Source organism: Podarcis muralis, chromosome 1 (assembly GCF_964188315.1).
Source record: "Podarcis muralis chromosome 1, rPodMur119.hap1.1, whole genome shotgun sequence".
NCBI lineage: Eukaryota > Metazoa > Chordata > Lepidosauria > Squamata > Lacertidae > Podarcis > Podarcis muralis.
In genome coordinates this window covers 1,715,102-1,923,927 of record NC_135655.1, presented here as the reverse complement: position 1 = coordinate 1,923,927, position 208,826 = coordinate 1,715,102, and the positions used below count along the sequence as shown (strand labels likewise).

Below are 208,826 nucleotides of genomic sequence, written 5' to 3'. Positions count from 1 at the left end.
GGGCTCCCCCGAAAGAGCCCGATCAAATGCATTTATTATAGGTATTTATCTTTATTAGGGTCGGATTGAGGTTGGATGAGGCCCTCAGCTCCTGAAGATAATGGGGGCCCTTTATATGTCCAGCTGTTTTTTGTGCTGAATATATGCTACATGGTAATTTATGCATAATAAATAATAATAATAATAATAATAATAATAATAATAATAATAATAATAATAATAATAATAATGGTGGGCAGCCTCCACCAAAGATTAAAAATAGATTAAAATGTCACACATTAAAAACTTCCCTGAACAGGGCTGCCTTCAGATGTCTTCTAAATGTCAGGTAGTTGTTGTTCTCTTTGACATCTGGTGGGAGGGCGTTCCACAGGGCGGGCGCCACCACCGAGAAGGCCCTCTGCCTGGTTCCCTGTAACTTGGCTTCCGCAGTGAGGGAACCGCCAGAAGGCCCTCGGCGCTGGACCTCAGCGTCCGGGCAGAACGATTGGGATGGAGACGCTCCTTCAGGTATACTGGACTGAGGCTGTTTAGGGCTTTCAAGGTCAGCACCAACACTTTGAATTGTGCTCAGAAACGTACTGGGAGCCAATGAAGATCTTTCAGGACCGGTGTTATGTGGTCTTGGCGGCCGCTCCCAGTCCCCAGTCTTGGTGCCGCATTCTGGATTAGTTGCAGTTTCCGGGTCACCTTCGAAGAGCGTATTGCAATAGTCCAAGCGGGAGATAATCAGAGCATGCACCACTCTGGCAAGACAGTCCGCGGGCAGATAGGGTCTCATCCTGCATACCAGATGGAGCTGGTAGACATCTGCCCTGGACACAGAATTGACCTGCACCTCCATGGACAGCTGTGAGTCCAGAACAACCCCCAGGCTGCACACCTGGTCCTTCAGGGGCACAGTTACCCCATTCAGGACCTAGTAGGTATCTCAAGCCATTTGCCACTTTATGTAGGTTTTATTTTACTTGTTTTGTGCCTTATATTTTGGATATGTACATCCAGGGTTTTTTCCTTTAAATTTTTTGGGGGCTCCCAAGAGAGTTGGCCTCTAAGCTATATCTTGTTTACTGTATTGTATTTCCATCCCATCTTCCCCCGCCAACGGGGTCTCAAGGCGGCTTATGGCTAAAATAAAAAAAGCTAAAAACATTGGCTGAAGGGGGCGAAGATATTTGCATGTTCTAAGCCATGTGTGTCCCATGAGAAAGTCAGAAATCATCATTATCATCATCATCATGATGCCCTGAGGGGTTCATCCAGCCCAGCCCGCCGCTGTTCTCCAGGGGCCACCAGCGGAGTGCCCCACAGACAAGGAGCCCACAAGTGTGACCAGAGCGCAGCCGCCACGCCCTCCCCACATGCAGTTTCCAGCTACGGGCACTTACTGCATTTGTTGCACGAATGTTAAGGGGCAGACATAGACACATATTCCACAGTCTATCAACCTTCAAAAATTAGGAAATATCCTCTGGATATAGAGAAACTTTATTTCAGTGTATATTAAACTGAGTTCACTGCGTCTCCTGAGTGTCCTGCTGTACTGCGAGACGCGCTTCCCAACAAGAGCTGCAGGTGGCACTCGTGCTGCTCCCTCCTTGCTTCTCTGGAGGGGCCCCAGCAGGAGAGCGACATTGCCTTGCTGTCAGGTTGCAATATTCAGAAAAGCACAGCTCGAAATGGCTTCAGGATTGCTCTCCTGTACTGTTGGAGACATGTGGCTTGTGTACTTACATGTGTGAGTTCACCTTGTGCTCTTATGAACATTCATTTTAATTTTTGTCATATTAGAATTCGCATAACACATAATAGGGACGCGGGTGGCGCTGTGGGTAAAAGCCTCAGCGCCTAGGGCTTGCTGATCGAAAGGTCGGCGGTTCGAATCCCCGCGGCGGGGTGCGCTCCCGTTGTTCGGTCCCAGCGCCTGCCAACCTAGCAGTTCGAAAGCACATCAAAGTGCAAGTAGAAAAATAGGGACCGCTTACTAGCGGGAAGGTAAACGGCGTTTCCGTGTGCGGCTCTGGCTCGCCAGAGCAGCGATGTCACACTGGCCACGTGACCCGGAAGTGTCTCCGGACAGCGCTGGCCCCCGGCCTCTTGAGTGAGATGGGCGCACAACCCTAGAGTCTGTCAAGACTGGCCCGTACGGGCAGGGGTACCTTTACCTTTAACACATAATAGCTTTTTCAGTCTACCAGATTTGCAAAAAAGAGCAGGTGAAAAAATGAAATATATGCCTGTGTGTGTGTGTACATTGCCCACAGCCCCATTGGCAGCCTGCTGAGGAGCAACTTACAAAGGGGGCAAGGAACAGCCAGGCTGGAGGAGGCACCTCTGAGCCCTTTCTCAGACAGACAGACAGACAGAGGGAATGGGAGGCCCTGCTCTGTGTCAGGATCTTGCAGACTGGGTAACTGAAAATTGGTCACTTCTATGTAACCTGTCCAATAATTGCCAGGAAAATGGCTCATCTCTACACCCTCCTCCAAGCCTGTGCTGCTCCTGCACAGAAATCAATTGCTTTTGTTGTATGTTACAGCAGTTTTTTTTGGGGGGGGGGACTTTAATAATAAAATAAAAATAGGGGGCAGGGATAGGTAATGCCACCCATGTAAAAAGCCCCATTCCCCCAGACAACATTCAAGTTAATGATAATAATAATCTGACAGGGTTGCTCCAGCTACTCTGGGTGGCTTCCAACAAAAAATAGTAAAAACACATTACAACATTATATTGGTTTTACATCTCTTACTGGGTCATCCCTCAGTTGGGAAAACCCTATCCTGATGGGAAGAAGTTCAGACTCATTCGGATGATGAGGACCTGGTGGCTCCACACCTGAGCCGTTTTACAGACAGAGCTATTGTTTGTGTGTGTGTGTGTGTGTGTGCGCACGCGTGCGTGCGTGTCTCCCCCCCCCCCCACTTTCAGCCACTATTTTACTCCTGTCTGAGGCTGGGGGGGAGGCAGTGAGGAATCAGTTCCTTTGGCTTCCCAGGTAGCTTACTCGCCTTCAGGTCCTTTCCTTCTGTGGTGGTGGAGAGCTTCAACTATCCTAGAGGAGACCAGAGAGGCCGTGACCGAGAGTGTACAGAGAAGCTGGACTTGGAATCTGGGAGACACCGAGAATACCTCAGGGGGAGACTCACTAACTGGCCTCAGTTACTCATCTGTGAAATGGGAACTTGCATTAAATGCAACTAGATATGCAACTGAAGACAGCTACCTGGCTTCCATCAGAATCCCAGGTTTCCACCCACCCCCCTCTCCTGCCCCCACAAATGATGCGCCAGTCACTTTGCTAGCACTAGAATTCTGGAGTTTTCACCCGACCTACTTGCACTCCCCCCAACGTGTTACCCAAAGGTGGCATCATCCTTGGCCACTTTTTTGTTTTCTACCCAGTCGCAGGCCCTGCGGGAGAACTAAGTGCTCTGAGCGTCAGGAGCTGGAAAAGCTGAGACAGTGCTGGCAATTAGCGTGGCTTTAACTTTGCTGTAATTAAGGCCAGGGAGATCCTTCAGGGGCCTCATAAAATGTTCCTCTTAGGACGGAGCCCCATCTCAGGTCTCCTCCTGCCAAACCCAATGTGCACATTTTGCAGAAGGAAAGAGAAGTGAAGCTCTTATTTGCTTAGCGGGCCTGTTACTCACAGCAATCCCTAAAAATAACTCGGACTTCTTTTTTAAAAAAAAATGTGGTCGGAGGAAATGGAAAATGAAATGAAATTTCCCCTGCACTTTGTCCAAACGAAGTGAGTGGCTGAGAACAGCTCTGAGATGCTCTTTCTGTTCTTTTGGAGAGAGCCAGAGAGGGGCCAATTGCTCAGTGGTAAAGAAAATGCCCCAGGCAGATACGAGTTCAAATCCAGCTGCCCTCTTCAGCTTGAAGGCCCTTGGAGTGTAAGTAAGCCCCAAGCAGGGGCTCAAAGAAGGTCCCAGAGACCCCCCTCCATCTTTAGGAGTGGGGAAACCCTGGCCCACGGACCACTCTCGGCATGCCATGGGTCCAGTTTGGCCTGTGAGACCATTTCCCCAAACCACGCCCCATCCATCACCAACCTCACCGGAAGATGTCAGTTGATGGGCAGGGCCCGATCCTGCCAGGTGCTGCTGTACAAGTGCATTCCCTGCAAGGCACGTGCTTGTGAAGGAGAACCCTCCCCGCACCCCATGGGCCAACTTTGATTGACTGGGGCAGGGAGAATGGAACAAAGTCTAATCCCGAGGGCTTAGTGGGCTGGTTGGCAGCCTCAAGAGAGCTCTGCTCAGGACATCCTTTGCGGCAGATTTCCCCAGCGCTCTTGACTGACAGCCACCAAGAGCCCTTCTGCTCAGCTGAGATGAAGGCAGGCAGACAATGGTGCCGTTTCCCCAAAGCCAATAGCCCAACCACATCCCTCCTTTCAGGGAAAGTGCAGACACCAATTTCTAAACTAAGAAGCCCATCCCAGATTGGTCTCTGACAAAGCCTTGCTTGGGAGGAAAGCCTTGGGAAAGAAGAAACAGGAAGGAAAAAAAGAAGCTAAGGACTTTTATTCTCTCTTTATTTATCCTAAATAGCCATGACATTAAAAAAAAGAAGTTGATGGGTTTTAAAACAACAGCACAACATTAACAGCTACCTGCAGAGATGGGCTTCAGTTGTAAACCAGGCCCTTGGCCAAGCGTCCATCCAGCAGATTCCTCCAGAGAGGAGGCAGCCGGGACTTCCTGGACCAAAGCATGGGCAAGCAGGGGCCTCGCACACACGCAGACACACATACAGGCACACTCTCCCCTCTGGAGGCCCAACCAGCACAGTCACCATCCCATTCACACAGCACTCTTTCATCTCTGTGTGTTGACAGCAGAGGCCACAGTCTGCCCTTAGCCCTCTTCTTACAGATCTCTCGGCTGCCTGCAGGTACAGCAGATGTCGTCAGTCATCAGCATCGTCAGAGATGCTGGACACACTCAGAACTTAGGCACATTCGCTCCACTGCAAAGTTCCGGGAGATTGGGGGGGGGGGCGAGAGAAGAGGCACATAAACAAAAACAGTAATAATAATATTAATAATATTGCACTTGAAGTAAAAAAACAAAAAAACTCAACAGGCAGTTGAGCAGTGGTCATGCACACAACCTGTTGAGCATCCAGCTAGATGATTTCAATAAATAGGGGAACAGATGACAACTGGAAGCAGTTGGGGGCTGCTTGAGCATTCCTTGGGAGAAGGACGAGACAGAGGAAGAAGAGGAAGAAAGAGTTCTTTATCGAGAGCAGAGATGCCCAAGTGCCAAGGGCGATAATTCCCCCAAGTGCTGCCCAAGTCCCTTTGTCAGCAACTCTTTGGAAGGAGGAGCCATCTTTGTCTGCCACCCCACAAGCTCCCTCTGGGTCCAGGCTCAGAAAGTGGCCCCTCTGCAACAGCCCCCGGGCGCAGCAGGGGGAGGGAAGACAGCTCTGAACTTCACAGTGGTCTGGTGGGACCCCCAGCCTTCAGCTCCTGGTCACCATGACGCCGTCGTACCGGAGAGACAAAGCAAGCTCCTGGGGTGGAAGAGAATGAGGAGGCAGAGCTGTCTGACCCCAGGGGTGGGGGGAAGCGCTCTTCCAGAAGGAAGCAGTGGCTTCTTTGTCCAGGCAGGCCTCCGACCACAAAGGCAGCGGATCACATGTAAACATACACTTCCCGGAAACAAGTCTCCCCTCAGAAGCCGGCCAGGCCGCCTCTACAGCGGAGGGCTGGGCTTCTTCTGGTTGACGAGGTCCAAATACAACTCTGAGCGCAGGAAGCGAGGGTAGGGGTCCTTCTCCATCAGGGCGTAGATCCGCCTCTGGGCAAGGTCAAAGCTGCTCCGGGAGATGCTCTGCATATTGTCCTTGGTGTGCTCCCGGGTGTAGGAGTCCAGGTTGACCTACAAGAGCAGGAGGGAGGAAAGTCCCCGTTCAGTCACTGTAGCTCAAATACGACAGCAGGAGGGCAGATTCAGGAGAGAGAAAAGGAGCTGTTTCTAGAGGAAGGACTGTGAGGGGGGAGAGACTTTGTGCTGATCACTGGGGGAGGGGGGGGGGAGGCAAGTGGAAACAGCTGTGATCAGCACACAAAGTCTCTCTCTCCTCTGTTCTTCCTGGCCATTATGACTATACTTCCATGGTCAGAAACAGCAATTCTTCTGAATACCAGTTGCTGGAAACCACAGGAGGGGAGAGGGCTCTCGCATTCAAATCCTGCTCAAGGGTTTCCCACAGAAAGATGCTGGACAGGATGGGTGCCCTTTGGCCTCATCCAGCAGGCTCCTATTATGTTGAGGGTGGTTGGGTGGATGGATGGATGGAAGAATGGTCAAGGCGGGGGGCAGCACAGCCCCCTGGGAAGCGTGGCTGATACACCTAGAGATCCTTTCCAGATGCAAAAAGAGCTGGGGTTTTCTTTTTAAAATAAGGCAGAGCAGCTGAGGCCAGAGTGCCCATGGCAGACAGTCTCTTCCCAATGCTGCCTGTTCCTGAAAGCTACAAATCCCTGTTCTGAACCTGCAGTGGGCAAAAGGCACTAATGCCCCTTGCCAGCTTGTCAGCAACCTAAGGCCCCTGGGCCAGAAGCAGCCCACAGAGGTCGTTTGACGGGCCCCCGAGCCTCCCCTGAACCGAGCCGCCTGCTCACGCGCTGCACTAAACCAACGTGGCACAGGGACTTGCTTCTGTGGTGCCAAAAATCACGTCTGCGCATGCGCAGATGCTGAAAATAGCAGGCGCACGTGTGATCCAGCCCATAGAGGGATCTCCGTGGGACTGATCCGGCCCAGGCAAGAAAAACCTTGCTGGCCCCTGTACTAGATTGTCTCCCCCTCTGCCAAGCAGCTGACCAGCCAGCAGACCTTCTCCTAGCAGTCATTATCTGCTCCATGGACTTAAACAGAAGCCATTCCCTTCTCCAAATGGAAACTCTGGTCAGGCAGGGAGAACATGTCCAGGCTCTCCAACACAATCCCCGGGAAAGTTCCCCAAACTCTTTGCAGGGCAGCCAGGACAGAGAAACTGGCATAAACTGGGAATTTAACGAGACTGGGCTGTAACAACTGGGCTTTGCCCTGCTCACCTCAGAGCTGTTTCTCTAAGAGTCTTCACAGGCCCCTCAGAGGTGATAGCAAATTTTGGGGGAGGAGAGAGTATCTAGGCAGTTTCCTTGCACAAACCTAGACCTGGGTTGCTCCCCTCCAGCTGTAAACATTGCCCATATACAGGTTTCAGTTAAACACGTGTCCCTGTATCTTAGGTCGGGTAGCCTAGTACTCTGGCGTTGTCTTAAGCCTGTTCATCAGCCGGACGCAAGATAAGCATTGAGCTGCAAAATCTCAAGGCTGAGTTTCAAAATCCTTCCTCCAGGTGTCCATTTCACCCGAGACCTTGGCAGAGCCTCTTGGTCTGCGTTGCACCTTGGCACAGCCAACGCCAACAGGCCTTGGATTGCCAACCCCCCACCCCCTGGGCAACGGAAGCCAGCTAGCCACTTGGCCACTCACTCACTTCTTTGCAGGACTGGGTTGCAATGTATTCCGCATAGATCTTCTTGGCTTTGGACACCATCTTGGACTGGGACTTGATCTTCTTGTAGTCCTCACATGCCTGCCAGAACTCCAGGTTCTCCTCACTGAACTCAGTGCGCAGGAAGGCACGAAAGGCGGCCAGACCATCTGCAGAGGGAGAAAGCAGCCTTGAGGGCTGAGGGCAGGAACCAGCAGCCTTCCCCTTCTGGCCCCTTCCTCTTAAGCAGGCGTCCCCAAACTCGGTCCTCCAGATGTTTTGGGACTACAATTCCCAGCATCTCTGACCACTGGTCCTGTTAGCTAGGGATGATGGGAGCTGTAGTCCCAAAACATCTGGAGGGCTGAGTTTGGGCATGCCTGCTCTTAAGGAAATAGGGAAGGGCAACTCTTGGGATGCATAGCCAGAAGTGGTTTGCCTCTAAAGACCAGACACGCAGGGGATGAAGGCAAGGGCCAAAGGCACCTGGCTGGCACACAAATTACTGAACTCAATGGACCTTGGGTCTAAACCAGCAAGCCTCTTCTGAGGTGGCACAGCAGGCTGAACCAGGCCTGTCTCCCCCAGCAGCGCATTTCAGGCACCAGAAGGGTAAAACGTGAGAGTCCTGAAGGTGCAACCATTTCCTAACACCAAACAGCAGATCCACAATCCAAGGATGGCAGAGAGAAAGGTTCCCCACAAACTGCAACATGCCCAGCTTGGAAAAGAATCTCAGAGGGCAGAAACTGTCCAAAGCCTCTCTCTGGCCAAGACTGTGGGAGCATCACTGCCAGCCAAGAGAAGGAGATCATGCGTCAGACGAGCCAGTGGGCTCTGCCTCTGTGCCAGTCAACACCAGTGGGATTCCACTGGCCGAGCAGCTGTGGGTAGAGCAATCTGGGGGTGAAAGCAGCCAATGGGGAGTGGAGGAGCATCGCCCTCAGAGTTACACAAAGACACACACACCCTGCCAAGCCTTGGATGCTGTTATCTCCACAGTGCTTTAAAAAAGTCAGAGAGAAAGGGAGGGATGAACTGCAGGTCCCACTTAAAAACAAGATTTTGCACATATCTGAGAGTCACAGATGTTTCAGGAGTTTGGGTTCCGTGTCTCTGAAGCTTAAGTGATTCTCAAAAGCTAGAAACGGCAAAATTCCTCCCGCCTTACATTTATGCTGAAGCAGTTTTTCCAGGGCCTCTCCCCACTTGAGAGCTTCTTCAGGAGTCGGCCTGAGGAGAAGGAGAAAATGAGGGGAGGAGTCACTTGGCAGGAAAGAGAAGCTGCAAGGCAGGGAAAAGGGAAACCCCTTCCCCAGAGGATTAAGCTCCCCCCCCAAAAAAACCCCCGAGTAAATTAAATTTTTAAGGCAAAGGCTGCTTGATCAACCTACATGAAAGCGGCTTGCATTTTGATTCTGCCTTACTAAACACCCCCCATTCCCAAAACACAGATGTTGTTGAACTTCATTTTACTATACTGTAATAGCCAACATTCATTTTTCAAGATGCAGCCTTCCAATCCACCAGTTAATAGATTTCAAAAAGCAAGGCCAAAACCTGCCTTGTCTGAAAATCCTACGCACGCTTTAGAAAAGATTTCTCGCAAAGAAAAATGGGGAAATACAGATTTTTACATTTGTTCAATCCTCTTGTGTGTGCAGGGATGCCTGTCACTTCCCTCTTAGACCCTCTCCAGTCTAAAGATGCTGGAAATCCACCCAGGATACGACTGCTACAAATGGAGGAGCAGGATTGGGTCAGAAGAGGAGAAAAAGCTCCAGGAACCTTCTCCATCTGGGACCTCAAGTGCAGTTTCTGCTTTTGGTGGGTGAAGTTCTGTGCTGGGAAGAGAAACTCAGAGCCCATGTCCCAGCCTGGCTTCACCTCTGCGGGGTCTGGGACCACCCCTGAGACACCTCAAGCCTGTTCTCACCTAGCACCCCCCTTCCTTACTTGAGGGTCTTGAGGGCTTTGTCCGCCTTGCAGGCTGGAGGGCCTCCAGGAGACTCGTTCCGCCTTCGGAAGATCCCCAGCCGGGTCTTCATGTCTTTGGCCCTGAAGATGCAAAGCAGAAGGGGCGGGGGCTGTCAGCGAGGCTGTGTGGAATCAAAGGAACAAGCCCCGCGATCGAGGGTCGCTTCCCAACCCAGCCCGGCCCCTCTCCTTTGTCCTCAAGGGCAGGGAGGAGGGGTCCGGGCGCCCTGCAAAGGAACAACAAACCCCGACAAGGAATCCAGCCCTCCCCAGTCTTCCGAGCGAGCACACCGCCCTCCGCGTAAGCTGAGAGGCTTCCCAGCCAGGGCCAAGAGTGCCCCTGAGCACGCACAAAGGGCGCGCACTCCTTCAGGAGCCGCCGGGGGTGTCCCACGTACTCCTTCAAGGTGTGTCTCCGCTGCAGGCTGAGCGCGACGCCGCCTCTTCCCCGGGAGCCCCGCAGGATCTCCGCGTGGAGCTCCACCGCCTGGGCCGCCTCGCGGGAGAAGGGCATGGCCGGGCGCTCCGGGGGACAGCCGCGTCTGCAGCCGGCCGGCCGGCCCCGCCAGGCCCCTCGGAAGGGGAGCGGCTGCACGTGCGAGGGCCGCCCAGGGGATCCTATTTCGGGCCGGGGCGGGGCGAGGCTATTTATAGAGCTCCTGGCGCGCCGAGGGTTAAACGGGGGGAGGAAGGCAGGGAAATGTCAATCAAGGGAAGGTCGCGGCTTCCTTGGCGACCTTTGTGCCAAGTCTGGGCGCCCTCTTGACGGGGGGAGCGGAGAGGCTGGGACCCCCGCAGCCCAGAGCCTTCCCAAAGCCTGCTCTCCCGTTTCTTTACGGGCCAGATCCACACTACACGCTCGAAGCACCCCCCGTGCGCATCCCAGAGCGATCCTGGCGGGAGCTGCAGTTTGGCCCCCTTTCCAGCACCCATCACAAGGGACAGCCGCAAGAAGGGCAGCCCTGAGTCAAAGGCGCCTTGGATGAGCTCGGAGAGGGCAGGGCGGACGGGCCCTTTCCCCGCAGACTCCGGGACGGAACCGCGCCTCCCCTGCTCCGAATGGATTTCGTGGGCAGCCTGCGATGGTCCCCCTTCGCCCGGATTGGTTCGCGGGGAGGTTAACGACCGTATTGGCAAGGCAAGGGGTAGCCCACCCTCCCAAAGGGGCAGCTTTCTCGCAAGAAGCACCATCCCTTTTTGGCCTCCCGTCCAACCTGAAGTTACCTCTACGTGCATGAATGACAAGGGTCAAATGGGTCGCCCTTGAGACGCAGCGGATGTACAGATTAAGCGTCATACCCGCACCTCCCCAATCACCTTACTCTAATTGAAAGGGAACCCCCCCCCACTTTATTGATTGATTGATTGCTGATCTCCCCACGTCCTTTCCAGACCCGGGTCTTTTGGAGAGGTGGGGCCGGGGGGCTCGTCTCACCCCCAAAATTATTTCAAGAGTCCAGCTCTGAGGATTTGCGCCCAGGCCACCCGTGGCCCCCAACTCCGTTTTCAATGGCTGGAATGCCAGCGAGCCAACAACGTGGGGCATCGGTGAGAGCGCTCCTGAGCAAATGCAGAGTGCAGATTTAGAAGGGCGTCCTACGCCCCTGTTTCAAAATAATATTTCCCGGTACTTTTAAAATAAAGCCGAATGCCCTCCTGCTATTCGCGAGGAAGCCGCGTCTCCTGCTGCCTCCCTCACCTCTCCAGGTACCATTCGGCCACCCCCCGCGCGGAGGGATGCATCTGGATGCGCGGAGACCTCGAAGGGAGCTGGGGCCCCCCGCCCTTTCCCTCCCCGGACCCTCGGGCTGAGAAAGGGGCGCCGGATCCTGCCCTCCGCCGCGTCTCCACTAGTGCGCCGACAGCGACACCCCGCGGCGGCGCCTCGCAACGACGCTTCCCCACGCTCGAGCATGCGCAGCGGGACTCCTGAAGCCCTCCCCGTGCCCACCGCCTTGCCCGCATCTGCAGAGGAGGAGGAGGGGTTGATTTAGATGCTTCAAGCGGTCCTGGGTTCAAATCCCCTCTTTGGGATAGAAGACCCCAGTTGCCGTCTTCGTCCGTTCTATCTCTCACGTAAAAATGAAACAAATGAGAGATGGCTGCAACGAATGAGCAGCAACCCAGTGCTGATTACTCAAGAGTAGCACCCAGGAACAAAGATGGTGCTTCAGTTACGATTCCTGCATTGCAGCGGGTTGGGCTAGATGACCCTTGAGACCCCTCCCAGCTCTACCATTCTTGGATTGCATGAAGAGGATGTGGCCGGCCAGGAGGGGAAATCCCCATATGGACCCCATATGGATCTCTCCCTTTTGGGGAAAGTGTGCAGTGCCTTTGCGCTAACCAGAGCTCTTCCTTCTGCTTAGGGGGCAGAGTACTTCTGAGCATGTGGCATGTGCCCTCTCGGGACAGACATGAAGCAGCTTCTTTGGAAAGAAGAGGCACAACAGGGTCGTGCTGGAATTAGGAAGGGGCTCAAGGGAGTCACGTTCATCAGTTTCAATGAGTCTCCTCTGAGTAGACACTGATGCTGAACACGGCCAGGTGTGGTTTCAGGCAAAATGCATAGAGGAGTGGGGGGTGGAGGGGGTCTACCAGCACTGATTTGAACTGTAATGGCTCAGCTGAAGCTCTGTGGTTCAGAGACATAAATGCTGCACTGGGCGGCAGCAGCAGCAACATCAAAGGCCCGTCCTGCTCCCATGCCCTCTTTTGGGAAAGGTGGGGGGGGGGTCTGGCTGTTGTCCATGGTGAGAGGTGGGATGCCAGCCAGGATGGACCCACTTTGGCTTGATTTAGCTGCCCGCCTTTTAGCCACACCTGGGTATGAACCCTCCATGTTCAGAGGCAGTCTTCCTCAACTGCGCCAGGCCCTGGCGAGGGCAGCTAGGGCACGCCTGGGGTACCTGTGGCCTTCCTGTTGGGGCAACGTGCTGAGCCCCCTTTGGTCTGACCCAGCTCTTCGTGAGGCCTTTTAGCATTTGCTGAGGACACCCCGTTCTCTTAGAAAGTAAAGAAGTGGTAAATGCACCAACACCCACTCACTCCTTTTCTAGGTTTGCATTCTCCTGGTCCAGCAATGGGCAAGGGGGGTGGAATTCAGGGGAGGCCAGCTGACCCTGCTTCTGACTTTGCACACAGGCTGCCCAGCACCCAGGGTCTCATTCTGTACCAGGCTACATGAAGCAGGCGTGGGGACTGGTGTGGATGGCCTGCAAACTGCCTCCTCTGGCTGCTGCGGCTGGCAGAAGAAGCCCCCACGCAAGGGGCTTCTGAGCACGAGCAGAGCACTTTCCCTTCAGGAGCGAGCAAGCAAGCCCCATCCATGAACATGCAATTAGCCCTGGAACATGTGAGGAATAATCGGAGGATACCTTGAGTGTGCAGAAAGTGACCCCATCCCACCCCAGCTCCACGGAAAGGAACAGTAAAATAAATAACCGTTTGCATCTCACTCCCCAACAACTAGAGAGTCCACTCAAAGGAGCCCACCACAGCTTGGGATCTGGGTTTCCAGGGTCACATCCATATCATGTATTTAAAGCATTCTAATTAACACCCCCCACACCACACACAAAGAATCCTGGGAATTGTAGTGTGCTAAGGTTCTCACAAGGAGAAGGGGACAACAGAGGACAAGATGGTTGGACAGTGTTCTCAAAGCTACCAGCATGAGTTTGACCAAACTGCGGGAGGCAGTGGAAGACAGGAGTGCCTGGCGTGCTCTGGTCCATGGGGTCACGAAGAGTCAGAGACGACTAAACAACAACAAGGTTCTCCTGAGGGACATGGGTGGCGCTGTGGGTTAAACCACAGAGCCTAATCCCTGCGACGGGGTGAGCGCCCATTGCTCGGTCCCTGCTCCTGCCAACCTAGCTGTTCGAAAGCACGTCAAAGTGCAAGTAGATAAATAGGTACCACTCCGGCGGGAAGGTAAACGGCGTTTCCGTGCATTGCTCTGGTTCGCCAGAAGCGGCTTAGTCATGCTGGCCACATGACCCGGAAGCTGTATGCAGGCTCCCTTGGCCAATAAAGCGAGATGAGCGCCGCAACCCCAGAGTCAGTCATGACTGGACGTAATGGTCAGGGGTCCCTTTACCTTTACCTTTAAGGTTCTCCTAACAACTCTTGGCACTCTTACCAAACTACAGTTCCCAGGAATCTTCACGCAGGGGTGTGTGTCTGTTTCAAGTGGCACATGAGGGCTTTACCTGCCTGGTGTGGGGCCTCCCCAACTCCAGGCAGGGACTCTGGCTTCAGCCCCCTCCCGAGATGGGTTCCCTCCCCTCCCTCGACTTACAGGTTCCTGTTTGTCTTCTTGCAGGCCCCTCGAGAAGAAACTCCTCGGTCAAGGGCCCAGTTGGGATCCAGCAGGTGCCCATGTTGCTGCTGCTGCTGCTGCTGCAGGGGAGAGAAGCACAGGGATGAGATGGGACGGGGTGGGGGGTAAGCAGAAGCCCCTGGGGAGTGAGACGCCCCTTGAAGGCAGGCTGCAGCTGAGGGGAGCCACCCTCTCCTGGAATCCTTCTGCCACCTCCAAAGACCAAGGGCTGAGCCCTGAACCCCTTGCCATGGGGTATCTCTGCTCCCTGCTCTGTTCCTCCTCTTCCTGCTTCTCTAACTATAACCACAACACAAGAACCAAATCACTGCAAGCTTTTCTTTGAAATGGTCTTCTCCCTTAATTTCTCTCCACTTTATAAAGCACAGCAAGTCCTTTTACTCAAAGGGAATGAAATTCTTACTAATTGCTCACTTAGAAAGAGCACCATTTTTAAATAGGGTGTTTTGCTGCATTTATGCTCCTGCTTTCTGCAATCATTTCCTGCAACACCCCTCCCTCCACGTTTTATGGCTGCGGCAAAAGTTGTGACAATGTACAAAATGCAATAGAAACAGAAGCTTTTCTGGATGAATTAAACATTTGCACCCAAATCAACACTTTTCAGCTCCAATAAGTAGCAGTAACCAAAATCACCATTCATTGAACATACTGAAATAGGAGGCAGCCCAATTCTGTATTATTAATTTTCCCATTTATTATTTATACCCCGCCCATCTGGCTGGGTAGGTGTTCATCTCAGAAGCAAGCCCCATTGTATCCAACACTGGGTTGTAACCTGGGAAGAAGATAAATCCTCACTTTTTGCGCGCTCAGCTCAGGAGGAGAATTTGCTGAGGAATTTCTCTCTCTTGGTCACTTGCCTGAGCCCTCCCCCCTCGCTTTCCGCTCACCCGTGGGAATGGGCTCCCCAGCCAAGGAGCCGGAGGGTCCCGCAGCTTCCTTCCCCTGCGAGGTGAGGCTTCCGGAGATTATTGGCCTGGCCGTCTCCCTCCCTGGCAGAGACACTCCAAGAGGCAGCCTGCCCCAAAGACATTTCCTCCCATTGTTGGAAGGGGAGAAAGGGAGAGACTCTGCTTCCACGTAGAGGCAGGAAGGCAGGCGGGAGCAGCCGAGCACTTGGGGGCCCATCTTCCTCTTGCTGCTGCCCCACAGGAAGGGGGCAAGCCCTCGCCAGCACAGGGGGAGCTTCCAACCAGGCTGTGCGCTGCTGCGCACACTCCCATTTGCTCTGCTTTGGGAAGCTGTGTGCAAACTGCAGTCCATTATCTACCCTGCGCGTCTATGTGTTGTTCCCCAACCCACACACGACCCAGTTTAAATCCAAACTGAGAAGAACGACTTAGCAGTGGCTGTAGACATATTAGTGGCTTGAAATGCAGCCGGGTCCTTCTTTTTATCTAGTCAGTTTCAGAATTGTGCAGTTTACACACACACACACACACACACACACACACACAGAGAGAGAGAGAGAGAGAGAGAGAGAGAGAGAGAGAGAGAGAGAACTCCAGCCAGCTGGGGGAGAAGGGACAAAGAAAACAATGGAGCAAGTTTGCTTTCTGCTGCTCTGGTGGGTAGGATCCAATACAATGGACTCTATTTACACGAAAGGAGAGTCCGACTAAACATGAGGAATAGCTTTCTGACAGTAAGAGCTGTTTGACAGTGGAAGGTGTGCCTTGGGAGGCTGTGATATGCAGGCAGGTATGTGGAACTGCAAAACAAACTTCCAGCAAAGCCAGCATTTAATGCATATTCCACAGTGGGCAAAACAGTCCCTTTTTATGTCTGAAACATACCTTTTTCAATCTACCAGATTTGCAAAAAAGAGCAGGTGGGAAAATAAAATATATACCTGTGTGTATATGCATTGCCCACAGCTTCACTGGCAGCCTGCTGAGCTTAAACTGGAGGAGGCACCTCTGAGCCCTTTCTCAGACACGACAGACAGACAGACAGACAGACAGACAGACAGACAGACAGAGGGATTGGGTGGCCCTGCTTTGAAATTAAAACAACAACAACCCATAAACATGACAGAAACAAAATAGGAGGCTGGGGATAGGTGGTACTACCCATGTAAACCCACTCCAAGGCAACATTCAATTTTATATTGATTTTAATTCCCTTACTGGATTATCCCTCAGCCGGGAAAACCAAATCTTGACGGGAAAACATTCAAGCTGACAGCTGCATGACGAGGACCTGGTGTGGAAAACCCCGCCACCCACCCCTCAAAAAATTGAGGCAGAAGCAGCTTCTAATCCACATTGAGCTTCCTCCCTGTGTAGACAAGCCCCTTCTGGTCTCTCCCTGCAAGGAAGGGCTGATCTGGAATGCCCAAAGCCATCCTGGAAATGACCGCCAGGAGGCAGCCAAGACACAGCATGAGCCCAGCCTGGCAGTATGGGAAACTCTTGGCTTGAGAATTACCATAGATTCCGGCATATTAGGCGACTGGGCGTATAAATCAATCCCCCAAATTTGGGGGGGTCGACTTATACGCCCAGCCTTATACGCGGCAGCTTCGCTGGGCAACGGCAGTAGGCGGCAGGCTCTGCTCCGCACCGGCTTAGCATCGCTGGGCAGCTTCCTCCCGGCACGGAGGAGCCCACCGCCCACTGCCGCTGCCCAGCGAACCCATACCCGGCGTATAAGACGACTCCCGACTTTTTAGAGGATTTTCCGGGGTTAAAAAGTCGCTTATACGCCGGAATCTACGGTAAGGAGGAAGGGGGTTTTTGGTAACCAGGTGGGCAGGAGCTGCTGCTGAGGACCAGAGGTGTAGCAAGGTCAGGTGGTACCCAGTGCAAAAAAATTTTTGTCACCCCCCCCCCACCCGCGAGTCTCAAGCCACCGCTTTGCCATTGCAGCTGCTGCTCGCTGTAGCCTTGGGAGTCGTGGGCGGGGGGCGTGCCGAGTGTCACCCCCCCCCCAGGATGACACCCAGTGTGGTCTGCACCCACCGCACCCCCTTGCTCCACCCCTGCTGAGGACCAGGAGTTTTGCAACTGCCTCTTTCCGGTTGAAGGTCAAGGAGCAGAGAAGGGTCACCGTAAGATCCCCTTGCCTGCAATCTAAGCAGCTGAGAGCAGATCTGCCTTCATGACCTCTGGAGGAACCTCCTCCCTCCACCCCCTGCCACCTGGCCAAGGCCTCCAGGTAGTCCCCAGCCAAGCAAGCCATCATGCCAACAGAAATCAAGGAAACAGGGAGCGGCTTATAGTGAGCTAGGCCATTGGTCCATCTTGCTCAGTATTGTCTACACTGACTGGCAGCAACGGCTCTTCCAGCTTTGCCTGGAGATGCCAATGAGGATTGAACCTGGGACCTTCTGCATGCTTGGCAGATGGTCTACCCTTGAGCAAAGGCCCTGCCCCTGCTGCTGCTCCCTAGCCAACGGCATCCAGAGACAGACTGCCTTTCAGTGTGGGAGTTCCATTGAGCTAACAATTGCTCACAGTGCTTGCAACTGGATCCTTCCGGGGGTGGGGTGGAGGGTGGAGTTAGATCTTCTCCAGATTCCCTGCTTCACCCACTAGCCAACCAGATGTGGGGGCCGTTGTCCTCTCCCCTGGGTGCCCACCAGCAACTGGAGCTGAGGGGACCTTTGGTCTAGGTGGGTCTAATCTAGGAAACTTTGCTTTACGTCCTAGTTCTAATCGTGGATTTGCTGGCTTTTGGTAAGCCGCACTCTCAGCCTCCGCCTCTCTGTCTGTGAAAGGGAGAACGTGGTGACTTGTCTGTGAGGATGATAGAGAAAGATTGCAGAAAGCATTCTGAGGTTTTGAAAGCGGGGTCAAAAACTGCAAACAGCATCCTTATGAAGCAGACTGGGAAACGGCTGTTCCTTTTTGTCCACCATGATGCCTTGGAATGTAAACAAACATCCTGTAAGCAAAAGGAGGTTGGTGGTGGTTGCCAAGCCTCTCCAGCAACACACCCCACTGCCACATTCCCAACCAACAGTTTGTGCAAAAGGCTGGAAGAAAGCGGCCTCCTGGCCAATTCACCTCTCCTCCCCTGTCCCAGGTGGAGTTGCTGCTGCAGTGCACAGTGGGGGGGGGGGAATGTTGCCCACCCAAATGAAAAATTAAAAGAAGAGAAAATCCTATTTGGCGAAGAGGCCGCTTTTTGGGGGGAGGAAGAGGGAGAGAAGAAAATTATCTCCAAAGAAATACTTTTCTAAGGACTTGTTTGCATTTCTCCGCTTGTATGTGCTGCCAAGCCTCCTGTCTCCGAGGGAGAGCAGAAGTCGGCTTCTCGCTGCCTCTTAAGAGGTCACCCAGGGGTTAAGCATGTGCTCACACACATGCATCTTGGGCAAGCCAATGATAAGAGCCCCCACCAGGAATTCAGGACTAGGCAGCCTCAGCCCTGCAGCTGCCATCAAGCCAGGCTTCCTGCAGCTAATCAGGTTAGATACAGACCAGTTCCTGGCTGAAGGCTCCAAGGAGGCTGAGCTGCAACAGGGGGACCAACCACAAAACAGCAGCAACAATAATGGACAAAGCGCAGAAGAAGCTCACAGCAGCAGCAGCATATAGCTTCCCTGCCCACCAGCATCCTGGGCAGAAGTAGAGCATTGCTCAGTTTGACCTCTCCAGGGTTATGGGCGCAACAAGGCCACAGGACATCTGGTGCCCCACCACTACTGAGAAGGTCCTCTGCTTGGTTCCCTGTAACTTCACTTCTCGCAATGAGGGAACCAGCAGAAGGCTCTCAGCGCTGAACCTCAGTGTCCGGGCTGAACGATGGGGGTGGAGATGCTCCTTCACATATGCAGAGCTGAGGCCATATAGGGCATCAAAGGGCAGCACCAACACTTTGAATTGTGCTCGGAAACATACTGAGAGCCAATGTAGGTCTTTCAGGACCAGTGTTACATGGCCCGATGACAGGTCCCAGTCGTCAGTCTAGCTGCTGCATTCTGTTATTAGTTGTAGTTTCTAAGTCACCTTCAAAGGTAGCACCACATAGAGCACATTGCAGTAGTCCAAGCGGGAGATAACCAGAGCGTGCACCACTCTGGTGAGTGCGCAGGCAGGTAGGGTCTCAGCCAGCATAGCAGATGGAACTGGTAGGCAGCTGCCCTGGGCACAGAATTGACCTCCAGGGACAGCTGTGAGTCCAGAATGACTCCCAGGCTGCGCACCTGGTTTATGGGTGTTCCTGGCGCTTGGAGATGGCTGCAGAGAAGGCTGTCTTGGCTGGAAGCTGCATGTGACCTTAGGGCTCTTTAGGTCTGAGCAGCACAAGGACTGAACCCAAATGTGCCAGTTATTGGCTTTCCCTGGGAAAGGAATTGCATCTGGAGGGCAGAAAGAAGCCTTTCTTCTCTGTCTTAAGGACTAGGTAAAGGTAAAGGTACCCCTGCCCGTACGGGCCAGTCTTGACAGACTCTGGGGTTGTGTGCCCATCTCACTCAAGAGGCTGGGGGCCAGCGCTGTCCGCAGACACTTCCGGGTCACGTGGCCAGCGTGACAAAGCTGCATCTGGCGAGCCAGAACTGCACACGGAAACGCCGTTTACCTTCCCGCTAGTAAGCGGTCCCTATTTATCTACTTGCACCTGGGGGTGCTTTCGAACTGCTAGGTTGGCAGGCGCTGGGACCGAACAACAGGAGCGCACCCCACTGCGGGGATTCGAACCGCCGACCTTTCAATCGGCAAGCCCTAGGCGCTGAGGCTTTTACCCACAGTGCCACCTGCGTCCCGTCTTAAGGACTAGAAGCATTTAAAAAAGATAATAGGTTATCAGAATGCTGAACTCTCACTTGGTTAGCTTTCTTTCGGCAAATGAGCCATGAAAGGACAGCATTGAAGAAGGCGGCCCCCTGCCTGAGGCAACAGCATCCTCCGTAGCAGGAGCCAGAACCGCCCCAACCCTAGAGGTGGTATAGGCAGTGGCTGGGGGCGTCAGACTACCCCAGAACCCACTGCCTGCCTTTTTGGGGGAAACACCTTCTGTCCCCGTGCCAAGCGCCCCCACTGTCCCCCAGATTCCCCGCAGGCAATCCCTCTGCGTGCCCTACCTTCCGGTTCCCGACGAAGAGCAGGGTGAGCTGGTGGATGGAGCCCCCGTTCCTGGCCAGCTCCTTCTTGAGTGTCTGGGGGGATGGCAGTGTCCAGCTGGTGCCTGGGCCCTGGGCCTCGGCGTAGTTGAGGCTGGTGTCGGAGGTGAAGCAGTGCCCGCCCCGCGGATCCTGCAGGAGGCTCCCCTCGCTATGTGTGCGCCGCCGTAGTGAGTTCTGGGCGCTCAGGCTGCAGGCTGGTGGCTCGCCGGCTGAGGCTTCAAACATGCTGCAGCGCTTCACCTCCCCTCTGCTCAGGTAGGCCTCGTGACTGTCCTCGTCCTCTTCATCCTCCTCATCTTCGTCTTCCTCCTCCTCCTCCTCTTCCTCCTCCTCCTCTTCTTCTTCTTCCTCCTCCTCCCCAAAGTCTGCTGGGCCATCAAGATCAAATGTGGCGATGGCTGCCGTGTCCTCCAGCCGCAGCTTGGGGATGGCAAAGGCTGTGGGGCTGAGATGGGTCTCTTTGGTCCCTTCCTCCTCCTCCTCCTTGTGCTTCCCAGGGCTGGGGGCCCCCTTCTCCCTGGATCCTGTTGTTGGGGGGTCCTGGGCCACTGCCATTGTCTCCTCCACCGAGTCCTCCCTCATGGCGTGGGCCGTGGGACTTGTTCTGTCCTCCCTTGTGGAGGGCAAGGCCCCTGGCGCTGCAGCCTCTGGCTCGAGCATCTGGGGGAGGGGAAGAAGTAGAGAGGGGGAAAGGGTCAGCCACATGCTGGGGGTAGGGGTAGTGCAGGCACCGGGGGGGGGGGCAGAGGGGCTCAGGTATAAAAGTGCGGCAGCAGGAAAATGGATTGCTCCATTGCATATGCTTGAGTTGAGATTCCTGCATTGCAGGGGGTCTACAATTCTGTGAAGAAGAGGGGCTTGGCATGCCTGGAGACCCACCCTTGTGACCCCCCGAGAGGTGTCCATTTCCTTCAAAGGGTCCAGGGAAAGCTGCAGTTTGGGAAGGGAGCAAACCTCTTCTGTCCTAGAGACCACCTGCAGAACTAGGATCAGCCAGCCCACCCCAAGTCCCAGCACATTTGGGAACTGGAGAGAGAAAAACCTGTCATTGCTTGCCATGTTTTGGATTGGGACCCAAGATCCTTTACAAAGGGGGAAAGGGTACCAATCTATAAGAAAGCCACCTTAGGCCAAGTCAGGCTGCTTGTCTCTTTCCCACTTCTCTGCCAGAGGCCCCATCCTCATCACTAGCTGCTACCTGAGAGCCCTTCTTCACCAGAGGCTCCTGCGGGTGGGGTGGGGCCCTCTGGGTGCACTGATGGGGGCTGTGGTCAGTCCAAGACATGTGCAGACCTTTGCTTGGGTTTCCCACAGTCCTTAGGAGAGGCTGCACAAGAGCATTTTGCAAACCCTCTTTGGAGGGATGGCTGCCCCACCAGAAAAAGGCCCAACAGGAATGAAGAAGTCCCTTTGGATTGGGAAATATTGGGGGGGGGGGGGTTACATTAAATTCCTTGCAAATTCAGACACAGGGTCTGAAGAGCTAACAATGTGCCTGAGATCCTCCTGAGAAGATGAGGAGCCGCAGTCTCTGCCTTGGAGGGGTCTCCTCGGATGCAAGTTCCAGAAACAAAACAAAGATCTGCCCTTGACCGACAGGCAGGTAGGTCCACCTAACTCCACTCTGCCTTCACTGACTGGCAGCTGCCCTTTCTTTCCCAGCCCTGCCCAGCTGGGATCTGGGTCCTCCTGCATGCAAAAGGGATGCTCCCAAAATGTGTTACAGCCTTTTCAGTTGCATATGGGAAACTGGGACAGGCCTATCCCTGCCCCCTTATCCTAGACATGTGCAGAGTAGGTGTGGCCACTCTCCAGGTGGTCAGCCTGCAGGCCTGGAAGCAGCTCCCCTGAAGAGAAGAGCAGCCCCAAAGATGGGTCAGCCTGAGAGGCCGTCTTGGTGTCCAACAGAAGTATCCAACAGCCACTAGCCAGGCACCTCCAGGAATCTCACAAGCAGGGCACTAGGCAACCATCACCCCACTCCCAGTTATCTGTCCCCAGGGCCTAGGACTCAGAAGTAGACTGTCTCTGGAGATGGACGCTCCATTCTATACTGGTTAGCAACTAGGGATGCAAGAATGGTCTAATCCTCTTTTCAGCCTGGCAGCCATGTGTGGGGTCGGCTGTTGTTGCCTGGCTAGAAGAAGCGGCCAGCAGCTTCTCTGCCTCCCCCACTCCTCAGCCAAGGGCCGATCCTTCTGTAATTCAATCAGGTTGGCCTGCTCCTTGCTTGCCCAGCCCTGACGTCAGCGCAACCAGCTTAGACAAACAGAGGCTGCCTGCTATCACAGCACCACTGCCAGCAGCCATGGCAGCTGAAATTCTTCCAAGCCACGCATCATGCACCGGGAGCTGCTCTATCGGCCAGAGCCACTTATGAGACCCAGCAAGCAGCAGGAGTGGCACTTGCAGGAGCCAGGAGAGCTTCCTGGGCCAGAGAGAAAGGGCACCTCTGCAACTGGACCCCGGAAGCCTCGTGCCTGCACAGAGGGAGCCTCCGCCTGCTGGCTCTTCAGGGTCAAAGGAGGGTGCTCTGGGGAAACACACTGCCAACGGGCAAACACCAGGCTCCCTATTGGACAGGCAAATCTTGTCTTGGCTAGTAATTTTTGACCAACAACAATTCCCCCGTCCCCAAATATCTTCTGGCAGATGCTGAGGGTGTACAGAAGCTAAGAAAAAGCAGGAGCTATTCCTGAAGTTTCTGCACTCTCCCTAAACTTAGTGCAAAGGACCCTTCAAAACACTTTGTCCCCCCTGACTCCTTCCTCGGGAGAGATTGGGGAGGAAGATGGAGATGGAGAAAAAAAGGGAAGGGTCTGAGGCAATCTCTCTTTGCTGCTTTCCCTCTTCCCTTGGCTTCTCCGGGTTTCTCCAAACAGCCACACACAGGAGCATTCTGGAAAGGGGTGTGGGGTCAGGATCTTGCCAGGTGGCAAAGAGTCACTTGCCCTGGCTGAGCAAGGAAGTTGATTTGCAGGTGCACACATCTGGTGATAGTGTGCCTTTCACAGGCAGAAAGCCAAGCGGTGCAGTGGTGGAATACAACAATGGGTGCCTGACGCGCACTTAGTAAAAGAAAAACTGGACTCTCATGTGTAACCTAAGCTGTAAGACCAGCTGCCCAGAAGAAAAAGCTAAGCAGGGTCCAGTATGGTTTCAAACTGGACATGAGACTGCATGCAAATCCCTGGATTGCAGGGGGTTGGACTTGATGACCCCCAGGGTTCCTTCCAACTCTACAGTTCTATGATTCCAAGGGAGGATCAGCTGTCCCTGCCTAACATTCCCTCTCCACAGCAGCTCTTTAAGGGATGGAGCCCAGAAATCATTTGCGGCACCCAGGCAACTCCACCAGCAGAGAGGCAGTGCTGGTGGGGGATCCCCTGGGCTGTGCTTACTGAGGGAGGGGCATCAAGGCACTCTGCATGCAGGGGATCCCTGGGTTCAAATCCTGGTAGCAACTCTGGTTAAAAAGGAGCAGGCAGCAAGTACTGATGGAAGGAAGACACACACACACACACACACACACACACACACACACACCCGCCTCAGACCCCGGAAAGTCTCCCACCAGCAGAGTAGGCAACATTGGGCTAATCTGCCCCTGGTTCCTGAATGTTAAATAGACAAACACACACAAAACAAATAAAATCCCCTAAGCCAGGCAGCCCAGAGTGTTCGTTAAATAACATCAACATACTCAAACATTAGGGCAATGTGGCCAAGTGCTTCCTTTCATCAATTTACATTTTTATATCCTACTTTTAAAACTGCTTCTCAAAGTGGTGCATCTCTCAGATGAAATGCTGGAGGCCCTGAGGGCATCAACTCCCCTGCCTTGGACAGGGAAGTTTTTAATGTTTGGTGTACTGTATCTTAATTTGATGGAAGCTGCCCAGAGTGGCTGGGGGTAACCCAGTCAGATGGATAGCATATAGTAAGTTATTGTAATTGTTATTATTCAGCAGCACTTCAGAAGGACACAATAAAAGGCTGACCAAAACTCGGGGCTGAAACCAGTGTGAGTGCTACTCAGAGTAGACCCACTGGCCATCTCTATCCATTTGAATGGGTCTACTCTGAATATAACTCACACCGGATACAACCTTTAGTTTATTATTATTTTAAGAAAAATAAAGCTCAGCATCCAGAGAAAGAAGCTGGAATATTTCAGAAGCTCCTCACTTTCTTAGCAGTGCCCATCTGCCCAGTGGCGTTTCCAGTCCAACCTCTGCCTGCCCCAACACTCGGCAGCCCAGGGGCTCTGCGTGAGGAAGTGGGTGCCGGTCCACTGCAGACCCCCAGCTACAAAGTGTGCTGTCTTCCCCAGATTGCCCCAAGAAGAGGGGCATTCAGCTTCCAGCTAATGTTTACTTGCCAGGCAGCAATGGGGCAAGGGCCGCCCTGCCCCCTGCCTGAATGAGCCCTCAGCTCCTGGGTTCCTTGACCTTATATATCAGAAGCACTTACCCACTTTGTGGCCCAGGCAGGACCCCTCTTCTCCAGCCTGCCGCTCTTACAGGTCACCCTCCCCTCCCCGCAAGGAACCACAATGACAGCAGCACCTTTGGCGGCACCCAGCAGTCTCACCCCGGGCCAGGCTCTGGCACGGAGACCTCCGTGCAGCCGGCCAAGCCTTCTACGGTTATTAATGGAGAAGCAGAAGCTGCGGCTCCCCAGATAGTGATCCTCAGAGCCTGTCGGTCTATTTCTGGCTCTTCTGGGGCTCCCGGGAGCTTCTTGTACCTGACAATAAGGAGGGGGCGGAAAGTGACCTTCACTATCAACAGGGAAAAGACTCCCTGCCTCTCCCAATCAGGGCAGACGGAAACACACACGTGTGTGTGTGTGTGTGTGTGTGTGTGTGTGTGTGTGTGTCTAAGACCCACTCCTGAATCCAGTAGCCATGAAGTTCTAACTGATAGTCCGATTATCATTTATATGACAGCACTGCAGCATATACAGTCAGGAAGATAAACAGCAGCAGATTCCCATGGAAAATCTGCCCCCCCCCCCATTTGAGCAGCAGCTGGTTCCATTTACGCTGCCTTTTTCAATGCTGCCTCCAGTTAAAGGCTCCCCTACTTAGAGATGAGGGGTGCCACAGTTTTTGCACATGCACTTGCACTGCACCATGGGATTTGTGGTTTTAAGGCTGCATAGACAGTATGCCACACATGGGCATGCAGCAGTTTTGGCACTTCCAAACCTAGTCTGAAAAATTCTGGCAAAAGTGGGCTAGCTGAATTAATGCAGATTAAAGACCACCTTCCTCCCGTTTTTACTGTGACTACTTCAGATTAGCATACAGGTACACTTGAAAACGATTCTCAAATAAGGATCCGGAGAATCAATGTTTTACAGCTACTGTTTTGAAAAGCAAGTGAAAGTAATTCCTTTCTGATTTAGTGTCTTCTTATACACACACATTAGAAGCCTATTTGCTCAGAGAGATGGGAGCTTCTTTTCCCCAAGACATACAACTAATTGCACTATCCTTTCCACTTGAATTGTAGAGAAAACAGGGGAAACACTTTTGAAAGTCAAGTGGATAATAAGGAAATGGAGGAGGAGGAGGAACTCTGATGGGAGCTGGGAGCTCCCCACAGTGACTTTGAGGCACCATCTGCCCTGGCACCTGATGTTTTAACCCTACACTGAAATTCTCTGCCATTCCCTTCACTTTCTGCAAAGTCCTGAGAGCGCAGCATTAACCTGCTGCTACTGCTGCAAAAGCATTGGCGCCTTTAAGAAATGAAGTACACAAGAGTGGAATATAAGGCATATAGGGATTTTTTTTGTAGTTCTGCAAGAGTTCAACTGATGCCCAGTAGCCCAACAACCTAACACAAGCAGCAAGATTGGAGGAGGAAGGATTGGCTCCCAAGAGCGCAGGTGGCAGAGCCTGTCAATGGGCCTGAGCTGGATCTGCTCTTTTCTGTATATTATTGTGAGTCTTAAGCTTGGTTTTAATGCTTGTATTAAAGTTTGTTTCTGTAATTTGCTTTGAGTTCATCCTTTCAAAAAAGCAACTAAATAATAATGTTCTTCATTTCGCCAATATTTCCCACATTTCTGCAGCAATTTGCTTTAAAAAAAAATACTGTAAAAATCCACCAGCATTTTAATGGAAATTTCCCATTAACAAACACACATTTTTAATATAAACATTTTTGCAAAGTATACCCCCCAACACAATGCAATTCTGTATATATTGTTTGGCTGGAGAACTGCATCTTACTATTTGTGGGAACTGCAATTTTATGTTGGCTTGAGAAAGGTGACTCAGGCATCTCCCTACTGAAACACAATCAGATCTCTCCACCATCGCTCCTGAGCCCAACAGTGGCCAATTCTGGGCTATGGGCTGGTCTGTGGCTGCTTTGTGTCATCATTGAACCGGGGGGGGGGGGGCACTCTCCTCCCCACGGACAGGCAGGGCAGGAATTAGTGGGCTAGTTGAAAGCATGAATCTTCCTGAAGATCAGGTCCAATTAACAGGGGCTCTGCTTTTCAAATGGAGGTTAAGCCACTGTCTGTTTAATCATGCCAATTAATCCATCCCTGCTTATTGAATTTGACAGAGAAGGTGATGAAATACTGAGGAGGAGGGGGGATTCAGCGAGGGGCAAGGGAGAGACGTCTGGACATGTCCAAGGATGTTTTGCCAAGGGCTGCACAGTTGTCTTCCTTTTCACATCTCACAAGAACTCAAGCAACCTTAGGAACACAACAATTCTTCCACGGATTTGCCCAATTCTTTCCCCAACCCCCAAAGCCATTTAAACTAGCAGCAACCTCCATGTTTAGAAATTATAAACAAATGAAGGCTGAAAAATGTGTTCTGTGTCGGTTAGCAAGTACACCCCCCCATCCACTGATGAACCCGGCACCTGAATTGTGCAAGGGGGTGAGCATGTGGGAGTGTGTCCCTCCCATCCCTACCAACTATCCCGTGGTTCTGTGGGCCGTTTTGGTCCTGATCATAAAACCGTAGAGTTGGAAGGGTCCAGGGCGGCTCTGGGGTTGGCAACCTCCTGCCAATGCCATCAGCATCCATGACAGGTGTCCATCCAACCTCTGCTTAACAATCTCTAAGGAAGGAGAGTTCCCCAGCTTCCTAGGGAGTGATGGTAAAGATAGGATAGGCCAGGAAGCACCGCTTTTACACTTATACACAGAGAGAGAGGAATACATCCACAGTCTCTGCTTATTTAACATCTAGAGCAGTTCCACAGCTGCTCTCAGAGCTGGGCAGCCCCTCTTTCACAGCCGGAGGGCTGGTGGGGAGCCTTCTTCCCCTCAAGATGTTTACCAGCAGCAGCAGCATCCCTCGGCTCAGACATCAGCCCTTCCTGTCCACCCAGCTCCTGGCTCCTCTGTGCCAGCTGAAGTGCTTAATTGCACCATGGACTCACCTATCATTACGAGAGGCTCAAAAGCAAATAAACAAGGCTCCGGCTGCGGAAGCAAACAGAGCTGGTCAGGTTCCAACACGCCTCAGTGGCTCACCGGGAGCCAGTGGCCTTTGGGTCTTTGGGGAAGGAGGACTCTGGCATGTAAACACCTTCCTTCTCCTCCTCCTCCTCCTGCAGTGGATGCCCATGGATGGCTTTCCCCTCGAACATGCCCACAGCAACACAAGATGTCACTGTCGACATGTTGACATTAAGGTGGAATGGAAATCTCAACATCCACATCTTTCCATTGAGGCCAGTGAGGATGATGATGCAACTCTGATTCCACATGGGAAATGGCAGAGGCCTTAGGAGGGAGATTTCCATACCCTTCAAGTTGTTCACCTTTCACAAGGACAGCCCCTTCTTTTCTAGTCCCAGGCATTTCTCCGCCTCTTGCGCTGCCTTGTTAAAACTGGGAGCCAGTGTGGTGTAGTGGTTCAAGTGTTGGGCCAGGACCTGGGAGAGACCAGGGTTCAAATCTCCCCCACTTGGGCATGAAGCTCATTGGGTGAGCCTGGGGGCCAGCCGCCACCTCTCAGCCTACTCACAGTGTTGTTGGGGGACATTAAATGAGGAGGGGGAAGGACCACAGATGCCACCACAAATGCAAGTGCACAACCAACAACACCCTCCGCAAGGGCTGGGCAGCTGAAGTCTAGGCTGGGCAACTGGCAACAGGCTGTGGGACGCTCTGTTTTTCTGCGACCTCATCTGTCCCTTCTGCATCACGGCTGTTGTTTTTGTAACAAAAAATATGCAAGGTGCGTTAAGGGACTGGAATGGGAGCAGAAGTGACTTCTGTGGTGAGCAACGGATGGGATGTTCGGAACCTCTAATGTTTTTCCATTGCATAACACTCAACAGACAAAACCAAGGATGCTCACAGCCACCTATTCCACATACCCTGAATTTCACTGGTGAAAATCAAAGCATCCTTTGCTCACCTCTTCACACAATTTAAGGAAGCTTCAAAGGATACAGGCCCTCACAATCGAAGCACCTGCACTTACTCTGCAAAACAGCCACAATTGGAGAGAGGCAGTCCTTGAGGTATTGCGATCCTAAGCCAGTTAAGGCTTTATATGTCAAAACCAGCACTTTGAATTGGACCTGGAAACTAACTGGCCGGCAATGCAGTCGGGCCAGGATTGACGTTATATGCTCAAACCGCCTTGCCCCAGTTGCCTCGCACAGCACAATTAAAAAAAAATTCTCAGCAGGGAGATAAAACAGTGGCAAATGTTTAATTTCTACCTGTTGGGCTGCTTTTAAAGCACAACAGCAGAACCAGTGCAGAAAAGTGGGCAGCCTTACAGTTTTTCTTCTGAGTCCTGCTGTTTCTTTCTTTTCTTTTTTTTTAAAGTAACACCACAGAAATAATTTGTAGACTCTTGTAATTTAACAGGAGGGACTAGGCTAAGCCCTCCCCTTTCCACTCCCAGTCCTTGAGATCACACTCTCAGCTCAGCACGAACTGGTCCAAAACAACCACACCTGCATGTGAACACACCCAAACACAGTGGATTCTGCACTCACCCCCAGTAACACAGACCAGGTTTGCCCTCTTGGCCATTCATTGCAAAATTACGTCCCCCCTTCCTAACCACCCTAGAAGGAAGCTTCACTAGGGATGGGAAGTGGTTACTCGCAACATTTCAAAATCTCTCGTCCCAAATGAAAAATCTCAAGGCAGCACACAAACAGCTGTCAACAAACTGCAATCAAACACATTCATATTAAAGCACTGGAGAGGAGCAACTGAAACCTGCATGAAGGTTAGAAGCAGCCAGAGAGAAAGGAAGCCTCGTTCTCCCATGGCCTGGAGCAACATAGGCTCTTCATACCCGCCCAGCAGCTGTGCCAGCCCTGCTCAGGCACAGTTCACCCTCACTGCTAAAAGCCAGAATACCCACCAGAGATCACCCAGGCCCTTCTCGGAGTGGGCAGAAAGCAGGGCAGAAGCACCGCCGTTGCCTCCGAGGCTGCCACGTGGCCTCTCCTCACTCCCTCTGAGGTGGGCAGAGAGGCAAAGGGGTCTGGCGCTGCTGACCAGGCGCCAGGTGCCTACCTCGCAGGTGGGCTAGAGCCACGAAGGGAGGCAGAGGCCCTCCCGCTGGCTGCTCTGCCTCTCCTTTCTGCGGGGAGCATCTCTCCTTGGCTGGGAGTGAGCTAGGGACACTCACACAAGATTTCATTGTCCTCCCTAAATCACTTCGTCATTGGATTAAGCATTCGTCAGGACCTTTGCCAGAAAGCAGCCAATTCAAATTATGCTCATAGCGCCAGATGCCCAATTGATCTTGGCTGCCCAGAGGCAGGCACTGCTTGCTTGCTTGCTCCCTCCTTCCTTCCGTCCCTCTCTCTCTCCCTCCCTGGAAACAAAAGCAAGGCTTTCAGGGCAGGCTTGGCTTGAGGAAGCAAAGCCCTCAGGTTGCCCAGCCAGGGGTTGCAGTGGACATCAGCCCCTCCCTGCCCAGAGGGCAGCCTTCTCTTGGCAGCCCAGCTGAGCACCTGCTGCAACCAGGAAACAGGCTGCAGAGGAAGGAACTTGGATGCCATCCCTTCTCCCCTGGCAGGATTCCCATGCCTTTGACAGTGGCACAGTAGGAGGGAAATCAACAGGTGAGACCTTGCTCATTTCTGTGCAGAATGTGCTTTGTCTGTTGAATTTCTGCAGGAGCAGTAAGCATGAAAAGCATGGGAGGTCTGCCAAGGAAAAGTAAGAAGCAGCCTCCTTTGAAACAAGGAGGTGTGGTTTCCCCCAAAGACAGTAAAGTGGTCCAGGAAACAAGGAGATAGCACGGCAGAAGCTGCCCAATTCCCAAGATGCACTGCAGGATGCAGTGTCTGGGGAGAGGGGAGGGACAGGCTTTCAGAAGCAGGTGGGCGGGTGGGGGTTGGTGTTCGTTATCAACCCCCAACTACTCTCTGAGTCCTTGCAGGGACTGCAGTCTCTATTCCTCTGTACCCAGACAAAACTTACAATCCCCGTGGGAAGAAAATCCCCCCCTGCCCTGCCCTTCTCGCAGCAGTAGCAGCAGCAGCAAGACTGCGCCTTTCTCTTGGCTTCTGCTGCTTCTGTGAAGGAGAGGGCAACCCATATCCTGTCAGATATAAGGAACTTCCAGGTCCAAATACAGTCCAGCTTTGAATGCCAGCAACTGGCAGGGCAAACGGGGAGGAGGGCAGCTGCCCCCATGCACAGCTGGTGGGCTTCCCCCAAAACTGCACTGACTTCTGCATCTACTGGCAGAACTGCGGCCTCCGTCCACCCTTGGTGTTGGGTTGCACCTCCATTAGGAGAAGCTACCAGCCACCAGGGGCCTTTGGGGAAAAACAATTCTCTAATGATTAGCAAGCGCTGAGAAGGCAACAGTTAGTCATTGCAGGCCATTAGCAAGCAAGGAAGACACAGTCATTGAGCAGTCATCACAACATTTCCTTTTGCTATCCAAGATCCCCTTAACCAGGGGTCAGCAACCTTTTTCAGCTGTGGGCTGGTCCAACATCCCTCAAACCATGTGGTGGGCCGGACTAAATTTTGAAAAAAATAATGAACAAATTCCTATGCCCCACAAATAACTGAGAGATGCATTTTAAATAAAAGCACACATTCTGTGGGTGGCAGTGGAGGACAGGAGTGCCTGGCATGCTCTGGTCCATGGGGTCACGAAAAGTCAGACACGACTAAACGACTAAACAAAAACACCAGGCAGGCCCCACAAATAACTGAGAGATGCATTTTAAATAAAAGCACACATTCTACTCATGTAAAAACATGCTGATTCCCGGACTCTCCGTGGGCCAGATTGAGAAGGCAACTGGGCCGCATCCGGCCCCCTGGCCTTAGGTTGCCTACCCCTGCCCTTAACTAACCTGCTGTGCATCAGTTAAGATTTCCCCTCACTTACTCCAGGCACATCCAGACAGGGCTAGGAGAGGCTCCAACCTGAAACCCTGGAGAGCTGCTGCCAGTCAGAGTGGACAGTACTGAGCAAGGTGGTCTGACTCACCATAAAGGCAGCTTCCTATGTACTGTTATAAAAAACACAGTCAATCCCAATTTGTTCCTACAACAGTACTGCAATTGATCTATGCCTTTAGTTGACTGATCTGCCGGTTGACTGAACTTCAGGTTTCTTTTGAGGGGGTAGGGGTTTCAAAATTTGGAACGGTAGGTGGTGGTAGTGATGCGAGACCCTCTCAGCACACCACACCCCCTCCCTGGCTGCTTACCTTGCTCTCGGCTGGAGGAGCTGTGGGGGTCGTGGGCTGCTGCTTGGAGATGCTGTCGGCCAGGCACCAGCAGACTCTCTTCTTCTGCTCCTGGGAGTGAGCCTCCAAGCTGAGCACGCACTCCAGCTTCTAGGGACACAGAAGGACACCTGCCCTTAGCCAGACCCTGGAGCCAAGCCCTGGGCCCATAAGCCGGCCTCCTTCTCTGAAGGCAACATCCGCATCGTGGGCCCTCCGAGCAGAGGAGCCCTCATGGCAGCTTAAGCCCAGCACACCTGAGAGACACAGAGGCTGCTCATGCCTCCGTCCGAGGAGGTCCCTGTGCTCTGGCAACAGAGGCAGCAAGAGAAGAGGCACGCCCAAGGGCTGCCCCCCCCCAGCAGTGCAGCTCCCCTCCCACGGGAGACTTGCTAAAATCCAAGACTGAAGACCTTGCTGAGGCCTTCCCGTTGCTCTTGTCTGGGCTGCCCCGGCAGGAAAGGGAGATGGAAGTCTGGTGAACCAGGCCGGCTTCTCACTCTGCTCACCGGTGACCTTGCTGAACAATCACGATGGGCCAGGCTGTCAAGCGACCCTCCACAGGGACGGACCCACCCACAGAGCTTTCTTCCCATTTTACAGCCCCCTTTCCCCTTGACGGCAAGGCAGACGTCACTGCTGCCACCCGTCTTTCAGCTAAAAGGCTCCTTGGCTAGGAAACTGACTGGCAGGGATTTATCATCCACTTACAAGGTTGCCCTCAGCGCCACAGGGGCTGCTGAGACAAAGCGCCACGGCAGCCTGTCGCCAGGCGGGCACAGTTTAATCGTATCATAGTTGGGGGGGGGGTTGTGCCTATGTGCTTTACCGACACTTCATCTTGCTACCCTTTTAGCAGGATGTGCAAGCTCTGATGGGCAGAATGTTGCAGTGACAAGTAGTTCACTCATTTATTTAGGGACCCCACATCCTGACAAGTCCCAAAAGTCTTCTGCAGCACCCAGGTGTCTCCTTTGCCTTGAACGCCTTTGCTCCTCTGACTTGCAGCAGCTGCACAGGAAGTTTAAAAGGAGCCCTATGGGGTCCCAGAACACTTGCCACAAGGGTGGCTGCAGGAGGAATCAAGGGTCATTTAGCAGGAAGACCATGGCCTGGCTTTGCCCCCTCCATCCCCCCATCCTTGCTTTTTCAAAACTGGGATCGCTTCTGACTTTCTGCAGCCACAACATGCCCAGCATGGAGGGCTGTCTGAATTGGCCCAAGCCTCGCCATGGAGGACAGACTGCCCAGAGCACACCTCCCTGCCCTCCCGCAGGAGCAGAATGCCCAGAGGGGCATCGCAAGGTTCTCTCTGTGGCATGAGACACAGATGTTGTTGCTGCTGCTGCTGCTGCCAACTCAACAAAGTTACAGCTCTGTGTGCAGCAACACAGACTTCTTTTTAGCCTGACCCATAGCATTAGTCTTTAAATCCAGACCAAAGCTTACCTGACAGACAGAACAGCACCTAGTCCTGAGAGGATAAGCCCCTGCGCTCTAGAGCCACGCGGGCGGAGCATGAGGCAGAAACGGCGCCATGAAGGATTGCAAGAGAGGAGCCTCCTCTATGTGGAAGGGACATGTGCGTGCTCAGCCAGCTCTGCCCTCTCCATGCTTGTGTCTCTCAGAGAAGGAGAGGGTGAATTACGGGAAATCAGTTCAGGCTAACTAGGCATAATGCCGGCTGGGCAGGGGGCAGGATTGGCTGTGCTGCTGTTGCAGCGAATGAATACACTATTTGCGCAGCTCACCACCAGAATGTGCCCCAAGAGGCATCTGAAAAGACGTTTGCAAGTGCTCTCCATCAAGAGCAATTCAGGAGCCCATCTCCTAATCCCACAGCTAATGGGATTAACGGCTTGCAACTCAATTCGATCAGGGCTGGGCGGGAGATGGGAACGCTGTGCAAACACTGCTAACCACATGGGGTGGCGAGATGGTTCTGCCGTGCTTTTTCCATACATGGGTGTACACAACCCTCCCCCCCAAACCCCGGAGGGCAGGAGGTTCTGTGACCAACAGACAGCACTTGGCACTGGGGCTGAAACACACTCTCTCTCTCTCTCTCTCTCTCTCTCACACACACACACACACACCCCATGTTTAGATTTTGCCTTTGCCAAATTTATTCCAGGTGAGGCTCACATTTCTCCCTCTGAATTAAAATGGAGGGAGGTGCCCAGGAAAGGGTACGAGGGCAACAGTGACACCCGTCCCTTCCTATGCCCTTAAGCATTTCGGTGTCTCGTTTGCCCAGTGTTAGGATCATTCCCTGCATTTCCACATCAGTTTCTGACATTAAAAGGGGAGTGGGGAGCCCTGCTGAAAATTAATCGCCATTTTTGTGTGAACTTTTCCACATTCACATATCTCTACATGCAAGTTTGCCTAACAGACACACTTTTGCAAAATAATTCCCCTCATTTTTGTATCTGATGTTTGCTTTTATACACATGTATGTTTGTATACATTCCTTGACTGGAGAACGGCATTGCAAAAGTGGAAGAAGAGGGAGTTGGGAAGGGTAGCTGAGTTTCCATTCATCCATTGCTCTGGAAAGTGTGGATTAGGCTACGTTTCCCTTTAAATCCCCTTTAAAAGGTGATTAGACTTTCTCCCTTCTCCTTCATTTCCAGGGACTCCTGACGGAAGAAAGAAATCCGAAAACAGAGGCTCATCCAGAGACACAACAGGCTACCTCTTCCGAGGGAGAGAGAATGCTGATCCACACTTCCGTTTGCCCCCTGTGTAGGAAGCCTGGGTCCCAATGCTTTCCTGCTTGTCCCATACTTTCCAGGCATGGGTCCAAGCGGTTTTGGCTTTGCTCTGTCGTTTCCCCCTGGAAAACCCACTTTTCAGAGCTAAATTGGTGCAAACATATATCCGGAGAAAACCCAACTGACGTTTGCTTCAATTCAGTGGTAAAATGAGGTTTTCCCGGAAGAAGTTTCCCCAGCCAGCTCACCTTCTGCCCCACCCCACCCCCCCCGCTTGGTTTTCTAGAGGGCCAGTTCTGCCCCAAACAGGTGGAAGTGCTTCAGGCGCTTCAAGTAAAGGAAGCATTTGGAAAGCGATTACAGAACACAGTGTGGTTGTGCTCTGTCCAATGCTCACCTCCGCCAGGTAGAGGATGCAGAACTTCAAATCCTCTGAAGAAGCTGCAAGTGAAGCAGATCAGAAGAATTTAGCTTTCCCTTGACTCTGAAGTGGCTCCCACAAGCAAAATGCTTTTTTCTTCCTGGCAACTGAACAACCGGGTTTCGCTTCCTATCTGCTTTTGTTTGCTTTCAGCAAAAAGGAAAGAGATGGAGAGTTTCTCAGCCCTCAGAAGCAAAGCTCTCACATATGGAGAGACAAAGAAGCTGCCTCAGGCAGCATCACAGGAGCTCGGCTCCGGCACCTCTCAGGTGGGCGCCATTGCCATTCTAAGAGAATAAAGGAGAAGTTCACGATGAGCTCCAGCACCGGGCATGACAGGCAGAGAGAATTCGCACAGCCTCCTAATACTTGGTTTAGCAGGTCAGTGCTAAGTCCCGTAGTGACAAAAGGAATTCCTTCTACGCTCAACTCAGTCCTGCAATTGGTGGCCACAGCCCTCGATCACAGGGTGGGGTGGGGCTTTAAGGGAAAGAGCCGGGTGAATACAGGGTGGCAGAGGAGAGGTCTGTCCATGGTTGTGGGCCATGACAGCAGCTTGCTGGGAGACAGGTCTGGGTGAAACCTCACCGGATGACACAGTCCTTACCTTATCTCTCACCCTAAACTTGTTGAAATAATATTTGGGGTGGGAGAGGGAGAGAAATCATGTACACCGCCTTGAGTTCCGTGAAGGAAGGCAAGATTTAAAGCAAAACGTAAATATATAAAAATAAATGAAGCCTCCATGTACTTAGGCAGTATACTTTGAACACCGGTTGCTGTAAAGCAGGGGTCAGCAACCTTTTTCAGCCATGGGCCGGTCCACCGTCCCTCAGACCATGTGGTGGGCTGGACTATATTTTGAAAAAATAATAATGAATGAATTCCTATGCCCCACAAATAACCTGGAGATGCATTTTAAATAAAAGGACACATTCTACTCATGTAAAAAACGCTGATTCCCAGACTGTTCGTGGTCCGGATTGAGAAAGTGATTGGGCTGCATCCGGCCCCCGGGCCTTAGGTTGCCTACCCCTTCTGTAAAGCAATCAGGAGAGGGCTGCATATCTTTGCTCTCAGCCCACTTCCTGAAGGAGCAGAGGTGCCCTGGCACCTGCAGGTGTTGTGTCCTTTCTTAACCCCCTGCTGCCACAACTCACCTTCTTGCACTCTAACATCCTTCAGGTAGAGGGGGTTTCGGAGGACATTGCACCGTCCCGGCTCATCCTCCTTGGTGAAGAGCAGCAAGTCTGAGTAGATGAAGAGAGTCACCTGGCCAAGGTGGGAAGAGGACAGGGAGGTCACCTGAGGCACGCAGGGCCACCCAGCTTTGGTGGAAGTGGCAAAAGGTGGGAGAATAAGCCAGGCCTAACACTGGACTGAGCTGAGCCCAACTCCAGGGTGGGGGTGCAGATCAACATCAGATTGATCAGCTGAGGGCAGGGATGGACAAGGACACCTTCTGCACAGGACAGCCAGGAGGGGGTGCTGTGTGCCTTTGTGTGTGGCATCACCCACCACTGGGATGCAACTCTCAGGAGATTGGTAAAAAAAAAGAGCTTGCTTGCCCCCTGTTTTATATAAACCAAATTCTTGCTAAGTTCTTGCTTCAACACTACAGTGGATGGGCAAGCCAAAGAGCAATTACTTTTAATAGAACTAGGAAGAGCATTTGCCTATAAACTCCCCGTGTGAGTTGTTAAGATGATCAACTGATTGATCCGTCTGACAGCCAGCGTAGTAAGGAGGATGCCAGGCTAGGTTTGGGGGATCTTCTGAGGCTTAGCCTCCAACTATCTGTCCCTGAACGTGCAGCCTCCGCTTAGCATCCCAGAGGCTCCTTCCCACGGCCCCGATGGCATTGCCAGGAGGTTGCCGACACAAGAGCCCCCTGGACTCTCCTTCTCTCATCAGAGATGGTAGGGTGCCAGGCCAAGGAGCCAAGAGCACAAGGGCCTCCTGTAGCACACAGCAGCGGAAACCCGGGACCAAGATCTCAGCAGATTGTGACTACAGGAACCACCGTCAAGTCTAGACAGGATGTGGCTCAAGCCAGAATCAGGATTCCGCGGAAGGACTGGCTTTGGCATGGCTCCCTCCACGGCCACCCGCCATCTTCTCCCCGCTCTTAAAGAATCCTTTGGTGGCATCTTCAGCTCATTTACTTTTACCCACTTTCTGAGCAAAGCCCTGGAAGCACCTGAAGGCCATCATGCCAGAAGCACCACCCCAGTTTGCCCTCTAGGGACATACAACGTACATCACAGACAAATTCAGGAACAATACCAAAACCATCATCATTTCCCTCTGGGAGAGAAGACACCAGCTAAAGCCCCCAGCCTGCACCAGAGGCAAAAGCAGGCAGAAGGCACCCACTTCCATGAAAGGCCCGTTCCCTGCCCCGGCTCTCCACTCGCAGCAGGGCCTCCTCCTCCTCGGAAGAGAGGGGTGGCTGCCATTCTCTCCCATTCTGTCATCCCTGCCAGAGGGATCCCCTGTCATCCTCCTGAGCCTCATGGCTCTTGCATGCAAGGGGTTGGGGTGGATTCCCCACTTCCTACTGGAAAGCCCTCTCTGCATGCAGGAAGCAAGCAAGCAAGCAAGCAAGTGCCTCAGGACAAAGGACTCCATTCCCCTGACACACTGCCTATCTACATGCAGGGAATTTCTTTCTTTCTTAATGTGGGGTGGGGGAAGCATATAAATGTGAGTACATTTAACATTAGCAGAGATGGGCAGAGAAGCTGGGGGTTAGAAGAGGTGGCAACCTCCCCCGCAAAGCTTCCAGGGGCAGCCTGGTGCACAAACCTTTGGTGGGCAAAGGCTTTGCCTGGCATGGGGACAGGGAGGCAGGAGAAGTGATGTCCCTCTGCTCCTTCTGCTGTTGCAAAATGTCCAGGGGCAGAGAAGTGTTTGTCAAAAAAAGTGCCCGGTGCAGCCCAACTATCTTCAAGGAGCCCCCCAGCAGCCACAAAGGAGGGCTGACAGAGACTTCACACAAACGACTGTTTTGCAATCTCAAACAAGGCAGCAGAACCAGATTTGTTGAAGCCTATATGAAGGGGGGGGGGGGAGAGGGGGTCCACGCTTGACAGAAATGCTTGGACTGCTTGCTGCTGGGTGACTAATTCCTCTGCACCCTGCCCCTCAAATTCCTGCTTCCGGTCTCCTTAAGATGATCTCAGCAGCACACAGAAATTGATGAGCCCACCAAAGAATCCTGGAGCTGAAGTAATGGCTGGAGATGTCCCCTGGGCTGGTGCAAAGCACAGCAGCAGGACCAGGGAGGAGGGTGAGGCCGGAGCAAGAAGCTCCTCTCAGCTCTGGCCTTGGGGAACCAGCACTTCTTGGGGGGCTACCTGAGGAGATCCAGCCACCTCAGCCCAAAGCCATGCCAGACCTCTTAAGCCCCATTTCAGTGCTGCTTCTGCTGCCAATGGAGTGGGGGCACATTTGCCCTGGCAGATTCCCCACTTTGCCCCATCTTCATGTTTCTGGAGGTGGGCTCCAGTATCCCGCTGGCAGCAGAGGAGGCAAGAGGGGGCCTTGGCTTCCTTTGCCATCAGCAAGCAGACACCGCCTCACACAATTCACCAGCACCAACAAGTGCCCAGAGCCTCACCTTGGTTGGTCTGTTCCGTGTCTCGTGAAGGAGAAGCTCTTCTGACAGCAGCAGTGTCCGGGCTGGATTGCAAAGGTCCAGAGGCTGAAAGGAAGAGGAGGAGGAGGAGGAGGAGGAGGAGGAAGAAGAGAAGGAGGGAGGCACACCTGGGACTTGGGTGTGAAGAACAACGCCAGCCCCCTGAGAGCCCCACCAACCTCCTCTTTGCAGAGAGGCTGGGAAGCCCCTGATAACAAACCGGATCTTGCAGGTGGAAAGTCCAGCAGAGGGAAAACAAGATGCCTTTGAGGGCTTGGTGTGGGCGGGCCGGGTTGTGTATGAGTGTGTGATGGCTCCTTGCAACCCCAACACCTACATCACACACAGGAACTATAAAAAGATCTCTCACACTCTGCCCCTGTGTGTGTGGTTATCACTGTTGAGCTGCAACAGCCACAACAGTGACTGAAAGCAATCAGGGGGAGTATGGAAGAGGCATGTGGGAGGCAGAAGATGCTTGCTGTGAGAGGGGTGTGAGTGTGGAGGGCACAAGAGAGGAGAGGCGAGAGGCCCACAGCTGCCAGCCACCAATGGCCACCAATGCTCTTCTCTCCCAGCTCCTCTCCTCAAAGCCCCTGAACATCTCAGGGTGAGGCTGGGCACAGGGAAGATCCTCCCTTGCCAAGGTGCACAGATGCAGCCACGCTGGACATTTGAAATTGAAATACTTTATTGTCACTTGTACAACTTGTATACGGTGAGAATACACAAGCACCCCCCACTCAGCTCTCTTAGTCTTAATTCCCCTCGTTTACTGACACACACACACCAAACCCGAAAGTCAGTTGCCCTGCTGTTATCTTTTCATTCAGCAGACTAACAGCCCAGGGATAGAAGCTGTTCTTTACCCTGTTGGTGTGACTAATCATGTTTCTGTATCTTCTGCCCAAGGGCAGGAGATCAAGAAAGTGCCGGCCAGGGTGTGAATCATCCCTGAGAATTTTCCACACTCTCCTGAGGCAACGTTATTCCGCTATTTCATCCAGCAGATTCACAGGACAGCCCATAATATCTTGCGCTGTATTCACCACCCTCTGTAGGCGCTTCCTATCAGATGATGTCAAACCAGCGGACGACACCGTGATGCAGTATGAAAGGACACTTTCTATTGTGGACCATTTCTGCCCATAGCTATGGCCACATCAAGGCTCGAGGTGGGAGTGGGGAGGCAAGAGGCTAAGACAAGTGCATGGAGGGTATGGCTCCCAATGGCCACTTTCCACACTGGCTATGTTTTGCCTCCATGGTCAGAGGCAAGGGCACCTCCAGATGCTGCTTGCTGGGAGTGCTTCCGCTCTCAGGCCCTGCTTGTGAGCTTCTGGCTGGCCACTGCGAGAGCAGGATTCTGGCCTAGACTGGCACCCTTGGACCCTTCCTAGGGAAATGCTGCAGGACTCTGGCGGAGTAAGGGGTCCTCACAAAAGGATGTTCCACTCCACAGCCATGAAGGCTCACTCTCAATCATTCAGTCAGGGCTTTTTATTTTTTAATGTCCTCACAGCAGGTCCACACCGGCCACATTCTAACTCAACTTTTAAGTAACTGCTCCCCAGGTTTGTTTGTTTTTTAAAAATAAAAACCTCCCAACCTCCCTATTCCCCCACAGTTGCTTAAAGCTGGTTCTCCCGCATTATCAAAGACCCTTGCCCAAGGGCCACCAAGATGGTGCCTTCCAGATGCTGTGGACCACATCTCCCATCGTCCCTGCCCAGTGGGCATATTGGCTGGGGCTAACCCCAACCCTATCGATGGCTAGGAGTCAGGGGGACTAGACAGAGCCTCCACATGAAGAAGCAGTGATGCCACAGTGGCTTGGGGAGGAGCAGCCTTTACTTACTTGCTAGATTTAGAGTTGCCCCCTAGAACAATGTTCCCAGGGCTGCCTCAAAGGAGAAGAGGAAACAAATTGACAACAAAGCAATGTTGCTTTGAGCCCTGGCTGGGAGCTTCCTCTTTCGGAAGAGGGATGCTAGCTTGGGCAGCCCAGGGCTCTGGCCCAGCAGTTGCAGCAGGGCTCTGAGCCTCCTCCTTGGGTCTTCCTAACACCTCTCTCCCCACAACTATGCAAGTCCCTCTTCTCTTTCCACCCCCCACACCCTGGCTTTAGTACTTTGGCCAATAGCACTTTGTGGGAGGCAGCACACAGAGCACTGCTTTACTGAGGTGCAAGCACAGCAGGGACAAGAGGAAGCGCCTATCCAGCAGAAAGGGTTTCCCTCCCCCCCTCCCTCCCTGAGACTTACCTGCACAAAGATGGGGAAGACCAGCACTTTGGGGGCCAGCGTCACGTAGGTGCCATAGCTGGAGTGTGGGATGCCAGGTCTCACGAGGGTGCAGTTCTGGGGGCGGCTGCCACTGTGGCTTTTCATGGTCTGCACCGTCTTCATGAGCCGGGACTTCTTGCCCTGGGACCCGCTTCTGCATGGATTGCCTGGAGGAAAGGGGGAGAGGGGGGCAGCTTATTGTTCCCTCTGCTGCAGGACTGCTGTGGTCACAGCCCTGCCAGAGAGCTGTACTAGATCATGCTAATTAATTTGTGTAACAACATTATATACCGCCAACCTAGCAGTTCGAAAGCACACCAGTGCAAGTAGATAAATAGGGACCGCTGTGGCGAGAAGATAAACGGCGTTTCCGTGTGCTCTGGCTTCCGTCACGGTGTTCCATTGAGCCAGAAGCAGTTCAGTCATGCTATCCACATGACCTAGAAAGCTGTCTGTGGACAAACGCCGGCTCCCTCGGCCTGAAAGCGAGATGAGTGCCGCAACCCCATAGGCGCCTTTGAGTGTACTTAACCGTCTAGGGGTCCTTTACCATTTTACCTTTACTGCTTGACTGAAGTAAAAACCTTGTAAGAACACAAGAAGAGCCCTGAAGCTGGATCAGGCCAAAGGGCCTGAACGAAACAGCAGCTACCTCCCCCCAGAAGTTTCCAGCAACTTATTCCCCACGGATTTGTCTTATCCTCTATTAAAGGCATCCAAGTAAACCACAAAACAGTTTTTGAAAAAAACTATTAAATTATCAATAAAGAATTAAAAAACATTCAAAAGATCATTAAAACCAATAGTGCACTAAAAAGAGATCAAAACATAGATAAAATTTCTGGATCTTTGGTTAGGCTTGTCTAAGCAAAAATGTTTTAAGGAAGCACCAGAAAGCATACAGCAAAGGCCCTGCATGATGTCAATAAGCAGGGAGTTCCAAAGTGTAGGTGCTGCACACTGAAAGACTGATTTCTTACAACTGTGGAGCGAGTATTATGAGGCACCTGTAGCAGTGCCAGTTCTGCAGATCAGAACGGCCAAGTGGGCCATTACCACTCTGGGTTTATTCCCACTTCCTCTTGTCCTGTTGCTCCCCCACCCCACCCAGTCAGGAAACCTGCTCTTTAGCACTCAGTCAGAGCAAACGGTAATTCGGGTTTTCTCCTGTTGCTCTGATTCAGTGCTAAAGAGCGGAATTTCCCTGGGAAAAGAGCAGGCAAAGGGGAAACTGCTGGGTTTTGTGCCTAGAAAGCCCAGGTCAAGTGGAAAACTGCCCAGCCCTGTACTTTCTAGGCACAGGACAAGGGGAAGTGTGGATGAGCCTCCTGTCCAATTACCAGCATCTGTCAGGAGCCTGACTCAACCGTCAAGATTCATCAGGAAACACAGTCCCCTTAAGTACATGCCAGCCTCTTCACTTCCCCTGGTCTGGGGAAAGGCATTAAGAAGACAGAGCCCTGCCAGGGGATGGGAGAGAGCCAAGGAGCAGGGCCTCTGCCATGGTCCGGATACCCCTTCTACACCTCACTCCCCCATCAGCTTGGTTTTGTAAGAGGAAAAGAGGCCAGGGGGTCCCTTCACAGAACTCTCCATGCCCAGCCCAGCCCTCAAACAGTGCGGAAAGTAGTGAGCAGGAGTCCACCAGCACAAGAAAAATCCTCTCCCCATTCTGCAGTTTGTAATCACCTTAAACACAGCAGGAGAAGGATTGCAAGGCGTACAGCCCAACCTGATGCAGGTTCATTCGAAAGTAAACCCCACAGTGCTCAAGGGAGCTTACTCCGCAGCATATAATGAATTGAGTGTTTTTTGGGCTGCAGCCACTATCAGGTCTGTCCAGAAGAACAGAAGCCCCTGCAAGGAACACAGGGCAGCTCCCCCTCTGGTGGGCAAGCAGGAGCAGGCGGCAGAGGGGAGGGGAGGGCAGATGTCACTGACTCTTTCCGAGAGCAAAGTGCCCAGACTAAACCTTGTGCACACCCCGCGCCACACTTCTAACTGGCTTGGCCTCCCCGGAAACGTCAAGGAATGGCTTCTTATGTGTTTATTTCTCTCCATCCGTCCCCTGTGCCTGCTCAGGGCGTGACGCTTTCCAAGAGTCAGTAGGAAACGGAGCCTCGCGGAAACGGTGAGTCAATCCGGCTCATTGTTGGCCAGTCGCTTTGGCAAAGTTCCTACGTGGCTGCTCCTGCCACAGAGGACTTGGAAAACAACACGGCAGCTCAGCTGGTACCGTTTCCACCAGGGCCTCTCTGTTCCCAGGCTGGCCTTATCATGGGCAGAGTGGCCCCCAAAGCCTTTTCTTCGCCTGCTTTCATCACTCCCACTTTTACAAGTGTTGACTGTGATGATTTGGGCTAAGGATATTGCCATTGCTGGATGGCCAATGTGGAGCCTCTTTAGTCTTGGGGTGCTCAGGGCTACACCTGGGGGAATGTGCCAGTGTTGCTGGCAAGGCATCATGCCCTCAGCTGCCTTTCCACACACAGCAGGCCCCTCGTAGCTGCTCTGATGCTGCCCTGGGAAAGGCAAACATTCAAGAGCCTGCCTTGGCACCAGCGCAGCAGCCTCCCTGACCTCCCTTGTCCCCCTGAACCCAAACACTCCTGGATGCAGATGGGGAAGCAGATAGGGCCGCTCCAAAGTAAACAAACTGGACCATTCCATGAGCCGTTTGAACAGGGCTTGTTTGCTCTCAGACAAACAATGGTCTGCACCAAGTCATGTTCACTGGTAATGGCTTGGAAGCCGCCACTCTTTGCTGCAGAGATGGGGAAAGGCCTCTGAGACTCTAGGAGGGGGCAGTGATGCTCAACTGGCAGGTCTCAAACAGTGGCAGGCAAATAAAGCACAGCCGTTTTTACAACAGCCCTGCAAGGCAGGTCGGCATTATCACCCTCTCCGTAGTGACGATGTGGGTAAGTGCCCATGGGGGGAGTGAGTCAGTGGGTGACACGAGATCTGAAGCAGGGACTTCCTGGCTCAGAAACCCTCTATAGAGCCCCCACTCTTTGGCCTGGCCCAGCCCAGGGTTCTTTCCTCGCATGCAGCCCTTTGCAATTCCACCGCCCCCCCCACCCTGCATTCCCAGGAGTGAGTTGCTTTAATGGACTGCATGGATGGAGGCTCTGGATCCCTGCTCTGCCATGAAGCTCCCTGGGCGACCTCCGTGGAGCCAGGCCCTCTGATCTCAGGGCTGCCACAATAACAAAATTGGGGCACCTCCCCACCCCCGCAACCTCTTTTGCGGAAGGCTGGGATACACATGACTCCCAACAAGTAATGAGATGCTGTTTGCGAGAAGGCAAACCTCTGGGGACTCCGGGAGCCCAACCAGCTAACAGGCCACCTGCTGCGGCTCCCAGCTTCTCTAGAACTCCTCTCCATTGCTCTGTGCTCTAAACACAAGAAAACAAGCACAAAAAGTAGTGAAAAGAGGCTCCCTAAGATTTCCCTTCACTGCTCCTGGCCTCACCTAATATTCTGCCACCTCAAGAAAAGCTGGACCTCCAACCCAGAAATGAGCAAAACCTGAGACACAGGCAAGAATGGAGCTAGACCCCCTTCTCACTCACTCACTCACCTCCAGGGGCCTTGCCTTCCGGGTAGATGGGCCTCAGCACCTGGAAGACACAAGGCAGGAGAGCCGGGGTTACCTCCTCCTCCCTGCTCTCAGAAGACACTGTTGGGCTTGGGAAGACCCTGCAATTCTAATGCTGGATGCAGATCTTGAGATCTCAGCCTTTCTCTTTTTGAAATATAGGTCAGCACTGTTTGGGACAAGATGTCCCTACCCTTGAAGAACTATTCTGGTAGTCCATGCACAGCCAACATGCTCAGGTGGGCAGCTCAGGCCCAACCAAGGCTATTGGAGGGGGGTAGCAGCAGAGGACTATGATGGGATGGAGGGCCAAAGGCCCAGCAGCATCCTCTGGAAAGACAGCACCTGAACTACTGCATTTCAGCCTGCAGGGCAGACTCAACACATGAACTTCTCTTTGATATAAAAGGAATTCCTTTTACACAGAGAGCAAATGTGCCAGGGAAAGAGCTACGCTGCAGTCTGACCTCCAGGCTGACATCCAATTCTCTGCATGCAGGCATTCTTCTTCTGGAGCATCCAGCCACCCACAGCCTGTTGTCCCCTGCAGGACCAGTTTTAATCATCTCATGAGCTGCTTCTGTGGATGAAGGCCTTGTATTTTCACTTCTGACAGTGAAAGGGGTTCCCTTCCAGGCAACCTGCTTAATGAGGTTTCATCCTGAGGTGTTTGTGGGGAGACAATGTTGTATTAGGCCAGACATGGTCAAACTTGGCCCTCCAGATATTTTGGGACTACAATTCCCATCACCCCTGACCACTAGTCCTGTTAGCTAGGGATGATGGGAATTGTAGTCCCAAAAAAACGTCTGGAGGGCCAAGTTTGGCCATGCCTGTATTAGGCAAATGCTACATCTCACCCGCCCAAGAACGCATTCCTACCATTTTCCTCATCGCAAGGGGAAGGAGCCTGTTTGTTTCACAAGAACTCCAAATTTGTCAGGATGTGACTTAATCCCACATGAAAACAATGACAATCTGGGAGACTCTGACCGGCCAATTGCACTTCTTCTGAGAGGAGAGTGTGCAAGTGGAGCATTTCAGACCAGAGAAGAGGTGAGATGAGCCACCTGACCAGTAGCCAACCTCTGCTTCCATACCTGGCCTCCTGGATTGAGAGGCGCCAGGATGATGTAGTTCTTGTCGCCCCCACTCGTTGAGGGTGTTCGGGAAGGGGAGGGCATGGTGTGCTGCTGGGAGACCTTCCCAAGCTCTGTGTAGCGCTCCCAGCCGTTGAGCGCCAGGCCCTCGTTCCCACCATAGACGATGTGGCAGCTCTGGCGATGATCGAGGTGTTGGGAGCGCAATGCACTGTTCTTCTCTCGCTTGTTGGGCGGTGACTGCAAGTCGTACGTCGATTTGCAGGATGAGCGGCGGATGACGCCTTCTGGGCCAGGTCTGACCCGAGGGACTATGCGCCAGACCAGCACGATGATCTCGCGGGAGCAGTTCCTGCAAGAAATAGGATTGGCATTGACACAGATTCATTCTTGGTGCCCCCCCCCTTTCTGCCCTGTCTCTCCCACCCTTGCTTGGAAATCAGGCCAGAGCCTTCTCCAAAACAAAGAATGATTTGCTTGCTGATAGATGAAGGGTTCTGAGGAGGCTCCCCAGGGAGGGAGTTTCCGGAGCCTCCTGGCAACCCTCCCAAAAAGCACCTCAGATACTGGCAAGGTGTGGAGAAGGGAGCAGTGTGCAGAGGCTCTTCCAAAGGTCTCAGTAATGGAAAATGTGGGAGGAAAGGTCAAGATGGAAAGGGCCACAGACAGACCCACTCTCAAGATGTTGCGAAGGAGATCTTCTCTGTGCTGGCCCCATGACGACCATAAAGTGTTTGCAACATCTGCACATCTCCTACACGTCAGGCCTTTGCCAATGTCTGGAAGTTTCCCAGAAGCAGCCCTTCCATACTCAGACACAGGCACAGAGACCCCTTACTCTCCACCCATGTACACCACCCCGAGGGATCCAGGGATCCTGGTTCCGCCCCTGCAATTCCCTCTCCACACGTGTGTCATAGTCACCGGATCTCGTGGGCCAGCTCCACACACTTCCAGCGCTCGACAGGTTGCTCATTGAGTTGGAGGATGGTGTCCAGTTGCTGCAAGCCAGCCTTCTCTGCTGGGCCACCTGCAAAGGGTGGGGTGGGAGAAACAGGGCATGTCTGCACCACAGGCACACTGGTTTCATAGCCTTTCCCACCAAAGCAAACTTGGGTAGATGAGTACCTAGCAGTTTGGAAGCCAAACAGAACTACTCAAACATAGGAATTAGGAGAAACCCTAGCTCTCCTAGACAGGAAGGGAAACAGGGAAAGCGGTGCACGTTTCTGTGTTAGTTCAAAAGCAGACCCTGCCAGCTTCCAGAGCCTAAATAATGCTGAAGTCAGAAGTCTGCGGGCTGGAGCCATGAGTGGCGGGAGGAAGTGGACCTGTGTTGTGTAGCGCACGGCCAGCATGCCACTCCCTAGACTAGGAGGAGAGTGCCAAGAGGCAGGAGAAGCTGGAGCCCAGAGCCCAGAGCCCAGCCCCTTTGCAAAGCGAACTAATCCACCATCCAGGCACCTCTGGCCTCCTTACCCGAGTCCACTGCCTGCACACGGACAGGCGAGTCACAGCAGATGGTGAACCCAAACCCATTCTTGCCACGGGGGATTGTAATCTGGAAAGAAACAACGAAGTTATGTCTTTTAACAAACAGCAACAGCTGCCCCTCATGCATTCTGCATTCACTGGTCGTGTCTGTGCAGCAGGTGGGGAAAGACAAAAGGGATGCATGCACACTCGCACTCTGCACATGCTCACTGAACCCCAGGAGAGGGAAGTGGGATCTCTTCCACTATCCCCAAGCGCACACCCTGCAACTGTGCCCACAGCCATTCTGTTCGGCCTTCACAACAAAAAAAGCCCCCCTGGGAGGCCAAGTGAGTCCTCCGGTGTGGGCTCAGCAGGCAGCCACGGGTGGGGAGCACTTTGCTCTCTCCTTGAGCAATGAGCACCAGGAACTTTCCACTGGCCACACGTGGACAGGAAGCTGAAAGGTTGCGCTGATCTTATCAATCCCTACCTTAGCCGCCTCCACCACCACAAAGAGGAGGAGGTTATTTTAGCCTCACCCACATCCGTTGCCACAGAGAAGCACCACAGCAGCTCTCCTCAAAATAGCATTGTGCCTTCGGGCTGAAGGGGCTTTCCAAAAGCCAGGGCTTGCCAGGCCACTAGGCAGCGTGGGCTTCAAAGGGATTTGGTCCCCAGCAGAAAGAGCTTTCAGCCGCCTCAGAGACTACAGGTGCCTGTGGGCCACTGAGTCAAACCAAAGGGGTGCTTAGCCAGGATCCTGTCACCACTCACACTGTACCACAACAGGAGCATGGATGCTCCCCACCCCAGCTGCACCCCTCCCTCCAGGAGATGTGCCAAGGTCTGACATGGAGCCCTGTGCATCCTGGTCATGCCCCTGGCGCTATTTCCTCATGATTTTAGTTTTATTCCCTTCATGACAGTGAATGCTGCAGAAGACAGAATCTGGATTCAAGATGCCTTTAACAGATTGGAAAACTGAGCCCAAACTAACAAAATTAATTTCAATAGGGGCAAATGTAAGGTTCTGCACATAGGCAGGAAGAACCAGGTGAACAAATATAAGACTGGGGACACCTGGCTTACCAGTAGCACATGTGAAAAGGGTCTAGGGGTCTTAGTATAGAATCATAGAATGGTAGAGTTGGTTGGAAGAGACCCAAGGGTTATCTAGCCCAACCCCCCTACAATGCAGGAATCTCAGCTAAAACATCGCTGGCAGATGGCCATCCAACCTCTCCTTAAAAACCTCCAAGGAACGAGAGTCCACAACCTCCACTGTCAGACAGCTCTTACTGTCAGAAATTTCTTCCTGGTGATTTGTCGGAATCTCCTTTCTTGTAACTTGAAGCCACTGGTTCAAGTCTACTCTGGTTCGAAAGGCTACTCTCCAAAGCAGAAAAACCTATTTTGCTCTCTCTTCCCTGTGGCAGCCCTTGAGATATTTGAAAGTCTCTATATCACCTCCTCTCAATCTCCTCTTTTCCAGACTAAGCATCCCCAGCTCCTTCGACCGTTCCTCATCAGGCTTGGTTTCCAGACCCTTGATCATCTTGCTTGCCCTCCTTTGCACAAGTTCTAGCTTGTCAACATCCTTCTTAAATGGTGGCCCCCGGAATTGGATGCAGGTGTGGTCTGACCGAGGCAGAACAGAGTGGAACTATTACTTTCCTTGATCTAGACGCTATACTTCTGTTGATGCAGCCTAGAATAGCATTAGCTGGCTGTTGTTTTTTGCTGCGGCATCATACTGTGGACTCATGTTGAGCTCATGTTAAGCACCCAATAAGCTCAATGGCCCATGAGAGCAGGCAGAGGCATCTTGACTGGGCTGCTGATGGGAAGAGAGGAAACCTGTCTGACCACAGACACTGTTCAGACTTGGACTTGCATCCCATGTGGAGCCTGAGTAGTTCCAGAGATGACTGTCTCTTGCGTATCCTGTTTGACCAGCAAAGGGGAAAGATCTGCCCTTCCGGTTCCCGAGGAAGACCCTCACTAAGAGCTCCTCCACGAGGGCTTGCTCAAAGGAGGAGGGAGTCTGTTCAAAGGGGCTGCGGGACACTCTCTTCCTGCTTGGGAGCAAAAGGGCAACTCCCTGGTGATTCTGCAGAGGTCCAAGGGCAGTGCATGGTCCGTGCCACAGGGTGGTTTGAAAGACGGGGGGAAGGAGCCATAGTCAGAAAAAGGCAGACAGAACGACTTTAGGAAGTTGAAGCCCAAGTTCCCTGGTTGAAGCATTTGTGGGTTGCTTAGATGAGACAACTGAAAGGATTTAAGAATTACATAAAGCACGCCGGTAGTAGATGGGGAGAACGCTTCCCTCTTTCTCTCAGGGCCACACAGAGGAAATGGACCAGCAGGAAAAATGACTACTTCTTCACACGTGTAATTAGCTTGTGGAACTCACTGCTCCAATCTGTGATTGTGGCTACAAGCTTAATATAGTTTAAAGGGGAAACTAGTGCAATTCATGCTTCTATCACAGGTGCAGAGAGCCTACATGTTCAGAGGCAGTCTATCTCTGAATACTAGTTGATGGAGAACAAGCCGTGTGGGTGAAGGCTGCTGGCTTCATGCACTGTTTCTGGCCTTGCTGGAGGGGCAGAGGCGGCCACTTGGCCGGTCACTGTGGAGAGAAAGCAGAACACTTGGCTAGGAGGACCTAGCGGATCCTCCTCAGCCCAATCCAGTCAAGCTCTGAGGCTCGAGCTTTTAGGGGACCCACTTCAGCAAGAACAAAAGCATGCCAGCCTTCAAACCTCACTTCATCAAGAAGAATGAAGAGATAAGTTTCACATTGTACGTTTTATCCGCTAGTTATCAACACAAACTATCTCACGACAGCAACCTGAAGAGAAGCCAAGCCAAGTTTTCCCCTGGGCACAACAGAGGAATCACAGAGTTCTTCCTCCACCCTATAATAATAATAAAAATTTTTATTATTTACACCCCGCCCATCTAGCTGGGTTTCCCTCTTGAACTGACCTGGAAAGGAGTTCTGTGTAACTGGAAAGGCTGCACCCCTCTAAGCTGACAAAGGCCACAATCCTACACCCTGAAGTCACAGAGCTTACTTTTGAGTAGCCTGCAAAGGATTGCATGTTGATACACTGCCTCCCTCCTCCTCCACCTTTGCTTTATTCAGGGTGTTTTAGGGTTCCTACCCTAAAGATTTGTTTGCATCATGGCAAACACACAGGGCAGCCTTTGCCCTATTTAGCTGCTGCTTCATCTTTTGGAGATCCAGGGACCTGATGGAACCTCCTTGATGCCCAACTGGACCCCAAGGCCAAGGGGCCAGAAAGAGGTGGGGGACCTAGATGAAGCGTGGGCAGCTCACCCTCCCTCCAGGTCACAATCTCATCACTCCAAAGCCATAGGGTCAAAAGGTTCAGAGTGAAAGACCCCTCTGCAGGAGGCACCCCACACACCCACACACCGCAAGAGGCATCCTCAGAGCACAGTGTGGCAGAAGCAGGGCTGCCCCTTAGGAACTCAATGAGGGGAAAGCTCCCAAGAAAGGCCGCTTGGACACATGAGGGGAGATCAGGCGGTCCAATAGGTGGCTGGCTGCTAGCAATGGGGCACCTGGAGTCAAAGGCAGCATCCCTTTGACTAGCAGCCACTGGTGGCGACAAACAGAAGAAAGCTGGATTCCTACCACCCTCCGCCTTGCCCTGCTTCTGTGAGATTCCCAGGAGCCTCTTGCTAGACATGGGATGAGGGCAGCATGTAAGGCTGGGAGGGGGTTCCTTCTGAACCCTCAAAAGACAATTCTCTCTCCCTCTCTTTCACACACACAAACAACGAGACCAAATCAATATGCAACAAGAGACGGCGCTGTGCGGTTGAGCTCACTTCCCTAGATCGAATCTCACTTCAGCTACAAAGTCACCAGAGCTGCCACCCAGTGCATGGTGACTAGGGCACCAATTCAATGGAAAGTAGTGAGGCTGACTTCCCTGAGCCAGCCCACCTAGGACTGGGCTGTCAGAGGCCTTTAGGCAAGCCAGCCTCTCTCAACAAGGAAGCGATGGGACTAGAAGAGCCTGGCTGCAGCTGGATCAGGTCAACTGGGCCCTGTCTAGCCCGGCCTCCTGTCCTCACAGGGGCCAAGCACAGGATCTGAGTGCCACGGCAGGGCTCGACCCCCTTGGGATCCCCAACAAGCAGCATTCAGGGGCATTCCCTGCCCGGACAGGGGAGGGAGGACACCCATCCCAGGGTCCAAGCCTTCAGATGATGCAGGGACAATCAAGGAGGTCACCCTCGACTCCTCTTAGAAAGCCCAGTCAGCCACCCAGAGGAGTGGGGCAGGTCCACAGAATTATTCAGCCCTGGCAGGGAGAAGGATGGGCCCTTCCCAGCACCAAAGCCAGTTCCGTGGGGTGCGGCTCCCGTCTCCTCTCAACACACCCACTGGAGAAGGCCATGCTCCTTGAACCTCATGCACACCTGCTCCTGGGTTCGCATGCAACCGACCTGCCGGTAGCGCTGCTCCGAGCACACTCTGCACAGTCCGCTGAATCGGCTCATGTCCGCGGCCTGGAGCCTTGCGGCCGGACCAGGCAAAGCTAAACCATTCCCCGCTCTCCCTGGCGAGCGCAGAACAGAGGCCCCCTGCCTGCCTGCCTTCTGGCAGCTGAGAATAAGCCTCTGTGATCCTGGCATGGCCGCCCATGAGAACCCAGGAGCTGCTCAGCAGAAGAATGGCAGGAAGCCACCCCTCACCTCCCGGGCAGCTCTCACTGCCATGTGCTGCTTTATGATAAGCGGAGAGGCTTCCTGAGAACTCGAGGGGAAGAGGGAGAGGGGGAGAGAGAGTTTAGAGTCAAGCTCCTGTCAGCTCTTTCACCCAGGCGGCCTTTGTTCACCGAGGCAAATCTCCCCAGCACACGGACACGGCCCAGGTTCTCACAAACAGTCAGAGGATGTCGGAGGGGGCCTTCCACTAGTGCTGTGCAAAAGGGCGGGGGGCTTACATTCACATTCATATGGGGAGAGTGGGGGAGAAAGAGTAAGGACTGCAAGTAACCAAGGAAGGAAAGAAGATGCCCAGAAAAATCTCTCTCTCTAACGCTCTCACACACAAGTAAACTCTTTACTGATGGGGATCCGCAAATCAGACCAGTTCATGGCTAGCTGCGTAAGAGGGGAAAAGCAACCCAACAGCTGAGCCTTCCTAAGCATGCGAGGGAGGGGCAGCCTGCTGACTCCTGCCTGCCTGTGCCCATTAGAAAGGAAAAGAGCAGATAGTGGTGACTGTAGTGAAATGGCTGGCATCCGCCTGTCCCAGGAGACAATGCAGGAGTGTGCCTTTGGGGTGTGGTCAAGCAGAGGGAAAGTTACAGCGCCTGCTGTGGCTGTAGAGACTGACACAGGAATGCTGCCAGGGACATCAAAGCAAGAAGAATTTCAAGCTTCCTCTCCTTCCCAGCAAGCAGCAGCATGCGAGGGACATGAGGAAAACACTTGCAGAACTGCAGGAGGGAGGGTGCAATTTGCAGCAGGATGTTCACTGCAACAGTCCTCCTGCCTGTGGGCAGGTGAGGGAGGACGGTGAGGCACCCCAATCTCCTCAACTTCATTGCAAAAAGCGCTTTCTGACTGGCTGCCCCCTTCATGGGTGTTTAGCAGGAGCAGCTGAATATGATCAAGGCATCCACTCGCTCCCTGCCCTGGGAAAGGCGGTTGTTGAACCCGGCCTCCCACGCCTGCATGCTCCTACCTTGAGTTGCTCCATGTTCTCGTCCTGCTGTTGCTTCCCCAGTAACGCCACTGCCGCAGCTGGCCTGGCCAACATCAGCTCTGCAAAACAACAGGGAGGAATCTGTCCATCACCTCTGCAGAAAAAAGAGGGAAGGCCTGACCTCCCTGTACTGAAATATCCTGCTTTACATGCCGAATGTCCACTGAAGCTGCTGGAACGGCTTCTCATTATCTGCTCAACTTGGGGCAAACTTGATCCTGGGGGGCAATGGAATTAGACACATTACACACAGACTTTGCTGTGGAGAGCTATGTAATATAGGAGTCTCCTCCTCTCTGCTCTCTTCCACCCCACCACAAGGGTGAGAGTTTCTGCTATTTCTTACTAGTGTCCAATGGTTCTGCAAAATGTACCCACATGGCTTCCCAAAACAGGAATATCTAACCCTGCAATAGTAAACCTATGTGGGAAATAAAAACAATGCAAAAATACAAAACACCGCAATGCAGCAGCACTAAAACACCTATATTAGTAAAGTAGAACAATTCTTTAAATCAGCTTCTTTTTTCTTTGGTTATCTTAGAGATTTGCTTATTGCCACTCATCAGTTGACCCCAGAGTGGTTTACAACAGGAGCTTGCTGGCTTAAAAACAACCACAACAGCCACCTCTCTTCAATTCCTGTCCCAAAACAGGAAGAGACCGAGTCTGGCAGATCCCCCAAGGGGAGGCATTCCACGGTTGTGGACCAGCACTGAAAAGGCCCCGTTTCCTGTATTTGCCCACCTAATCTGCCGCAAAGATGGGATGAAGAGCAGGACCACAGAATAGGATCTTAGAGCATCGGCAAGATGTTTATAAGAATATTTACGAACCTCCAACTCAAGACGGTATACAGGAAAGTCATTAAAGCACCCTAAAACTTTAAAATCTTAATATTATAGAACCATAAAATACTGAACAAATGACCAGCTATTAATCAGATTAATTTACTGAAATGCTTGGTGGAATACAGGAGAAATGAGAGTAGGGAAGAGCAGGCAAATCAATGGGCCAATGGATATTCTGATACAACTCAACAGCGCCACCTAGAGCACCAGCGATTCTCACCCATGCAGGGGACCTGAATGGGCAGCAGCCCACAATATGGTCTCTGAAGAAGCATCTCCAGCGGTTGAGACCTCCGAAGCAATGCCTCGACTGGCCTGAACCATTTCAGCCTCTTGAAATGTCAGAGAGGAGGGATTTTCGGGTTGCCAAAACACAACATTGCAATGGGGTGGTGCTTTAGCTGAGTGGGCAGAGCACCTGCCTTGCATGGGGTTTGATCCCCAATGGCACTTCCCGGAAGGATTGGGAGAGAGACCCTGCCTGAAGCCCTGGAGAGCCATTGCTGCCAGTCAATGTGGGCAATATTGAGCGACATGGACCCAAAGGGTCTGACTCAGCTTAAACCAGCATCCTATGTTTCTCTGCATAGCAACCAGTGATGTCAGAGGTGAGGCCTGTTTTGCCACAGAGCCAACAGGGAGCCTGTCTTAGAAGAGAGACCCGCCAGTCTCAAATGCCCATAAATACGTACGATTTTTCCTTTAACCTTTGCCTTCCTCCAAACATTCCAAAGATGCTCTGCAGGGAACTCTGAACATGTTCCCAAGCCTGTGACTGCTCAAGCAGGTAAAATGCAACCAGCCAAGTTGGACTGACTCGTAATTGTTTACAGTGGTACCTCGGTTTACGAACTTAATCCATTTCGGAAGTCTGTTCTTAAACCGAGGAATGCTTTCCCACTGTTCAGATTCCATTCTTAGACCAAGGTAAAGTTCGCAAACCAGGAGACTATTTCCAGTTTTGCAGAGTTCGTAAACCAAATCGTTCGTAAACAGGACTGTTCTTAAACCGAGGTACCACTGTACTTACAAGCCTGTGTTGCGTGTGGAAAATGTGCAAAAGGGCTGCCCAGGGACTAGCCATTTTCTGAGTGATTCTTTGTTCCTCCAACTAGGCCGGGTGGGGTGTGGGGCAATTGGCTCCCCCTGCAGCAGCCATGGAGGCCAGTCCAGAGCAGTCAGGGCAGGCTTGCCTGAGGGTCTTTCCCCTGCACAGTGTCCACAAGCTCTGCAACAGGACGCCAGGGGGAAACACATCCCTAACTCCTTTCCCCCCTTGAGGGAGGCCCACAAGCATCCCCCAGAGGGACCCACCTCTGCTCTGTTTCAGCCGCCGTGTAGCTGCCTTCAGGTGCTTTGTCCTGCCCAGGTCTTCCCCCAGTAGGTAGTACCATCCACAGATCTCCTGCAGTTAGAAAGAGAGTCAGTAGAAGGAAGCTGCAGGAGATCCCAAACTTTTCTGGATTTAGAAATCCCTTCCCAGCTGTGTTGTTATTTGCTAGCAAAATGCACATCATTGTGTGTGTGCATGTGAGCTTGTGAGCACAGACCCCACCCCATCATTAAAGAAAACCCCCGCCATTTGCAAAGCCCAACAAAATCCACCTGGGAAACCTTATCTGTGTTCTGTTCCGCAGCCCAGCTGACGGGGTGGGGGAATGATGGGAGGGAATAAGAACCTGCTCTTGGGCTCATGTTCTGCTTGCAGGTTTCCTGCAATAGGTATCTGGTGGACCCCAGTGAGAACAAGATGCTGGACTGGACGGGCCACTGGCCTCACCCAGCAGGTTCTTCTTATGTTCAAACTGGACATCTCCAAGCCTTCAATCTCCATCTTTGAAAAGGGGATGTCGCTGAACCCCAGTTGCTGATCTGCTTTGAGGATGAACATCCCAATTGGCTTCAAATACTTTTCTAATTAAAGTCACTATAGATGTTTGGAAACTGCTGCATGTGGTTTATACATTTTTATTTTAAAGTTGGCAGCAGAGGGCAGCACCCAATCCTCTGCCCGCAGCTCTGACATGCATTTGGCTGCTGGTGGACAACACATTCTCAGCACTCTCTGCTCCCCAACTTATTTTATTTTAGTTTTGTTTTTTAAAAAAAACAAAACACCTAGTTAAGGTTGCTGTTGGTTTAATGGGGTGTTGTTGTTTTTTGGAGGGGAGCCAATTTCAAGGGGCGTGGGGGTGAGAGACGAGGGCCTGGGCAAAAGCCCTGCTGTGCTGGTGGGAGACCTTGTGCAGGGTCTCATGAGTAGAATCCCACCCAGGGTTCCATTTAGGCATCACGACTGCATGGAAATTCCACGTTCAGAAATAGCAAACTAGTTTTTGATATGGGGGGATTTCAGTGACAGCACACACCAAATCATACCACTACAGAGAGGAAACTGCATGCCCTGCAACAGGCCCAGACCCAGGGTTCTCTAGCCGGCTTTATACATCTCCCCACCCCCAATTCCCTGTCCAGCTTGGGAAGACATCAGCAGCCCTCCCCACCCCCGTGAGGCAAAGACTGGTGTGCTGCTGCTGCTGCTGTCACGCCTCATCTCATTAAAGCATGACAGGGACTTCCTTCTCCTTGGGACAATTAGCTGTGCCACAGCTGTGTCCACACCGCATAACCCAGGAGGGTGGGAGGATCCTCCGTACCTTGTCTGGGCTCAGCAGGGTCTTCACACCGAAACTCATGCAGCCGAGGAGTTCACTCTGCCTGTGGGGAGAAGGAATCCTGAAACAGGGTCATGGAGATCAGGGCTGCTGCTGCTCCCACGGCTCCTGCTGGGGGCTCTGGCCATTTTGTCTCCAGCATGGGAGCCTCCCCTGCAAGGAGATCTGGGCATTGAACCAGAGTGAGGAGACACGTTGGACTGCACCTTTCAAGCTCCTCACACATGTGGCTGGCCCCAAGTGACATCCTTTGGAAATCACCAGGCTCCATCGGCCATGCAGGTCGGCAAAGTTCCACAGTACAGGAAGGTGCCCATGTGCCACGTGGCCTCACTCAGAGAGCGAGGTGTGGACCCTGAAGAGGAAGAGCAGGAGGTATCCCCCCATGTGTCTGGGTGGAGAAGGCAGCTACAGAGGACTTGCCTAGCTGAGGCAACTTTGGTTGGTTGGTTGTAAGTCGCTTTGGGTTGCCCTGGGCAAGATAACTCAACTAACAAATTTAATAAGGAATAGGAATAGTCAGCTGCCCCAAAGAGCTAGACACTGAGGGTATGGGAAATGGAGCCTACCCCTGGATCGCTCAGTTGGTTAGAACTCAGTGCTGATAACACCAAGGTCGCAGGTTCGATCCCCATATAGGACAGCTGCATATTCGTGGAGTGGGGGGACTAGATGTTCCTCAGGGTCCCTTCCAGCTCTATGACTTGAACGCCAGAACCAGCAGCTTTAAGGTCTCCTGCCCTGCACCCTGCCACACCCAATATCTGTCAAAGAGCTCCCAATGGCCAGGGGGCCTGCCAAAGCCCCAGAGCTCTGTGGAAGAAGGGTCTTGGCTAGACCTGCTCTGGGGTAATGTAAGAGCTCAGTCATGCTCTGCTGGAGCACATTACATAACAATGCATAGGAAGAGCCCGACTGCTAGAGCACACCAATGTGGGTTGATTCAGCGCAGGGTTTTACGTAAGAAGAGCCTTGCTGTGTCAGACCCAGAGCCCAGTATCTGCCCCTCAGAAGCCTCTGGGAAGCTCATTAAGCAGGGCTTGAAGATGACTGTCTGCTCCTGTTGCAGCTCCCCAACAACTAGGACTCAAAGGCAGGCTGCCTGCAAGAACAGAGGTTCCTTGTAGCCATTATAGCTGTTCTGCTTCTATATATGCTGATAGTAAGAGCTGTCCAACAAGGGAACGGATTCTCTTGGGAGGTGGTGGGTTCTCCTTCCTTGGAGGTTTTCAAGCAGAGGTTGGATGCCATCTGTCATGGATGCTTGAGCTGAGATTCCTGCATTGCAGGGGATAGAACTGGATGACACTCGGGGTCCCTTCCAACTCTATATATAATTCTATGATTATTTTAGGAAGGTTTCAGGCTGCAGTGGCTGCTGGCAATGCCTAAGGCCCATGGCCAGCCAGAATGGGTAAGCCACGCTAGACTAGCCAGGGCTCCCTGTGGCAGCTGGGGGGTTCTGGGAGGGATGTGGCCGAGTCCAGGGGCCATCATTTTCAGGTGAGATTCAATCTGATACCAGAAAATTCAGATTGCAGAGTTACAGTTGGTTGGGAGCTCTAGCAGAACAAACTCACTTCCACAAAGGATAGGTCTTTCTATGACAAGGAAAGTGATGCGAAAACATACTGGAAAGTGTAGGATGACAAATCAGGATGATGCATGCTTCATAAACAGGTTGTCCGGAAGCACCCTGAGGTCCTAGCAAAACCCCAATGCGCTGATCCAACTCTCTGGTGCTGACATGGTTGGAGACGCAATTCTGGTTCCATAATGGAAAGGCACAACAGGCAGGGAAGGCTCACTGGATGGGGGCACCTATCTGCCACTCACTTTAACACCCAAACTAGCAGATGCCCTCTCGTTCAGCCGCGCATGCTTTAAACATTCTCTCACCCTTTAAATACTGAGCATGTACTATCTTTTCTTTAGTTAGTTAGTTACAACCGCCAGATACACCCCAAAGCCTGACACTTGGTGATGATGCCTAGAATTTTAATGTGGTAAAGTAGGTATTATTATTATTTTTAAAAACTGGCTCTTTGAAATATTTGGACAAGGCTGGACGTTCAGTTACAGTTATGTCATTCGGTGGGGAAGAACACTGGAGATATTTATTCAGTGTCAGAAAGAGGCGACATGAAATTCCAAGACGAATCTCGTCAGCAACACTGTTAATTCACCCTGAAGTTTCTATAAATACCAAATGGATTTATGTTTTCACTCTCTTTCCCTCTTGCACGCTGTTCACTATCAGATTACACGTACAGATGACATCACCACCATCATCAAAAGATCATACCACTATGGTGGCTTACAAAATAAAGGAATAAAAATTATTTCCAGTAACACAAATCAGAATCGGGTAAAACCATCTCAGCAAACAGTCACAGAACCAGCACAGGGAACACAGATGAACAATTCTCTGAAGAAGCACCATCTTCATCCGTCTCTCAAAGGACAGCAGGAGGAACATGCTGAGCAAACTTTTATCCACAGGGAGGGAGTTCATGCTCAGCACTGGGGGCTGTGGCAGAGAAGCCCCTGTACCTTGCAGGTGCTAATCTACCCCTTTGGTGAGATAGAACAACACACACAAAATACCCTAAATGCTGGGGCCAAGGCAGGGTGCCATAGAAGAAGCTGGCTCTGAGCTAGGCAGGAGGCCTTGAGCCCTCAGAGGCCTTGAGCCGAACCCCGAGTCCCGTGCATAGTTGTCAACTTTTCCCTTTTCTTGCGAGGAATCCTATTTGGAATAAAGGAATTTCCCTTAAAAAAGGGAAAAGTTGCCAGCTATGGTCCCGTGACTCTGGAACCAATGCCACAAAGGCTACTCACACTCAGGGAAGCAGCTTCTGCTGCAACACCACTCACATGACAACAACCAAAGGCTCAATGGCGTTGTAGTCTCGTAGCTGCATCTTCCTTACCTGGAATTCCTTGGTTGGTTCCACACAGTGACCAGCAGGCGCTTCCGCTCATCTTCCTCTGGCAAAGGACTGGAACACAAAGCAGAAAGGATGCGACCATGAGCCCCTGGAGGTAGCAAGGACCAGGTCCAAACTTAGACTTCTCCCTCAGGCCCTCTCACACTGACTTGGCTACCTGGGGCAGAAATCGAGAGCTGGCCACAGCTCATGAATGCGTCTGATCTGGGTACATATTTTCAGCTCACATTATTTATTCCAATCCAACCCCCTCACCTAGCTCTGTCCTCAAAGAGGATGGCCCAAGGGGATGGTGTGCTTGAGCTGAGGAAAGCCAGTGTCCCAGAGGCACAGGAGTTCAGACGGAAATTAACAAGCACCATGAGAAGAGGATGCATGCCCACCAGTGGCACCAGCACTGCTGCTCAAGACTGAGAATCCAACCCAGGAAGTTCACAGCACTTGCCCCCACCCCCACTAGGCAGCAGCACCCTTGGAGAAACCCTTATTACCTGGTCCAAGTCCCCCCACGACACCAAGGGCAGCTCAGAGCCCGGAAGAAGCTGTCTAGTTCAGAAACTCCAACAGTGGGGAGAGCAGGAGCCTAGCGCTTGTGTGTGTGTGTGTGTGTGTGTGTGTGTGTGTGTGTGTGAGCACAGGCTGACAGTCACAGACAAGCCAGCTTTGTGCACAGGGCCGAGGCATTTGAGCTGCAAGAAAACAGCAGAATAGTGTCTGTCGCTCTTCATCTCATGGCAGCATCTCCCCATGCGTGAGGCAAGTTGTGCTGAGGCATAATAGCTGACAAGAGATGGGGGGGGGGGGGGAGGAGAAAGAGGGAGGGAGGGAGGGAGATTGAGAGTCATAGAAGCAGGGCGAATCCTAGCACACTTTCTTTGGCTCAGGATCCCTGATCAGCCTGTTGTGACACAGCCTGGGCCTTCTCTGAGACACAAGAGGAGAGGGGTGTGTGTGTGTGTGTGTGTGTGTGTGTGTGTGAGAGAGAGAGAGAGAGAGAGAGAGAGAGAGAGAGAGAGAGAGGCAGCAGCTGACACCCCCACCCCCATACTCACAAGAGGAAATGCTCATGGAAGACGGGGCATTTGCTGTCCAGCACAGTCCTGGTCCTCTGCCTGCACTTCCGATCTGTCTCCGGCACAAGCGACACCTTCGTCGGGAGAAGAAGAGAAAGAGCGTAGCTGTCATTGCGTGTTAACCCTCTTCTGACTAGAGCAAGCTTCCAGCCAACACATCTAGATGAGCGGGAAACCGGCAGCTTTGAAATGGGGGAAAAAACCTCACCTGGATGTCAAAGCATGAATGGAACCCACAACGAAATGTCAGTGCTGGCTTTAAAATCCCATGCTGGATTTTGGGGTGGGGAGAGAAGGGGGCAGACAGCCTGCATTTTGCGAAGTTATCCAGATGAGGCCCCTAGCTTTGGCTCAGTTCCACAGAAGTCATGAAATCCTAAGGCTGAGTTACACAGGCAGCAAGGCTGAGAGGGCCCATGAGGCACGGATGGAGCCAGGGGCCACTCGCAATGCCCCTCAGCAGAGGATGCTCCTTTTAGGATTGCACCTGCCACAGTTAACCTGCCACTGCCTTTGAAACCCTCCAGAAAAGCAGAGGCAGCGGCGGCAGCAGCTGCATGATCCCAGCACCCAAGGGCCAGCTGAGATGTGGCAGAAATTCCTGCATTCCACACCTGCTCAGACTTCTGCTGGCAAAGAGACGGAAGGGTTTTGTTTCTTTATAGATGCATGTAGCAAAAATCAATGGCTACAGACAACTTAAGTCAGCAGCTTGGTAAGGAGGAGGGGGAAAGAGAAGAGCAGCCCTCCTCCCCCCCTGCTCCTTCAGGGGAATCCACCCACCACGAAAGATTACTGTCTCGACATCAGCACCCCTCCTGAGGGTGGCAAGCCTACCTTGACAAAAGAGTCACAAATCCGGTACTCCTTCCCCATCAGGCCCTTGGCTTCCATGACTGGGGTACAGGGAAGAGAAAAACAAAAGAAGAAATTACATTGAAACGTGAACAGAAAAAGCATCTTTTGCCGAGAGCAGGAAAAAAAGGGTTAAATTGGGATTGCCAACCCAGCGCCCCCAAAGGCATTCAGTGGAGTCCCCAGAAGGGGTCCCAGACTCTGAGCTTTCATTTAAAAGTCTCCAGCTCTCCTAGAACAGAAGTTATGAAGCAAAAACTACAGGTTCCCATCATTAACTGTATCTTTTTATTTGTGACCACAGCTATTTTGTGACTGGTGCTGTCAGCATCTTCTCAAAATTCCAAATCTGCCCCCGGACATGGAAAGGTTGGTGACTGCTGGATCCACTGAGATTGTGCACTCTCTTGCTCTCTCTGTAACACACACACACACACACACACACACACACACACACACACCCTGCAGCTTCCAGCCTATTTGATCTGCCTAACTCACTCAGCCCTTGACTCCACAGCTCCCTGCTGACTCAGCAAAATGCCCTAGCCCCTCTCCTCTCCTCCTGCAGAGAGCCCTGCCTCCCCCTAGTTAAAGGGCTTAATTTGAGCTTGGGAAACCACCCAGCAGTCTATGCATTCCACCATCCTCCATAAAAGCAAGGAATCTGGTGCCAGAATGGCACAGAATTCAGCATCCTGAGAATCTCAGCTGTTCTTTTTTGTTTTGGGTATTTTTGTGCCTATGAATGCAAACATAGACTTGAAAGTATGCGGGGAAAACATGGTGAACAAAGCACATCCACATTACAAACTGGATCTGGTCTCAACACCTCCAGAGTTTCTCCTAAAGCCACCTGAGGGGTGTAGTTTAGAGAGGGCACTGCTGACCCTTCAGCATAAACAGACGGTGAGCTAAACTGGTTTGGCACTAAAGAGAAGAGGAGTCCAGGAAAGCTCCCACTGTGGTCAGGAATTGCGCTTCATGTCGCCCACTGCCTTTCCTGCAGCAGAAGCAGGACAATCTATGACAAAATCTTCTCTTATAACAACAGTGTGCAAAGGCATGCAGATTTAGCTTGGTCTGCAAAATAACAGGTCCAGGATTTATCCTTTCGTCGCCAGTGTTTTTTCTTCTTCCCAGCACCCCATCCTGTTTTCCTTCCTGGAACCTGCTCTGAGCACCAGGGCTCAACCCTGGAAATGCGCACCGTGTGTTTTTTTGAAAAGAAAGAGGGCCTCTGACCACGTGCAGCATACCTTCCCATGGCAGCTATAGAGCACATGCCAACCTACAGGCTCCGCTCAGGCCAAGGGGTCTTCCACCTGGCCTTGAGCCCCTTTCCTTAGAAGCTGACCCCCCTGGCTTCTAAGTGTGGTGTAGTGGTTAAGAGTGTTAGACTTGTAATCTGGTGAACCGGGTTCACGTCTTCGCTTCTCCACCTGCAGCTGCTGGGTGACCTTGGGCTAGTCACACTTCTTTGAAGTCTCTCAGCCTCACTCACCTCACAGAGTGTTTGTTGTGGGGGAGGGAGGGAAAGGAGAATGTGAGCCGCTTTGAGACTCCTTCGGGTAGTGATAAAGCGGGATATCAAATCCAAACTCTTCTTCTTCTCTTCTTCTGGCTGCAAAGGGTTCCAGGAGAAAACAGGATCCGGTCCCAGCCCCTTCACCAAGCCCCTCTTCATACACCCCTGGTGGTGGTGGCAGAAGCAAAGGGTCCTGCCATTCAGGGAGGCAGGCAGGGGGAAGCAGGACCCCACCCCATGGATTTCAGCTCACATGGTTTATTCTGCAGGAGCCCAAGTGGCCCAGGGTGTCAGGACTGGGGAGATGAGAGTTCAGCCACAGGTGACTTTGAGCCAGTGACTGGTTTTAAGGCTCACCTACCCCACAGGGTTGTTGTTGAGAATAAAATTGGGGGAAGAGAATCATGTGCACTGCCCTGGGCGTTATGGCGGAGGAGGGCAGGCTGGAAAGGCAATAAATTAATGCTCCTGGCCTGCTATCAGCCAGTGCTTAGAGGAGTGACTTACAGCTACAATTAAGATGACAAAAAACAAGTAGGTCTGCATGCCAAATGAACAACTCATTTTGCTTGAGAAAGAGAGAGAGAGAGAGAGAGAGAGAGAGAGAGAGAGAGAGGGAATTGATGTGTGTGGATAACACTGCAATACTTGCCATATAATAAAAGGAGAAACCACAAGACATCTTCTCAAAGCACGCTGGTTTTCTGGGCAACCTATTTTTCAATCGATCTGAAGCCTGCCACTTTAAACCTAGCAGAGAACAAACCCCACCCACCCACCCCTCACAATTTGCTGAAATGAGTTTAAACCCCTCTGCCTGCAGCTGCCTGCCACTCCACAACTAAGGATCACTGGCAGGAGAGAAAGCAGAAGAAGGAAAGAGGGTGGGAGGGAAAGAAGGATTTATAGATGCCGGGGTATGTATGTGTGTGTGTGTGTACCCACACACAAGCATGTAATGTTTTCTATTAGTAAAAGCCTACTAAAAATACCCAGGCCTGAGCATTTGGTTGGAGGCAGGCGCAGCTCCACTTCCAGATGCCAAACTGCATTTCATGCGCCTGACTTCCTCCTGCTCATCATGACAGGATCTGTGCCGGAGGCCCAAAAGCACCATCAAGCTAAATATCAAGAGGCTGCATCTTGATTTTAGCTCAGTCTCATCCTTGTGCAGCTGTGCCACGACCACAGCGGAAGAGAGGCTGGAGTTTCTCTGGGCAATGCTGCAGAATCCAGGCTCCATCCCCACCCTGCACCCCCCCCCCCCGAAGAAAGAGCCAGGATGCGGTTCTGCCCTGGCTGAGTAAATTTTCTTTCTCTCGTACTCTGCCCATCCCATCCACAGAAGTGGAACAAGAAGAGAAGCAGACACAGGGACTGCAGGTGGCAGGGAGGTATCTCCCCCCCCCCCACACCCCAGATGTACTTTCTTCTTTACTAAATCCTCAAAAGTGTCCACCAGCCAGAGCCAGGTGGAACATACTGCCTTGGGGCAGAGCCAGACACATAACAGGGGCTCAGTGCTCCCCACACCCAACAACCCCATAGCCAAGCACACATCTGAGTGGTGACGGATCAGGTATTGTAACGCAAAAACTCTGAGACTGGTCAGCTGCAGAGACCTGGCCAAAGGCAACAAATCAAAACGCACAGAGGTTGAGAGAGATGACCCAGGCAGGGCAGGGAACCCTCTGGGAAACTTGAACATTGTAAGGAACATCCAGTTATGTCAGCATTCTTAAGCATAAAGCCCCGTTTTAAAGCTGGGGGGGGCAGACACCCTCAGGAGATACTCATAGATGCAGGTCATCCCAACGCAGATGGCTGTGGGGATGGGGAAGGTGCAGGAGGTTACAAGCACCACCACACCTGAGCCACCGTTTTACAGCCAGCACTATATGCCCCTGCTTCAGAGACTATGTTGCTCATGTCTGAGGCTGCTGGCTCTCAGACCACCAGTAAAAAGCAAAGCCACCAATGTAGTTGGTGTGTGTGTGTGTGTGTGTGTGTGTGGAATGGCCACCCCTCGAAAAGTGAACATTTCAGGTACCCAATGGATGCTTCTCTCCACCTGCTCAGCTCCTTTGGCTCTCCAGGTTGCTTACTCACCATAGAGCTTCAGGTCCTTTCCTTCCGTGGTGATGGAGAGCTTCAGCTGCCCTAGAGGAGACAAGAGGGGCTATGACTGAGAGTGTACAGAGAAGCTGGACTTGGAATCTGGGAGACACTGAGAACCGGCCTCAGTTACTCACCTGTTAAATTGGGAACAATGGGAACTTGCATTAAATGCAACTAGATATGAAACTAGGGGCAGCTATTTGGCTTCCATCAGAATCCATAAGTTTTTTCTCTCTCTCTCTTTCTCTCCTGCCCACACAAATTATGCACCACAGTCAGTTCTCCTGAGGAGAGGCATAAAAAGTCCTACTGGGTCAGTTCAAAGGCCCATCCAGTCTTGTTCTCTTTTTTTTTATAAAGATTTTTATTCATGATTTTCAACATACATAAAGAAAAGAAAAGAACAAGAATAAGCACACAATAGAAAAAAGCATACAAGAAAAGTAGGAAATAATATAACATCATAATCAGAATCTTACTTTCATAATTATTCAGACTTCCTCACATCTTCTGTTCCTGCTTTCCAAATTTGAGAAATTCTAGACAGCAATTTATCACCTTATTTCAGATACTTATTTGTATTTTCCAATTATTATGTTTCCCATCCAGTCTTGTTCTCACATTGGCCAACCAGCTGCCCCAATGGGAAGCCCAAAAGCAGGACATGAGCACAACATCAACTTGTATTCAGAAGCATACTACTGTCTCCAACCATTGTGGCTAGAAGCCACTAACAGTCTTATCTTTCATTAATTCGCCTAATCCTCTTTTAAAGTTGGTGGCCATTGCTGCCTCCTGTGGCGGAATTTAAATACGTGCTGTGTGAAGAATCGAAGAATCATAGAAGCTTAGAGCTGGAAGGAACCCCAAGGGTCATCTAGTCCAACCCCCCTGCAGTGCAGGAAACTCAGCTAAAGCATCCATGGCAGATGGCTATACAACCACTGCTTAGAAACCTCCAAGGAAGGAGAGTCCACCACTTTCTGAGGGAGCCCATTCCACAGCCAAACAACTCTTCCCATCAGAAATTTATTCCTGATGTTTGTTTGGAATCTCCTTCTTGTACCTTGAATCCATTGGCTTGAATGCACTGGATATTTGAAGTTGGCTCTCATATCTCCTCTTTTCCAGGCTAAACTTACCCAACTCCCTCAACCGTTCCTCGTGAGGCTTGGTTTCCCGATCACTGATCATCTTGGTCACCGTCCTCTGCACATGTTCCAGCTTATCAGTATGCTTCTTAAAAAGTGGCACCCAGAACTGGACACAGGACTCTGGGTGGGGGTCTGACCGAGGCAGAATAGAGTGGGACTATTACTTCCGTTGATCTGGACACTCTACTTCTGCTGATGCAGCCTAGAATAGTGTTAGGCTTTTTTTGCTGCTGCATCACATGGTTGACTCATGTTAAGCTTTTTGTCCATCAAGACCACAAGCTTTAAGAAGTGCTTTCTTTTGTCTGTCTGTCGATGCCCATGAGTCCTAGAGTTAGGAGACAGGGAGAAAAACTTTTCTCCATCTGCTTTCTCCACTCCATGCATAACTTTGTACACCTCCCTCATGTGGCCCCTTGCTAGCATTTTCTAAAGCAAAAGGCCCCGGATGTTGTAATCTGAGTCACTCCAGCCCCTTCCTTTTCCAAATCTACAATACCCTTTCTGTGGTGGCACAACCAGAAATGCGCAAGCATGGCTGCACCATAGATTTGTATAAGGGAATTATGACATTGTCAGTTTCAGTTCTAGTCTCTTTCCTAATGAGCCTGGAGAGAACCAGTAGGGCACTCTGAATGCAGACACTAGAGGAAGGACAGGGGTTGTTGTGGGTGATGATACTGGACCCCAGGAGCAACTGAGTGCTGGGGGCATTCTTACATCCCCCTGACCCAAATGCTCAAGGTGGTTATGAGATGGAGAATGAAGCCAAGGAGGCCTCCAACATAGGAAATGCTGTAGCAACAGGTGGCTTCCATTACTGACACATAGACTGGGTGCATACTTTTCCCAATCATGACAAAGACATAAAACTTATAACTACTCAAAATATCCAACGTGGGTAACAACAATTAGAATGCAATAAGATGATAATAACAATAATGAACCACAGTAAGATCCCCCCCCCCAAGATAATAAGCAAAACATGAAGAGCTAAAACCATAACAGGGAATCAACCAAACCAAGCCAGCAGGAGTTGAAAAAACAAACTAAAGAAACACCCCAGAACTCCACAAAAATATCAAAAGAACCCGTGCACACTTTTGTGGTTTGCACATGGTGTGTGTATGTTTATGTGTGCGCACTGTTTGCAAAACAAAGCAAGTCAGCAGTTTGCTTTTTAACACTAGGTTAAGGATGGCTCTGATTTATGGTTTGCTTTAATAAGTGTCAAGGCACCCTCATTTTATGATTAGTCTTCCCTCCTCCTCCTCCTCAGGGCACACAGCAAAGATCCATGGGAGACCAGTGCGTGGAGGGTGCCCCCTGGTGGGCAAGAGGAGGCAAGGCCATTCGTGCTGCACCCAGGGCCTCAAATATCCAAGGATGTAACAGAAGGGGGAAGTGGGGAGAGGGTGGGGGTGATATATATAACTGGATCAGAAAAAGAGCCCATTAAGCCCAACATCCTTTCTCCCAACGGAGGCCAGCCAGAGGCTCCGATGGCAGAATTCACAGGCAGTGACAGCCGTCCCTCATTGTAACCATGCAGCATCTGATTGACTGCATCTGAACTTGCAGGTTCCATTTCGCAGTCATGGCTGACAGCTATGGAAAGATCCCTCTCTCTCTCCCTCTCCTTCATGAGTTTGTCTTAAGCCTTTCCAAAAGCCACCTAAACTAGTGGTTATCTCTGGTGACAGACAGCTTCATATTCAACTCTCCATGCATGGTTTGTTGCCATTTTTTTTTTATTTTCCAGCAGAAACCCTCCTTCATAAAACAGCAGCAGGCAATGCTGAAATTCAACCAGGAAAGCTTTCTCAGGTAGAAAGATGTAGTGGGAGATTGACGGCCTCCTCACCTGTTTAATTTCTACCATTCACACACCTGCGGGGGGTTGGGGGGGAGCCCCATTACAACCCTTTCCTGCAACTGGGAAATGAATAGAGGTGGCAGTGCATGTGTCTCTGAGAATGAATGAATGTGGCTCTCTGTGTGGCCCACGGAGAGAGGCAAGCGCACACCCAAATCATTCTGAAGCAGGGGCCAGTCTGCGGCCCCTCTGGAAGGCCTGCCACATCTTGGATTCTTCTCATTCACTAGTGGGGTATACTCTGAGTTCAGAAGTTGTGGGAACAAGCCGGTCAACAGAACAAAGGGCCTGCTGTGAAAGCGGAATGGCGCTGACCCAGCCAAGCGTGTCTGGCAGATCCTGCCAGCCAACAACCAGGCCTAGAAAGGAAGAATTTGCCAGGAGCAGAACCCCCTCCCAGGAAACAAAGCCAGCGGGGCAGGGAAAGGAGCATGAGAAATTCCAACTTACAGGCACCATTAGAAGCCCATATTCATAAGCACAGAGACTCATGTGTGGCTTGCAAGCAAGTGCTGAATCCCATGTGTTTAATACTGAACTCCAGGCAAGCGGACGTGGAATCATAAACAACGACAGACGAGGCTGGAGTACCTACATCTGCACCAGAGCTAAAGGACATCCTGTTTCACATTTCACGTGGCTTTAGTTCCCCCCTGTAAGCAGTGCCTCTGCCAGGGGTGAGCCCAGCCCTGTCCAGGCTCAAATCCGTTTCCATCTGCAAGGCTGAATTCTAAGCCAAGAGTTGGTTACATGAGTGTAAGGAGATCCTCACTGCTGGAACAGACTGGTATTCAGAGGTAGACAGCCTCTGGACATGGAGGCTCCATTTAGCCAGTCATGGTTAAACTGATTCTAAAAGGTCAGCTCTGAAGATGTACTAAACAAAAGAGGGTCCTCTTAGCCTGCAGAGAGCTCCTGCCTTTAAAATTAACATAAAGGAGACACACACACCCAGATCAGAGGACACAAGCTTCAGCCCAGCACCTCTCTTGCTAGAAACTGGCTGGTAGTCTAGAGGCCTGGTCTTCAGCTGGTGGGTCATGGCCTGATCCAAGCTGGGTCACAACAAGAGCCCTGCCACCATACAGATAGAAGCACAGTAAAAGGCTAAGAAATTGCTCCCCAAATGCATGTTTTGGTCAAAAACGGGCCCTGGGTCTGAAAAGGGCGAAGATACCTGACTTAAGAGATTGGACAAATTATCCCTCTTTCTATGTGGAAGTAAATCCCATTGGTTGATGTGGTGGAGATTCACAGGGGGTCACTGCAAAGTGCTGGCACAGCAGTGAGGAAATGGTATGAGCCCTCCCATGCGTGCCACACAGGAAGGTAACGTGAGCACAGACACTGCTGTGTGTACACATGTGAAGGGAGCTATGAGCGGCTGCAGCTCCCTGCTTCGAGGCGCACTCCCCACCCCCTGCGCACACATGGAGGGCAGCTGAGCAGGAGAGTTCCTGCCCTTGCCCCTGAAGGAATCCACAGCAGTCAGGCAGGTGGGAGCGTTGCCACAGCCTGCCTCTGCTGCAAGGGCTGCACACAGGCTCCATCCCCTGACACCGGATACAGAGACACCAACAGCAGCACCTCCCACCACACTCCCCTCCTGCCTGCCAGAACAAGGGACTCCTGCTGGCAACAAGCTCTGCAGCCACAGCAACAAGCTCCACGCTTCCCCACCCCAACTCACCAAAGGTTTTCACATAGCAGGGAGGCTCCAGCTGGTCGACTGACCTGACACAGAGGGAGGCTCGGGGGGCAGCTTCGGGCTCCATCCCCCCACCCACCCATCCAGCCGAGCACCCCGGCTCCTCCACTCTCTCCTACTGGAGGCACCTGCTATTCCAGTCACTGGGCTGAGCCAGGCAGCTTCAAAGAGGCTTCAAAGTCATTTCCTCCGAGGAGGAAGCAGCTGCTGGGGCCTAACCGCCACTATTTGAACAGGACAAAAGGCACCACTGATGCCCATTGGTGGATTTGAAAGCCAATCTGCACCTGCCCACACCAGAGAGCGAGAGAGAGCGAGAGACACCCCGCCTTGAAGGCAAAGTACAAAATTGCACCGCCAGCATGTGTCTGTGGGTGTGCACCACATTTAAGTGGTGTGGGTGTGTGCATGCACGTACATTAACAATTTTTTAAAGAATTATAGCGATTATTTACTCATCTGTGAGCATACGAGTATTCTCCAACGCCTGTTTTCTAACTCCCCGATGCCGGAAAGAACACAAACAGTCACAGCTTGATTTCACGCACTGCTAACACTGGCTTTACGGAAACTTCTATGGGGCAGGGGGGTGGGGTGGGGGCAGCCAACAGGTCCATCATCAAACCTAGTGCTTGTCTCCTGCAGGGTCTCCTGCAGCCCCTGCTCACTTGGTCCTTTCCCATGGACCTTTTTATGCCTTCCATCTACTCCAGCACATCCTCTGCTCTCTGCCTGGCAGTAGCTCTTCAGCCTCGAGAGAGGGAGGGAGGGAGGGAAGAAAGAAGGGTCTTTGTAAGAATCCTTTTAAGCAGCAAGCTTTCTGCCTTACAAGATGCCGAGTGTACATCCTTAGAAACGCAACACTTGAAACGGAGCAGGGGATTTTACTTTGGCTCTGCAAAGTCCTGCCAGGGCTCTGCTTACCTGGACTCCGCTTGCCCCTGCTCCCCTTTTGCAATGTGCTTCCAGGCCAGCCCCCAGCCCACTTCCACCTACCAGAACCTACCCTTGCCTCTAACACAGGAGTGGCTGATCTTCCTCCTCCGGTTCTTCTGGAGCCTCTCCAGCGCCTTCCCCGGCGAAGTTTGAGCTCTGGAAATGCTGCTGCTGCTTTCTGGAAGATGTGCAGGCCCCTGGCCTTCCTCCGCACAGGTGTCGAGCTCCATACCTGCAGGAAAAGCAGAGCTCTGAGGAGAAGCTTGCTAGCTAGAAACTGACAGCTGCTGGTGCCTTTGGTCACGGTCCCTATCTGAATAGGCAGGAGGTGGAACTATTATCGTAGCCTTTCCGGACAGTATTATCAACCATCCTGTGTCAGACTGCGGTGGGGACCTGAGGGCGAAACTCTTGCAGGTGGCCGCATTCTATGGGTCTCCTCCCTGGACACCCACCCTCACCTTGTGGGTCCTTCCAAGCGCTCGCAGGGACTCAAGATCCTTTTTCATCTGTTGCTTTTATTTGCCAATGGCTATTTTCATCCTTGTGGTTTATTATGATTTGGTGAATTTTATTGCTTTTGTGGATTGCTGAGAGCCGCAGAAAGGCAGGATACAAAGAAAGGTGGGTGGGAAGGAGAGAGATCAGGTGGGCTGAGGCAGGGCTCTGAGCCCATCCACACTGGCGTGCGTCCCATGATTAATAGTATTTTGTATCAACCTATTATGATGAGTCTGATTGGGGTTTTTTATTTCCTTTTTTTGTCCTGCTTTTTTCCCCAGGAAAACCTGCAGCTGACTGCTGAAACAGAGCAAAGTCAATCCATGGAAAACTCAAAGAAAAAATTCTTCCTGTTCTGAGCATGTCCTAAAATAGTCATGGAACTTTGGAGTGTCAGGCATAGCCCTACTGGCTTTAGCCCAAACGTAGCAGAGTTTTCCTGCACAGCGAAGAAGCTAGTTGCGGCAGTAATGACAAGTCAGTTATTCTAACTATTTACAGGATTTATTAAAAGGAGAAAATAAAACCAGCAGAGTTTCTGCATACAAAACAAAGCAAAATAAACCCTCTCTTTCTCTCTCTCAAAACCATACACAACACTTCTACTCCTAACAACACCTCACATCAAACTGAGCTAGCAATCCCTTGATAACAGAGTTGAGTGCTGGTCGTTAACCAATCAGAGTAAGTAGTTTCTAGGTCAAGCAGACCTGGGCTTTCTGCCAAGAGTAAATTGACACCACCTTGAGTTAATTGTGAGAAGCCAGAATCTGCAAGTTTCCCACGAGAACCAATTAACAGAAACTGAAACTGAAACTGAACAAATAGTTCCTGAACGGGACTCTGCATGCTTTCCCGGGAGCTGTGTTGTGGGTGATCCACTCCCACCTCCTTTCCTTCTTTCTCTGCCTTACCCTGCAGGGTCTTTTCCCCAGTCTCCCCCCCCCCCCCCCAGCTCTGAGCAGCACACTTAGGGTTTTCTTGGCATGCTTAAATCTTTTATTTTACTTTCCCCTGTTTAGTGTTTATATAAAAATCAAACGACATACAGGTAAAACGTTGCGTTCCTGCTCATTTTTATTGCAATAAGTATTGAATGATACACATTGGGAGGGTCACGGCTCCTTTTGTTAAGGTCAAAGGATTGCCCAATTATCTGGTTTTCTGACTCTCTGCCATAGGTGGGTAGAGCTGAAGGTGGAGACATTTGATTAGAGGAAGAATGAATAGGGAGGGAAACATGGGGCTTCAGGGCTTTTTCCCCAAGGAAGGTAAAGGTAAAGGCACCCCTGACCATTAGGTCCAGTCGTGGCCGACTCGGGTTGCGGCGCTCATCTCGCTTTATTGGCCGAGGGAGCCTGTGTACAGCTTCCGGGTCATGTGGCCAGCATGACTAAGCAGCTTCTGGAGAACCAGAGCAGCACACGGAAACGCTGTTTACCTTCCCACCGGAGAGGTACCTATTTATCTACTTGCACTTTGATGTGCTTTCAAACTGCTAGGTGGGCAGGAGTAGGGACAGAGCAAAAGGAGCTCACCCCGTCGTGGGGATTCGAACCGCCGACCTTCTGATCATCAAGTCCTAGGCTCTGTGGTTTAACCTACAGCGCCACCTGCGTCCCCAAGGAAGACTTAAGGGAAGAACCTCCTGGAATCCCAGAGAATAGCTATCAGTTAGACCAGCTTGGGATCAAGGGACACATGGCATGACCTACTGAGTGGTAGCTCCTTATCATCTCTTAGCTCATAGTCTTCGTGTGTGTGTGGGGGTGTATACATTTATTTTTAATGGAACTATTCAGCATAGAATACAATAAAAACAGATTAATCTAAATAAAAATGAAAAAAAAATCCAACAAAAAGAGAGAAGAAATACAAAGCTCTCTTGTCTCACCTGGGAGCTTCCCTTTCCTCTCTCAGCCTCCAGGGACTCATTTTTCTACACACACACACACACACACACACACACACACACACACACCCTTCAGCCAGACAAGGGTGCTTGGAGTGGTTTCTAGACAGCCCCTTGGATAACCCGCTCTGCGTCCCTTAAATTCTCCCGCCTTCTCTGCTCCACCAACCCGCCCACAGCATCTCTTGATTCCTAGGGAGGGTCTTTCCTTTTGGCCTGGCCGACATGCCACTGTGTGTCTCCTAGAAACTCCCTCCATCTTTTAGGCACAGCTTCCTGACGCTGCCTTTTTACTGCATTCTTTGGAGTTGCCAACTGCACAGAAAAACAAGAGCTTGCTCCTGCAACCACGACTGGCATCAGACTGATGTGCAGCAATGAGCACCAAGCATAAGAAATTAGGCAGAGCCTGCTAGAGCAGGACCAAAGCCCATCTAGTTCAGGATCTTGTTCTCACAGGGGCCAACCAGATGACCGCTGGAAGCCCACAAACGGGATTCAAGCACAAGAGAACTCTCCTTTCCTGTGGCTTCCAGCAACTGGTAGTCAGAAGCATGGCTGCCTCCAATTGTGGAGGCAGAGTATAGCCATCCTGGCTAGCAGCCGTCAATAGCCCTCTCCTCCTCCATGGATTAGGCTAATCCTCTTTTAAAGCCTTCCAAGTTGGTGGCAATTACTGTCTCCTGCAGCAGCAAGTTCCATACTATGCATAATTTTACAAACTTGGTTCGAGCCTGGTGCTGATGATGCCAAGGTCGCAGGTTCAATCCCCGTGAGGGACAGCTGCATATTCCCCCAGAGTCCCTTTCAACTCTGAAATTCTACGGTTCCCAAACATTTCTCCCCCCACTTGAGAAGCACTTGATGGTCTAGGCGGACTATGTGTGATTTTTCTACCTGTTGTAGCAATTGTCACGTGCCAGCCAGTGCTAGAAGCAAAAACCGCATCTTTACAGACCTGCTGCAGACCCCCTGCATGAAGCTTACACACCACTGGCAGGGTCCATGGACCATAGTCTGGCAACTCCTGCTTTAAAATGCTGGACAGCGCACAAAGCCTTACTAGGCCATAGTCCCACTATTCACTCCATTTCGCAGATGGGAAACCGAGGCCAAGAGCAACTCACCTCATGAGTGCATGGAAGAGAAGGGTTTTCATGCTGGTGTCAAGGGAAACTCCGGGTCATCAGAAAAGCATCCCACTTCCCCAGCTCCCTGTGCTGCTGCCTTGTTCCAAACGCCAGACCTTGGATCTGCACAGCTACCTCCTTGCAGAAAGCAGGGTTATATTTAAATACAAACCAGCAGCCAAGCCTGAGGACTCCAAGTTCAAGCAGATCACACCAGCCTCCCCAAACAACTGTCGCCAAGCAAAAGGGGCACTTACGGAGGGGCTACCTGGTACCTACCTTCAGACGAGGCAAGTGAGTGTCTCGTAGAAGAACCCGCCTGCTCTCCAAGGAACGAAGGGATGAAGCTGCAGGGAAGCCTTTTTGCACTGGGACTGTCTGACTAGCATGGAAGGAAGCCAGTGGGAGGGAGGGAGGGAGAAGACAAGGAGAATTAACAACTTCGAGGGGGAGGAGTCCTGGGAAAAGGCTCTTTTCCTCAGAAGGGTAGCGTTGCCAAGAGAACTCCCAGCAAGCCGCGAGGACTTTGCCCCTCAGAGCCTGGGAAGCAACAGAAAAGGGCCAGTTAGCAGGCAGTTTTTGATAACCTGCCTTCTACCTGGATAACCTGCCTCCCCCTTCTCCAGTCCAAGAACAGCATAAATCATTTGCCAGGACCTCTGGTCAGGGACGTTAACTCCATCATAGCACAACCAGGGACCTTTTTTACCCAGGCACATCAAAAATGGCAACTGCCAAAAATGGTTATGCCTGGGAATCTTCCCAGGGTTGCCAGAACTGGAGGCGCATGGGGTATTTTGGTGTTTGGTTTTTTGGCTGGACTGTCAAACGTTATTTGTCCAAAGCTACTTGGATCACTGAACTGATCAAGGAGTTAGAGAGGCCAGAAATCAAGAATGAGGAACCAACTTAAGTCTCATTTGCAACGGACAGTCCTGTCTGATGCCAAGAGACCAAAGCACAGGAGGAGGGTGGGTGGGGGGATTAGAAGCAGCAACTTGGAGGGAGGGAGGGAGACAAGAGGGGCCTCTGTCCACAGCGGCTTTGCTTTAGCAGGGCTGCCAAAAGAATCCCCAGCATGGAGCAAAGGTTTGGCCTCTTCTGAAAACCTTTCTGCCAAGGCCAAAATAGGTGCTTGGATGGGAGCCAGGGGGCAGGATGTGAAGCTCTTTCCTCCAGCAAGGGTCTTTCAACTTCTTCCCAAATGATCTGGAGTTTGGGGGGCAGAGTGAGGGGATTGAGTGGGTAGATTGTTCAGGGTGGTAAAAAAAGGAGAAAGGGGTTGCAAAGAGCTCCAAAAGAGTCTCTCCAAACTGGGTGAGCAGGAAATGAAAAGGGGCAAATACCTTTTGATTCCATTCCATGTAGTGATGCCCATTTGGGGAAACTTCATATATATAAGGATATGAACTGGAAGCCACCCCCCCCCCCCCCCCCGGAAGGAGAACTTGAGCTCCAGTGCCAGCGATGAAAAAGGCGAATTCCACACAAGGGATGCCTGGAAAAGCACTGAAAATAGAACCGTCAGCAGCTTAATATTCTTGCACAATTCTGTCATGGGACTATGCTTGGAATACAGCATGCAGTGCAAATGTCAACAGAAACAGTTGTTTGGATGGGCAGGGCAGGGCTGGAGCCACGAAAGGCCTCCCTGTCCATTTGTGCACAATAGTTGTTTTTAAAATGCACTGGTTCACATTGTGACATGATAAGTCAAACTACGTATGCGACTGTCCTGCCTGCCCTTCCAGGAGCTCCCACCCACTGTGTGGCTCCTCAGTAAACCATGGCTTAGCTCAGGTTGTCATCCAAACTCAGGTTCGTGGTTCTGCTCTCTCCTCCTCAGTCACAAGCTGCAGCCAAGAACAAAATAGGGAAGAGCAAAGTGGCTGCCATCTCCTCCCAGGGAGCCTGCGCCGCCATCCTAAGCCATGAGAGAAGAGGGTCATTATTTCTAAAACCTCAAGATGTTCCTAGTCTCCTCCCTGAATTTCCTACTTCTCAGAGCAGCAGGGAGAAACAAAACCTGGCTTCACCTGCTTTGTGTTAATTCATTGCCTTATGCAAGAATTTTATCCTACAATCAATGGAAACCGAGTGCTTGCTTTTTCTATGCAGCCCACCCACAATATAGATCAATCACATACTTTTCGCCCTGCCCCTGAAAAGCACTTCTTGAGAAACTGGTTCCATTCCAGAAATAAAAGCTCACTGCAGATTGATTTTGTGTTACTCTGCAGTGTGTCCACTTGCAAACCGATGTAGACAGTCCTACTGGCTTAGTGAAATGGTGGGTGGCCATATAGCAGGACTGCCACCCCCTCTTCCTTCCTGGGACACGTGCAAAGAGGGAAAGGCGTGCATAACCTAATCAGGGGGAGCATTTCCAAATGCGTATCAAGCAGCCACACTCACCCTTGCAGACGGCAGGATCGGATCATGCTAGGATCAATCTAGATCGAAAGTGGTATGTTGAGGACGAGCATGAATGACTCTGGATTGAGGAAAAACTACATTTCTGGACTACAACTGGGTTAGAGTGTAGGTTGCATCTACAGTAAACCAGGCTTTTCAACAGCCACTGTGTCCCCTGGTCGCCTGTGGAGAAAAAGGGGTCTTCCAGGCAAAGACATTTTTGAAATAAGCTAGTAAGAGTTGGTCATTTCCCTTTTTCTTCCTTTCAGGCCACCCATGTGCCACAAGCGATTCAAACAGGTCGGATGGGGCAGACGGGGCTAGTAACATTTTCCATGAGCTAGCGACTTTTGTGGACTCTCTTGCAAGACTCAGACCAAGCAACTATGAGAAGACAAAGGTGGGAGAGCAGTGCACACTCTGCAGAACTGCAGAACTGGAGCAGAATAATACAGTGGTGCCCCGCAAGTGGTGCCTCGCAAGACGAAAAACTCGCTAGACGAAAGGGTTTTCCGTTTTTTGAGTCGTTCCGCAAGACGAATTTCCCTATGGGCTTGCTTCGCAAGACAAAACGTCTTGCGAGTTCTTGCGAGTTTGTTTCCTTTTTCTTAAAGCCGCTAAGTCGCTAATAGCCGCTAAGCCGTTATTTGCCGCTAAGCCGCTAATAGCCGTGCTTCGCAAGACGAAAAAACCGCAAGACAAAGAGACTCGCGGAACGAATTAATTTCGTCTTGCGAGGCACCACTGTACATGCAACTGCGTTTCTGAGGGTTTAATAATAATTACTGCCGGAATGTGACTTCTCACTTGACAAAAGCAGATACCCACCCGCCCCTTTGCTGTGAGCTTAGTCTACCAAACACATTTCATTCTCAGTTTTCAAGTTTGGTTTATTCTCCAGTGTTCTTCTCAGGCTACTTCATGCACCTGGTGAAGTGGAAGATCCTAAGGTGTGACCACCCTTCCTACCTTTGCGCTGTTATAAGAAGCTATTCTCATAGACTTTTCCTCTGGAGACAAGGCCACACAGGCAGGAAAGTGGAAGAGCTGGGATTTTAATGATTCCAAGTCCAAGAAGAGCAACCAGGGATCCCCATAAAGGGGAATAAAAACCCATTTCTACGGTAGGCTGCTGCCTACACATGCCCCCCCCCCCACTGCCTTTTCACTTCAAGCCAGGCCTAGAGCTTAATCGCTGGTCTCAGACATGAGTGGGGAGGGAGGGGGAGGAGGAGGATTTATGGACTGGAACTGAAAGAGGGTCTTCTCTTGTTTCTGAGCCACTCTCTTGAGCCAGAACTCTCCATCAGCTGTGGAAGAAGAGGAAAAGAGAAACAAAGTAAGGCACAAGGACAAGGATGCACACAATGCTGGCTTCCTGGTCATGTGATCAAAACTTGGCCCCCTGAGGATTTCCAACATGAGGAGGGCAGGAAAGGTGTATGGGAGGAGGAGAGTCTCCCTTTGACCATGGGGCTGGTCAGTCCACTTGAGGAACAAACTAAGGATCTACTGGGCTTCACTGCAACTTCCTTATTTTAGAACATCTCAGACTCCCTGGCCATCCAATGGTCCAACTGTTTGCTGAGATGGGTGTCCTGCTACTTATGCATTCGAAGAAACTTGTTGTTGTTGTTGGACATATCTAGCTAAATCCTACTTGAAGCAGACCCATTTAAATTAACAGACCTCAGTTGGTCAGGCCCATTAATTTTAATAGGTCTACTCTTAGCGGCAATAGCACTAGACACAAACCTATGTCTTTGGCATCCTCTACCACAGCACTTCCTCTTTGCTCCCCTCCCCCTTCCATTTCTACTTCTGTACTCAAGGCCCTTAAGGAAAACAGCACAACCAAAGGGCAGCACCACAAGGCAGAGACTGAGGAGGCCTCACAGGACCTGACCTTCCTCTACATGGCCACTTGCGTTTCCTTCTGCAAAGTCCCCTGGGAAAGAGCTTGTTGTGTGCAACATGCTGGAAAAGAGGCTTATGCTATGTCGATCAACAGACAGCTCTCCTGCACCTGAATGGCTCTCCTCTTTTCTCTTCCCCTCCACCCCACCCTCAGGCGAATTATTGGTCCATCTGTCATTGCTGTTGTTAAGTTGTGGGCAAACATATCAGACGACACAGCGATTCTTCCAAAGCAGCTCTTTATTTATAAGCTGGGACAGAACTGAACTGAGGAGCTCAGTCAGCCTGCTTATATAGAGCTCCACTAGAATGCAACAGTCACCATTTTCTGTAACTAGCCAATCACTGAACATCACTTTTGAGCCCTCATTTGCATACAAACTATCCAATCACTGAACGTCACTTTCGATCCTTTATTTGCATAACTATCTACAGTATCCTCCTGCTGGCCCAGGGTGAGAACTTCAGTACATAACAGTTGTTGTTATTTGACTTCTGGCTTTATCAATTTAAAACAACAACAACCCCAACTCACTAAGCAAAGCAGCCTGCAGAGGTCCATGGCCTCAGCCCAAGGGGCTGCTGGCCTTCTGCCCATCTTTTTTCTCCAGCCCAACCCCAACAACAGCCCTTTGGACCTGTTCTTCATTTACCGTAAATTTCGCTCTATAACACGCAGATTTTTTCTCCTAAAAAGTAAGGTGAAATGTCTGTGCGTGTTATAGAGCGAATGTGTGGTCCCTGGATCTGACTCTCCGGAGCTAAGGGGCAAAATAGGCAAAAATAAGATGGGGGGGGGGCGGGCGGGCGGAGGGAAGGCGGAAGCTGTTGCTTTCCTGCATTCTGCCTCAGGGTCTTACTGCCCACCTGCCTCTGTTTTGTTGCTGTGTTTGCTCAAACTCAACAAAGAGCAGGGAATCCCCTGCCCTCCTGGCAAGCAGAGGGTTAAGGAAATGATCGAGTCCTTCCGTGCAGGCTCCAGCCCACCACCTCCTCCTCTCCGTGCTCTAGGGACTCGCAGGCAGCCGAAAAACACGCAAGTGGGAGAGAGAGAGAGAGAGAGAGAGAGAGAGAGAGGGCTGGCTTGGGTGGGGTGGAGGGGACTTTTGCTTTACAATGGTAGGTTTCTCATTTCTTTTCCAAAAGCAGAGAGCCCTGCCCCCAGGCCCCCTCCAAATTACAGCTTCTCCAAGCAATGTACTGCTGGAGGGAGACAGTATGCTTGTTTGGAAGAGAAACCCTGCTTCCCTGCTCGTAAGTAACAGCAGGCTGGATTGCAGAGTGAGACATGGAAATCTCTGGATTTATATGCTGTATATCAAATATCTTAATCTATACTTTCTAACGCGGCAGGTAAATCAGAATCTCCTGAGCCAGGAGGATTACAGCATCTCTCCTCTCCCCTTCATTAAAAGCCTAATACTCTTCTTTGAAGAAGTATAACGTGAGAATGTTTTTTATATATATATTTTAAAGTTCATTTCCTCATTGTGCGCTATACACTGATAATTGCTGCCACAATAACAATTGATTGAAAATGGAATTTAGTCCCCCCCGCCCCATAGAGAGCTGTTCTTCAAACGTTTAGCCTTAATACAGTGGCTGATGTAATACCCTTCTGCTTCACTAGGCATTTTATATAGGGACATTAAAATTGATTTTCTACATCTTGGCAGATGAAAAAAAGTGTGTTACATGCCCTATTGCCCAAAAGTGTGCAAGCACAGAGCAAAGGTTGCAGTGACAGAGGTGGCCAAAAAAGAAATACCGTAAATAAAAAAGAAATCATACTTCGTATATCCTGTCTGTTTTATCCTTAATAGGGACTTTTATAAGCATGGATCCACAGGATCTTTGCATTGGGTCACCCCAAATTCACCATCAGATAACATAGCATGTCCATGGCTACAGCCTGCACCAAAAAAATCACGCACCCACTGTTGCCTAGGGTCGCAGTGGTGCAAAAACGTGGTTACAAAGCATGGATCCACATGGATCCTCAGGATTTTTGCATTGGGCTACTCCAAACTCACTGTCAGATCACATGTCTGTGGCCACAGCATGAACCACAAAAATCATACATCCACTGTTTCATTTAGAATATTTTTTTTCTTGTTTTCCTCCTCTAAAAACTATGTGCGTGTTATGGTCTGGTGCGTGTTATAGAGCGAAAAATACGGTAGCCTGCTGTTAAGACACTGCGGAACTTTGAGGGGGCCCGGCCTGCACATTTACATTTTGGGGTGGGGGCTGCCCCTCCCTAGATGGTGTGCCTGCACCCACCTGCCCACCTTTCCATTCCACAGCACAGTGCATGGCAAGAGATGCCACAAGGCAGAAGGTGCTGGCAGCACTCACCCTCCATGTGCAAAGCGCCCGTGCTGCTCTTGTGCGACTCAAACTTGACCGAGGGCTTTTGCCCATCAGCAGCAGAGGCAGCCGTTGCTGGTGACGACGACGGCGGCACCTGTGCTCTGCTGTTTTCTGCAGGCTGAGAAGGAGAATAAGTGGCAGTGATGGATCGCTCTACCCCACCCTTTAGGACTGCTTGCCCAAGATAGATAAGAGATTTGACTGGGGAACCAAAACACACACCAAACCTAAAGTGTCTGAAATGTCTGCATTTATAGCCCTCATGGCTAAGGACAACAACATCTTTAAAATACCACCATGGTGTCCTCTGAGAACTTTCCCAAAGGGAGAATCTATGGTCTATGGAAGTTCAAAGATGGGGTGGCAGTTATCAGCTGGGGTGAATAAATGAGGTACCCTTTTAAAAATAGTCTGTTATGGCCCGATGGGGGACAGAGTGATGGAAACCTTAATTATGCAGAAGAGAACAGTCCCCCCCCCCAAAAAAATCTAATATCCAGTTAGGGGATACATGTTTCACACCTTTTGCCCAATTTGGGCCATGGAAGACTCAAATCCACCCTGAAAAGGCATGCAATGGATTGAGGAGGGGAATTCACTCTTTTATTCATTATTACACATTACAAAATATTTTCTTTGCTTGTCCTGCGCTTCTATATCTTACATTTTAATAATTAACAAAACAAGCCCACCTCTCTAGTCTCTAGCAAGTTGTTCTACCATGTTGCTTTCTCAAAAAACCTATCTTCTTGATTACCACTGTTCAAATTCCACATACCCAGCTGGTGCCTGCATAGGAAATGGAGTTTCTTAACCCACCTGAGAGATCTGCCCTGCTCTGACAGCACTTATGCCTTCCTGGTGGAGCTGGGCCTTGTCTGGGAGGCCGCCTCCTCCTCCTCCTCCACTGCAAGGGGGATCCACAACTTCCTGCTGCTCTACCAGCATTGGCATCGGACGCCTGAAAGCCACAGAGTCTAGAGCAAAACCGGAAGACACAGCTCAGTCTTTCCTAGAAAATCTCTTGGATGCCTGCCCCCACAGCTAGATTTAGGCAGTAGCTACAGCTAGAAGTATGCTATCCAAACCTCTTAAGGCAAACTTTAGTTGGCTTGGGGTCCGTCTCAGGAGATTTTCTTTCATGGGAATCTAAAGAATGGAGGGGAAGGAAGAAGAGAAGAGAATGCAGTTTAGAGCCGATTATTCCTCTGAATGAGTTTCTTGCAAGCCAAATGCAACAAAAACCACCCCTGAGTCAAAAGCAAACATGTGAGATGGAACCTGGTTCTGAGCCGCCAACACATCATGTTTCAAAACCACATGTCAGTAACAGGATGGAGGAAAAACTGGAATAGCATCCTTACCTGGTACGACTTCAAAACGAAACTTCCATTTGGAATAGATAGCTAGATAGATATTTGTGCCTTCTCCACCTTACAAGGGTCTGGTACAAAGGAAATCAACTGGAGATGTAGAAGTATCATCCAGTTTCCTCTTCTGCAACCCTCCTGCCCCCAGTCCACAATTGCGAAATAGGTGTGTTTTTATTGGGTCAGCCCAAGGGTGGATTCTATGAACCTTTTCATTCCACACAAGGATTTCTTCCCTGGTGGATTTGGTTTTGTCTGATGCAGCTTTTAGGAGACTACAGCTGCATTCACTCCTGGCCCCAGCGGACTCTGTTCCCTCCCACTTCTGACTAAACACGTGTAGGATTGCTTGATGGGCCAATAAATGCATACAATTTCTTAATGACACGTCACAGACACACCAAGGTGTGCTGTTGTTGTTTCTATTATGATTATCACATTTTCTCGTCACATTCTACTAAGGTGTCTCAAAGGGGCTTACAACCACAAAAGCACATATAATAAAAAAAATTTAACACACACATAAAAAAAGCACATTGCTTGACTAAAAGCGTTCCTCACGCAAAGAACCCACAAAAGTCAGGCTGGGTACTAGAGGCAGGGTGAACTGAGGAGCCATCATAGGCTTATAATCTTATCTCCCAAAGACTTGCGGATTGTGCTTGTGGATTCTCCTATTCTATATGACTCTGTTACAGCAACAAAATGTTTAATAAATTGCTGCATGTGGAAACTGAAGGCATTTTCTCCCTTTCCACAAAAAGACTGTGGAGTCACTGATGCACATGGTAAAACCTGCATCCCTGCTGAGCACCACACTGTCCCAGAAGCACTGCCTGGATTATGGCATCAGCTGAAGGAGCAATAGGCAGTTGCTCTAGTAAACACAGGGAAGGAAGCCTGCACACCTTTGTCACAGCTTCTTATGAAAGGCCACGTCCCCAGGACTCCAGCCAAAGAATCGCACAAGGGATCTTGGCAGGTCCGGCAGGCAGATGGTCCCAAGGCCACTGAGGCACTGCAGTGGGGAGGCAGGGGCTCCTCCCCCTGGCAGAAGATTTGGAGCCCCACAGGTCTTCAGGGAAAGGCAGGCAGGTAAAAGCTGAAGGGCAAGTCAGAAGCGCTTGCCTCCCCTACCCCACCTTATCCTTGTGTCAAGGATGCCGTAATGTGAAAAGCAACAGTGCTTGAACACAATACAGTAGTACCTCAGGTTAAGAACTTAATTCGTTCTGGAGGTCCATTCTTAACCTGAAATTGTTCTTAACCTGAGGTACCACTTTAGCTAATGGGGCCTCCCGCTGCGTGATTTCTATTCTCATCCTGAAGTAAAGTTCTTAACCCGAGGTACTATTTCTGGGTTAGCAAAGTCTGTAACCTGAAGCGTCTGTAACCCGAGGTACCACAGTAGGAGTTTTGAACATGAGACCATCAGGCCAAAGGCACACCTTAGCTGACTCCCTATAATGATAACATATGGACCCACGCAACCAACTCCCTCCCAGTTACTGCTTACCATTGCACTGGGTGCCTTCTGCACAGTGAAGAGGGACTCCAGCTCCTCCTTCCTGGCTGCCACTTCCCCCCTCCTGTTCTCTAGATGCAGGAGGCTCTTGCAGCGAGGCAGGGGGGGCGCAACAGGAGCCAGCTGCGAGTGACAGGATGAGAAGCTCTTCTCCCCCAGGAGGCTTCCCTTGGGGTCCCTTTCTTTACTCACAAGGAGGCTTCCCTTGGGATCCCTTTCTTTACTCACAAGGAGGCTTCCCTTGGGATCCTTTTCTTTACCTGCAAGGATACTTTAGGGCAAAAACAGCAGCACACGATGAGTATAGAATGGGGACCATACTCTGCCCACCCAGCTGTTGCAGTTTCTGCTTCTCAAGCAGAATTTGGAGTAACTTGGCCAAGCCCCGGAGGACGATGCTGGTGGTGCTTCCAGGCTCATGGGCTTCTTGAGGGTTCTCTTTGCTCTTAGGGGTCAGGATATCAAAGCCAGCGGACCAAGATACAGGCCTGGCTCTTTCAGAGGCATGAGCCCTTGTTAGGGAAATGGTGGTTTAGGTTTAGGCAAATATTCCTACACTGACCTCGGCATATTGGCAGGTTCCTTTGGCTTCTTCCTTAGATGAAGGAGGTAGGGCTGACCACCTGTAGGAACTTTATTCGATTTTTTTCTTTTCTGTGAAATGAGGTAATTCCAGTGGGCAGGGGGGGAGGAAAGCCACACTCTCCCACTGCTCCTACCACCCCTGCCCTTCCCACTCCCTCCCAAAAGCCAGGTCCATCCACTGGCACTCACACAAACACCCTGGAACAGGCAGGCTCTTTGCTCCAAACCCAACGTCACTGAGTATCTGCTGCCACAGAATGCAGCCTGATGGAATCTCCCCCTGGCTGTAGACTTGGAACAGCTTGGAAGTGGGACACCCAGACCTTCCCCTGCCTTTATCAGCAGCCAACAAAAACGTAGCAGGCAGAATGCTCCCTCAGCACTTTCTCCCAATGCCAGCAAAAGCTTCACAGTTACATTTCAGGCTACCATTAAAGGCACAGGAGCCAGACCAGCACACCAAGAAAAGGAAAGAGGCAGCGGCTTCTGATCTAGAAAGCAGGAGCAAGATCTAGGCAGTGCAAAAAGCTCAACTTACCATCTCCTTCTTCTCCACAACCATGAGGGTGCTTTCTGAAGCAAGGTCTTTCACCCGCACTCTAATAAAAGAGAAGCCCCACAGTTAACTTCTTGCAAACTCTCGTCTCTAGTAAGGCAACTTCCTACACCCAGCCCTTCAGCTACCATTGCTGAGGCTATCAGAAGGAGAGAGGAAGGCAGGCAGGCAGGGAAGGGAAGGAGGACTCTCCAGCAGAGAACTCCCCTCTCAGCCAGCCACTGAAACCCTCAGTCAAGCACCCCCTGCCATAATGTCGTTATTATTATTATACCCAGCTGAGACTCCCCACTCCCCACAGAGTACGTGGCATTCAGTTTTAATTTTGGATTTTAGTTAGTGTGAGCTGCTTTTAGGGGGCATGACTAGACTGGCTGAAAAGGAGAATAAAGATGTAAGAAATAAATAAGTGAGCAGGATCATTTCCTACAGGTGTCACAGGGTAAGGTCCTCAGGCTCTGTATTTAGGAACTGCCCAGGGGAGTCAGCTTCGCTGCGCCTGGTCTACAGGCCATCGGGGAAGTTCATGCCACTGAAGCCTCCAGCACAAGGTGCACATGGGGCAATGTGGACCCGCATCCTGCTACCTACCCTCTTGTGGCCGGCTTCTCAGGTCGCAGAAGCCTGTGGCGCCTGTCTGGAACCCATGTGACCACCAAGCTTCCACAGGGGGGCAGGTGTGTGCACAGCCCATGCACAGCTGACTCACTGAAGTCCATCACCTGCACCTATCATATACATGTGGGAAAATGAGATGCTCTATTTAGCCAAATGCCCCCAAAGAGCTTATAAAAGGTCACTAGAGAAACACAACTAAGATTTCCCAAGAAGTGGTTTCTGCAGCTGCTTCTGTCAATGTTTGCGATATTTCATGGGTGGGGTGCCACGGCTGGCCATTAAATAATCTTTGTGATGTAGCTGGCAAGAAGGAACACACAGCTCTTGCCTGCTTAGGAACACAGGAAGCTGATTTACCCCAAGTCATGCCTTTGGGGCCCAGCCAGCTCAGCGTCAGGAGCTCTCCAAGGTTTCAGGCAATGCTGTAAGTAAACAGCATGTGTGAGATAAAAAGAAAGATGTATAACATAAAGACTGTTTTAGGAGTTTAGGGAAGGCTATGAGCTCTCCCATTATGCATATCCAAGCATTATTTGGGCAGGAGGTATACAGTGGTACCTCGGGTTAAGTACTTAATTCCTTCTGGAGGTCTGTTCTTAACCTGAAACTGTTCTTAACCTGAAGCACCACTTTAGCTAATGGGGCCTCCTGCTGCCGCCGCGCCGCCGGAGCACGATTTCTGTTCTCATCCTGAAGCAAAGTTCTTAACCTAAGGCACTATTTCTGGGTTAGCGGATGTAACCCGAGGTACCACTGTATAACAAAAGTTGGGCAACTGCAAGTTAAAGGAAATTTATGAATTTAACTAGCAATTGTGGTGAGTTTCCAGCATCATCAGGGGGTTGGGCTAGATGGAATTCAAGGTCCCTTTCTAATCCTAAGGCTCTAATTGTTTACAAAGAAATCCCATCGAGCAACTGCAGTAATCAATGTCGTTAAGTGGGCAATCAGAGTAATAAAAATATATAGGAAGTTGAAAAGCAGGAGGTAGGAGCACTCAGACTACAAGGGGAAAGGAATCGATTGAAGTGCCAACTGTATCCAAAGCTAGGAGGAAATTACCAATTAAAGGGCTGGTAGGCAATGCTTCGGCTATTATGCTGTGTGAAGTGTGTTGTGGAGCCACTGTTTAGATTTCGCTTCTGGAAGCAGCCAGAGAGAGGGAGGGAGGGAGGGAGAGAGTGCAGCGTGAAGCAGCCTCTTCCTGGAAGTGCTTATTGCTGCTGAGCCAGCAGGACCCTGGCCATGTGTAAGTTACCCCTCCTGACCTACTGTCTCTCCAACCTCCCAACCCACAGCCGGCTGCCCAGCAATCCAGAGAACTCACATTCTCAGCTTGCCTCAAGCAGGTGAAACTTATCGGTGTGAAGTGGGAAGCGCGAGTTTCCATCCTGGAGTTCAGTCCTGGGAAGGGATACCTTTCGGAACTGGAAAAACCACATGGGCAAAAACATGAATTGACACAGGGCACAACCCACCAGTAAGCTCAACTGTGCAAGCCTCGTTTAAACGTATGGGGTTTCCACGATGATACTGCAACGTATCTGCTCAGCTCCAGTTTGTTTCAATGGGGGTTGTGCCAGCGAGTGTCATGGTAGGTTATATTTCCTGCTATAGATACCTCCTCTATCTGTTGGAGGGGGGTTGGCTGTCATGAGGATTTTTTGCTAAGGGCACCAAAATGGACCTAATTCATGGGAGCAGCAAAAGAATGCATTAAACATCAGACACCCAAAGCCTGTGATTCCAGAAGCACATATTTATGGGAAATCTCGGTGTGCTAACCTGATTCGTGAAATTGGGGGCATCAAAGCATTGTTCAGGGTGGTATTCGAGTAACTTCTAGAACCTTTGATGCTTGAGATAGTTTTCGAGATGGAAAGCAAACTTTCAGCACATCTTATCTGATTTCTTTGAGAATAGTTGAGGGGAAGGTCCACAATCTTTAGTGTCGGCAGTTCATCTGAAACATGGAAAAACCAAAGAGAAGAGCCCTCCAGCTACAGAAGGAAAGGCAGAAAGGAATGAATGGCGACACTTCCAGCTTACTGCTGGCAACAGCTATAGGGTCAAACTTGGCTAGTATGGTTTGGCATCCAATCGCTACCAGAAGCATATACATTTAATAACTAATCATCATCACCTTGGGCCTTTTAAACGGTGAGGAGGTTGCTGTTTAAATTGTTATTATTTGTTATTACGTTACATCTTTTATGTTTTTATACTGTAAACCTGTGATCTCCTGTGAACCTGTAAACCTGTGATCTCCGGATGAAGGGTGATATAGAAGAAGAAGAAGAAGAGGAGGAGGAGTAGTAGTTTGGATTTGATATCCCGCTATCACTACCCGATATCACTACCCGAAGGAGTCTCAAAGTGGCTAACATTCTCCTCTCCCTTCCTCCCCCACAACAAACACTCTGTGAGGTGAGTAGGGCTGAGAGACTTCAGAGAAGTGTGACTGGCCCAAGGTCACCCAGCAGCTGCAGGTGGAGGAGCGGGGAAGCGAACCCGGTTCCCCAGATTGCGAATCTACCGCTCTTAACCACTACACCACACCACAATAGATAAATTTAATCAATAAATTTAGTGTATTGTGCAGGGTGAGAGTTTCTCTGGCTTACCTTCAGGTTCGGGGGAATCTCCCTCCGGAGAGTCAAGGCTTCTCAACATGATCCGGGGCTGCCCTTTCACGATCCTCTGGACTGCCTCCCAGCAAGGAGGGTGTTGGCAGGCAATCATATCACAAATGGTTTCATCCCACTGACTGGCATCGATGGTCGCCATCCTGGCTTTCTAGAGCAGCCTGAAAACAAGGGGAAACAGTGAGCAATTTTTTCAGAAGGGACAGATTGCTGGCCAGTAACTGTCCTGCTGCTGGTTAGAACCCCACTGGGGTGGAATTTGCGCACATATAAAAAACGCTGTGGAAATGCTTTTTCAAAAAAAAAAACGTTTTGCAAAAGTACAATGAATTTTGCATAGCTCACTGTTACCATCTAGTGCCACATTTGCATATTGCACTTTACAACACTTTTAAAACATTATAGTTACAGCTGTATAGCTAAGTCTTGGGTCTTTAGTATTCCAGATGCAATTCAAATTGCTAGTTAGGCGCCTGAGTGCTGCCTAAGTCTGAGAGAGAACCTCCCCTTCATTAAGATGGGGAGAACCTTCCTGGCCCAGATCCGGTGAGCAGAGATCAAGGCAACCAGGGCCTGTCAAGAGGTGTTCAAGCCATTTGTTTCCCATCCAATAGCCTGCTTACTTCCTGAAGAAAAAATGGCAAAACCTTCCTCTGGTTACTTGCCCTTAGCCTTTGCAAAGGGGAAAGATGGCAAAGTACCGTATTTTTCGTCCTATAGGGCGCACCGGCCCACAGGACGCACCTCGTTTTTTGGGGGGGGAAATGAAAAAAGATTATCCCCCCCCGCCGTGGCTGCCGCCCCAAGCCTTGCAGACACCCGCCCGAAGCACGGGGAGCCCTCCGGAGGGCGCCCCGTGCTTCAGGCTGCTGCCCGCCAGTCTTGTGAGCCCACGGGAACTCCTGCAGGGTTCGCAAGGCTTGTGAATAGCTTCCTGAAGCCTGGAGAGCGAGAGGGGTCGGTGCGCACCGATGCCTCTCGCTCTCCAGGCTTCAGCGAAAGCCTGCATTCGCCCCATAGGATGCACACACATTTCCCCTTCATTTTTGGAGGGGGGAAAGTGCGTCCTACGGGGCGAAAAATACGGTAATTTTATTATTAATCAAATTTATATACCGCCCTTCATCCGAGGATCACATAGCACTTTACAGAATAAATAAATACACACCAGCATGCATAAAAACTCCCTCCCCCTCTGTTCAGACGCCTTAAACTGGGCTCTTACTTTGGAGCAGCCATTTTGACTGCATACAGTATAGGCAAAAAATATATTGTATTTAGAAGTATGGAAGAACTTTCATCTATAAAAGTTCTCTTTAGTCCAATGGGATACAATCCAGAGATGCTGGTTGACTCCCTCATCTGCTGCTGGTGAAATCCTGACCTGGCAGACACAACTTTTTAAGAGAGGCAAAGTGGGTGCAAGAGAGTCCTTGTTGTGCTTTTTAAACCAAGAGATGCCCAGGGCCGGAAGACCTTGCTCACTGATCACAACAGCCCCGGATGGGATGGGAAGCTGCCTGGTTCCCAATGGCTTGGGGCTGGTGGCTCTCCCTCCATCTTTCTCTGCTGGCCTAACTTAGCTTGCAGAGTTGTTGTCCGGATAAAACAGGTGGCGTGTGTAGGGGAAGAGGCAATCCCATATGCGTCTACTCAGAAGTAAGTCCGCTATCAGGACAATTGTTGTTTCAAGGCTGGCTCTATTCTTTTACCGGTCATCTTAAGTGGTTTGTTTTTGTTACTCTGTATTTTGTTGGTGGTGTTTTGAAATACGCTGTCAGCCGTCTTGAGTCCCAATCTGGGAGAACGGCAGGATGTCTGTAGACATTAAATAAATAAATCCAATGGAATTCAGCGGGGCTTACTCGCAGGCAAGTTAGTGTAGAAATGTGAAAGGTTTATTTAAATATATTGACGTTTGGAAGGAGTTTATACAGAATATAAGGTAAAGGGACCCCTGACCATTAGGTCCAGTCATGACCGACTCTGGGGTTGCAGCGCTCATCTCGCTTTATTGGCGAACCAGAGCAGCGCACGGAAACACCATTTACCTTCCCAGCAGAGTGGTACCTATTTATCTACTTGCACTTTGACATGCTTTCGAACTGCTAGGTTGACAGGAGCAGGGACAGAGCAACGGGAGCTCACCCCGTCGTGGGGATTTGAACCGCCAACCTTCTGATTGGCAAGTCCTAGGCTCTGTGGTTTAACCCACAGCACCACCTGCGTCCCTTATACAGAATATGGTAGGTTTCTAATAATCACATAGAACAATAATACTGTGCCATACGTTATTATATATACAAATATAATAACGTATGGCACAGTAACTGATTATACTCATTGCATATCTTTCTTGTGTTTTTTTGCACTGTTTTCTTTCATCCCTTTTAAAAAAAGTTAGTTTAGAACTGCAATGTTTATATTGGAAGACACAATATTGAAATATTGGAAGACACAAGATTTACCCACTCTGGAAGAATGGCAGATGAAGGTGATGGATTATATGGAATTGGCGGAAATGACTGGCAGGATCCGAGACCAGGGAGAAGAGTCAGTGGAAGAAGACTGGAAGAAATTTAAAGACTATCTACAGAGATATTGTAAAATTAATGAATGCTAGAATGATATTGGATTGAAATTAAGTGGTTTCTAGCTGTAATGGTATAAAAGAATATGAAATAATGATTTTTTATAAGTAAAAATTCAAAGGTATAATAATTTAAGATTAAAGATTTGGGTAGAATAAAGAGGGAAAGAAACTGCTGAGCTAATAAATTGAATTGGAATACAAAATAGGGAGGTACGAAGAGGTCCGAGAAATAAGTAAATGAAAAATAATGTGATGAAAAGATTGTTTTTAACTATTTTTATTTTGTACTTTTTCTTTTTTCTATTTTGTAATGTTAAAATCTTAATAAAAATTTTATTAAAAAAAATAAAATAAAATACACACACAAATTTAGTTACAGGTATTAGGAGCTGGCAGTTCAAACCTTTGGCTACGCTGATATTTGCTGCTCCTCAACATCTATTTGATTTTTTATTGTGTGCATGTGATGGGAATGGTGCCAGAATCGTTTTCAGACCAGGGGGCTCTGGGTTCAAATCCCCCGCTCAGAAACAAAGCTTTTGGCTGCTCACCCACCATGTCTCTGCCTAAGGCAACCTTGCAGGGCCGTTGTGGGAGGCAAGGGAGACCCTATGGGGAAAGGAAAAAAGAAGAGTCAACATGTCTGTGATGCCCCTCAGACATGCTTTGTGTCCAGAGACGGAACAGAAATGAATCCAGTTCCCATTTATTTCACTGGCAGCGTTTGTAGGCTTTTCCTCAGGGAAGAGGAAATAAGTAGTTTGGAACTACAGAACAACAAAAACAATAAAAAATGGAGTAGTGTCCAAACTTTTTTCAAAGAGGGCCAGATTTGATGAAGTGAAGGGCCGTGAGGGCCAAGCAAAGTTGTTGACCTTTTTTAAATGATTTAATGAAGTTGTTGAACTTTTTTTAGGATTGAAGTTGTTGAGGTTTTCTTAGGATTTTGCCCCAGGAAATAAACTGCCACAAGGGCCGGTGGGCTGGTTTAGGCCCACGAAACGGACTTTGGACATGCCTGGAGTAGATAAAACCGAAATCTCACTGCCTCAAACCCTGAATCAGGCTTGAAAATGGCCTTGGCAAAAGCCAGAGGGATGATGATTATAATAATAAATAATAATAATATTTGTTTATTATTAAATAATAATTTATTTAATCTGGGCGGCTTCCAACAGAACCTCAAAAACAGAATAAAACTCCAAACATTAAAAACTCCCCTCGCTCGGGGGTCGCATAATCTTGATTTCACCTCCCCCCCCCCCCCGCCCCTTATGCTGCCAAGCGGCTCCAGATGGCAGGAGGCAAAGAGGACCCGAATTGAATGGAAGGAGATTTATAGAAACAAGAGTTTGAGAAGGAGAGGAACAAAGTCTCAGTGTGGGGGGAGCGCTCTGTGCATGCTCAGGGGCTCCTTCGCCCCCTCTCCGTCCTTTTCTGTGAGGAAAAGCTTCCGTGTCTCCCCTCCCCCCGCCCTCGCCCCCTTTTCCCGCCCTTTTCTCCCGCCTTTTTCTCCCCCACCTGCGCTAAGCCGGGCCGCTCTCTGGTTGCTAAGCAACGACAAGCGCCCTCCCTCTCCCTCGCTCTCTTCCCAGAGTGCACCGCGCGGGACAGAGAGGCTCGGACGCGGAGGCCTCTTAGCAAAGCCGACCAGCGGCGCACGCTTGTCGGCCCCGAACTTCCGGCTCCCCTTCGTCCCGCCGCCATATGCGGGACAAGGGCCGCGGAGGCCGTACTTCTCGGCTTTCTACGCGGGAGCTTCCGACGCAAAGCGTGTCGAGGGTCGCGCCCCCCCCCCCGCGCCCCATTCCCGCGGCTCCTTCGCGGGCGCCGCTTGCGGGGCGGCGTGAGGGGAAACCACCGCAGAGGAGCCGGAAGCGTCGTTGCGGCGACGAGGCGGCCTCCTTCCCTCCGCGCGTGCGCAGGCGCGCTGCATGCCGGGAGTGGTGAGGCGGCCCCTCTCGGCGCGCCTTCCGAGCGGCCGTTGCTGGCGGCGGCGGCTGAGGCGAGCGGTGAGGGGGCGCCGCGCTCTGTGCGTGCTCAGGGGCACCCTCGCGCGGGGGGCTGCGGAGGCCGAAAGGGCCGCCCTCGAGCCCGGGGCGGGGAGCGGGGAGGCCGGGGGCGGGCATTCCGCGACGGCGGTCCGTTGAGGCGATTATTCCCCTCAGGGCCGCCAGCGCGGCCTCCCTGCGCGGGGAGTTCCAAAGGCGCCAGCGGGAACCGAAGGCCTTCTGTCCGTGAGGGAGGCGGGGGTCGCCTGTCTCGGCCACTTGGGCCCCGTGAGGGAGGCGGAGCGAGGGAAAGAGCCGCCCAGAGGCCGAGGGCGGGTGTCGCCGGGGTTGTCCTGGGGGCAGAGCTGTCAACATTTCCCTTTTTTAAAAACTTTTTTTTATTCAAAATTAAAACAAAACATATTGTCCAGAAACATATTCTTCTCTCCCCCCCCCCATTTTCCCTCCCTACTCCCACCCCCACAAAACCCAGCCCCCCACCCCACCCCCCAGCTTCCCTCAGTTCCAGTCTTTGGTTTCTCCGAGAATGCTGTTTTCTGCATGTTAACAGTTATACAGTGGTACTCGGGTTACATATGCTTCAGGTTACAGACTCCGCTAACACAGAAATAGTACCTCGGGTTAAGAACTTTGCTTCAGGATGAGAACAGAAATTGTGCTCTGGCGGCAGCAGGAGAGCCACTGTGGTGTAGTGGTTCAGAGTCTTGTAATCTGGTGAACCGGGTTCGATTCCCCTCTCCTCCACCTGCAGCTGCTGGGTGACCTTGGGCCAGTCCCACTTCTCTGAAGTCTCTCAGCCCCACTCACCTCACAGAGTGTTTGTTGTGGGGGAGGAAGGGCAAGGAGAAGGTTAGCCACTTTGAGACTCCCGAAGGGGAGTGATAAAGCGGGATATCAAATCCAAACTCTTCTTCTTCCATTAGCTAAAGTGGTGCTTCAGGTTAAGAACAGTTTCAGGTTAAGAATGGACCTCCAGAACGAATTAAGTACGTAACTCGAGGTACCACTGTATACATCCTCAAACTATTTAGCTGATTATCATCAATAAAAAAGTTTGTGAATGTTTATTCAAAGCCAGCCAAGGAGTCCAGTTCGCTTGGTTGCATCTTCAGATACTTTTTTAAAGGGAAATTCCCTTATTCCGAATAGGATTCCTCGCAAGAAAAGGAAAAAGTTGACAGCTATGCGTGGGGGGAGAGTGGGGCGCATAATAATAGTAGTAATAATAATTTAATTATACCCCGCCCATCTGGCTGGACTTCCCCAGCCACTCTGGGCAGCTTCCAGCCAAATATTAAAGTACAGTAATGCACCAAACATAAGCTTTCTGAAACTTTAATAACCCCCTTGGCTTCCGTGTTCCCCCCTTTCCCCAGGCTCCGGGGGCGCCATGGCAGAACGTCCCGAAGACCTGAACCTGCCCAACGCTGTCATCACTCGTATCATGAAGGAAGCCGTGAGTAATAGACAGCCTCTTGGGGCTCAGGCACACTTCCATGTTTGCCCCTGGGTTTCAGGCAAGAACAACAATTGCATCGTTATTTTCGTTGTTATAAAATTATAATAATAATTTTATTATATTCTACCTACTGGTATAGGGCGGTATATAAAATCAATTAATAATAATAACAACAACAAAAACAACAATATACCCCACCTATCGGGCTGGGTTTCCCCAGCCCTCCAAAAATACACAAACATTCAAGTAGTTTCTTTTCTTGTTTTTCCAGCCACATTTCCCAGGAAAACCCACCGTTTGCTGTTGAATCGGAACAAACATTGATTGGGTTTTCTGTGGTCTTCGTTCAGCAGTACAAACGACAGGTTTTCCGGGGAAAGTGGCAGAAGAAAAGAAAAACCTCTTGGACCCGTGATTAGAAATTTCAGAGCAAATGGAAGTGTGGCTGAGCCCTGTTCTTGGTACTCCTTGTGGCTCTGATGGCTTCTGTTAAAGGTTTGTGTTTCCGTCCATCTTACAAGTCCTGTCTGCCTCACCTCTTGTTTTTGCATTCCCTCTCTACTTATCTGCCTTTATCTTATTGCAGCTACCCGAATAACCTGCTGTAACATTTCCTCTGCTGAATGTAACATCCTGTGCCAGCCTTTGTTTGGGTTTTACGTATTTGTCGTGTTTCATTATATGGTTAAAATTTTGTAAAAATACTTTTGGTGCCGTGGGAGCCATGAGTAAGTGGACAAGATGCTGGGAATCTGGAGCATTGGAGAAGACAGAGGCGCTAGTGGCTGGTGTGCAAGAGGGAGAGGGAGAGGGAAAAGACCCTCATCAGTGGCAGAAGTGCAATGTCAGACATGTCTTGATGGGAGTGGGACAGAACGCTGCGGGCAACTGGTGCCTGCTGAATGCAGACGCGAAATGGATCTCCCAGGCTTACACACTCCTCTTTCCCCTCAGCTTCCTGATGGAGTAAATATTTCCAAAGAAGCCCGAAGTGCGATTTCCCGAGCTGCCAGTGTGTTTGTGTTGTACGCCACATCATGGTGAGTGAGTGCTGCTGCTGGTGAGACCCATGAGCCTGACTGGATAAGCTCAAGCCTCTCACCATTTTTTCTTACTGACTGTGGTCTGTGGCTAGTGGAACTGGTTGCGGTCATGTCGGTAGGGTTGTTTTTTTTGGTTCACTTGGTCTACAAAAAGTAAAGAGAGCATGGGCTGTCCCTTCACAGTTGTTCAACACACACCTTTCCTGTGTGACATTTCACAACGCTGACTTGCAATTTATATGTTGTTTATCAGAATAATGACCATACCAGTTTTAATAACACAAACAAACACAAACATAATGCAATAAGTTTGGTGGCTCTCCAGCCTTCCAGTAGCCTCAGCTTCCATAAGATGGACAGTATAGAACAACACAAACATTGTTGTATATCAACAAAGGCTTCAGTACAAGTCCTATTGGTCCAGTTGACAGGAGAAATTAGGTCATGCTGCTGTCTTGCGCCATGGCAAGCCATGCCTCCTCATAAAAAGTTATTTAAACAATGGTGGTCTTGAAAATTAAGATGTTCGTTTTAGTACCCTCAAAAGAGCTGTGCATTGATATAGGTGCATGTATGTTTTTCATACTTGGGGCAAAACTAATTAAAGCTTTGAAACCACATAGTTGCACTGTGTAGCCATTCATTTTGCTGCTATTTGATTTTATGAGGGGCAGGAGGAAGAGAATTAATTATTAGAAGTTTAATTTTTCCCAGGGAAAAAGACTGGTGGAAGATTTTCACTAGTGACGGGTGAGTAATTTTGCTTTTGCTTTCTCCTTAATTAGTGCCAACAATTTTGCAATGAAGGGGAAAAGAAAGACGCTGAATGCTGCAGACGTCCTCTCAGCCATGGAGGAAATGGAGTTCCAGAGATTTGTTGTCCCCTTAAAGGAATCCTTAGAAGGTAAATGCTCAAGTGTCCTCTGTTCAGCTTCTGGTTCACATTCACCTGTGCCCGGGTGTGTGATGATAATAGCCACTGCCTGGGCTTGCTTTGATGGTTGCTTGTCCTTCTAGCTTACAGGCGTGAGCAGAAAGGCAAAAAGGGAGCCTCCGAGCTAAAGAAAAAAGACAAAGACCAGAAGGGAGATGCAGAAGACCCTGAGAAGAACCGCGGCGATGAGAACGAAGAGGAGGATGAAAGGATGGAGGAGGAGGAGCAAAACGAGGAGGAGGGAGAGGAAGGGGACAGCTAAGTCGCTTAGGATATCAGCTCTGGGCAGCCCTCGTCCACCATCAGAACCAGCTGTGAAGCAGAAGAGGCAATATGGTTCCTGGTCTGAGACTGAGTGGGGATTTGAGCTTGGATTGAACCCCCAACACCACCTGAATCTCTGTGCTTTTCCTTCATTCTGGTGCTGGGGATGAGCTTGCACGTGGAAACACGGGCTTACTGGATCAAGTGGTCCCAAGAGACTTTGGAGGAGATCCTGGATCATTTACTCTCCTTGGAGTGTCTGCAGGTGGATTCAGCGTTTCTGCCCACATAGGTTCATCAGGATCATTACATGCGTCATTTAATTTGTAACAATTCATTTGTTGGGTTTTTTGTTCATAGTTGGGATTTCCAGGCTTTGTCAGGTGACAGCTGTTCAGGGTAACAGGCTCTCTGTTCTGGTGGGTAGCAGGGGAGACTAGGCAGGTTTGAAGGGGGGCAGAACTGCTAACCACCCACTTTCAAAGGGTGTGGACATTGGGGAAGCCAGCAAGTCATTTTGAAAAGAGCATTGGATGGGATGTGAGCGGATGGAGGGTTAGTCAAAGAGGAACAATTCCTGACCACATAGCACTGTGAAAACCACATTTTAAAAAAATTATATGCAATTATTCTCAAAATTGGATAACTTATTAGGACGTTATTTTATATATAAAACAAGTAGATGCAGCAAAACAAGTTGATAGCCCAGTTCCAATGGACACTTTAATTGCCAAAAAATGAGATAAAATGGAATTTGCCTTATGATTAAGGAAAATACAATAAAAACCTCCTTGAGTAAACAGGCTGTATAAAAAAATATTCTGGTTAAGAAGTTCAAGAAACAATTGCACATCTATTAAAATACAAGTTGAAACAGTTTAAATTTGTGGGTTTTACCCATATAGTGATTTATCTTCTTTGAATACCTGCAGGCATCAAACTGCTCATCCAAGAATCCAGTTAGAACCCCCCCCCCAAAAAAACCCCACCCTCACAGCGACATTACCTATTGTTTTCCCCAAGCTCAAGTGTGCTTTTGTGTTTACACATCAGAACTCCAAGCTCCTCTCATGGTTGTGGTCTTGCAGGAGCCTCTTAAGCAAGAGAGCAGTCCACGTCCCGTGTGGTGGGGATGACATTTTTATTGGGACCTGGGAAGCCATCCCCTGCCTGCCCGATGCGTTAGACCTCCTCTACGCATCATGCTACTCTCCAGTTGTTTTCCAAATCTCGTTTAGCTGAGCTGCTGTTTCCCAGCTGTTACTGAAGAGTCCCTGAGGCTGAGCCATCCTAATAGTCATACCTCGGGTTACAGACGTTTCAGTTTGTGCGTTTTCGGGTTACGGATGCGCCGGAACCTGGAAGTACCGGAACAGGTTACTTCCGGGTTTCGGCGCCCACGCATGTGCAGAAGCGCTGAATCACAACCCATGCGTGCGCAGACGGCGCTGTGGGTTTGCTGATGTGCCTCCTGCACGGATCACCTTCGCAACCTTCGCGTCCACTGTAGATCCCCCACCTTCGTGGAGGGGGAAAGGTGCCGAAAGCCTGATTCTCAACAGGAAGTGATCTGACATGGGGCTGATGTCCATGTCCCCCACTTCCAGACCACCCTCTTCCCTCCCAGTCAAGAGAACAAGGTCCAGAGTGTGTCCTCCCACATGCGTTGGGCCAGTGACATGTCGGGACAGCCCCCTGAGCCAGTCGCCTCAACATGCATGTTGAAGTTCCCCAGAACCAGCAGTCCGGGAGTCTTCAACACCACCTCCAAAACCAGCTCAGGCAGGGAGACTGCTGGGCAGAACCAGCACAATCCCTAATCTGTCCTGCTTGCCTAATAATAAAATTATTTATACCCCGCCCATCTGGCTGGGTTTCCCCAGCCACTCTGGGCGGCTTCCAACAAAACACTAAAATACAGTAACCTATTAAACATTAAAAGCTTCCCTAAACAGGGCTGCCTTCAGATGTCTTCTAAATGTTAGGTAGTTGTTTATCTCTTTGACATCTGGTGGGAGGGCGTTCCACAGGGTGGGTGCCACTACCAAGAAGGCCCTCTGCCTGGTTCCCTGTAACCTCGCTTCTCGCAGGGAGGGAACCGCCAGAAGGCCCTCGGCGCTGGACCTCAGCGTCCGGGGAGAACGATGGGGGTGGAGACGCTCCTTCAGATATACTAGACCAAGGCCGTCTAGGGCTTTCAAGGTCAACACCAACACTTTGAATTGTACTCGGAAACGGATTGGGAGCCAATGTAGGTCTTTCCAGACCGGTGTTATGTGGTCTCGGCGGCTGCTCCCAGTCACCAGTCTAGCTGCCGTATTCTGGATTAATTGCAGTTTCCTTCAAAGGTAGCCCCACGTAGAGTGCATTGTAGTAGTCCAAGCAAGAGATAACCATGCTAGGAACACACTCAACTGGACAAAGCCCACTGCTCCTCCTTAATTGAGGCTGTGCCATGATCTGAGTACCCTTGGTTACACTTTGCAAGGATCGGGCCACTCCTTTGGAAAAGAGGATTAGTATGGCAGGTCTGGTATGTCTGCTTTCCTCCCTCCCGTCTTCCCTCCATCAATAGGTTTGTTCCATAAAACCATCTCTGAAAGTGGCATTGCTGACATGTACTTTCTCAGAAAGTTCATATGGCTGCAACATACAACAGCCCCAACTCGCAGACTTCCCACATAGAAGACTGATTATGCACAGTAGTGAACTAAATGGTCCGATCCTGACCTCCCCACGTTTTCTTTCCAAAATGGTGCATCTTGCACCCCACTTTCCCCCTACTTCCACGGGGATTTTCATGACATACATTTTATGCCAAAGTTCCCAAAGTAAATTTCAAGTCTAGCAACATGAGGGAATCATTTTTACAGAAATAAATCCATTTATTTTTTTAACAACATTTTGTTTTTGTGTTTCAAATGAATACAGTACTTGTAGATGGTAAAATTTCGAGAGCAGAAGGAACAACTGGCACTAGATCGCTGAGGATTGCACAGCAGGGCAGAAAACTTAACACCTTTATAAATTCTGGACAGAGATAAAATTCAGTATTATTTTTTCACACTAAAATATGGAAGCTATATTCAACACGTGACATTTCTTTTAAGACATGTGTTGTTCAAAATATGTAAAAATTATTTCTTTTCTATAAATTTTGGTCAACATGCTTCATTATAACCTGTTAAAAGTTTTACAAGAGTGTGCAGATAATGATGCCCAACTGTCAAGCAGATGTTGTACATCAACAGCAGCAGCAGCAAAAGCAAGCGAACACTGCACAATCATGACTGGGACTGATTTTAAAAATACATTTCCCCCCCACAAATATCACACAGAACCCTGTTCTTTATAAATGTGCCTCTCAAAAGTCCCCCCCCCTCTTAAGGCTACATGAGAAGACATGTCATAACATGATTTCATGATTAGAACTATTCCTATTTTTAAAATCTCATCGTTAGCACACACACAGGGCATTGTCCCACTGAGTCTACAGAAGAGTGCAAAGAAGCAGAGCTGACTTTTGCTTTCGCAAGACATCCATTCCCCAACTCCACAGAATTCTTGGAACAGCACCAGAGGGGGGAAGAGTTCCCAAGCATCATACTGATTTTGGTTTCGGCCTGGGACGTGTACCAGGGGGAAGGAAAACCCAGTAATTAAAAGCAGTCAATCCAAATCCACTTCCACGTGAAAAGCACAGGCACTGTGAAGGAATGCAGCGAGAGGGGGGGGGGTGCTCCACTCGACCCCATGGAAAAGGGTTTGCTGTCAGTTATTCAGTAACCTGTAGGAACCGTACTGTCCATGTAGGTGCATTTATTCATGCACACACCTGCACCTGCTCAGTCTGCTTCAGGTAGCTTGGTCAAGGAATTCTTCCAGAGTTCTTTTGATGTGGGGGGACTGGGACGAAGCTTGGATCAGCAGGTTCTGACCCATTTGTGCAAAAAGCGCTTTTGACAATTTAGCAGTGGCTGTCCGAATATTCCCGCCGGCTCCGGGCAAGGAGCCGCTGTTGGTCATGTTGCCCAGCAGGTGCCACAGGACCACCAAGACCTTCTGCTCCACGGCGTGAGGCTTGCGAGGATACAGCTCCACCACCAGCTCTGGATTCAGAACAACAAAAAGGGGGAGGCAGAGAGAGGGGGGGAGTAACTGGTCACACCAAAGGCTCTCTTCTCCACCTCAAGCCTTGGCCTGCTCAACTTGAGCAAGAATGCAACTGAAAGCATGCAAACTCAGAGCATCTTCTGGAAAGCCCATCAATTACCGTATTTATCGTTCTATAGGACGCACTTTTTCCCCTCCAAAAATGAAGGGGAAATGTGTGTATGTCCTATGGAGCGAATGCAGGCTCCTTGGCTTCAGCGATAGCAACGCAAAGCTTCCGAAGTGCAGAGGGAGTGCTCCCTCCGCGCTCCGGAGGCTTTGCGTTGCTTTCGCTGAAGCCTCCAGGCTCTCCAGGCTTCAGGGATAGCCACCTGAAGCCTTTGGAGCGCAGCGCGAGTTCCCACTGCGCTCCGAAGGCTTTGGGTTCCTTTTGCTGAAGCCGGGGGAGCAAGACTCTCCTGGCTTCAGCAGAGAGGGAGAGCTGCGCAGCGCCCCTTCAGCGAAGTGGGAGGAGAAATGGAAGGGGCTCCGCTTCTCCTGCTGCTTCGCTGAAGGGGCAGAATTTTTTTCCCCTTGTTCTCCCCCTCTAAAACAAGGTGCGTCTTATGGTCTGGTGCTTCCTATAGAGCGAAAAATACGGTAAGCCCACAGTGCTCCAAACAAGCTTTGTGGGGAAGGGCCCAGCTCAGCAGCAGAGCACAGGCCTTGACTTCAATCCCCAGGTAGGGTTAGGGGAGACCCCTGCTGCCAATGCGTGTAGACAGTACAGTGGTACCTCAGGTTACGTACGCTTCAGGTTACAGACTCCGCTAACCCAGAAATAGTACATCAGGTTAAGAACTTTGCTTCAGGATGAGAACAGAAATCGTGCTCCGGTGGCGCAGCGGCACCAGGAGGCCCCATTAGCTCAAGTGGTGCTTCAGGTTAAGAACAGTTTCAGGTTAAGAACAGACCTCCAGAACGAATTAAGTACTTAACCCGAGGTAACACTGTACAATGGCCTGACTCTGTGTGAGGCGGCTTCCTCAGTTCTCAAGCTTAAACTCCTGCTCTGCTTTCAGCTGTTATAATGGGATGGGACGTCAATGGGCTATTTCACGTTCGTTTCACATCCCTTAGGTTGGCAACAACCTTCCAAGCTGCCTGGCACCATCACGGACCCTGCAGAGCAGTGAAGAGTCTTGAGCAAGCAGGTCCTGTGCAGGCTCATCCTGGAAAGGCGAACTCCGGGTACGAAGGCAAAGCACGAAGAGCCTTACCTGCAAGCTTCTCCGTGATGTCTTGCTTGGCTTTCCCATTCAGAAACTGGGCCTTTGTGCAGAACGGCTGAAGCAGCAGGTAGTTGTCTAGATGCAGAGGAGGGAGGCAGAAAACCAACTCAATGGGAGTCCCAGGAGAGCTACATATATCCTGTGTTTGATGCAGAATAGCCAGGAAGGGGCTATTTTGGCATTCCCTGGCAGGGAAGTGCACAGAACGAGGCCTTTGGAATCCTAAACACACACACACACACACACACACACACACACACACACACACCAGAATTGGCTGGAGGCCTGCTCCAGTTTGGAATCATTCCTCCACCCCCTTGAGTGCCAGTGTGCCAACACACAATGAACAGATGCATAAACTGAGCAATGGAAAAAGAAACAAGAGTTCCTGGATGCTCAGCCCCAAACCTGCTGCAAATTCCTTTTCGCAACCCTGTTTTCTGAAGCGTGGCTGGTAGCTGAAAAGGTCCCGTTACCTAAGTGTTGACAAAGGGCTTGGATGACGTTTGTGGCAGCGGCGTAGATGCCTGGATTCTTGGAGTTCAGGTTGTTGTCCACCAAGGCAGGTATCAGCATGTTGATAATGGGGGACAGCTTCTCTTTCAGCAGAGGAATCAGGCGGTGCATCGTCTCCAGGGCCACCTGGTTGACTTTGCTGTTGGAGTCGTGCAAGCGGGACTTGAAGGCATCAAAGATCTAGACAAGGGCACAGGACCACAACAGCTGGAAGCCCCTTTCCTCTGGCAGTTCCCTCACTGCAAGAAGCCAAGTTACAGGGAACGAGGCAGAGGGCCTTCTCGGTAGTGGCACCCGCCCTGTAGAACGCCCTCCCAGCAGATGTCAAAGAGAACAACAACTACCAGACTTTTAGAAGTCATCTGAAGGCAGCCCTGTTTAGGGAAGCTAAAGTGCTTGGAGGCCGCCCAGAGTGGGCAGGGTATGAATAATAAATTATTATTATTATTATTATTATTATTATTATTATTATGATGATGATGCAGTGAGCTGACCAGCCCATGATGCCCCATGACAACAGCACACATATCAAGCGGCGCACTCCCAACACTTGTGGGGAGGGCAAAACAAAGGAAGAGGCTGCAGACCGCTTTGGTCAGCGTGCATCCCATCATCTCTGAACACTACAGTCAGAATTCTGGGCTTCTTTTGTTCAAGAAATAGCAGATATATGAAAAACAAGTTAATATCAGATAATCAAAAAGGAAACAGGGAAACCAGGCTCCTAAACGACCTGTTCTCCTGCTCATTCTGCAGTGTGGTAAATTCTTACTGACCATTTTATAGAGAGCCATGACTGAAAAGGCTAACTTTGTCAAAGGCTCTGCAACACATCAATGTGCCAGGGAGAGCCCAAGCGACAGTCCCTGGTGTCTAAACCTGGTGCCCAGGCCATGAGGGGGTCTTGGTCCAAATCCCATGGTGCAAAGGGGTGAGCAGAGCCATGTGTCCAGGAGGAGGGCAGGGCATGCAAAGTCCCATGAAGAGATCGAACACACTTGCATTTCCATGTACATTTCAGTGGTGGGGCCACAAGATGCCACACCCAATCCCTGCCCTTCCCAACTCAAGGGAGCTATTTCAGTTGCAGTAGACGACAGGATCAAACCCCTGACACATCATTTCTCCCCCTATATAGCTGTGCTTCTACCTATAGGGTCAAGCAGGCTCCTCCTTTGTTTAGAGCGACTCTCCCTTTCCCCTCGGAGCCATGATATTTCCCAATTTAAATCTCCTGGTTTCTGCTCTATGGGATCCCCTGCTAGCTCCAACAAGGATGTTGGGGTTTTTTTCTTTCTACGGTTACCTTCACAATGTTTGCAACAACAAGGTCCTGGTTATTTTCTGTGTCTGCCAACAGCTGCTTGATTCCATTAATTCGATCCCGGAAATCTTTTGCATTCAGTAGCGTCGTTATGACCTTCACGTATTCCGCACTTTCCAAGGCGTTACGGGGAGCTAATTTCCGGGGCATTTCGCGTACTTCTCTAATCTCTCTGCTGAAAAGAACAACGTCAAGAGGTTTTGCAGCGGAACTTGCCTGCTTCTGCAGCCTTTGTAATAACTTCGGAGAAGGCCCATAGAGTTCAATAGATTCTAGAGCTACGCAGGAGAGATTCCCAACTCCTTAGCCCATGTGTGCCCCCCCCCCCAAGCTTTTGAAGCAGGAAGGCACAACTGTACCTGTCGCCAGCATTGAGGGCTTCTCGCGACACAGAGGCTGATCTCGAATTGTCCATGTTGCTGGTGTGACCCCTTCTTCCGCCCTTGGCTGAGGGTGTGACTATCGGCATCTCTCCCAGACCCTGAAATTGCATTACAAAGACAGGGAGGGTTACAGCCAACTAAGTTCTATTCAGAGAAAGCCCACTAAAATGAATGAGCCGAAGATAGTCATGTCTACAAACTTCAAGGGGTCTTCTCTGAGTAGGATTAATGTTGGATACAACTCCAAGAGGGCATCTGGGTAAAAAATTAAGGGTAGGATTCAACATTGTGCTACTGCAAATATTTCATCTGCACAAGCACATCAACTTGCCAGACAGAACTATCTCCCGCCAAGTGCGTTTCAGGGGTTCCCTCCACCACCCCAAGAGTGAATTTTTGGGATGCACAAGGAAAAATATTTATGAGACATTCTCTACCTAACTGGTGGAAAAGGCATTAGTTGCAGGGTTCTAAAAGCAGTAAGTCAGTTTCTGAAACAATCCATTAGCCTCCAAGGATAGTTTCTCAGACAGATAATAAAAGCAGCAGCAAACAATAACTGTGTCTGTTTATAACAGGAGTCAGCAAACTTTTTCAACAGGGGGCTGGTCCACTGTCCCTCAGACCTTGTGGGGGGCCGGACTATATTTTTTGGGGGGAAATGAAGGAATTCTTATGCCCCACAAATAACCCAGAAATGCATTTAAAATAAAAGGACACATTCTATTCATGTAAAAACACGCTGATTCCTGGACCGTCTGCGGGCCGGACTGAGAAGGCGATTGGGCCTTAGTTTGCCTACACATGGTTTATAACGTGGACCAACTAATTATCTTACAAGCCAGGGACTGAAAGCAGGACTTGTGAAAAGCTAATGAGGGAAGACCACTGAGCTTCCTCACTGTCTGTGATAATTAAACTAAGGATTGTTCCTCAGGAAGAGTACCAGGTGTCACCTCTCAAAGATGGTCTAAAGTATTTCTGGATATTGAAGGTGGGGATACAAAGGTGTCATCTAAGTGACAACCAATGAACACAGAGAAGACAAAGGCCTCTGCTGTCTGTCCGACTCTTTAAAAGAGAAGCTGGAATTGTCAAGTTGGCAAAACCTTGGCAGTAGCGGTCAGTTCATTACTACTTCCAAAATCTAACAATCTCCCCGCCTCTTGTTTTTATACATGGCATTACATTCTTCACTGCCTACCTTCTGCCGCAGGCTGCTGACAGTCTCTTTCACGTAAGGCAAGTCCTTTGGCAGCACATACTTTTCAAGCATCTTGTCAAAGTCTGCGTGTGTCATCAAAGTGAAGAGCATCTTCCGTCCATAGTACCTGCACCCACCACAAATCAGCTGAGTAGATTTACACCCATGAACATAACACAATGCGCGTCTGTCAGGCCAGATTCTTTAGTAAAATAACAACAATAATAATGCTTGACTGAGGATACTGGAGCTCAGTTACAGACTCATTGTCTGTCTGTCTGTTCCTTTATTAAATTTGTATACTGTCCTTCACCTGTAGATCTCGGCTGTTCACACCCTGCCCCACATCCCTGGAATGTACATTACAAAGCACTATAAATATATGCTCTAAGTAAAGATGTCTTTCGTGTAAAATGTACAGTATTATTATTATTATTATTATTATTATTATTATTATTATTATTATTATTATTATTATTATTATTTATATGCCCAGAGGTCTCAGGGTGGTTCACAGAACAAAATCAAAATATAAAACCACAAAATATATAATCAAAATAAAAACAACAACTCAATAACACACACACACCCCATATCATATCTGTGAAGCATTTGAGGGCTCATGTTTCATGCATTGTAGGGGGCTGGACTAGATGAACCTTGGGGTCCCTCTTCCAACAATTCCAATGGTACAATGAACCACAGGAAGGCATTCATATAAAACCTTGCTCATATCAATTATTTTGGCTTTGCTAATTATGTACATACAAAATGTATTCTCTGCATGTGTAAAAAAAGGAGCACTAAGAGCAGTGAGATCAAAAGTTGGGAATCACGACAATAACTGTATTTGGAGCCAGATGTCAATCAGTAATTTGCATATGGAGCCTCTAGTGATGAACCAATTTGCATGAACTTAACATGCATAAAACTGCAGCAGCTGGAAGACAAACTGCACTTTTATTCAATGCTCTCGTTTTGAACTAGTTTAGAAATGTAGAAAACTTTCAAATGGTGTTTTCTAAAGCTTATACTGAGATTTTTCAAGCTTGAAAAATCAGCTGAAAAAATGTGACCTGAGCTTCTTTCATTTCCTTCCCGGTCTCTGATCCGCCAACTATTTCTGCCATTACATCTTCACATTTCTTCACGTGCAAAGCTAGAATATAGGTTTCCAGACAAGTTGGGAGGTCACAGCATCCCATATTCCTTTTGGCTCTGCATCTGCTCACTCACCTTGTTTCTTGTGATCCGTCTTGGACAAATTTGGCTACTGCAGACAGAAGCTTGTCGGTCACATCCTTAATGCCCGACAACGCTCGGCCCGGCCCCATGTGCTCCACCACATCTGACAAGTGCTGGGCTGCACATCTTCTCACTGCTGTGTTCAAGTGGCTAATGGGAACGAGAAGAAAGGAAAACATCTGCAAGTGAGAAGTGTGTGGCTATCTGGCCTTGAAACAATGATTTTGAAAGCAGACCCTGAAAACTTCCACAGCTGCACAACGGAACCCTTCCTTTAAGCTGCTGATCACAGCAATGTGGAGATCATCTGGAGTTAAAGCAGCTGGCTGACCAATTGGCTGGCTGACCAATCATCAGCCCCACTCCATTCTCCCAACGCAATCTGGACCAGAGAGCAGGTGCCTTGTAGGAATGCGCTGACATGAAACCTTTCACCAACCGGCAGTTTTGTTTCATGCAGAAGCAGCAGCAACCAGGGAAGAACTCCAATGAATCACTGTTGCTCATGAGGGGAAGCATTAAAGCAGCTCTCTCAAAGTTCTGCTGCAGGAAAGAAATACTTTTCTGGAGTGTGATGAGCGAATGGTTTATGTGACGGGGCTTCTGCACTCACATGGAATTTGCCTGTCCTAACTTTCTACCAAGCACACCTTTCAAAACAGCTTGCACACATTTCTAACCGGACTTCATCTCAATAGTGCTCTCGTGCGAGTCCCATTTCTTCCAGTGGAGCTCACACAGCAAGGCTTAACTACTGCTATTTATTTCATTTCATTTATACCCTACCTTTCCTCCAAGGCCTCAAGGTGACACACTTAGTCCTCCTCCTCCTCCTCCCCATGAGGAAGGTAAGGCTGAGAGGTAGCAACTGACCGAAGGTCGTATCCAGTGAGTTCCATGGTCAAGTGCAGATTTGAACCCCAATCTCCCAGGTCCTAGTCCAACATTCTGCCCACTATACTACACTGGCTCTTATTATGATCTACATTTGTTTGACAACGAAGAGGCCTACAAAGGAGCAATAAGAAGCAGGAGAAAGCTCTGAAGAGTCCCAGAGGCTGCTCACCTTTGGCCTCCATTGATCAGAGACGAGAGCGCCCGTGCTGGTGTCACGTTGTTCACCATGGCCTTCAAGGCTTTGTCCACATCCTCCCTAATGAAGGTGTTCAATTCCCCAGCCTTGTGCAAAAGGACTTTCACCGTGTTATCCAGTTCTTGATCCATGCTCTTTTTCAGGTAGTTGAACAAGTCCCCTAAGCAAACCACGGCAGCTCGGGAAACAACGGAACGCAAATTCTTCACCTGTGCGAAAGAAAAGACCTTGAGTCAGATGATGGTGGCAAAATGCAACGGTTGCCTTAAATCCAGACGAGACAGCAGAGGCACTGAGAATGTTTCCCTAGTCTTGAAAAAATAGTCAATTGCCTGTGCTGGACAGGATTGCAGTCTGAGGACGCTCCTGGGTCCAGCTTTGCCACTGGAGGCCCAGTGTCTGGCATGGCAGCTACAACTGATCCTTGAGTGGGAGAGCTTGGCCACAGTAGTTCAGGCAACAGGGACTTCTAGGACTGGATAACTGCAATGCACTCTATGTGGGGCTTTCCTTGTACTTGACCTGGTAGCTACAGTTAGTGCAGAACGCTGCAGCATAACTGCCGACTGGAGTCATTGTCAGCACATAACATGTGTGCTCAGAGATCTGCTATTGGGTGAGGCTCAAGGTGTATACTGGTATATAAAACCCTTAACAGCTTTGGAACAGTTTACTTGCAGGGTTGCCTTATCCCAAAGGGCCCACCACTTCAGTCTGCAGAACTGGCACTAGTTACAAGTGTCACATAACAGGTCCGAATTTTTTTAAAGAAAAATATTTCTGTGTGGCAGCACCCACACTTTAAAACTCTTTGCCTATGAATGCTAGGCAGGTGTACTGTCTATAGTTTTTTCAGCACCTGCATAAAACATTTTTGTTGAGGCAAGCCAACATAGACATGTAAAAGCTGATGTGTTTCAATCTCCTTTTAGTTTACTGCTGATTTTAATTTCCTTTCAAAGGTTTTAACCACTTATTGTTACTGATAATTTTAATTTCTTGCAAACTGCTCCAAGGTTTTGTTTGCTACTATAAAGTAACATGGCTGTCATCCTGGAATTCAGAAGCACCTGCAGCCCCAACTCAGTCCATTAGAAAAGGCCAATGGAATTAGAGGGACCAAATTCAAGGACCACCTTTGCTTAGGCTTGGTAGACCAGAACAGGCACAAAAAATATAGTATTTTACCCGCATCCCACTGACAGGCATAAAAAAGAAGCCAAGCAAAATCCCAACTTCAGTATCTAGCGTGGTACATAAAATTCTCGGCTGCCCAATGCGCTGGCAAATTTAGGCTGTGACCCTAAGCCCTCCTAGCTGGGACTGCATCGTGGTTAGGATTTTGCCACGTACCTACGGGACCGCCTCTCCTGGTCTGCCCCGCAGAGGACCTTAAGGTCTACAAATGACAACACTTTGGAGGTCCCAGGTCACAAGGTGGTTAGATTGGTCTCAACTAGGGCCAGGGCCTTTTCAGTACTGGCCCCGACTTGGTGGAAAGCTCTGTCACAAGAGACTAGAGACTTGACAACTTTCCGCAGGGCCTGCAAGACAGAGCTGTTCTGCCTGGCCTTTGGTTTGGACTCAGTCTCACCCTTATGTTTCCCTCCCCTTATGGTTTTGATGTATGGGGTACTATTAAAATGAGGCTACATTTTAAATTGCATTTTAACCAGTATTTTAAATCCCCCCCCCCCATATTATGTTTTTATTGTAATTTTACTGGTGTTAGCCACCCTGAGCCTGGCTCTGGCCGGGGAGGGCAGGGAATAAATAAACATTTATTATTATCCCCTCAAAACCATCCGCCAAGAAATTGCAGGAAAAGATCTAGATAGGAGAGGTGAGGTTAACCTCCTGAACAACAGACAGGCTGGTTTCGTGCAGCTTTGCCGTCAAGACATCAGGGTGGTAGGCAGAGAGGCACCTGATCCAGTTCAGGCCTTCAATCTTCTTCTCCCTGTGTTTGAAAACGGAAACAACACAAAGCTATGCAAGCAGCACAGAGCGGACTTCAATTCTAATTGCTGATTGCATGACAAAGTCAATAAAAATAAAGAAGAGAAAGATAACATTGGACACATACCAGTCGTCTTCCGCAAGATAATGCAGGGCTTCCGAAAGAGCAAGATCAGGTTTAGGGAAGGGTCTCAGTTCGGATGGTTCCATTATCTCTGGACTGTGCGTGACAGACAGCACCCGGTCTTTCAACTGCATTCGTGGACCCGGAGAGACTTCCCCTGCAAGCATTGCCCAGTTGGTGATTCAAAAGTGCAATGGGACCAGTAGCACATGATGAGCATGTGGCTGCATAGGCAGAGCAACCAGAGGCAGACCCAGCCCCAGATGTTCCCAACGGTAGAAGCAACCTATCTGAGACGCCCCACAATACGCGACACGGCAACTATCTCTTTTTTATATCTGAGCTGTGAAGTCTCACCTGATTCTAGCAAGACTGAAGGCTGTGCCCTTTTTACACTTGACATTCTCTTCAAGAGAGGACTGAAAGCAGCATTTCCTGAGGGCAAAGAACCAGATTTCATTAACAGCACATCTCCATAAGTTACTTAAATCACAAGCCTCTTTTAATCTTTGTACAGCTCCCAGACGATTTAGAGAAACAAGTGATATGCACACCCCAAACCACACCAGAAAGAAATCCCATTTGGAGTAAGAAACAGAGCTCAATGGATCTTAAAGCACTGTTGCTTTCAGTGTTTCATCCTTCCTTTGCGATCTGCACACAGAGACCAAGCAGCCTGCCAGAGGAAGAAAGGCCTCTCCCTCCACGCACAGCACAGAAATAAGTGATGGAGCTGGACTTGCAGGTCAGTGACTTTCAGAGGCGTATTTACAAAGTGGCATTGCAAGAGCAGTTAAAAACAACAACTTGGCTTACTGGTTTCGGTTGTCTTCTTCTCCGATTCATTGTGCTTAAGCAGGTCCCAAGTGTGCGATTCCTTTCTTTCAAGATCTCTAACTTCCTGATATTCTTTTTCTTCTCTCTTCTTCTGTCTCATCTTCTCCCGGGCAGATTTGGATAAGGCAACTTTCATCTGCATAGAACAGGAAAGTGCACTTTTTTATGGTAAGTATTTTTATACCCACCGTATCAAAAAATATCAAGGTGGCATACAATGTTAAAACAAAAAATGATGCCAGGCTCATCAAAAATAAAATACCTATGAAGGACCGTTGGCATAAAAAGTCTTCAAGAGACACCTGAAAGTCAAAATTTCTGAATATTATTGGTGGATTCTCCAGCAGTCTGACTTCATTCTTGGAGGCCAACAAGATCTTAATGGATGAAGTGGCATAGCACTTCAGTGAGAAACAAAACAAGTCCCCTTTCCCTCACAATAATTTCCTCACCTTTTCAATCAAACAAACACACGCACACACACACCATTCTGGTACTCAAATAACATTTCCACAGCAGAAAAACAGGATGATTCAAGAAACAGTCATGCAAATAACACCGTTATTTGCGGCAATGTTAACTCTGATGCACTTTGCAAGACGCTACAGATGCATCTGAGTGATCAGTTATTGAGAGGTCAACAATTGCTAAGAGACTGCAGACGGCTGTAGCATATACTTTAGCGCAGAGTTAAGAATAAAATAGGGCCGTGCTCAGCACTATCTAGCCTAGTGAAAAAAAGGTTGTGCTTTATTGTTTAAACTTGCTGGAACCTTTTAGGGTAACAGAATGGGATCATGCTGGCATTTGTCACTGTGCTGCAGTATGCCTCAGGAACTATTTGCAATGAGTTCCTGAGCCCATTATCTGTAGGCGTGTTTCTGGCCACATGCAACATTAACACATTAAACAACATCAACAAGAACAAAATGCGATCGTAGCAACCATGGCACACAGGTGCATTATGCATTTTCAGAAAGCTTGTCTTTGTGACAGTCCCCCTTCTGCAACGTATTTTCCATTCTTACATCTCTTTCGTTTTCCACATCAAAATAAAGTGCAGGGTTCTGCTGTTGGACGGCTCTCCCGTAGATCCCGGAGAGCGGCTCCATGCTTTGCTTGAACGAAGGTGCATCTCCATTCTCCATGGAGAATATCAGGGACTGGCCGTAACTTAGCGGAGCTGAAGGCGGGCTTCCAAACACTCCTAAAAAGACATATATGGCTCATTGGGTTATCGTGAAAGATCCAACACGCATGATGATTGTTGTTGTTTTTTATAGCATACATTATTTCTTTAAACACAACCATTTTATGCACAGGTTTAAAAAAGAAGACGACAGCACCGAGGTCATTCAATGTGCACAGGAACTGTTTTCTTTTCTACCTTTCTTTGCCTCTTTTATCGCCAGCAGGAAAAGGCAAGCACGGCTACCATTTGCTCAGCAAGCAATGTTTGCACAGGACCATGTGACCTCCCACTCCAACAAAAACCACATACAAAGGAGTTGGGTGGGGGAGAAGGATGATAAAGCAAAATATATTTTAAGCCTTCCTGATCATTTTATTTATTAATGAAATTTATATCCCACTCTTTTCCCCACAAACGAGTCCAGGCTGGCAAAAGCGATTAAACATCTTAAGAACATCTTTCATTCCAGATGCAGACTGGGAATTTAAAAGGGCTATTGGAAAAGGAAGATCTTCAGTTGGTGCTGAAAGGGCAACAGAGATGGCACCTGTCCAATATTCAAGGGGAGAGACAACACTAAAGGCCCAGTTCCTCCACTGGGTGGAGTGGACCTCCTGATAGGATGGTTTCTGAAGGAGGCCCTGCAGAGCCCAGTGACTGACTGACTGGCTGCATAAGGGGTGAGACAATCTTTCAGGCCAGCATAAGAGGAATTGTAATCAAGAAGTGCTTGTTCGAAATACCTTTTCCAACAATGACTACAGAGTCTTCTGACAAGGCACTCGGTGAAATGAAGTCTAGGCTAGTTAGCTGCTGTAAACTCGAAGTGGGCCCTGTAAACCCTAGAAAAACAAACAAAAACCGGGTGTTAAGACTACCTATAATTCCTCATTAAGTTATTTGTGCTTTGCATCCATGACATTGAGAAAGTTCCTTTCTGGTTTGGCATCCGATATCAACAGCCGAAACCAGTGGATCCAGTAGACAAGGTGGGCCTCCACTTACCCTCTGGAGCCTTAACCAAAGACAGGGAAGCAAATGCCCTCACGGAGGACCTGCATGCCTACTGCAGCACCGCACAGCTCTGGATCAGGTCCAAAGCGTGTGCCGTCACTCCCATCCCCCCCAGAAACATTCCTCCTGCCTAACCTTAAAATGAAAAGCTAGATTCTACCGCATCTGAAGGTAGCACTTTACTCTCTCTCTCTCTCTCTCTCTCTCTCTCTCTCTCTGTCTCTCTCTGTCTCTCTCTCTCTCTCTCTCTCTCTCACACACACACACACACACACAGAGCATCAGAAAGGAAGACTAAGAGAGGATTCAGGCCCAAGCTTAGAGGAATAGAGTCGAAGCCCCTCCCTTCCAGCACCCTCCACCTGCTCACCTTTGGTGGATTTACAGTGCCTTTGGTGCTCTTTACTCTGCCCTTTAAGGATGGCGGGCGATGCCACTTTCTGTCTGTCCTCTTCATAGTCTCCTGATCCGTTCCCGTAGCTCAGGCGCTGGCCGCTGATGCTCACGCTGGAAGCTGCTTTCTCATGAAACATGATCCCTGGAAGGCAGAATCCACAGCAAATTGTTCCCAAGAGCAACACAGGAAGCCACCTAATTTTGCAAATGCCACAGTCCCAAGCTGGCCAGAGTGTGAATTCTGCATGTACAAACTGCTTGCAGGAGGTCTGCCTGCCTGGCGAATTTTTGTCAGGAGACAAAAATCAGGAGACTATGAATTTTTGTCACAACCCGGTGAAAAGAGTTAACATATGTATGAGATGGGCTTTGGGAGACAGTTCAAGGGAAACTAGAATTTAGGTCTCAGTACATGTTTGGGAAAGTAGCAGGACATCCAGTAGGTAATGTGGCTGGGGTAGAAAACTTTCCACTACTAGAAACATTGCTTCATAAAATTGATCCAATACCAGCCAAACACCAAGTCAAAGTTGTTATTAACTTCTTTAAGGCAAATCTCATAAAAAGCATGTATATTTATGTACAGTCATTCTAGGACATCAAAATTAATATGCTGACAGTTTGCAGTGCCTTTATTTTCTTAATGTGTAGTCTTCAAATATTTATAAGATTGTATTGACCCCTCCCGGCAATACAGTGGTGCCTCGCAAGACGGAAAACTCGCTAGACGAAAGGGTTTTTTGTTTTTTGAGCTGCTTCGCAAGACGATTTCCCCTATGTTTCCATTTTCTTAACACTGTTAATACAGTTGAAACTTGACTTCGAGGAGCAACTCATAGCACACGGTGTGGTAGCCTTTTTTGAGGTTTTTGAAGACTTTGGTGATTTTTGAAGCTTTTCCAAAACTTTTCTGACACCGTGCTTCGCAAGACGAAAAAAATCGCAAGACGACAAAACTCGCGGAACGAATTAATTTCGTCTTGCGAGGCACCACTGTACAATTGAGTCACATTATATGTGCATTGTATTTACACAAATTCAACTTTACAGGCCCAGCTGCAGCTCCATTCCAGCCTTTTTCTTCTGCCTGCATCACTCTCTGCCCGCCTTCCTGCTCCCATCTCTGCCTGCCTGCCTGCCTCCATCCTTTCTGGGGAGGAGGGGAGCCAGCAGAGACATGCAAGAGGCTTCCCTTTCTTTCCCGGCCAATGCAAAGGCAATTTTTGCTATATGCATTTCCACATTATTATGCCCAACCTTTAGAGCCCAACCCCTACATATGATGTGACCTGATTGCAAATCCACATTAAAAAGCTGGCTGGGTCTATGGCTGCTGCCTGCCCACCCTCTTTCGATGACCCGGAAGGTCAACAAAGGGAGACCCACTGGAGCATCTAGAGACACTGCAAAAAGAACAACTCCATTAAATCTATCCTATCCTTATGTGCCCTACAGACTACCTGTGGTGGGACTCTGCTCCACAGTTATAGGACCTCGATTCCGTGTTGGTGAGAGCTTCATTGGCTGGGAGTTACCTCCAACGAGAGGGAATATGTCCGACCTGTGGCAGAAAGGAAGGCACTTTTGTTAATTCATTCCTACCCAGCAAAGTGCTCCAGCTTTCACTATTACTCATCGGAGAGAATTTGCAGAAAGGAACCAGCTCTCCGAGGACTGAGAATACACGGGAAATGGAGCAAATTCTTCACATGGCCCAGAGACACCATCCCTCCAAGTGGGTGTTTCACTGCGCACAGAACAGCCACTAAGAGCAGCTCCCAGCACCCAGAAGAAGGATGGCAAGTTCAAGATTGTCTTTCAACATGCCTTCTAAAGCCTTTATCCCAGTTGGTGTCTGCCTTGGATATGAACTGCTTCTATGCACATGCTGTTGCTTTAACTGTTGTTTATAGGAGTTCAAATGAGGGACAAGGAGCACAAACCACTGAGCCTTGCCCGGAGAATGGCACCCAGAAGGCTCCAGCAAGTGCATATTCTGGAACACTGGTATAACATGTCCCCAGCCAACCCCATCAGTGCTCAGCAACCCTTGAAGTCTCCAAAAGAAAGCAAGGACTGCTCCTCTACAGCTCAGTGAATGAACACTTGCTTTGAATGCAGGAGGTCCCAGATGGTTCAGTCCCTGGCATCACCACCTCCAGGAAAAGGCCCAGATGGGATAAGGAAACCTCCCCCCCCCCCGCCTGTGGATTCCCCCCTCGTGCTATGAATGACACTCACATTGTTCTCATTCCCTGAGGGGCTGTCGAAAGCGGGGATGTCACAGACTCCTGGCTATACACCCCACTTTCGCTGTAGGAGCTGGTGCTTGGGGACGACAAGCAAGAAGGAGACTCTGAGGTCAGGTCGAGTTTCAGGACAGAGTCTGGGCTTTCGAGGTCGGAAGTGCTGCCGTTTAGCTTTGCTCTCTTTTTGGCGGCGCTGTTACGCAAGGAGCGGAGAGAACTCTGCATCTGAAAAGGAGGGAAGAGACGTGATCCCAGCTGGACGCTGTGAGGAAGCGCAAGTGTGAGGTTAAAGAATTATATGCTGCCTGCCTATGAATGGGTGCTGGAGTGAGGAGCGGGAATTTTGCTTAAAAGACGCATCATCTCATCCCTCCCTCCCAGCAGTGCCTACGATAAGAAAGCAACGTGGAATACAGAAACTACAAACAAACCTGTGTTGGCCACGTGTATACATCCTATGGGAAGCCCAGGAAAATAATTTTGCTATTCACCCTTTCTTAACAGTAAAAAGAGCACACTGAGCCCCCACCTCTTCCTCATCCAGCTCCTTTTCATTGACATTCAACTCTGAAAGGTCGATGGCCAGCTTCCTGTCCCTCTCATTCAGCCAGATGTCTTCTGGCTCCCCGTTCTTGTGTCCCACTACGTTGATTTCCACTCTGTCAGGTAAGGGACTAAGGCCCCTGGGGATGGGAGGCACTGGTTTTGTTCCACTCAGGCCTCTCCGCGAAGCCGGCGATCTCACAAAGGCAGGTTTCAGCTGAATGGGAGGCGTATCCTGTGGCTTTGCCTCTGCGTCAGAAAACACACGAAGAGAACACATGTTCAGAACATTTTAAACGTGGAGTTTTTTCATATACAGAAGGGAACGACGTTCTGCACTACTGATGCACAGTCGACACTGGCTTTTAATAGATATTCCTACTCCTAGATATGATTCAAGATGCTGGTTTTGACCTATAAATCCCTCAACGACTTGAGCCCTGCAGACCCCGAGACGGCTTCTTCTCCCGCTTGTCACAATGCCAATTACTCGCCGACTGTGAAACTCCCTTTCTCTGGAATTTGCCAACTCCTGAAGCTACAGCCCCTTTCTAGAGGCAAAGAAAGGTTCCCCCTATTTGGGTAGATGCTTAGTGACTGAGCAGTAACATATAAAGGAAGTGTGTGTGGGAAGCAGTGTGCAAAGGCGAAACGCAGAGATTTCCATGGTTGTCTGCTTCTTGCCAGTGCTGACCTCAGCCTCCCTCCTCCCTCCTGGGGCCCAGGAAGACCCCCCCCCCCTTTGGTGGAGACTGGATTGCAGCAAGGTGAGGTGGCACCTTCCTTTTCCTTCTCTTTTCGGCTTTGGCAACCCTCCCTTAGCAGGTTCAGCACGTGTTACTGGAGACTGCATCAAGCTATTTCCACCAGGGCTCGTACCTGCGTCCTCTCCTGCCATCGGGCTGGAAAACTTCTTCTGATGACTAGGTTTTGGAAGCCCTTCGAAACTCTTCAGAGGCCAGGAATTAGAGAAGTCTTGAGACTTCTTGAGTGAGTCCGCAGGAGGGGAGGTGTGCTTTGGACTGTGCCTGGGCGATGAGAATGGGTAGGATGGAAGGATGAAAGCTCCTTGGCTGGGGTGGGAGCCCAGGAGAGGCGGTGCATGCTCAGGGGGGCTGCAGAAGGTCCGCTGAGGCTTGCTGGTGAAACTGAGGCTGGCACACACTGGTTGGGAGGGGGAAAGAAATGCACAATCCAGGTTAAAGAAGCATGAAAGGAAACACAACCATTTTAAAACTATTTCTTGTCTAACCTTTCTGATAACCAATCTTCAAGCACAAGTCACACCGAGAGATTTTCCTTGAAGTCATAAGCATATCAAAAAGGACACGTTACTTTGCTTAACTGATGGTCTGTGACATACAAACGGGTCTTGCCACTTTGGCTTCACTGGCATAAATTATTCTCCATAATTTATTCCTTCTTTGCTCCCTACTGCAGATGTAATTCTGCCCTATAGGTTTGGAGAATAAGCAGGTGGGCTGGAGCAAGAACCAAGGGCCCTGTGCCCAAGGCTGGCTGAATGAGCTGGGCTCCATACTTTCCTCATGCTCTTTGCCAGTGTTCCTGCTTCCTAACAAGCAAAAGAAGAAGAAAAGGCGCATCAGCTGCCATCGCTAGGTATTCACTGCTTGCAAGGGCTCACCATTCATTTCAGAGGAGGAAACTGACCCATGCATGCACGCACTGCATGAGGAAGTAATATAGAGCACAGAGCTTTGACCTTGAAGGGCTTCAGAACATAGTGAGTCCTATTATTATTGCTACACTTCTGCCATCATCCACATGCTCTGTGCACCTCAGGTTAAAGATGTCAGACAGCAGAAAGCCAGAAAAGACTTCTGCTCATGGCCCAGAAAACCATTGCAAGTGCTTCGCCAGTTTGAAGAAGAGGAGGAGGAGCTTGGATTTGATATCCCGCTTTATCACTACCCGAAGGAGTCTCAAAGCGGCTAACATTCTCCTTTCCCTCCCCCCCCCCCCAACAAACACTCTGAGGGGCTGAGAGACTTCAGAGAAGTGTAACTAGCCCAAGGTCACCCAGCAGCTGCATGTGGAGGAGCAGAGAAGCGAACCCGGTTCCCCAGAATACGAGTCTATCGCTCTTAACCACTACACCACATTGGCTCTTGGTTGAACCAATAATCTGGATCAACGCAAGCCATCCCCTTATATGCTTTGCAATGCAGATCTGACCCGCCCAACAGAGTGCTACAGGTCATGCTGGAATGGGTCTGGCATGCACAAATGCTTAAAAGATGGTCATTCTACAAATACCTTTATCTTGCCAGGGGTTGCTCAGTCCTAGAAACTGCAGATCAGAATCCACACTGCCGCTCTTCCCGCGAGTGTGAGAGAAACCAAGCAGCCCGCATTTTCCTGGAATATGAGGCTGATGAGAGGCCATCACACCTTTCAAGAAAAAAAGAAAGGACAGTCAAGTATGCTTCCATAAGCAGTGACACTTTAAAGTAACTTTAGCAAGCAAAGAGACCACACACAGGCACGCAAGCACACAGCCCCTCTTCTGGGATTTCACACACTCCTTTGGGGACTCTGGAATGTCCCTTGAGAGTTCCCAGCACCAAGTGTGAAGAAGCTCCCAAGGCAACCTTACAACAAGCTTTCTTCATGTGCACAAGGCAGAATAATTTAACTGGCAAGATGCGGAAAAGACAAGAGTTCTTTTTCCTTGGGGCACAGCAGTTTCTCCTAAGTACTTTTTGCCCTAATCGATCCAGGACAGGGAAAGATAAAAATCAAAAGCAGCCCTTAAAAAGAAACAAAACATAGACAACTGAAAGTAATCCAGTAGTTTCACATCTCTTGCTTCCCCCCTCAAACACACACACTTGCATTCTAATTGAGCTCATCCTAAATGAACTCCGAAGTCCCTCTAAACTGGCACAGTCCACCTAGAGGCAGGTGCACAATGCACTGCCAATAAAAGGGAGCAAAGCAAGTCTGGTCTTGTCCAGTATGGCCTTTTCAGTACTAAAGTGGGAAGTGATAAAGCTCGGCTCCTTATTACGAGAGCGCAAAAAACTTTATCAGGAGTCACTATTACAAATATGCTAACCATTCCAGACTCACTCCATTAACTTCTCCTGCTCAAGGACTGGCACAGGCCTGGCAATAACTTCCTACGAACCAGTTAAACACACCTGAAGTCAGCTGCAGCATCTCCCCTCCCCGCATTTGCCCCAGAGATCCACCTGGCTGAGCTACTGGGAAGCTTCTCCGCAGATCTAGCACTTTTCCAGGGATAGCCTGCTGTTTGGTTACAGCTTTCAGATCCACTAGCTTAAAGAACCCTGCTTCTTGGGAGAAAAGCAATGGCAAACCTAGACAGCATCTTAAAAAGCAGAGACATCACCTTGCCAACAAAGGTCCGTATAGTTAAAGCTATGGTTTTCCCAGTAGTGATGTATGGAAGTGAGAGCTGGACCATAAAGAAGGCTGATCGCCGAAGAATGGATGCTTTTGAATTCTGGTGCTGGAGGAGACTCTTGAGAGTCCCATGGACTGCAAGAAAATCAAACCTATCCATTCTTAAGGAAATCAGCCCTGAGTGCTCACTGGAAGGACAGATCCTGAAGCTGAGGCTCCAATACTTTGGCCACCTCAGGAGAAGAGAAGACTCCCTGGAAAAGACCCTGATGCTGGGAAAGATGGAGGGCACAAGGAGAAGGGGATGACAGAGGACGAGATGGTTGGACATGAGTTTGAGCAAACTGTGGGAGGCAGTGGAAGACAGGAGTGCCTGGCGTGCTCTGGTCCAGGGGGTCACGAAGAGTCAAGAACAACAACAACAGCAGCAGCAGCAGCAGCAGCAGCAGCAGCAGCTTAAAGAACACTAGGGAATTATTTCAATTCACTGGGGAACTGAGTCATGCACCTGACCTAGTAGGCTTGAAGTCACAGGCTGCCAGCCGATGGGTGGTGACTTCAACTGGTATGCTCAAGTTCGCTATGGGGAACTGAGTTGTGCATTCAATCAAACCCACGACTCTACCTGCTACACACCTGGCATAGTGTATGATGTTGGGCAGGTGGTCGTGGTCTGGGGAAAACAGCCTCACAGGCCAAACCAGAACCTGTGCCAGACAGAATTCAGCCCATGGACTGGAGGTTCCCCACCCCTAACCCAGACAGACAGTGGGGTTCAGTGAGCTGCCCCCCGCCAAGACCACGTTTTCTACACAAATGCAAAGGAATAAGAAATAGCTGGCAGTTCTGCGAAGAGGAGAGATTTAGAAGTAGTTCAGTCTCTCCTAAAGATGAGGGACTCGCCAAATAAGAAAAATGCTTTGCTCACACATTCATTTCAAAAATAAATGACTGCCAATTTAAAAGGAAGGAAGGAATGTACCCATAGGTAGGAAAATAACATGTGGGCTGGCTCCAGCTCAACTCCCAGGCATTCACATCACCACCACTTGTTACTCTGAACTTTCCCCCAGTTGTTAAAAAGGGGGAAATTATTTAATAGCCATTTCCCATGAAACAGCCCAGAAAAATTTAGTAATAAAAACTACCACCAATAAATAAATATATATAGCAACGCAACTTCTGTGCCAGCAAAGACCACTTAAAAGGCTTGCTGGAAGACAAAAGTTTTTCACAGGCAAAGAAAAGACAATAAAGACAGTACCTTTCTGATGGGAGAGAAAAACTCAAAAAGGCAAGAACTCAACTGTGCAATGGAGGAATAATTACAACAACCTTTTCTTAAAAGAAGTTCAGGGGCTATTTCCATAGAGCTTTTCATTCAATGTCTAGGGCTTTCCCCAAAGAACCAAGATTCTTGGAAAGGTTTCCAGGACAACAAGAAGCTTCTTCAGGGTCATTTCCTTAAAGCAGCCAAATTAGTGCTCAGGTTGCTCTTTCATTCAGGGTAGATTTGATTTAAATCAAATAAATTTAAATCAAGATTTAAATCACTAGTCAGTAAGACTTGATTTAAATCATTTTTATTTTATTTTTTTCCAGAAAGACTCCTTACTATTTACAACCAGATGAAGGTTTCATTTTTTGAATAATAAATTTTCAGGGTAGTTTTTACAGTTATATCAAAAATTACTGATTTGGTTATACTATTAGAAATACATAGAACGATAATTATGAAATTATTGTGAGGTTCAATAAGTTAACTGTTTATATTTGGACAATTTTTCTGCTGTACTTTATTGGAAAGAGAAAACCAATAATTTCCTTAATAACAATTTAAACAATTTATTTAACTAAAACAAGAACATTACAGCATATGCATCCATGTTTTTTAACTGATGTTAAATGGTTTTTTTTAAAAAAAAACAGACTGAGCTTTAGCACACATGAAAAACTTAAAACAAATCCTTATTTCCTGATGAATAGCCTTTGGACTATATTGTAACTTAAATAGAAAACTATTTTTAAATTTCCTCCAAAAGCATTTTATTTTACAAATCCAATTTAAATTTTAAAAAATCTTATTTTTTTTAAAAAAATCAGATTTATTTCTTTTAAATCACTGATTTTTATCCACCCTGCTTTGTGTGAGCACTCCCCCCCCCGAAATCCCTACTGACAACAGCTGTTCACTCGTAACAGGAAGCCATGGTTTGTTCAACAAATCACAGGTTGCCTTACAGATCAGCAAAAGGCTCTTGTCATGTGCCTTTGTAGCTTGGCTGGCTTCTGGTATGGAGCGGCCAAACAAACTGAGATTAAGTAATGATGTTGGGTTCAGATGCAATGCCAACCTATCGCTGAAACAAACCACAGTTAAGTCTACTGGCCAGAGTTTACATGTTCAAACAAACCATGGCTTAGCCAAATCAGTCCAGTATGTGGCAGGATCAATGGGTTCTAAAAAAGGACTGTGATAAAATCTACTGGGTTGTTAGCCAATTGTGGTTTTGGTTTAGCAGAAAGCACTTCTCCCAGATTCGGCACGGAGTTGGGGGTGAGGAACGCCATCCTCTGTGTCATATTAAGAGCAAAGGACCGATCTGGAGGATAGAGACCCCTCTTCCTTTGCACCATCAAATGACAGTGAGTCACTTGGGTCTGCACACATATGTAGCACTTACCTTGTGAAGGCCTCAGTTTTGGAGACTGCAGGAAATCGTTTGATGGCGAGAGCTGCAAGAGAACCAGGACAGAGGAGGTATTAAAATGCCATTCCGCCTTCGTCCTTGTAAAACTAAAAAGCGACGTGGTCACATGCAATGGGCAACTGTGCTGAATCTGGACCTTGGGAGCCTGCAGGATAAATGTTTCTTACAAAAGTTATAGCATTTTCAAGTACCATACCATCAGTCTCTGGGACAGCTCAAACCCGATTACCTTTAGAAATTGGGAGTCAGATTAAATTTCTAGCACACTCTAACAGAACAATCTGCAAGCTGATTGGACAAACCGAGAGGAATTTTTCATTATATTATTCTTCCTCTCAGTATTTCTGCGGCTGCTGGTCTTCTCCTACCTTTCACTACTGTTACTGGATCACTATGAACATTCCTCATTATAAATTCTTTCAGCTATTACTGAACAACTTGTGTTAATTTGTAGCAAAATATAAGCTCACTGGAATGTGCCTGAAGGTAATAATTAATTTGCTCCATGATCCTGGGAAACATTTTTGCTGCTACTTTCAAGAATCAATTCCCAACCATGAGAATTATACTTCTTAAATCCATCTTTCAATTGACAAACATTTAAAATACAGAAGAAAAACCTAAAAAACTTAAAGTTTTCAGTAAGTAACAAAAAACAAGCCCAGTAGTAATAATAATAATAATAATAATAATAATAATAATAATAATAATACAGTAGTAGTAATAATTTAATATTTATACCCCACCCATCTGGCTGGGTTTCCCCAGCCACTCTGGGTGGCTTCCAACAAAATATTCAAATACAGTAGTCCATCAACATTAAAAGCTTCCCTAAACCAGGCTGCCTTCAGATGTCTTCTAAACGCCAGAGAGTTGTCTATTTCCTTGACATCTGATGGGAGGGCGTTCCACAGGGCAGGAGCCACTACCGAGAAGGCCCTCTGCCTGGTTCCCTGTAACTTGGCTTCTCGCAGTGAGGGAACCGCCAGAAGGCCCTCAGCGCTGGACCTCAGTGTCCGGGCAGAACGATGGGGGTGGAGACGCTCCTTCAGGTATAATCTTTAAGCAAAATTACAGTGGAGAAACCACCAAATAATTCCTCCCTGAAATTCTACAGATACCTGTAAAATTCAAGCTTCAATTTGAGCCTCACTTTATGCTGAATCTGGTTAGTCATGTGACCTGTGCAAGAGTACAGTGCCCCAAAAGGGGATGTCCTGGACAGCTGACAAGTATGTGCCACAGACCCCCTGGGGGAGGGTGCTGCAGATCACCAATTGGGAACCACTGATCTAGATCACTATAAGTGATGAAGGATGGTCAGCACATAATAAAATAGTAACGATAATGGATAGCACAAGCTTGCAAATAGCTACTTGTCTAGTGGTCTGTGGGGTATGAAATACTGCCTCCAGAAGATGAGGCAAATGAGCTTTTGTAAAAAGAAATCCCACCCTCCTTTTTGATCTCAGCTAATGTAACCTAAACATATCTGGGTAGATGGACCAGGGAAGCCATTCACCATTAGCTCCTATGAAGACATTTCCAAGGATGTGACAAGAAGTGTGTGAAGGGTAGCTAAAAGTTATTACCTTTAAAAAAACCGCTAGTCAAGCTTCTAACGTGCTGAACCTTTAACCACAGGCATATTAGAGTCATAATGCCCCTTTCCTCACCCCACCTTGCACTTTAAAGATTGCCCCCTCTTCTATGGATGCCAATGAACCTGCTTCTCCAAACTGTCTGCTGAGCTTTCCCTCCCCACAGCTCTTTGCTGCACCAGCAAAACCCTCGGCTCCTGTGCGTGAAGACCACACCATTGAAGCTGCAGCATCCACACCACTTGGCAGGGGCCAGTTTGGAGAAAATGCGAATAGCCATTTCCTCTTCTTGACCTACCCTATGGGAGCCAGTGGTGGTATAGTGGTTACAAGTGTCAGAATAGGACCTGGGAGAGACCAAGGTCCAAATCCCACATTCGGCCATGAAGCTCACTGCGTGTGACTTTGGGGGCCAGTCACTGCCTTCTCCCAGCCTAACCTACCTCCCAGGGCTGTTGTGGGGATAAAACGAGAAGGGGGGGGGGGAGAGAACCGCACATGCCACCTTGAGTTCCTTGGTGGAAAGGCTATGAATGTTTCTTTTGTCGCCCTACCTTGAACTAAGAACACTCCGTCTTCTATAGCTGCCCCATCCAACACACCTGCTTCTCTAAACCACATGCCAAGCTTCCCCCCACCCCCATGGCTCTCTTCATTGCACTATAACGAAAAAAGAAGAAGAGTTTGGATTTGATATCCCGCTTTATCACTACCCAAAGGAGTCTCAAAGAGGCTAACAATCTCCTTTCCCTTCCTCCCCCACAACAAACACTCTGTGAGGTGAGTGGGGCTGAGAGACTTCAGAGAAGTGTCACTAACCCAAGGTCACCCAGCAGCTGCATGTGGAGGAGCGGAGACGCGAACCCGGTTCCCCAGATTACGAATCTACCGGGGAAACCCTGTGTCCCCACCCTCAGCTACTGCAGGGTGCAGAAGCCTTTCAACAGAGGGACGTGATGCTTCAGCATCAGCACCGCCTTGCAAGAGCCAATCTTGGAGAGGATGCAACCAGCAGTGCTGGGCTAGGATTCAAATCCCACACTAGAGATATAAAAGCTATTCGCCATATAGCCCCTTAAACCTAGGTTACAGGTGCACTAATGGAATGTTTAGGTGCCTTTTTTATTTCAAGATGACAAATGTCAGCTCCTGTCAGCTCCAGCTAAAATCTGACTCGCACCATAGCATGGCAACAAATATATGCTGCTGTGTGCCAGCCAGACAGTGAAGATGTCAGCTGCCATCCTGGCACCCAGGCGTCTTCACTTGGTCGCAAGTGGCCAATAGCCAGGTGCAAAATGCACAAGAGGGCAAGAGCAACCCTGGTTCCACCTCTCCTCCCTGATAAAACAAGGACAGTGAGCCTTAGAGAGGCACCACTAGTATTCCATTTATGAAATCCTGTGAAGTCTTCAACCTGATCGCTTTAATAATACAGTGGTATGTCTGGTTACGTACTTAATTCCTTCCAGAGGTCTGTTCTTAACCTGAAGCACCACTTTAGCTAATGGTGTCTCCAACTGTCACCACAGCGCGATTTCTGTTATCACCCTGAAGCAAAGTTCTTTACCCAAGGTAATATTTCTGGGTAAGCGGAGTCTGTAACTTGAAGCGTCTGTAACCAGAGGTACCACTGTAGTTACCACTTGAGTTGTTTTAACCTGTTGGTCAGCAACTTTTGTCTTTCTGTTTTTACAGTTACTTTACCTCCTTTCTACAGTTTTGTCTTTCAGCTACTGGTCTATGACAGTAAACCAGCTTCCCAAACTATGTGTGACGACCCCCTGGCGCCCTTCTGGGGTACGGAAAGGGGTTAGCCGTCTGAGACGCTTGTAAAACTGAATGCACCGGTGATCCCAATCGATGCATGTCTAAAAGCATGGGTAGCTGTGCTGCAGACTGCCCGGAAGGCAGGGACTCACCGGGGCAGCGTCGCTGGCCTTGGCGAAGCAGCATCCTCGCCCGGCGGGGGCGGCGGGGGCAGGCCTGTCGCTCTCCCAGGGCAGCTTCCCCTTGCCGGCGCTGAGGACCCTCCGGGGGCAGCCGCCCTGCTCGGCGAAGGGCGCGAGTCCGGCGGCGTTGGCGGACCCGCTGTGCGCGCTCTGGATGCGGTTGCCCTGCTCCAGGAGCCAGTCGGTGTCTGCGCCGCGGGGCCAGGGGCCGGCGGCGGCGTGGGGCGAGTCGGGCAGCGGCACGGCGTACTCGACGAACCAGTTCTCGGTGAGGCGGGGCAGGGTCTTGCGGGCCAGGCGGGCCTGCACGGCGCCCAGCACGCCCTCGCCCTCGCCGCGCAGCTCGACGGCGTCGACGGCCTCCAGGAGGGTGCCGGCCCGCGCGGGGCCCAGCGCCGAGGCCAGCACGGCGAAGGCCTCCAGGGCGGCGTGGCGCACGCGGCGCTTGGCGTCGGCCAGGGCGGGGGCCAGGGCGGCGGCCAGGGCCGGCAGCTGGAAGTCCTCGGAGGGGAAGGTGAGCAGCGCCGCCACCGAGATGGCCAGCACCACCTCGCGGACGCGCGCGTTGCGGTGGCGCAGGTGCTCGGGGCGCAGCAGCAGGTCCAGCACGGGCTGCGGCCCGGCCGCGCGCATCAGCGCCAGGAAGAGCTGGCGGTACTCCTGGCGCACGGCCAGCTTGGCGTCGCCCAGCACCTTGGCCGCCGCCGAGACCAGCGGCTCCAGCCGCGCGCGGGACCCCGCCGCCGGGCCCAGGCGCGCCGCCAGCAGCCGCAGCGCCTCCAGCGCGCCCAGCGCCACCTTGAAGTTGGAGTCGTCCAGCAGCGCGCGCAGCAGGCTCAGCAGGCCCAGCAGGCTGGGCGCCGGCAGGCAGGCCAGGGACGCGGCCGGCGCCTCGCCCAGCACCCGCTTCAGCTGCCCCATCGCCCCCACGCGGCCCCGGTAGTCCCGCTGGTCCAGCAGCCGCGCGTGCAGCTCCGCCGGGACCAGGCCGAAGCGCAGGCCCCCCTCGCCCGCAGGAGGCTGAGGGGAAGAGGACGGGCCGCCGCCCCCCGCCGCCTCACGCCCAGGCCGCTCCTCCGCCTCAGCGCCCCCGCCGCCCCCGCCGCCGCCGGCCTCGGGCTCCTCTCTGGCCATGACCCCCCGCGGGGCCTCGCCCGGCTCCGACGCCACGCCGACCCCAGGCCGCCGCAGCCCCCGCCGCCGGGCCCCGCGCAGGGGAGCATCGCCGTCTCCAGGGAAACGCGTCACCAGCGCCGCCGCCGCCGCCTCAGCCTCGCCTCAGCCGCTGCCTCAGGCAGCCCGCCCAGGCCGCGCCCACTGCGCCTGCGCGGAGGGACACGCAAGGCCCGGCAGGGGCAACAGCAGCGCAGACGGGAGGAGGAGGAGAGCGGAGGTCACGTGGGCGGGCGGACTCCGCCTCCTCCGCGCGGGGCGCGCTGGGAGTCGTAGTCCTCGCCTCACGAAACGGGATGGCGGGGGAGGGGGACACGTCATACGTCATACTTATACACCTGAACACATACAGGCATACAGAGGCCGGAAAATAAAAGATTTTGTGAGGGGGGCGGGTGTTGTCCCGCCTGTCAGGGCCTGAATCCCACCCGCTTTCCTCAGGGGCGGGCGCCGGAAGTGACGCGTCCTGCCTCCCTCCGCCCCTTCCTCCTCCTCCTCCTCCGCCTGTGTTGTTGTGGCTGCGAGGAGCCCGCGGAGGTCGCCGCCCCCGCCCCTCTCCCGACCGGGCCGCAGCCACGTGACTCAGGTGAGCCGGGGGGGGAGTGCCCCGGGGGGGGGGGCGGCAGGACCCTCCTCCTCGCAGCCCGCCTCCCCCCGCCAGGGGCCCCAGAAGGGCCACCACCACAACAGCCCTGCCGGGTAGGCCAGGCGGAGAGGAGGGGGCGGCCGCCGCCCCCCAGGGAGAGAGAAGGCTTTTGGCGGGGAGGAGAACCAACGCTGCATTCCATGGCATTTGTCTACTGCATTTATATATGTCCCCTTTGACCACCTCGTGGCTCTCCGACCCTCATTTGACCCCCCCCCACAACAACAACCCTGCGAGGTGGGCTAGGCTGGGAGGAAGCAGGGGCTGCCCCCCCCAAACACACCAGGTGAAGTTCATGGCCGGGGGGTGCGGTGGGGATTTGAACCCTGGCCTTTCCCGGCCTCTCAGCAAGCCCTCTGTCCCCACAGTGCAGCATAAGCAAGGCATCCAAAGACTTAAGTGGTCGCAGCTTTTCATTGCCTGGCCCTGTCTACTCAATACCCCGACGGGGTTCAGGGAACCTCCTCAAGAGGGTGAATGGCTGGGTAGCACTTTCTGGGGTCTGCGAGCCGCAATATATATAATGTGTATGTGTGTGTGTGTGTGTGTAGATATATATATGTGTGTGTGTGTATACATACATAAAGGTAAAGGTACCCCTGCCCGTACGGGCCAGTCTTGACAGACTCTAGGGTTGTGCGCCCATCTCACTCAGAGGCCGGGGGCCAGCGCTGTCCGCAGACACTTCCGGGTCACGTGGCCAGCGTGACATCGCTGCTCTGGCGAGCCAGCGCAGCACACGGAAACGCCGTTTACCTTCCCGCTAGTAAGCGGTCCCTATTTATCTACTTGCACCCGGGAGTGCTTTCGAACTGCTAGGTTGGCAGGTGCTGGGACCGAGCAGCGGGAGCGCACCCCGCCGCGGGGATTCGAACCGCCGACCTTTCGATCGGCAAGTCCTAGGCGCTGAGGCTTTTACCCACAGCGCCACCCGCGTCCCTTGTATACATACATACGTGTATATATATTCTTCCCATTGCATTTCTAAAAGGAGTTCAAGGTAGTTACATGGTTCTCTCTCCCCACCCACCCCGCGCTTCCTCACAGCATTCCTGTTAGGCGGAGAGACTGGCCCAAGGTCACCCAGTGAGCTCCGTAGCTGAGTTGGGGGGATCTGAGCCCTGGCCTCTCCCAGGTCATCGTCTGTTTGAAACGCTAACCACTATGCCACACTGGCTTTTGAGGATGGAGTGTACGGGGGTGGGGATATGGGAATAACATTGGTTGTATCTTGCCTGGTCTGCTTGACACCAGTCCAGCCTCTCTGATAGAAGCTCTCGTTACCTCTCTTGCTTACGGAAGATCCGTAGTTCAGTGGTAGAGCACGTGTTTTGCAAATGTTTAGCTTCAGTCCACCTGCATCTCTCCAGGATGAGCAGAGACCCGGGAGAGTCACTCCCAGGCAATGTGGACAATATTTCCTTATTTACTAGATTTCTTACCCTTAAGGTCCCAGGCTGGTTTGCAGCATGAGCATATAAATGAAACGGATAAACTGTTACAACCATAAAATGGAAGGAAGAAGAGAGACAGCTATACATAGTAGGTGAAAAAAGGTAAAGGATGCTGTTAGAACAGTATAGTATGCTGTGCTAGATGGAGTAATGGTCTTTCTTGGTATAAGTCTAATAATAATAATGATGATGATGATAAAATACTATTTTTTTTATTTATACCCCACCCATCTGACTGGGTTTCCCCAGCCACTCTGGGCAGCTCACAGCATATATCAGGGCATACTAAAACATCAAACAATAAGAACTTCCCAATACAGGGCTGCCTTCAGATGTCTTCTAAAAGTCAGATAGTTGTTTATTTCCTTGACATCTGAAGGGAGGGTGTTCCATAACCGAGAAGGCCCTCTGCATGGTCCTGTGAAAGTGGCAAGCCAAAATATTTTGAAATGATTCATCCTGGGTGGTATCAAAGAACTGTGCACTTCAAGCAGCTTCCATGCAAGATAGGCAATTCAAGCCAGATGTGGAGGGAAACAAGAAATTAATGCAGCAAGGATAATGAAGAGAGAGAGAGAGAGAAAGCGCTCTCTTGGAAGCCTAGCAAATTAAAAAAAAAAAGTGCGGCCACACAGGACTTGCATCTAATTTCTAGGTGGACTCAGAACAACAAGTCCCACAAGTACAACAGGGCTCTCCCCCTCCCCTCCTCCACCCCCAGTCGGATCTAGCTTTGGGGGGCAGGAAGGACGCTGAGAATTGCACATGAGGTGAGGAGTGGGGAGGCAAGCAGAAATTATTGTGCTGATAGAGAACTTTCCAGCACTAACACGAATCCCAGCCTGTGTGTTTAGGTATGTTCCACGTGCAATCATGAGCCAGGGTTGCCCATGCACTATGCTTTGAGGTTTTAGCTCTGCTTAACGCTTTCCCAACTTTCCCTTCCATGTCTTGCAGATGGACCCGTCGTCCCCAACCTACATGATTGCCAACTTGACCCCTTTGCACTCGGAACAACTCCTGCAGGGCTTGAACCTCCTCCGGCAGCACCATGAGCTCTGCGACATCATCCTCCGCGTTGGAGACGTCAAGATCCACGCCCACAAAGTGGTGCTCGCCAGCATCAGCCCGTACTTCAAAGCCATGTTTGGTGGCAACCTCTCTGAGAAAGAGAACTCTGAGGTGGAATTCCAGTGCATCGCCGAGGCGGCCCTGCAGGCCATAGTGGAATATGCCTACACGGGGACCGTCTTCATCTCTCAGGACACCGTGGAGTCCCTGCTGCCTGCTGCCAACCTCCTGCAGATCAAGCTCGTGCTGAAGGAATGCTGCACCTTCTTGGAAAGCCAGCTGGATCCTGGAAACTGCATCGGGATCTCCCGCTTTGCGGAGACGTACGGCTGCCACGACCTCTACTTGGCCGCCAACAAATACATTTGCCAGAACTTTGAAGACGTTTGCCAGACGGAAGAGTTTTTTGAACTGACTCATTCCGAGCTGGACGAAATAGTTTCCAATGACTGCCTGAATGTGGCCACCGAGGAGATGGTCTTCTATGCGCTGGAGTCCTGGATCAAGTATGACGTGCAGGAACGCCAGCAGTACCTGGCCCAGCTCCTGCACTGCGTGCGGCTGCCTCTGCTGAGCGTCAAGTTCCTCACGAGGCTGTACGAAGCCAACCATCTCATTCGCGATGACCACACCTGCAAGCACCTGCTGAACGAAGCCCTGAAGTACCACTTCATGCCTGAGCACAGGCTCTCTTACCAGACGGTGCTCACCACACGCCCCCGCTGCCCTCCCAAAGTGATCTGCGCTGTGGGAGGGAAGGCTGGACTCTTCGCTTGCTTGGAGAGGTGAGGAATAGCCAGAGCCAGAAAAGGGTTAGCAGTCCACGGTCTTGCTTTTCCTAGCGCTTCTGTTCCGAAGCCATGGCAGTGAGCGATGGTTTCTACAACCCGTAGTTGAGCATAACAGAGTGATAGCTTGGTGGGCAGCCTTCTGTGGCCTCTCATTTCCTGGCTCTTGTAGAGGAAACAGAAGGGTCAAGCAAGGAAAGGCTTGGGATGAAACAGCTTCGGGAAGGCAATCAGTTCATTGCTTATAATACGTAATGCTCTTTTATCAGATGTTATTCTGTTCTTCATGCACTCCGGTAGCCTCTCTTTAAAGGCAGCTAGTATCCCTGGAGGGTTAGACCAGGGGTCAGCAACGTGCGGCCCATGGGCTGGATGCGGCCCACAAAGACCGTTTTACCGGCCTATGACCCGCCCCTGAACCGACCTGCCCACTCAGCAAGTCCCTCATGCGCTGCGCTAAGCCGGCACGTCGCGGGGACTCACCGAGCGGCACCGGAAATCGCATCTATGCATGCGCAGATACCGGAAGGCACAATTTTCGGTGTCTGGGCATGCACAGAAGGGATTTCCAGCAGCACGGACAGGTGCAAATCCCGGCATCATGCTACGCTGGTCCGGCCCACAGATGATCTCTCTGGGAGTGATCTGGCCCATGGCCAGTAAGCCTTGCCAACCCCTGGGTTAGACCACACTCCTTCCTAGTCCAGCACCCTTTTTTCTGGAGTGGCAGATGGCAGGTGCCTCCGAGAAGCCCAGAGACAGGACACGAGAGCAATAGGGCTTTCATACTTGTTTTCCCTCAGCAGCTACTATTCAGAACCATGGTGCTTCTGATTCTGGAGGTAGCATGGGGGGCACTGAGAGGTTTACCATCTGTGAATTCTCATCTCTTATGGCCATCCAGGTTGCTGGCTTTCACTGTGGGAGCGAATTCCACCATTTAATTTATGTGCAGTGGGAATAAGGGCTTTCTTTTGTCTGTCCTGAAGCTCCCACTAATCACCTTCAATGGATGACTCCCAAGTTCCAGTTTTATGAGAGAGGGAGAAGAATATCTCTCCCCACTTTCTTTGCACCGTGCATAATTATTTATGCCTCTGTGTCCCAAGACCGTCACTTTTTTCTAAACTAAAAATCCCCAGATGTTGGGGAGCTTTTCCAGACCCCAATCATCACAGCTGCCCCTTTTTGAATTTCTTCCAGCTCTACAATATTTTGCTTATGGGGCAGCAACCTTGAACTGTAGACAGTAATTCAATTGTCATCATACCTTGGATTCGTAGTAAATCGTGATGATATTGACAGTTTTTCTTCTTTGCCCCTATCCCAGCAAGGAATTTGCCTTTATCAAATCTCTTGCACACGGAGCTATGCACTGCTGCTCCCAAGGTTCCTTTCCTGACCAGTCACCCCCAGTTTGGATCACTTCAGGGTCTATGTGAAGGTGCCCCAGTACACATAATTTTACTGCCTATTCACCTTTGGAGAGATCCTTTCACAGCTCTTCATAACTTTTCTTACCATACAGTACCGTAATTTCATGTCATCAGCAAATTTAACCACCCCACTTCTCACCCCCAAATACAGTGGTGCCTCGCAAGACGAAAATAATCCGTTCCGCGATTCTCTTCGTCTAGCGGTTTTTTCGTCTTGCGAAGCAACCCTATTAGCGGCTAAGCGGATTAGTGCTATTAGCGGTTTAGCGGCTATTAAAGGATTAGCAGCTACGCTGCTAAAAGGCTATTAGCGGCTTAGCGGCTTAGAAAAAGGGGGGGGAGCGAGAAAAAAACCGCAAGACTAGCAAGACGTTTCGTCTTGCGAAGCAAGCCCATAGGGGAAATCGTCTTGCGAAGCAACTCAGAAACGGAAAACCCTTTCGTCTAGCGGGTTTTCCGTCTTGCGAGGCATTCGTCTTGCGGGGCACCACTGTACTGGTTATGAACAAGTTAAAAAGATCTCTGTGCAGATAACTGCAGAACCCAGCAACTTACTGGCCTCCATCCTAGAGAACTCTCAGTTTATTCCTACTGTTGGCTTCTTGTTCTTAGACATTCTTACGTAGGCAAGCCTACCCAGATGTTTAAAAAGCTCGTATGAGTTTTCATTTGTTTTAGTCTATTTTTAACTTTCTGCGCTTTTTACATTTTTAGGGGCAATTTATTGTTTTATCCTTTTTGTAAACCGCTTTGAGGTTTTTCCCTAACCACCAAGCGGTTTTAAAATTTTATGAAAGAAGAATAAATAAGCCCAATTATACAGGTCCATGCGAGGACCTGTCCTCTTATCCCATGACTGCAAAGTTAGCTCAATACTTTGGCGAAGGAAAACCTTTTGAATGTCCACACATACAATGTCTGCTGGACTGCCTGTACCCATGATTATTGACGCTGGGCGATGCGCAAGGTGGTGTCGCTCTGTCCATCAAGGAGGGCGTTGAGTCCAGCAAACTAGAAATCCCCAAAGGGGTGGACTACTCCACAGAATCGTTGTGGGTGGTGAAGTGGGACCCCAAGGTAGCCACTGAATTGGATGGCTTTGAATGAGGATTGGACAATTTCAATCTACCAGTGGCTACTTGTGGCGATCACACAGGGTCCCCAGACGTTTGACGGTCTATTGATCCCTGTGCCACCACTGTGATTGCCTCTTCACTGTCACCAACCCGTTTCCCTCAGGTACTCAGAGTCCAGACAGTTGTTAACATTAACAAATAATCAAGTTTATTTTTATAAGCATGAACAAGTTTAAGGTCTCAGTTAATTTTTCTTGTCAGTTTCTTTACTGTCTTATTCGTTCCTAACAACTTCAAACTGATTATCCCAACTATCTATCTGACTCCACCTAACAGTTCCTCTCACTCTCTCACCACACAACTCGACCAACCCACAGACTTATCCTCCCTCTTCCTTCTCCAACTCCCAACTCTCAACTAACTTCCACACAACTCCGACTCTCGCTCTAACTCCTCCCCTCGGGTTCTCACTGGCCAATCACTTCACCCACATTTAACCCTTTCCTTATGACCCACCTAGGAGGCAAACACCACACTACTCGCCTTGATGGCCATGCGCTGCTTCCCTGGTCAGAAGCATTAGTGTTTCAGCATGTCGGTTGCTGGAAACCACCAGAGGGGAGAGTTGCACTCATGCTCGAATCCCGACTGAGAGTTTCCCATAGGCACCTGTGGGAACGGGCTGCTGGGCTGCTAGGTGGGCCATTGGCTCGATACAGCGGCCTCTTCTTCTCTTCTTGCATTTTCCCTCATGACCTCTTCTTCCTCCTCCTCCCGCAGCGTTGAGATGTACTTCCCTCAGAATGACTCCTGGATCGGCCTGGCCCCTTTGAGCGTCCCTCGCTACGAGTTCGGGATCTGCGTCCTGGACCAGAAAATTTACGTCATAGGGGGGATCGCCACCCACATGTGCCAAGGCATCAACTACCGCAAGCACGAGAGCTCCGTGGAATGCTGGGACCCCGACACAAACACCTGGACGTCCCTCGAGAGCATGAACGAGAGCCGCAGCACCCTGGGGGTGGCGGTTCTGTCGCGAGAAATCTACGCCTTGGGGGGCTACGACGGGCAGTCCTACCTGCAGTCGGTGGAGAAGTACATTCCCAAGGTGAAGGAGTGGCAGCCTGTGGCGCCGATGAGCAAAACCAGGAGCTGCTTTGCCGCAGCCGTCCTGGATGGAATGATCTATGCCATTGGAGGTTACGGCCCCGCTCATATGAACAGGTAAGTAGAGCTGGGTCATTGGGGGTTGGGTGAAGCACCCCCAGCTCACCCCCCACCCCCACAGACCTAAGCGCTGTTCAGTCGGCACATGTAGGAGCTGCTTCCAAGCAACCCGTAGTTGCTCCCAGTGAGCCTCATTAGCTTTCTCTGGAGGATTCGCCCAAGGAATTCTCTGTGATCTTCACATGCAGTAGAGTTCAACGTGTTTTCCTTCATTGCAAACTTAGAAAGAGAAATAGGAACGTTTCAAAGAAGCTTTTAGTTGGCTTGAGGCTAATAAAACAGTCCTGGTCCGGAAACGTCTCTATGTGCACTGGCTCTGTGCCCTTCACAGGGCAAGATGTTGGCACCCCTGTGGGTACCCTCATGTCTTCTCTGGGCTTAGTTTTACTCCAGCTGAATACTCCCTGCTCACTTGATGGAAGGGCTGGGATCCTGACTGCTGTTGCAAAAGCAGAGTGGAAAGTCGCCTCATGCAAACATCTTTGTTAAGCTTGTGTTTGGATTTGAATTGGAGCAGGAACTCCTCTGTGCCCCCACCCTGTAGAGTTGGGGTCTCTTGTCCAGCCTTGGCAACCATAGTCTTTATATAACTGAATTGCTAGCTCAACTAACACCCAAGACTCAGCAATGAGCTCACATAAAAACACCAGCCCACTTAAAACAAGTAAATAAACTGTCTATTCAAATCCACATTATTATAGCAGAATTAACATTGCCCCAGACCTTCCCCATTTCACTCCTAAATTAGGAGGCCTTGCAGTGCGGCTGGCAATTGCTCAGGTTCACACACTCTGGCTTCTTACCCTTCCCCCTACATCCAGTATCTTCTCTTCTTCCTGCTGTGGGTACACTTAGGTGGGTCTCTTTGGGAAAAATAGGCACACGGCATGAAAGGTAGAGCTTAAGAGTTGTGTCCAGTGCTCCATGTGCATGATTCCCTTGCCTCTCCTCCCCCTGCATGCCTTCAAAATCTCTGGAGGGTCCCCCAACCCTCCTGAACTCCTTTTGAGGGGTTCAGGAGAAGAAGAAAAATAAACTCTGTCATGCACACGGAAGTCCATAGCACTAGCAGAGCTTCAGCACTAGTCTCTGTTCCCAGGCTTGTTACATTGCCTTGATGCTCTTGTAGCTGGAGGCAGGAGTCACTGCCCTGATGCCCTGAACGTCTGGTGAGAGGAGCGTCTTCCTTTCAACAGCACAAAGCCTTGGCCTTTTTGATGCCTCTTGCTAGAACTGGGCAGGATCTTAGCGTGCCACAGAAGGTAGTGCCTCGCTGCCTCCCCATTCACCCCATGGGGAAGGCACGGAGGTGTGTCCAGTCCTTTTCCTCCAATCCTTCCACTTCTTCGAGAAAGTGAGCTGAGAGAAGGGATCTTTGTGCAGGAGGAAGGGGCTTACGACAGGTAACATGGTCTACCTTCCCAGTGGAGTTTGAAGTAGAGCTGGGGCAGGTGGCTTCCGTTGACTTGAGCCCAAGATGCAGTGTGGGTGCAGGATTATTGTGGACCACATCATCCTTCATGATGTGGGTGGCATTCCTTGCACTTCTGGTATGTAGAAGTGTCCACGAAGGCAAGGCCCCTTAGCCATCAAAACATTCAGGAAGCACAGCATGAGCCCAAGAGGGGCTGACCATGTTTGTGTGGCAGGTGTACCTGAGCAGTGCCCCTCTTTTTCCTCCCCAGTTGTTTTGGTCTTTTAGGAGCAGAGGAAGCTGCCTTAAACGGAGATGGACCATTGGTCCATCAAGCTCTGCCTTGTCTACACTCACTGGCTGTGGTTGTTCAGGGTTTTGAGCAGGGAGTCTTTCTCCGTCCTTCCTGAACCTGGGACCTTCCTCTTGCAAAGCTGATGTTCTGCTGCTGAACCCACGGCCCTTCTCCTTACATGCAGCTCGTTCACAGCCTTGCTTTCATTGTGGGCCAAGGATATTGCACTGGGTGACCCTTCTTTAGCAATTGCTCCTTTGGTAGATGTTTTCCTCTTTGTACCCAGAGCTCTTCTGTTACAGCAAAATATATTGAGGCGAGTAACTCCTGTTCTATCAAATATCTCACTGGGGCTTCCCAATGTGCTGGGAATCCCTCATGAGCACAGCTACAGTGGCCTCTTGAGGTATTAAATCAGTACAAAGTGTTGCCACTAATCCCTTTGGTTGGTCTGCTTCTGCAGCGTGGAACGTTACGATCCCAGCAAGGACTCCTGGGAGCCAGTTGCTCCGATGGCGGACAAAAGAATAAATTTCGGCGTTGGGGTCATGCTGGGCTTTATTTTCGTGGTCGGAGGGCACAACGGTGTCTCCCACTTGTCCAGCATTGAGCGATACGACCCTCATCAAAACCAGTGGACTGTTTGCCAGCCGATGAAGGAACCCCGAACAGGTAGGAAGAATCCCAGGAGCTGGTTCTGGTTGGCTTAGAAGTGGCTGCCACTTCCTTGTGACTTAACGGGGGCTGGGGCGGAACTAAGTGAAAGAGCACAGAGTCCCCCTTTGAGGCCACGTGCAAGAATTCTCTTTGCCTCAGTGCTCTTCACAGACCTTTTATTTGTAGGAATGCATTCTTCATCTGTTATGTCCAGGCAGGACAGTGCTTAGTGAAGTTGTCAGGATACCCCAAAGGGCTCTTTGGCTTTGCTTTCCAGAAAGGAAATGGTAGTCCTTGCCACGGTAGACCAAGAAACTCTGCAAGGGACCTACTTGAGCAGCACTCAAATAACTGATGGTTCAGGGATATAAAACCTTTAAAAAGAGGCTATACCTCATACAACTGCTCCTTCCTCACTTCCAGTCCTCTCTGGGTGAGAGCAGCCCAGGAGCTGAAAATGCCTTGAAAGGGGATGTTGGATTGATCTATTGATGAAGCTTAAGATGCTTCCCATACCTTAGGCCTACCTTTGCCAACCTGGTGTCCTCCAGATATTTTCCACTACAACTACCCTACAGCGCAACCCATGTGACTCTGTGGCTGATGGGACTTGTAGTCCAAAACATCAGGAGTGCACCAACTTGGGAGAAGGCTGGCCTTAGCCTGAAGGTTACTGAAATGCTTCAGTGACTCCTGATCGCGTATCTTCCTCCATCTGACTCCTTTAATACGCAGGCAAAATATGGCTTTTCCTGCTGTCTTTGAATGTGGCTTTGCCAGTTTCCTCTTTTCCAACCGTGTACTTTTTTCTGTCGCTGAGGAATTGGGTGAGGCTTGATCCTTGAATCGATTTCCTTGTTTGTAGCCCTGACTTGCAGAATAACCCCAGTAAGCTCCACAGGGGAGTTGCTTGCTGTAGCTAAGAGGGAGTCCCCAAATCTGAGCCCCAAGAGCAATGGTGAGCCAACAAGAGGTTGTGCCTCCCTTGTGACCTTGAGGGCGATGTCCTGCTTGCTCAAGGGCCGGGTCAGCCCAAGGGGGACCTCCATGGACTCCCATCACCCTGGCCTAGAGATGAGTGGAAGCTTCTGTTCCATCTGGGAATGCATTTGTGACACTGTAGGTTGGACAAGGAACAATTTTCTGCTTCTGGCTTCTGCTGGGCATTCTTCTCAGCCCTGCATTCCCCAGCCTAGATGCTCAAGGGGTCTGGCACTTCCCCTCCCTCCCAGATATGCCTTCTCTGCTTATCATGTCATTGGCTAATTCTAGCCATGGATCTACTACACTGTGGCCTTGTAGGAACAAGGCATCATCATAATGTGAGAATGAGGAAAGGGAGTTGGGTTAGGTGGTCTTTTCAGAATACCTGGAAGGTGCACGCTGTGATTGGTACTGTACTGGCCCTTCTATTAGACACCTTTTCACAATAAACCAGACCCAAAGCATCACCAAGAGATTCCACATCAGTCTCTATTAATTTAACTTTTAATTTCTGAAGAGGCTTTCCTTCCTGCTGCTAGTTTCATGGGCCACGTTAACTTGTATTGTTCTGTATTTATTTGGCATTGTGAACTGCCCTGAAAATATTTACGTTGCTAGGTGGAATATAAATCTGTTAAATAAACTTCCCAGATGAACTAGGCCCAATAATAAACGCGGATCTGTAAGTTCTCTTGAACTCAGCAGGGCTTCAGTCTGGGCCTGCTTATGATCAGTCTCCAAGCTCCGCAGCTGGCCTACATTCTGTTCCTACAGTGTTCTTCCTCATTTTGTAGAGAAGGGGATACCCTAGCATTCAACATTTCTTTTTCTCCTTTCTACTCCTCCCCATTAGGAGTTGGTGCGGCTGTAATTGACACCTACCTTTATGTAGTTGGCGGACACTCGGGGTCATCCTACCTGAACACTGTACAGAAATACGACCCCATATCGGATAGCTGGCTGGACACGGCTGGCATGATGTACTGCCGGTGCAATTTTGGCTTGACGGCGCTATGAAGAAGGAGCGCTTGAGGATGCAACTGGCACAGACTGTGGAGACCGGAAGCTGCACTTCCTGGAGCCGGGAGGAAGGGGGGAAAGCTCAAATGAAATGCAGACAGGTTAACCCCAAACGAGAATTGTTCCTGGTTATTGCTGATCACAAAGAAGCGAAGGGCGGAAAAATGGAGCCGTGTCCCTAACAGGGACCCAGGCTGCATACTGTCATTAACGTGAAATAATTCATCTCGATGCAAGAATCACTGTGTTGCCTGAAGTAGGCGTAGAAACTCCCTGACTCACGGAGCTTTGTCCTCTTTCTCCTCCTCCTCTGACTGACGCAGTTAACCTTGGTGAAGACTGCCTGGTTGATGTCTGGCTCCATCTTTGCAGTGAGAGACCATCATTGCTTCACAATTTTTTTATCAACAGTTAACTAAAGGGCTGCCTCTCCCCCCGTCCCCCATTACTCCAGGTTTGTAAATAACTGGTGCGGTCGTCGTCTGTTTGCCTGCACTTAGTATCCACTCCCTGTTGTTTTTCTTAACTTGCTTGTGCGGATTTGGCGAGCGGACGAGCGGGTGGCTCTCTTTAAGTTGATAAGCTGAATGCCTTTTGAGCCCTGCACTTTTTGGAGTTGCCTACCTGTCTAAAACCTGTAACCCTTCTTTCCCTTCTCTTTCTCTGAATGAAAGGATCAGCAGCTTTCAAGCCTGACGCAGAGATAGCAGTTTAGACAGCAAACCCTTCCACACCTCTTGGGTTGTTTGTGTGTGTGTGTTTTTATCATATTTAATCAGTTTTGCAGCATGTGTGTAAAAATTACTTCAAAAAGATAGAAGCGTCCTCCCTCCCTTCAATCCGTATTAATTGGCCCATGTATGACTGTAAAGAATGTACAACCAAGTTTTCAAAGTCTTCTGATTCTAACATGGTGCTAAGAAAAGATTTATTTATTTTTTTAGCAAGGCTGTTGGCAGTCTAAGGCTCTTACCCGCAGCACAATTTCAAGGAAGCAAAGTCCCATTGAAACCAGAGGGACCAGCTTCCGAGTAAATAGGAGAGGATTGCACTGTCTTGATGGTTTGGCGAAAAGAGCAGGATCTGCGGAGTCTGAGGGGGTCTGAAGCCGATGTGGTGAATGCCGCCAGTGTACACGCTGGTGGTTTCTTGTTTTGACATTTTCCTTCTGTTTCTTTCGTCCGTGCCTGTGCAACATGTCAAACAATTAACATCATAGCATTTCATTAGATTACGTCATTTGGAGAACTCTAACTCAGATTCTTAATGAACGGAAAGTATATTCTTCCATACAGAATTATTGCCTTTTCCCTTTAAGACAAATAATGAGGCAGCATTGATCCCACTACTTTCCGTCTTTCCAAGCAATTCTTCAAATGCTGCTGTTCATTTCAGGAGGACTTGCCCAGTGTTGGTGAATTGCTCTCCAGCCGGGCGGTTCCTGTAAGAAATATCTATCTAAACTTAGTTTTAGGTTCTGAAGGGGTTAAGCAAGACCCTGTGTGGTCATCCTCATTTTATACAGATGACTGTGAAACTAGTTCTTCAGATTTCTGTTTTGTGTGTTTGCCCCCATATATTTCTGCTTTGTTCAGGTGGCTACCCTTTTGCTGTTGTGTTCTCCCAATTTCCTTCCTCTCAAAATCATTTGTCCCCTCTTTTTTTCTCTATTGAACACAAGTTACTTTCCCCAGTTATTCATAATTCACAAGCATACAGCAATGGGGTATGCAGTTTCTTTGTGTTAAGCCTTTTACTTCTGAACTTGTTCCAAGTTCTAATAGGGTAAATGACGCTGTTTTCCCCCTTCCTTCCTTCCTTCCTCCTCCCCCTCCCATGAGCTCACGTTTAGACTGACTCTAGGAGAGCACAGTCAAAGTTGCATCACATTTCTACCTTGCATGTACTGTGTTTTCCCAAAACTTTCCTTAAGATATTAAGGGAGTCCAGCAGAGTTTTCAAGCAACTAAATGACCGAACAAGCACTTTCTGCCTAGTGGCCGCAGGGTGGCTTGTCGATTCTTGTTCCTCAGCAATAATAGCATCATGCAAACAGTTGCAGTGACCTTTCACGTACGGAATTGTGCACTTGGAGGAATTCCTGTTCATTTCTGTGAGGCTTCCTTTGGAGATGCTCACACTGGACAGCGCGAAGAAAACCTTAAGCAATTTATAGGAGGCCGTCAAAGCTGTTTCGGTTCTTCTGCGTTCATGAACTACTTAATTTCAGTTCAGGAAAAATGCTTGGTTAAACAGTTCGCATGTGCTAGCGCTCTCTCGCTCTCTCTGAGGTGCCTTTGAACTTAGAAGCAGACTGATTATTGGAACTCCTAGCCACAAGGCATGACCGGAGGGCGAGGGAAGGAGGGAGGGTATGAAATGGTTGCGGGATGCAAAGGCCTTGATGAGCACATGGTTGCCCTCGTTATCTGCCATGCCCCTTGAGCCTCCTGCAAAGCATGACTTGCGGCTAGGCTGTCGTCGTAAGCAGAGCTGGCAGTTTCTCATCATGCCTAAGGACCCCTGAGCCAAGGATGTGTTTGGAAACACAGTGATTGAATCCTGGCCGTTGCCCATTCCTAAGCTGCCCTGTTGGAAGGAGGTGGCATATAGTTATTAGGGTCCAACTAATCCAGATGTAGCAGCTTTTTATCAAGGGCCTCTGGGCACTTTCATTGGGCAGCCTACAAAATTGTTAGCTTATTGGAATCTAGCCCTGTAGATGTTCATGAGTTCTTTAAAAATATATTTATGTAGAGCACTTGCATTAAAAACCAGTGTGCTAAGGAGCAAATAACTGTTTTAGTCAAGACTGGATTGATTCCTCGCAGGGTAATTTGTGAGTGTGGTAGATGCAAGTCTAGGGATTGGCATATTTCAGCAAGTTTGCCAGACTCCCTTCTGTCCGGGGGCTTCGTTTTCCCATTCACCTAAGTGCTCAGGCGTAAGGCAAACCGAACAGCCCGGCTGTCACACTTCTAGGCTGCAATAAGCTTGCTGTAGTTCAGCAACTGTCTCGTCTCGCAGAGAAGGCCTTTCCACGTAAGACATTGCACAAGGTCTTGCTTAAGTCATCATCCCCGTGTGGCAAAGCAACTGTAGATCAGGGGGAGTGTGTGCCTGCTATTGGTCAGATTTGCATTAATGGGTGACTCAAGGAGAAAGCAGCAGACGCACTGCCCACGCTTGGAAGCGCACTTCCCTTCCATCAGGAAACATAGAGCAGAGTAGATTGGAGGGGCGGCAGGTGTCAGGTATGCTGGGCTGCACATGGTGCTCCTTGGTGCCACAAGACTGTTGTCATTCAGCTCCTAAAAGGACCTGAGGCAGAACCTTGGGAAGTGTTGTGGTTCCACCGTGGCGCTGCCCTGGGCACCTGTTTGTCGCCTTGCTTGCATTCGCCCCTCTCGCCCACCCACTAGAGATAGCGATGTTCATTATTGTTGCTTTGTGACCCTTCCGTTGTGTGTCAGAACATGAGCACTCCACGCTTGCCTTAAACCCCTCTGAACTCATTGGAAGAGCTGGGTGACGGCTCCTCTCTTTGCCTTACACGGGATGTGCTGTCACCTCTCTGGCCCAAGGCAAAGCCAGCTTTTAAAGCAGGATTCCGACCCCTCATGTACTGTAGCTTTCAGCGCGACTCTGACCGGTCTCCCCCCTGGGTTTGCTGGGCAACTAGCATAGCTTCCTACCAGCGGGCTTCGTGTTCTCCCGCCCCGTTTACAAAGGTGGCATTCGAGTTGAGTGGAAACCTGCTCAGCAACCTCCTTGTTCTTTTGTGTTTGCTAAGTGTGATAATGTTCTTTTCTCATTGTAACGGTATTTCATTTGGTTGTGCGATGTTTACTAAATAAATCAGTGAAAGCAAGCAGTTTGGGAGTGTGTTGCGTGACCCCCCTCCGGCTCCTGCAGTTTGTTCACCAGTCCCAAAAGTGACTGCCCCTTTTTCTCCTGTCTACAATTCTTTCGAACCTTACTATTAATCATTTTTGTTGAATACCAGCACCCTGAAATTCTATTGCACAACAGCTCTTCAAATCAGGCCAGGTTGCAAAGACAGAGACATGTCCAGAGGAAGTTTCAAAGCCAAGTAAAGATTGAGAATGATGATCTTTGACACAGAAGGACAAGTCCCAGGCAAGGCACCAACAGGGCTGCCTCTGGACAACACTTGAGAAACAGAAAACTACAAACTCGCTCCCGTGGGTTGTGTGGTAGCCATCGAGCTGGCGTGAAAGAACCACTGCTGCACAGCACTGCTGTCACCCACACTTCAGCGTGTTTCACTGGCCTGCCTGGGTAGTTAGGTAGCAAATTCTGCTGTGTTTTCATTTTCCAGAATCAAAGTTAAAAACACACATAAAACATTCAATAGAAACATGTAGCTCCCCTTCAAAGCAAGGAAGAAATCGTCTGGTCTTGAACTGGAACAATTAGACCAAAGAATCATTCTGATAATAAATGTATTTCTAATATATTTCCTTTGGTTTGAGAATTGGCAGGTTGCTGGGAGCCAGGTCTCCGGTTCCCAGGCTCATACAGCAGCCATCGTGTCCTGGATTCACATTCTTTCTTTCCTCCAGTCTTCTTGAGAAAAATAGATTCAGTTGAAAAAAATCTGCAGCCCCAGGGTTTAAAAGAACAGGTAGTAGTGGTAAGTATTCACTTTCAAAAAGAGATTCAAATTCCCATTTAGGGAATAAAAAAATGGAAATATTAATGACCATTAAGACTTAAGCATCAGGACAGCAGTTAACAGAGATGGACAATCGTTTATGAATCTTGCAAAGATGTAGGAATTTTGAAATTAAAGCAAAATAAACACGAGTGAACCTCCTTCCAGGATCTCCGGGTCCTCAGCAGGTCTGTCTGAGGTTAATGAGCTGACAAAAGTGGTGTTAGCTACTCTGACAGACAAAGAAGCAAGTTGCTTTTGACTGCAGTCCAACTGTGTTTCAGTGTCAAGTTTGAGTGACACATAAAGGGGCAGCCTCTGGCCCCAGACCTCATTTCATGCGGCCCCCACCACTGGGACCTCCAAGATGCCCCACCAGAGAGCCTCGTTCTTTGTGCCTATTAACCCCCCCCCCACGCTTTCTTTCAGAACAATTTGAAGAAAGTAGCAGTTTAGTTGACAAAAGTAAATAGGTGCATTGGTGGGGTGCATTTAACCCCCTGCTTCCTTTGGCACCTCCCCCTCTTGCCCACCCACACGGCTGGAAACACTTTTTGAAAAAGAAAGAACGATCTTTTAGCTTTTTGAAATGCTAGTTTTAATGTATGTATGTGCTGGGGGTGGGGTGCGTTAAGATTTTGTAAATTTCTTTTGAGTTCCTGGTGGCCCCAAAATATGAATGAATGTAATTATTGCATTGTATATATAATGTGTGTGTGTATACATATATATACACAGTGGTACCTTGATTCTCAAACGCCTTGGTTCTCAAACAACTTGGAACCCAAACACTGCAAACCCGGAAGTGTTCTGGTTTGCGAACTTTTTTCGGAAGCTGAACATGTTCCGTTTTGAGTGTTATACTTCCGTTTTGAGTGCCATGCTTCTGTTTTGAGTGTTACACTGAGATCGCTGTGTTTTTGCTATTTATTTTGGGTTTTTGTTTTTGCGGCTTTTTTTGTGACTGTGTGGAACCCAGTTCAGTTACTGATTGATTGTGTGACTGCAGTACATTGCTTATTGCTTTCATTTTATGAATCAATGGTCTCGTTAGATAGTAAAATTCATGCTAAATTGCTGTTTAAGGGGTTGTTTTTAAAAGTCTGGAACGGATTAATCCATTTTGCATTACTTTCTATGGGAAAGCGCACTTTGGTTTTGGAATGCTTTGGTTTTGGAACGGACTTCCAGAACGGATTAAGTTTGAGAACCAAGGTACCACTGTATTATTATTTAATTTCTATACCGCCCTTCCTCCCAAGATCCCAGGGCGGTCTGCAATGTGACACCCCGGAAGACATCATGTAATGTTATCATCTGTCGCAGCCTTTCTCAACCTTGGGTTCCCACATGTTGAACTACAACTTCCATCACCCCTAGCTAGCAAGGCCAGAACTCAGGGATGATGGGAGTTGTAGTCCAACAACATCTCAAGACCCAAGGTTGAGAAACATTTTGGGAGTCATTTTGGACTCACAGCTGTCCATGGAGGCGCAGGTTAATTCTGTGTCCAGGGCGGCTGTCTACCAGCTCCATCTGGTGCACAGGATGAGACCCTACCTGCCCGCAGACTGTCTCGCCAGAGTGGTGCATGCTCTAGTTATCTCCCGCTTGGACTACTGCAATGCGCTCTACGTGGGGCTACCTTTGAAGGTGACCCGGAAACTGCAATTAATCCAGAATGCGGCAGCTAGACTGGGGACTGGGAGTGGCCGCCGGGACCACATAACACCGCTCTTGAAAGACCTACATTGGCTCCCAGTCCGTTTCTGAGCACAATTCAAAGTGCTGGTGCTGACCTTGAAAACCCTAAATAGCCTCGGTCCAGTATACCTGAAGGAGAGTCTCCACCCCCCTCGTCCAGCCTGGACACTGAGGTCCAGCTCCGAGGGCTTTCTGGCGGTTCCCTCATTGCGAGAAGCCAAGTTACAGGGACCCAGGCAGAGGGCCTTCTCAGTAGTGGCACCCGCCCTGTGGAACGCCCTCCCTTCAGATGTGAAGGAAATAAGCAGCTATCTTATCTTTAAAAGACATCTGAAGGGAGCCCTGTTTAGGGAAGTTTTTAATACTTAATGCTGTATTGTTTTTAACGATTGGGAGCTGCCCAGAGTGGCTGGGGAAACTTAGCCAGATGGGAGGGCTATAATAATAATAATAATAATAATAATAATAATAATATAATAATAATATTTTATTTATATCCCGCCCTCCCCAGCCGAAGCTGGGCCCAGAGCGGCTAACAACAGCAAAAGTAACACAGTTTACATAAATTCACAATCAATTAATAGAAATACATTCGAAAATCAATTCATTCTAAAATCAATTCAGAGTCAAATTAATGCCAACCATTGGGCTAGAGTTCTATGAGGATTACCACGATCTCTGACCCCAGTTTACATAGCTTCCCAACCACATAGCTCTTCTCTTCTGATTTGTGATAACATTTTCTTGTTTTCTTAAGTACCAAAATTGCTTTGGGAATTTGTTTTTACACTTTTCTCTCTCTTGCAATTGTTATATATTGGAAATCAATACAACTACTTATTAAAGAAGAAGAATTGCTTTGTTGAAGGAATCCTACAACTCGGGTAGCCCGATATTCTGTGTTTTTTAAAAATAAAAAATTCAGCCTTTATTCTGAGAACAAACTTACGAAAAAAATAAAATTATTATTATTATTTTTTATTATCAACACTGATCTCTCGGTTCCATTTCCCGGTCTTTCCTCCCTCGCCCGAGGCGACCCGAAGCGCATCGCCTCTTACATAAAATGCAACGTCACGCGCTAAGAATCGCTGAGTCATCCTAACGGGACCGAGGCTTCTTTTGCCCAGCCAGGAGGGGCGGGGCAGGCCTCGGTCCCAGACAGCCATTGGCTCGCCGCGGAGGGGCAGCCGCCCAATCGCCGTCCCCCTTCGGGGCCTGGGCGGGGCCACCTCCGACACACCGCCCGCAGAGGAGAAAGGCAGCGCATGCGCAGGCCAGCTCCCTCCCCCTCCCTCCCCGCGACCGTTGACGCCGCCCGTTTTTCCCGGCATGCCGCGGGGCCGCCTTCCCTTGTGACATGCGCGGTGGAGAGGGCCAAGATGGCGGCTCCCGGCGGCTTCCCGTTCTCCTCAGCAGCGCCGCCGCCGCCGCCTCGCCGCCTCCTCCTCCTCTTCCTCGCGCTCCTCTTCCTGGCGGCGGGGCCCGCGCGGGCGGGAAGGAGCCGAGTGAGGGCGCTGAGCGACGGGTCGTGGAGGGACCTCCTGCAGGGAGAGTGGATGGTCGAGTTGTGAGTCGGGGGGGGGAGGGGGAAGGGGCGCTCTGTTCATGCTCAGGGGCCCCCTTTCATATCCCTATTATTATTATTATTATTATTGTTAATTGATTAAATAAATCTTCCTTGCCAAATTATTTTCATTAGGTTTCAAAAAATAATAATATATATATATATATATACACACACACACACACACACACAATTTTTCCAATTTTTATGGTAACTTTTTATTATTAATAATATATAAATATATATTTCTTACTTTATTTTCCATATAATTATATACATTCACATCATCATGATCCACTTTACTGCCCTGGCTCTTTAGAGCCTATCGACTTCCTTCCCTCCTGCCTCATGGCTATCAAAATTCACCTTTATATCATTGCATTTTGCACGTTTTCCAATTCTAATTGCACTCATTACAAAGTTACTCAAAATTTAAATAAATACAGAAAGGTACTTGAAAGATTATTGCAAGCAATTGACATCCCTAGCAGGGTTGTCTGAAGACAACAACAACAACAACAACAACATAATAAAATTTCTACCTTTCTGTATTTATTTGCAAATTTATTTATTTGGCTTTTCAGATTAAAAGTTTAGAGTCACATATCCAACATAGAAATGAGATTCCAAAGACTCTCCTGGACTTCCCTCCTCCTCCCCTTTGTGGGTCCTTTGTTAAGCATTTCCCCTTGTATCTTTTACGATAATCCAGATCTTTTCTCTCTCCATTGCGTCCAAAATTCAGCATTAAACCACAAGTGTTATTCCAATCCTACTAACGATAGTTTTCCGAATTTTTAACAAGCCAAATTACAACAGATCTGTTACATCCCCCCCCCTTAAGTTGACTTCCTTCCCGCTCTCCACCATCAGTGTTGTGCTTCTTCTGTCCTATTTATAAAGTTCCCACACGGCTCTTCATCCAAGTTTCGAGCATGGAAACACAGGAAGGGATACTAGCAGGAAACACTAATCCCTAAAGGAGAGAGAGGAGCTTGTCTATGACTAGATGGCGCGTCCCTCTTAGGGGCTCTTTGGAAGCACCTTCGCTTCTCTTTCTGAAGTACAGCTGCACCATGAGGAGGCGGAAAAACCCCTGCAAACTCTTAATATGGTAGTTGACACGCAACAAGCACACGAACCACTTCCTCAAATGCGCAAAGACTGCAAAAGTTGCAAAGAGTTTTCAGCGAGTTACTAAAACAGCTTTGCCCTTTTTAAAATCTGCACTTGCCCAGCAGTTACTTTGGTTGATTTTATGATGTTTTTATTTATTTATATATCTACTTGATTTCTATAGCTCCCTTCATCAGAGGAGCGCAGGGTGGTTTGCAGTATGAAAGCATAAAAATACGTAACATGTTAACAAGCAGAGCAATACCCCCCTCTCCAGGGTTTAAAAGGCCACAAATTGTTTAAGTAGCCGAAGACCGGGGAGGAGAAGAATGTTTTTGCCTTGTCACCTGAAGGTCATCAGGCGACTTACATTAAAGAAAAATAAGCAAACATAGTGACATAGGAGGGGGAACTGACAGCCTGCTGTTGCACAACTTAGAGCATTTTTGAACAACTTTGTTCTTGCTGCTAGAGCCAGATGTGAACCAAGGAAACACCACCCTCCCCCCCTTACTTTGTTATACGCACACTTTCACTGTTCATTACCCTTAATTATAAAGCCAGGCTTCAGTGATATAATCAGCATATTAAAAAATTGTCCAGTAGCACCTTAGAGACCAACTGAGTAATCTCTATGTGGGACAAGAAGCTACAGTTAGAACTGGATATGGAACAACTGATTGGTTCAAAATTGGGAAAGGAGTACGACAAGGCTGTATTTTGCCTCCCTGCTTATTTAATTTATATGCAGAATATATCATGCGAAAGGCTGGGCTGGATGAATCCCAAGCTGGAATTAAGATTGCCGGAAGAAATATCAACAACCTCAGATATGCAGATGACACAACCTTGATGGCAGAAAGTGAGGAGGAATTAAAGAACCTTTTAATGAGGGTGAAAGAGGAGAGCGCAAAATATGGTCTGAAGCTCAACATCAAAAAAACGAAGATCCTGGTCACTGGTCCCATCACCTCCTGGCAAATAGAAGGGGAAGAAATGGAGGCAGTGAGAGATTTTACTTTCTTGGGCTCCATGATCACTGCAGATGGTGACAGCAGCCACGAAATTAAAAGACGCCTGCTTCTTGGGAGAAAAGCAATGACAAACCTAGACAGCATCTTAAAAAGCAGAGACATCACCTTGCTAAAGCGATGGTTTTCCCAGTAGTGATGTATGAAAGTGAGAGCTGGACCCTAAAGAAGGCTGATCGCCAAAGAATGGATGCTTTTGAATTCTGGTGCTGGAGGAGACTCCTGAGAGTCCCATGGACTGCAAGAAGATCACACCTATCCATTCTGGAGGAAATCAGCCCTGAGTGCTCACTGGAAGGACAGATCCTGAAGCTGAGGCTCCAATATTTTGGCCACCACATGAGAAGAGAAGATGCCCTGGAAAAGACCCTGATGTTGGGAAAGATGGAGGGCACAAGGAGAAGGGGACGACAGAGGACGAGATGGTTGGACAGTGTTCTTGAAGCTACCAGTATGAGTTTGACCAAACTGCAGGAGGCAGTGGAAGACAGGAGGGCCTGGCGTGCTCTGGTCCAGGGGGTCACAAAGAAGTGGACACGACTAAACAACAACAAGGTGCTACTGGACAATTTATTAATTTTTGTATTTATTTGGACTGCTTCAAGACTAACATGGATACCTACCTGAATCTAGAATAATGAGCATCTGCAGCTGCATTACATTGCTGAGAGGAGAATCTGGTGTTCCACCCAGAGTTGTCAGCTCTGGAGAGCAGTAGCTCTGCAGAATTGTAGGCAGGAGAAGGTCTTTTGCAGCCTGAGGTCCTTTTAGCTGGAGACACCAAAAGCTGAGTCAGGGAATGTTGGCATTGCTGTCTCCTCTCTCCTCAGCTGTGAACTCATCTCATTGTCTAAGGATAGGTTCTGAGGCCTTGCAAGCCCCCCACCCTGCTCCGGGTTCTTTCCTGTGAGCCCTTATTGGGAGAGTGCAGAGCGGGAAGTATTTGCCTCCCAAAGGAGAGCCGCTGGATCATGTCACTGGCAGTGGACCATTCAGGAGGCTGACTCCAAATCCTTTCTTAACCATGAACTCATAAAACAATATTGAACAAAAGAGCATATCTTGCATTTTTTGTAAGCAGTTTTCTCTTAAGTTGTGCTTTTAGCACTCTATAGACATGGCATGGATGGTGAATATGTTTCAGGGAACTGGATCTTAAAAATATATTATAAAAGGTGATGGTTTTGTGGAAAGGAAACTTTCCAGAAAAGTGGTGTAAAGCTGCGTAATCACTAGCAGGGCAAAAGAGGGATTTGTGTTTTCTCGTGCAGTAGTTGCTTACATAAGTTTTCTTTTCTAGTTATGCTCCTTGGTGCCCTGCCTGTCAGAACTTACAGCCAGAATGGGAGAGCTTTGCTGAATGGGGGGAGGACCTCGAAATTAACATTGCAAAAGTGGATGTGACAGAGCAGCCAGGTAAGGTTTACTTCTGTCATAGGGGAAATAGTTTATATGTTTGTTCTCTTATTAAAGCATTCACCTTGTAGGTGAAAAGGAATTGCACACAGGTGAGTGAGGTGCTCTGACCTCCTCTGTCTCAACACAGAAACCAAATCCATCCTCTGTGCCGCCACAGTAATACAATGGACTTCTGGGGGCAGGATAATAATAATTATAATTTTATTATTTATACCCTGCCCATCTGGCTGGGTTTCCCCAGCCACTCTGGGCTTACAGAATATATAAAGCATAGTAAAACATCAAGCATTAAAAACTTCCCGAAACAGGGCTGCCTTTAGATGTTTTCTAAAAGTTCTGTAGTTCTTTATCTCCTTGACATCTGAAGGGAGACCCCTGCACGTTACACAGGACTTCAAGGCCCCCAGTCCATGAGAGGCTAGTTAGTAACTTTTGAGAGTTCATTTTACAAGGATGTTCTAACTTGTTCAGATACAGTAGGTTGCATTAGAGCAGATGCATGTACCACACATCTGTGTTGATTAGGCTAAATCAGGCATAGGCAAACTCCGGCCCTCCAGATGTTTGGGACTACAATTCCCATCATCCCTGACCACTGATCCTGTTAGCTAGGGATGATGGGAATTGTAGTCCCAAACCTCCGGAGGGCCAGAATTTGCCTATGTCTGGGCTAAGTAGCAAGACATTTGCAAAGGAGAGCATGCGTAAAACTGAAGTAATTATAGTTAAATGGCATGCTCCATAAATATTAACATGGATAACACCGTACACCACCTTTAAAAAATATTTTTAAAATTAATTTTCACAATTAAACATTATCATCACATCATCATAAAAGAATAAACCACACACAAAAAAATAGAAAATAAAACATTTTCACACCATAATAAATTAATATTTTGGGATTTCTTAGATCCCTCGACTTCCCTCCACTCCCTCCCCTGGTTCTTTTGTGTTATCTTAATTTATACATGTCAATGATTTCCTTACCTTTAATTGTTTCTGAATTTAAACATTCTCTTTAATAGTACAAGTGTTTTTTTAAAAACCTGCTACTGTATTAATTAACAGTACACCACCTTAATTATGTCCTGCTAGCATGCATGCGTGTGTGTTGCTGCTGCAAAAATTTTCAAGTCACTCTTCAAGATGAATAGCTTTTGTAGAGCAAGGCCTGTCCGTTTGGGGTCCGAGTATTGATCATATGTTACGTGGGGTTGGAGAGTTGATTGCTACATGAGTATCTTATGTGAGTTGTAGAAGGCTTAAGAGTACAGAGTTCAAGGGTTACACAAAATATGTGCAATTTGGGAAAATAAGTCTTAACAAGCCTTTAGCAGCAATACATATTGATAGCATAGAAAAAAACCCTTACTTCTAACAAACCTTTAGCTCTGATTTTCCTTCTGGATCTTTCTGCAGGACTGAGTGGACGGTTTATCATAACAGCACTCCCCACCATCTACCAGTAAGTACTCTAATTAAATGTGACAGGTTTTTTTATAGGGGGTGGTGGGAGTCCTTAGTTCTTCATTCCTCACCCCCAGTTCTAATTGGAACAATAATACTGGACTTCAGCTCTCTCTGTCTTCTTTGGACAAAGGTTGGGGGGGGGGGTCAGGAGAGAATGCCAGAATCATTGGGGAATAAAGCTGACAGTGAGATCTTGTGTCTGTACCAACGCTCAGCCTTAGTCTATGAGTCCAGCAGCCTTCTCCATAGTTTCACATATGTGGAATTTTTGAGTTACTGACAGGACTCTTCTTTTGAGCAGCTGTAAAGATGGTGAATTCAGACGATACCAGGGTCCACGGACTAAAACGGATTTCATCAATTTCATCAGTGACCAGGAGTGGAAGTCCACAGAGCCCATTTCTTCATGGTTTGGTCCATCTTCCTTCCTGTAAGTGACAATTAAAGTCTCTTTCTCCTCCCTAATAGGCTTCTGCAAAAATAAATAAATGCAAATGAATGAATTACCTATTAAGATCATTTTTTAAAAAAAAATATTCAGTTACCTTGAAAATTGCTTGAGGGTCTTGGTAGACCACTTAATAAGCTTACTTATTTCAGCACTGATAGAGTGGTCATACCAGTATCACCTTGTGGAAATTGCAGGTCAGCCTAGGCCAGGCTGCTTAAAGAGGCTTCTTTAAGCTGCTAACTTTCCCAGCAAAAATTACCCTTCTCCTTAACCATATTATGAAAATCATGTGCTCTAGGCTAGGGCCTTTTTCACAGCCTATTTAATCAGTCTGGTCTTGGTCAAAAGCCTCCTTTAACTCTGTGTGAGGGAAGATTGATGGATGGTGGAGCCAAGGAAACCATGTCCAGAGGAGGTCACAGAATGTTAAAAAGTGAATTTTGAGACGAGAAGGATGTTGCATTTGTGCCACATGCACACTTTCTCTAGCGAACACCCGGCGTCAGAATCCCAAGTACAGTGGTGCCTTGCAAGACGAAAACAATCCGTTCCGCGAGTCTCTTCGTCTTGCGGTTTTTTCGTCTTGCGAAGCAAGCCCATTAGCGGGCTTAGCGGATCAGCTGATAAGCGGCTTAGCGATCAGCTGTTTAGCGGCTTAGCGGCTTGGGAAAAAGGGGGGGAAAGGAAAAAAAACCTGCAGGAACTCGCAAGACATTTTCGTCTTGCAAAGCAAGCCCATAGGAAATTCGTTTTGCGAAGCACCTCCAAAATGGAAAACCCTTTTGTCTAGCGGGTTTTCCGTCTTGCGAGGCATTCGTCTTGCGGGGCACCACTGCATGGCAAAGAAAACATCAGGCATTCAGAACAAAGGTTTCATTAGTGCCCCAACGGGAGTGAACAACACTTGGTGTTTTGCTGCCTTCTTTGATTGCAGAAAAGGCCTTTTGTTTTATCTCTTCTGCTTCTTCTTTTTTTGGCAGGATGAGCAGCATGTCTGCCTTGTTCCAGCTATCTATGTGGATCAGGGTATGTGTGTGTTTCAAATCTCCCTTTGAGCCAGAGACAGTGTCTGCCTTGGTGACCCAGGGGTTGCCAGTATAGCTCCTGTGGGCATAGCTGCCACCTTGAGGAGATCTTCCCCTGCCGCCCATCAAGTCTCTGGGCCCTCCTCCCCTTTTACTGCCCCCTTGCTTCTGAACAGGTGAGGGAGGTTATCCTTTCTTTCGTAGAAAAGTGCATAGACTTGAAGGAGGAAGTTGGAAGAGACACACTCTTTCCCACTTCCTCATTCACCTCTCTGTGCTCCAGAGTAGTTCTGCTGGGTCTGTCTTATACCCAGGTCCCTTGGGAAAGTGTGCAATTTCTATCTTTCTGGGGGTTTTGTGGGTGGGTTGGGGGATATGTGATCAGAGGGGGTGGCATTAGCTCAAAAATTCACACACACCAAAGGTTTGGTGACCCTCTGCCTTAACCGGCTTCCTTCTCTTGTAGAACTGCCACAACTATTTCACAGAAAACCTCGGCATCCCAGCCTGGGGGTCCTATGCCATTTTTGCATTTGCAACGTTGTTTTCAGGACTCCTTTTGGGGCTTGTAAGTAGATGTTTTCGTATGCCTTGGAAACTTTGAAGGTCACATCTCACATCACACACGAAGCAATAATACAGTGTTAAAATAAGGAATTTTTCTTTTCCAGATAATGGTATTTCTGGCAGACTGTATTTGCCCTTCCAAAAAGCACAGACCGCTGCAGCACCATTATCAAAGTAAGCCCTATTGCGTGTCTTGCATTGCAAACTGAGGTTGGATTGCAACTCCTGTCATCCCTGACTAAGGATGATGTGAGTTGTAGTCCCAGAACATCTGGGGATCCAAGCTGAAGAACACCAGCAGAGAGCAAGGACCCAAAAGCTGATGTTCCATAGCACAGGAAATGCTGTATCCCAGGTAGAAACAGGTAGAAGAAGCAAACAGGACAACATGGAAGCAGGAGACCAAGGGGCAAAGGCAGTGGCTGACCGCATAGCCGAAAGGGATAGCAACTAGGGGGTGCCCCCTGAGCCAATCAGAAGGGTTAGAGAAGCCAGAAGCTTCTGGACTCAGGCTTACTCACATTCTCAGAGCTGAAGCCAATTCTCATTTGGCAGGCCCAGTCTCCCGTCTCGGAGCACAGTAGCACAAGTTGACAAAGGGGCTCCCGACTGATGAGCTCATCCCAGTTACTGAAAAATAACATTTCAGAGGTCTAAGCAAAAGAACCTTTTTCTTGACAGTGGCCTTACTCAAACACACCCCATGCTCCAAATACACAGCATGAAAATCATAGTTACAAAATGGATGTAATAATTGCCACTGGATAATGGCTTGGCTCCTTAGTTGCCCTGTGCAATGGCCAGGGCTGAAATCAGTAGGTGGACATTTGAGGCAAGCAGATTTTGGCTGAGCTGTTTAGAGAAACTGCCTCATAGTTTAGAGCTGTGGGACAAACAGTGGAAGATCAGAGAGAGCCTCAGGAGCTGGTGGGCTGTCCTTCCATGGAAGGAGGTGGACATTCATTTGTCTGGGACACTAGTTTCACTCTGCCAAGGCTTGTAGAATGGTTTCAAAACTTATAAAGTGTTCCAAAAACGAAAAGAATACTACCTCAGTGCTTCTTTTTATGTCTGTGATTAATTTTAGTGCATGTTGCTTAAAGTTGCTGGTAAAAAGACAGGTCCATTAATGAAACAGAAATTCCTGGTGTTTATTTGTGGTTTTGAAAAGTGGAAGTCCCAGTACTTGGGCAAAGCTCCAAGCTTGGATCCCCCGTAGGCCTGAGCAGGTCATCTTTGCCCAGAGGTAAAAATATTTTTCCTTTTCAGAAAAGCCACCGGAGTCTACTCGGCTCTTGCCAAAAGCGGGTGAAGGACTGGAGGAAGATGATCTTTCCGATGCAGAGCTGGAGCCCAGAGAACCACCGAATGCACTGAGGCAGCGTACTGCAAACCCTGTTGCCCGCGCTGGAGCAGAGCAGTCGTAGCTACTAATTCCAGCTGGCTCCCTTTCTGGATTTCCTGAGTTACTACTTGACATTCAAAGGGGAAGGAGAGGGAGTCCTCCCTTTCCTCTCCTTCAAAAGAACAGACATGGAACAGTTTGAAGTGCGGGCGGGGGGGGGGGGGCGCAACCACATTTTGATTTAGCCAGTCTTTGATAAAGTTTGATATGTGAAGCAATGGAGGTGGCAGCCTTGGGCTGGGCCGGGCAGTGCAGAAGGGCAAGTTACACACACGGCTTTCTGTCGGTATCCACATGAGTTGTTTCTGATGGCCAGCCTGCAGTGCTGGAGGAAGTTTCCCTGAACTGTCCCCGATGAGGCTTCTCTGGGTACGCATTCCTTCCTCGTCATGCAGAGGCAGTCCGGGAAGAGGAGTCTTCAGACATGCCTTCTGCTCTCCTCCAGTGCTAACAAGAGGGTACTCAAAGTGGCTCCGCTCTTCAGAATGCAAAAAAAGGAATCTGCAGCTGTGTCTGAAACAGGCCTCTGAAATAAGCAGGGAGATTCGAAGGATGTAGCTAATTTCGCATGCTCAGGAAGGGGCCTGCGTCTCTTGGCCAGCTGCCCCCAGCACAACCACCGAGGGGTGCTGCCAAAGCCGTTGGTCTATGACCTGGGTGGGGTCTGCTGTCCAACCGGGAAGGAGCCCCAAACCCTCTGGGCACCCCAAAAACAGTCCTTTGACCCCCAGCCTAATGTAACGTTGGTTGTCTTGGCTTGTTAGTTTTGGCCTCGGGGTATTGTTTCTTCCCTCCTTTTATGTGGCAGCCCCCACCCCCCCCACCCCCTTGTTCCTCCTGCTTTTATAACCCATGAAGGAGTTGGGAGATGCCGTGTCCAAACTTTGTTGACTTTGAGGCTAAAGGATGCGAATCGTATGCAAGGGGGAAAGGCAGGTTGTGAAGTCAGCTGTTCGGTCACCTTCTAACTTGTTCTTGCAAACTAATACTTGTAAGTCGATTGCAAAATTAAGGATAAGAACTCTGGCAGGTTTTTCTGAGGGCTTGGCTCAGTCCTTGGTTTCTCTGCCCAGGTGCCTTTTTTCTATCTCTATCCTCAACTGAAAGTTTATTACTCCTCACAGTATTCTAGAAGAGGCTTTGACTCTTTGAGCAGCTTCCTGTGGCAGACCACAAAGGCCAGTGACACTGTGAATGCAGCTAGCATTTCTATGCCTCTCTCTTCCTCTGCGGCCACTTGCTCTTTTTCTACGGCGCACACCATTCTTCTCTTGAAGGTTTTCCACCTTGGGGCCAACTTGCTTTCTGCCCTTTTAAGTACAGCCTGAGTGTATTTACTTCCTCATTGTTTCCTCACAGAGCAGACTAAGGGCATTTCATGCTCAAGATTAGGCCGCTTTTAGACATCCCAGGCAGTTTTTCCTCATAGGTGTTTCGTTTTATCTAGATGAACACATGAAAGCTCTGTGATCATCTTTAGTCGGCTTCTTAAAAAACCTGGGGCATCTCCCCCAAATCTTATGGTGCTTGTAAAGGACCAACAATGCGTTTGGAAAACACTGAGACCGGCTTACAGCCGCTCTGTTTAGCCAGGTCCTGCCTGTCTCTGAAAGGGGCTTGTCATTGCCTCCAACTCCCTTTAGAGCCTTGAACCCAGCACTTGGTCACGGCCTGATCTAAGGTGGGCTGCAACCTCAGTACCATTCAGATATATGGTGAAATGATTGAGAGCGTGGGTTTCCAAATGTGTGATTCGGCGGAAGGTGGTCGGTCCCAGGTCAGCCAAGGCTGGTTCTTTAGAGTAATGCTGTTTTTAAACTTTTTAAAACTTTCAGTAAGTTCCACGGCAAAGTGGGCCTTGGACTGCCCCACTTCCTAGTTGTCTGCCTTGGGTCTCCGGCTTCATGCTGCGTTCAAGAAGCCCTCTGCCCCGCTGTTGCTGTTTTCCTTTTGCGTTGTGTTTTCATGCATAAAAAATATTGGAGGGGTGGGCGGAGATAAGGTTTTCAGAGTCAGTTCCTGGTCAGTAAGCAACCCTCTTCCCCGCTCCTGTATCCCCTGAGGTATCCAGCCTTGGCCAACCTGGGGCCTTCCGGGTGTTCTGAACTCCCATCATCCCCCGCCAGCCCTGCTTTGATGGCAGGGGATGATAAGAGTCCAAAACACTGAGGTGGGCCCCCAGGTGGGCCAAGGCTGCCTTTATGTAGCAGTTGGGGGGGGGCAGATTGAGGCATCGGCAGGTGTGTGCCCATGCGTGCTTCTCCTTTGCCACAGAAGACGGCTCAGTTGCATCCCATAACATTTCTCTGCCTGAACCACAACTTTTGAAGCCCTAGTTGGTGTGGGAGATTTTTTAAAAATATATATTTTAAACTGTTGGCACATGGCCCCTGAGAGGGGAAGTGCAAAGAAGGGGGTCATTCCATTTGCAGCCTGCTGTTTGCTTGAGGAAGGACATTCCTGGTTTCTGACTTAGACAAACAGCGCTCCTTGGGTGGGACATTTTCACCCACCTCCTTTTCCCCCTGGTGCAGTCGTGGCCAAGGCAGCTGACCTGAATGCATTCCAGCTCTGAAGAACGAGGGAGCCTTTCCTGACGCGACCAGGCAGCACTCCGAAAGGCGGCTTGCAGAAACTAGGTTTAGGTCAGAGTTACTGCACAAGTGACTTGTGACACGAAAGACTAGTTCATGATCCAAGGCGCAGTAACTGAAGCATGTTTGCTGTTCTCAGTTGTTGAGTGAATGTTGTCTTTGCAGTTGACTAGATGCCTCGGTCCTACCTGGGAAATCGTTTCCAAGTAATAAAATTGCAGACATGTAGGAAACTTGTAACTGTACCTTGTGGTCTTTGGGGGTGGCTGCCAGAGTCTCCCTCCGAGGCGTCTCAAATGAACTGGAGCAGCTCTAAAATGGTGGCTGCCAGAGTCTCCCCCTGCCCCAAAACCTAATAATTAACAGTAGACACTTAATCAACATTCCCTGTCCACACTTTCTTTGGACAGCGGGCAATCTAGTCAATTGAAATAAAGCCTGCTGCTCAGTTAAACACTGTTAGAACACAGCTGTTTCTCCATCACGCCCCATCTTGGAGGCTCTGTTCTGATCACAAACTTCTTGCCCAGAGTTTCGTTTTACAGAGGTGACAGCGTGTCTCTCTACTGGTGAGATCACTGTTGGTTGTTTGTATGGCATTTATACTTTCCCTCCAAGAGCTCAAGGTGGCGTACATGGTTCTCCCCATTTTATTCCCACAGCAACCCTGGGAGTGAGCTTCATGTCTGAGTGGGGATTGGAACCCTGGTCTCTATCAGGTCCTAGTCTGACACTCTCTTAACTGCTGCACCACTCAGTTTTGTATGCATGTGTTTGTTTTTGCACAGCAGAGGGAACGGGTGGCGCTGTGCTCTAAACCACAGCCTCTTGGGCTTGCTGACAGGAAAGTCAGCTTTTTGAATCCACATGACAGGGTGAGCTCCTGTAGCTCTGTCCCAGCTTCTGCCAGCCTAGCAGTTTAAAAGCCCACCAGTGTGACTAGATAAATAGGTACCACTGCAGCAGGAAATTAATCAGCATTTCCGTGCACTCCGGCAATCGTCACAGTGTCCCATTGCTGCGGAAGCTGTTTAGTCCTGCTGGCGACATGACCTGGAAAAGCTGTCTGTGGACAAACTCCGGCTCCCTCAGCCCGAAGGGCAAGTTGAGCGCTGCACCCCATAGTTGAATTAGACCGGATTTAACAATCCAGGGGCCCATTACCTTTTTTTGCACACCTCTCTAAATGAATGACGCAAGTGACTTAAATCCTTGATAAGTTAGGGAACTTCCTGGGTGATGTTCATCCCAGAACATCCTGGAGCTCACGCCTTTTATCATAGAATTGTAGAGTTGGAAGGGATCCTAAGGGCCATCTAGTCCAACCCCGTGCACCCACTCTGATTTCCCAAGCTCATTGGTCTTCTTGCTAGCAGTGTGTGTAAAAAGATTAAAATAGCTGGACGAGTTGAAGTGAAAATAAATGTGAGCGCCAGCATTCGCAGAGACGTGCTTAAGGGCCTAGATTAAAATGCTGCTTCCCGTTTCGCCGTTGAATCTGCCCTGCCCCATTTTTAAACGGAGGCCCACGCACACGCGAGTGGAGCGTTTTGACTTGAGCTATAAAAGGAGCCCCCCAAGCGCCGGCTTCTCTGGGGACTGGCGTTCAGAGAAATGTCCGGCAGCTGTGCTGCCACATCTCGTTCCTGTTGCGTCTCTGCAGCGCGAGGGGAGGAGATGCTTTTCCGCTGGAGCAAACCATCCGAGTGGCCCTGTGACGCTGAGCTGGTCCGAAGGGAGGCTCGAAATACACATCAAAGGGAATGTAATCAAGGTCGTCCTAAAAACTAGTAGCAACCAGTCCTTCCGCAGCCCCTCTCTGCCGCAGAGAGGAACGCTGGCCCCTCGGAAGAACAGACGGCACCCATAGCTGTAGACAGCTGAACCTAAACAATGGATTCATGACTCTGCCTTTATACGGATGAGGCCACAATCGTCTAGTCCAGCCTTACCTCCCCAGACCTGGTGCCCTTCAGGTGCTTTGGAGGACAACTCTGAGCCATGCTGCTACCCCCTCCCCGCATTGCACACCCACGTGATGCTGAGGCTGCTGGGAGTTGTAGTCTTAAAATATCAGGAGGCTACCACATGGGGGGGGGGGTGTCCTGGCCTATGCAGGTCAAAGGCTGAGCCAGGGGCCCCTTCTGCATACAGAACATGTCTCAGTCCCCCGGCATCAACAAGATATGCTGCTCCTGATAATGGAGGTTCCATTTAGTTGTGACTCGTAGCCACTAGGGACATGGGTCACTCTGTGGTCAAAGCCACTGAGCCTTGGGCTTGCCAATCGGAAGGTCGGTGGTTCGAATCCCCGTGACGGGGTGAACTCCTGTTGCTCAGTCCCTGCTCCTGCCCACCTAGCAGTTCGAAAGCACGTCAAAGTGCAAGTAGATAAATAGATACCGCTCTGGCGGGAAGGTAAACGGTGTTTCCATGCGCTGCTCCGGTTCGCCAGAAGCGGCTTAGTCATGTTAGCCACATGACCTGGAAGCTGTATGCCAGCTCCCTCGGCCAATAAAGCGAGATAAACAGTCGGGTCCCTTTACCTAGTAGCCACTGACTGACCTCCCTTTTCCATGAATTTGCCTAGCATATTTGGGAGCCTCTGACCCATAAGAACCTTCTGGATTAGGCCTATGGTTCATCCAGGCCAAACCAGGTGCCTATTATGGGAAACCCGCAAACAGGATCTGAACTCGAGTCCTTTCCCCTCTGGTGGTTTCCATCGACTGGCATTCTGAAGCATGGCTGCCTCAACAGGACACAGAATACAGCCTACATCGAAGCTTTCCAAACTTTTCATGTTGGCGACACACTTTTTAGACATGCGTCATTTCGTGACACAGCCATTCAGTTTTACTAGAAAACCAGAGGTTAAACTAACCCCTGTCCAGCCCCGGGAGGAGAGTGGGGAGCGTTCACACGACACACCTAGACGCCAAAGCACGAACGTGTTGCAACGCGCAGTTTGGAAAGCTCTGGCCTACATGGAGAGCGCTTTTTCCATTTGCACCACCACTTTCCCCAGGAAGACCTGTTTAGCACTGAATTGGAGCAAACATCAACACGCAGAAAAACAAATGCACATTTGGTCCAGTTCAGCGGTGTAGTGCGGGTTTTTGCAGGGGTTGTGGCATCTAGACTGGTGACTGGGAGCGGCCGCCGAAAGCACATAACACCATTATGACCTACACTGGCTCCCAGTACGTTTCTGAGCACAATTCAAAGGGTTGGTGCTGACCTTGAAAACCCTAAACGGCCTCGGTCCAGTATACCTGAAGGAGCGTCTCCACCCCCATCGTTCTGCCCGGACACTGAGGTCCAGCTCCGAGGGCCTTCTGGTGGTTCCCTCCCTGCAAGAAGCCAAGTTACAGGGAAGCAGGCAGAGGGCCTTCTCGGTAGTGGCACCCGCCCTGTGGAATGCCCTCCCATCAGATGTTAAAGAACTATATGACATTTAGAAGACATTTGAAGGCAACCCTGTTTAGGGAAGTTTTTAATGTTTAAAAGACTATTGTATTTTAATATTCTGTTGGAAGCCACCCAGAGCGGCTGGGGAAACCCAGCCAGATGGGCGGGATATAAATTTATTATTATTATTATTATTATTATTATTATTATTATTATTATTATTATTATTTATTATTTATTATTATTATTATTAGACCAGTCTAGCAGCTATACATACACGTGGTCTGCGGTGTGTCTAAAAATACAATTAAAAACCACCCCATATCTATCTGCAGCAGTCCACCAAGTGAGCCCTAGGTGGGGGTGCAGGGGCGCCCACTGGTCCACGCTTACTGGTAGAGGAGTTTCAGACCAGACAGGTCTCTTCCAGGAGATGCCGCCAGAGAATGAGCCTGGTCCTTTCTGCCTGCGAAGGAGTTGCTCTACCACAGCGTGGCTCTTCCTCTCCATCTCTTAATGTGCTTAATGTGGCCTCCTGGGTGGACTAGTTGATACTGGGATGGGCAGCGATGGACGTAAAGGAGCTTCTCTTCTCAGCCCCTCCGGGTCCCTGCGGAGAGGGGCATTTTCAAACACGCCTCAGGGATTTTCCTCACGCTGTGTCCCATAATGAGCAGCAGGGACAATTACAAGCAATGATTGGAAACATACAAAACTATAATAATAATATAGATACACTTCAAAGGCCCATATTTAATTAATATGGGTCTTTGAAGTGTATCTATAATATTACTATTTACATTCATTTGCTGTCCCATAAAATAATTTGGCTAGGTTATGTACGTCATTTATCATTCATATAACCCTTTGTTGCAAATGATAAATGACGTGCATAACCTAGACAAATTATTTTGTAGGACAACTAGTAAATATAAATTATAATATGTTAAGAGAGGCTTCAAAGGGCAGATTTCATTGTAAGGGTTTTTGATGAGTCACTATAAGAAAGGGAAAGCAAGTATAAACCCAGATTACTTAAGATTTTTTTTGCTCAGTCCTTTACCATCTTGATGTGTATTTCTACTCTAAAGGGCCTCCTTTGGGCAAGAAGCAAAACCAGATTTCTCTATATTATATACTAGATTTGCACTAGATTGTTGCCGCGCTGTTTCTGAGGTTCTGAAGGCAGCGGGGTGCTGAAGCCTATAGAATTCGTGATGGATTTTGTTTCTTTAAAAGTTTCTGCTGCTCCCGCTGTCAAGGCAAGGGCAGGTGGCTTCACTTGGGGGTTGAGAGGACCAGCTGGCAGTCTTGACCCCACCTGCCTTCCCAAACCAGGTCAAGCCAGACTACTGGGGAGAAAGAGAGATGGGCCAGGCAGAGGGCCTTCTCGGTGGTGGCACCCGCCCTGTGGAACACCCTCCCGTCAGATGTCAAGGAAAAAGAAACAATCTGACTTTTAGAAGACATCTGAAGGCAGCCCTGTTTAGGGATGTTTTTAAATTATTATTAGGGACACAGTTGCTAACTGGCTGGCTGTGGATGGTTGGGGCTGCTTTGGTTCCTGGCCCCCACTCTGGAGCTGCCAGGCAGGTAGCAATGCAGGATTCGAGCATCCTTTTCTCACAGTACTTGACCAGATGCCTCCGTGGGGAACACGCAAGCATGTTCCGAGCCTAAGAGCCCTCTCCAATTCTGCGGCTCCCAGCAACTGGTGTTCAGACGCACTGCTACCTCTTCTATTTTATATATAATATTTTATTAATTTCCCAAAAATGACAAAAATGAAAAACAACAATAGTACATAGCATAAAGAAAAAAGAAAAGAATTGACTTCCTCCTAGTCCCTTCCCTGGTGCCATTGTTTATCATCATACCGCATGTCCATTTCAAATTAAAAAATCATTGAAATTACTTATTGTCCATTCATAATATCATTACAAGTATTTCTACAACCCTGCCAATGTATACATCGCCTCTGTATATATGCAATAAAGTCCTCCCAATCTTCTTTAAATTCATTGTTGTCTCTTCTTCTTAGTTTCAATGTCAATTTTGCCATTTCAGCATATTCTATTAATTTAACTTGCCAGACTTCTTTAGCTGGGACACCTCCTTCTTTCCAATGTTGTGCTAGCAATATTTGTGCGACTGTAGTTGCGTACTTAAATACATCCTTTTGTGGTCCTGGTACAGTGGTACCTTGGGTTACATACACTTCAGGTTACCTACGCTTCAGGTTACAGACTCCGCTATCCCAGAAATAGTGCTTCAGGTTAAGAACTTTGCTTCAGGATGAGAACAGAAATTGTGCTCCGGCAGTGCGGCAGCAGCAGGAGGCCCCATTAGCTAAAGTGGTGCTTCATGTTAAGAACAGTTTCAGGTTAAGAACGGACCACTGGAACGAATTAAGTACTTAACCTGAGGTACCACTGTATATCCATTCCTGTTATGCCTAATTGGAAAGCATCTGGTGTTCAGAAGCATTGCTACCTCTGACCATGAAGGCAGACCAGGGCCCTGTCACGGTCCGGTTCACGGGCGATCGAAGTCCTGGCAGGGGACGTCAGGACCGGGGGCAAGATTGTCCAGAAGCCAGGAAGCCAAGAGTCCGAGGGTCAGAGAGCCGGGAGTCAGGAAGCCGAGGTTCAAGGATCAAGAAGCAGGGAGTCACGAAGTCAGGGGTCCGAGGATCAAGAAGCAAGGAGTCACGAAGTCAGGGGTCCGAGGGTCAGGAAGCAAGGAGACACAAAGTCAGGGGTCAAGAAGCAAGGAGTCACGAAGTCAGGGGTCCGAGGGTCAGGAAGCAAGGAGTCACAAAGTCAAGGGTCAAGAAGAAGGAGTCACAAAGTCAGGGGTCCGAGGATCAAGAAGCAAGGAGTCACGAAGTCAAGGGTCGGAGGGTCAGGAAGCAAGGAGACACAAAGTCAGGGGTCAAGAAGCAAGGAGTCACAAAGTCAGGGGTCCGAGGGTCAGGAAACAAGGAGTCACGAAGTCAAGGGTCCAAGGGTCAGGAAGCAAGGAGTCACAAAGTCAGGGGTCAAGAAGCAAGGAGTCATGAAGTCAGGGGTCTGAGGATCAAGAAGCAAGAAGCCCAAGGCAGGAAGCATGTTGCTGTGGCAAAAAGCCGAAGGGAAATGCTGACCTTATATCCCTTCCCAGCTCTTGCCACCAGGTGCAGTGAGTTACCAAGCGGACTCACCTGTGAGCCTTGCCTCTCCAGAACAAACTTAGGAAGGCCCCAGTCCTGCGGAGCCCTACTGGTCACAGGGCCTGGCTCCTGCATGCACTCCTGACAGGCCCTCCTGGCTAGGAGCCCCCCATGGCCCTCTCCCAAACCTGACAGCCCTGTGGAGTTGATACCTGGAGGGAACTGCCTCTCTCTGGCTTTCCTAGGGGGAGGCGGCAGGGCAAGCGAAAGTGTGAGCTCCCCAATTCCTGAGCTGGGATCACTCAGTGCAGAGGTGAACTCAAACCCTCATTCTCAGCCTCCCTGTGAAGTCCTGCCGGGATGTGGGTTAAATATGGGGAGAAGGAGGCCAAGGGAGAAGCGCGGGTGATGGAGGAGGAATCTCCTTCCACAGATCTCCCTCTGGCCCCAGCGGCTGGCTTGGCATCCTGGCCTCTCCCCGGCAGGTGGCAGCAAAGCTCTGCGGGCAAACGCAGCTGGGAATTCAAACCTTTGCAGCAGATCAGACCCTCCTCGCCCAGGACCTGCATTAAGGCAGCCAGCAAAGCAATGCAGGGGGGAGGGCGCAGAGTGAGTGCGCGGCTGAGAACACTTTCTTTGCGCAGAAGAGGCGGCAGCTGGTGGCTGTGCTCTGTGGTTGGAGGCAGCGGTGCTTGGCGTTAGCAGAAACCCACAGGAGAGGAGAACTGCTCTGGGGCTCAGATCCTGCTTGCGGGTTTCCCACTGGGGCCTCTGGTTGGCCGCTGGGAGAACAGGATGCTGGATTCAAAGGGCAAGTGGCCTGATCCAGAAGGCCCTTCTTATGCCCCTGAAGGAGTTGGAGGGGCAGGTCTGCATGCCCTCCTTCCTGGTGCTGACGTGCTATTCAAGTCCCAGTTGGGCCGGGGATGCCCTTCTTTCTCTGTCAACAGAAGGAGGGAGGGAGATCAGGGAGAGAGAGAGAGAGAGAAGGAGGTTCTGTCTGGCTGAGGTTTTGCCTCTGTTCTAAAAAAGGAGGTCATTCCTCTTTCTGTCTGCAGCAGACGGAGATATTTCTGGGAACAGCACGAGCTCTGGGCTTGCACTGCAAGTTCCTTGCCTCCACCTCAGGATCTAAAGGGGATTCAGACCTGCTTTGGGAAGCCAGTTCAATAACCCCTCCCTGCCCACAGACCGTCTGGCCAGAGTGGTGCATGCTCTGGTTATCTCCCGCTTGGACTACTGCAATGCGCTCTATGTGGGGCTACCTTTGAAGGTGACCCGGAAACTGCAACTAATCCAGAATGCGGCAGCTAGACTGGTGACTGGGATCTGCCGCCAAGACCACATAATACCGGTCCTGAAAGACCTACCTTGGCTCCCAGTACGTTTCCAAGCACAATTCAAAGTGTTGGTGCTGACCTTGAAAGCCCTAAACGGCCTCGGTCCAGCCTCGTCTCCACCCTCATCCTTCTGCCCGGACGCTGAGGTCCAGCTCCAAGGGCCTTCTGGCGGATCCCTCACTGTGAGAAGCAAAGCTACAGGGAACCAGGCAGAGGGCCTTCTTGGTAGTGGCGCCCGCCCTGTGGAAAACCCTCCCACCAGATGTCAAAGATATAAACAACTACCTGACATTTAGAAAACATCTGAAGGCAGCCCTGTTCAGGGAAACTTTTAATGTGTGACATTTTGATGTATTTTTAATCTTTGTTGGAAGCTGCCCAGAGTGGCTGGGGAAACCCAGCCAGATGGGCAGGGTACAAATAATAAATTATTATTATTACTATTATTATTATTATTATTACTAAATGAGGAACCGAGGCAGGCCAAATTCCATGGGATAGAAGTTTTAGAACTGCGCTATCCAGAAGTTGCTCATGTTTGCCTTTGAAGGCAAGAGCTGACCCCCCCAAGTCAGTCGTTCTTTAGCTGAGAGTCAAACATGGGACCTTCAGCACCCCAGAAGCCTTTGTCAACCTTTGCCCCTCCCCCCCCAAGTCTTGCTACCCTCATAATCTGCCTCTCACTTCACTGGAATCGGACCCTCTCCCTACCTCCATCAACCACGAGGGCTTCATTCCTCCTCCTCTATGTTCTCCTCCCCAACTCACATTAGCTGAGACTCTTCTGCAATTCTCCTCTCCCATCCTTACAGCACTTTCCCAAATCTTGGCCATCTAAGGAAGGCTCTGTTGTCTTTGTGCATGGAGTTTTCTTGGCAGGGATACTGGAGTGGCTTGCCGGTTCCTCCTCTAGGCGGATCACCTTTGGTCAAAACTCCACTATGACCTGTCCATCTTGGGTGACCCTGCACGGCATAGCTCATAGCTTCTCTGAGTTATTCAAGCCTCTTTGCCATGGCAAGGCAGGAAATCAGCCCTGAGTGCTCACTGGAAGGGCAGATCCTGAAGCTGAGGCTCCAAGACTTTGGCCACCTCATGAGAAGAGAAGACTCCCTGGAAAAGACCCTGATGTTGGGAAAGATGGAGGGCACAAGGAGAAGGGGACGATGGAGGACGAGATGGTGGGACAGTCTTCTCGAAGCTACCAACATGAGTTTGACCAAACTGCGGGAGGCAGTGGAAGACAGGAGTGCCTGGAGTACTCTGGTCCAGGGAGTCATGATGAGTTGGACACGACTAAACGACTGAACAACAAGAACAAGGAATGCTCTAGTCCTCATTCATTTTCCTAAACGGGTGAGGAACCTAAACCTTGTGTCCCATTGGGGCCTAGTCGCTTCCAGAACCATAGAATCATAGACTTGTAGAGTCAGAAGGGACCCCGAGAGTCATCTAGTCCACCCCCTGCAGGAATCTTTAGTAAACATCCCTGACAGAAGGACGGGAGAGAAATTTTATCATGAATCCAACTTCCTGAAACAATACGTGAACCCAAACACAGATGTGCCAGAGTTCTCCACCCGTTCCTGCCTGGACCCAGGTCCTTCCGCAGGTGAGTACGGTCTCGGTTACTTCAGCTGAGCCTGGAGGCAGCGGCCGAGGTCTCCGACGTGGGTTTAGGGACATCCACACATGCACACACACTTGGCATGCACGGAGGACAGATTAATGCTTATCTCTGGCAGCCCTTTGTTGTCTCGCTTGCTCTCAAAGGCCTCGGCAACAAAGCGCAGGCAGTTTACTTACACCGGCCAATTTGTTCCCTGTTATCGTATCTCTGGCTGCATAAGCTCTTTACAGGGAGCGAGAGGTGGAGCAGCATGGCTGCTTTCGCCTACCTGCCTCGGAGGGATTTGCGGCAACGAGAACCCGGCCGTGCCAGAAACACTCAGGTCTGGGATCCGGCAGGCATGTGGGGGAACCCACAGGCAGGATACAAGCACAAGAAAGCACAGCCCTCTCCCCTCCTGTGGTCTCCAGCAACTGAGATTTCAGAAACATTTACAGCCTCCAGCCGCGAGGGCAGAGCATAGCCATTCCGGAAGGCCATCCTCATTGGAGAAAAGGCAAGATATAAAATAAATAAATAAACAAACAAATGAGGAAAGTAGTAGTGCCTCTCTCCGGAGGTGGCAGATAAAGGACAACATCCGCCTGCTTCCGTTTCTCCCTCTGCAAAGAAGGGAGACAGAAAGGATGAAATGAGTGGCATTTTCTTCCTCAGAGGGGTGTTAGAAGAACTAATTTGTTCACGCTTGCGAAACACTTTGAAGATGGAGAGCGCTGTGCGTTATCGTGGCTTGCTGTTGTTTTTTTTTAAAAAAAGCCTATTACAAATGAGGGCAGAGTTTTCTCATTCGGGAAGGAAAAGGCGGGTGTTGTGTGGTTATTCCACCCACACTCACACCCACACACAATTTCTTAGTCAAACACAGCAAAGTCTTTTTAGAGCCTCAGGAGCAGGGACCCAGCACCCAGAGATGGCCGAAGGGCTCTCTGGACGAAGGCACCTCCCATTAAGTTTGAGAAGTGGGGGTAACAAGGCTGCAGACCATCCTGGGAGGGGCAAAGGCTTCTCTTCCAAACCACCCATGCCCCATCATCGCCACCACTGGGCAACTGCAGAGGGGCAAGTTTAGTGTCATGGTGGAAGTTTATAAAATCTGGAGCAGCAGCAAAAAAGGAAGCTTGCTCCATATCCCATGTGGCAGTCCTTTAGATATTTGAAGATGAGCATCATGTCACCTGTCAGTCTTCTCTCTTTTCCAGGCTGAACCCCCCCCCAACTCCTTCAACCGTTCCTCATCAGGCTTGGTTTCCAGAGCCTTGATCATCTTGGTCACCCTCCCCTGCACCCCCTTCCAGCTGGTCAACACCCCTTCTTAAACTGCGACACCCAGAGCTGGACATGGTATTCCAGGTGTGGTCTGACCAAGGCAGAAGAGAGTGGGACTCTTGACATGGATGCTGGACTTCTGTGACGTAGCTGAGAATTGCATTAGGTATTTTATTTTATTTTATTTTTGCTACTACATCAAAAAATGGTACTTACCTGCCTACCTACCTACCTGCCTGACTCTCTCTCTCTCTCTCTCTCTGTGATGTCCCTATTAATCTGAGAGGTAGATGGCAAGAGGGATTCTGGCAAATGCTGCCTTTTCATGGTATTTAAGGCAGAATTATGGGCCTTGTGCTAAGCAGAAAGGCAGCTGTATAAGGATATGCTGGAAATCACAGCAGGGATCAGAGGCTTTGGAGTTCCCTGTTTCTGGAGCAGACGAGAGCCCTGAAGAAGGATGGATTTCGGGTGCTCAAGCACCACCCGCTAATTTCCATTTAATATGCAGAATTGCTCTGATAAACTCTGACCGACTTTCAGCCCATCCATTATTCATCCACTGGTCCTTGAAACAAACCGCTTTTGACTTGATCGGCTGCGCTTCTTTCTTGTGAAATCATCGCTAAAAATGTCACCAGAGCCTAGCAGGTAAAATCGCAGCTGGGAGAGGCATTGCATCAGCAGCTGAACTGGGCTTGAGGGGAGCAGGATGGGGTGGAGCTGAAGGCACAGCAGTGGGAATGAACATGGAAGAAGCTAAGGAGAGCTTGCTGGAACAAGTCAAGGGCCCATCTAGTCCGGCATCCTGTTCTCACAGTGGCTGAACAGTTGTCCATTATGGGAAACTAAGCAGAACTCAACTCTTCCCACCTGTGATTTTCAGCAACCGGTATTTGAAAGTATCGCTGCCTCTGACTGGTGGTGTGGGATGCCCTCCAATCAGCTTCAGCAGATGTCCCAGCTGTGCTCCATCTGCACCTATAAAACAAGGACCAACTCTCCTCATCTGAACCAATGCAGACCCTGAGAGCATCCTCTGAGGCCTGTCTTTGTGTGCCTCTTCCATGAGAGGTCCGGTGGGTTGCAATACGAGAACAGGGCCTTCTCTGCAGTGGCTCCCCATTTGTGGCATGCCATCACCAGGGAGGTTTGCCTGGTGCCTTCCTTAAACACTTTTAGGTGCCAGGCAAAAACATTTCGCTTTCACAAGGCCATTCGCTGATTGACATGCTATGTTTGCGGGACGGAGGGTTATTGGTTTGTTCTTGTTTTTATTAAGGATTTTGTGTTTTGGTTTTGTATTTTCAGTTTGTAAACTGCCATGTGTTCTTCAGATGAAGGGTGGTATAAAAATTAGTAAACAACAACAAGCAGAGACATCACCTTGCCAACAAAGGTCTGTATAGTTCAAGCTCTGGTTTTCCCAGTAGTGATGTATGGAAGTGAGAGCTGGACCATAAAGAAGGCTGATCGCCGAAGAATGGATGCTTTTGAATTCTGGTGCTGGAGGAGACTCTGGAGAGTCCCATGGGCTGCAAGAAGATCAAACGTATCCATTCTTAAGGAAATCAGCCCTGAGTGCTCACTGGAAGGACAGATCCTGAAGCTGAGGCTCCAAGACTCTGGCCACCTCCTGAGAAGAGGAGACTCCCTGGAAAAGACCCTGATGCTGGGAAAGATGGAGGGCACAAGGAGAAGGGGATGGCAGAGGACGAGATGGTTGGACAGTCTTCTCGAAGCTACGAACATGAGTTTGACCAAACTGCGGGAGGCAGTGGAAGACAGAAGTGCCTGTCGTGCTCTGGTCCAGGGGGTCACGAAGAGTCGGACACCACTAAACGACTAAACAACAACAAACAACAACAACCTAGAATAGCAGTGGCTTTTTTTGCTGCTGCATCACATTGTTGACTCATGTTCAGCTTGTGGTCCGCTAAGACCCCTAGATCCTTTTCACCTGTACTGCTTGTAAGCCAGGTATCCCCCATCTAATATTTGTGCATCTTCAGTAGCATTAACTACCCCTTCCAGTTTGGTGTCATCTACAAACTTGATGATGCTGTCAGACTCCAACTCCCAGCAGCCAGCCTGGCCAATGGAGACATATCCCTGTGTCGGAAGCGCTGCGGGGGGGGGGGGGGGCACCGCACAGCCCCCAGATCGAGACAAACCTCTCCAGGCATCTTCCTCTGGAACTCAGCATGGGGCGGTCATAACTCTTCAGTCCCGTTGCGCAGCAGTGCCACATATCCAAAAATATGTGCACACTCAAACAGTAAAGCTGGAATCTGAGGCCAAGAGGTGTAGCATCTAAGTAATTTAATAAGCAGTATATACAGGACAAAGCAATCATGGTGTCCTCTCACACCTTCTCCAAGAGAGAGAGAGAGAAAAAGTACAAAAATACAACACAACGGAAGAGATAGGACTGGCTTCCATTTCCCGCACTTACCAAGCATGTAAACACAGACATGTGATGTAACAATCACACATCCAGCAACCGGAGAGAATGAAAATACTGACACATCTGGAGTTCATCAACATCTGGAAGGCCACAGGTTCCCTGGAAATTTTCTTTTTTGCTGGATGTAAAAATTCAGCTGAAGATTATCCGCTCTGGGATCCCACAGCTAATTCTCCCCTGTTCTCCTCGCTGGCCCAAATAGAACTAATTTAGCCAGCTAGCCCTGGTGATCATCTAATGTTTATTGGATGGATTTCCCCCCTCAATTGATTTTTGAATTCTGAACTTATTGTTATTCACGTTTTATACTGCATTTTATGGTTTATTAAGTGTTTTAAATTTGTTGTTATTCGCCCTGAGCCCGGTTTTCTGAACTGGGAAGGGTGGGGTATAAATAAAAAAAATATTATTTATTACTATTATTATTACAAATCTTAAAAAAAACCAGGTTCCCTTTTGGGGAGCTGGAATTGGCCCTGCGTTCAATGCCTGTTTCCAATCCTTTTAGGCACTGGGGGGGACGGACCAAAAAGGACCCCGTGAAAGAGGATTCCGCCTCTCCCTCCTGTTGGCATTTAAAAAGGCCGCTTTGCACAAATTCCGCAGCCTGGTGGGGTCCCTATTACGGAAGCGCTGCGGAGAGAGCCTGCTGCGATTCCTTCTCTGAGAGGTCCAGGCAGCTCTTTGCAAAGGAAAGAGGCAGCAGGGAGGGTGCAGCCTTCTCTGCCAGCGGAAAGCCAGTTAATGAGGAACCTCCATCTCTCATCTCCTGGCACCCTGGACGGGGGAAGAGCGAGCTGGCATATAACTGGTGGCCAAAGGAGAGTCGCTCACAGCTAATGAGCTGCCTGCATGAGCTGCGCCCACCTTGGCATGGAGTGGGATCCCTTGAGCATTCGCAGGCACTGGCAGCGGCTGAGCGAACAGGAACAAGGGGCTCGGGCTGCTCTCACGCCAGCCGGCAGCACCTGCCAACGTTTGAGAATTCAGATGGTTGAGATGCTGGTTTGCTGCTCCACACAACTGATCTTGAATTTCCTCATCCTCCGTCTGTGCACGCTGCTGGAGTAACAGTGGAAGCAGCAATGCTCAACAGGTGCAATCATAAAATCACAGAATTGTAGAGCTGCTTGGAAGGGACCCCGAGGGCCATCTAGTCCAACCCCCTGCAGTGCAAGAAATAACAATTGTTAATTGTAATAATAGCAATGGCAAACCTAGACAGCATCTTAAAAAGCAGAGACATCACCTTGCCAACAAAGGTCCGTATAGTTAAAGCCATGGTTTTCCCAGTTGTGATGTATAGAAGTGAGTGCTGGACCATAAAGAAGGCTGATCGCCAAAGAATGGATGCTTTTGAATTATGGTGCTGGAGGAGACTCTTGAGAGTCCCATGGACTGCAAGAAGATCCAACCTCTCCATTCTGAAGGAAATCAGCCCTGAGTGCTCACTGGAAGGACAGATCCTGAAGCTGAGGCTCCAAGACTTTGGCCACCTCAAGAGAAGAGACCATGTCAAGACTGGCCCGTATGGGCAGGGGTACCTTTACCTTTACCTTTAAATTATTGACTAGAAACCCCCTTTTTAAAAAAGCAGCAGCTAAAAAGCACATGAATAATGGGTCCTCTCCAACTGAATCATTATTCTCAGAGTAGAGTATATGAATGAACTTAAGGTAGCCCAGTCCATGGACTTCAGTGGGTTTACTCTGAGTACAATGGAAAACTCCACAATGTTTTATTTTCATTTTCAGATTGGATCTGAATCCAATCACCTTGGCTGCCTGTTGAATACTGACATTATAAGCTTAGTTTTGCAAAAGGTATTGTTTGTATGTTTTATATATGGACACAAACCGAACTGTGCACCTGTCTACCTGACTTTTCTTCCTTTCCTTTTTGGCTAGAGAACACGCACAACTTTCTCTGCAGCCTGAGATGACTTTTTAAAATAATCTCATTCAACTGGAAGCAACTTGTTTCTTTGCAACATCCCCTGCCCTCCCAAAGGCCACTGATCCACACGGAATAATCCGCAGCAAAGTCTCTTCTAAGCGCAGGGGTCCTGGTGTCAGTCCTGGCCTTTTGACGAGCCGCCTGGCTCTTTTCACTGGAAAATGTCGGGAAGATATGGAGGCAGCCATTTCCCGTCAAAACGGAACAAGGGAGGGCACGGAGCTCCTCCGGTTTCTATGGCAACTGGCCTAAATGAACACCTCGTTGAAAAAAACGGATGCTCAAAATCGGGGAAGAAGGAGATTCGCATCTGCAGGCACAAAAGTCAAAGGAGGAGCAGCTTGGAAGAGAAGCTTCCCTCGCCTTCCCCCCTCACAAATGCATCTCCCCCGACCCGAAGTTGGGAAATGCGAGTGCGAATCCTGCAGGGTCCCTTTGTGGCGAGGGATGCAGAAGGCCAAGCCCCCATTGGCATCTCCAGGCAGGGCTGAGAGTCTCCCCTGCCTGAAATAGCGAGACGGCCTCTGCTGCCAGTCAGTGTTGCATGTGGGATGTGAAACACAAGAGCAGTCAAGTACAACATTCCTAGAGTGAACATGTTTATACATGGGGAGGAATGTTTTTCCAGCCAGCAGGTCAACTTCCTGTTTCCTTCTGGGCTGGGACAGACTTCCTCTGCATGGGACTAGAGGTGGGCGTGGCCTCACCTGTGCAGGTAACGACAAAAGCACAGGGCAGGGCAGCCATCTCTTTCTCTTTTTACTACATGCATTGAAGAAACAACATCTGCTTAGCCAAAGAGAGGACAAAGGGACTGTCTCCGTATGAGATAGTTTCCAGGTGTGTGTTACTTTTCCAAGCTAAGTCTGCCTTCTGGGATCCGATTGTGAACAGAATGATGTGTGAGTAAACCTTTTTTATACTTTTATAGAAGACTGTGTCATGTCTTATCTATTATTAGGGAATAAGGGGAAAATACCAGAACAGTTATTATAGAGGCTTTAGCGAGCCTGAGCAAACTACAACTTGCTCAGAGCGCATCTCCTCTGCGTGAGCCGAAATGAAGTTTCTTCCGTGCTCCAGGAGGAGGGAGGGCTGGCCTCACAGAGCAGGGACAAACCTCCTTTCAAAGGGCCTTTTGTCCCAAGCAAATGAGAAAACCCCATTTAAAGGGGAACAGCAGGTAGGAGGAAGGAAGAGATAATGCAGTTTCAAGGCGAGGTGCCACAGCGAGGAGTCAAGAAGCACTTTTTAAGCTTGAGCAGAATTTCGCCTCTTTAGGAATGTCTCTGTGTCAAATGATTTTCATTTCCCCAAAGAGCACTCGAAAAGAAGGGGATTGGATTCCTCCTCAGAAACACTGCCCTTTGCGAGAACAGGGCGCTGTTCCCCCCTTTTCTTCTGCTTTCAAATCAAGAACAAGCCCTGCCGAAGTGACTTCTGCAAAAAGGAAGAGGGGAAAAAACATGTTCTTCCCTGATGCTTGTCCTGACCTGTGCGTTGGCGCAGAGGGAGATGAATGGTGGCTCAACTTTAGCTAAAACTTTCTCACTCTTTCCCTTTTTGAAAAAATGGGTTGTGTCCTCAGCAGGAGAATTCTGCTCTTTCTCCACAAAGAAGCGTCGGCATATCTCTCCCTGTTTGCCTGGGAGTGTGCGCGTCCTGGGAGGAAAAGGAGCCTTTCCTGGGGGGGGGGGACAACAACGACACCCACCCACCTTTTAAGCTAAGTGCTTTTGGGGGGAGGAGCAGCGCAATCTGCAGTTGAAAGAAATGTCCTGTGAGATTTCAAGGCATGCACCGTGCAAGTGGTGATTTCTGAAGTGCTCAAGGCAATTTGCACAGCATCTGGAGTAAGCCTTTGCGGGTGAGTTGGAGAGTTGCAGCACTGCTGTGGCTGTAGAGACTGATATGGGGAGACATGTTTCATTGCAGCTGGGGCAGATGGAGGCAGCTGGTTGTGGTTACTGGAGATGCACCAGGGCGTTCCTTCTCTCTGCGCTCCTCCCAGCGGTCATTCCTCCTCTGGTCACTGCTGTGGGTGCCCAACCTGACTGTCGGTCTCTGGGCACTGCTGTCTTCTGCAAAGGACTCCCCACACGGCAGAGTTGGTGTTGCCAGCCTTCACGCCACGCTTGGAGTCATCTTTGTGCCACAGAGTTGCTCTGCCAATGGGCCTGGTGCCTGAAGCCCGCTCCCCAGAGAAGACGTCCTTGGGGATCCTGCCATCTTCCATGCTGTGTATATGACCAAGCCCCTGTAGATGTTGCTGGGACAGGAGTGCAAACCTGTTGGGAATTGAAATATACTCAGGGCCTCCTCCAGAGTGACCTGGAAGGTTCGGTCCTTCTTAGCGTAGAGGCGTCGTTGCAGCTTCTCATCCTTCAGGCCACCGACGAGGCGGTCACGAAGCATGTTCTCCAGCTCTGAGAAGTTGCAGAACCGGGCGGCTTGGCGGAGAGAGGTCACAAACCCAGTTATGGTTTCCCCAGGGGCTTGCCGCTTTGCGTAGAAGGCCTTCGACGAGCCACCACTGAGGGCTGTGGCGAAAAGTGCCCCTTCAGCCATTCCATTATTGTATTGTAAGGAACAGTAGCGACGTCTTCAGGCGCAAGGAGAGCCCGGGCGATTTCAAACGTCTCCTCTCTGCAAACGCTGAAGAATATCGCCCTCTTCTTGGCGTCTTCTTCGTCGGTGACCCCTTTGGCTTCTAGGAGGAAGGTGAAACGGGAGGCGTACGCTTCCCAGTCTCCAGGTGCTGGGTTGAACGGCGAGAAGCTGTTGTCGGTTGCCATTCTGAGTTCCTTGTGTCCCAGAGCTGAAGCCTGGATACACGGTGCGAGGCAGCGGTGCGGCAGGTGGCGGTGCTGCGATGCTGTGTGTGGCAGTCAGCTCAGCGGGATCCCATCCTCGTCGCCAGTGAAATATACTCGGAGTTGAGAGTGGATTTCATGCTCTTTATTCAGCTCATAGTGGTGAGGAGGAATGAATGAAAGTCCCCTCAAAGTATCTGCTTTATATACATTATTTACACAATGGGCTGCACATGATTGGCTAATTCCGGAATTCTACTGTAAGCCAATCAGGTTGTGGATTCACTTCTATCTGGAGCATGATTGGGTAGTTCCTGCCAACCAATCATACTGCTGCATTGTTCTAGGACCAATCAGACTGCTGCATTCTGAATCCTATTGTTCTAGGACCAATCAGACTGCTGCAGTTTGGATCCTATTCAACTCAGTACATAACAGGAATTCAAACACTCTTGATCACTAATCCACACAATAGCCCTTTGAGGCTGCTGCTGTTTTTGCGGGGGGGGGGGGGCAGAGTTGAAGCTGCGAAACTATGGCTGGCCAAAGGATGCCCAGTTTGTGGCTCAGCTGAGGTATGAACCAGGAGGAACCTCAAGTTCGTAGCTCAAGCTTTTCACCACTCAAGATAAAATGAAGGTAGTGCCTCACACAGGCTCTGTGGGCTAGGTGGCACATGAATGTTTTGATGACTGCAGACTGGAAGGATGATTTGCATGTGTGAATGAACTAACACACATCTAACACCCAAAGACAGAACTTCCATGGCATTGCAGGGGACTGGAGTAAATGACCAAATAACCCTAGCATAAACCCTGTTGTGTTGCTTAGTCATTTAGTGGTGTCTGACTCTTCATGACCCCATGAACCAGAGCACGCCAGGCACTCCTGTCTTCTACTGCCTCCCGCAGTGTGGTCAGAATCATGCTGGTAGCTTCGAGAACACTGTCCAACCATCTCGTCCTCTGTTGACCCTTCTCCTTGTGCCCTCCATCTTTCCCAGCATCAGGGTCTTTTCCAGGGAGTCTTCTCTTCTCATGAGGTGGCCAAAGTCTTGGAGCCTCAGCTTCACGATCTGTCCTTCCAGTGAGCACTCAGGGCTGATTTCCTTAAGGATGGATAGATCTGATCATCTTGCAGTCCATGGGACTCTCAAGAGTCTCCTCCAGCACCAGAATTCAAAAGCATCCATTCTTCGGTGATCAGCCTTTTTTATGGTCCAGCTCTCACTTCCATACATCACTACTAGCATGAACTCTAGGAAGGTCCTAATCCTATCTGTTTCCCACCCCCCACCCCCCAGTGCATGAGCACAAGCACAGCTTCCTCCAGCCAGAGACACAATATTGGGCTAAATGGACCCATCCCTGACTCAGTATAAAACTACTTCAGGAGAACATCTAAGGAAGAGGGAAAACTTTAATATGTTTGTCCAATGTCAGGAAGAGGAGCACCTACAGTATTTCTGCTGCTCTGCAGAAGCTTGTATGGAGTGGAGTGTTAGGGGATGGGAAGAACCTCTGGTGGGGGACACATTGTGCTCCTGGCATAGTTTGTCCACCTTTGGTCCCTACCCTGCACTCAGCTCCCACCTGTAGCTCCTAGATGCTGTCAGCAGGTAAAAGCAGCCACATCGTGGGAAACGGCTTCATCTGGTCAGCTACACCAGGAGAGGGTAGCCGATGGGTCTCAAACCCTTGGTGAGTTAGGGACTTCCTTGCAGGCAAAGGCAGGCTCTGGCAAACTGAGCGGACAAGACCAAGAGGGGGTCCAACAGTCAAGAAGGCTGTTTCTGCATGTGCTGTAGAGGGAAGTGAGGGGCTGGTGGGGCTCGTCCCCCTGGGAAGGGAACCCAACCCGGAGAAGGAAAACTCTGATCAGGACATCTTTGGGAAAAGAAAAGGCTCAGGAGCAAACCTTACACAAATGCAGAACGGAGTCCCTAAGGCGGTTGGATGGTTCCTTGCACGCCTCCTTCCGGCAACTCCTGCAGCCAAGCTGGGGCCAAACGTCTTGGACCTCCAGACACACTGCCCAGGCTTGTGTCCCGGAGGCAGACTCCATTGTCTCTCCAGGCAGACGGAGGCCAACAAGGAGAAGCTGAGGAACCTGCTGAGCTGGACCTTTGAACTGCCTTGCTCACTGCTGGCCTTACTGCCTCCCAGCCCCTCGGAGTCTCCATGGAACCTGGAACCTCCTGCATGCCAAACCCGTCCTCTCCTGCTAAGCCGAGGGCCTCCTCCTTTCGCATTTTATTCTGTGCCAAAGAAAGCCTCCCCGTTCTGTTGGAAGGGCTTCATTTCCATGCCTTGCATGTTCTCTTTAACCTTGCCTTCCCAAACCAAGGTTGATGCGTCCCACGTCAAATTAAATCAAAGATGTATGCCGTAATGAAAAGGGCAGCATTCCATGAAAATCACCACTTTTCAGTTACAGGAGCCGCGGCTTGTTAGTTATGCAGGAATTACAATGTCGGCGTAACTTTGCCAATGAGGTGGGTTTTGTCGCCTTCCCCTGAGTGCTCCGGCGTCGCCTTGGAAAGGGATCCGAAAGCAGACGCAGTCTGGTGGGGCTTCCTTCACACTTTGTTGCCCTGCCTATTACGCAGAATGCATTTAACCCTATTACGGATGAGACCGAATGAGCCACGACCGAGAGATAATGGAACCGCAAGGCTGTGTGTACATTCCAGCGAGCCGCGTGGCGGAATATGTTTGAATAAGCTCAATAGTTTCCCTAATCCTTTTGTTATGATTGTTATTTGCCAAAAGGACTTCTGACGCAAGACCCAAAGCAGACAAGGAGACGGGAGCGCTTGCTTCATTCCACGAAATTAGGGGTGTGTGTGTGAACGTGCTGTGCTGGTGGGGGAACTTAGCCAGGGCACCAGGTAGAACGCTTGGCACGAGGATTATCTTCAGCGCCAGACACTATCGGCACTTTCTTCAGCACTTTCTCAAAAGCATCTTTGTAGGGCCTGAAACTGAGGCCTCTTCCTGAGTCTGAAGCAAAATATTTGGCCTCGGATGGGCTTGCATAGACCTCCAAAGGTCACCGAGTCCCGCCCCCCTGCAAAGCAGGAATCACAACTAAAGAATCCCTGAAAGGTGGCCATCCAACCCATTTGAAAACTTCCAAGGAGAGCACAAAATATGGTCTGAAGCTCAACATCAAAAAAATGAAGATCATGTCCACTGGTCCCATCACCTCCTGGCAAATAGAAAGGGAAGAAATGGAGGCAGTGAGAGATTTTACTTTCTTGCGCTCCATGATCACTGCAGATGGTGACAGCAGCCATGAAATTAAAAGACGCCTGCTTCTTGGGAGAAAGGCGATGGCAAACCTAGACAGCATCTTAAAAAGTAGAGACGCCACCTTGCCAACAAAGGTCCCTATAGTTAAAGCCATGGTTTTCCCGGTAGTGATGTAAGGAAGTGAAAGCTGGACCATAAAGAAGGCTGATCGCCGAAGAATTGATGCTTTTGAATTCTGGTGCTGGAGGAGACTCTTGAGAGTCCCATGGACTGCAAGAAGATCAAACATGTCCATTCTTAAGGAAATCAGCCCTGAGTGCTCATGGGAAGGACAGATCGTGAAGCTGAGGCTCCAAGACTTTGGCCACCTCATGAGAAGAGAAGACTCCCTGGAAAATACCCTGATGTTGGGAAAGATGGAGGGCACAAGGAGAAGGGGATGACAGAGGACGAGATGGTTGGACAGTGTTCTCGAAGCTACCAGCATGAGTTTGACCAAACTGCGGGAGGCAGTGAAAGACAGGAGGGCCTGGCGTGCTCTGGTCCAGGGGGTCACAAAGAGGCGGACACGGCTAAACAACAACAACAAGAAGGAAGAAGAGTCTATCACCTTCTGAGGGAGTTTGTTTTATTGTTGAACATCTCTTCCTGCCAGAAAGTTCTTCTGCATCTTTAGTCAGAATCTCCTTTCTTGTCGCTTGAAGCCATGGGTTCGAGTCCTCCCCTCCAGAACAGGAGAAAACAAACTTTCTCCCTCTTCCATGTGACAGCCCTTGAGATATTTGAAGATGGTTATCCTATCTCCTCTCAGTCTCCTCTTCTTCAGGAACATCCCCAGCTCCTTCAACTGTTCCTCATCAGGCTTGGTTTCCAGACCCTTCATCATCTTGGTCTCCCTCCTCTGCACACCTTCCAGCTTGTCAATATCCCCTTTAAATGGGGGAGCCCAGAACCAGAAGCCTGAACAAAGCAGAATGAACCAACCGTTTCCTTTCTGAAATGAGGAGGATCTCAGAAACAGCCCAGAAGACTTGCTTCTCCCCTCCTCCTTTTCCCAGTGTCCCTCCATCCCATGTCACTTTCTCTTCAAGGAGTTGTTTAAAAACCGGCACATCACGATTGCCGTAACAAATATTCTCATGTCGGTTCACAGTTGCTTGGAACGTAGCGGGGAACAGTGCAGATCTATCAGTCCCCCAGGTGGAGAGCCAGGCTGCTTTCCAAGATAACAGCCTTCTCCTTCGGTGCGTCACAGGGGACGGCAAAGAACGGCTTCTCCTGAAAAAGGTTTAATCTGCTTTCCCCACACGCCCCACTGGCAGAGCTCTGCCTGCCTGGCCCCAGGGAGGCCGCCATTGTGATGGCACAGAAAAGAGTCCGCTGGAGAGACAAAGCCGCGTCTTCCATCCGGGGGCTGCATCCTTTGCACGGCGGGATCCTACTTTGTCAACAGATTTGGGATTTGTGTCAACACGTTTGGTATTCTTCCGGGCGTCTAGGAAGGAACTTGGAAAGCGTATCTTTGGGGGTCCCCCCCCCCCCCCGTTATGTACTGAGTTGAATAGGATCCAAAATGCAGTAGTCTGATTGGTCCTAGAACAATAGGGTCCAGAATGCAGCAGTCTGATTGGTCCTAGAACAATAGGGTCCAGAATGCAGCAGTCTGGTTGGTCCTAGAACAATAGGATCCAGAATGCAGCAGTCTGATTGGTCCTAGAACAATAGGATCCAGAATGCAGCAGTCTGATTGGTCCACAGGAGCCATCCAATCCAGCTCCAGGTGGAAGTGAATCCATAACCTGATTGGCCTACAGGCGAATCCCGGAATTAGCCAATCACGTGGGGCCCATTGTGTAGATAATGTATATAAAGCAGACATTCTGGGGGAACTTCCATTCCTCCTCACCACTCTGAGCTGAATAAAGAGCATGAAATCCACTCTCGGCTCCGAGTATATTTCACTCCCCTTTGTTGTTGAAGAATGCTGAGCATCTGAAGTTGAGCCAGACCACCGGTGTGCCTTTGGTCTCTGTGGGCCAGGGGTTCCAGCGCTTACCCAGGGCAGATAGAAGAAATCCCTTCTTTGCCAGTGTGAGAGCCAGTGTGGTGTAGTGGTTAAGAGCGGTAGTCACGTAATCTGGGGAACCGGGTTCGCGTCTCCGCTCCTCCACATGCAGCTGCTGGGTGACCTTGGGCCAGTCACACTTCTCTGAAGTCTCTCAGCCCCACTCACCTCACAGAGTGTTTGTTGTGGGGGAGGAAGGGAAAGGAGAATGTTAGCCGCTTTGAGACTCCTTAAAAAGGGAGTGAAAGGCGGGATATCAAATCCAAACTCTTCTTCTTCTTCTTCTTGCACAGCGCATACTGAAACTACGGAACTCCCTGCCACTTTTAATGGTTTCTAGCTGCAACGGCTATACTGTATTATGCAGGAGGCAGCCATTGTTCTGAATCCCAGTTGCTGGAGACCACAGGAGGGGAGAGTTGCCCTTGTGTTTGAATCCTGCTTGCTGGTTCCCCACAGACATCTTTTATCTTTTATTTCCCTTCCCTTCCCTCCCCCTCCCCTTTTATGAAGATCACCCGCTCTGAGACCCCACAGCTAATTCTCCCCTGGCCTCCTCGCTGGACCAAGTAGGACTAATTCAGCCAGCTAGCCCTGGTGACTATCTAATGCTTATTAGATGGATTTCCCCTAAATTGATTTCTGAACTTTGAATTTTATTGTTATTCATGTTTTTATACTGCATTTTATGTTGTTTTTACAATTAAATGTTGTTAGGTGCCCTGAGCCCGGTTTTTGAACCAGAAAGGGCGGGGTATAAAAAAAAAATTATTATTTGTTATTATTATCTGGTTGGCCACTTTGGGAAGAAGATGCTGGACTAGACGGGTCACTGGCCTTTCCTTGGAATGAAGGTCACTGGGGTCTGTGGCGTCTTTAGGATATATGGTTTTATTTACACATATATGCAACTTGCGCACTGGACGGAGGGGCTCCCAGCACTGACACCCCAACAGACCTCGCTTCTCCATTTGTCACAACTCTGGATCCAGCACAGAGCAAAACGTGTCTCTCTGTTTGCAGCTTCTAGCACTCAGCTTTTCTGCTCCTCAACCCCCACAACTTCTCTGGCTATTTTATCTTCTTCCTAGGGACGCGGGTGGCGCTGTGGGTTAAACCACAGAGCCTAGGACTTGCCGATCAGAAGGTCGGCAGTTTGAATTCCCGTGACGGGGTGAGCTCCCGTTGCTCGGTCCCTGCTCCTGCCAACCTAGCAGTTCGAAAGCACATCAAAGTGCAAGTAGATAAATAGGTATCTCTCTGGCGGGAAGGTAAACACCGTTTCCATGTGCTGCTCTGGTTCGCCAGAAGCGGCTTAGTCATGCTGGCCACATGACCCGGAAGCTGTACGCCAGCTCCCTCGGCCAGTAAAGCGAGATGAGCGCCGCAACCCCAGAGTCAGTCACGACTGGACCTAATGGTCAGGGGTCCTTTTACCTTTAGGACCACATGACTTCCATTCAGGTATGGGAATTGGGGGAAAATGCTAACCCCACCTTCCTGGAGAGCAACAGTGTTCAGCTCATCCTTTGAGATGCCGATGTGCATTTAACTGGGAACTGAAAGCTATTACCTTAACAAAGAGACTGCTTGCTCTTTTACATTCTGCCTGGACAGATACAGGGTTGCAGGTTCTAGAAGGAGACCCAGAGCACCATGTTATTGTTGTCTCAGGACACACTGGAGGAGTGTGCCTTTGAGGGTGAAGAAGAAGACCATCAGAGAGTTACAGCGTCTGCAGTGGCTACAGAGACCAATAGGGGAGAGACATGTGCTGTTGCAGCTGGGGCAGGTAAAGGCGTCCAGTTGTGCTGCTGCAGATACACCAGGGCAATTCTCCTCCTCTCTGCGCTCTTCCCAGCAGTCATTCCTGCTCTGCTCGCTGCTGTGGATGCAGGACCTGACTGTGTGTCTTCAGGTGTAGCAGCTGTCTGCACATGGTGGGGTTGACACCGCCTGTCTTCACGATGCATGATTAATCATCATCATCATCATCATCATCATCATCATATTTGTACCCTGCCCATCTGGCTGGGTTTCCCCAGCCACTCTATAGAACTAATGAACACTATGCTGCGAGGCAACAGCTAACGTGCTATGAGAAACAAGTTCTTGTTATTTATTCCATCAGTGTGCAAGCGCATTGCAAAATTTAAGAGGATAGGTCCTGCACCAAGGAGCATACAATGCAACAATCTAATCTTATTATTGTGAATTATTATTCTATCAATGTGCAAGCACTAATACAACATTCTTCTATGACGGCAGCAGCTATGACTACTGTTTCCATCAGTCTGCAGGTTGTTTACCCCAAAGGTCTGTGGTTTCCGAGCTCCTGGAAAGCCATAATATGCCCTTGCTGTAAACAAAAATCTGCCCTTCCCCCCCTTATGGGGTATCCAAGAGCCCATATAGAATCCTTAAGTGGGTTCCCTATTGGTAGGAGAAAAGGCTAAGCTGGTGTTATAAGAAAAAAGTGCTCCTTTTTCCTTATGGGGTACCCAAGAGTCCTTATGTAGGTTCTCTATCGGTAGGAGAAAATAACAGAGGCCAGCCAGAGACTATTGAGAAGCAAAGCAGCTAGTAAGCCTGATCTTTATTGATCTGTTGCAACAGGGTCCCCCACTCACCAAACGCAGGATGGAGGAAGAACCAGAACCCAGGTGTGCCTGCCTGTATATAGACATTTTAAATTGCCCGCCTTGGAGTCCAAAACCACCCCCAGAAACATCATACCTACATCACAGAAAGGGGGTCTACAGCAGAAATCTGAGTGCTTTGTTTACCTCATAATCTGAGTGGGTTGTTTACCTCCTGTCTGGCAAGTTACCTGTTAATGCTTACTTGATTGGATACCCTGGGGAGCCTGGCCAGTCTTTTGTAATGATAAATACTTAGTTCCTGAGCCAGGTCACAGGCTCACACCCTATTCATATCTTAAATGTGCCCTTAAGACAGGATTTGTGAAGGAAAAGACAATGGGGAGGCTTTTCCATTTTCCTTTGACCTTGCAGAGAAAACATTTGGTCAGTTTGGGAATCAAAAATGGTTTCAGGTTGGTCTTCCTGTGCTGATCTATGTACGTGCTTGGTTGGTACATTTATGAACTCTCTGTCTGACCTCAAGCCAGCATCATTCTCTGAAAAACAGAGAAAAGGGCCTCCGTCTCTTCCTGGCTTGTCGGCTGGCCTGTCATTACAATTCAATTTCTCACCTTCTCGTGGAGCGGGGCAGTCACCCCAGACATGCTGGCTTAGCTTCCGTCATCAGGGATGACAAATACAGCTGGCGGGATCTTCCCTGCAAGAGTTCTTGAGCAGAGCTGGGGGGTGGGGGGGTTGGAAGCAACAGCTATTTCTCTCTTTGGGGCTAAACAGCATTTCGTTGTCGCTCTTCTGATGCTGCGTTGCAAGACAAGCACTGTGCTGGTCCCGTGGGTTACCCAAGAGGCAAGGTCCAAGTCTGGTCCATGGTCAAAGGTGCAACATGGAAGCAGTCTGTAGTAGCTGAAGCTGGGTGAGGGCAGGGAGTCGGGTGAAGTCAGGAACAGACATGCAAGCAGGGAGCCAGGGCAGGTCAGGAGCTCTGACAGGAAAGCAGGACAGGGTTCAAGCAGGAACTAGCAACCAGCAATGTTGCTCCCGCAACTTGGGACTGGGGCTGGCCGGCTTTTCTCTGCCCCGAGGCATAGGGCGGCCCCGATCCTCTGGTGACTCGCCTCTCCTGGCCTGGAGGCGAGCACTCCTCCTGCGGGAACTTAGTTCCCTCCGCCTCTCTGCCCTGAGCCTCTGCAGCTCAGGAGAGGCTGGAGGGTGACCGGACCCAGAGGCAACCTCAGCTTCCTCTGATGGGGCTGAGAGTGGAGCACCTGCAGGCAATGGGTCCTCCATCACCTCAGGAGCCAGAGCAGGCTCAGCTGATGCCTGCACCTGAGGACCAAGCACAGGTGAGGACCCTTCAGGCTCAGGCCCCAGCCCCGGCTCAGCTGGTTCTGGAGGCGGGGAATCCTGTGCAGGCTGGGATCCCTCAGGTTCAGCATCAGAGTCTGAATCCCAGCGCATGTGGAAATGGCGGAGGTCCCAGAGAACATCACAATTAGACCACAGTTGATGGGGGGTGAGGAGTCAAGCTCCCAAAGAAGATCCCTTTTTGCGTATTGTTATTATTATTAATTGCAACTATACCCCACTTTTCCACCAGTGAAGTCAAGGTGGCAAACGTAGTTCTCCCCTTCTCATTTTACCTTTACAACAACCTTGTAGGTTAGGCTGAGAGCGAATAACTGGCCCAAGACCACCCAGTGAGCTTCATGACTAAGGGGGGTGGGAGGATTCGAACTCTGGTCTCGCAGGTCCTAGTCCAGCGCTCTAACCACTGCGCAACACTGTCTCTCACTTCGGATAGGGAAGGGAACCATGAAAATGGAGAAATTTTGCTGTTGTTGGCAGCCCCCCAACAGGAACCATCAAAACAAGGAGGTGAAATATGGAGCTAAAGGCATATTGGCTATTTTATTTTCATGTCACTTTCCTAATAAGGACAACTATGTTTTCCCACATCTCTGGGGAGAAAATGCCCCATGGTCCATAGACTCTTCCTTCGTCTCCTCTCCACCAGGTCATCTACAAGATGCATAAGTTGTTTGAAACTGCTTTTAATATTGTATCTTGATACGTTCGTGATTGTATTTTAACACATTTTAATCATATTAGATCTCTATTCATATGGCACACTCATGCTAAGAAGGCAAGGTGTTTATGTACTGAGTTGAATAGGATCCAAAAAGCAGCAGTCTGATTGGTCCTAGAACAATAGGATCCAGAATGCAGCAGTCTGATTGGTCCTAGAACAATAGGATCCAAAAAGCAGCAGTCTGATTGGTCCTAGAACAATAGGATTCAGAATGAAGCAGTCTGACTGGTCCTAGAACAATAGGATCCAAAAAGCAGCAGTCTGATTGGTCCTAGAACAATAGGATTCAGAACGCAGCAGTCTGATTGGTCCTAGAACAATGCAGCAGTATGATTGGTCGGCAGGAGCCACCCAATCCAGCTCCAGGTGGAAGTGAATCCGCAACCTGATTGGCCTACAGGAGAATCCCGAAATTAGCCAATCACGTGGGGCCCATTGTGCAAGACATTCTGGGGGAACTTCCATTCCTCCTCACCACTATGAGCTGAATAAAGAGCATGAAATCCACTCTCGACTCAGAGTATATTTCACAAGGGTATTAAGATTAACATTCCCCCCCCCCCCCAGTAGGCAAACTTTAATGTTATTTTTTAAAAAGAAAACAAAAGAAAATGCCTAACAATATTGTTCTGCAATGCAAAAAATTAAAATCAACATGATGGATTTAAAGCGGGCAGAGCTGAGACCCGCCCCCACTTACACCCCCCCCCAAGATATTGGTTAGCTTCCGTGCAAAAATAGTGTTACAAACATATTTTCCTTTATTTTGAGAGAGAGAGAGAGTTATCAGTAGGTTATATTAAGACACCATTTGCGAATGTACACTCTGTGAGGAGATCCAGTTCTTGAGATTTAAAAAACAGATTGCTCTTGGCTCCGAAGATGGATCCGCAATGCCAGAAAAAGCAAGGATCGGAATTTTTTTTGGAGGGGGGGGAGCACTTCTGTCGGGCGCACATACTACAGTAATTACTGCAGCATTTTCTTTTCCAAATATGTACAAGTATTCCTACAATATTTATGCTGCGTTCATGTCTCGTGTCTGCATTGATACTGCATAATGCCTTCTGTTTTGCTATCTTCTCTTTCCTATTGCTGTAAGTTGGGGGGAGGAGAGACCCCCCCAAAAAACTGAATAAATTGACTGGATTTCAGAAACTAGCTAATATTTCGGATAGGGAAGGGAAATGCAGGCCACAGAGCTGTGCCAGACAAGGAATCCCAGGGCTGCTTACGATGAAACAAGAGCCAGGCATCTACGCATCAAAGGCGGTTTTCAGGTCTACACAAAACAGGGTTGCCATAAGTCCGGAATTTCCTGGACGTAGCCGGAATACTGTAGTCGGAAGCAGTGTCCGGGCAGAAATCACTTAAATGTCCGGGAAAATCCAGATGTATGGCAATGTTGGAAGTCTAGATTTTGGCAAATTTCCTTAAAAGAGTTCCTTAAAAGAAGAAGAAGAAGATGACGACGACGACGACGAAGAAGTAGTAGTAGTAGTTTTGGACTTCTTTCTAAATTTGTTAAGTTAAATTAACTGAAAATAGCTTGCAGATACTTTTATTTATGTTAAGTGATGAATTAATATGTTTAATTCCATAAGGTGAAGATTTAAGGATGTTAATCTTTAAGTTAAATTTCATAAGAATTGGGATTTGGAAAACCGTTAAAAGGACGTGCAATGAAATTCAACCAAGGGGAAGCAAGAAAGTCACTTAACAAAGTTAATAAGTGTAATTTTCAATAAGGCTATGATTTATGTTTGTTTGTCTTGTTTGTTTGTTTATAATATTGTGAAAACTAACACAAATTTTTTTTTGGGAAAAAAAATAAATGTCCGGGAAAATCCAGGCGTATGGCAATCCATGTTGGAAGTCTAGATTTTGGCAAATTTCCTTAAAAGAGTTCCTTAAAAGAAGAAGAAGTAGAAGACGAAGAAGAAGAAGTAGTAGTTTTGGACTTTTTTCTCCTCCTCCTTCTCCTCCTCTTTTTCTTCTTCTTCGGAGATTTTGCAAAAACAGCCCAACAACTTTGGCCATTTTCCCCCCTTTGAAATTTGAAATATGGCTACCCCAGCACAAACAGGCCTTGCCCAGGTGTGGGGAGAGGTCCAAGGGGACAGGACAAAGTGTCTTGGTTTTTGGGCGAGGGGTGTCCTGGGAAGAAGAAGGAGGTCAAGGGCGGACCTTCATGAGCTGGTGGACAGGCCCAAACTCCACTGTGGGACTGGAGCTCAGAACCTCCTTGGCTGCCGGCTGGAGAGGCTGCAAACTGGGATGTTAGTAAAAAATGCTAGATGGCACCAGAGAGCAAAAAATATTTTCTAAGCAATTTTTACATAGTTTTCTTTTCTTTTCTTATAACAATTTAATTTCTGACTTATTTATAGCGTGTGTCGTCCCCCCCCCCCGCCCCATGTGTAGATCCATCCCTGGAGACTGGGAGCCATGACTGGCTGCTATTTTGTTTTTGTCCCCCCCCCCCAATTTTTTTAATTGATTTTCAACATTTATCACAAAAATGACATAACAAAACACGCAACAAAGAAAAACACATTACACTACAATATGCTAAACACACACACACAAAATTGTTTCTTCAAATACCTAGTTCTCATTACATTGATAACTTACTTCCTCAAATCCCCTCTAACTGAATTTCATTATATCACCTGTATAACAGTTCTCGAAATTCATATTTCTAATAATATTAACTCCTTTCATTTACTCTTGTCCTTTATTAATATTCTAATCCTTAATATTTACTACCACATATTCTTATTCTACCCCTAAGCCTATTTATTACTTCCAAGAATTTTCTATTTATCTTATAGTACAATATTTAGCTAGATATTCTTTAAATTTCTTCCAATCCTCTTGTATCTCCTCTTCTTTCTGGTCACGGATTCTTCCAGTCAGGTCAGCCAGCTCCAAAAAGTCCAACATCTTCATCTGCCATTCTTCTATTGTTGGTATTTCTTGCAATTTCCAGTTTTTGGCTAATAAAAGTCTTGCCGCTGTAGTGGCATACGAAAACAGTCTAAAACCTTTTTGGGGGGGCAATTCCAGTCCTATTATTCCAAGTAGAAAGGCCTCTGGTTTCTTAATACATGTATTTTTCAACATTTTTTTCAACTCATTATAAATCTTTCCCCAGAAGTCTTTCACCTTGGGACATGTGACTGACTGCTATTTTGGACCCAAGCTTGCTGTATCTATGGGAGAAATCCTGATCTGCGACCGTAATAAACTGAAACTGAATCTATGGAAGGGGCGACGAGAGACGCTCTTGGCGCAGAATGTTCTGCACCCCCCTCCATGGCAGGCTTAAATATGTGCTAATAAACCGTATTTCTTGAAGACGCTGGCCTCTGCTGTGCCTCGCTCTTCCCAACGGAAATGCAATTCTCAGTCAGTGCCTCGGACCCCTGGCATGTCACACGACGCCTTGCCTGCCCGCCTGGCTGGGCCCAGCGCCTGCGCCACCTCCCTCAACAAGCCTCGCTCTCTGACCTTGGAGAGCCAAAGGGAAAGAAATGGAGCCCCCAGGTTCAAGGGCAGTCTACCTGAATACTAGACGGGAGGCAGCATTTCCTTGTTCACCTCGAGTGGCAAAATGCCTTGGGCCGGCCCTGCCAGTAGGCATGCGACGCTCTGCACAATACATTGGCTGGCCCTCCACACCCTTGCCGGCATCTAACCCAAAAACCTATTTTTGTAGCTTATTGGATGAGCTTACCAGGGATTGGGGGGGGGTCACTGAGGGTCTCCCCAAGCCTCCTTGCCCTGCTGCCAAACTCAGCCCGCTGCTTAACCCTCCAGCAACCTGGACGTTTCGCCAGTGTAAGGTCTAAGATGTAAAATAAATGTTCATAAATGTACCAGGCAAACACATACATAAATATATAAACTGCATGTCTGCAACAAGACAGTAAAATAGTCTTGAAACCATTTTGTCTCTCCCAAATTGACCTCAAATGTTTCTCTGCAAGGAGGAAGGAAATGGGAAAAGATTCCTCATTGTCTCTTTGCTCACAAATCCTCTCTCAAGGGTGTATCTGTGTATGAATAGGGTGAGCCTGTGACCTGGATTCAGGAACTGAGTATTTACCATCACAAAAGAACGGCCAGGTTGCCCAGGTAATGCAATCAGTGACCACTATCAGGTATCCTGGCAGACAGGATTTCTGCCATAGACCACCTCCTGTGATGTATTTCTGTTGTAGACCCACCCCTTCAGTGATGTATGTATGATGTGTTGGGGGTGGCCTTGAGCTACCCCCCAATACATGCGGATGCAGGTGGCGCTTTGGTGTAAACCACAGGGCCTAGGGCTTGCCGATCAGAATGTTGACGGTTCAAATCCCTGCAACAGGGTGAGTTCCCGTTGCTCGGTCCCTGCTCCTGCCAACCTAGCAGTTCGAAAGCACGTCAAAGTGCAAGTAGATAAATAGGTACCGCTCCGGCGGGAAGGTAAACGGCGTTTCTGTGCGCTGCTCTGGTTCGCCAGAAGTGGCTTAGTCATGCTGGTCACATGACCCGGAAAAACTGTCTGTGGACAAATGCTGGCTCAGCGCCGCAACCCCAGAGTGGTCCATGACTGGACTTAACTGTCAGGGGTCCTTTACCTTGAGCTACAGGGTGGCAATTTCAAAAGTCTATAAAAGATCTTGCACACCAATGTTCTGGGTTCCTCCTGCGTGTGATGAGTGAGGACCCTGTTGCAACAGATCAATAAAGATCAAGCTTACTAGCTGCTTTGCTTCTCAATATTCTCTGGTTGGCCTCTGTTGCTTTCTCCTACCGATAGAGAACCTACATAAGGACTCTTGGGTACCCCATAAGGGAAAAGGAGCACTTTTTTCTTATAACTTAGCCTTTCTTTGGAAATCTCTGTCCTCCCAGAAGTTCCGCTCGGCTCCGCATGTGGCACCTTCCGCAGTGATGACCTGGTAACAGCACCCAGGGAAAGCTGCGAAAGCGAGATGATTTCCCGACAATGCTCAGAAACGCATGAAATGAATGAGAAGCAGCGGAGCCATTGTTTTGTTATCTTGAACCGGGGCTGGGTTAGCTAGGGGAAAGGAGAGGAAGATTTCCTTGAAATTAAAATTGGGTTAGGGTTTTTTCCCTCCCTCTCCCCCCCCCCCCCCGGCTTCTTCTTCTTCTTTCAAACTCCCCCCTTCCGGCGCCTGCTCCATGTATTAGATAAATATCACACTCGTGAAAGGGACGGGTGAGGAGCAGAGAGAAAGGTTTCAATAAGAGAGCTCAGAGTGTAATGAAAAATCTCCGGGCAGGAACAAGGCAGCACATCATGTTCAATTGCGTTTTTCTGTTCTCTCTCTTAAGGACACGATTGCGTTGTTTGCAGGTTCTTTGGCTGAGCTGAGCCACCAGACCCAGAACCAGGATAGATTTTTGTTACACAAACGTCTTGCAAATGATCAATTGTCTCATTCCCCCCCCCCTTTTTTTGGAGCAGGCCTCTTTCTCTAGCCTTGTAGAAAAATTAAAATAAAATCGTTTTGTGCTTAATTCTGCTTCTCTCCAACGGATGCCTTCGGTGGCTATCTTCCACCTCCACCACTGTGGGAGAACTGCTTTTGCATTCAGACGCTGTGGGTTTTTCTCACTGGGGCCTCTGGTTGGCCCCTGTGATGTTACGGAAATTATAGGGGGGGGCACATCTTTCAAGTTAAATATTACAAATATTATGCCTGAATATATCCTTCCAACTTGACAGCTCAGGGAAGTCACCTAACTTTAAAAATAATATAAAATCATCTCCTTTCCCAGTTCCCCCCATTCCAAAGCTATTTTCCCCTTGCAAAGGACTCCAGGAAGTTCTCAGAGGTGACAACTGCTGGGCTCATTGTTAGCCAAAGGAAGCCAAATCTCATCATCTGACTCGCCTCAGGCTCCAGACATGCAAAGGAACTTCTATTGTACTTTTGGCTGGTGGGTACTTAAGACATATTTGTCTATGTTAATCTTATACCTGAGTCTTGCCCTGCCATGTCTGCTTATGCTAATCTGGTACCAAGGACTTGTCTGGACATGTTTGCCAAGGTTAAGCCCTCCCCTTCGAACTGTATTCTGGGATGTGGTGGGAAAGTTTTAAAAGTCCTTGTCACCCCATCCTCGGGGTTCAAATTTGCTTTTGAACATATTGCGCAATCAACTTTGGTCTACAGCTATTTGCGCCAGTTGGCTGGACTCCTTCCTTTATTCCGCAGGGACCTGCGGGCTCTGCCCGACCAGCTGGGGGACGGAGCAGCCTCACACCTAGATTTTTCTTTAACAGTGAGAACACGACGCAGCGCTCTTTGTGCCTTTGGCCTCACCCAGCAGCTCGGCTCTTCCTCCGTTCTTCATCTAAACAAACTGGCATACCGTTCTAACTCCTACAAACCTCTGGCAAGTCTGCCACCTGACCCTTCCTTTCCCTAAGTGACAAAGCCCCAAATGCTTTTTGTTCCGCTTTCCCTTTAGTGAAAGTCCTGGTTGCCCCTTCCTGTCCCAGCTCAGCAGTGTGGAGGGAACGCTCCGCTTTGAGAAGGCAAACCTCGCACCAGACATGCAACAGTATGTCAAGGAGCGTTGCGCCTGCTTTCCCTGACCTTTTGCTTTCTTGGCTAGAAAACAGGGTTTCCCCCCTGACCATTTGTCCTCTCATAATTTGTTTACTAGACATGCTGTATTATACTGTATTGTTTTAATTAGTGTTTTTATAGTTGTTTTGATTTGGTGTGGAGTGCCCTACCTGGGTGGATGGAGCAGCCAAATAATTTCATTGTCCCCGAGAGGGGGCAATGACAATAAAGATATTATTATTATTATTATTATTATTATTATTATTATTATTATTATTACGCTTGGCTGGAACATGACCGGGAACGCAGGCATAATCAAGTATTTTAGGGGGAGCATTTTAGGGAAACACCTGCTGACATGTGTATTGGATAATGCTGGAAATGTGCTTAGATGGAAATACATCCTGTTCAGAGTGGTTTTGCTACTGTTTTCAATTGTTGACTTCTGCTTGTAGCCTTATTGGAGTTCACCGATTGGGTCTGCTTTGCTCTGGGACAGGAGAAAGGAAGTCAAATGACACCGAGGTTGATTCAGAGAAAGAGTTTATTCTGCTCTCCGGATAGCGGAAGGCACTTGCGTGGTCAGTCCACAGCAAGTCCAAAGAAATGAGAAGTTTCATGCAGTATATATATCCTCCAGGCACCCTCTCCCTCCTTCCCCAGGAATCCAGCCACGTCAGGCTATGTACGCAGGTTGACATCACATATGTTCCTGCTCTGGTATTCTCAACCATAAAAGGATCTTCCTTCCTGTACTTCTGACCACAAAAGGATCTTCCTCTTCCTACTCTTATCTTGGAGGAAGAGGTCATCATCTCCAAGAACGCACTCTGGCTTTGTTCCCGGACTTAGGTCTGTGCGTCGGGGTTGTGGTAAGATAAGACCTAGAATGTCATCCCTGTTCCATTTTAGAGTGGACAAGGACATCCTTATCATCACAGACCGATAAAGGAGAGAGCCTTGTTTATGCAGCTGTGTTCTTGTTGTGCATTTGCTCAACAGCTCAAGTTAAAGCATTTTAGAAATGCTAAGAAGAAAAGGGGGGGTTTGAGTCAGTTTTAAACTGACTGCTCAGAAACCCATTCCTTCATGCTAATAAAAGGAGCCTCGGCAGAGCTAGTCGGCAGCTTGCTTGGAGCATCCTTGCCAGCGTTCTTCTGCACAGCTCACCTGCATACAACCTCCCGTTGTCTCCGTTACTCCTACGTAGCAGTTGACAGGCAATGAAGCTGAAGGCTGGAAGATTCAAGACAGATGGAAGGAAGGACTCCTTGATGTATCGCAGAGATGGCAGGAGGCAGTGACGGCCACCATCCTGGGGCTCCTCCAGACTTCCTTTTGTGCCATGTTTTCAGGCGTAGACCTTTAAAGCTCTGTGTCCGAGTCCTTTCTGCTGCTGCTCTGGCGCTTTCCCCATGAGAACCCTCTCTTTGCCGCTGAATCAGAGCAAATGGCAACTCGTGAGAAACTCAAATAGCTGTTTGTTCCAAGTCATTGTTAAAGAATGGGATTTTTCCTGGGGAAAGCAGCAGAGGGAAAAGAAGCGAAATGTTCGTAGGTGGAGCAGGAAAGTGTGGACCTGTGCCTAGAAAGTGTGGGGCAAAAGGTAAGTGGGGATGAGTCCCTGGACGGCTTCTGAAGGAGACTGGACATATCCATGGAGGAGGAGACATCTATTGATAGCTGCTAGCCACCGTGGTTCTGCTCTGTGGGATGTGATACATAGGTAGCAGTCAAATACAACATTCCTTGTTTTCCTAGAGTGGACATGCAAGGGGATGTTTGGTCCAGCCAGTCAGAACTTCCTGTTTCCTCCTGGGCTGGGACATACTTCCTCTTGCAATCTGCCTCCTTCCCTGCAGACCTTCCTGAGTGCTAAGACTGGCAGAGGGGGCTCTCTTAGTTTTCCACCACCCTCAGAAGCTGGTTTTGAGAAGTGGGTCCTCAGCCTCTTTAGGGACCCCCTGGAGCACGAGGCCTGGGCTCAGGTGTGCTTCTCTTTGGATGAGATGCTTCTATGGTCTGTCTCACTGAGGACTGTGGTGCAGAAGGTGAAAGACACCAGCCCTCTTATTTTTACTTTCAGTGGGAGAGATCTGGGGTGTGTGTGTGTGTCCCCCAACTGTAGGCTGTGGACCACCAGCAGTCTGTGAGCTTCATTCAGGTGGTCTGTGCCGTGTCCATATTCAATATTCGTTGGGTTTTTAAATTGCATTGTTCCTGCTTTTTTATTTCTTATATTGTATTTCAATTTGGATTCCGTGTGACGCAAACGACAGTGCAATAAAATGCAATATAAGAAATAAAAGAAGCAGTAAAAATGCAATTTTGAATCATACAGCAATCTTGTATAGTGTGTTACAATGGAGAAACCATTGAGTGGTCTGCCAAGTCCCTCAGCAAGCGATCCGCTGGGGGCAAAGCTTGGAAGCTGCTGAGATATTTCTAGCCAAGCATGCACCCCACTTTCCTGTGGCAATACTTCTAGCGAGGAAGCCTGATGTGAAACAGGGATGCTCTGTCTAGTCTCTTGTGTGTATTTCTATTAATTTTCATGCACACAATAGTACAAAACCAATCTCCTCCTCATCTCTCACAAGAGGCAAGCAAAACTAACATTAAAAAAACCCACATACCAAAAGCATTAATCTGTCTGTACAACCATCTGCCTGTATCTTTCCTGGCACAAAACGTTTGACCCCCCTGGAGATGAGAGTTACTCTTGTGCTCAGATCCTGCTCTGGTCGGTCACTGTGAGAAAAGGATGGAAGACTGAAGAAACCCCAACTAAAGAATCATGGCAAGAAAAATTTATGGACTACGCAGAACTGGCAAAACTGACATACAAGCTACAGGACAAGGATAACTGTGACTTTAAAGATGAATGGGAACCCTTTACAAAGTATCTGAAGACGCAACAAAGCGAACTGGACTCCTTGGCAGGTTTTGAATAAACATTCACAAACTTTTTATTGATAATAATCAGCTAAACAGTTTGAAGATCTATACAACTTTGTAACATGCAGAAAACAGCATTCTTAGAGAAACCAAAGACTGGAACTGAGAGAAGTCGGGGGGTGGGGGTGGGTAGGTTTTGTGGGGGGGGGGGAGGGAGGGAAAATGGAGAAAATAAATAAGGATGATATGTTTCTGGATAATATGTTTTGTTTTAATTTTGAATAAAGGTAAAGGTAAAGGGACCCCTGACCATTAGGTCCTGTCGTGACCGACTCTGGGGTTGCAGCACTCATCTCGCTTTATTGGCCAAGGGAGCCAGCGTACAGCTTCCAGGTCATGTGGCCAGCATGACTACGCTGCTTCTGGTGAACCAGAGCAGCGCACGGAAACGCCATTTAGCTTCCTGCCGGAGTGGTTCCTATTTATCTACTTGCACTTTGACGTGCTTTTGAACTGCTAGGTGGGCAGGAGCAGGGACTGAGCAACGGGAGCTCACCCTGTCGCGGGGATTCGAACCGCCGACCTTCTGATTGGCAAGTCCTAGGCTCTGTGGTTTAAAAAATGAGAACAGGATGTGGGACTAGATGGGCCATTGTCTCTTCTTCTCTTCTTAGATACAGTTCCCTGCAGGATGGGTCAGTGAAAGCACTTCGTCTCAGAGGGAGGATGGCAGTGGGAATCTGCTTTTATTAATAAACCCCATTATTGGGCCCCATGACATATGCTGGGAGCTGCGCTGGCTGCTCACAGGGGAGAGTTGGGTAGACAAATGATCAGGCGGCCTTTCGGAAGCCTCATCTGTCGCAAGGCCACTTTCCTCCTGCTGGCAGGGCTGGCACAGCAGGGCCTCATCCTGGGAGAAGTGCCAAATGCAAGGAGAGTTATGGGGCAAACTACCCACCGTGACTGCAGCACAGAACAAACTCCATCTCCGGCACTCCGCCACGGCTTCTCTCTTAATAAACGTACTGCACGCGGCTGGTGCTAAATTAGCGCGAGACGCATGGATCCATAAACATTATGTATTTGTAGCAGGAGGAGGGCCCGAACCTGCCTGCACATTACGGCACGGGAACAGAGTGTCGTTCTGGAACAGGTGCGCTTCCAGGACCTTGGGCTTGCTGCTTTCTCTCTGGGTGCTGCAGGAGGACATCAGAAGAGCCCAGTTGGGTCAGGACAGCGACCCCATCTTGTCCACAATGCTGTTTTCCCAGAGGCCAACCAGGTGTCCCAATGGGAAACCAGCAAGAAGGATCTGAGCACAAGATCCCTCTCCCCTCCTGTGTGCTGGGCCGGGGGGTAACCCGAGCGACACGGTCCAGGTCTGATCCCGAACCCAAGGATTCCGCGAGGAGTCAGTCCGACAGGGCCAAGGCAGGAAACCAGGCAAGGACAGGTACAGGATCTCAGGCAGGATCTAGCATACAGCAATGTTGCTCCCGCAACCTGGGACGGGGTCCGACCGCCTTTTATCTTTGTCGGGATAACGGATGGTCCTGATCCCCCGGCGACTCACCTCCCTGTTTTGCCCAAAGGCGAGCACTCCTCCTGCGAGTACTCAGGTCTCTCCTTCTCTCAGACCTCAGTCTCTGCAGCTCGGGAGACGTCGGTGGGTTACCAGACCCAGAGGCCGCCTCAGCCTCCCCTGACCCAACCCAACCGGTAGTGGAGCAGCTGTGAGTGATGGCCCAGCTGGAGGCAACGAGGTCATCCCCGCATCTGGAGCCAGGGCAGGATCAGGCCCCGGACTCGGCCCAGCTGGTGTTTGCTGCAGGGGAACCTGTGCAGACTGGGGCTCTTCAGAATCAGGCCCCAGGCTTGGTTCAGATGCCGCCTGAGGCAAAGGATCCGGTGCGGACTGAGACTCCTCTGGTTCAGAGTCCAAGTCCCAGGCCATCACATCCTGTAATTTCCAGCAACTGTTATTCAGAAGCATCGCTGCCTCCGACTGTGGAAGCAGAACACAGACTCCATCCTGGCTAGGCGCCCTCAATAGCCCTTACTAGGAATGGGCCTACTAAAGGGTAAAGGGACCCCTGACCATTAGGTCCAGTCGTTGCCGAATCTGGGGTTGCAGCGCTCATCTCGCTTTACTGGCTGAGGGAGCCGGTGTACAGCTTCCGGGTCATGTGGCCAGCAGGACTAAGCCGCTTCTGGTGAACCAGAGCAGCGCACAGAAACGCCGTTTACCTTCCCGCCGGAGCGGTACCTATTTATCTACTTGCACAATGACGTGCTTTCGAACTGCTAGGTTGGCAGGAGCAGGGACCAAGCAACGGGTGCTCACCCCGTTGCAGGGATTCGAACTGCCGACCTTCTGATTGGCAAGTCCTAGGCTCTGTGGTTTAACCCACAGCGCCACCCACGTCCCATCTTGGCTAGGTGCCCTCAATAGCCCTCTCCTCCAGGAATGGGCCTAGCCATCTTTTAAAGCTTGTCTTGCACTAGAAACTAGGCTTTTAGTGTCGAACCTTTGGCTCCCTGGAATCCACTGCCAGCTGAAATTAAGACAGGTGCCTAACATCCTGATGTTCAGGCGCCGACTGAATACATTTTTATTTGGGAATTTTAGAAGCACGGTGGAATATACTGTGGAACAAAGCTCTTGTGGAATAATTTGCGAAGCATCTTAGAGCGCCAAAGGACGCAAAAACCAAAGACAATTTTGAAGCTGCGTGGTTCAAGTGTATTCAAGACTGTGCCGTTTACATTGCCTATGCACAAAATGTTTCTTGCGGGTAGCGATATACAGCGATTGTTTGCTATAAACATTTTTAGAAGCTGAATAAATGTTTTCTTTTTAAGGCTTTCTCAGATGGGAGACCCAGAATGTTGATTTCATGTACATGTAGATATTGCAAGGTGCATTTTCATGGTTTTTAGAGTTTTGCAGATATGACCTTCTTGTTTTTAGAAATTGGGTTTTGTGTTTCACCTTGTTTTTAATCTTGTACACCATTCTGACGGCCTCTCACCATGAAACACTATATAAATCTGTTAAATACAAGAGCCTTGCAGGTGACCAAAGCAAAGGGGCATCTCCAGACAGGAAGAGGTCCACCTTGCCTGGTATTATTATTATTATTATTATTATTATTAGTAGTAGTAGTAGTAGTAGTAGTATTTGTACACTGTTTTTCAGCCAAAAAGAGGCCCCTGAGTGGCTAACATAATAATCAAAACAAGACATTGGTTTGCAATCTAGAAAACACAGCACGCAAGGAAAAGGGGCAGAAGAGGGAAGAGGAAATTGTCTTCTGGGACTGGCAGGTGCCTCTCCAAGATCTCGGGGCAGAGAATTTAGCATGCATGAAACTTGAAGGGTTTGAGCTTCACTTTCCCCACCTATGTGCCTGCACATCGTGAAACTGTGGAACTCCCTCCCACAGAAGCCACAGAAGGGGGGAGTTGCTCTTGTGCTTGGGTGCTGCTTGCATGTTTCCCATTGGGGCATCTGGTTGGTCCCTGTGAGAAGACGAGGCTGGACTAGATGGTCCTGATCCAGCTCTTCTTAGGTTCTGAGGTTCTTATGGCCAAGTCCCCTGGGTGTCGCCTGGACTGTGAGATTGCCCCTTGCAACGAGGAGGGCTGTTCTGCCAGGAGTCCACGATGGAGGGGCCCCTGTGCCCTCCCCTCCTCCTCTTGCACACACCAGAGAAGCCCCCCCCCCCTCGCCAGGTTCGGCTGGGGTGACTCGGGAGAAGCGTCTTGCACCCAACGCAGCCCAGGAAAAGTGCCTTCAAAGAAAAACAAGGCGCATTGTTTATGGGTTTAATTAAAACCCTGCATATGAAAACTCGCTAATCTGATTTGTGCCGGGACGTTGCTAAAGTGCTAACATCAATATATCTGGTTTTAAATATTTTATAATGGCAAGCCTTAAAATATTAATGATGCAACCCCAAATCGGAACCAACGCGGAGGACTCTTCGGTCGCAGTCGATTAGCGGGAAGGAGGAGGAAGCAAGAAAACAGCCCATCAGCTGTCAGATCAATCTGCCTCCCCAGCCAGCTGCTCAGCTCCATCTCCACAAACAAACCAGAGTTGTCCCTTCCCACAAATTAAATGAAACGCTTCGCCACGACGGCTCCTTTATTGCTATTCCCTCCTGTGCGGCGTTTTAAAGGAGAGTTTCATTTACTGAACAGTTGCATGGCAGAGATGCTAAATAGGAGGACTCTTCCCTAGTGCGCCAGCCGGCTGCATCTCCGAGGACCAGCAAAGTTCTTCAGTCTGGTGCTTATTCAGGGCAGAGCCAGGATTAGACCTGGTAGCTTTAGGGAAGTTGCTTCTCTGCCAGGATTTACCATGAACAGACTCCGCAGCTCTTAGAGCAGGAGCAAGGATGCCTTCAGAGAACCAAGCTCTTGGCCCCCACCAGGGCTAGGTCAAAAAGTCCCCTTACATGTCCCAAAAAGTTCTCCATGTTTTTCTCGGGCTGAAAAGTTAGGGAGCATCTTGGTTATTTTTTTTGGGGGGGGGGGGAGAGACGCTGGGAGTGTTTGACTCACTTCCAGTTGTATGGACCACCCCAAATGTGGGGTGCCATTTAAATAAAAACCTATAATCGACCTCCTTTCTCTGGCTCCTTCCTTGCAACTCCCAATGGCATCACCAACGACAAATTCATCTTGACGCCAGGGAGGGGCAAACCTGGTCATGTCAGTTCCTTTTTTTAAAAAAAAAATTTTTTTTATTGGTTTTACAAAATTTTTAAAAGAAACAAACAAACACTAAAAATGACAAACATACACGTATAGTTTCGAACATATTTTCATAAACCTCTTTTCTTGGACTTCCCCATACCCCCCCTCTCTGCATCCCAATGTCCATAATTCAACTAGCAACTCCCCATTGTTACTTTCCATTCTCCATCATCTTAGTCCTCTTTTATATTTCTAACCTTATATCCCTGTACCCCTTTGTTTCTGGGAACCACAACATTTTAACATTCATTAAGTTTATAGTAGTCCTTAAGATAACTTTTAAATTTTGTCCATTCTTCTTCCACCGTCTCTTTTCGTTGGTCACGGATTCTGCCTGTCATCTCGGCCAATGTCATATACTCCATCACTTTCATCTGCCATTCTTCCAGAGTGGGTAGATCTTGTGTCTTCCAATACTTTGCAATGAGTATTCTTGCTGCTGTTGAAGCGTACATGAAGAAAGTTCTATCCCTCTTTGCCACCAATTGGCCGACAATGCCCAAGAGGAAGGCCTCTGGTTTTTTAGAAAAGGTACATTTAAGTACTTTTTTGATTTCATTATAGATCATTTCCCAGAAGGCCTTAATCTTCGGGCATGTCCACCAAAGGTGGTAGAAGGTACCTTCGGTCTCTTTACACTTCCAACATTTGTTATCGGGCAGATGATAAATTTTTGCCAGCTTGACTGGGGTCATGTACCACCTGTAAATCATTTTCATTGTGTTTTCTCTTAAGGCATTACATGCCGTAAACTTAACACCGGTGGTCCATAACTGTTCCCAGTCAGCAAACATAATGTCATGACCAATATCTTGTGCCCATTTAATCATAGCTGATTTCACCATTTCATCCTGTGTATTCCATTTCAGCAACAAGTTATACATTCTTGATAAATTCTTAGTGTTGGGTTCTAGCAGTTCAATCTCTAGTTTTGATTTTTCCACCTGAAAGCCAATTTTCCTGTCCTGTTTGAAAAGCTCCATTATTTGATAATATTGAAGCCAGTTTTGTACTTTATGTTTCAATTTGTCATAGCTTTGTAATTTCCACTTATCTCCATCCTGTTCCAGAATTTCCCAATACTTCGGCCATCCGACCTCCATATTGAGTTTCTTTACTGCTTTAGCCTCGACTGGTGACACCCATCTCGGGGTTTTGTTTTCCAACAGATCTTTATATCTCATCCATACATTAAACAATGCTTTTCTAACAATGTGATTTTTAAAGGCACTATGCTGCTTAATTTTGTCATACCATAAATATGCATGCCAACCAAAAACATTGTTAAAACCTTCCAGATCCAAAATGTCTGTGTTCTCGAGGAGCATCCATTCCTTCAGCCAGCAAAAAGCTGCTGCCTCATAGTACAATTTTAAGTCCGGCAGGGCAAACCCCCCTCTTTCTTTGGCATCTGTCAATATCTTAAATTTAATTCTGGGCTTTTTGCCCTGCCAGACAAATTTCGAAATATCTTTCTGCCACCTCTTGAAACATTCCATCTTGTCAAGAATCTGCAAGGTCTGAAACAAAAACAACATTCTAGGCAATACATTCATTTTGATCACTGCAATTCGGCCTAACATTGACAATTTCAAATTTGACCATATTTCTAGATCTTTTTAAATTTCTGACCAACATTTTTCATAGTTGTCCTTGTACAAATTCAGATTTTTAGATGTTAGGTAAACCCCTAGGTATTTCACCTTCTTGACTACTGTCAAACCTGTCTCCTCTTGAAATTTCTCCTTTTCCATGTCTGTTAGGTTTTTCCCTAAAACTTTAGTTTTTTGCTTATTCAGCTTAAATCCAGCTACCTGGCCAAACTGTTGTATTATTTCTAAAACCTTTTTCGTACTAGTGTTTGGCTCTTGCAAAATCAATACTAAGTCATCTGCAAACGCTCTTAACTTATAATGTTTAGCTCCGACCTGCACTCCTTTAACCTGCTGGTCATTTCTTATCATATTCAGCAACACCTCCAGAACTGAGATAAAAAGTAATGGGGAGATTGGGCACCCCTGTCGTGTTCCTTTTTCTATCTTAAGTTCCTCAGTCACAACATTGTTTACAATCAGTTTAGCTTTTTGTTCGGAATATATTGCAGCCATACCATTCTCAAAACCCTGGCCTACCCCCATCCCATGAAGATTCTTCCTCATAAAACTCCAAGAAATATTGTCAAAGGCTTTCTCCGCATCCACAAAGATCAATACTACTTTAGTGTTTATATTCACCTCTAGCTTTTCCAAAATGTCTATTACATTCCTTACATTATCTGCCAGGTGTCTTTTAGGGAGAAAGCCTGCTTGGTCCTTATGAATCTTCTCCATCAACACTCTTTTAAATCTTTTTGCCAAAATGTCTGCAAAAATTTTGTAATCCACATTAAGCAATGATATTGGGCGGTAGTTCTTAAGTTGGGTCTTTTCAGTCTCTGACTTTGGTATGAGTGAAATATATGCTTCTTTCCACGATTCAGGTGCCCTTTTTCCCTCAAGGATCTCGTTACCAACTTCTCTTAATGGTTGAGTCAGCCATTCCTTCAGCGATTTGTAGTATCCGGAAGTCAGTCCATCTGGTCCTGGAGATTTGCCCAATTGCATATTCTGAATGGCGGCCTCTATCTCTTGTTCTGAGATTCTCTGGTTCAAATCCATCTTACTTTGGTGAGAGATATTTTGTAGTCCATATTTTCCAAGGAATTTGTCTATATCTTCTTCATTTTGCGGGCCTTGAGTGTAGAGTTTTTTGAAGTAGCTTAAAAAGCAGTTTCTAATTTCATTGGGTTTAGAGATATTTTTCCCATCCACCTCTAGGCTTGTAACTGTATTTAATTTCTGCCTTTTCTTCAGTTGCCATGCCAAAAGTTTGCCACATTTATTTGCTGATTCAAAAGTCTTTTGCTTCATTTGCTTTATCTTCCATTCAATCTCTTGGTTCATCAATTCCATATATTGTGTTTGATACAACTTAATCTCTCTTAAGATGTCCTGAGACTTTGGTTTTGTTCTTAATTTTCTCTCTCCTTCCTTTATCATTTCCAAAATCTTTTCTTTTTTCTCATTTTGTTTTTTCCTCTTTATTGAATTTTGTTGAATCAAAAATCCTCTCATCACCGCCTTACTTGCATCCCAGACCACTCTTTTCTCCACGTCGGTCCTCAGATTTATTTCAAAATAGTCTTTTAGGGTCTTTTGGGCCTTCGTGAGAATCTCCTTATCTCGAAAGAGGGTGTCATTCATTCTCCATCTAAACTGACCAGTCATTGTGAGTTTCATCTCCATCTTCACAGCGTTATGGTCGGAGCAAGTTTTTGGGCAGATTTCCACTTTCTTAATCTTTGGGGCCATTCCACTAGTAATCCAAATTTGATCGATTCTGGTCCAGGTCATCATTGCTTGGGAGAAGAAAGTTCCCTCTCTCTCCAGAGGGTTCCTTGTTCTCCATATATCTATCAAGCCCATATTCTCTGTCATTTCAAAAAAAGTCTTTGGGAGTCTCCCTTCCTTGCTAACTATTAGTCTTTGTGCCTTGTCCATATTAGTGGAGACCACGCCATTCATGTCTCCCATAATTATCATATTGTAATCCAAATAGTCAGTCAGGGTTTCATGAAGTCTCTTAAAGAAGTCAGATTTGCCTTCATTCGGTGCATAAATTCCAACCACTAAAAATTTTTCTCCTTGTATTTGTATCTCCACTGCCAGGTATCTCCCTTGTTCGTCCTTGAATATCATTTTTGGGGCCCATTTCTCTTTCACATATATTACCACTCCTCTTTTCTTAACTTTGTCTGATGAAATAAATTCTTGTCCTAGCCTTTTATTTATGAGTAGTCTCCTGTGAGCTCTGGTTATGTGAGTTTCTTGTAGACATATCAGGTCCAATTGTTCTCTGTTCAATATATGAAATACTTGTCTTCTCTTCAAGGGCCCATTGAGCCCATTACAATTCCAGCTAAGGAATTGCAGAGCCATCTTATTGTTTTTCTAAACTCCTCCAACAGCTCCAAGTTGTTGCTCTTCTTCTGATGATAGTGGTTTTTGTCCGATCGAAAGATTCAAAATCTCCAATGCTCTCCTCTGTTCTGCAAGTGCGTCCACAGTCCCCTTCTGCAGGTCCTCCTGATTTCTTGCCAGAAATTTGTCCTTGTCTTGGATTGTCTTAATTTTCACCTTCTTTGCCTTGTAGTCAAATGACAGTCCTTGTGGGAACTCCCACCTAAAGCGAATGGAATTTTTCTTTAGCAAAAGAACCAAATCCTTGTAGAAGTTTCTTAAATCCAAAATGTATTTTGGGATGTCTTTAAAGATCTGTACAGCTGAGTTTCCGATTTGCAAGGCCTTTTCGAAGTGTAGTCCTAATATTTTGTCTCTTTCCTCCTTGGATCTAAGTGTGATCAAGCAATCTCTCGGGGTCTTTCTGTCTTGTTTTTTACCCAATCTGAAAGCTGTCGTGATTTTAAATTCGTCTTCCTCAAGGTCCCAACAATCCACAAACTCCCGTGTCAGATATTCCACAAGATTATCTCTTTCGTTCTCCGGAATCAGTCTTAATTTCAAGTTTCTCTCTTTTCTCTGTAACTCCCACAAGGCCAAAGTCGCATCATGCTCATAAACCTTCTTAGCAATCGGCTCTAATTTCTCCTGTGTCTCTCCAGCAGTAGCTTTAGCATCTTCAGCTATTTGGCGCGTAGTAGCGTTTTCCTCCACCAATTTATTTATAGATTCTGTATTCTGGTTTAATCTTACTGATATTTCTGTTAATTTTTGTGTATTCTCTGAAGTCTGTTTTGTCAGAGACTCCAGAGTTTGATTTATCTTGAGAAGAGCATCTGTCAAAGCTTCCATAGAGGCGGCTGTTCCTTTATCTTGTCCTGTTGTTCCTGCTGATCCGGCTGTTACGCCTGAAATTGAACCTCTTTTCTTTGTCTGTTGCTGCTGCAGCTGTTGTTGTTGTTGTTGCTTGGTCTTAGCTCTTGTAACAATCTCTTCTTGTGAGCCACTCATGTCAAGGTCAATTCCCACGGGATTTGTTCTCCGTTGGAAAATTCCACTGTCTTAGGCCGTGCCGGACTTTACTTTATCCTCTAGAGGGAGCAAATCAAAATGGCCACAGAAGAAAATAACGAACACGAAGACAAAGGAGAATGTCCCAAGATGTAAAAAAAGAGATTAACACAGTCAAAATCAATGTTACTAAAAACTTATAACTTCAAATTGCCACAGTTGCCCAATTTATATTGCTTCTTCTTGTAATATACTGTAGCCAGGCACTGTGAAAACTTTGTATCAAAGTATCACTTTGCAGGAAAAAGTCAGTTCAGTGTCCTAAGGAGGCAGACCGTTTCATGCTTTCAATAGGTGAGACAGCAGAGGTTTTTTACTTCAAAAAAAAAATAAAAAATCGTGCAGTTATTAATCTCATTCACCTCCCCTCTGCCCTGCTAGCTAGAGGGGAGATCAAAGGTCTAAATGTCCGGTTTAGCTGATCAAAGAGCGGGTTTCAACGGATGCAAGTTTAGAGTTCCGTTGCTTTCACTTTCATGCAGTCGGGGGGAGGCAGACTTCCTTGATTTAAATCTCCCCGTTTTTAGCCCAATTTACTGAATTTAAAAGGTCCCGATTATTCTCCAGCTCCTACTCACGGGAATTCAGTCCAAATTTTCTTTTCAGGAAGAAGTCGGCGCTCTCCGCTTATGGCGACGCGGCTTCACTTCGCAGGCTGGGTAGCGACTCTCAGCACCGCGCTCACTCCCGATGTCGATCCGTAGCCTTTAAAAAGGCTCTTTCACGGTACCGGGGGGCGCAAAGGTGCCCACCGAGTCTCCTTGTTCTCAGGCTTCAGCGCCTGGGATTTTAGGGGTCCCCCGCTCGCCGTAGCGGGTAAGACCCGAACTTGCGAAGCAGTCCTTCTCCGGAGCTCGGAGGTAGGACCGCCATTAAGCGCTGGCACCGACCGGAAGTCCCCTGGTCATGTCAGTTCCTCTCAGTTCCGACTTTAGCTCTCCACATTTCCGCATCAGTTGGCAATTAAAAACACACAAACAAGTGCTCATGAAAATTCATCAGTGTCTTAGTGTGAATTTCTTCTTCTATATTCTTCAGATTAGAGAACTGGGCTAAAACAAACAAGATGAACTTTAACAGGGAGAAATGTAAAGTATTGCACTTGGGCAAAAAAAAAATGAGAGGCACAAATACAAGATGGGGGACACCTGGCTTGAGAGCAGTACATGTGAAAAGGATCTAGGAGTCTTGGTTGACCACAAACTTGACATGAGCCAACAGTGTGAGGCGGCAGCTAAAAAAGCCAATGCAATTCTGGGCTGCATCAATAGGAGTATAGCATCTAGATCAAGGGAAGTAATAGTGCCACTGTATTCTGCTCTGGTCAGACCTCACCTGGAGTACTGTGTCCAGTTCTGGGCACCACAGTTCAAGAAGGACACTGACAAACTGGAACGTGTCCAGAGGAGGGCAACCAAAATGGTCAAAGGCCTGGAAACGATGCCTTATGAGGAACGGCTAAGGGAGCTGGGCATGTTTAGCCTGGAGAAGAGGAGGTTAAGGGGTGATATGATAGCCATGTTCAAATATATAAAAGGATGTCATATAGAGGAGGGAGAAAGGTTGTTTTCTGCTGCTCTAGAGAAGCGGACACGGAGCAATGGATCCAAACTACAAGAAAGAAGATTCCACCTAAACATTAGGAAGAACTTCCTGACAGTAAGAGCTGTTCGACAGTGGAATTTGCTGCCAAGGAGTGTGGTGGGGTCTCCATCTTTGGAGGTCTTTAAGCAGAGGCTTGACAACCATATGTCAGGAGTGCTCTGATGGTGTTTCCTGCTTGGCAGGGGGTTGGACTCGATGGCCCTTGTGGTCTATTCCAACTCTATGATTCTATGATTCTATGATTCTATGATTCTACCCATCTTGGTCTGCAATTTGTACCTTGCATGCACATTTGTGGCTGGGATTATTTCCTTTAGGAGAATGCTTTTTTGTACTGTTACGGATCTGGAGTGACAAAGTTTGAGGAGTGCAAGGGCACCCATAAATGCTGGTGGTAGTGAGAAATCAATAAATGGTAGAATTTAGATAATATTTGGAGTATTGAAAGGGAAGAGGCCAGGCCAGTGGGAAAAGGCAGGCTGGGGATGACAAAAGATGTTTTAATGTATTTTTAACCTTCTGTTGGAAGCTGCCCAGAGTGGATGGGGAAACCCAGCCAGATAGGTGGGATAGAAATAATAATAATAATAATAATAATAATAATAATAATAATAATAATAATTATTATTATTATTATTATTATGTGCTGGAAGCAAGTCATTAGCCCATCAATGGGAACTACCAAACAGGCAGGAGGCTCTGCTGGGGAGGGGATGAGGTTGCCAAGGTGACGGGGGTGTGGGTGGGTGTGATGTCACTGCAAGAAAAGAGGGTGCCCTTTTGGAAAATCAAAGGTCTGGAGAAGGGTGTGTGTGAGCAGGCAGTTGGGGTGGAGTTGCTTGGAGAAAGGGTTCTCGAAAAGGAGAAAGGAAATGGGGAGAGCTCCAGGCAGAGGCCATGCTGGGCAGAAGCACTTCGGCCGGCTGGCACAGAGGCGCAGAGATGGCATGCAGTGTCCCTTGTACTCTGACGCTGCAGGGCTGTGGGTTCAAGGTGAACTGAATCAAATTCCCCCCTCCCAGTTTGAAATATACTCAGAGTCAAGAGTGGATTTCATGCTCTTTGTTCAGCTCATAGTGGTGAGGAGGAATGGAAGTTCCCCCAGAATGTCTGCTTTATATACATTATTTACACAATGGGCCCCACGTGATTGGCTAATTCCGGGATTCTCCTGTAGGCCAATCAGGTTGTGGATTCACTTCCACCTGGAGCTGGATTGGGTGGCTCCTGCGAACCAGTCTTACTGCTGCATTGTTCTAGGACCAATCAGACTGCTGCATTCTGGATCCTATTGTTCTAGGACCAATCGGACTGCTGCATTCTGGATCCTATTATTCTAGGACCAATCGGACTGCTGCATTCTGGATCCTATTGTTCTAGGACCAATCGGACTACTGCATTCTGGATCCTATTGTTCTAGGGCCAATCGGACTGCTGCATTCTGGATCCTATTGTTCTAGGGCCAATCAGACTGCTGCATTCTGAATCCTATTGTTCCAGGACCAATCAGACTGCTGCATTCTGGATCCTGTTGTTCTAGGACCAATCATACTGCTGCATTCTGGATCCTATTGTTCTAGGACCAATCAGACCGCTGCCTTTTGGATCCTATTCAACTCAGTACATAACACAGTGAATGATCTAGTTCCATGTCTCTCTCCACGTGGCAACGTCTCTGGGGAGAAGGTGCAAATATGAAGCTTCTGTTCTTTGCTTTTTTATTTCAAGGTGAGCTGATTGGCCAAGGATGTGAGGAGTGAACAGTTCTGAGACATTCTGGGATCCCTGCAAGCCATTCCTCAGAGGTGAGAGTGTCAGGGTGGTGGCACAGCTCTCTCTGGGGCACAACCGTCGCCGGCTGTGATGCTGCAGCTCAGGAGATGTCGAATTACATCTCCTGGAACAAGCAAGGCTTTTCTAATTACGCAGCAAGAAGCCTTTATTCCTATTCCCAGTCTGGTGAGACGCAGAGGAGAGAATACCTTCATGAGCAGAGCTTGTGAATGTTACCTGCTCACTGTTCCAATAAATGCATCTTTAGAAACCACACCTGTCTTCTGGAAGGTGTGCAGAGGAGGGCGACCAAGATGATCAAGGGTCTGGAAAGCAAGCCTTGTGAGGAACGGTTGAAGGAGCTGGCTATGTTTAGCCTGGGAAAGGAGGAGACTGAGAGGAGAGATGAGAGCCATCTTCAAATATCTCAAGGGCTGTCCCATGGAAGAGGGAGCCTGCTTGTTTTCTCCTGCTCTGGAGGGGAGGACTCGA

General features: G+C 49.2%; 6 protein-coding genes across 26 annotated transcripts; 3 read left to right on the top strand and 3 right to left on the bottom strand.

Annotated features, from left to right (window-relative positions):
- Positions 1-4,529: 4,529 nt before the first annotated feature.
- On the bottom strand, positions 4,530-77,377 carry RGS3 (regulator of G protein signaling 3). Of its 15 annotated transcripts, none has more exons than XM_077933636.1 (25): positions 77,269-77,377; positions 74,164-76,482; positions 70,412-70,573; positions 64,659-64,709; positions 61,007-61,065; positions 60,149-60,243; positions 59,079-59,147; positions 56,128-56,206; positions 54,785-54,875; positions 52,599-52,678; positions 46,868-46,949; positions 46,313-46,418; positions 45,389-45,740; positions 44,271-44,310; positions 40,664-40,851; positions 38,382-38,465; positions 35,920-36,031; positions 34,736-34,779; positions 31,604-31,732; positions 19,863-20,564; positions 13,787-13,887; positions 9,463-9,564; positions 8,678-8,739; positions 7,510-7,676; positions 4,530-5,900 (listed from the first exon to the last, which is right to left on the bottom strand). In XM_077933636.1, the coding sequence occupies exons 3-25, from the start codon at positions 70,569-70,571 to the stop codon at positions 5,715-5,717; spliced, it is 3,141 nt and encodes a 1,046-aa protein (XP_077789762.1). In that variant the 5' UTR covers positions 70,572-70,573; positions 74,164-76,482; positions 77,269-77,377; the 3' UTR covers positions 4,530-5,714. The 15 variants fall into 15 exon arrangements, with proteins under 15 accessions (XP_077789762.1, XP_077789769.1, XP_077789807.1 ...); XM_077933643.1 differs by lacking the exon at positions 77,269-77,377 and having other exon boundaries at positions 74,164-75,808; positions 76,300-76,727; XM_077933681.1 differs by lacking the exon at positions 77,269-77,377 and having other exon boundaries at positions 74,164-75,737; positions 76,300-76,727.
- Positions 77,378-77,477: 100 nt separating this feature from the next.
- On the bottom strand, positions 77,478-91,426 carry C1H9orf43 (chromosome 1 C9orf43 homolog). The gene is made up of 12 exons (XM_028715897.2): positions 90,885-91,426; positions 87,868-88,049; positions 87,029-87,206; positions 86,571-86,670; positions 85,217-85,353; positions 84,608-84,668; positions 84,047-84,138; positions 83,476-83,755; positions 81,678-81,738; positions 81,409-81,566; positions 80,575-80,707; positions 77,478-77,609 (listed from the first exon to the last, which is right to left on the bottom strand). The coding sequence occupies exons 2-12, from the start codon at positions 88,028-88,030 to the stop codon at positions 77,488-77,490; spliced, it is 1,485 nt and encodes a 494-aa protein (XP_028571730.2). The 5' UTR covers positions 88,031-88,049; positions 90,885-91,426; the 3' UTR covers positions 77,478-77,487.
- Positions 91,427-92,366: 940 nt separating this feature from the next.
- Positions 92,367-97,076, top strand: POLE3 (DNA polymerase epsilon 3, accessory subunit). 2 transcript variants are annotated; one of them, XM_028716695.2, is made up of 5 exons: positions 92,367-92,493; positions 93,870-93,949; positions 94,907-94,992; positions 95,781-95,899; positions 96,013-97,076. In XM_028716695.2, the coding sequence occupies exons 2-5, from the start codon at positions 93,884-93,886 to the stop codon at positions 96,189-96,191; spliced, it is 450 nt and encodes a 149-aa protein (XP_028572528.1). In that variant the 5' UTR covers positions 92,367-92,493; positions 93,870-93,883; the 3' UTR covers positions 96,192-97,076. The 2 variants fall into 2 exon arrangements, with proteins under 2 accessions (XP_028572528.1, XP_077790288.1); XM_077934162.1 differs by having other exon boundaries at positions 92,492-92,513.
- A 1,978-nt stretch (positions 97,077-99,054) lies between these two features.
- Positions 99,055-126,592, bottom strand: TOGARAM1 (TOG array regulator of axonemal microtubules 1). 3 transcript variants are annotated; one of them, XM_028750381.2, is made up of 22 exons: positions 125,281-126,590; positions 121,731-121,782; positions 117,934-118,068; positions 116,536-116,820; positions 115,643-115,905; positions 115,106-115,338; positions 114,325-114,425; positions 112,839-113,006; positions 112,198-112,296; positions 111,291-111,469; positions 110,242-110,398; positions 109,783-109,860; positions 109,429-109,582; positions 109,197-109,302; positions 107,316-107,551; positions 106,241-106,399; positions 105,005-105,131; positions 103,777-103,898; positions 103,400-103,592; positions 102,054-102,273; positions 101,566-101,652; positions 99,055-100,302 (listed from the first exon to the last, which is right to left on the bottom strand). In XM_028750381.2, the coding sequence occupies exons 1-22, from the start codon at positions 126,442-126,444 to the stop codon at positions 100,049-100,051; spliced, it is 4,572 nt and encodes a 1,523-aa protein (XP_028606214.2). In that variant the 5' UTR covers positions 126,445-126,590; the 3' UTR covers positions 99,055-100,048. The 3 variants fall into 3 exon arrangements, with proteins under 3 accessions (XP_028606214.2, XP_077789499.1, XP_077789551.1); XM_077933373.1 differs by having other exon boundaries at positions 103,400-103,589; XM_077933425.1 differs by lacking the exons at positions 99,055-100,302; positions 101,566-101,652; positions 102,054-102,273; positions 103,400-103,592 and adding an exon at positions 104,001-104,055 and having other exon boundaries at positions 125,281-126,592.
- A 198-nt stretch (positions 126,593-126,790) lies between these two features.
- On the top strand, positions 126,791-142,422 carry KLHL28 (kelch like family member 28). Of its 3 annotated transcripts, none has more exons than XM_028751621.2 (5): positions 126,791-127,069; positions 129,541-130,439; positions 133,735-134,178; positions 136,354-136,562; positions 138,385-142,422. In XM_028751621.2, the coding sequence occupies exons 2-5, from the start codon at positions 129,541-129,543 to the stop codon at positions 138,546-138,548; spliced, it is 1,716 nt and encodes a 571-aa protein (XP_028607454.2). In that variant the 5' UTR covers positions 126,791-127,069; the 3' UTR covers positions 138,549-142,422. The 3 variants fall into 3 exon arrangements, with proteins under 3 accessions (XP_028607454.2, XP_028557763.2, XP_077789677.1); XM_028701930.2 differs by lacking the exon at positions 126,791-127,069 and adding an exon at positions 127,079-127,182; XM_077933551.1 differs by lacking the exon at positions 126,791-127,069 and adding an exon at positions 128,068-128,685.
- A 3,865-nt stretch (positions 142,423-146,287) lies between these two features.
- Positions 146,288-157,814, top strand: TMX1 (thioredoxin related transmembrane protein 1). Of its 2 annotated transcripts, XM_028747941.2 has the most exons (8): positions 146,290-146,503; positions 149,948-150,063; positions 151,489-151,534; positions 151,841-151,969; positions 152,971-153,016; positions 153,482-153,583; positions 153,687-153,756; positions 154,852-157,814. In XM_028747941.2, exons 1-8 carry the CDS (start codon positions 146,316-146,318, stop codon positions 155,007-155,009), a joined length of 855 nt encoding a protein of 284 aa, XP_028603774.2. In that variant the 5' UTR covers positions 146,290-146,315; the 3' UTR covers positions 155,010-157,814. The 2 variants fall into 2 exon arrangements, with proteins under 2 accessions (XP_077789429.1, XP_028603774.2); XM_077933303.1 differs by lacking the exon at positions 153,482-153,583 and having other exon boundaries at positions 146,288-146,503.
- Positions 157,815-208,826: the final 51,012 nt, after the last annotated feature.

Bases quoted from the DNA above. Each gene is read 5' to 3' on its own strand.
- RGS3 (XM_077933636.1), bottom strand. From the start codon at position 70,571: ATGGAGCTCGACACCTGTGCGGAGGAAGGCCAGGGGCCTGCACATCTT. The intron at 56,207-59,078 runs GTAAGGAAGATG...ACCCTGTTTCAG, and splicing joins AACCAACCAAGGAATTCCAG to GATTCCTTCTCCCCACAGGC. The intron at 13,888-19,862 runs GTAGGGCACGCA...TCTCCCCTGCAG, and splicing joins TCTTCGTCGGGAACCGGAAG to CAGCAGCAGCAGCAGCAACA.
- C1H9orf43 (XM_028715897.2), bottom strand. From the start codon at position 88,030: ATGGCGACCATCGATGCCAGTCAGTGGGATGAAACCATTTGTGATATG. The intron at 85,354-86,570 runs GTGAGTTCTCTG...TGTATATGATAG, and splicing joins GCTTGAGGCAAGCTGAGAAT to GTGCAGGTGATGGACTTCAG. The intron at 84,139-84,607 runs GTAAGTTGAGCT...CTCATTTCACAG, and splicing joins TTGTGGAGAAGAAGGAGATG to AAAAGAAAAAAATCGAATAA.
- POLE3 (XM_028716695.2), top strand. From the start codon at position 93,884: ATGGCAGAACGTCCCGAAGACCTGAACCTGCCCAACGCTGTCATCACT. The intron at 94,993-95,780 runs GTGAGTGAGTGC...CTCCTTAATTAG, and splicing joins GTGTTGTACGCCACATCATG to TGCCAACAATTTTGCAATGA. The intron at 95,900-96,012 runs GTAAATGCTCAA...TTGTCCTTCTAG, and splicing joins CTTAAAGGAATCCTTAGAAG to CTTACAGGCGTGAGCAGAAA.
- TOGARAM1 (XM_028750381.2), bottom strand. From the start codon at position 126,444: ATGGCCAGAGAGGAGCCCGAGGCCGGCGGCGGCGGGGGCGGCGGGGGC. The intron at 121,783-125,280 runs GTGAGTCCCTGC...GTTCTCTTGCAG, and splicing joins AGGCCAGCGACGCTGCCCCG to CTCTCGCCATCAAACGATTT. The intron at 115,906-116,535 runs GTACGAGCCCTG...TTTCTGACGCAG, and splicing joins GATGGCAGGAGAGGACGCAG to AGGCAAAGCCACAGGATACG.
- KLHL28 (XM_028751621.2), top strand. From the start codon at position 129,541: ATGGACCCGTCGTCCCCAACCTACATGATTGCCAACTTGACCCCTTTG. The intron at 130,440-133,734 runs GTGAGGAATAGC...CTCCTCCCGCAG, and splicing joins CTCTTCGCTTGCTTGGAGAG to CGTTGAGATGTACTTCCCTC. The intron at 134,179-136,353 runs GTAAGTAGAGCT...CTGCTTCTGCAG, and splicing joins GGCCCCGCTCATATGAACAG to CGTGGAACGTTACGATCCCA.
- TMX1 (XM_028747941.2), top strand. From the start codon at position 146,316: ATGGCGGCTCCCGGCGGCTTCCCGTTCTCCTCAGCAGCGCCGCCGCCG. The intron at 150,064-151,488 runs GTAAGGTTTACT...ATCTTTCTGCAG, and splicing joins GGATGTGACAGAGCAGCCAG to GACTGAGTGGACGGTTTATC. The intron at 151,535-151,840 runs GTAAGTACTCTA...TCTTTTGAGCAG, and splicing joins GCACTCCCCACCATCTACCA to CTGTAAAGATGGTGAATTCA.